General features: G+C 42.4%; 2 protein-coding genes across 2 annotated transcripts; both read right to left on the bottom strand.

Annotated features, from left to right (window-relative positions):
- Window positions 1-24,910: 24,910 nt before the first annotated feature.
- On the bottom strand, window positions 24,911-126,374 carry MYBPC3 (myosin binding protein C3). The gene is made up of 34 exons (XM_067557709.1): window positions 126,270-126,374; window positions 114,005-114,271; window positions 111,175-111,282; window positions 110,831-110,917; window positions 110,526-110,674; window positions 107,848-107,965; window positions 106,432-106,480; window positions 103,986-104,030; window positions 101,364-101,420; window positions 95,680-95,703; window positions 94,773-94,936; window positions 93,800-93,932; window positions 93,516-93,518; window positions 92,184-92,308; window positions 91,020-91,125; window positions 86,481-86,647; window positions 85,906-86,071; window positions 84,982-85,088; window positions 83,258-83,287; window positions 82,940-83,079; window positions 79,666-79,743; window positions 78,166-78,325; window positions 72,264-72,368; window positions 66,015-66,203; window positions 63,049-63,183; window positions 61,415-61,582; window positions 59,285-59,373; window positions 49,087-49,282; window positions 38,122-38,261; window positions 37,366-37,525; window positions 36,672-36,808; window positions 29,446-29,632; window positions 28,089-28,131; window positions 24,911-26,371 (listed from the first exon to the last, which is right to left on the bottom strand). Exons 1-33 carry the CDS (start codon window positions 126,292-126,294, stop codon window positions 28,121-28,123), a joined length of 3,825 nt encoding a protein of 1,274 aa, XP_067413810.1. The 5' UTR covers window positions 126,295-126,374; the 3' UTR covers window positions 24,911-26,371; window positions 28,089-28,120.
- Window positions 126,375-138,634: 12,260 nt separating this feature from the next.
- Window positions 138,635-164,002, bottom strand: SPI1 (Spi-1 proto-oncogene). The gene is made up of 5 exons (XM_067557710.1): window positions 163,631-164,002; window positions 154,494-154,587; window positions 146,823-147,010; window positions 140,773-140,929; window positions 138,635-139,447 (listed from the first exon to the last, which is right to left on the bottom strand). The coding sequence occupies exons 1-5, from the start codon at window positions 163,673-163,675 to the stop codon at window positions 139,131-139,133; spliced, it is 801 nt and encodes a 266-aa protein (XP_067413811.1). The 5' UTR covers window positions 163,676-164,002; the 3' UTR covers window positions 138,635-139,130.
- Window positions 164,003-218,021: the final 54,019 nt, after the last annotated feature.

The raw sequence follows: 218,021 nt of genomic DNA on the forward strand, positions 1-218,021 counted from the left end.
CTATACCAGGGTTCATATCCGTTTTATACGAAGCACATACAAATGACCAGATAAAAACTTCTTAAGAACCCGGGGAGGTGACAGTGAAAGGAAAAGCATTTAGGGATCTAGAAGCTGTTGAAGAATCACTGAAGGCCCTAAATCATAGAGGAACTTGACTCCCACCAGAAAGATACCACATCTAAAACTTTGAAGGCTTCCAGTGACAGTTAATTGCATTTTAATGGTTTTAGTTGTAAGCTGGGAAGATTTAAGACTCTCCCTCCAGCCTTTAGTCATCTTAAAGTGATATCTGAATTTAGAGCTGACAGAACCAGCTCTGCGACATACTAAGCATATTAATGATCTGTAAGTTTATCTTCTGCCTATATTCATGCAGTGTTTGAAGTCTCAGGGATACTTCAGCTGAGCATTGGATATTTTAAAACAAAACTATCAGCCCCACAGAAAGCAAGAAACAGAACTGCACATACAACAGCTAAGGCAACCAAATTTTCACATACAATCGCTTCCCTCAAGTAAATGAAACAAAGCATCAGCTGTTATAGAAAAGCTTGTTCACTCTAGGGAGGGAAGGGAGAAAGCAATGAATGAAGGTTTATCTGGATTAATGGTCAGTCCCTGGCAGCTTGGGGTGTAACATTACACTAGCAGGACATGCACTATTTGTCCATGAACCCTGTTACCCTGCAGTGAATGTTCTCTAGTGGACTTTGATTTACTCCTGTTTCAGTAGATCAAAATGCACGAGAGCTTTTAACGTAGGGCAGCAAGGTCCACATGGACAGTTAAGACATGGCAAGCTAGTTCTTCTTTGAGTGCTTGCTCCTGTCCATTCCAATGTAGGTGTGTGCTCACCCCGAGCACAGCTGCCAGAAAGTTTTGTCCCTCAGTGGTATCCATGGGGTTGGCTGTGGTGCCCCCTAGAGTCACACCTTTATAGCACCAGTATATAGGGTCCCGCCAACTCGCCTCCTCAGTTCCTTCTTACCACTTGTGACAGTTACTGGAACTTCTGCTCGTCCTTGCATTCATGCAAGCACTCTTCTTAGTGGACTGGGGTTACTCCTTCCCCAGCACCGAAGCATGACTCAGTCCCCAGAGTTTAAGCTGTGTGTGGTGTGCTAGAAGCCCATGCCCATTAGAGACCCCATTCTAACTGCCTTAAGCATTTGGTGGGAAATCCCACCTGCAGGAGTGCTGCAGGATTTGTAAGTGTTTCAAGCCCCATACCAAAAAGGACAGAGAACAGAGACTCAAATTCTTTCTTATGGAGGCAGCTCTCTGTGCCCCCCTCAGAGCTGAGTCGAGCTGAGTCATGCCAACTCGGCACTGAGCACCTCTACCTTGGTGAGAAGCGCACTGGCTTCTCTGAGAGAGACAGGCAGTGCAGTTCGGCCTCCCCAGCACCAAGGAAGGATTCCTCGTCCACGTCCTGGGGCTCTCTTGGTACCCTCATGATTCTCTGGTGCAGAGATCTGTGCCTCAATGGGCCACTTGGCACCAGTGCTGAGGAAGAAGCGAAGGAAAATGAACAGGGAGTACTCCCCAACTCCAAGGTCCACCTGTCGTAGGGAAGCCGGCAGAGTGCGACCCATGCTGGGCCACTCAGAGTCAACAGCTGCCAGCATCGTACCGTTGACTGTGGCCCAGGGAAGAGACCTGTCAAGTCTGATACCATTGGACTCTCCAGTGAGGGAGAGCCATTGGAGTGCAGCCCTGGCACTTCCATCTATGCCAGAGGCATTCAAGGCAGCAAAGGGGAGCTACTCTCGGTACCACCATCCCCCCCAGGAGGAAATGGGCACCAGGGGCAAGAGCTGCCACAGCAAGGCCCCAGGTGCTGTCGAAGGGAAAACCGGTGGTGATGTCACAACACTGGTCGTCACCTTCCCAGCATCGCTCTCCGGCACTGATCAGTACCGCTCCACTGTGGTAGCTGAGAAGTGATTCCTCGCAGTCAGATCTGAGGCAGAATCTTACACCTCCTGCAGGAGCCGACACTTGTCCAACTGCCAGTACCCAACAGCTGACATGAGCCAAAGGTTCCCGCCAAGGTCCTGGCTAGCACAGTGGCAGATGCCTCTGCAATGGCCTTTCTGGAATCCATGGACATTCCAACCAGTCCAGGGGTCATAGTCGAGGAGATCATACTCCATTGTGTTGGAGTATAGCACTCCCCCACTACCTCCTTTGGTACAGGAACCGTGTCCTGTTACCTAGTCTGGCACCAAACTTCAGGACCTGGTACCGCGGGATCCTTTAGGTGCCAAAGGACAAGAACAGGGCCCCATAACTGTTCAGTCATCTTCCTCTGTCTCCCCTGATGAGGTGGTAGCAGCAACATCGATTCCGTCCTCTCAAAATGACTACAGGGAACACCAGGAGCTCCTCAGAAGAGTAGCCCAAAACCTGGGGATCCAGGCTGAGGAAATATCTGAATCCTCCGATGCCCTGGTGGACATCTTGGTCTCTTTGTGGTCATCGAGTGGCTTTGCCCCTGAATGGCACCCTTCTGGAACCCATGACAGACTCCATGGATCTGTGGCAGTGGCAAACTCCAGCCTCACTGCAACCCACAGCAAAGAGGATGGATAAAAAGTACTTTGTCCTTCCAAAGGGATTTGAATTCTTATATACCCATCCCAGGGTTGCTAGTGGTGTCAATGGCCAATGAAAAGGAGAGACAGGGACAGCAAAGACCTACTTCCAAGGCCAAGGACACCAAAAAGTTAATTTCTTTGGCAGAAAGGTCTATTCCATGGGGGGCTCCAACTCCAGATCACCAACCAGCAGGCACTCCTGGGCCGATATGACTTCTACTCTTCAGGCGCAATGACCAAGGTTAAAGAGTTGCTGCCACAAGTGTCCAGGGCCGAGTTCTTGGCTCTAGTTGAGGAAGGCAGAGCAATGGCAAAAGCATCCCTGCAAGCACCACTGGATGTGGCGGACTCTGCTGCATGAACCATGACTTTGGCTGTGGTCATGAGAAGAGAAGCTCATGGCTGTAGGCTTCTGGCCTCCCCTACGAGGTGAAACAGTCTGTCCAGGACCTCCCTTTTGAGGGCATGTCACTCTTTTCAGAGCAGCCAGACTCTAAGATCCACACTTTAAAGGACTCTAGGGCCACCGTAAAATCCTCAGGGCTACACACCCAAGCTCCATTGAGGCACTTTAAGCCCCAGCCATTGCTGCATTTCTACCAGCCTCAGTCAAGGCAGAACTACAATAAGAGATGGGGTAGAAGCTATAAGAAGAGGACTCCTCATCAGTCCGTGGGCCTGGCCCCTCCAGCCAATTGTTGGGGTCTAAACAAACCTTTTGGGGATACAGCCAAGGATGGCGTACCAGGACAGTGTCTGGATCCACACTCCCCAATGTTGACCAGTTATTCCAATTCTATCTATCTCAGACCAGTAGGTGCTATGCATGATAGGACTAGGGTACACCCTGCAATTCAGTTCTTCCCCTTCCTCCCCAACCGTCTTCGGGTACCCTTCTTAAGGGTGACTTCTAATTCAGTAGGTGTGAACGCTTCTGTAAGTGGGAACAGTAGAGGAAGTTCCTCTGGAGCTAAGAGACGGGGTTCTATTCTCATTATTTCTTAATTCCAAAGTCTCAGACCCATCCCTGGATCTGTGAAACCTCAACAGATACATTAAGAAGCTGAAGTTCTGCATGGTCTCCTTGACCTCCTGTGATGGGTCCCGTAGGGTGCCACCTGGAACAGGGGTACTGCTGTGGCCCCCTTAACTCTCCCACACTACTTTGCTATTGACAAGCAGCAAATGCTTCCAGGTGCTGTTATCACTCCACCCAACATTAGGTGGAGCCCTACGCCCAGCTAGATTGCCACTCCTGAATCTCACAGAGAGGGGCACCAGCCAACCTTCCCCAGCTCCATGCCCTACACCTCGAAGTTCCCCTGTCCTGCCATGGTCAGCAGTCTGACTAGTAAATTTATCACCCAGTTCGCCCCTCCCTGTGCATGGAGAAGACATACACCAAATTTTGTTAACTGTGCTGGGATTTTTCCAAACATTTCACTGAAACACACCCCTTTAGTTGAAAATGTAAAACAGGTTTATTAACTACCGAAAGGTGGACTTTAAATGAGTATAAGGGGTAGACAGAAGAAATCAGAGAAAGATACCAAAGAAAATAAAGATAAACATGCAATCTAAATCTTAAATCTTTAGCACTAGGCAGTATCTAGATTAAGCAGTTTTCTCATGCCACTTGGATGTTCCAGTTCTCGGTATACAGGCTTCTCCCAAGCCTGGGTCCAGTCTTAGTGTTCAGCGTTCCTGTTGCTTTCAGCGGGGATGGGGGAGGAAAAAGGACCAAGCATGCAGCCTCTGTTCCTTCTTTTATATAGTTTTGACCGTGTGGCCAGCAGTGTAGCCAGAGATTCTGTCTCAGTTGTTTAAAACTGCTGAAAGAATGTTGAAATAAAGCCTTGAAGAAAAGCCTTGGAAGGAGTTTAAGATCCTGAAAATAATAGTTTGATTTGTGTAATTAAAGAGTAGTATCAGTATCAAAACATTTTGTAATATTTAAAGTAGTAATTAGTTTTAGAATAAAGGTTTTATTTAAACAAGGATTAGTAGTAGAAGAAAATCCAGCAGTGGCAGCTGGGAATGGTGGTTGGACATTTAAGCCCCATAGGAATGCATTGTATTCCATTGACTTGTATGGGGCCTCCCATCCCTGTGCGTGACCCCTCCCCTTCCTGAATGTGACCTCCTCCTTACATTCAACCCCACCCTACATGTAATCCTTCCCTTCCCTGTACGTAACTCCCTCTTCCTCCATGCATAACCCCTCCCTTCCCTAATTTTAACTCCCTCCCCCCCCTTTCCCTTTGGACATACCCCGCCCTTCTAGGTAACCTTTAAGCTGATTGGCTAGAGGTAACTGGTATGTAAATTGCCTCAAACCTGATTGGCTGAGCTTGGATGACCAAATTATAGGCCAGTAGGCTGGGTGTGTTAAGAGCAGAGTTCATAGAAGGAGCTGAGGGAAGTTCAAGAAGAAGAAAGCATTAAGAAAGAAAAACGATTAGAAGCAATGGCAGACAGAACAGAAGGATCCTTTAGACGAACAGAGGGACCTAGGAAGATCTTGTAAGTTCTGACTTTTTACATCCATCCAAAAGAATATATGGGTGTTTCTGTCAATAAAGCTGAATGTCTGTGGTGAAAGTGAGACCCTCCCTCTACAACCCATTCAATGACCGCTTGGCGCTAATGCTTGCTGAATGTTTGGTTGTTAAGGATTTTAGTATAGAATAATATATTGTTAGATAAAGTACTGTTAAGTTTATTATAGTTAATGGTGTTAAGTATAGTGTTAAGTGTAGTAATAAGAGTGATTAAGTATATTATTATTAGTTATCTCTATTTTCTGTTGTAACCATTCACTTCTAAATAAACATGGTATCTGTTTTTGAAGTACTACTGCTTATGTATCCTATCTTGATTGGAAGGCTATATCCATGTCCTTTCAAGGGAAGGCAAGTTGCTTTATCTGGAAATTTTTTTAGGAGCTATCCACCTGATTTGCAGTTTTTAGGGTAACACCGTACTCTAAATTCTCCCGGTAACAGCAGATATTAGTCCAGGCATTTCCAGGTGGGCCCTGCTGAGCCACAAAATTGCTTAATCCCTCCCGTGCAAGTGAATCATAGAGTTGAGTAATCTTTGTTGTATAGTCTTGTGCAATGGTCATTGTATTGTAAATCCTTTGTTTACAACTCCTTTGCTGATCGATAGCTGCTGAGCCACTCCTGGATGGGAGTACCTCCTCTGCTGTTACTAGCAAGCTTACAACATATTGTAATAACAGCAAAATCTTATCATTTGATACATACTAATAATGTGCATATTTTGACAGCACAATGGGTTTTAGTAGATTATAACCTTTCATTATATATCTTACGTGGCATGTTTAATATGAATTTTTTACAACCGTCCAGAAATGGATAAAGGGGTTGACAGTATGCTGCTTTGGGGTACAGTGTGTCACATCTCCATTATCTCTTCTTTGGATCCAGGGGACTAGTATGCCACCCTTGACTTGAAAGATGCTTACTTTCATATTTCAATCTTCCAACGCCACAGAAGATTCCTCCTATTCAGTGTGAGCCAGATATACTGCCAATTTAGTGTACTCTCATTTGGCTTGTCAGCAGCTCCTGAGGTTTTCACAAAGTCCATGGCAGTTGTTGTGGCTTTCATAAGGAAACAAAGGGTTCAAGTACATCCTTACCCCGACGACTGTCTGATCAAAGGTCGGACCAGGGCCCAGGTAGATGCAGACATATGGCTAATAGTGTCAATCTTCCAGAAGCTAGGCCTGTTGATAAACAGGCAGAAATCAATGCTCTCCCCCCTTCAAAGGATAGAATTCATAGGGGCAGTCCTCAACTCAGTCCAGACAAGAGCCTTCCTTCAGAAAGCCTGGTTCTGGGCCCTGGGCTCTCATAGAAAGCTTCAGAAACCAACCCATCACCAGGCAAGAAACTGCCTGAAAGTTCTGAGGAGCATAAGGCATCTTTCACTTATGTGGTGAAACATGCAAGATTGTGACTCGGATCTCTTCAAGCCTGGCTAGCATCAATGTACCAACCAGGCTGGAATCGCTTAGACATGTTAATCACACTTCCCCTTTCGTTAATCACCTCCCTCCTTTGTTGGTTGGATCCCGAGACAGTATGTGCAGGTGTTCCATTCTCGAAACCTGAGCCATCAGTGTCTCTAGTCACTGATGCTTCTGCACTGGATTGGGGACCTCATCTGGGGGTCCTCAGAAACCAGGGCCTCTGGTCCCAGGCTGAGCTCTTTCTTCACATCAACGTGGGGGAACTCCGAGTGGGTATGCGTTGTGTGCCAAACATTCCAATCCCACCTGGAAGGCAAGTGTGTATCAGTGTTTACAGACAGTACGACAGCAATGTTCTATATAAACAGACAGGGTGGAGTGTGCACCTTTCATCTATGCCAGAAAACTCTCTGCCTGTGGGAATTCTGCATATCCCACTCAATCCACCTCAAAGCCTCCTATCTCCCAGGGCATAGAACAACCTAGTGGATTGCCTCAGCAGATCCTTCTCCAATCTTGAATGGTCTATCCACCCAGATGTTGTGAAGGACATTTTCCAGAGGTGGGGAACTCCCTGGATAGACTTTTTTGTGACCAGACACAACAAAGTATCTACAATTCTGTTCCTTTCTGAATCATAGTCCAGGCTCACTCACAGATGCATTTCTCCTCCCTTGATGAGACCATCTTTACTATGCATTCTCCCCTATTCATCTCACACAAGGTCCTGCTGAAGGTCAGAGATGAAGGAACGAACCCGATCCTAATAGCCCTGGCCTGGCCTCGCCAGCACTGGTTCACCATCCTTGTGGACCTTTCAGTGGAAACACCAGTCTGTCTGTCTCTGTTTCCAGATCTCATCTCCTAGGATCACAGATGCTTACATCACCCAAATCTCAAGTCCCTTCGTCTCATGGCCTGGAAGCTCCATGGCTGAACCCATTGGAGCTAGCATGCTCTGGTCTGGTTCGAGAAGTTTTTAAAGGAGCAGAAAGCCATCCACTAGGATCACGTACCTGGCAAGGTGGAAAAGGTTCTCTATCTGATCAGCGCAGAAAGGGGTCTCGCCCATGCAATCATCAGTACTGTGTATTCTGGACTACTTGCTACACCTGAAGCAGCAAGTGCTATCAATGTCTTCAATTAGAATCTACCTGGCTGCAATCTCGGCTTTTCACCCATGGGTGAATGGTAGGCCCACCTTTGCAAACTTGATCTGTAGTTGCTTTGTCAAATGGGTGCAGTCTGTCCAACCCCAGGTGAGACAGCTTATCTTACCCTAGGACCTTAACCTGGTATTGTCAAAGGTATACTGGTCCCCTATTCGAGCCCTTGCAACATGTTCTCTATTCTGCTTGTTCTGGAAGTTGGCCTTCCCGGTGGCCATCTTCTCGGCCAGAAGGGCCTTGGAGATTAGGGCCCTTACTTCAGAACCTCCATACACAGTCTTCAAGGACAAGGTCCAACTGCGCCCTCACCCAGCCTTTCTCCCAAAGGCTATGTCACAATTCCATGGTAACCGATATGTTTTTCTCCCGGTGTTCTACCTGAAGCCACATGCCAACAGGCAGGAACAGAGACTTCATTCACTAGATGTCAGGTGGGTGCTTGCCTTCTACATAGAAAGGACTAAATCGGTTCAGAAAACTACCCAGCTTTTCATAGTGGTGGCAGACAGGATGAAAGGTCACCTAGTCTCAGCCTAGAGACCTTCATCATGGATCACTTCTTGTATCCGCACCTGCTATGACCTGGTGAAAGCTCCTGCTCCGGCTCTGACAGCATGTTCCATAAGGGCACAAACATCTTCAGCTGCATTTGTGGCAAAAGTTCCTATCCAGGACATCTGTAGAGCGACAATGTGGTCTTTGGGCCACACTTTTGCAACTCACTGTGCCATCAGTCAGCAGATCAGAGACTATGCTGGATTTGGCAGAGTGGTGCTACAATCTGCTTGTCAATGAACTCCAAACTCTCCTCCTACATCTGTTTGAAGTCACCTACATTGGAATGGACATGAGCAAACACTCGAAGAGGAAACAACAGTTACTAACCTTCCATAACCGTTGTTCTTCGACATGTGTTGCTCATGTCTATTCCAAACCCCTCCACCCTTCCCCCCCACCTACTCCTGTGTCAGAGTTAGCAGGCAAGTAGGAACTGAGGGGTCGGTGGGGCAGCAGGTCCCTATATACTGGCACTGTGAGGGTGCGAATCCAGGGGGCACCAGAGCTGACCTGACTGATGCCACTAAGGGAAAAACTTTCTGGCGGCAGTGCTCGTGGTGAGCACATACTTACGTTGGAAAGTACATGAGCAACATATCCCAAAGAACAACAGTTACAGAAGGCTAGTAACTATTTCTCCAAGGTAGCTTGACAAAGCTTGGCGTGTAAATCTATCTGCCCATCTAGACAAGCCCTGAGGAGGGTGCAAATTAGAGACAAGTTGCGAATCTACTGTAAACAGAATGCACATTTGTGGTCTGTGTAAATAATACATATTTGAAGACACCCTATTTAGAGCCATCTCTGCACCAGGAAACACTGTGTACAATGTCATTGTGAATTCCTTGGAAACATAGATACCGTAATTCACATTACTGTTCTACTGTCACTCTGATAATATAGCAAAATGTGTATCCTGTGTTTTTGTGGTTTTCCATGCCTCAATGAGGACTGTGTGAAAAATAAATTCCAGCTGGCATCAGTGATACAACACCTACTTTGAAGAGAAAGCATGGTCTTCTGGTTGAAATAAAGAATTGGGAATTGTAGATTCCATTCCCTTCTATTCTGTTTTAGGACTTGCCCTTAGCTGGGACATGATTTTCAGCATTCAGTCCCCCCTTGTAATTATGCATTATGATTGTCTTTAATCACATACTAGTTTTCCCCCCCAGGACCTCTACCTTGCTCAGTGCACAGGATAGACCTACTCTAGGGATAAATCAGGATTGTGTACTAAAGGAAGCTGTTGTTGTCTATAGCACCTATGCCTCATTTTGTAGTAGGAATTGGAATGAGTGAGTGAGATGTGGTTGCAGGATGAGAAAGGAAAAATCAATGGTTGATAATTGAATCTTGCCTTGGAGTACTGAACTCTATCCTTGCCTTTGCCACAGAGTTCTTGTGTGATATTGGGCAAATCACTAAAATCAAACTTTTTAGAAGTGGTTGTTAATTGTGTAACCATCCCATTGTGGGCAGGGCTGGTGGCCCTCTCACCATCAATCTCCGAGGGAGGTCACACCTCTTGACACCTGCGCCTCTGGGGAGTTCTAACAAAAGGGGACAGTCTCCAGCTCTTAGTAGGGCGAGCCCCAGTTCGAGGCCCCAGCCCTTAGGCAGGGCGGGCCAAGCAAATGGGGAAGTAGTCTCTAGCCCTCAGCCGGGCGAGGACACAGTCCAAAGCCCTGGCCTTTAGGCAGGGTGGGGCAGGCAGTGGGGAACAGGCTTTGGCCCTTAGTGGGTGAACACCTCTAGCTTGGGGTAAGAAGGGGGGAAGGGGACGCAGGCCCACCCAACTCCTGTGCATCCCAGCCCAGGGCCCTGGCCATGACAGGTTGTCCCATCACGGGTCAGCGGGGTTCCAGCTGAAACGCGCTGATTCAGTTACAAGCCATAATGCAGCCGGACAGATGTCTGACTTCCCTGGGCTTCTTCCTTCCCCCCTTTCCCTAGAGTACCTGGTCCCTCAAGTCGCTCCCCATTTCCTCAGGATACTCTGCCCGAGGGAAGTTCCAGAATCCCTTGGTCTCGTCACTCAATAACAAGTCCGAGAACTCTTCGGAGTCATCTGTGGAGGGCAGCTCCTCTAGGTCACAGGGTTCTGGGCTCTCCTCTGGCTTGAAGGGGGCTGGCAGCTTGGGTAGCTCCTCCAGGTTGCAAGATCCAGGGGTCTCCTCCGGCTTGCCAGACTCAGGTAGCTTCTCCAGGGCCTCAGGGCCTCAGGCAGTTGGCAACTAAGGCAGCCTCTCCTCCAGATAACAGTCTGGTCCAGGCCCCGGCACCAAGGGAGAGATGTCCTTCTCTCTCGGCCGCCTTCCCCTTACTGAGTGGGAAGGCCTGCCTTTTATACTTCCTGCCTGCTTCCAGTCAGGTGGGGTTGTACTCCTGGGCTCCGCCCCCCAGAGGGGGTTTGGCTCTCCCTCACCGTCAATCTCTGAGGGAGGCCACACCTCCTGGCTACAATTGTGTGTTCATTTTCTGAGCATCCAGCTTGAAACCCTGTGGTCTGATTTGCAGAAGTGCTAAGCGTTCATAGCTGCAGCTGAAGTCAATGAGAGTTGTGCTTGAATATATTAAGTGCTATATAATGCCAAGTATTCTTAAAAATCATGTCCTAGGTGTCTCAAATTGGGCACCCAAAATTAATGGATCCCTTTGACCTTAATCTCTCTCAGCCTCAGCTCCCCATCTGTAAAATAGGAATAGTACCATCCCCTCATCTCACAGAGGTTTTTTAAAGATTAATTTAATTAATGCTTGTGTAGAAGTATGTAAATCCTGTAGTGTGAGTGCCACAGAAAAGCCCATGAAGAAATTAATAATTCTGTCTTCAGAGCAGGATTTGAATAATATGCAGTAAATAAGGCCTTTGGTCACACATTGAACAATGCCAGTAAAACAAAATATTGAAAAGCCGCTCATTAATTGAACAGAATAGTATGTAATCATGTAATTAAAGACTATACCATAAATGCTCAAGGGGGCTCTCCCAACTTTAATAATGATTTTTAACAAAGTTGTGTGTGTTTAATTTCCCAGGTTTTAAAAAAAAGCAAACTGAAAAAACAGATTGCATCATGTAGTACCATATTGACACCCACAGGGTTCATCAGCAGGATTGGAACTTTTAGATCCATCACACAGACCTTTGTCGCATGAGCTAATGAAGTAATTGATAGCAATAGTAGGCTGTCATCTCCTATAGAGACCTGCGCTACAGGGAGATGAGATGCATACTTTGCTAGTGGATTTCTCATGTATTTCCTTACAGCAGAGGAATGATAAGATTCAGGAATCTTGGATCCCATTCCAGGCTCTGGAGAGGAGTGTGCTCTAGTGGGCAGAGACTCTTCTGCCCATTTTCCCCAGGCTTGATCCCTTCTGTCCCATCCCCTCCAGCCTGTCTCTGTCCTAGTCTTGTCTCCTCCTCCACCCTTGCTTATCTAGTCCCAGTCTCCACTCTCTAGGCATCTCATCTCAGCCCCCACATCCTGCCTGGTGCCCAAACTCTTTATGCCAGCTCCTTGCTCAGCCAGTCACAGTTCCTTTCTCTTGTCTCCTTGTCTGATTTTCTCTCTCCCCTCCCCACTACTGGCTACCAGTCCAAATTTCCCTCCCTGGGCTCCTTATCCAATCTATTTCCCCTCTCCCCACCCACTCCTTGTCGCAGTCTCTCTGCTCAGGCAGTCTCATTTCTCTCCCCATATGCCTGCTCCTTGTCAGATTTCTCTTTTCTTCTTCCTGCCCCTGTTCTCCCCCCTCCATTGGTTCCTAATTGCCTTAGCCAACCAGTCCCAGTCTCCCCCCGCAGTTCCTCATCTAATCTGTGTTCCTTGTCCTGTCAGTCAGTTCCCCCTCTAAATCCCAGTTACAGTTTCTCTATCCACCTCTCCAATTCCAGTCTCACCACACTTCTCCCAATCTACTCCTTTCCTTCCCCCTACTCTGTTCTTGTTCCTTCTACATTCACATCAGATAGCTAGCTCTTCCATGCTGCTTGGGTCCCACTAATTGGGTGTACAGTGGGGAAGTGTCAAAGAAGAGAGGTACCCTACTATCATTTCTGGGGCCCAGCCCCACCCCACTCCAGCCCAGAGCCATTAGGAAGGAGCAGCCACTCAGCAAAACTCCTTTTGAGCCTCTGTAGCCCTGGGTTGGAGCATGCTCAGATACTCTGGGAATGACACCTATGCACTCTGGTCAGCCCTAGTAGCTGTGAGAGGTTGGCACATACTCAGCAAAGATGGAATCTTTGGAGATTTTTTATGCTAAGCTCTAGCAAGTCTCTCTACTGAGTGTGCATGAACTGTAATTTTTTAGAGACTTGTAAATTGGCCAAATGTGGATGGATTTTCACAGGGATGGCAAAATGCATGTCCTTGGTTCAAAGGCTGCCCCCTGTGCCAAATTTCAAGTCCCTGTTCCAAGACAGGAGGTGCTAGAGCTGTTAAAAGAAAAGGTCTCAAGAATTTAAGATTGGGCAAAACAATATTTTTCCCTAGCCTCACTTTCAGAAATGGACCATTTTGGCTGAAATGTAAAATATATAAGCCTGAGGCAGGTGAAAGCCTTCAATTTTTTAAATAAAGTCTAATTTACATTAGTAATTCAATTTTATTGAATCTGTTCGTCCTGGAAGAGAGTATGGATGACTGGATAAGGGCTAGTTTTATTACATCAAATACCAAGCAAGTGCAACCTGAATAAGGGATAAATTATTTTTATTCACAACCCTAGTCCATATTTTTTGCTCCTCCATGTAAAACTTCCAGCAAAACAAAGAGACTAGACTTGATGTTCTTAATAGTTCTAAGGTTAAAAAATACACAAACAAACAAAAGTTATTTTCAGACTGCCTTTATCCATCATAAATAAGGATAACCTTCCTCTCTCCCTTTCCAGTTCCCATAAACTTTCATATCAACTGATGTGTCATAGTTACTGGATTAGTCTCCCTTCTCTGGGTTATCCATTTTCCATGGAACTCAGTCTTCTGATTTACAGTTGTAATTGAGCTCATGACTTGCTAGCTGACTATCTGTGATTTTAGGACACTGTTTATTGTCAACATTTCTGCCTGTCACCAGAAACAGGTGCTGAATGTTGTCTTCTCCAAATCAGGAGCTAATGGTTGGTCTTTACTTTCTCCCAACCTTTCACCAGCTCATGCTGTTTCAGGATACACTGCTGAAGTAGAACTCTGTGTAAACCCTGCCTAGACACAAGTGAGAACATCTCAATGACCGCTTTTGTTTCCCTAAAATAGGGGTCTGGCTGGAAAAGCACTTCAAAGGTATCAGTGAGGCTATTTCTATCCAAACTGGCCCCTCCCGCTTGAATTCATTAGTGATTATATCATTTGGAGAAGAGATGGAAGTGTTTTATTTCAGGGCCTCTAACTCCTGCTTTAAAATAACTGACAGTTTCTCCCTCTCCTCAATACATTTTTGGCTTTTATTTCTTGCTCGGAAGAAACACTGTGGTGTAAAATTACCTAATGGAGATTGTAAATTAACATGCTAATTTCCAGTCACTTTTTTTCTTTTTAATTTGAATGGATAAAATGGATATTACACAATAAATATAAACAAACAAGCAAACACCCTACCCTCACCTTACATTTAGTGTTCTCTGAGGTGCCCTGACTCATTCCACTGGCATGTGTACCACAGGGTCTAGAATTTTTCTTCTTAGGTATCCTGAGGAAATAACTTAAACTACAAGAATGCCACCTTCCCTTAGGAAATGGGGCCTGCAGGCAATGCATGCTGGGATTAATTTAACCACTTACTGTATCAGTACTATGTACTAATTAATTATTATGCCATTTCCATAAAGTATAATTTAGAAAGTAAGCCATCCAAATAATTACCAAATCAATTAATAGATCTTCCAAACATTTCCTGGGTTCCAGAGGATCAGTTCATGCCAGATTAGGCACTCTGTCTCATTGTTAAACTCCTTTCAGATGCTTTGGGCCAAATCTGTGCTTATTTTCATTTGAGTGTCATCAGTGAAAATCACTGAACTTTCACTGATGTAATTTAGAGCAGAAAGATGGGAGGAGGCAGATCTTCAACTTGTGTAAATCATCGTGGCTCCACTAAAGTCAAAGGAGCTACTCTGATTTATACCAATTGAGGATCTCACCATGAACAAAGCACTTAATCCATAAAGAGAAGTCACTTGAAGAGATTACAAGAAGAGACTGATCAAAGAGTAAAGAAATTTAAATCTATTTTGAACAGGCATGTCATTTTATTTCTGTTATTTTGTTTCCTGCCTGTAGCAATATCACCTGGCATTGGGAAAATCTTGCAAACTCAGTAGTGTCAGGCTGGTGAGTACTTGGACATTTGAAAATTTAGGATTTCGCTATACAGGGGATATTTGTATCAGCATAACTGTGCTAGTGCAAACTCCCTGTGTAGATGTGCTATCCTAGTGTGATATGGAACTTGCACTGGTGCGATTTATCCTGTGTTAAACCACACAAATGCACCTATTCTGGGGGCTTGCACCAGTATAGCTACATTGATAAAAATATTCCCAGTGAAAACTGGCCCTTAGATAAGACAAGAAACAATTGCATATGTGACAGGAAGGGATATTGGTGTTTGAATAAGTGACCCCCTTCCCTTTGAGGCAGCCCTGCTCCATTACCTCAACAGGATGTTTGGGGGCACTATGCTGTTGAAGTTGCTGTCTTTTGGTTAAGATGTAAATTTGAAGTCCTGATTATTTGTTGCCATTCAAAATTCTATGGCACTTTTTCCAATCTGTGTTATCTGTGTGGCCAAATTCTGATGATTACATTCCACCTCCTTAAATTTGCACTGCAGTTGATAGCTGTGTTTCTTTCTCCTTCCTGTTCTATAGTGTTGTGTACAGTTAAACATCTACTGCATTCCATCAGTGGCAGGTGAAATGATTCTTATGGCTATAGCTAGCATATTGGTTTATATTAGTAAATTGTTTTTGATCCTGTGGGAAATTTTTTTCTTCTTCTTTAGCTCAGGATGGCCCAGCTCTAATACAGTATTGTCCCATTCAGTTTATGGGAGGGATTAATTAGCAGTGGCCTTTGAATTAGAAAGCAGCCTTGCCCAGTGTAGGTCATGACATTTCCCTGTGATTTATCGCTACGGCACACAGCCCTGTTAGAACATATCAGATGTTTCCAGCAGGGACTGTCAAATAGTCAGTTCACACGTAACCTTGAACTATTTCTCCTACATAAGCAAAGTGGGCTAAAACTAGAACAGGAATTGAATCAAATTCAGGATGCTCACTTATCCCTCTCAATGCTATCACCACAAGATACCATTTCAGACTCTGAGGACCAGGAAAAGCTGAATCCTACAAATGCCCTCCAAGGTATAAAACTTTTAAAAGATTTCACCATAATATTACCTTAGGAGGGGAGAAAATGTAAAACCTGACATGTATCCTGGACAGGAGTTGGTAATGGAACCTGTGCTAGGTCCTGCAGCACCTGCTTGTGCACCTCAGGTAATGAGGTACTGGTCAGGGCACCTGGAATTAGTTGTGATGAAAAAGAAAAACAATTTTTTCTATTTCCATGATGTACCTGTCCTACTTTTATGCTGAAAAGATCACCTTATATCAACTTTCACTGTATCAGTACATGTATTTCCTTATTTTGTTGTAATGTATGTGCCATACGTTACACTGGCAGATATTCCTTCACAGATGAGATAATATCCAGTTTACAGGGATGAGAGGAATTTTTCTTAATGACTGCATGCTTGATTTATAAATATTTTCTTTATAAAAAATTAAATGCAAAAACATACATTAGTGCAACAATTAATGAGGCTTTGATATAAAAGTCTAGGTTCTGACAACCCTACCATGGACATAGTGCATATATTGTCTGTATTGCAGTCACTATTTAACAGCATAAAGAAGTATAATTTGGGTTAACTACTATTGAGGTGGGAACTTGACCTTTGAAATTATCAACTACTCTGTCCTGTCTAGTGTTAAATGACAAGACCAATATTAAGACTTCTTTGTTAGGAAATTTTTCCTCATACCTATATATTTCCTTTGCTCAATCCTAGAGGACACAGTGCAAGACAAATTTCTCTCTGGCTTTTTCTTGTTTTGAGCTTAGCCTGAAGGTACTTATCAGTAGGCAAGGGTGATGTGAATTTTACGATTTGTCAACATTTGTTTGTTTAGTGGTTTAAATATGCACACAGATATATCATGACGTGATTCTATAGAAACTTATTCCCATTACTCCCAGCTATAATACTGTGAACAATTCCTCTCCCTTCTTAGTGTTTAATAATGCTTTGCCCTACTCTAGCCTCATTCATCCCAAGAATTTCAAAGCATTTACTTAGCCTCACAATGCCCCTCTAAGTTGAGTATTATTCTCATTTTACTGGTGAGGAAATGGAGGCACTTACGGTCTGATCCTGCACCACTGAAGTAAGTGGTGTCATTCCTATTGACTTCAATGGGATCGAGCCCTTAGCATATCTGTGGCAGAGATGGAAATAGACCACAGTTTTATTTTTTACTCTGCCTTGTGCATTAGCCATAAGAGCATTTTTACATCCTTCAAATGCCAGTACATACATCTTGATTTCTTCATTATTTTCATGTTTGCTCTTCTTGGGTACATGACGTTCTGTGATTGGAGGAAGAATAGAGGATGGTTTCCTCCTACCTCCTCCTGCTTCAGACTTATCTTGGACATATTGCTAATATTGTAAATTAATATATGTAAGGTGCCCACCAGCACTTGTACCTGTAGGACCATATATCTGTTATAAAAAGGCCCAATTTTTCTTTACATGGTGATTATTCCATTTAGGATTGTTTGGGACTGAACATACTGTCAGTTCCAAGCAGTAACGCATATGACCTATACCTGATCCTGAAGAATCAGTTAGGGACATCAGCTCTAGGGTAGTGTAGTGGCTTCGAGTGGTTCCTTCCTGTCAGGTTCAGAGGAAGGTCTCCTAGCAGCTGATAGCCAAATGACAGGGGATTAGCATGGCATGTGTCAGTAAAGAGTCTAGGGCCCTGGCCCCTCCGGAAGAGATGGGGGCGGGCAGGGCAGTGGCAGGCTGTAGTACTGCTCCTTGGTTGGGTCAGACACCAAAACACAGTCAGGCTTAAGCCCTGTGGGTGGGGCAGAGCAGTAGCTGTTTATAGCCCACCTCCTTGGCTGAGGCAGACAAGCACAGGCCATTGACCTAAGGAGGGTAAGCTGCCACCCCAGTAGTGGGATTGGCAGCAGGGAGTGGGGGACCCTACTCCACTGGGTCCCAACCCAGAGCCTCTAACAGTCAGTGGGGATCCTGCCAAAACACACTGACTGTGGTTTCAGCAACACAATCAGACTGTTTGGTTTCCCTGAGCTACTTCCTACCCCTACCTGTTCAGAGGGCTTCATTGCTTGCAGGTCCTCAGTCTCCTCAGGATACTTAACAGCTGGCAGTCACAGCAGCTTTTGGGAGTATTCTGTTGATGGCAGACCCAGCAGCTCCCCGCCTTGAGGTTCTCAACCTTTTTCTTTCTGAGGCTCCCTCCCCAAATATGCTATTGAAAACTCCACAGCCCACCTGTGCCACAACTGTTTTTCTTACATCCCATAAATTAAAAGCCAGGGCTGACATTAGGGGTTAACAAGCAGGGCAATTGCCTGGGGGCTCCACAAAGCTAAGTTGTTCAGACTCAGGCTTCAGCTTTCTGCCCTGGGCCCTAGTAAGTTTGACACCCCCTCTGCTCTCTGGTTTATTTTGGTGGATCCCCTCGAACCTACTCATGGCCCCCCAGGGGGCCTCGGACCCCTCATTGAGAACTGCTGCTCTAGAGGTTGGTACAATTTGGGCCCTGGTCCAGGAGCTGGCAGCAAGTCAGATACATCTGACTCCTTCCCTAGCTCTGGGACTGGATCAACTGACCTGGAAGCCCCATCTCTTCTACTTCCTCTTTCTCCTCTTCTCCCTCCACCCCACTATCAGAAGCAATTATTTTCTTGGCAACTTAAGTTTGTCCCTTCAGTAAAATGTTTATATATTCCAAAGTAAATGTATTTTATGCTGCTTAGCTAAGTTCATTTGCTACTGCCTGCAACATGTTGAGTCTCCTAGAGCACTTTAGTTTGCTCATCTCTTGTTTTCCCACTAGCAGTGCTCACATGTCCTATTGGATGCGGTGCTCAAAGCCTCCTTATGTATATCATAGTGAATGCTAAGAAGGGAAGGGTACTTATTATATCTCTACTGCCTAAAACCTTTGTAAGCTCTTTTTAGCTGCACAGTTTTCTCCTTTAGATTCACTTTTATTGAGTAATATTACTGTAGGGAGTCTGAATACAGTGGATACACATCTTAATAAGGGACTTTAGTCTGTTATGTTTTAGTTCAGCATGTAACACAATGGATCCCTGGTGGGAGTGTGTACATCCTAAGACATTTTTAATTAGTTGCAGTGTAACTCTAGTCACATCAGTAACTAATAAAAAAAACAAAGTAAAAAAACAGGGCCAGGGTGTCAATTCATAGCCTCAGAAGTAGTCAGGGAGTCTCAATGTCTTTGCTAGTTGTACACCCAAAAGATGTCAAGGCCTCAACGCACAGAAGCCACAAAAAAAAAATTCTCCCTAGTACAATACTGAAGGTTTAACCATGACAAAACCTTAAACAGCGGCATTTGTCTTACCACTCCACCTCACATCAGCTTTCCCAGACGACTGCAGATGTCAGCATTTCAGTGTGATTTTCAGGACTTAGCTGGAGTCCTCTTCCTGTGTCTATCATTTTCTTAGTTCTGGAGTATGGCAAGGAGATTAGCTAGCAACTCATTATGGTTTCAAATGTAATTTGACATCCTAAGACCCGCTTATGTAGAGCTATCAGCTCAGACTTGGCAATAAAGGCCCTTTAGGAAGGTCACCTTGAGCTGAAGAACAAGTCTCTCTGCTTGCTTGTCTGCAGGAAAGGACTTACACACAGGATCCTGCATCTGAGGGGTGGGGTAGGAGGTGTCTGGGCCTATCTGAACATGGAAAGCCCACTATTCAGTCTGGGAATGAAATACTTTTGTTTCTCAACTGTATTAATTCTTTCGTTACCTAAGCGGGGACAGGAGCCTCGTCTTTTTTGTATTTGTCCATATGGGACCTGGCCATGGTTGGGATCTCTGAACACTAACCTAATACATACTATTAAAAACTTTGTCAAGCCCTTCAAGGCTTCTGGTCACAGCAGGCTGTGGATTACCCCTCCAGCACCAGCCATGGGCACCTGGAAACCATGACTACAGGGGCAATCAATGGTTTAAACTGAAAGCTGTTTTCAGCATCTCCTGGTGGGTGGAAGAGTCCCATTTTCAAGAGATCAGGCAGGGCCATGTTACGTATCACCACAAAAGAGAGTGCATTAGTATTGGTGGGTTTGGGTCCAGGCTTGGTGGGGGGATTAGGCAGATGGGAGGCCCCAGCTTTCTTGTCTGCAGGCTGGGGCCTTATGTAGGCTAAGGGCCTAGATTATTTATGATCTTAAGGGTGAAGTAAGGGTGGAGGAAGCCCTGGCCATCCAAAGGCTGATGTGTGAAGCTGTTCTGTGGCCCCCCATGTGTCTGTTTGAATGGCCTCTGTCATGGGGGTTGAGGTCTGCCCAGGAAGCCCTAGCTTTCCGCCCTCCTCATTCACTTTGCTCAGTTCCTATAATGCACTCCATTCAGGCGTGATTAGCCTGTAGCCCCACCCTAAGGTGGTGTTCTTGAGGCGCACGCAACAGACCCGCTGTAAGGCGTGAGCAGCTGCCATGGTGCATTGCCCCAGTGGGAAAGGTGACAGCCATGGGGTGGGCAGGCAGCTCTTGGAGTGGCCCATTCCCTTCCCCAGGGAACACTCAAGGCCCCCCGCCCTCAGCCCCGCTCGTCACACGGAGGCTGAGCATCAACACGAAGTGAGGAACCGTTCCTTGGCCAGCTGCACCCCTTGGACTACTCATGCGGGGCCCCACCCAGCCCCTCCCGCTGTGGGAAGTGAGACATGCCCTGTCAGGCCACCCGCCCAGAGTCATCCGGGTGCGTTTTGTTTCCGTGACAGCCATGTATAATGGCCCAGCATGCGCTGCCCACTGGGGATAGGGCTTCGTGGGCTGATGTGGAGCTGAGGCTCCCATCAGTGTCTGGGCTGACCCAGGCTCAGCTGTTGCTTCATGCGGCGCCCCGGTTCTGTTAGGTACCAATCCAGGCCCTGGACTGAATCCAGCTCTAGTCCTCTCCTTCTGCAGGCGAGGGGCCTGTGGTATCATCTGATGCCCAGATCTCACCAACTGGGGCTCCCTCCCACTGCGTTTCTCCTTTTCCTCTCCCTGCCTAGGGAGCGAGGCTGCTGCTTCCCTGATACATCCACAGAGTGGGGGCAGCACCTGTAAGCGGGGCTCGTTTAGGGCAGCGGAGTGCGGTGGTAAGGGGGGGTACTCTCATCACAGTGGAAGTGTGCGTCTCCCTGTTGTGGGAGCCTCGTGTGTCGCCTCCCTGTTGGCAGCAACGGCTGCCACACTGGTGGTGCAGAACTCAATTTATGTTGGAAACTGACCTGTGGACACTTTCCATTTGGAGTTAGTAGAACACTGAAAGCACCTTAACTCACACTGAAGTAGAGTCACTGCTCTTAGCCTAAATGGGAACCAAGAAAAGAATGGCTCTGCCTCGGGGCTGCGTGGAACAGCACAGAGAGGGACTGGGGGGAGAGAGTTGTACTTATTTTAAAATAAGATCGGATTATGGATTTTAAAAATATTAAATATGTTGTGGAATGATAATTGGTGCAGACCTGGAAGAATTGATCACTAGGTCATCGTTAGGGAAGACTGGATATTTAGGTTAGATATTAGGAAAAACTTTCCAACTATTAAGATACTTAAGGACTTGAGTAGGTTACCAAGGGAGGTTATGGAATCCCTATATTAGAAGTTTTTAAACATAGACATCTGGCAGGGATGATCTAGGTTTAGTTGGTCCTGCCTAACCACAAGGGGATGGATTAGATTAATAGATTCCATAGCCAGAAGGGACCACTGAGAACATATAGGCTGATCTGTATAACATAAACCATAGAACATCCCAAAATAATTCTTATTTTAGAAAAATATCCAATATTGATTTAAAAATTCAGTGATGGAGAATCCACCATGATTGTTAATAAATTGTTGCAATGGTTAATTACTCTCACCATTAGAAATTTGCCTTATTTCAGGCTGAATTTGTCTAGCAACACCTTTCAGCCATTGGATTTTGTTATACCTTTTTCTGCTAGATTGAACAGCCCACTATTAAATATTTGTTCCCAGGGTAGGTACTCATAGTCTGTAATCAAGTCCCTTAACCTTCTCTTTGCTAAGCTAAATAGACTGAACTCCTTGAGTCTATCACTATAAGGCATGTTTTCTAATCCTTTAATCATTCTCATGGCTCTTCTCTGAACTCTCTCCTGTTTATCAACATCCTTCTTGAATTGTGGGTATCAGAACTGAACACAGTATTTCTGCAGCGATTGCACCAGTGCCAAACATAGAAGTAAAATAACCTCTCTACTCCTCCTCAAGAGTCCCCCTGTTTATGCATCCCAGGATCATATTAGTTCTTTTGGCCACAGCATCACACTGGAAGACCATGATTATCAATCAGGACCCCCAAATCTTTTCAGAGTCACTGCTTCCCAGGGTAGTGTCCCTCAGGATATATTACCTCTCAAGGTCCCTTGCAGCCCTACATTTCTATGATTCTTTGTTTTTGGCAAGATGGACTCAGTCTACTTGGTAGTCCTTAGATCTTTTGCAGGCCATGGGGAACATCCACTTCATTCAGATATCAGAGGCAGAGTGAGGTATGAATGATCTCAGCAGAAACTGCCTTTCTTTTCAAGGCACAAGTATGCATCAAAAGTTAAAGCCCTCATCTTTCACTTGTGCTACTTCTTCCAGAAGATTGTTCTAATAAGCAGGAGGTTTGACAGGATGCTTGAGAGCCCATCCATAAACCTTGTGAATGATTGTCCCTCTCCATTGCCTTGTGGATATCATTTCTCTTTCCTCCCTGCATGTAGTGGAATTGCTTCTGACAATTAGCATCACTAATTATTAAGAAAGGACACTTTTTTCAATTCCGCTTCATCACGCCTTCTTAACTCTTCTTTTCCAGGGTTCTTCTAATTAGAAAGTGCTAGGAGGCAGTAATTTTCCCTCCTCCAGTTGGGAGCAGTAAGGATACCCCTCCGCAATACATGTGAGAAAAGGTTCTGTATGACCTTGTTCATTTTTAAAAGTAGAAGTGCTCATCTCATGTATTTAATTATCCAACACTAGATCAATTTAACAAAATTTCCTTTTGGAATAAAGACTGTGATATTGTATAAGAATGGACAATTTTAAAGGGATGCTATATTTGTGTCCTATAGGCTTGATAAGTGTTCATGTTGATCCTTGTAGACTTTAAGGCCAGAAGGACCATCATGATTTTCTAGTCTGATCTCCTGTACATTACAAGCCCCACAACTTCACCCACCCACTCCTGCACTAGCCCTAACCTCTGACTGAGTTACTGAAGTCCTCAAATCTTGATTTAAAGACTTCAAGTTGCAGAGAATCCACTATTTACTCTAGTTCGTGTCCTGTTTATGCTGGGATTTCAAGATGCCCCAAAGCTCAGTGCTGTTACCTTGCTGCCAATATGACTAGTGGATGAGAATTTTGTGTGCTGGGCCATGTATCTAATACCATCTCCTGCAGAGGAAATTTAAGATTTTGTAAACTGTTTCATTTTAGGAAGAGCTTTGGGACTGTCTTTGGGTTTTGCTTCTATTTTTTGCCACTGCACCTTTTACACAATGCACTTTTAAAGACAAGTTTTGTATAATTTCCTTTTTGCTTTCATAGCAAAAGGAGTATTGTCATGCACTTGAAAAATCAATGTTGGAACATGGGTCTGAAGAGATGGTGATATAACAATCCTGCGTCCTGTTACTTTCAACTGGTCTTTAAGCACTATACACTTCTCATAAGGAAAGATGGGTTGCTGGAAAATCTAGAGTGTGACAGTCATCTGTCTTAAAATTTTGCCTTGTGGAACTGTTCATGTCATAAGCTATTGTAGTTTTCCCAGATATGTTGGTTCTAATGGTGCCATTGGCCACAAAGGAAGTTGCACTCAGGCACCTAAATAGCATGGTGATAGGTGCTGTAGAAATACAAGTAGACTATAAGATATATACATAGATGTTACTTAATTTTTAAGATGAATTTTGAATTGAATATATTATATTTCATGAGTAGTATCCAAGGTAAAGGTCATCAGTAAAGAACAAGGATATGCCTTGCTCTGTCTTTGACAATATTTAATAGAAAGTAGAATGCTCAGGAACTATACCTCTCTATTGTAAAAGTCATTGCTTTATCTGATAATTTTAGAGAAGGGAGTGAATGGCAGGGGAATTGTTACGTGGGTGAAAGACAGTTTCCCAGACATTTAGAGGGACCACAGGGTGTCAGTCTTGATTTGCACTCTGATTTGGCAACATTGAGATGATTGCCATAGGAGTCCATTTGTCAGACTTTTTCTGTGTAATTCCATTGCTGGAAGTAGTGTGTGGTGGTAGAGGAATGTGGGTATGATTTTTCTTAGCTAGCTGGGTTTGTGAAGTGTGGGTAGACATGCTACATGACATGTCAATCAGTGTTAAAACTAGCATCAAGTTGCCAGCATTTTTTAGTGTTTGAGGAGTGACCCGTATTATATGTGCAACCCATCCCTATTTGGTTTTGTATGCCAGAAACTAAAAATCCAAAAGCAGCAGCTCAACCAACTTAGTTAAAGAAGACTATGCACTGTCTATCATTAGTTTCCTATACTTCGCTTGCACTAGACAGTGAGGCCCTCACAGGCATAGAGCAGGCTTGTTTGTCTGTCTTTTTTCTTATGTAGGTTGAAAGTGCCTATCACCGGTATTTAAATATCTGAATTTTGTATTCTGACAACATTTATATAGTGCAATTTCATGAAGATGTCATGTAGGTACAAACACATATCTATGATGAAAGGGTCAAGGGGAATGCATTTCTTGCCATTACTCTTGGAGCTTTCATAGTGAGTGAACATCCCCTTGTCTTTCACAAAACCAGTATGAGTATAATCAACAGACAGGAATTCAATGGGAAAGTGCCATCTTCTTCAGGACAGTGTTAGTTTTGTGAGTTCTTTTTAGTCTTGTGCTAAAGTATAGCATGAACTTACTGCTTCTCCAAAACAATAATTCAGAGCACCTTCCAAATATTAACTAACACAGTTTGTAAAGCACTTTGACTCCTTTCAGGCTAACAGTTGCTGTAAAAATCTAAGTTGTTTATAGTTTAGTCTTTTGCTTTTCTGAAGACACTGTCAACAGGGTTGCCGGGGTGAAGGTTTGAGTCCATTTTACATTCAGTTTGTAAGCTCCTATTGACATGTAATGTCTCATTTGTATGTGTGGTATCTAGTAAATTCAAATAAAGAAGAGACCTGGTCAGAAAATAGGGACATGTAAATATTTTTGCATGATATTTTAATTGAAGTTTTGTGACTTCAACAAATAGTAATAAAGATTATAGGAGACATCACAAAAGCATCTCTCATTTTACAAGAATTGTGGTTGCTTATATATCCTTCCATGTTCTGATATGAATAAAATACCACATAATCCAGCTGTCACTGCACAGGTATCTTTATTATGAAGATATATTTAATGGTGTAGCACAATCAATCTGCTGAGTCAGAAATACTCATCTATCAACACTGAAACATCTTAGAGGGGAGAACAGGGGCACTTACTATTATCTTGAAGAAACTAAAGTAATTCTTTGACAAACCCTCACTTCCTGGATGGGTTTCCTCTCCTTGCCTTCTCTTGTCACACCAGTGTAAAAGGAGAGTAATATCAAGTCAGGGACTTCTAACTACTACTGTAAGCTGAAAAAGGTTACACAGTGCAAAACTAGCAAGTGAGAAGCAGCAGACTTGGGGCAAGAGGTTTTTGGTTTTTTTAACAAACTCAAAAACGTAACTAAAAAGAACATAACTGGAAAAAATGTAAAAATAGTTTATAAACTTTGAAAAACCACAAATGATACAAAATTAAAATAAGCTTTTGCTGAACTCATAAGTTTTGTGCTTTGAAATTATATTGAAATGTTGTACTTCCTGACTGCATCTTTCAATGTCCCTCTTGAGATAGAAAGCTAGTTCTGAATTTGAGTTTGTAATTCAATTGCAGTAACATCTGAAAAACAGGAGTTCATGCTGGTGTAATTTACCAAACCAAAAGATGATTAATGAATAGTTAGCAGGGACTATTTTATGTACAGCAAGCAGCGCAATAGCCTAGACCAGAGATTCTCAAATAGTGTTCCATGGACAAGCATCTGTAGAGACTTCCCTGAGTCCACAGACAAACATTTTGAGAATCTGGTGTTGGAGGTTGCAAGAGGAAGGAGATCCCTGTGAGGTCTCTCTTATGCAGGGTCCTGTGGGGTGACAAAGTTGAAGCACTAGTACAATGACCTGTTTAGGACTTTCCTATCTGTGGTATTTCTGAGCAATACAAGTATTCTATCGGGAATTTTAGAATTCTGTAAGTGACAAAAGAGGGATTGGAGAGTGCTTATTTTAGCATTGGAGAGTTGAGGTTAGTGTTTGTACTCACTTCAAATGTGAGGGGTGGATCAGTTTTGCATTTAGTTTTAATGTTTCTGACCTAAAGGAGAATCTCTAGTGTTAATGCGGAAATCTTTCTATTTCCCCTGCATGGTTATTAGGGACAATAACACTTCAACAATTCTGATACAGGAAATAGAATCTGAAACTTGTAGCTAAATAGGACATCTTTGTCCCCTCCTGCCCCATTAAATAACACTTAAAGATAAGCAGAGCATTAGGTATAGATAGGTTTATCTGTTATTCATTCTCTTCTTTTTCCTTTCCTTCTCTTCAAATTCCAAACCCAATACCACCTGAGACAGAAAGAGAAGAGAGAGAGAGAGAGAGTTTAGTCACAAACAAGTGTGATGTTTATGATAACCATTTTATTTTAAATAATTTAAAGTGCATAGCACACTTTCAAATATACAGATGAACAACAATTTTTAAACTTAACATGCTTCTTAAACTGCTAACATCCAGACTCTGTTACAAATTAGCCTTGTACTAATAAATGGCACACATCCTCCCATTGCAGTGGTTCTCCTACACAAACAACTTTCAGTGAATTAAAAAGGAAGTATTCCGGTAGGACCATTCCATTATTCTTACAAATTGTTTAAGCCTGTGTGGGGCTGGAGAGCTTTCAACTCTCTCTAACTTGAATGGGAGTCCACTAAAGGCATGTAGCAAGGCGCTGTGGCCTTCTTTGGAACCTGGGCCCGAAGAAGGGTGGCGATGCCCCTACTGGGCAGAACCAGGCCCTGCAGGCCAAACAACCCAGAAGCAGAAGGACGGAGCCAGGGCTGGGGAGGGAAGTATAAAAGGACAGCCCAGCAGCTCAGTCAGGGGGAAGCTGCCACTGGAGACAGACATGTCTTCCCAGAGGCTGCGGTCTAGGCCTGACCCAGACCCTGCGGCTGTTTGGAGCAACCACCCCACTGACTGGAGCCCCCAAAACCTGCCCAGGCCTCTGGGCCCTAGTGACTGGAGGGGGCCGCCGGGCTCTAGTAGCTGGGAGAAGCTACCCGAGATCGCTGAGTGGGAGAAACCCCCTGAGGCTGGCCCTGACCTGGAGGAGCTGCCCAACGTCAGGGACCTCCAGGACCGAACTGAGCCTGGTGTACTGGAGGACCCCATGGAACCCTGTGACCTGGAGGAGCTGCCCTCCGCGGACAACCCTGAGGAGTTTCCAGACCTGCCATCGGTCAACAGTGAGGGACTCGTAGGACTCCCGCTCGCCGTCTACCCCAGCGACCCAGAGGGAGACGGCTGGCTACAGGTACCCAGAGACAGGGTGGGAGAAAGTAGCCCAGGGACTGCCAACTCTAGAGTGGCTGAGTCTGGGGTTGGACCAGTTGGCGTGTTGCGACTGGAGCCCCGCTGACTCAGTGACAAACCACTTTGCCACTGATAGGGCCCTGGGTTGGGAAGCAGTGGAGTCGAGTGGGCCTGCGTCCTCCTCCCCCACTTTCCTAGCCACCCTGGGAGTGCTTGGCTTCCTCTAAGCCTGCATCCTAGAGGATACCGAGCCTTGCCAGCCCCGCCTGCCTGCAAGGCTGGGGGCTATGGACTATTTTACCTGCCCTGCCTGCTTGAGGGCTGGGGGCTATTGACTGCCTCACCAGCCCTGCCCGGTTTGAGGGCTGGAGGCTGTAAACTGCTTGCCTGCCCCGCCCTTCCTGAGGGCCAGGGGCTACAGACTGCGTGGCTAGCCCACCCCACCTGAGGTCGGGGCTAAAGACTTGTAACACGTGAGCTAATTCCCATAGACCAAGGCGCTGTGGCCTTCCTCAGAGTCTGGGACCGAGGAAGGGTTGCGACGCCCCGGCTGGACTGTGCCACTAGCCTACAGGCACTTTGTGGGAATAGGATTTAAATGCAATGATTTAAAAAAAAAATCCTATCAATTGACCCATAAACTGGATTTTCATAAATGGCTCAGCATGGATCAATTTTCTACCCAGCTATTCATTCATCATTATTTTATCCAATGCTAATTAATTTTCCTTAAGTCATTTTGTTTCATACCTTGAATTGCTGATGAGGTAATGTTTAGAGTTTTACTGAGGTGCTGGAGGAGGTAAAAGAATTAAGAGACAGTGAGACACATCATAGAAGCTGAACTACAAAATTAAGACATGATGCTAATTAAAGCTTAAAAAAGGGGGCGGGGGAAGAGAGAGAGAACTTTAGTGGTCATTTTCTCCTCTCAATCAGGGGGAGACTTAACATGCCCAAGACAGACTCCAAGGAAAAGAGGGCTTGAACTTTTAATTACTACATTTTAAATATTTTTCCATATTTAACAGCAGGGAGTTCTCCTCTTATATGCCTCCTAACATTTTACTTAAGGAACTCACTCATGTGCATTCACTTTCAGTTGTTCTGTCACTAAAATGCTTTCTACTGCAACTACCTGTGAATAGAGCGACGACTTTTTCTCTAGTGGTCATATACCACCTTTTCCTTCTGGGGCCATGTTGTTGTTATTTTAAAAAAAGTACTCTGTACATATTTGTCCACTGAGATGAACTACAGTTACTCTTGTTGCTATCGTATTCAGATTACCTAGTAATTTGTCCTTATATTGGCACATAGTTGCACCATATTTTTTCTAGCATTTTTGTTTGTATGCATAACAATTTTGAACAATGTAAATACCATTTGGATTGGAAGAAGTCACTCTCCTTGTATAGAAGGCGCATCTCTACCAATAGCTATTCTACACCCATTCTTGTTGGCAGTTTGTTCTGTTTCTGAAATTTACTTTGTAAAGCACCATGCATGCTCACGGTGCTTTTATAATTTTTAATGGTTTTTCTAACAATATTTGGCCTAAAAAGTTCCCTTTTGCATGTTAAACCTATGGCCCTTTTGTCTGACTTCAGCTAGTAGTGAAAATAAGTGATCAATATCCTCTTTTATAATTGCTTGTAATTTGGCAGACATAATATTTAGATATTTTTGACAGCTATCATATCTCATCACTTTTGAGTCTCTTAGGAATTTCAGTTTTGAAATGCAGAGTATTGTCTGTAGGACAATGCTATTATCCACACAATACTGTTTATTAATTCAGCTTGTGACATTCATTCCAATGTTACATGCCTTCTTTTGGAATATTAAAAACACTGAGGGCATAATAGCTCCCCATCATCTTATCCTACAGTTCCTTTAGTACCGAACAAATAACAAAATTCTACCATAGTACTTCAGTGTGAAAAGCAGTCTTACCTCTTTCTATGGAGACATTCACCTATTCAGTGTACTTTAGCTTCTGCCCTCCAGATATCAACAACTTTTGCTTAAAGGGAAGCTATGATTTTTGGAAAAATTAATTATCCATTCATTTCAAAGAGAACATTATCTACAGAAATCTGGTTACCTCTAACATCCAGTTTGCACTCTATTTCAGTTTCACCACATTCATTCACAGCTTTACAGGTGTAAAAGCCTCCATCAAAGGGACTGGGCTTTCGGATCTCCAGGGTCAACACCCCTTGTTTACTGAACATACGATACTTGGCATTTCCAGATAGATCCACTTTGTTCTTGTACCAGAATATCTTTGGCTGAAGAACATTAAAACAAAAGTTAGGAAGTTGTAGATTTATGGTTGTCTGTGCAACCTTAATACAGCCTCCTTGGGTGCACTATAATACAAATTTTAATTACATGACTACATACTGTTGTTTTCATGAGTCCCCCTGACTCTTTCACTACACAAGATGGACAATGCTCACAAAATAGATACCTTAATTATTAAATATTTCTTTTTATCCTCATTCAGGGTGTGGCTCTATACCTTATTTACTGCACACTATCCATACCCTGCACCGACTACAGAATTACTGTATTAATTTCCTCAGGGCCTTTTTTGGGGTACTCATCACCATAACATCTGCGTGCTTCGCAAACATGAATGGATTTATCCGCACAACAAGCCTGTGAGCTGATATGGTATTATAAGTTCCATTTTACGGATGGAGAACTGAGGTACAGCAATATATTAGACCAAAATTGTAAGGTCTGCTAATTTTGCCTAATTTGAGATATCTAGGGCCTGATTTTTTCAGAGTACTTAGCACTTCATGTTCAAAGCACAGCTCCAGTTGACTTCAGTTGTGAGCATTCAGCACTTGTGCAAATCAGGCCCCTGATGTCTCAGGTTGGGCATTCAGAAAAGGAGGAACACGCAACTAGTGGCCAAATGTGAAACTAGAGGGTAACTGGCAGATGCAAGTGTAGAATCCAGTTCTCCAGCGTGCTATTCAGGTGTCTTAACTACACCATCCTCCCTCTTCCTTCAATTGTTGCCTTATTCACTATAAACCTTCCAATTTCTTCAACCGAGGCAGGGATCTTACAGAAAACAGACCCTTTTGCTACAAAGCCCTGAGCATCATCCCATCTTGTGCACTGAATGAGGCTGGGGTCTTATAGGAAAAAAGTACGTGATCATGTAATTAAAGGCTATAAAACTGTATACACACAAAGGGGCAGAATTAAGATTGTGCATGGTCAGCTTCAGTTCTGGCATTTTCTAGCTTTTGGGTGTTTGACTTGGCAATCTTAACAATCTTTAAACATAGTTTATCTTGTATGTAATTTCCTAGCTTTTTTAAAAAGCAAATAGAAAAAATAAGCTGCATGTGGAGCCATATTAATCCACATGTGGTATACCACTAGGATTCCACCTTTAAATCCTCACCACAGATCTCTACCATTTGATATAACTGAGTTACTGGTAATAGTAGACCGTGGGCCAGTCACTAGACGGGGATGAGATACACATTTTATCAGAGAGCTTCACAGCTGTTTGCTGACAACATTGGGACTTGGGAATTCTGAGTTCAGTTTTGTGTTCTGGCGGGGAGCGTGCTGTGGTTGTTACAGTTCTTCTGCCCTTGTTTACCTCTACTTCTACTACTTCTGTCCCCTACCATCTCCCATGCTTCTGTCCTGCTCTGTTCAAATCTCCCAAGTCTGCCCTTGTCTGCTTCTGCTCCTACTCCTATTCCCCCTTCTGTTCCTTCTCCTTCCACCTTGCTTGTCACCTCTCTGCTTCCTCTTATTGATGCTGCCTGGGTGCCAGGAGGGGAAGCATTGTGCGTACAGGAGGGAAAGTCTCCCTAATCTCAGTTCTAGTGCACAGTGTGGATAGCTGCATGTAGGTTTGTGTCTGATAGGTTTCAGTACAGTGTGGGACTAAAAAAGGTCTTCTACTTTTGCAACCAAGATGGTGGATTAAAAAATTTAAATGGAAAATATTGTGGCTTTGCACTGTGGGCCAGGTTTGGAATGTGGCATCTATTTTGTTTTAGAATTACAGCCTTGTGACTCAGTGTCCTCATCAGTAAAATTTGAATGGAAATGAAATAATGATACTGACCTCCTTTGTAAAGCTGATGAAAGTTATTATTAGTACCGTTTTATTACTGTATGTCTTTGGCCCTCTCTGCTTGACGAATCTTGTGCATCAATACTAGTCATGCTGAATCACGTTAAGGACACTTGCAGTTTTACTGTTCTCCAGCAACGTTATACACCCTTGTATTTTTGTCAATGGCCCTCTTGTTCCTTCTGCACCTCATGTCTCAGTGCTATCTGGGCATAAATATTGGCTTCTGCCTGGTGGCAGCATGTTCATGGAATGCACTTTATACCTGAGATATCTTTGATGGTCTAGAGTTATTCAAAATGTCAAAGTTCTATCACCAGGAAGACGCACAACAGCTGTACAGTGTGTATGGAGCCATTTGTATGTGTCTTCTGGCAAGCATACAATTGGGCATTACAGGTTCAGAAAAGATCTTAGAGAGGCCACTTTGAAGTGATTGTTTGCACTATGGAATGGCAGGATGAGCAGGATTTGCACCAATTGTGCGAACATGGGAGGGAGAATCATCTAAACTGGGATTCAGATGATTGATTCATTTGACTACCACAAAAAGCATAATCTGGAATGTTAGAGAAAAATCAGTGGCAACTGTTTGGAATAGTTATGTGTGGATACGAAATGAGTTTCAGTTGACTGAGGAGGAACAATCATTACTGAACCCTAATCTAAACTACAGACTGTTGTCGAACAAAGTCAGCTTTTTGTGCCAAAACAGTGGTGGTGTACACACTGCAATCCCCCCCGCCCCAGCCCAACTCCTCTGATTTTGCGACAAAATAAAACCACCTCAATAAGAGGCATAGAGCTTTTTGCACCAAACTTTTAGTGACAGAGTATCAGTGTAGACAGTTCACTCGGTTATATTGCAGTAAATGGCCTCCAGGAAGTGTCCCACAATGCTCATCCTGATCACTCTGGCCATCACTTTGAACTCCGCTGCCCTGCAGCCATCTGTCATTCTGCCTTTAAAGTCCTGTGAATTTTTGAAATTCCACTTCCTGCTTGGTCGGCCTGGAGAACTGGCATCTCAACTTCCCAGTTGACCATGGTGGCTCCATGCACCAAACGCTCTCCTGCTTGGAGCACACTGGAGCTTCTGGATCTGATCAACATTTGGGGAGTGTAGTTCTAGCTCCACTCCAGCCAAAGGAACTTTGATACGTACAGTTAATTTTTTTCATTTAACGGTGGAGAAGGCTATGAGTGGGATACACTATAGTGCCATGCGAAAATCAAGGAGCTGCAGCAGGGGTACCAATAGGTTAAGGAGTCAAACCATCACTCTGCTGCAGAGCCAAAGACCTGCTTCTTCTATAAGGAGCTGGAAACCATCCTCAGCAGCGACCCCACCTCCACCGTCAACAGACCCGTGAATACCTCCGCGGGCCCGGAGGCAGAGGACGTTGGACTTAACCCCGACGAAGAAGTCATGGACAAGGAGGTCAAGTTGGAGAATGATGCGGTGCAGGGGACCCCAGGTCGTTTGCTGACATAGGGAGCCAAGACTTCTTCTTGACCCTGGAGACTTTGAGCCAGTCCCAGCCCTCCAGCTCTGGCATGCAGGATGCAGGAGAGGAGAACTTGGGCAAGTGATTTTTTTGAACATACATGAGGTATAGCTGTCCTTTGCTTTGTTGCATTATAATGCTGGTTCAAGGGATAGAAATGCACAAGAGCAGCTGTATTTGCATGTGTTTCCCAGTCCCCTGTTCAGCTAGGCGGTGCAGCAGAAAAGTCGGTTAATGCACACTAAGATTTCATGGGAATCCTCCAGATTGATCTCTAGGAAACTTTTTGCTGAAGTTATTTGCCAATCCTCTGCCGGAGATTTCTTGGCAGAGTTCCTTTGTTTCCGTTGTAGGAAACTTTCCTGTGCCAATCGGCATTCACTTGTGCAAGGATCAGAACGGCACACAGGCGAGCAGCATAGGGACCCAGTTTGAAGCTGCTTGCATGGAGGAGATGCACCCTAGCATCCCTGCCTACTTTCAGGAGTGAGATATCAGCTTCTTTGGCCCCCCGCCTGTGGAAAATGGTGACACAATTTGAAATTTTGTCCCTATCTACCTAAATCAGTATCCCAAACAATCACCCAGAGCCTTCTCCCCAGCTTGAGTGCCCCATGTCTCCAGGCACAGTTCGCCATGCCCTGGTTGATCATCAAGCTCTGCACTTGTCAGGGGACAGTGAGAAAGAGGTTTATTTTACAGTAATGAATCAATGCTGTTGTTGTTGCACTCACAGTCATGCTTTTGTTTATTGTGCTTCTACAGATGTGCTCTTGAGGGGAAACCCCTCCACACTTCGTAGTGCCAGAGGCTTATCAGAAAAAGATCACGGAGCGGCAAAGAGAAGATGTTCCAAGAAATCCTCCAGTCTTCTGAGGCAGAAAAAAAGAAAACGGGGCATGGAGACACACTGTGTCCAAAAATCAGAAAATTGATAGGCAGGAGAGGAGGGAAAACCAGGAGCAAATGATAGCAGGTCATGAGTGCATGATAAAAGCCATGGAGGAGCAAACAGAGCTGCTAAAGTCACTAATAATGTTGCAGGATGAATTCATGCATACTCACCCCCTTCCAGCCAATACAAAACATCTTTCCATGCGCTCCCCAAACTCTACCACACATTCTTACCAAATTCCTGGCCTGTCTTGGTACCCTGTTCACTCCATTCTTTCAGACAGATTCTAGAACAATAGCTGGACTTACACCCAGCTGTCATAGTTCACACTACCCCTCTCTGCTTTCTCCCCTCCAGCCCAGCTTTTTCTGTCTGTTGTGAATTATTGTTTATTAAATAAAGACATATTCTGTGAAGAATAAGCAATCTTTATTTGTCTCTTGCACACTGTGGTTGCAACTCACAATGATACACAGTGCAAGCTGGATAGCAATCATAGCGTGGCACAGTTCTGTTTACAAAGACACCTTATTGTTGCTCATTGTCAAAATGGCCACTCAAAACCTCCCTGATTCAAATGGCCCCATTATGTCCCTCTAATAGCCCTGACATCTGGTTGTTCATAGTCATCCACAAAGTGATCTGCCTCTGTGCTCCACCCAGGGGGGAACTTTTCACCCTTAGCTTAGCAAATATTATGGAGCACACTGAAGGTGGTTATAACCATGGGAACATTTTCCTCATTTAGGTCTAATCTGCCATTAAAGGCATCACCAACGAGTTTTTAATCTGCCAAACGCATATTCAAAGGTCATTCGGCACCTGCTCAAACCATTATTGAAGTGCTCCTTGCTGCTATCCAGGGTGCCCATATAAGCCTTCATGAGCCATGGCAGTAGACTGGGTCCCAAGATCACTATGGGCATTTCAACATCCCCCATTGGAATCTTTTGGTCTGGAAAGAAAGTCCCTTCTTGCAGCTTTTTGTATAGGCCAGTATTCCTGAAGATGTGTGCGTCAAGCACCTTCCCTGACCAACCTGCACTGATGTCAGTGAAACACCCGTGGTGATCCACAAACACCTGCAGTACCATAGAGAAGCACACCTTTCTATTGATGTACTCTATTGCAAGATGGTCCGGGGCCAAAATTGGGATATGCGTGCCATCTATCACCCTGACACAGTTGGAAAATCCCTTCGCTGCAAAGCCATCCACTATTTCACGCACATTTCCAAGACTCACAGTCCTTCGTAACAGAATGAGATTAATGGCCTGCACACTTGCGATAACACAGCTGCAATGATAGACTTCCCTACTCCACACTGATTAGCGACTGACCAGTAGCAATCTGGAGTTGCCAGCCACCACACGGCAATTGCCATGTGCTTCTCCAGAGAGAGGGCAGGTGTTGTTCCTGTGTCCTTGAGCCGGAGGGCAGGGGCGAGCACCACACAGAGTTTCATGAAGGTGGCTTTGTGCATTTGAAAGTTCTGCAGCCATTGCTCATCATCCCAGACCTGCATAACGATGCAATCCTACCACTCAGTTCTTGTTTCACGCACCCAAAAGCAGCGGTGCACCGTGTGCAGATGCTTCATGAATGGAAACTAATCCAGCGTTTGCATGGCACGCAGCAGGTCAGGTGCCTTGGATTCCTGTTCTGATTGGGAGCACACAATATATTGCATAACCAGGCGCGATGTGTTCAGAACACTGATAACAACAGTGGCGAGCAGTGCAGGATCCATCCTTTCAAATAAAGATGGTGGGTGCACAGGAAACTGGAGCCGTTGAAAAATGCAGTCAGAAACCCATGGAATGATGGGATGGAAATCACTGCATCATGGGACTTTGAGCCTACACCCATGATGCACTGCGATCCTCTCCACCATCCCGCAGCTCCTAGCGGCACAAGGTAGTGAGTTGCACAGTGGGATAGCTGCCAACAGTGCATTGCTCTCACTGTCGATGCTAGAGCATCAACTGTGGATGCGCTTCAGCAACACAATGAGTACTGTGTGGATGGGCACAAGTGTTATAATTACAGCACTTTTTGATCATCGCTGTAACTTGCATTGACAACACTTACTAGTGTAAACAAGGCCTTAGCATGGTAAAGTTCTTTATTGCGTACAAGGTCCTTATTTCCCCCTAGTTCAGTCTACTTTCAGAGATTGAATCTAATCTTAGCCCATGGCTGATATCCTTTGTCCAGGTATTCATATCAATAAGATACAAAATACAGTTCATCCTGAATAGAGCTCAGCAAATAATTGAGAGTGAAGAAAGTGTTCCCTGCGTGAGAGGTTTGTTTTTTAATGCTGTCCCCTTGCACAAACAAGTTACAGCAGGGTATTTTACTACTTGATCACACAATATGCATCCAGAAACACAAAAAGTTACATAGGTGCACTGAAGGTAATAGAAAAAGATGCATTTTCTTTGCATTCTATGAGTAAGTGAATAATATGGTTGCGTTGTCCTCTGCTGTGCTGAAAGACCCAATTGTAATATATACATGGAAGGGGCGAGACTGTGCGAACTGTAATTTTCAGCTTCCTGATTTGGGCATTTAAAATCTTAGGTTTCATGCTGTATCACTATACTGCTTTTGTTGGTGTTTGGGTTTTTCACAGGAACGCTATTTCTTCTAGGGTGTGGCGAAATAGTATGGATTAGTGTCCTATAATGAACATCAATAATTAGAACAGTGTAATTACACGATGCTGGCATGCATTTTAGGGTAGTTATAGTAGGTTTTTGACTTGTCACAATTATATAGATGACAATTAGTGTAATCTGTACCTTGGGACTTCCTCTTACAGCACAGCTGAGCGTAGCATTGTATCCAGAGATCACAGAACGGCTTACTAAGGGGTGAGTGAATTTGGGGGCTTCAGAGAAATCATGCTCTTTGTAACTGGGTGGTTTATAAATGGTGCCTGCAATTCAAACAAACAGAGTAATATAGTAAGAATTTCGTCTTAATTTTTGCCTAGTCAATACAGTCTACTTGTAATTTTATTTTATCTTTGCAATTTTAGGAAAGCAGTAATGTTAAAACAATGTTAGTGTTGCCAACTTTTGTGGTGTAGTGAGGTTTTTTCCTAAAAGCTCTGGCTCCTGGAGTCATGGGATTATGTGAGAGTCTGTTTTCATTTAAATAAAAAGTTTCTAGCCTTCATGGTTGCATAGAAAAGCTTGAAAGCATGAACTCTAAGAGCACAAAACCCAGAAGATAATTATAAGAACCCTAAATTTTTTTTTTAATTTCATGATTTATGGGGGCCTAACTCGTGGTTCTTGAACACTCGTCACAGTCTAATTGTTCAAGGCATTTAAAAGCTGTAAGTGCCAAGTATTAAGTATTGAAAAGGTCTCCGTTTCTATGCCCAGTAATTCTGTACTCAACTGCCTGTAAGGTATTACTCAGCATGCTAATTGTGGCTTATCTATGAGACAGTCTTTTGTGACCTTTGCTTTGAAGAATGTGTGTTACCTGTCTTTTGTATGTAGGCAGGAGTTTCAGTTCTTGCAGCAGTTTCACTCAGTCCATACAAATTTTCACTGAAGACTCGGAAATAGTACTCATTCCCCATAATCAGGTCTGACACTACACAATTAGTGCGTCGATAGTGGTCAAAAACCGTATACCATTCCTATAATGACAATGTACATTGTTACAAAAAGCAGAATATCTTGAAAAAGGTTTAAAGGGTCAGAGATGGTGCTAGTTTTGGTGTGCAGACCTTTCTTGTTGGTATTAGTGAAGGAAGACAGCCTATGGAGCAATGATTTTGGAAAGGGATAGTAATTCCTGATAGAGTAAATGATACCACACATGTTCCTTTAAAGCAGATTAAAAACCTTACCTTGATCTTTAGTCTGTTATGAAATTGTACGTGTACTTGCATATAACACAAAAGTTTCTATCCCTTATAGTTATTGCACATGAAACTTTATAAACTAAATGTAAACTATTTTAAATAAAAACTATTTTAAGTCTGTCTTCCTAAGTCTGCAGAGACAGCTTTAGTGCCAGTGGTCACAGATGAAATCAACTTTACTCTAGTCAATTTCAACATATCTATTCAGAACAAGGTCAAAAATAATGTGAATTGACAAAAACCCTTAAAGTGAAAATGTAGCTTCTGGTTCAGCATTCTCCTTCCAGGCTCTATCTACCTTGCCTTACTCTCATCCCACCCAATTTCAGTGACTTTAGGAATTATTAGCAAGCCACAGTGTATCTCACCATTGTCTTTTTGTCAGCCTTCTGGATTGTGTACCCTGAGATCTGTGCATTGCCATCATCTTGGGGTGGTTTCCACTCCAGAGCAACGTTGAATCCCCACACATCTACAATTTTCACATTCTGAGGTGGGCCAGGCTTATCTACAGAAGAAACAAGTCAGAGAAACTAAGTTCTTGTTTCAGGATCTTTGATCTTCAGCATTTCCTCCCAAGCAGGAAAAAATTATCACTGAATTGTGTAATTACCCTAAAGCAAAACACTTAATTTATGGAAAGTTAAAGCTGAAAATTTAAACATGAAAATAAAAAAAAAAAGTCGGTTAAAGTACCTGCACTATTCTTAATGCTATCCTTGGAGGTCTGCATCCTATTTAGAGACAAGCAATCCATTTAGCAAAAATAAGAACCATTCAAACCTTTAGTTATCCTTTGAATCAAACATGAACTTTTTGTGATGTTGGATGTGTTAACTCTTTTTACCAATCTTTTATTTTATGTAGTCTTCTCTGACTGAATTAATCAGTTTCTCAGTGAGAGGTCTTATATGCACTGAGGGAAGTGTGTTGAACCACCTAGGTATAGGATCTGTGTTTATGTAGACTGATGAAGGCCAGACACTTAGGAATGCCTGAACACTTTATGGGAGAGAGTGTTGATGTCTCCCCTATGGAAGGGTAAAAGCAACCTTTAAACAAGCTGTAGTCCTGCCCTTGCTTAAGAAACCAGTATTCTACTTGAATATTGCCCAGTCTCTAACCTCCTGTCTCTGGCAATCATCAGTGAAAAGGTGATGACAGGCAAACTCTAGCAGCATCCAAAATTCTTAAACTCCTTGGATCGGTAGAATGGTTCCACACAGTCCGTTCAGTGTGAACTTAGAGGCTGGTAGTGGGTGACTTCTTTTTCTCCCAGTGACTCAGATGAGTCCCACAATGTTGAATTTTATCACTGCTCTTTTACAAAGTCTATGTAAAACTGGTGAAACGTGATACATAGTAGCTACAGTGTTATCAGTTTGTAGACAGTACTTAGCTCTATTTCTTATCTTCAGAAGTAGTCATATCTATACTGTCCCAATGTCAGGCAGAGGGTGTGATCTGGATGGCTTAAACTCACTCCAGATAAGATTGAGTTGATGTGGATTGGCAGAAAGAAACATTCTGAGGACATTTAACCTGTCTCTTGATCGAGGATATCTGCCTACCCACTGTTAAACTGGTTCATTTTCTAAGGTCTTATTAGATTCATCACTGCACCAGACTCCTAGTTTTTAGCAAATACTGTGACAGCAAATACTTTTTCATCCGTGGCTGATCAAGAGGATAAATACTTTCATCTAAGATGCTTTCTTTACCATTTTTATCTGTGCCTCTTTGACACCTCAGTGCTAGATGAGTGCAATGCACTCTTTAGAGCTAACCAAGAAGTTTTGGCTAATACAAAATGATATTTTCCATCTTCTGGCTAAAGCTGGGCTACGATGAGCATGCTATACCTGTATGTTGCTCTCTTCCATGGCGGACAATCACTTCTGGGTGAAAATCATGATGCTGATTTTCTACAAAGCTCTAAATAGACCAGGTCCTTGTTATCTTAGAGAGTCCCATTCTCTTTTTGCCATCTGTATTACTTCAGCTATCTTTCACAAGGATGAAGCTTGCAAGAGCTGGAAACCAGTGGGAGAGCACTGGCTACTGTTGGAGGACAGGATATTGCGCTAGATGGACGATTTCTCTGACCCAGTATGGCCGTTCTTATGTCTTTAGAGTTTGCTTCTGTTGGATATACTGTCAAGCCCAAACCCGGCCACTTTTAGAATGTTATCAGGCTTTTCCATTATCAAGTCCACCTCTATATCATGGGGGTTAGATAGGTGACTCGTGAGGAATGACACATGCAGTCACACCTTAGACTGGATCATCTGTCTAAATGTGGACAAAGGAAATTGTAGGAATACAACTTTATCTTGGGCAGTCCACTATAACCTTCAAATTGATATTAAACATATCATGCAGGAAGAAGGTTTTATTAGTAGTCTGCCCCTGTTCTATGAACTCATAGACCCAGATAATTTCTGAAGCATCCTTAGTGAAACCCATCCCCACCTGAAGAACCAAAGACTGGAAGATCTGGTGAGACTTTGATTTTGTATACTGGCTTTTGCCCTTGACTACGCTGGTACCTATAAGCCACCCTTGCTTTCATCTCAGCAGATCAAAGTGAGTTTCTGATAAGATGAAGCAGGAGGAAACTAAACAAATGACACTGATAGCAAATGGGCAGTTAAACTCCAGCACAAGTTTTTTTTCTCTACTGTAGTTAATATACCATCAAATTTACATGTAATATCCTGTGAAATTTTCCAGATTGTGAACCACCTTGTTAACCCAAACTGCTTCCTCACATCCCAGCAACAGGCTTCTTTCAAAGAGCTGTCAACATTATAAGATCAAGACAGCAGCAATTATGTATGAGACTAAGTTGGAAAACACCTTTCCCTTTTTAGTGAATTTAGCTTATTTACACAGGAAGAAATTATAGGACTGCTGGAAGAAATCTGAATCACCACTGATGATTAATCTATGCCCATCATGGGCTTGTTAAAGGCGTCTGAGGACTCTTACAGAGATTGCCAACAACACTTTTGATGAGGAAAACCTACCATCCACCTTAAAGCATGTCACAGTCTGGCCTATTTACATTTAACTTTGATTTCACAAACTATTACTTGGTGATTTGACCTCTCATACTTGAGCAAATTAACTTAGAAACTAACTATAGATTGCCTCCAAACACACCTACCACCAATATCCTGCATCCCTCCAAGCTGTCCAAGTCAGAAACAAGACAGCACTGGTGACACTGAAGGATGACTACCTCCTGCCTATAAACAGAAGAAAATCTATGCTCATACTACTGGATCTGTCCATAGCATTTATACATTGATCATGGCATACAATTGTCCTGCCTAAGAGACATAGCAGGAATCCATTGTAAAGTACTGAAATTGCTCCATTCCTTCCTTTCAACAGAACAACAGAGTGTGGTGATGGAAAACTACTCTTTTATCTCTGGAGCGTTGAGGAAGTCTCATAAGGATTGATTCTCTCCTCTATCCTTCTTAACATCTACACAAAGTTGTTAAGGGAAATTATGAGACGTTGTTTTAAATGCCAGCAATGTGCAGACAACACCCAATTCTAAATTTTCCTGTGCCTTTTGACACAAATAGAACAATTTTCTAGCTTTCCCTCTGCCTGGCTGAATAAGAGATGAGAATTCTGTACTACCATGAATAGAAAAGAATCACAGAGGACTGAGTCAAGGGTTATTTATATTTGGAGCTTTCAGATGAATCCAACTGCTGTTTATTTGGGAACACTTCTACACCCTTGAGAGCAGTAAAGAGTGATGATCTGGAATGCACATTCCTGACACAAGGTATTAAAAATATCTAAATGCATTTAACTAAAAAGGCTCCTGGAATTATGAGGAAATGATTGGTAAAAGTACAGAACTCTATTTCCATTTTAGTTTCCATACTCTGTAAAATACAGATACTTCTGCCATCACACAGGGTGTCATGAAGATTAATTCAGTGTTTGTGAGGTGTTCAGCTACTACAGTGGCAAGTGCTATAGAAATGAATATTCATAAAATAAAAATAAATTAATATGTCCATTTGGTTCTGACTTTGAATGTTGTAGCCATCTCAAAAATCAGATCGGGGGGGGGGGGGGGGGAGAAGTCCCAACTAATCATGTAATAGATAAAAATTACAACTTTGTGTAATGAATAAAAATACCTGGGGATGCAAAGATTAGGGCAAAAATTTGACAGAGCCAGAATTGAGATGAATTGGCCGAATGAAATACAAAACAGTGCTCCACAGCATTGGCTTGTAATTGAAGTCTATAAAGGATGATATTCTACAGAATAGTGATAAATCCAACCCTAAGACTAACCTAATTGGATTGCTAGGCAGCTGTGTCTTTCTGTGCCAAAACATAGCCTACCAGCTCACTTCACAGGCATATGTGAGCCATGAGCCGTGCTGAAATAAGGCAAAAATGATTATTAAAGCCAGCTATATCCAGCTGCTAATCTTTGGATCTGAGTTGCAGATTGGATAAAGTTCAGGCATCCCCAAAGGCTTTAGCTCTCTTTTCCTTTTGCTTGTTCTCTATCCTTTATCTCACACCAGTAGTTCAGAGTAAAAGCCTTCTTTCTCCACTTTTATCAATGACTGCCTTCATTCTTTTTTTCTCTTCTTCTGAAATACAGAACATAGGTACAGTGAGAGCAGCAGCACTGCCCATCAAAATGTGGAAACCTGTGTCATATTGGATTGGAAGTTTTAAAAACTGCAATCTGCTATACCAAGAAAAATGTCAACCTGTCATTTATATATTGATAACAGCTCTGTAGTCATTTGAGTATAACATTTCTACACCATATGCCTATGTATCCGCCTGTGCATAAAATCTCCAAAGCAACCCCACTACTTGTGAATCTACCAGTACCTAACAATTGCACCAGATGTCCTTGTTATATTTGTTTAGAAATTCTTCATTTGTGTTCTTATTATAGTCACCTAAAACCTGCATACCTGCCTGTATTTTATATGTATTTTATCTATGTACTTACTTGTAAATAGATCTACTAAACAGTTTTTAAAAAGGATGCTTGGAAGAAAAAGTTGATAGTGCTTTAGCTCAAAGTCATGAAGATATTACTGTTGGTGATTGTTGGTGTGAATGGCTCTGAAGCAGTCTGGAGTGGTAGTGGAAAGGAGCAGGAATCCTGCCAGGTGAGATTAAGAAGAAAAAAAAAGCAGCACCTCAGGGAGACCTCACTGAAGAATAGATTTTGAAGCTGGTATTATTGCCTCTGTATAGCTAGAAGCTATCAAGTGGAAGCCTGCTATGAAAACTGCAACTGTTAGATGTCAAGCCAGTCATTCATTCTTCAGTAAATGGTTCGCTTATTTTGGGGATTAGAGTTTATAAATATATAAAATAACTTCATGCCAGGGAGAAGTTCGTGGTTGTGGCTCTATTGAGAAGAGTAATGTTTTAACCTACATTATCAGCAGTTTTTTAAATGAATGCCAAGAAAATGATGTACTTTGCCAAGCTCTACTCACTGTTTCACACAACATGCTATTTAGCCCCTCCACACTGTGCTGTAGTTGGAGTTAAGAAAGGGAAAGTACTGAAGAAGAACAATATACCATAAGGAACAATCCTATACAGTGCATGGATGGACAAGATGACCTAACCAGTTTTTTTGGGTGCTTGATTCTTACAGTTCTCTGCTAGGACAGTGCACTTTGTAACAACATTTGCTCAAAACTCCTGTGTGGAAGAGGAGAACACTCATTTCTCAGTTCTAAACATAGCATATCTAGATACCAATCTGAATTTAGGAAAGGAGAGCCTAACTTTAAGGATGAGGCTGTAATGAACTGCTCTGCTACGTGGGGTGCTTTGGTCAAACAGAGATGATGGAGTGTTCTCTGATCCTCAGAACTAGCTCTTTCTAAGGAATTTTCCATGATATGACTTGTACTAGTGTTTATTTTACCATCATGATTTCAGTGGCCACATGTTGAATTGTCTTCTTGGAACAAGAAGCTGAGTTTTTACATTTTCAAAAGACAAGTAATTTGAACAGATAACTCCAGTATAGAATAACTAAAAACTCAATGGTGGCTTGTGATGGGTCAGCATCACACCCCCGCTTCTTTCACAAACATAGGCTGCTCTGAGACCTTACTTGTAAACACAACCGGATGGTTTATTTACAGTGTTTTAATCCCTCCAACATTATGTATCAGTGTCTCCACATCTTTACACTGTATCTGAACTTTTTAATCCCTCCTGAAAAAGAGGGTAAAGTAAGGGCAAAAGGGGGTAACATGTCTCTACTCAAAGGGCCCCTGTTGTCAGGCTCTCCCAGCTTTCTCTTTCTCTCCTCCTCTTTCCATCTCCGAGCACACCTTTCTATGCCTTTTCATACATCTTCTCTCTTAATGGGTTAAGTGGCTCATTGATTCGCTAGCCCCAATCTGGCCTGGTAACCTGGTAAACCTTTATCTAATTAGGCCTTCTCTAGGGGAACCTAGTTAATACTAGTAGTAAACAAAGTGCTTGCTCAAGTGCTAGCCCTCAGCACTCTGTCACATGGTTCTGTCTAGTGATGAAATCTGCTCCAGACTTGATAAGTTTTGTAGTTGGGGATTACTTTTGACTGCAAGATGAAGATGTAAGCCTCATGGTTTTACAGAGATCAGAGAGACTCCTTTGTTTTAATCTAAAACATAGTTGAAAATTGTGATACATCCTTATGGATGTGAGACCTTGTCAAATCACCATAGTAAAATTTCATGCCTCTGAGACCTCTAGTTTGGATTGTAGTAATTTCTCCTTTGTTTCTATTTTGACAGCAAGGGCTGCTGTTAATAGCAGGAGGTGTGTGTGATGCTGGCAGACCAGGTGTCAGCTCATGCCAAGACCCTTAGGCCCCAACTGACCACACCTGACGAATGCATAGCTGGAAACCAGTCTGGCTTACCTAAGCGTTAGTATTGTTAAAATAGTATTAGATTTATAAAAATGTTATTAGACTTTATTAAATAGTTGTAGAATGCTGCATGTATTTATCTCACTTAAGGTTATATTAAGGTATACATTGTAAACCTCTAACTGTGGCCTGGTCTGCCTACAGAGCTAGATCAACACAAGGCAGTTTATGTTGACCTAACTATGTAAATGTCTACACTAAAATTTTGCTCCTGCTGACGTAACTACCCAGCTATGCCGATTTAATAACTCCACCTACACAAGAGGTGTAGTCAATGTCATTAGGGCGACACAGTGTAGGCACTGCATTGCTTACATTGACTGTTACTGGCTTTCAGAAGCTGTCCTACAATGCCCCACACTGACAGTACAATTGATACAAGTGCGTCTAGTGAGGATGTGTACTGCCAACACCAGCAAAGTGTAAACATGCACCAGTGATGTAATTACTGCTGCGACTATATGCCTACATAAGTTAGGTCAACTTAATTTTGTAGTGTAGATATGTCCTGTAACTCACCACACAAGAAAGAAGCATTCATTAATGTAAAGGCTGGCTTCCTACAGAAAATGCTAGGTCCTGCACACAAGAAGGCCCATTGAAACAAAATGAGCCATTGTAAAACATTAAAGGACTGACTGCTCTCCCCACAACCATGAAGAGGAGATGTGCATCAGGACTTGTCCCATCAGCTTGAACTCTGGGAGAGAGAATAAAAATCCCTGACAAGAAGAAACTGGGTCTCTGTGCTGCTTGGACTTTGAGAAGGCAAGATTTCTCAGCATAAGCAAGGGATTCCGAGTGCTTGGCCTGGGTTGGCCCTAAGGGACTTGCAAAACTCGCTTATGATAGAAGCTTCTACCACCTTTTGGAACCTAAGACTGTAACTCATTTGTGTGTGTATGTTTACCTGCTTTAACCTGGTAAATAACTCATCTTTTTTTGCAGCTAATATATCTTAATTAATTTATTATAGGATTGGCTACAAGCATTTTTTTGGGTATAAGAGCTAATGTGAAATTGACCTGAGATAAGTGACTGGTCCTTTGAGACTGGAAGTAACCTGAATATTATTGTGATTTTTGGTGTAAGGGACCATCTATCACTAAGGCAAACTTAGCTGGGTGGCAAGATAGACCGGAGCGCCCAAAGGGACTCTCTGTGACTCCATGTTAAGGCTGTTACAGTGCTTGAGGAGTTCACACTTGATACTTGGTTGTTGAAATCTAAGTATAGAACTCGCAATTAGTTTGGGGTTTGTGCTCTGCTTCTTAACAGTCTGCCCTGAAGTTGGCACTCATTCTCCTGAGCCACTCCAAACAGCTTAAGAGTGTATAGTTCTTCTGTTTGGGGATGAAAGGGACTTATTTCAGTACAGTCCAATGTTTGGTTGCCTGCTTGCTCACTCCAGTCCCAAAAGATAAGAGCATGAGGCTATAGGCATTAATCCCTCAGCAAGCAGACATCTGTCAAGGAAGTTGAGCTCATTAACTGATTTATCAAAGGATCAGTGATTGATTTATTGGTTCTTTGACAGCCAGGTTGGGCTCTCAGCCTTCCAGTTGACCTATGCCGTTACATAGCAACTGCAGCACTGCCATCAGTAAAAACTGCCTGCCTATTTCTCTCACGTTTCTCTCCTGCCAAGAACATACAAATCTGTAGAGCAGAAGGTGCTGTTGACAGAAGTGAAGTAGGGCAGCTCTGATGAATGAGGGGCTGAGCCAATAATTTAAATGCATGCCTTGGCTGCAGATGGCTCTGTAAGTATCCAAGTCCTTTCAATTATCAGTGGGAGATAAATTAAGATTTATTTAGTGTTGTGGCAAAGCTATCCACCCAAGAATTTAAAACTCTTAAACCAGTTCTGCAGGTCTGGTACATCTTAAGAAGTGTAATAAGATTACTCACAGTTTGTCAGCCATTAAGTTTCTATGAGAAATGGTTCTCTGATAACAGGGGGTGTGTGTGTGTGTGTGTGTGTGTGTGTGTGTGTGTGTGTGTGTGTGTGTGTGTGTGTGTGTGTGTGTGTGTGTGTGTGTGTGTGTGTGTGTGTGTGTGTGTAAAATATAAATAGTTCCTTTTACGGTATGAGAAGTACCAAATATTGAAAGGAAAATATTTGGCATAGTCATAAAGAGCATGCCTGAGGTCCTTTGTGTCTAGAACCATTAGATGCCCATTCTTGCCATCTTTATTCTATATATCTTAAACTTAAATTTTCAGCAAAGTGCAATAAGCTCCATATTACCCATTTTAAACTGTCAGGAATTATATTAAATAATAAAGTTAAGTAAAATTACACATTCCCAGAAAAATATTGACAAATTGGAGGAAAGTTAAGGAGGAGAATAAAAATGATCAGGTCTGAAGGAAGTGCTTTCCTCCTAGTAGAGCAAAATACGTATAATGTGGCTAAGCAACACTTTACCCTTCAAATGTTTGCAGTTGATTAAGCAGTCTGCTTAGCCTCACCACCCTGCTGCAGGGCAGAAGCTCCAAGCTCCCCATCTCCAGTCTGGTAGGTGGAGAATGGGGGAGCATAGGGGACTCCATGAGCTGCATTTTAACTGTAAATGAGCTGCATGAGGCTCATGAGCCACAGTTTGGCCATCCCGATTTAGTATGTTACATAGAGCTTGTAACAAGGAGAAATGGGAGAACTTAGGCTGCATGTTAGGGAATTCTTGCTGATTAAGGTATATAATAGGCTGTGAATTGTCTTCCAAGAGAAATTATGGAAGTGCCATTAAACTGAGAGCAGAAAATGTACAGTAGAAAATCCTGTACTGGGCTACAAGGGATTACTCCTGGGGGAATTCTGTACCACTGCGTGGCTGCACAATTCATGTCATCTGCAGATTTCTTTGCTTCTCTGCAGAAAAATTACTTCTGAGGGGAAGCAAAGGGAAGCCTCAAGAGTGGTCACTCGCCCCTTCCCAGTAGCCCAGAGCAGCCAACAGAAGTGTAAATCAGCACAGTGGGGGGCAGGGCATGGATGCGTGCCTGAGGAGACATCAATCTCTGCTGTAGAGTGGGGTTGGGTGGCATGTGAACGAGAGAGAGACTGTACCTCTGGCTCACTCTTCCGGCACGTCCGGAATGGAGGAACAGGGCTTTGGGGTGTTTGGAAGTAGGTGTGAGGCAGGCTCTATCCCCTTAGGTAGAGCATAATATAGTAGCCTGCCTGCTTAGTTATTCCCATTGTTGTTAGTGAATTGTTCCCATTCTTGGTGAATTCCCCTAGCAGCATAAAACAGGTGTAAAATTTTTAAGGCTCCTTTCCATTGCCAGAGTGGCGTAAAGGAACCTTATTGTAAATGACAGTTTGGCCTTTAGTGATTCGAACTGATCTAAATTAGACTGAAAATTTTCCCACCGAGATGTGCTCCATGATTTATTTACTACTGACCTTTCTGGAGATGGTCAGTAACCAATATAAATTGTGAGATAGATTCCCCAGCCCTCACTTGCTCTTCAGTTGCCTATGATGTAATACTGAGCATATGGCTGTATGTATTTGTTGACTAATAACTAGAAATAAAGGGTCAAACCTAGCTACATTACTTTTAGATAAAAGGGGCTTGCGGATTTCCTCCAGTGCTACCCATTCCCATTCTCCATCCATTGTATTGTAGTTTAAATAAATTAACAAGATAATTGAATCTGGTGTGTTTATATTACAAATAGAATATGCAGAATTTTGCAGAAATGTAAAATATTGTGTGCAGAATTTTTAATTTTTGGGGGGCAGAACTCCTCCAGGAGTAAGGAATGGACTGTTTTAGGACTTGCTTATGGGATATGTTAATGTGCACCAAAGAGGTGTAAATCCAGGTGTACCATTAGTGGGTCGTGTACTAATTGGACCATGTGGACCCTGCTAGCACCCACTAAAAGTTCCATAGTGTATGTTATGTAGTCCTGTGCACTAGGGAGCTTTTAGTATGTGCCAGCACAGGCCAATTAGTCTATGACATGCTCATCTGAACTAAAATTTGGTGTGGACTAACACGTGATGTAGACAGACCTTCAGCAGATCTAATAGGTCTTTCCATCTCTGACTTCTATACTTGTAGTAGACAAGTATTCTCTGAATTCTTTACAAAATTATGGTAAATTCACAACTTGAATAAAGTGTTAGTGCCCCTCTCTGACTCTGGGAATAGTAGAATAATACACATACTGGTCCCATGATTTATAGAAGGATCCACACACCAGCACATGAATTCCTGGATTCATATTTCCTACCTGGCTGCAGTAAAATCATGCTCAAGCACAACAAGGCCAGGATCCATACTTTCAGCTTCTGTGTGCAGAAGGATACACATCCTAATTCCACTATTTTAAATGTTGAGCTGTAGACTCACCAGTTTCTTACCCATTATCTGCATGGTAATAGCAACCTTGTCATTCATGTTATCTATCTGAACTTCCACTTCATATGTCCCTGAGTGGTGATGCTCAGCCTTTCGGATGAAAAGGATTGTGTCTGTAGAGCTGTTCCGAATTCCCACATCTTTGGAGTCTACTGTTTGACCATCTTTCATCCAAATGACTTTGGGTCTGGGTTTACCCTGCAGGAAGAAAACAGCAAGTTTATTATCTGGACCATATATTTGCTTTTTTCAGGGTCTTTTTTTTATGGTCTATAAAACTAGACTAATTAATTTCAGGTGCAGTACTGATAGATGAACGTGTGACTCTGGTTGCTTCCCCATTTCCTGGGCCCCTTCAGGTATTTTATCCCATCCTCATGGATCAATAGCACCATGTTCTGGCTGGGCATATAACCATCCCCATTTTGACAAAAGTCATTCTGGGAATACACACTCTGACAAAAAGCCAAAGTTCCTTCTCATCTGAGATTCATTAGGAGAGCTATATATCTCAAGGCCCCTTTTTTTGGAGGATGAGGAAATTGAGAGCATGTGGAAGATGAACAACTGAAACCTCCATTTATTTTCTTTGTTTTCTGATGAGGTGTTACTCTAGCTGCTGTTCCTCCTACCAGTCCCTGACTCCCTTCTCCAGTTGCCTTCAAGACTTTTCAGAAGCTCTTGGCCAGAACTGCAGAGTCCTTGGATCTAGAACTTTTGGTAGTGCAGGAGAAATCACACAAACTGTTTTGATATACTCTACTCCAAACAATCAAGCAGAGGGGCCATGCCCATAAACGAAGACCTTCTGAAGCCAATAAAAGATTGATAACTTACACCTCCATTAATAATAGCAACTGCCAAGCCCCTCAAAAGTGTTTGAGTGCTTTTTTTTTTTTTTTTTTTAAATCCCACATTGGGCTTATTGTTTCAGCAGCCTAAGAAACATCCAAATAATTTGCCCTCCAAAGTATATCCCCAGAAATAAAGATTCCAAGTGCCTAGACCTGGACAGGAACCCATATTCATTAGACATGTTACAATCCTCAACTGTAACAACAGGTTTTCTGCTTAACTGATTTATTGACCTGGGACAAACTGCTCTCCTCTTCTTGATCGGCTGCTTGAGGACACCAGAAAACAGGCCAAAAAAGGCCATCTTGCAAGGACAATTGATGGCAGAACTCTCTGTCAAGCTGTCCAGAGTGGCTCATGAACGTAAATGCCAATCTCAGGGCAGTATGTCAAGAAGTAGGGCACAAACCCCAAACTGTTTGTGTGTTCTATAGTTAGATTTCACCAATGAAGTATCAAGTGTGAACTCCTCAAGCATTATACCAGGCTTAACATGGAGTCACAAATAGTCCTTTTGGGCACGCCGGTCTATCATGCCATCCAAGCAAGCCTACCTTTGTGATAGATGGTTCTTTACACCAAACATCACTCCAATATTCAGGTTACTCCCAGTCCCAAAAGACAAGTCACTTACCCCAGGTCAGTTGTACCTCAGATCTCAAACCAAAGACAACATGTGTGGCCAATCTTATAATAAACTAACTAAAAATGTATTAACTTGGAAAAAGAAATGAGTTATTTACAAGGTTAAAGCAGGTAAACATATACACACACCAATGAATTATAGTCTTAGGTTCAAAAGGTTTCAAATAGAAACTGTTGTAATATTCAAACTCCATATGTCCTTTAAGGCTAACCCAAGCAAAGCAATTTGGAGATCCCTTGCTTAAGCTAAGAAATATTGCCCTCTCCAAATTCCAAGCAGCATGGTGATACAGTTACTTCTGGTCAAGGATTTTTATTCTCTTCCCCCAGAGTTTGTGTGATGGGATGGAAGTTTGTGCGTATCCCCTCTTCATAGGTCTGGGGGGAACAATCAACAAAGTCTTTTGTTCCCTGATGTTCCACAATCTTTCGTCTGGTGTCTATATGCCTTCTTTTGTTGGGCAGGAGATGACACCCATAATGGTAAACTAGTATTTCACAAGTGGTAATGCTTCTCTCCTGACTTCTGGGTGATTCTGGCTTCATAGCAAACACTTTTATAGTTACAAAGCAAACACTTAAATATTACCTCCTAACATGGGATACAGACATTAAGTGAGATTAGTGCATTCAGCAAATTACAAGCATTTCATAAAGTCCAAACACTAAACCCATTCTTATAAACTTAACTCTATTTTAAAAATGTTAACACACAGGTGAGCCAGACTGGTTTCCAGCTATGCATTAGTCAGTGTTCAATGAGTCTTAGGGGCCTTGGCATGAGCTGGCACCTGCTCTGCCAACATCACACTCTCCCCTCAGGCAGCAATGAATGCCTCTGACAAACTGCACTCTCATTTGCCACTGCAGTAACCATGCAAAGGTACTCCTGGTTACAGTCCTCCAGACTTCTCAAGGTGCTGCAGACTCACCATCAAGGAATTGTGCTTTGAAGGTCCTGAGCTCTTTAAATCAAGACAATTCTCTGCTTACTCTGAAAGACTCCAGAGCATTCTTTGCCACTACAAGGAAGTTATCTTTTAGATACAAGTACCATCAGGCAGAGGTCTGGCCAGAAATGATACTTAAACACCTGCTAAGCCACCTGGAAAGTAACCATGCTATTCTAGGAATAGGATTTTTACTCTGTCCTATGGATCATTAGTTGCTGCCTGAGGATGTAAGCAGTAAAGTTGATGGTCAGGTTGAAAGCCCTGGACTAGACCTTTTTAGGGATCTCTTCCATTTTCTTTCCCATTTTGCAACTGCCTTTCTTATTTCTTTCTGGCATGAAATAGAATCACGTCAGACCAGTGGCTTCTCAAAGTACCAGACAAGGTTTCTTCATCCAATTCCAGTTCATGACTGCCTCCCTTCCTCTGTATTCATTTCAGGGACCCTTCTGAGGAGAAACTGTTGAAAGAAGTGGCCTCCTTCCTTCACTTGGGAGCCATAGAAGAAGTGTGCAAACAATTAAAAGGAAAAGGGTTCTATTCCTGTTAGTTTCTAATTCTCAAAAGGAAAGGAGGATTAAGTTTTATCCTGAATTTTAGGCATTTGGCATATCTTTCTACTTATCTTAAGTTCTGACCCTCCATCCTTCCCTACCTAGATCAGCAGGACTGGTTCACTGCTCTCAGTTAAAAGGACACATACTGCCACACTATCATCTATTGTTTCATAAGAAGTACCTCTGTTTCATAGAATCAACAGTATCACTACTGGATCTTTCCATTTGGTCATACCACCATTCCAAAGGTCTTCACCAAATGCTCAACAGTTGTAGCAGTCTATCTCAGAAGAATGGGAATCCACATGTAGCCCTACTGATTCAAGGCAAGTCCTTTCAGGATGCTTCATCAGTTCTAACAGTCAGCAAATTGTTCCGGTCTCTGAGAATACCAAAATCAACACTCAGGCTTACTGAAATAATGGAGGTCATAGGCATGGCCTTAAATTCCAGCCTAGCCAGAGGATAAGCCTGAACATCATCTCTAATCCTCAAATATGCCTGTAATACGACAGCTAGGGCATGCTGAAGGCTCCTGGGTCATATGGCTTCATGCACATTCGTGACCTCTTTGCTCCCCCCTAAAGGGTGACTTGTTCCTCCTTCACAAGGATAATATGGACATTCAAGTAATTGGTTCATCAAAGTACTTTCATCTTTGTGCCAATGAACAAGCCAGAGATGGCATGCAAGATGTCCCATTCCACTCACTAGTGCTGCAGAGGGAAGGGTGCTGGATGCTTTCACCCAAATGTGAGGTGCTCATCTTGATTCTTATGGCACAAAGAATCCTCTCTACACACAAAGGTTCTGAAGTTCAGAGCAATCCAGTTTAACTTGCAAGTCTTTCTTTTCTCAGTTGAATTTTATAATTCTGCAGATCTTCACATACATCACCACTGCCATATATTATGTCAGTTGGCAAGATGGGACCTGGAAGGATTCCATCCTCAAACCTCTATTTCACAGGTGGGGCCTGTTTCACATTTATCAATTTGTCGTTAACCAGAACTAGAAATGCAAACTGTTTTGCTCCAGAGGAAGTGTAAAAACAAAAGCCCAGGATGTCTCTTAGATGCCTTCTTCATAAGTTGGTCTCAGAGTCTTCTGTGTGCATTGGCTTTCATATCTCTGGTGATCTGCCAGAATCAGATAAGACTAAAGGAGAGTGATATTAATAATCTGTACTGGGTGAGACAGTTATAATTGCTGGATCTACTGGGTCTGTCAGTAGATCTTCCTGTACCCTACCAGATGTTTTGTATCATCTGTCTCCTCTTCAGTACAAAATGTTTGTATTTTTCAGCTTGGATGCTGATTGGTTGATCATACCAGATAGGAGATGTTCTGAGGATGTTCTCAAGATTTTAGCATAAAATCAACAAGAAGTTCTGTTTACAGTGTGAGATGGAAGAAACTTCTAGGCCCTTAAGGGTATATATTCTCATTAAGACAGACAAATTAGTTAAAGCACCTATCTCAGTCATTCAGGAGAAACTAAATGTGCCACCCTGATAGAAACTCTGCTTCTGTTCAGCTGGGTGGAGATCAAGTGGTATTCATCAGGGTTACGTTCAGCCAGAAATTTTTTTTTTCGTCTTTGAACCAAAACTGACTGGGTAACCATGGCAAAGTCACTTTTTGTGCCTCAGTTTCTCTTTTTTTATGTGAGGATTCTGCTATTTAATCATTTCACAAGGAAATTATAGCTAAGAAGATTTCATAACAATCACTTATTTAAAGAAAGTTATAACTTTAAGGGAAAAAATTACCTTTTGGACTGAAATGTCTCCTATTTATTATTTACCAAAACATTTAGGGCCAGATCCTTGTCTGGTTTTCCAGACTTTTGCAAAATGGAATAGCTCAAAGGGGCTAGAGAAGGCAGAAGATCTGTGTCTAAATAGTTTATGGTAAATAACAGCTAACAACCATGAGAAATATTAGCATCAAAAGCAGCTTTTTCCTGAAAGTTAGACCTAGCTCAAAATAGAAACTTATGAAAGTGCCCTCTTAGTCATAAATGTAATTTAGCAATTGTTGTAGTTATAGTATGGTTGAGTAGGCACTTTTATATCCCCTTATTTAAGGTGCTATAAAGACTAATGAATTAGGGCAAGTGTTTGCAGTGTTGGTTTTCATATCCTGATACTCTTATTTATAGACGGTGAAAAGCATGAACCCACAGAAAGCATGTTCCTAATTGATATCCCAGAGGATTGGATTTCTCTAATGAGCAATATCTAAACTTGGAGGGAACAGTGAAAGACAGAGTAGTTCACACCAGAAAAGCCTCAAGTACTTTACTGGAGGGGGAGAGAGAAGTGATTTTTTCCAACTATGTTTTTTAGACACTTGCATTTACAGGTATATGATGGACAGGAAGGCAGCTAAGGAATACCTTGAGTCCCTACTAATAGCACATAATTCTCCTTCTAGTACCTGTCTAGTTAATTTTAGGATAAAAATGTGCTAACTGCTCCTCTTCCTCTTGGCAGGATGTTCCATAAGATTACAACGCTCTACAAAAAAAGGCATGGTCTACTAATTACTTGGGTTTTGCCCTTCTCTAGCACTTTTCATCTAAGGCTTTCAAATTTCTTTACAAACATCGGTTTAGCTTCACAGTACCCTTATGAGGTAGCTGAATAGTAGAACCCCCATGTTACAGATGGGTAAACAGAGGCTCATTCCTGATTGTGTTTTCTCATCACAGAGGGTTAGCAATAATTCAGAGACTTATCTAGGTACTCCAAATCTCTTTTTGCATTTTGAAGACTGCAGTCATATCTGCTGAAGTGCCTCTTCTTTCGCAAATACAGTCCTAATTATTTTAGCCTGCCTGCAGAAGCCATACCCCTCAATATTTACTTTTATTTTCCTTTTGCTGTTTTTTGTTTGTTTTAAAAAGGTGATCAAAATTGGGTATTGTAGTCTAAATATGATTTAATAAATTCCTTCAGAGCTTTTACCATAGTGAGAGCTATAGTTAAGGTTGCAAATCAACATACATTAAACTTGTTTTCACTTATAACTTTATCAAGAATTCTTTTGAGTTGAAATTTTCCACTCTTGGTTTCAGGCCAAAAAACGTTTTGTGAAAAACTCCTTCAGTTGTTGAGTTACCACAACAGCAAAATTATATATTTTTTTCAATTTAAAAATGTTTTAAAAACTTAACAGTAACTCAGAATCGTCCACCTTATAAAATGTTGCATTCTTTATGTGACTAGACATCAGTGAAAAATTACTTTAAGTTTAGGGGTGAGGGACATGAGAAAAAACAATGGTAAGTATTTAATTTCAAGTAGTGGTATTAAGCATGTAGCTCAGACATAAGGCATAAACTCCATATGTCTCAATTTCACACGACAGCTCACAGTTGCTCCAAATTTTGACTTTCCACTGCTCATTGAACAGATACACCCACATGCATATACACCCAACTGTATAACCTGGAAACCACAGGCCATACTACATATATGTGGCCGGGAGGGGTGGTTCCCTTCTGAGAGGGACCCAGAGGGAGAACCAAACCCACGCTGGCTGCTAGAGCCCAGAAGGGGATCACCTGGCCGGAAGCAGGGAGGTGGGGCCAGGCCTTTAGAAGCTGGACGGACCCCACCTGACTGGAATCAGGGAGGTGGGGCCAGGCCTTTAAAACCCCGGCCTGTGAGCTCAATCAGGCGGGGACGGCTGAGGGAGAAGGATGCCTCTCCCTGGAGGTGCCATGCTAGAACCAGGCCTGAGGCCCATGCTGAGGGGGAGCGGTCAGTCTTAACCCCAGACTGGGGACTGGCAGAGAACCTACCTGAGTCACCCGCTGCCTGGGAGTCAGAGGGGAGCCCACCTGAGTCACCTGCTGCCTCGGAGTCGGAGGGGAGCCCACCTGAGTCACCCACTGCCTGGGAGCCAGAGGAGGGCCTGTCTGGGCTACCCGCTGCCAGGGAGCAGGAGGAGGATAGACCTGAGCAGTACCGAGCCTGGGATCCGGAGAACCTACCAGCCCTACCTGCAGCCTGGGGGCCGGAGGACCTGGAGGAGCTCCCCTCCGAGGAGGAACCCATGGAGTTGCCGGAGCTGCTGCAGGTGGACGAGGAGGGCCTGATGGGACTACCACACCCCGGCGACCTGGAGGAATCAGGTACCTGTGGGTATGGGGAGGAAGAAGCCCAGGGACAGCCCTAAACGGGCTGAGTATGGGGCAACCCGGTTGGCGTGTTGCGGCCGGAGCCCTGCCAACGCAGTGGCAGGCACCTCTGCCACTGCTAGGGCCCTGGGCTGGGACGCAGTGGAGACGGGTGGGCCTGCGTCCCCCGCCCCTCTTCCTGAGCCACCCCGGGAGAACCCTACCCTCCTTACTGTCCCAGAGACTAGACTTCTTGTTGCTTTGCCAGCCCCGCCTACGGGCCGGGCATTAGGCTGCTTGTCGCTTTGCCAGACCTGCCTACGGGCCGGGAGTTAGACTTCTTGTCGCTTTGCCAGCCCGGCATACGGGCCGGGCATTATGCTGCTTGTTGCTTTGCCAGACCTGCCTACGGGCCAGGCGTTAGACTGCTTGTTCGCCCGCCCTGCCTACGGGCCGGGGCGAAGGACTATTGGCTCGCCCGCCCTGCCTAGGGCCGGGGCGAAGGACTAGGTGACCTCCCAGCAGAGGAGAGCCAGGAAGAACGGTCCCCCTCTAGGAAGGACTCAGAGGGGAACCCCCAACGCTGCCCACAGAAGGGGCCCGTCCACAATATACCATACACACCACACCACACGTATACTGCACTTTACATAGATTCCACTCATCTTCCCATCCATCTCCAACATATGCACTTTATAAGTACTATTATATACACATTCTCTCCGTTAGTGAAATAATATTTTGCATATCTCTAACGCCATCCATCTGATGATTTCAAAATGCTTTACAAACATTAATGAATTAATTTCTACAAACACCCAGCGCTAACACTACAGAAGTTTTATTTTCTTCATTTTCTAGATGAGGAAAATGAGAAACATCAAATTATTTGCCCAAAGTCACACAGCATGTCTGTGTCAAAACCAGAAATAGAATCTGCAAGTCCTAACTTCCAGTCCTGTGCCTCACTCAGAAGACCATCCTTATTTCTATACACTCCTCCTGACATAAGTCGGTATACAAAAATATATGTTAATTGGCATATGCGATTACTGTGATTGCTTATACAATTGCAGCAAATGCAAGCACAGATAACCAGTAGGTTTTTAACTGGCCAGTTAATTATACATTCCATATAATTTCAAGTGCATGCACACAGTAACTGTACATATAGTTGCACACATGCAGTTCTGAAAATCTGACATGTAGTTTTTCGCACTTTGAATACACGCTCAACAAAGTGCTGACATTCATATCCTCCCCATACATAAAGATTCCACATCTAATGCATGTGCAGACACCCTACATGTGTGTAAACTCTGAATACCTCTCTGTGCACTCTTACTTGCACAGACATAGACATGGACTCCTTAACAGTATATGGTTTCAAATGCCATCATTTTCTTCCTTTACACTCTTTACAAGATGTAAGCTGTACCTCTTCCAGTGTTGTAGCTCTCCCCTACCCTGCCAGAGGAAAGCAGGGAAAGAAATTGTTACTTTGAGTCATAGTTCCCTCCCAATGCTTCTGGGGTAGCACAGATACATGCAGCCACACATTCAGGGCTGAGCCTAAATGCTTGGTCTTTTCTTCAATTGATTATTTTTATTCCAGTATGAACAATGACAATTATTTGTATGATATAAACTTTTGATGAGTGAAATTTGTGTAGATTCTTTTTCTTTCCTTTTTGAGTACTTATCTTTTTAAATTAAACGTTGTAATGAACACAATTGATTTTTGTTGTCTTTTTCTTTAATACTTTGTCCTAAATGTGATATGATAAACAAGACTCTTGTATATTATTTATTTCAACTGGAACATGTAGTGAAAGCTATAGGTGAGCTGGACTAAGCATTTAATTTATAACCCCCCATTCTTAGTTGCTTGTCACTTTCTGAAGTTTTCACGTTTGCATTGAGATTTTCCTTGCCTCATCTTTGCCTGAGGATGAATTTTTTTTTTTTTTAGGGAAATTTGGATTTGAAGTGGTTCATCTGTTTTTCAGTAGGAGAAAAGAGGGAAACAATAATTTTATCCCATTGTTAGTACCTCAGCAGGAGGGGGTAGAAATTTGGCAAGCAAGTCCTTAGGGAGGTGTGATATTTTCATTTGATTTGGACAGGTTATTTATTTATTTATTTCTATTTAAATAATAAAAAGATACCTATACAAAGCTCTGGGTGCTCTGGCCCATAATTAATACTATTAAAAGGGTTATGAGGAGTTAAAAAATCTTACTTTGGACATGCGCTGTTTTTTCTGATAAATGGTGTAGTGCATATGCATGCATGTGAAATTTGGATTGTACTAAAAGCCATCAAATTGAGGGTATTAAATAAAGCAGCACTGCCTCATTATATAATATCTTTAAATGTGCACTCACAACTTTAACTCTATTGCCTGACATTATAGTACATCTTTAATTGCATGAACATAAGCTAGAATCTTGTCTCATTCATTGTGCAGATTGTATAATGTATTGTGAATGATGCAGGGCTGGAACACCCATTTTCAAATAATATATCAGAATAAAAATGAACAGGAAGGACATATGTAAAATTATTATTTGTCAACAGCAAAAAATCGTTTGTATTAAAATATATTTAAACATACTTGAATTTGAATATTGAACTATCTATCTTAAATATGTAAAGCCAGATCTGACTCATTGTTCTGGATCATTGTTATTTTGATTATCTCTATTCAATCAATGGACCCCTTTTTAATTCATTGCTTACTATCCGATCTGTGCACAGAGGGCCAAATCCTGCTTAGTTACATTGAGGTAAATTGGGAATAAATCCATTGATTCCAATGGATGTACACTATTATAAACAAACTTAATTTGGTCTAGTATGAGGACTGACCTAACTTGCTGCATACCTCTGCTTTATTTATTGTAAACTATCCAGCCACTATCACATTTGATTCTAGGTTAAAAGTCACATGAGCCCATCATTTTAGGAATGAGTGGCCAAAAAGCCAGGGAACTTGTGTGAGGAAAACATAATCTGTTAGATAAGCAATGAAAGAGTCAAAACTGAATGAATCACATACCTGGAAGGGAATCACAATGTTGATTGTCTCTCCTACTTTCTTCACCAGAGTCTGCCGTAGATAGCGTGGCAGCCAGATTTTGGGACGCTCTGTCAATAAGGACAGATACCATATTTTGGTTATTTGAAATGTTAGAAAAAACACTGAAGGAAACAGAGTTTATACCTAACACTGGGAATCAATACAAAATCCTTCTGAGCATGACAAAATCAGAGTGAGGGCTGCTCATACAGTTGGGGAAATTGATAATTTCCTACACAGATTCACCTATAGCAGCATATCTTGCCCTTGTTTCTGTACCTGTGCAGGCTCCATTGCTAGCAGAACTGGTGCTATTCCATTGCATGAAGAAGGAAGATTCTGGAGTGTTCTGCATAGGATATGCACCCTCTTTGTGGAGCTCAGCTCCACTGGGTACCCTCCGCATAGCAGCAAGATGGCAGGGCATGAGGGTAAGAGGTTGGGAAACTGCTGCTGCACAGATCCTCCAGTCCTCCACCTAACACACCACCATTTGGAGATGGATAAGGACTTGTGTAGACTGCACCAGCCATTGTGTCAGCTTTGTGGAGTGGATCAATAACACCTCTGTGGTCAGCAGTGGAAGGAATTGCACTTCACTACCCAGCATCAAGGGAGTAATTTGTGACAGCTTACTTTTCCCTTGCAAGTGGAAATCTTATTGCAAAGTGCATTCTGTATTTTCAAATCCCTGCTCATTTGAGTTCTTCCTGCATACTCTGTCTTCCTTTCTTCCCTTTCCTCCCCTCATCCATATTAATTATCTATAAAATGAATTTTTAAGCTTTGATATGGAGTACTTGTTCTCATATCTGTCTGGTTTTGGAATGCTCTGTAACTCTAACTCATTACACTAAGTCATTTTATTGTTAGTGTGACTCTGGCAGGCATCTTGTGTGAGTCAAGAGTGAAGAATCTGCAATTATCAGCTCTTAATATCTTTTGGACTGCAGCCAAATGAATTAGAGCCTATTGCTATTGAGTGGTGGATAGGATGGTAATTTATGACATAGGACATGCAAATGCAGATAACAGCTTTTATCCAGAGAATCCTTGTTTCTCAGTTCCCAGAAGCATGAATGTTTGGCATTAACATGTCAGACAATTCCCAGAATACCGTAAAAATAAATAAATGTGTCCCTTAGTCGGACTGAGAGAGCCTTTTCAGGAAGCACAATGTAAACATTGTAAAAACTGAAATATGAATTAAAAATACTGTCTACACTCCAGATCCTGTTACCTCTCTTTGAGAGGTTCGGGGTTGTTTGAAGGCCAAGCTCATCATCAGAAGCAGGCACCACATAGACCAGGATGCATCAATTCAAAGTGGCACCAGACCCTGCCAGAACAACAGATGCAAAACCTACAGACATATCTCCACTGCTACAATGATCAATACCCCTCTTAAACACACCTTTCAAGATTTATGGGTCCTATACATGCCTATCACAACATGTGGTATACCTCATCCAGTACACTAACTCTCCCAATAACAACTATGTGGGTGAAACCAGATAATCACTACACTCTTGAATGAACTCACACTAGAAAAGGATAAAAGACAAAAACACTGTGTCACCTGTGGGTGAACTCTTTTCACAAAGTGATCACTTTATCTGACCTATCAGTTCCCATCCTCAAAGGAAACCTGCACAACACTTTCAAAAGAGGCGCCTGGGATCTTAAATTCCTAACTATGCTAACTAACACTAAAAAATCATGGACACTGGATTTATGGCTTATTACAACAATCTGTAACCCACTTAACACCCCTGTAGTCATAGGACAAAAAAGGGGTAACAGCCCACTTCACCCTTGATGGTCTTAGTTTAGTATAAGTAGTTAGCACATATTCTTTCTGTTTGACCTAGTATTTAGCTGTGACACTGAGTACCTTTCCCAGATATAAGGAAGAGCTCTGTGTATCTGGAAAGTTTGTCTCTCTCACCAAAAGAAGTTGGTCCAATAAAAGATACTACCTCACTTTGTCTCTCTAATATCCTGGGACCGACATGACTACAACAACACTGCATATTCTCCATTAAAGGACATTACTAGAATTGTCCTGAAGAAATAGGTAAGTGATACTTGTTCACCCCAGATACTCACGCTGGATCTCTTGGATGGTAATAGGCTCTTTGATTAGTGCTGGTTCACTCTCACCAGCCATGTTTATAGCTCTCACACGGAAGTAGAGTTTGTCCCCGGTGACTAGATCTTTAATCAATGCAGATGATCGCTCAGTTAGGCCCTGAAGAGCTGGAACCCACTCTGTAGCTGCAAGTAAAGAGTTTCTGTTTTAAAAAAATACAAACTTTCTAAATGAAAGTCACCTCTAGTTTCTTTAGGAATATGTCTTCAGGGAGTTTTAGTGATGATTGCTGAGGCCTTTCTTTGCAACTGATGTCATCAAAATGGAAGAGAGTGGCTCTAACAGGGAGGGGTGAGTTAGGTTAATTCTTTCATGAAATAAATACATCCCCTTAACTGTGTGTATGGTGCCCAGATTTTACTATAGTGACAGAAACATGCTTCTAACAACAATAGTGCAAATAACAGATCGCATTTATCATCTCATTGTTTTTTCTGCATTTTTACAAGCTGATGGCAGTAGTGGGACAGAATTCCTAGTGCTTCTGCAGTAATGCTAGCAACATAGAAGTGATGATATTAATAGGACTATTCTCATGCTGTGATGATGTCACAGTGATTCCGGCAGCTTTAGGGTGATAGACACTTTAGAAAAACCCAATATAGATTACATAGCATCATGATAGAATAATGTGCTACTGCAGTGACCCCAGGAGATCCAGCTGCTTTGTCAATGGTAATTGGTGACAGAGAAGATTCCATGTGGTTGCTACAATGATTGTGGTGGTTTATGATGTTGCTGCAATATTTGAAGACATGCTAATGACGATGTTGTGATGATACTATGAAAATGACGATTCTAGACCTGCTGCAGTAACACTTTGGTAAGTATAGACATATGGTATCAAATAAGATTAGGATAACTATGGTATTTGACTAAGGGTATATCTACACTAGAGCCATTATAGCGGCATAGTTTCCATTGGCCTAGCCACATCTACGTGCAGTGGGTAGGTTGACCTAACTATGGTGCTGAAGGTGCAACATTTTTCACAGCCCTGAGCAATGGAGCTAGGTCAGCCTAAGTTTTAGGTGTAGATCAGGCCTTATGGTGATATGGTATTTGTTTATTTGTATTGTATTACTGTGGTGCCTAGGAGCTCTAATCAAGGACCAGTACCCCACTGTACTGGTTGTTGTACATACACAGAACAAAAAGACTTTACTAATGTGTTGGCTGTAGAGATGATATGGGTTGTTTGACTTGGGCTGGATGCTGCAGAAATGTTAAAATAGTGATTGGAGTGATGCACTGAGGCGGTGATACACGTGGCAATACTGTGGTTACATGCAAGTACTGTTTCTGATGGTGATTGTGATTGTGAAGCTTATGGCATGGTGATAATGTTGTGGTTGATACGATTATATCATCGTGGTACTAAGAGATGCTGTAGTAAATGTGGTGATGCTCGACAATGATATTAGTTAGGATCATGTCCACTATCAACAGTGAGAAGCTTTAATGTAATGATGCTGGATGTGCGTATTTGTGATGATGCTGTTGTGAAACTGTAGTAGTTATGGTGATATTTTAGTTATTCTGTTCTAACTGATAATGCTCAATTGATACTGCAGTACTAGGGCTTACTCACATCCTTCTTTGCAGTACTCCACACTGTATCCATCTAGTCCCCCTGCTCCAATCTGCTCAGGGGGTCTCCACTTCAGGGTAACAGAGCTGTCAGATATGTCTTCCACTGTAAAGTGGGTTGGTTCACTTGGGGGAGCTAAAAGAAAATAAGTAGACAGTAAAATCCTGAGATATAGGATTATAAATGAGAGAACATGGTAGATGTACATGGTAGATGTACAGGGAATTATCTTACCAAGGGGGGCAAAATGATATAAAATCTTATTAAACCCGAGCTCTAAAATGTAACCTCTATCGCTCCACTTGATGGAAGAGTCAGTGACTAAACCCAGGACAAGGAAGAACACAAGATACTTGTAACAGAGGTGGTTTAGGTAAATACCAATTGCTGTGCACAAGTTCCTTTATAGATAAAAGATGATGAGACTAGAGTTCTGGAGTAGTGAATCAGATTCTCAGCTGAGGTGGGCAGGAGAACAGGGGAAAAACTAGTATCTACTTGTACAATTCTTATACCGCACTTACAACTTGACTATTACCAGACAAAATTATCATAGACAGGGCCAAATTCATCAATAGCATAAATTGGTGTAACATTTTACTGCAATGGTGGTGTGTTTGCTTAACCCCAGTGATGAAAATGGCCCATAGTATCCCTATTTATTTACAAGTGCATCTAGATCTAGTCTGTGCAATGGAAACAGAAACATATGAGAAAAACATTTTGATGTAACGGGGTTTTCACTTCTGCCACATTTATCTACATGTCCCCTTAGAACAGCTTCTTGCCCTGTGAGTCGTCTGCACTTCATAGCTCAGCAAAAACAGCAGTTAAATACACTCCTGGAGTCTCATCTTGCTTTTTGGTGTACTTCTTTTCTACTAGTTTTGGAAAAACAAAAAACAAAATAAAATTTTGCTGAAATATTCTGTGGCCTGGATAGGCCTCTGAAAACAAAACTTAGATTTAGGTACCATACCAAACCCATAATTCATAATTGTGAGTTGAAAGTGAATTTGCATAAAGTCACATTCTGCATGGCTGAAACACTGCTTTGAGAAGTTTTCCAGCTGTTGTACTTGTTTGATCCCTGCTTCATCCAGATGAATAGTTAATTAAGATACCCCCAGGACACATGTTCTGAGGAGTTACTTGAAGGTTGGAATTGCAGAATTGTGCATTTCTAGCATTTTATATCCCCTGTGAAAAATATTCTATTTGGCACACATTTCATAAAAGGACTGCAGAGAACCAAATAAATTTGAGAGGATGTAAACTGTGTACTTAAGTGTTACTACACTAGCTCAATCTCATACTACTTAAATTACATGGTATGGCAGAACACATTTTAAATAAATTATTTTTGCTATACTAAGTGTGTATATATCTCGAACAACAGCTCTATAATATTTTAAACTGATTTTAAATATTGTTATAAATATTAGTTATACTGTAAGATCAGTACAGTTTCATATACTGTTTAACAGATGTAGATTATATTATTAGCATTTTAGCTTATGGTGCTACTACAAAAACCAATCACATTTTAACCAGTTTTCTTGCTGTAGCAGCATTGACTCAAAACCCTTCATTTTCAAAACGAGACAGACTGGACACTGTACACAGGAGGAAAAGGTAATTAGCAGCGCACATGACCATACAATACATATTGCAAACCCAAATACTCTTCTCTGAAGCAATGGGCTCAGGCCTTAACCCTAATCTAGTAAATCTCTGCCTCTTCTATGAAAATGTCGGACCTTTTTGTTCAGTAGCTCCTCTTGATGGTTCTTGTTGCTTCCCTTCTGTCTCCATAGCCCAATTGTTGGGTGATTGAAATCCAGAGTTAACAGACCCCTCTTGCAGCTCATCCTTCCCTCCTGGCCTCTCACAATGGTCTTGTGCTTTCAGACTGTCTCCTTTAGAAGACTGTTCTCCCTGGTTACTGTCTGCACATTGGGCCACTTTAGTCATTTCAGACCCCAGCTACTGGTATTTTTGTTGCTACTGTTTCTAAAGCCCTCAGAAGGCTGGCTTCCTGGAGACTCACACAGTTTGCTCCCAGCTCAGGGACTGCTGGAGACACTGTACTGCTGGGTGGAGAGGAATTATTTATAGAAAAAGAATTCCTCAGATATTTTCTTAATCAGATAGCTTTGTAGCTCTGTAGGGGGCCAGGATTAAAGGAGGTGGTATACTATGATATTTGCACCCATAAGGGAATAAGGGAAGCTGAGAGGGACTGGGAAATTGCTATTAATTAGTTCCCTCTCCTCTCCAGACCCCGCCTGGGCTCTCACACTTCTAATTATAACAGCTAGCAATTCATCAGCAATTTCATGAAACTAGAACCTGTGTTCCCCAGGGAAGGGAACGGAGGAAAAGAAGAGGAAAATGACAAAGGCTTGTCTACACTAGTACATATGCTGGTAAAACTTTTGTCTCTCACGGGTGTGTTTTTTCACACTCAAATGACATAAGTTTTGCCAGCATAAGCGCTTGTGTGGACAGCGGTATGTCGGTGGGAGAGCGTCTTCCGCCAACATAAGAACCACTGCTCATTTAGGTAGTTTTATTATGTCGGCAGGTGAGGTCTCTGCCGTAGACATAAGATGGCTACACAAGCACTCTTACACTGGCACAGCTTTACCAATACAGCTGTGCTGCTGTACATTTTAAGTGTAGACTAGCACAAAGAAAAAAGGTTTGACCTGAAGAAGAGCTCTGTCAGCTCAAAAACTTGTCTCTCTCTCTCAGCAATAGAAGTTGGCCCAGTAAAAGATATTACTTAACCCACCTTGTTTCTTTAAAGAAAAAGGGGTGAGAGGTATGGAATGAAGAGAAAATACCAAATGACTAGTTAGCTGTCTCAAAAAATAAGCTTTTTTTCTTTTTGGAGGCGCTGAGAGTTCATTTATCTGTTTCTGTGATGTCATAGAGATAATGCACCATGTAATGAAACTCACCAATTGGCATGAAGGGCTGGGAGGCGGCGCTAGGTCGGGACATACCAATGGAATTCACAGCATAAATCCGCATTTCATAAACAACACCTTCAATCATTCGCTTGGCTTCATATGACAGTTCCTTCAAAAGATCAAAGTTCAGCCTCATCCACCGGTAACTCTTCTTCTTCTTTCTTTCTAAGATGTAACCTATGAATGAAAACATTTTCTGTGAAGTACAATAAATGGAAGTGGCTGAGGCAGCACAATTTTCTGAAGCACAAAGAAAAGAAAAGGAAAACCATCTCTTCTTACTGTACAGAAGGGCCCAAAATGTCGAGTCTGCACTTCTGAGCATCCTCCCATTTATCTGCTCCATCTGGGAATCTATGTAGGGTCCAATGCTAGCTCCTCCTGTGCTCCAGAGTCTTGCTGGGCCCAATAGTAGCCACTCTACACTGTCATTTGTCCTGGCCATCAGATTTGCTTTCTCTGTTCCAAGGTCAGAAATTTGCCTAAACTTTTGAGAAGGAATATGATGACCTCCTCCTCCTCAGCAGAAACTATTGTAGAAGGAAGGAAACCCAAACTGCTGGAATTTACCATTTCTTTTACTATATTTTCCTTTTCAGTCAAATTGTCCTAAGTTAGAGAGAGGGGCAAGTAAGCAAATGAAGGACAATAAAAATCCTCTTCAAAGCAAAAAAGAGAAAAAGAAAAACATAACTGTAAATGAATCACCAGGATGTGCACATAACTAAATTGTTTGATCATGTTGCTATTCCTCTCCACCTTCCATGTTCTGTTCCCTCTCCACTATCTGACAGCCTCATTCATTGGATCATATTGGAAATTTAGATTGTAGCTCCTCTGGTGCTGAGGCTGCCTTTCTATGTCGGTTGTTAAGCACCTAGCATACTCTGGATACTATACAATCATAGTATTGTATTATTTATAGTGTACTAAAATAGTAAACAAGGTTGAGAAGGAGTAGAGTCCCCATCTGCCCTCTCTAGACCCTTTACATGGCTTGGGAACAAGCATTCTTCATTAATCACTGAACCAATAAAGTCATGAGCTCCCCATCTCCAGGTAAAGATCTGGAATAGTATAGGCCTATTACTAGAGAGAGATGGTAAAATTGTTAGTAATGATGCAGAAAAGGCAGACGTGTTCAATAAACATTTCTGTTCTGTATTTGGAAAGAAGCAGGATGATGTACTCCTATCATAGGAGAATGATGAAGTACTTTCCAGCCCATTAATATTGAGTGGGATGTTATACAACATCTACTAGGGATAAACATTTTAAATTCAGCAGACCCGGATAACTTGTACCAAATATTCTAAAAAAGCTAGCCAAGGAGATCTCTGGCCTGATGGTGTTTCTTTTTAACAACTCTTTAAACACTAGGGAAATTCCAGGAGATAGTGTGATTTAGATTGCTTGTTAAGCGGGGCCTCAAACAAAATGCATTTGAATACAGCCCACTGCAAAGTTATGCAACTAGGAGCAAGGAATGCAGACCATACTTGCAGAATGGGGGGGGGGGGGGGGGGGGGGACGACTGTATCCTGGAAAATAGGGAATCTGAAAAGAATTTGGGTGTCATAGTGGACAAACAAGTGAACATGAGCTCTCAGTTTGATGTTGTGGCAAAAAGAACTAATGTGATCCGTGGCTATGTAAACATGGGAGTAGTGACTAGGAGTAGAGAGGTGATTTTTCCTCTGTATATGGCATTAGTGAGATTGTTACTGATGTACTGTGTACAGTTTTGGTGTCCACATTTTAAAAAAGATGTTGAAAACTGGGAAAGGGTGAAGAAGAGAGCCACAACAATAATTCAAGCGCTGAAGAAAATGGCTTACAGTGAAAGACTTAAGGAGCTCAGTCTATTTAGCTTATCAAAAAAAAGATTGAGAGGTGACTTGATTACAGTGTATAAGTACCTTCATAGTGACAAAATATTTAGTACTAACAGGCTATTTAATGTAGTGGAGAAAGGAGTAACAAGAACCAGTGGCTGAAAGCTGAAGCCAGACAAATTCAAATTAAAATGTACGCAAAAAAAATGTAACAGTAAGAGTAATTAACTATTGGAACAAATTACCAAGGAAAGTCGTAGAGTCTCCATCTCTTGTTGTGTTCAAGTTAAGACTGACAGGCTTTCTGGAAGATATGCTTTCGCCAAACACAAGTTATGCTTTATTAAAAGCAAGTTACTGGTCTCAGTGTAGGGGTAGCAGGGTAAAAATTAATGGCTTGTGACTAATGGTCTCTTCTGCTCTTAAACTGTATGAATCTTCCCCATAATTTGTGTATGAAATGCATTGAGATCCTTGCATGGAAGATACTTTAGAAGAATAAGTATTATCATTCTAGTTCGATTTGAGTGAGATCCTATTATTACGAATCCCCCAGACATTTTCTACTTGTGACATTGGCAGACCAGGTGCCAGCTCATGCCAAGGCCCCTAGGCCTCACTGAACACTAACAAATGCATAGCTGAAAACCAGTCTGGCTCACCTGTGTGTTAGCATTGTTAAAATAGACGTTAAGTTTATAAGAATGTGTTTAGTGTTTAGACTTGATGAAATGCTTGTAGGATGCTGCATATATTGATCTCACTTATAACATCTGTATCCCATAGTATAAAGTTATATTGAGTGTTTGCATGTAAATCTCAGTAACAGTGTAACTCACCAAACAGGAAAGAAGCATTAATTAAAGTAAAGTGCTGATCCTGCACACAAGAAGGCCCATTAAACCAAATGAGCCATTGTAAAACATCAAAGGACAAAGACTTTGTTGATTGTTCCCTACACACTCATGAAGAGGAGACAGCCACAAACACTTGTCCCATCAGTTTGAACTCTGTGGAAAGGGAATAAAAATCCCTGACCAGAAGGAACTGTATCACTATGCTGCTTGGAATTTAGAGAGGGTAATAGTTTCTCATCATAATTGCCAAGCTGCTCAGTGTGGGTTTAGCTCTAAGTATATAGAAAGCTTTCATTATTGCAGCAGCTTCTAATACTTTTTGGAACCTAAGACTGTAACTCATTTGTGTGTGTATGTTTACCTACTTTAACTTTGTAAATAACTCTCTCAGGTAATAAATCTTTAGTTAGTTTATTATAGGATTGGCTATAAATGTTATCTTTGGTGTGAGGTCTAAGGTGCAATTGACCTGGGATAAGTGACTTGTCCTTTGGGACTGGGAGTAACCTGAATACTGTTGTGATTTTGGTGTAATGGACCATCTGTCACAAAGGCAGGATTGCCTGGGTGGCAAGATAGATTGGAGTACTCAAGGGGACTGTCTGTGACTCCATGTTAAGGCTGCGATAGTGCTTGAGGAGTTCACACTTGCTACTTGGTTGATGAAATCTAAGTATGAAACTCACAACTAGTTTGGAGTTTGTGCCTGGCTTTTTGACAGCCTGCCCTGAGGTTGGCACTCACTCTCATTGACATGGCAAAAATAAAACATAGACTATAAACTTTTAATGCTATTTGAATTTTTCATGGTGTTTTGAAAAAAAATGGATTGATACAGAAAGAATAAGAAGAATTTAAAAATCACCCCATTTGGCAATTTTTCACTGGACTGTCTTATTTTTTTTGTCCCCTTCTTCAAGAAATCTGAAACACTCTGGGACCTGTTCTTTGTCCACATCGCTGCCCTATATGTGCTGATTCCTAGACTATCAGTCATACGTCGGTAGTTTTTGTTTGTAGAGGATTTTATAACTTTTTAGTCATAATGGTAAATATTAATTTCAAGATGAACCTGTTGAATTAATTTGATGACAAATCAGTTGCGGCTTGAGCACAGGCACTCACTCCTGGAGGCAAAGAAACACCTGAGTGAAAGAGAGTCAACAAATACACTGAAATGAAAAACCTGTGGTTGGCCCGTGGCAGCTGATTCAGGCTAGTGGGGCTTAGGCTAAGGGGCTGTTTAATTGTGGTGTAGACACTTGAGGACCCTACAAGGTGGGAGGGTCTCAGAGCTTGGGCTGCAGCCTGAACCTGAACATCTATACCGCAATTAAACAGCCCTTTAGCCCGAGACAACTGTGGGTGTCTAACTTCAGTATAAATGTATCCTGCCGTGACAAACCTCAACCTTATTCACAGCACCACAGTGCCTTTCAGAGTGGCAAAATCAGCGTGGATTATTCTATCTCTATAGGATACACCATAATCCTCTCCCAAAACCAGGAATAGAATCCAGATCACTACTATTCTACTTCTGACTAGTAAATGGTTGTGTAACATGCTGGGAAAGGATGACAAATTCTCCTCTAGAGGTCACAAATGTCACTAGATGTGACAAATTCTCCTCTAGAGATCACTGATTCACTCCCTGTTGGCCAAGATGGCAGCTATCACACTTGCAGGTGTCCCACATTGGCATATTTGCAGGCTGAGTGGCATGCTTCATACTGACAGGGATAGGGGACCCATGCAGACACAACTGCTAGTGTAATGGCAGACCTGAAGAAGAGCTCTGTGTGGCTCGAAAGCTTGTGTCACTCACCAACAGAAGTTGGTCCAGTAAAACATATTACATCACCCACTTTGTCTCTCTAATATCCTGGGACTGACACGGCTACAACTACACTGCATAGTGAAATAAAGGCCCACACACGCTGCAGCTGCTACTGGCTGTGTCCAATTTCCGGAAGTCCATGTGAGGCTACAGAGGGTTTTGGAAACAATTGATAACAAAGACTCCTCCCTGGAGGTTCCTTCCAGCTGGTAGGTTGTGTCATCAGTTCTAAACATGAAGGGTTGCTCATGGTGTACTTACTTTCAGTAACGTTTAAATGGGGATAAAATATTAAAACCTTTTAAATGGGGATAAAACAAAGAATTTCCTGAGATACATCACAGCCACTCACACTCTTCAGAGGGTTAATGTAATTGGGAGTAGCTTCAGGAACACAGTTTCTCCTTTGATTCCCAGGCAGATTCTGCTCCCTGACTATAGAGAGCTATCCACTGCAGTACATCAAAACTGTATAGAAAAACTAGGAAATTAGTAAACAAATACTACGGTGACGTTAGTAGCAGTGTCCTCAGCAGTGTTAAGGCAGAATAACTTCCCAAACACATGGCATGCATGACAGTCAGGTGTGCTGATCTGTTGATTAAAAAAAGCATATGAGGTCACGTAAGGTTTTGTGCTAGAGTTCAAGTTTGATGAAGTTTGGGTATGTACTGCTTTTTGCTGTTGGTTGGAAATGGACATGAAAGCCTTATTGAGTGTTGTAGTGTATCAAAGATAGTGTTGTGGACAATATAAAGATGGAAAGGAATGCACAAGACTTTCCCCTTAACTTCTTATTTTCTTGCTTTTAAGGGTTTCATTGAAAGGAGTGGATTCTGCTGCAACGTTTACTGTCAATAAACGTCTTTACAACTTTTATTCTAGTTCTGCCGGTAGCAAAATCCTTGTGCTACTTGAGGGATGCTCATCACAATGCCAACAATTACCCTTGGCATAATATTAGCTAAAACCTTCATTAGGGCTTGAAAACAAAACCTAAGTTACCCTCCCGAAGCAGCTCCACATAACTGAATCATTGGTCTGATATTTTTACACCATTTTGTGAGCTTTTTACAACAGCAACATGTCAGCCACTGGTTTATTTTTTCACATCTAATAGTTTAAGCTGTTAACGACTTGGTGGCTGGAGTGGACAATTCACAGGTCCTATTATTCCTGCACAGGGTACAAGTGACTACTATAGAAGTGACTCCTTTCCTCTGGGAAGGTGAACAAAGATCTAGTACAAACTCTACTCTCCTAGAATATTGTACAGGGAGTTAAAAGGGAGGACTATAGTAGATCATCCATGGCTCTAGTGCTTCTCATGGGGCTTCATAAAGGGTGCACTGTACTGAAAGAGGAAAACTCAAGCTAGTCCAGACCCTATGGACATCAGCAAAATTTCGGAGTCTGGAATGGGAGGGTTTAACTTTAGTTTCCTTCTGCCTTGACACTTAATATTCCCATTGGTGCTGTTGTGTCCCTGATTTAGATGAGGCAGATACAGGGCACTCTGCCCCTAAGAATAAAGGGTCGGAATTCAGACAGCTTGAGAATGAGTAGTGTTCCTCTCTCAGTTTTAAGAGTCAGCATCTCTGATTTCTGTGTGAACAGGCTGATAAAGGTCCTCATGTCTCATTTTAAAGGGCCAGTAACTGGTATATATGGGTCTGCTGAGGAACTCTGTCTTTTTAATAACTCTTACCCAGAATTGGTTGGCCTCCATCATATTTAGGGGGTTGCCACTGAACTGTGCAGTAATCTTCTCCAACATTGAGGATCTTGGGAGCCTCGGGAGGGTCAGGAACATCTGAAGATTATACGAGAGAGTGAGTGTCAAAATTGTTATCCTTGCCACCAGCTATATTACTAAACATTTTTGTTCAGCATTTTTCCACATTATATCAAATCAACCAAATCAAACGTATTGAGAAATCCCTCCTCTTTCATTCTGAAGATGCAGTCCTTTTGCCCACGGTATTTCTAATGTGCAGATATAGATCGTAGCATCTAAGCACCAGATACAATATAAAATATACATTACCTCAGTCCAGAGTGAGCCCTGCTCTTTGATGCTCCTAGGTTAGGTTGCTTTTACTTTAAATTATATTTGATTATTCATATTTCTTAATCTACAGATATACAGATACATCTTTGTGAAATGCAAGATTTTAGATATTCAGCTGTATAGCAGTCTGTATAATCTGCATATATCCCACCATGGTTTTGATAGCTGCAGTCATGACGTTTCCTCTGACCTGCAGAGTAGGTGCATTCCTGAGACACATCGTTGCTGTTCCATACTTTGGTGTCAGGGGGAGCTGTTGCAGAGAGAGATTGCCTCTTGTCTAAATTTCACCTGTTAGGAAATGAGAAAATCTGACATGGTTTCCATTTCTAGAGTCTCCTATGTCAGAAACCATGGTGGAGATAATCATGCCTAATGGTTGGAGCTGTGGCAGTTGGGCATAATGGTTGGAGCCCATTAGGCCCATAAGAGCTGGAATCAGGAGTCCAAAGCGGGGTTGGAGCGAGAGCAAGGCTGGAGCAGGACTAGGAACAGGACAGGGCTACAGCAGGACTAGGAACAGGGCTGGAGGAGGAGCAAGAGCAAGACTGGAGCAGGCTAAGGCATGGGAAGTCTGTTACCAAGAGTTCCAAGAGAGAGAGTTCCAAGCCCAGGAGTGATGTTGAGCTGCTGTTCCTCCTTTGAGGCTTATGTGCCTGTCCTGAGAGTCACCTGGCTTACAGATAGTCTAGAGCCCAGTACAAGAGGGACTCATCACCTTACATTACCATCCCTCCTCTTCCCTGAGGACATCTCCCCAGTGTTTTAACACTCAGCTTATCTGGGTGCAGTTGATGGTATTCATGAAGGAGGTCGGATGCATGTATGTTACCGGTTGGTTTACATGAACAGTCAGGTAGGCTATTCCCTTCCCAATGCACGAGGTACAGAGTCATCAATGGACAGCTTAGAGTCCAGGGTCAGTCTCACCTTGTATTCTTCCTGTTCCTTAATCAAGATTGGGGTGGAGGTGGTTGTGTGCCTCTGGGAAAAGAGTTATCCACATATTTTTTTTAATAAGGAAACATGAAATACTGGATATATCTTCATGGCACAAGGTTGCTGGAGCTTGAAGGTCACCAGGTTAATCTGTTGAATGATCTGGAATGAGCAACGGTAAAGGTGGTCTAGTTTCCTTGAGGGTCGGGAGGTGTCCAAGTGCTGAGTTGAGAGCCATACCCTGTCTCCAACTGCCATGGGAGGATGGTCCTGTCGATGAATCATTTGGCTTAGTTTAAGAGTGATTTTAATTCCTCTTGAATGCTATGGAGCTGTTCAACCAAGTTGGAGGCCACAGGGACATGGGAGGCTGGCAGTACAGATGGATGAAATCAGAGCCATAATTGTCATAGAAGGGACTTAGGCAGGCTGATTTGTGATTGGAGTACAGCTATATGGGGTGGTCCATAAGGGAGATAAAGGCAATCCTTGAACCAGAGTAACTCATTTTTGACTCAGAAGTTTGGGTCAAAATAGGTTGACATTCATTTCACTGAAAGCAGATCACTGGCCAGTGAGGACTTTACAAGGGCCAAAAAATCAGTTCTGGGGCACATTTACAAAATGGCAGAGCTTCAATATATTGGCAGGTTCAAGAGGGTTATCTAGGTATTCCCTTATCTAGGTATTTCCCCTTACAGGATAATGCATTGAGTTTGCCATTTCAAGTTCCAGACCGGTATGTCAGGGTGAAGTTAAATCTAGAAAGGAAGAGGGACCAACGTATCTAATATTGGTTGCAAACTGTGGCCGTTCAGATATATTCTAGGTTTTTATGATCTGGACTGGAAGGCTTGCATCTTCTAGATGTTGGTGCCACTCCTGAAATGCAGGCTTGATGGCCAGTAACTCCTTATTGTAGATTTGAGCATTTTGTTCCTCGACTGTCAGTTTCCTAGAATAGAAGGCACAAGGGTGGCGGTCATTCGAGGGCCCATGTAACTGAAATAATATTGCTCACATTGAGTAATTGGAAGCATCTGTATCGATGACAAAAAGGGTTTAGATACATCCAGCTGTATTAGAATAGGGACAAAAGTAAACACTTTATTCAACCAATCAAAAGCCAGTTGGGCTTCTGGCAGAGTTCTTCTGTAAAAGTCGGGTAATTGGGAACACCACTTGTGAGAACACTTGGATGAATTATCTGTAGAAGCTGGAATCCTAGAAAGCAGTGGATATCACAGATGCTCTTGGGTGTTGCAGAAACACCCAAATTGCAGAAACATTTTTTCCCTGAAGATCCCTGAAGGCATACCTGAACATATCATTAACCAAGTGCTGGAATATGGCGGGGGTCATTACAAAGACCAAAAGGGATGACGAGGTACTCAAAATATCCATATCAAATCAAGTATGAAAGGCTGTTTTCCATTCATCGTCCTTTCAGATGCAGAGCAGGTGGTAGTCACTGCATAGGTCAAAGTTAGTGAAAATTTTAGCTGGGCTGATCCTTTCCACTTCTTTGTTTATCAATGACAAGGGATATTTATTTTTTGATGGTGATACTGTTCAGTGTTTGATAGTGTATGCAGAGGCACAGGGTGGCATTCTTTTTTTGACAAACAGGATTGGATCCTGGCAGGGGATGTAGATGAAGAGATAAAATTCTTTGCCAGATTTTCATCAAGATCCTCCCATAGGAACCTGAGTTCAGGTTCAGATGTGGTAAATTCGCACAAAGGGGATTTTGGTGCCTGGCTGAAGATCTGTGGGGCAATCATAGGACCTATGCAGAGGCAGAGCATCCACCTTTTTTATCAACTATATCTGCAAAGTCCTTGTATTTCTCAGGGATTGGTGAGTTATCCTCATTTGAAGCCTGTTGTGTGCAGAAAATGGTGGCTTTGCCCAGATTACAACTAGGGTCTTCAGCACCAGTGCAGACTAGGCAGTGGTGTAAACAATAGTCAGATTTGAACCAAGCTTCTTGTGTTCTCCAAGAAATGCTCGAATTGCGGAGGGAGAGCTAGAGGATCCCAGGCATGATTGGGAAGTAGGATGAGTCAATAAGTTTAAATTGCCAGGTTTCCCGGTGATCTTGAATTACAACTTGGAGAGGTTCAGTCTCAGAGACGACTGGGTCCAAGGACAGCAAGTAGCCATCAGCTGCTTCCACTAAATTAGGGTCAAGCTTCCTTTGCACTGGCAGGTGGTTTGTTTTAGCAAAGCCAGTGTCCATGAAATTGCCAGAGGCTCCAGAGTCCATCAGCACAAGCTGCGTACAGCTCACTTCAGGTGTAGACAGGGACGAAAGTCGGAACTTCATCTGAAGATGGGATTGGCCATTGTCCATGGCAGTTGGAATACACATAGGTAGCAGAGGGCATTTGTTTGGGGGACTCAATTCTGTTGTTCCATCTGATCGCATTCCTTCTAATGGGGCTGAACCTTCCTGTTTTCCCAGACCAGCCATAGGACAGGACTTGAGGAGATACCTGATAGCAAAGTGGCTTTGTTCCCGCACAGCACAGACAGAGATTATTCAGACAACAGTATTCCTTCTCTTGATCTGAGAGGCACTGTTATGTCGTGTCTACCTGCATGGGTTCAGGTCCAGTGTCTGCCTGGGGGCAGGTGGTGGGAATAGGTCAGGATTACACAGGGACCGAGCATGTACCTTCCTTCTTTCCTGGCATTGCTCAAACAGTTGGTTGTCAATTTGGATACACAACTCAATATAGGAGAGCAATGCTGTTGGGTGACCCACGTGGACTGGTTCACCTTTGATCTCATCGTTCAGGGCTAAACAGAAATGGTAAATATGCGCTGCTTCATTCCAGGCCATGTCTGCGACCAGGTGACGGAAGTGAGTGGTGCAGGCTGCAATAGGATGGGGCCCTTGTGTGAGTGACTGCAGGGGGACTTCAGCAGAATGGGTGCAGAGTAGGTCATCAAACACAAATGAAAAGATACGAACAAATTCATCAAAGTCATTGAGAACTGGGTCTCCCAGCTCCAGGAATGGTAATGCTCAATCCAATGGTTCACCTGTCAATAAGATGATGATGACTCCTATCTTGGTTGGTCATTCAGGGATATCACTGGGCGCAACAGGATCAATGAGCAACATTGATTGAGAAACCCCCGAAACATCTGACAATTCCCATTATAACTTTCTGGGAGGGAGATCTTTTGGCCTAAATCTTGGGCTGTCATAGATGGTGGTGCGAGACGGCCCGGGACCACTAACACCTATGAGCATAGGAAAGTATTTTCCCATTGTAGCTGGGCCGCTTGGTTCTGGAGACCTCAAACTAGTTCTGCCATCTCAAGGGATCAGTCTGCTCGAACTGTCAGAAACTGTGATGGGGATGGTCATGCCTAGTGGTTACAGCCATGGCAGTTGGGACTAGTCGTCGGAGCAAAGGGTCAGAGCTGGAATCATGAGTCCAGAGCAGAGTTGGAGTGAGGTTGGAGTGAGATCAAGTCTGGATCAAGCCCTGGAGCGACACTGAGCAGATTGAGCTGCTGTTCCTCCTGTGGGGCTTATATACCTGCCCTGGGAGTCACCAGACCAGTTCCTGGCTTGTGGATTGTCTGAAGCCCAGCACATGAGTCACTCATCACCTTACCTCCTGCCTCTAAGTCAGTAGGCAGAACTGCATCATATATTTTAGAAGACAGACTTTAAACCAACATTTCACTTGCACCAATCTACTGCAAAAACAGAGGTAAAAAAACACCACCCACTTATGTGCTCTCAACAGTGTAACAACGAACGAAATCCCACCAAAATTTCCCCCTTTGCCTGGAATAAACCCCAATGTAATACAATGACTGCACGTATGTTATCTTAGCTTATTTAAGTACAGACATTAATAATATAAAGAATCTGTCCTTTTTATAAATCCTGTCTTGGTATTTGTCCTGAAGACCTCATACAGCAGTGAACTCAAAAGGTTTACAATATGGTATGCAAAAAATATTTCCTTTTATCACTTCTAAATTTGTTCAGAGTTTGCCCTTGTTCTCATAATGCAAGCCAGGATATAAAGAAGTAACTGACTGATTTTCATGACACTCTTCATAATCTAGAGTACCTTAGTCAAACTCCCTTCTAGCTCTTCTTCTTTGTAGGCTAAATAATTGCAGTCCTTTTTAATATCTTATACCCTATGTACATTACCTATTCTTTCATTCCATTAACTATTTAACATACATATTATAAAGTTGTTGTTGTTATAAAACTTTCACAACAAAATGGCAAAAAGTGATTTCATTCTATAGACTATACCAACCCCACTGAGACAAGAGACTGGATCACTGACATTCAGAAATGAAAGGGAAGGATATTCTATGTAACCTAATTTCTATGATTGAGAATGATTCTTTCTCCTCTTCCCACAGGGGGAATACAAGGGAAGCTACTTTGAAAAATATCTCTGTCAAGTTTTATGAAGTGTATTCCTCCCCGAGGGCCTTTTTTAACCCCTTTGAACCCACAATCAGAGTGGTTCTCAGGTTTACAGGAAGGGAGGGTAGGTCTCACTGAACTCAAGAATTGTTCAAAGCCTGGTTATTCCTGCCCTTAACTTACCAATAACCTTTACTGTGATATCAGCCTTATCTTCTCCTGCTGGATTCTTTACTGTAACTCTATAAATCCCCTCATCTGGCTTCTCTGCTCCTTCAATGATGAAGATGCAGTGGTCTTCATGCATCTCTACACGAACTCTACCTTCAGATTCAGAGAGAAGCTGTGGGCGTTGAAAACAGAAAAGTGAAGTCATTTGTAGCTAGGGTGGAAATAGGAGAGCTTGATGCTGTGTCTGAATGAAGGGAACAGTGAGTTGTATAAACATGCTAAGCCTACTGCAACTTGTAAGTCTTTCTGACACTGACCATTATCAGTATTACTGAAAAGCTATCAGTGAAGTTCTATTCTATTTTAAGGTTCTACTTTGTAGGAACAACAGGACATTAGTGGGTAGCTGTTTACAGCTCAAAACATTCTCCCTTGGGAAGAAATTGGTTTTTAAAGCTCTGTAAGCATCATTGGTAGTTAAAAAGACACAATTGCATTTTAAAGTCTCAAACTTGTGACTTGGGGGTTATCCTTTGCTCCTCTCTCTCCCTTGGCCCACACATTTTGTCTGCATCCAAATCTTGTTGCTGCTTCTTCCTGGACATTTCTGAGATCTAACATTTTGTTTTTATCCACATTACTAAAACTCTTGTCAAAACCCTTATCTTCCATTTTTGCTACTGCAATTTCCTCCTCCTCAGACCTCTTGGATGCCCACATCCCTCCACTTAATTAATTAAAAATACGTTGACCATTCCCCTGTTCTCCCATTGTGCATTTTTTTTGGCTTAGGGAAAAGGAAAAAAAATCAGCATTAACGCATCTAAACATAACCATCATCGCTATGTTGTATCCCTTTCCTTTTCCATTGGTAACACCCTTTTATTTTTAGACTCTATGCATCTTTGAACAGGGACTGTCCAACACCTACGTGTATGTACAGCATCTAGAACAATGGAGCTCCAATCTTGACTGAGGCTTCTGAGTTCTACTGTTCTACAAATAGCAAAATAATTCTTCAGACTGAGTATCACACATACACCAGTGTAACAAAAATCAATGCATGATAAAAGGGACTTAATGTAAAAACAGGTAATCTCATGACTGTGTAGTGTGTCCTTCCCATTCCCATCACTTTATAAACTGTTGTCATCTCTCCTTGCATCCTACTAATCTCTTCCCCTTAGATATCTTTAGTGGGGCTCAAAAAAAGGGTTAGGTATTCACAGTTAAACAGAATTTTTAAACAGTCATGCTTCAGGGCAAAAGCCCATCACTAAATTGCAGTTAGGAAGAATTATTCCATAATTGTCCACTCAGGGGTTTCTTGTGCCTCCCTCTGATAATGCCCTCTGTGAGGCAGGACATTGCCTTAGATGGACAGTTGTCTGATCCATTATGTTAATGTCTATGTTCCTATGTACTCTAAATTTTCAGCTCCTCTAGGCAGGACCATTTATCTGTAAAATACCAGATATAATTATGGGTTTGTATAAATAATAAGGAATTTACCATACTATCATTACTTAAATCGCTGCTGATGTCTGGGGAATCCATGGAATCATCATTGCTTAGCATATTGCAGCTGTTCTACATGAGCAAAGAAACACATGAAAGATAATGAAGCAAATAATCAAGCAATCAATTTGCAAACACTTAGAAGATAATAAGATGATAAGTAACAGTTAACAGTGTCAAGAACAAATCATGTCAAACCAACCTAATAGCTTTCTTTGTTAGGTCACAAGCCTTGTGGATACAGGGAAAACAATAGATATTGTATATCTTGTCTTCAGTAAGGCTTTTGATACGTTCTTGCATGACCTTCTCATAAACAAACTAGAGAAATATAGCTTAGATTGAGTTACTATAAAGTGGGTGCATCACTGGTTGAAAACTGTTCCCAGAGAGTAATCATCAGTCGATCACAATCAAGCTGGAAGGGCATATTGAGTGGGGTCCGCAAGGATTGGTCCTGGATCCAGTTCTGTTCAATATCTTCATAAATGATTTAGATAATGGCACAGAGAGTACACTTATAAAGTTTGTGGACAGCACCAAGCTGGAAGGGGTTGCAAGCGCTTTGGAGGATAGGGTTAAAATTCAAAATTATCTGGACAAACTGGAGAAATGGTCTGAAGTAAATAGGATGCAATTCAATAAGGACAAATACAAAGTAGTCCACTTAGGAAGAAACAATCTATTGCACAAATTCAAAATGGGAAACGACTGCCTAGAAAGTAGTACTGCCACTTATAGTGGAGCACAAGCTAAATATGAATCAACAGTGTTGCAAAAAAAGCAAATACCATTCTGGGATGTATTAGCATAAGTGTTGTAAGCAAGACACAAGAAGTAAATCTTCCACTCTACTCTGCACAGATAGTTCTCCAGCTGTGCAGAGCTTATGTCTAGTTCTGGGCGCCACATTTCAGGAAAGATGTGGATAAATTGGAGAAAATCCAGAGGAGACCAACAAAAGTGATTAAAGGTCTAGAAAACATGACTTTTGAGAGAAGATTTTAAAAACTGGGTTTGTTTAGTCTGGAGAAGACTGAGGAGGAATATGATAACAGTTTTAAGTACATAAAAGGTTGTTACAAGGAGAAGAGTGGAAAAAATTGTTCTCATTAACTTCGGAGGATAAGACAAGAAACAATGGTCTTAAATTGCAACAAGGGAGGTTTAGGTTGGATATTAGGAAAAACTTCCCAGCTGTCAGGGTAGTTAAGCACTGGAACAAATTGCCTAGGGATGTTGTGGAACCTTCATCATTGGAGGTTTTTAAGAGCAGGTTAGATAAACACCTGTCAGGAATTGTCTAGTTATTACATAGTCCTCCCTTGAGCGCAAGAGACTGAACTAGATGATCTATTCAGGTCCCTTCCAGTCCTACACTTCTATGATTCTATGAAGAATCAGAAAGATCATTGAGCAGAGTTGGTCAAGCTGTGTCTGTGACACAGGAGAAGGAGCTATGCAGGGTATGTTGGCAACTTGGCTTATGACAAAAATGAAGAATAGAATGAATGAACAAAAATGAGAAGGAAATCAACTGATACAAAAAAATTGAATTGTAAACAAGTTCCCAGAGTGAGATGGAACTAAAGGAAGCATCAGCAAGACCAGTTTCACAGCCTCAGAAACAAAGATTTACGAGATCCCTGTAGCAGATGCTACAGCTACATGTGCTTCAGTCACTGTCCTATGATAGTAGTATGTTAGTGGGCTTATGTATCTGCAAAATATAGAATATTCTTTATGTATCAGTCGGGTATTGGGTTTATGAACATCTTTTATGGAAAGAAATAAATCCACACCTGTAACACTAGATAATCTGAAGTTATGCTACCGCCCTTTTTAAATTCCTCCACTAGTTCCCATGCTTCCTTTCCCAAGTTTCTTGTCCTTACCTCCATGGTCCTTCACAGTCTTCTCCTCCTACATATCTACTCATGTCTTAGATATCATCCAAAGTTCCCTGCTGCAGCTGCTTTACTCTGCTCTTGCAGAATTTCTGGGAGATCCCTCCTAGAAGATTTTCTTACACAAACTCACATGTCTTGAGGGGTAAGGGGAAGAAGTGGGGCCTCTTCTCTGCCCTGTTCTGGGGAAGGGGAAAGCCTGCTTTGTGTCTTACCTCCCTCTGTGGAATAATACTAATACTTTTAATTTTAAATGATAATGAAGTCTGTATATGTTTTTAGAGGCACAGTTCTTCCAGGAACTGTTTTGTAGACTTTTTTTATGAACTGATGATTAGAAGATAATATTTCAGAATGTTGAATTCCCTCTCCATCTTGTCACTGAAGGAAACTTCCTAGCTCTGGGTTGCAAAGGAAAATGTTATAGTTTGTTTAGGAGTGGGTGCTGGGAATATGAGTGGACTGGAGGCAGAGTCTTTACTGTATTCAAGGGGGCTCTCGGTTTAAAGGGGGTTCTCAAAATGAAATTCTTACTGGGAGGGACTGCCAGAGGAGATAGCCTTTTGCTATCAAAATACAAAAGAACATTTATCTGGCAGTCAGAAATATCATTTCACTCTTAAAGAAGAGAGCTTGAAAAGTCTAAAGAGTTCAGCAAATATCATAAAGGAGTAAGTACCATTGGCTGCAGTATTGCTTTATATTATACTCTATTTTGGCCTCCTGCAATTTCTACAACAACCAGGTAAAATAGCAGGTGTCCTCTAAATTCACAAATCTAAATTGGCAGCATGCCTGATGGAACTGGCCTCTGGTGTAGATGAGTCTACTGCTTCTAGGACATTTAATAGGAGTTGGAAATACCATTTGTTCACAAACTGAACAAAAGAACTTGGGATAGAAAGAGAGGCTGTAGAACATTTCCTTCCTGTGGGCACAGGTGGTGGCGAGGGCTGATTACCGTGGCTTACTTGTTTCCTGTGAGATGAGAAGACAGTGAGCTAGTAGTGGCAGCCCTCTTCCTAGGCAAGCTGATACTATGCTGATGTGCAGTAGAGAAAGAGGGGCAGAAAGGCTACCACACACATCCACTTCCTTCCTTTTGTTTTCCCATGCTGAAAATAAACATCTCAGGAAAAAAAACATAGTTCAAGAAGACTTCAGCAAAATCAACTAAATCACCATGAGCTGCCTTGCTGCTATTTTAGACATTTCTTTGTTTAGAAACTTTACATTTTAAGTTATGTGGAAAAGTTTTTAAGGTAAGAATTGGAAATTTAAATCATATGTGAAAAAGAGATTAAATTCCTTGTTATGTTATGACCTCTTTGCCTCAGCCACATTGTCAGACTCCACATTACCTTGTTTACTTTCTGCCAGATGACAGTGGGTATTGGATCTCCTGATATGGGAACATCCAGTCTAAGTTTGTTCCCAGCCACCACAACAATAGTGTCAGGGGCTGCTTGACCCATGCAATCCAGATGGATTTTGGGGGGTTCTGTAGCAAAAGCAGAGAAAAGAAAATATTTTTCAACGTGGTTTGAATGTTCTGTAGGAAAAGGGAGGCATTTCTCAGCTATTACGTTAAACATTGAAGAGGTTCTGCTATTGAAAAACATGCAAGATGGCTTGTTCAGATTCTATTCACATGTTCCAATAATGAGCATTATTTTTACCTTGTCTTGGCACAAAATCGATCTTGATCTCTGGAAAAGGAAAAAAATGGATCTGAAAATTGCTACATTTTGTGCATTCAGCAGACCAAAAATAATTTTAAAACAAACACTATAATAAATAACTTGCCAGTGAGTGTAAATCAATAGGTGAATATATAATATTTTGGAAACTGGCTTGGTAAAACAAATAAAATAATACAAAAAATAGAATCGGGCCTGGTCTTGCAAAGACTTTTTTATGCGAATAACTTAACTCCCATGTGCAGTCCTACTGCCTGCGATTTAAGGCCCCAATCCTGCAAACACACACATAACTTTACTCATGTGTGTACACCCATTGACGTCCATGGGACTACATACATAAGTAAACATAACCACATGAATACATTTTTGCAGGATCAAAGCCATAGAGTGGAAGGCCCATATAAAATAACAATGTAAAAAAATAAAAATACAAAATAAGCAACTTTTTTAAAAGTTTGAAAAATGTGTAGGATAAAAAAACCCAAAATAATAGCAATAGTAAATAGTTATGCAAGGGTTAAAATACTTAGAGATTGTAACTAAGCAGTGGCTGAAAGAGAAACAAGAGACACTAAGAGTGGCTATGGGCAGTTTGAGAATATTTTACATGTATATTAAAAGGAACTAACATGTCATGTGCCTGTCCTCTCCCTAATCACTTTGTTTGTTTGTTTCTATCCCTTCCCCTCTTTGTATTTTGTCCCTTAGGCCCCAAACCAGCAAACACTTGTGCACGAGTAACTTTACTCGTGTAAGTCATCTAATTGCACTATGTCATTACCTCCCAGTGTAATCCACATGGGAAGGCACTTTGGGGGTGGAAACATCTGCAAAGATCCCCTTGGATTGATTTCCTCCCCACATCTGTGTTTAGGTGGGTCCCCCTTACACAGAAGAGGCTGCAGGGCTTCCTCCAAACCTGACAAATCCTAGTGGGATCTGTGGAAGGCCAGAGCCATCTGCATGGAGGCCCTGTTTCCACACTGGCTTCAGCACATCCTTACCCCTGGCTCTATTGAAGCCACACTGCCAGGTTCTTCCCTGGCTGGACTTGTTTATGGGACACCTCAGGTGGGCTCTGCAGAAAAACATAATACAGCATTGGACTGTATTACCTTTTCTGAGGCATCTCTGTGAGACCTGATGGGGAAAAAAAGCATCCCTGCTGCTCATTCAACCCTCTGGGCTGCCCAGCCTCCACTCCCTCTTCCAGTGCAGACTCTGGATACACAAAGAGGCCTTTCTGGAGGTCTTGTGAAAGGAAGGACAGTGCAGTGGAGAAGACTACCCAGCTCCTTTCCATACAGGATCCATGTGCAAGGATCTAAATGGGATGATCCAGGCCATCGACATCTGTAGGATTACTCACATGAATAGTTATTTATATATGTAAGTGTTTGCAGGATTGGGCCTTAGTCTGTCAGTTCTTTTGGACAGAGGCCATTTCTTCCTATGCATTCTACCTAGCATGCTTTGGGCCAATACAAATGATGATTATGATGCATTATTACTGAGAGAATGTACATGTTGTGCCCATGTTCATGCATCAGGAAGGGGAATCTCCATACAGTTTCTGGGTGTAATCAATGAAATGATTTGGTCCCACAGCTCCCTGTAGTGCCCAGATATGGATAATTCCTTCTTTATAAAGCCTGTGGTATTCCCATTACATATTACAAACCAAATTCCACAACACTCACCCAAAAATCGGAGTTTGGCAGAAAGGTTGTAAGCAAATCCTTCAGGGATGAAAGAATAGTCGGCCTCGTCTTCTGGGGTTACATCATCAATGGTTAGCTTATGGATTCTGGAAAATACACATAAGCATGTGTGACTCTCTTAACTCTAGTCAGGAGGGGAAGTACACTGCTACAATGAGTGAGGGCATGAAGGCTGCGGTACACGACAAGCCATTAATAACCTTCCCAGTATCAAATCAATATGCTAGGTCAAACAGAACCAGCTTCCTCCCAAGCATATTGTAAACACTAGCAACACTATGGCAAAGAAAGTGCAGGCTGGTATGCCTTTCCCCTCCTTGTAAACTCAGCAGATGGCACATCAAAATAATCCGGTGGGAGCCTAAGTCCCATTAACTTTCAGTAGGACTTACGACCCTACGTCATTTAGGCACTTTAGAACATTTTACTCATTTAAATTGTGTGTGTGTATATGTATGTATATTAAAAACTATAGTAAATTAACACAAAGGGACTTACTTCTTGGTACTGATCTCTGTCTATCCTTATCTAATTTATCAATCTATCTGATTATGTCTATTCTAAAATGACCATCAGTGTGGTCTCTCTGCAGTTTAAATCCCCAGGCAGAGCAAAGGCTGAGAATCTGTGCTGATGCTCTATTGTACAGATACAAACCAACATACCATATGCATACCTACAGAAGTACATACACTCCAGTACTGTACATGTGGTGCGCACACCTAGGTATATCACAGAAGGTAGGAATGGCTACATCTTCATTTTGCTGAGGAAGATTCCAACTTCCTCTCATTAGCTGAAGCCAGAACAGGATCTTGGCTTATATTAATTTCCCCATCACTTTCCAGAGGGCACCTTAGTGTCATACCGAATGCTGTCCAAACTTTCTGAAGCAGGACTCACCTTCCAATATGAGAGATTTTTATCCTCTCATCTGGGATCACCTCCTTCCCATTTTTCAACCAGATTCCTTTCACATTCTCATCGGAGACTTCACACTTGAAGACTGCCTGGTCTCGTGCCTTCACTGTCAGATCTGCAATACTCTGGTACACTTCCAGCTTCTTCTCTAAGGTCGTGAGTTGTGGGAGGAAGCAACACAAAATCAACAGGTGAAAGGTTGAAAGGTGAAAGTAAAATGTTGATGTTGCTTTTACAGAAGAGAACAAGCCATGACTGAGGATGCTGTTTGTTGAAAGGTGAAATGTGAAGAGAAATCCACAGTATTCAGACTTTAACAAGACTGGTAGCCAGACACTCGTTGCAATCAGGGTATCTATTACATCCAGCACACAGATCTAACAATCTTCTGTCTCCTTGATGCCTCTATGATCTTTCACCCTGTTATGGTTTACTTAATCTTCTTTTTCTCCGGGCATAAGGACTAACTCACCTTTTCATCCTGTTATGGAGAAGGTTACCTTTAGCCCTCTTGCATCTTTAATCTCCCTGATTCTCTGGCATTGCCTGTAACTCACCTTGTATGATCAGTTCAGCGACTGACTCCCCACCGTTGGTCTTCACAGTATAGTGCCCACTGTCCTCCTTGGTTGACTCATTAATGATCAGGTAATGCTTTTTCCCATCCTTCTTGAACCGGTACTTGAATGTCTCTTCCCGTTTCAGCTCAATTCCATCCTTTTCCCTGCAGTACCAAAGAGTGTTGAGTCACTCTGCTTTCAGCTCTACCCTCTCCCTTCTGGGACAGGATAAAAGTCAGCTGCATGATATTAAGGGCTGGGGGCATAGAACAGCAGTGCTGGATTGATGGTGACCTAAGAGGGAAAAGACTGAACATTTCACGCAATACCAAAAGGAACAGAGCTGACATTACTACTTGTTGACAGTTCATTTGCACTGGCATTCTTACTCCTAATACAAGAGGATTGATTAATTAGCAATTATGTATTCTTATTATTTTTGTTATATGCTTACCCCTGACAAAGTGTTGAATGTTGTACAAGATGCAATGATAAATACAATCCTTGCCCCAATGAACTTACTGTCTAAAAGACTGACATAGAGAAGACAGAACTCAGTGGAAAATCCAGAAGAGGAAATTGATTGTTTAATTTTTACTGTTGTTGTTAATTATTATTTATTTATTATGAACTCACAACTTGTAGGCATCACAGAAGAAGTGAGATTTTAGTGAAGTGAGACCCTGGGGATTCGCAGACTATGTCTAAATGGTCCACAACAGGTTGCTGTTACCATAAAATAGTGGTTTTCAATCTGGGTCTGCAGACTATGTCTAAGATTTCCAAAGGGGTCCATATGTTCATTCGAAATTATTTAGGGGTCCGCAAATGAAAAAAGGTTGAAAACCACAGATGTAAGGTATACACTATACCCAGCTGTGGGGGGGATGGGGCGGGGGCGGGGTCTATTTCAACTCTCAGTTCCTTCCTTGGAGAGAGCGGATGGGAGATAGCACTCTCCAGGAATGACATGGGCATTGTGGGAATAGCTGACAGCCTTGTGCCTGCAGCTGTTAACAAGCATGAGAGGATTCCATTTGGAAAAGAGACTAAGTGAGGACAACATGTAAGAACTGGTATGTCAGAATTGCCCCCAGTGTCTTCCACAAGCATGATTAGCATTCCAGCTTCCAGTACACCAAAATGCTGAACATGCTGGGCTCTCTCCTGGAATCCCCCCTCATCCCAGTCTCAGAAGCCAAATTTGCATAATGACTGACTCTGCATTAGTCAAGAGAACAGATGCATTATTATTTATTATTTGTATTATTCTAGCACTTAGGAGCCCCAGTCATAGACCAGGACCCCATTGTGCTAGGTGTTCTACAAATACAGAACAAAAGGACAGTTCCTGTCCCAAAGAGCTTAGAATCTAAGTATAGGACAAGAGACAACAGATGGATACAGACATACAGACAGAGAGTACAAGGAAAGGGAGACAGTGTTGGTCAGCATGATGAGTAGTAGTCTCAGCACATCAGCAGCCTCACAGTTGTCAAGTTTTTTGTAGGCTTCATAGCAGAGGAAAGTTTTTTAAGGAGAGACTTGAAGGAAGATAACATTTGGTGCTGATATTCCTGGAGAGCTTCTCCCAAGTGTGAAGGACAGCATGGGAGAAGCATGAAGGTGCTTGTTTGAAAATTTAACAGGTAGTAATGAAGTATGGCTTCATGGGCCAATCAGAGTTGGGCATCAACCTTTCAATACTGAATGAGAGATGAGAGGTAGAGTGGGTATAACTCATGAAAGTGAAGACAAGTAAATTACGTTTGATACCATAGAGCAGCGGTTCTCAATCTTTTTTCATTTGCGGACCCCTAAAATATTTTAAATGGAGGTGTGGATCCCTTTGGAAATCTTAGATATAGTTTGCAGACTCCCAGGGATCTGTGGACCACAGGTCAAAAACCACTATTTTATGGTAACAACAACCTTTTGCGGACCCCTTAGACACAGTCTGCAGACCCCCAGAGGTCCGCAAACTACAGGTTGAGAACCATTGCCATAGAGAAGAAAAACCCAGTGGAGGGATTCAAAGAGAAGGGGTGACATCATCAAAGTTACAGACTAGTAGAATAATTTTTGCAACAGCACTCTGCATGGCTATGAGCAGGGCAAGATTGCATTTGTTAAGTTCAGAGAAAAGGATGTTGCAGACACAAGATGATGAGAACTTGGCTATGTGGATGGATAGGGAAGGCCGTATCTTAGAGATCTTATGCAGAAAGAATCATCAAAACTTAGACATAGTCTAGTTGTGATGCCCTAAAGAGAGGTCTGAGTTTGAGTCAAAGATGACATTCAAGTTATGGGGCTGGGTGATAGGATGCCAGTGTTGTCCATAGTAGGTATGTGTACACTTCGAGCTAGGAGTGTGATTCCCAGCTGGAGAAGACATACTTGTGCTAGCTCTGATCAAGCTAGCACGCTCAAAATAGAATCTAGCTGCAACAATGCAAGTGGCTGCAGGAGTAGCTAGTCATGGTAAGTATATACCTAGCATCTCTGATGGGCATGGGGCGGGAGGGGACAAAATTTCAAGAACAGCATGGTTGAGGATGTCAAAACATCTTGAAAGAAATTGGCAAGATCCAAATTGGCAAGATCCAATGCAGAGAGAGAAGTGGAGAAAGGAAAGAGGAGGAAGTCTGAGGAGTCAAAGATGGTGAAAAGGCAGCTGGGATTATAGGCATGAGATTTAATTAAATTGGAGAAGTAGAGTGTAGCTATAAGATGATAGAACTGAAGAACAGAATGAATTTCTAATGGAGGAAGTCAGCCTAGTCAAAGGTTTTCCACCAAAGATGCTCTGCAGTGCAAGAGTGAGCCTTGGCTGGGTTTGGTAGGATGGATCTTTTGCAATGGGAGAGAGGGGCTAAAGAGTCATGGGTGGAGAAGAGCAATGAATGGAAAGAATCAATAACCAAACTGATGGAAGAAAGGGCAAGGAGGAGAGGGCTGAGCAGACAAGAAATAATCCATTGTGAATGACTGGAAGTCATGGAAAGGCCAAGTCACAGGGCGTCAGTTGTGGGGCAGCTGGGTGAGGATGAAAGAGACCAGCTGATGGCCAGAGCGAGGGAACTCAGCAACAAAGAGATCAGAGAGAGAGAGCAGTGCTTGGTGAAGACCACGTCAATGATCTTTCTGGTGAGTGGGAGAGTTGAACCAGGGTTGCAGGTCAAATGAAGACACGAGAGCAATGAAATGTGCAGCTAAGGGATTGGGTGGGTCCCCAACATGGAAGGTGAAATCATGGAGGATGAATGGGGGAGATTGTGAAGAGAGAAAGAGAGAGCCAGGAGTCAAAATCAGAGAGGAAGACTGATGGGGAGGAGTTGTGCGGAGGGAAATTGACAGCAAGAAGGAGCCAGAGAGGAGAGGAAAATCTTTTGTCCTGAGTGATGCTGTCTGCTCCTTTGAGAGTCCCTTCCCCTTTTGACAGTGTTTGCTTCCTTGAGGATACTTTCCTTTGCCTTGGGGACCATTCCCTGCTCCTTTGAGTGTTCCTATCCCTGAAACTGAGAATTGTTATGCTTTTCCTGACGCATTTCCTGAAGATGGTGTTACATCACTTTCTCTATTCTGGCTCTAGTTTGAGGTAATCTCTGACTCAATCATCAATAATGGTTTCTAATGGCCAGAATCTGTATTCCTTTGTTGCACATCTGTGCAGAAGATGCCAACATCCTTTGTCTTGTGCTCTACAAACATTGGAGTTTCACAGACAATCCAAAGAGGGCATAGATATGTGACTATGAAATGGGGACTTTGCCCCCTTCTGCACTAGCAGGCCATCTGGGGTTGGTGTTGAGGGACATATACTAACACCTCCCAAAAGTAAATGTAGAAGCCACTTCTTAATGCTTATTACAGTGCCCTCAAAGGCATTCTGCTTGCTTGTGCCCTGTGCAGGGAGAAAACCTCCAGCCACTGGCATTAATGCTTCTGAACCCATCTAACAAGTCTCTGGCTTCCAAAGCTTCCTGCAACCCAGGATGGGAGAAGAGCAGAAGATTCCATTAAGCCCACTAGGGAACTTGCCATGCAGATCTAATTCACCTGTGCAAAACTTGGAACTAAAGTAATAGGCACTACAGAAAACCCTAAAACAAATAGATCAATAGAATGCTAGAGTTATAGAGCAAGAAGTTCTGGATGCATCATAAAGTATTCCTAATACTTTTTTTTTTTTTAATCATTTGTTCTGGCTCCTCTCCTCATCCTCACTCTATAAGTGAGTGAATGGGGTATATAAAGTTCCTCTCTTTATCACCCTAGGGGCGTGTGGGTGTGGGGTTCTACCCTGTCCCTCTCCTCATTGCTTCAGGGACAGGTGGGGGTGAGTCTATCACAGCCCCTCTCCTCATGATATTGGGGTTGGGCCTCTCATCTTAAGCACCTCATTAGCTAATTTAATAGAATTTCTTTCTGTTAGAGACCTTGACAATGTAAACACACTAGTGGTGTCAGCCCTAGAGTGCCCCACAGAGGAGTGTGCACCAAGTGGTGTTTTCTTTCTTACATTCCCCTTACCATTTCACAGCAGCACCTTCCTCAGACACTTCACATTCGAACTCCACCCTCTCTCCAACCATCACCATCTGATCCTCCAGTGGGTGGCTGATCAGGATTGGAGGTTCTGGAAATGAACAGGCCTGCTTTAAACAAGGGTCTGGAGGATGGCACACACAGAGTGACTAAGATCCCTATCACTTCATCTACACCTTAGTGGGGGAAAGGGGCAGCGATCTGAGGTAAGGCATTTTTCCTTCTATAGTGACTAGGGAGCAGTGAACTAATTCCATCCATTCAAAAGTACCCATCAGTGCACACTGCATGGCACCATACAATTTGCTGTGCTGGTTCACATCATTAATTTTATCTAGTGATCCCTCTGTTCTTACATTATGGGAGAGAGTGAAAATGAGGGATTAATCAGTTCTCACTTATAATTCATAACCCTAATTCAGCGGTGTTAAACATCTGGCCCATTTGACATATTCATGTGGCTTATATGACATATTTAGCTTATACACAATCTAAATTTTATTTTTTAAATAAATTTTTAGATCTCTTTGTTGCAAAGACAACCTTCTAAATGTGAACAAGTGTAACCAATGCAGTGCTGTCTTCAGAGTCTGCAGACAGCTGAAACAATGACTTGTTACCAGTGCGAACTCCCTGCCCTCCACTAATTTTATGGGGGTGTTAACACTAAAGTCTAAAGATAATACTTGCAGTGTGAGCATTGACTATTTCATTGTTGATTATTTTTGCAAGTGGGACGGGGAAGGGGTTGGGACTGTAATTTTATTCTTAAAAGCCTGAATAAATGTTAATGCAGAAACAGTTCCAGATAGAAAGGGCTCATGGCATGCGTCTGATCCTAACCAGTTAACCAACTGTGACCAAAACTGAACACAATGCTCTGCAGGAAGGTATCCTAATACCTGATATGTCATAAAGTTTGTTTTGTCTCCCTTTTATGATACACTCCAGGTGTCCTGTTAGCTTTTCACTTGCTGCTGCACATGTAACTGTGAGAAAAATGCCTGGTTGTTCAGTAAATAATAGAATGTGTTTCTTTTTTTAAGAATTTCCTTCTCTGTGAGATTAACTAGTTTCAGAATAGCAAAGCAGGGTGTGACAATAGATGGTGTTAGAGTGGATCTGTCTTTCTTGCTGGCAGTTACTCACCTTTTACAAATAGTTCTGTGAAGCTCTTTTCCTCATCAACCACACACTGATATGCTGCATCATCAGCTAGGGAGCAGTGATTGATGGTCAGGATTCTCTTATTCCCAACAGCCTCAAAAATATATCTGAAGAAATGCAAACAGAATCCAAGTGTAATTATCACCAAGTATGTCCCTTAGAGCCAGCCACCCTGTTCTGGTGCATGACAGAAGGGAGGAAAGGCCTGGGTGAGGGGGTGGGAAGGACTTTGGACCACTCACCCTGTCCTGGCAAAGGGGAGAAGAAGACTGTTTGAGAGTTATTTGCTTCTAGAATACGAGTGAAAGATAGGGGGACACAGAGAAATGTTTATACCACCAAGAGATAGTTAAGCAAGGTGTGATGGGGTATATACACCCCACACTGAGCAGCAAGGGATTAAGGAACTACTCTGGGCTCAGTCAGCCCTGCCCCACCACACCTGTAGCAAATGTACCACTTGGAAGAGTTAAAAGGCAGAGGAGCAGCTCATGTGGTGGCAGACCAAAGAGAGTAGACCTGCTAGTGGCAGCTCTAGAAGAGATGAGCTGAGGGAAGATGGAATCTCTCCCTAAACAACTGCCTAAAGGTCCTTCCCTGAGGGGAGGGAAGGCCTGCTGCAGAGTCAGCCTGAGAGGGAACCATTGCCCTCTCCTATGAACTCTGCACTTGACTGATCCCCTTTATTTGTGTTTGGACTACCCCAGCTGGGGAAAGCCCTTGGACTGAACTGGCCCAGGAGGTTGGGCCAGACACAGGAGGAGGCAGTTGCTGCCTGAGAGGGAAGAAAGACGTCACTACATGCTGCTGCCAGGAGGTGTATTGTGGTGAGCAGACAACACTCATGCTGCCTTGCCCCAGATAGTGACCTTTGGACAATTGCAAGGAGGTGATAGGAAGTGGCCCAGGGAAGGCTGCCTTAGTGATCCCCAGCTGTCAGATCTTTGATAGCACTCAAAGAGACATGGGTCTGAGCCTGGGCCCTCCACTACCAGCAACCTTCCCCCTGCAAATGCACAGCACTGGCCTCAGCCCTGACCATTAGGCAGTGTTACCCTACCAACCACCCCTGAGTGAGGGCTGTTACACAAGGATACTGCCCTTGTTAATGGCTGCTAATGCCAGGCAATATGAGCATTCTTTCACCATATAACCTCACAGCACGCCTGATGAGCACCCAACAGACCTTCAGTACAAAGTTGCTTCAGCTGTAGCTGATGACCCGCTACATCTAAATAGGTCCTATATCATACGGACAATCTTACTGGATCTTAAATACATACAGAAACAGCAAAATATAATCTGAGGACTTACTTGCTAAATTGGCAGATGGCAATGTTCAATTCCATGTGCAGAGAGTGAGAACATGGGGGGGAAAAACAAACAGCGATGAGAACTGCAAACTGAATATGTCATTTCACATGTTAACAGGCACTGCACCCACCATGACACACACACAAAGTCTTCCTCCATCTCTCCTTTTCCCTTCTGATCTTCCCTCTTCTTTCTTTATCTTCTCCCCCTTCTCTTGGTATTTACATTTGTTCCAGGCTATAATACTCTCCAGGCTGGATTTCCCAGTCTCTTTTCTAATTTACCTGCCGCTCACTTGGATCTCCTGTCCATTCTTCAGCCATTTCACTTCAGCATCTGGGTTGGCAAGATCAACCATTAACTTGATCTTCTGGCCTTTGTCCACTTGGTAAGCAGGATCCAGTTTCTTGAGGAATGCTGAGATGAACAGTTACAAAACGGAGATTTTAATATTTTTTTCTTTGCCATGTTTCCTTCCTTTGCAGCCTAACTGGGAGGAAAGGAAGTCAGGAAAGGAAAGGAGGTGTTTATCACCTTTCTTATTGGTTTATTGTCTTCTCAATCCTTGCTCTGTTCTTTTCATATCTGCCCTCACCTCTTCTACCTTTCTTTCCCAAATGCTTTATGCTTTACCCTCTATTCTTTTCTTTGATTCTATGGCCTGGTCTAGACTACAATGATGATAGTGAAGGTGCTAATTAGCATGTTCTAAATCTAGTATAGACAAGGCAGTGTGTAATTTAACATGTGTTAAACTGATTGAGTTAAAGCCTGATAACATGTTAAAGGCAGCATGCGTTGTCTACACCAGACTTTTTAAATGTTAGTTAACTGATGTGCTAACATCCCACTTTTAAATCCTGGTCTAAACAAGACCCCTGAGATCTCATAAGCAATGGTGTCTGGGGTATAGTTGAGAAGTCGTTTTCCAAGGAAAATAAAATTGACCATCCCTGTTCAAAGGAACTATTGCTGCCTAAGGCACGGAACAGTCAGAGTGTTATATATCTGGGGAAATCTAACAAAACAAGGAAGATATGTAACCTCCAAGAGTCAGTAGTGAAGTAGTTCAGAGGACCTAGTGAAGGTCTGATCTTTGGGAACAGGCAACTCACATACAAAAGACCATAAGACAGCTTGGAAGAATTAGTTAAATCATGTCCCTCTCCCCCATTCACCTGTATGAACTAATGTTGATATTGGGAGCATCCATGACCAATAAGATAAATATTTGAGGAAGAAATACAGTTCTCCAACCTGTACTTTTCTTCTCCTCCTTCTTTATGCGTTTCAGGCGTTTCAGCATCCCCCGTAGGTCTGTGATTCCATACTGGAAAGCGATTTTCTCATATTCAGAAGGAGGAGCTTTCCGCAGGATGTCCCATACATCAACATCAGGTTGTGATTCAGTTTTTGATTCACTTTTGCCAGCAGGAGAATAGAACATTAAAATGCCACATGAGAAAGGACTTCAAAAGAAACTATAAACTTGGAAAGCTATGCACTGCTTAAATGAAGCCATTCCTGCATTAGATGTCAGCAGTCTATCTTTATTATTATTTTTACTACAGACATGCCTAAAGACCTTACACAGAATCAGGGCCTCAGTGTGGTAGATGTTGTACATATGCATATTAAGAGACAGTTCCTGCCCTGAAGAGCTTACAGTCTAACTAGGCAAGACAGATAAAGTATTATCCCCATTTTAAAGATGGGGAACTGAGGCACAAAGATGATAACTTCCCTAAGATCACCCCTGAACTCTGTAGCAGAGCCAAGAACTGAACCCAGATCTTCTGAGTCCCAAACTTGTGCCTCTTAGAAGTGAGTTCCTGTCTCCTAGGATTCTTTCTCTTTCAGTTAAAGTTAGGCCTGGTTCATCTTAAAAGTAAAGATCAGTTTTCCTTTTGTATGGGAAGGGTTGTCTATAATCAGTTCTTAAAGTTTAAAAACCCTTAGATTGGCAGGTTCTGCCTAGCAAGACAGTATTTACAAAGGGCCACTCAGTTTATGGATTACCCAAAGAGCTGGTGACTATGGGAGAGTTAACTTTTGGTACGATAGGATCCAAATGAGAAGCAGGCTAATCTGCTGTATGAAAAACATTATGCTACTGTCATATTTATTATTTGTAAATAGAAAAGGAGATTGATTAAAAACTTACCGATTTACGGAGCGCAAGAAGCTGCTGGACTCGAAAGTGATGCAGAGAAGCATTTGGAAAAGCATGCAGCATCCCCATGGCAGGAAAGAGGGCAACGTGTTAATACAACAGAGCTTCTATCATCTCCACCATTAGCAGAAAAAGCTTGTATGTCAGCAGCAGGGAGTTGAAGGATATATTGCACTGAAATGTGCTCCAGGCCTAATGCCTTTTCTAGTGAAATCAGCCTCACTCCCACACTCTGTAGAGTTCCATCTTGCAGTTTAGATTGCAGATGTGAACACCACAGTTTGTTCCTGATACTGAGAGATGGCCTCACAGGGCAAAGTGGGACTGTTTACTTCACTATCCTCATACGAAAAATAGACCTTCTGCCTGTCATGGCTTTCAATGGATTTCTCACAAAGACAGGCTTATGGTGAATTCTTCGAAGGATGAGGGAGGTATGATATGATATACAGGCTCCAGAATCCTGGAGGGAAAACCAGGACCTTCTAGAATTCCCTGTAAGTGGAGCTTGTTTCTGATATCACCAGGATCAAGCATATTCCAGTGCCTCAGAATACTCCCATGTAAAAAGGCTGTGTTCAGCGATGAATATCAATCCCCCAATCACACACAAGCTATGTAGCAGGCAGTGAAGGGAAATTTTGAGGACTCTGGTCTTCTTTTCATTCATGTGATACATTGTGCATGTCTACAGAGAAGGAACTGCTTTAATTACTTTCTGTGAGGAATGTCACTACATGAAAGAAAGGAGCATAGAGTGTGAGTGGGGTCAGTCTAGGTAGCAGATTTAATGAGGTGGTTCTAATACTCCAGTGTTTTTCTTAGGAAGCTGTTTGTAGTTAGATGTTGTTATAGTGTTGCAATAAAGTGTTAGGGTTTCCGTGCCCAGCTTGGGGCTTACACTTCAGTTATTCTGTGCTATACAGTCTTATACTTAGAAAATTATTCCTTAGGGTGGTTTATCATCCTCTATTACCAGAATTGACTGGATGGATCTCAAGCCAGTGTTCTTTGTTACAAATACAGGCCATGGTGGATGTGATTCTGCACTAGAGCGTATCTACATCCTCCAGAAACCCAGCCAGCTCCCTCCCCACTACATATCCCCCACTAGCTTCTTTGTGTGTCTGGTTAGCGATTTGTATATTGCCTAGCAATGCATAATTAAAAATTGTGCTCTGCCAACCAAAAGAACAGGCCATTTACCAGATAGTCCAAGATCTTTCAACTTACCAAGCACCCTGGGCTGGTTTGCTCTTGATAATGTGAACAAGCAACTTTTATAATACTGTCTAAATACATGTTTCCTAGTTATACCTGTGAGGTCTGCATCGGAGCAATTATGCTCCATTGAGGAAACAGTGACTGAAAAATAAGTATAAAATCATAGAACATAGAAAAAAAAAACCTATTAGGTCAAATCTAGTTTGTCTCTTCTCCCCAGCTAATGTGTATGCATGTCCACCTGAAACTTTAAGGTAGAATTTCTCTCCATATTGTATTCAAATACTTTGTCTAAGTTATTTTTAAATGCATGATGAGATAAGTCTTCCACTTTGGAGACTGTTCTGCAACCAAATAATCTCACTGCAAAGATTTCCCTAATATTCAACTTAAATTTTCCATTGCTCAATTTCATCCCATTATTTCTAGCTTTACTTAGTTGGAGCACCTGAAACAATTCCTCTCCATTCCTGGTGTTTATATCTCAATAATTTTAGAGAATTATCTTAACAGCCTTAGTCATTGTAAAACCAAGCTATATATATTTATTTTTTTGTAATATTGCCTCATTTATGTAAACCATATAATCCACCTGTGGACTGAATCTTTCTTCATGCCTGTGGGAAATTGATAGAGGGGTTTTCTTAAATTATAAGGCATTTTAAAATTTAAAAATTGTATAACCTACCTTGGGACATCCAGGGCAATTTGTATCTGTCATTTAGATGGCATAACAAGCTCTATGGGGTAAAGGCTATGGTCCAAATTTTCTGCTAGCATAGTGGTCAAAACTCCCTTGAAGTCAATGGCATTGCACCTATTTACACAAGCAGAGAATTTGGCTCTTTGGCTCCCTCTCTGTTTTGTACAGGGTCATGTAAACTGACGTTGTTGCATAAATAATAACCGAAACAGAAGTCCCACATGACTTGTAAAGACTAATGAAATCTTGCTCTCGGTCCTGCAAGACTTACCTTTTTAAGTAGTTCATATCATATATGCAACCAAAGTATTTATTTAACTGAATAAAAATCATGCATCTAGAATCACTAAATATGTCAAGTCCACCCTAAACCTGCATTTATATGAAGTAAAATACAAGAGACCTGAAAGTTCCCCAAAGTGCAGTCTCAGCCTTGTTTGTAAATAGTAAGTGTTTTCTAGTTTTCCAGGGGATGGACTGACTTGTACATTGCAATTACATGATAAAACGAGGTATTTTACAGCCAAGAATCACTCTTTAAGTAGTATAGAATTGAGCACGGAGAAGCAGGAAATTCCTGTTCATGAACCTTCAGATTCATGTCCCGATCTCCACCAATAAGTTCTGGGCTTCATGTTTCCCCATTTCTACTGCTCTCTGTCACCACTTTATCTTTATTAAAACATTCTCTTGGTTCCAGTAAGGAATTGTATTATTCACAGAAATAGACTGACCTCTCCCACCCACCAGGAGTAACACCCTCCCAGGGTAAGCATTGCAGGGAGGGGAGTGCCCTTAATGTGGTGACCTTGGGCTACTTAGGTTTCTCCCACCCTAAAGTTACTCTCCCTGATGTTGAGAATCTTAGCTGTAGGGATCATCTTATAGGTTGACTGTGCACTGGGGGATATTAAGAAGAAGCTCAGTGAACCTGTTGTAAACAGAACGGGGAGCTGGTATGTCCTAAACATGTGTGAAGATGTTAAAAATAGTTTTGTACATCCCATAGATGGTTCCTTCCTATCCTGTTACCTTGGATTTCTTGGACCCTGTCAGCTGTCATCTCTTTCAAGGTCTCTCTTCACTAACCTACTTACTGTGGCAGCTGTTCCCTTCCCTATGACCTCTCTGGGACCAGTGACACCTATGTGTCAACACCAGCTAATTAAATTACAGTGGCCGGAAAATACAACTCCTGTATAATATTAAATGCAGTTTTCTCCACTACAATGAACTTGTGCACAATCTGGACACAGTAGTCCTTGATTGGCAGGGTGGAACAGAAGCAGAAGGTGATGGCAGAGGTGTTGTGTCATTCCTACATTCTGTGACTATGCAGCTTTTGAGAGTTCTTCAACATGTCTGTTTCTCCTGTTGCGTTTTCAAAGGAGCATTATGTTCACCCCATGAAGAAGCTTGATGCCTTTCAGACCTCATTAATCATGCCTTTCAGAAATCAATGTGGAGTAAAAATGCAGTGATAATTAAAAACATTCTTTCCCGAGTCATGGATTTTAGATATATTTTTAGTTATAAATTTTAGTTAGTCATAAATGATAACGAACTAAACCAGTGGGTCAAAAAAATCATGAAGGTACTGGAGATTATACTCAATTTAATTTTTTTTTCTGTCTCTACTTGCTGATCACTAAAACTGACTATGAAAGCAGAAGGAAGGCTCCATTAGAGGTGTTCTTAACTCCTGTACTTCCCTCCTGCCCAGCTGGTGTCACTTTAGGAAATGGTACAGAGCAAAGGTTCTCAAACTTTCTAGATTGGCAAGCCCTTATCTGAAGTACAAATGGTTGACCCCCTTTCATTTATTATAAAGTAAGAGTTAAAAATCCATACAACTACTACCAAAACTACTGCATTTGACCTCACAAATTCTGAAGGCTTTGCCCACGCTGAAGTTATCCTGACATTTTATTGTCTTTGCTTTAGAATTGTAATAACATTTTCAGTGTCTTGTTCCCTCCATTATAGCTCTATCTGACTCCTCTGGAGGTCATGACCCACTTGTTGAGAAACAATTGGTATAGAGGTAATGGCTAAGGATAGTTTTACTGTCCTGTTTCTAGCCTCTCTCAGCAGGCTCCCCACCCACCCGCCCCCCCCCATAGGAGTGCTGGCTTTGAATGGCATTCTGAGGGTAGAATCCGTATCTAGTTGGCATTGTATTATATGGTATATCTGAAAATTATTGATGCCCCTGAGGCAGAGATTTAAAGATAGAACAAGTACAGTCTTGTATTACTAAGAGTTCTGCTACTTGCTCTCTACTGGATTTTAATCTATATAAACACAGTTCATTTCTATTATAAATGGAACTAAAACACATGAGCAGAGACTGAACCCAGAATCAAGAACAACAGAGAGTTGGCTAAATAGTGCATTGAGGAAAACATGAAAGAATTAACTTCGTATAACGTGGCAAAAAAGCAACTCAGGGGCATCTGTCAATAATAATTTGAAGATTTTAAATGCTAAGGGAGAGGAATAGTGCAAGGTGATCCTGAGGAATATATCTAGCAGCAATGACATGAAGATGAGCAAAGAAAACTTTAGTTGTAAAGCAAGGGAACATTTAATAATAGTGAGGTCTATCAGACTATGAAATAGTTTCCTTTGGAAAGTGGTAGAAGCTTCATCACTTAGACTGTCTGAGTATACTGAACAAAACATTGGAACATATGTTGTATGGAACAATCCTGCACTGTCTTCTAAATTAGGCAAATGGACTAATTGTGACCAAGGATGTCTTTTTCGTCTCTAATTTCTGTGTGAATGGGTTAGGAATATTGAAGAACTGAAATCTTGGGCTAATAAGAGAATCTGGAAATGAAGCCTAATTTGAGGAAAGGGGTGGTTGAAACATAAAGGGAGTTTAGGAGAGGGCATGGATTGACTCTTCCCCCTCGCTACTTCTAACTGCACTAATTATTTAAAAGCATTTCTGGATTGGAAATCAGCAGGGTGACACCCTCCTTCGAGTTATCTGAGTCCAGTGAATTTGTCATGCTCCACATGTGAAAGAAGAGGAGTCTCATGCATTATTCAAACCACATGAACCTGATACTCAATCTGCCTCATGCATTTTATAATGAGATGAAATAGAAATCTTACTCTCTGTTTTAGACAACAGAATCCGAAGCAGAGTGTCCAGATTGAGATGGCAGGATAAAAGAGTGAAGCACAGGTAGGCAGATCAGAGGAATGCAGAAAGGGAGGAGATGTCATAAAATGAAAAGAGGGAGCAATTGGAAGCCAGGAAGAAGAATCAGAATTGGAAAAGTCATAGTTGTTTATTATAAACAGACTTTTGATTTCCCAAACGCTCCGATCCCAATGACAACTCAGGAGAATAGAAAACTCCAGACAAACACTACATCCCAAAGACAGCTGTTACTGTCCTTAGGTTTTTTCCAGCAAAAGGTGCTGTAGGAGGCTTACAACTACTCCAGTCCCAGTCTCTACAGCTTTATTTTCACACGTAAAATACAAGTTATTGATCTCTGTTGTAACAGAAACCTTTTTTGCTGGTGACACAGCCTAGAGGTGCAGTATGAAATGGTGACGTACTGCTCTCCATGGAGAGTTCACAAAACTACCAATCCCAGTTTCTCCATGCTAGATGAACTTTAGGGAATGCTAAGGGAATTTAACCTGCTTTAGTTTTAATGTCTTCCAGGGCTGTTCTGCAAGAGCTGGTTATTGTATTGCTCTAAGACTGCAGATTTTCACTCACCTCTTTTTCAATAAGGCACTAAAATCCAATTCTCCACCTTCTTCATGTCCCTCTGCACTGTACAGTAAAAGAAAAATATAATAGTTTCAGAAGGAAATGGGGAATGGTTCACATGGCCAGAATTTTCTTGTATGCATAAGATGTACCATTGGAAGGGAAGTAGGAGATGGTTTCACAATTACTCTAGAATTTCATTGGCATGGCAGCCATTTTCTTTTAGAAATCTGGAGATTTTATCTCTTTTCCTGTTTGTTGACTTTTATATAGATTTAAGAAGTGCACTTATTGGGCCTGCATTTTGCCTGCTCCGCTTACAGAGGAAATCATACACTGTGACTAATTCAATGGCACATACTAATCTAGAATATAATTGTATTCCCTTTTGTCCTAAATTAAAAGAAATGACATATATAATCAGTAGTCCAGTAAACACATTTCCCACATGCCCCAAGAAGTTTGTGGAGCATTGCAAGTATTTTCCTATAGAATTGTAAGTACTTTCTGTGGACTGTAGATGTGGGGATGTGGAAACTGTTTTATAAGATGGGTCTGCATTAAGACAACCATATCTTATACATTTTTGGTTGTTTTTTAATATGGCTGCACAGCTTTTTCCTGGTGATTGCCCAGCTACCACCTGCCTCCATTGCATCAGATTAATCTTTTCTTTTTTTAGGGTCCTTGTGACTCCAAAGCTCATCACTGTGAAAATGTGTGATATCATGGATGGATATGATAAAGAATGTGCTTGGGAGGGTTAGAGAAAGCATTCTGTGATTGGCTTTTACCATGGAATTAGAAGGTACAATGTTGTGACTAGTTTTCTTCGTCACAAACCAGTCAATCTGATTAAAAGCAAGTATTTCTCTGTGTGTGATGCTTCATAGTGAGCTCACAAATAATGCACAAGTGCTTTGTGTGTATTCAAAAGCATTCACTGTGACTCAGACATGAATTTGCTGTTCAGAACATTTGAAGTATGCATTTACTCTGAAACGTCACTATTAATAGGCTCTGTGGGGTTCTGTCATGAGAGTTATTGCAATGTGCATGCAATTCCATGATTATTGTGTCTCAAATACTTCCATCTCAAGTGTACTCAGTTTACAAGTAAAAAGATGTTAATATTTTTCCCAAGTTGTATGCCTGTCTTGCTGTTCAACCAGGGCTTGGAGAATCAAGCTGGATTTTTTTCCATCTCATTCACCATCACCAGTAATAAAATGTTCAACTACACCTGTGCAATCCCATTGTCTACAGATTAAGCCTTCAGTGATACATGTGCAACTGCACTGGTTTCAGATTCTGCCCTCAAGTGACATCCTCTGTTGCACACATTATCTTTTTAGGAATGCAGGAATTGCCATACTGAATCAGACTTGTGGTCCATGTTGGCCATTATTCTGTCTCCAATTGTTGCCAGCAATGATCGCTGCAGAGGAAGAAATCCTGCTGAAGATGGATAGGACAGTAGGCCAGAGAAACTCAAGGTGTCAGGATCAAATGCAAGAAACAGCCTCAACAGACTGCAACTTGTAAAAAATTCTGTTGTTAAAGATGGAATAGAATTTAGTTCCCACCTTCTGAGTTGCATTGACACTACAAGGTTAATTGGAGTCAACAATAGTAAACATTTATTTTAGTAAGATCTGATTCTTAATATGCTTTTGAGGAAAGATCTTTTGATTATGAAAGTGCCATTTTTATAGAGTTGCTTTCAGAATAGAACAGCACTGGAAGGGTTAAATGCAGTGCCTAGAAACTCTAATATGTTAGGCACATTGACAGATAAGAACAACTTGAATGGCAGAGGACTTTAGTTATATATAAAGTCACTTATGTAAGGCCAGATTTTCAAATGGTCAGCACTCACAATTCAGGTAGATTTTTCTAAAGAAGTGAGAACCTAGCAGCTCCCATTCTGATACTTATGGCCAGATTTTCTAAAGATCTCCACACCCAATAAGTTGAGCTCTCTGGAAATCCTGGCCACTTTTTCTGGTGCCTAAATGGGAGCTGAGCTTTGTGGTTGCTGAGTTTTTCTGAAACTTCCTTAACATCTAACTTTTGAAACTCAAAGAGTTAGAGAGATGTCCTGTTTTACAAACAAAATTAAGCACTACGATCACAGGGGAATGGGATAGCACACCGCATGGTACCAGGACCATAAGTATGGGAGAAAGAGGTAGATTTTCATATCCACGTGAGAATTTCTATGGGAAGAGTGAGGGAGTTGTAATCAGGATTTGTGTAGGATAGAAAGGGGAATGTGTAGGATAGAAGGGCAGACATGCATTCAGTTTGAGATTACATTTCTCAGTGTCACAATTCTAAGAGGATGCCATATGTTCAAATGTCCCTTCCTGTAAATGAATCTCTCTCAGTGAAGCATCAAAATACTCTACTCTTTTCATTGCTTTATGCTTGTCTCACATGATCATTGTTTTTGTGTTTTCTGGTCATGTATAAGAGCTAAGTATTATAATTATTTATTTATTGTAAAGCTGCAGATTTAATTTTGAATATCTGAATTCAAGTTCTGATTCTCTTTACTGGTCAGAGGGAGAGAGAGAGAGTTCATTGTGAGGATGGGATCTGACTGCTGGCAGAAATCTGGGCTACCTGAGACAGGCTGCAGGCATCCGTCTCCCTACTCCCACCAGGCTCCTGAGTGAGAGTCACAAAAACAGAACTTTAGATTTACACACTTCAATTCAATTCAATTTCTGCTGCCTTCTCATCGAACAACCTAAGCTCCTCAAACTCTAAGCTCCAATGGCAAGTATAGAATAGTTTTAGAAGTGCTCTGTTCTAAAAGAGACTTTCCTGTTCCAAAGGAAGACTTGCCATTGCTTAGTCCAGGCAGCTGCATGGTGGGATCAAACATTCTAACTCTCCTGTACATTCACAGCTTGTAGATGAGACATTCCTTATGACAAGTTTTGCTTGGCTAGCCAAAAACCTCACTTCAATTTCATAGAGACAAATCAATCCTAAATATCCTGTTAAATCAAATGGACAAGGCAACATTGGGGCTTTATTGAATCATAGTCAAATTATGCAAAAAGGTGTTGTGTAATGCAGTGTGTCTGTCTTGCATTCTGCTGAATAGTAAAAGCAGTAAACGAAAATCTAGTGCAGTCCCTTCACAGAGACTTCCTAATACAATCCAGTAAAGGAGGGAGGAGTCTTCAGTCTTCAACTCTAGCTCACTGACTGAGCAAAGGTAAATATGAGGGTTTGTTTTGTGAGGGGAAGGGAGTTTAATGGGAAGGAGTTATGATTCCTTCATGCTGACCTAAAAGTCCCTGAATCCAAAAGATTTGTTAGGATTTTACACCCACATTGCACTCACTTTGAACAGGCACTAAATTTGTTGTTTTCTTTATCCTGTAGCAGAAAAAGGAACTGTTGAATGCTAAATAAAGGACAACAAATGCTTGACCATGTAGAGTTATATTCAAGTGGAACTGGCCTGCATCACAGCAGGACTGACCAGCTACACACATGAATTCCATAGTTACTGTTTTACGTAAATTCCACAAGACTTTTCTGGGTTCCTTGTGACAGAGTTGAGTGTAAAAGGCAGATCTCACATAATAAGTTGTGGAAAAGCACAAGCAGTTGACTATGTGATGGATTTTTTTCCTGCATTGGGGAAATGGTTTGCAGGTGAAATGTAAGTGCTGGAGTGATAAATTTCATTGTAGCTTTGGGGAGGAAAATTCCTTGAGGGATAGCACATATTGCTCTGGAGGACCGTACTTGTTAATGGCTGTTGGAGTGTTTTTTATTGATAATTCAGAAAAAAAAAAAACCTGCTCTGATTTACAGCAAAAGTGAATGAGTATTCAGTAATGAATACAGTTGTATGTTACTGCTTCCTAAACTTTACCAAAAATCTGTAACAGCTCTTTCAATTTAACCAGTAGAGGTTAGCAGCTCTCTTAAGAAGTCATAGATCAACTGAGAACATATTGCGGATCTGGGAAGAGTGGCCTTTCTGAACACCTATGCAATGCCCTGTGGTTCTTAAAAAGCTAGGATGTGCCTATCGCTGACCATTCACACATACAAAACATTAATAAAATTAAATATAACCATATTATAATCAGCTATATGCTATTTATAGTGTTTATGCCCAAATTCCTGATCTCTGTCTAGTGCATGAATATCTTAAGACACAAGTGGATCATCAGGCTCACCTAAGCCATTTTGGAAAGCATTGCTTGGCCCAAGCCATCCTGCCTAGGAGCAACATAGCTCCCCTGTTGATTTGTACCTTGTGCTTTTTCAAACTGGAAAAAATAACTAGTGGAATTTTTGGGAAAATTATGTTCATTATTGCTAAAATCAGGCCCAATGACCAGGGGGGCGGGCGGAGGCGGCAAGTGTCCATGGGCCTGGCAATTTAAAAGGATATAGGCCTCTTCCACCTGCAGCCCTGCTCATGCTCCACCCCCACTCCACTCCAGGCCCTGCTCAGCTTGGGCACTCACTGCATCACTCCTTCCCTCCCACTCCACCCCAGGCCCTGCCTGGTCCTATCGCTTGCTGCTTGACACATTGCTCCTCTCCCCCGGGATCCACGCCACCGCTTGACCTTCCTGCCATCACTCGCTGCTTGCATCCCTCCTCTTCTCCCCCATTTGCTCCTCTGCCGCTGCTCATCGTGTCTTTCCCCTCTGCTCAGGCCCCCTGGGTTGTCGCTTGCTGCCTGGGGGAAGCGGAAGTGTAGAAGAGAGGAGAGGTACTGAGTGGAAGGGGGCAGGGCTGTGGGCAGAAGAGGTGGGACAGGACTGTTATGCCCTGAGGCCCAGAATTACTGTCAGTGGGCCTGTTTGAAATAATTGGAGATCAGGAGTATTGGTACATAGTAAAGAGCCAACCTTTCTTAGATGGTCTCTAGGAGTCAAGTTTGGCATTTTACCTTTAGAAATCCTTACACAATAGGCTTATAGCAGCAGTGATTATTTGTACAATAGCTTTCCTCTTACGTGATCTTGTCTAGGAAGGTAATGAATTCCACATGGAAGCAGAACCTGATCAGCACAAGCTTCCTACTCACGTGCGTCGGAAGGCAGTGCGGATATCCATGTCTCCTGTTCCTGATGCTTCTGATATGGCATACAATTGAAAAGGGAGGGGGGAGACAGTTCAGAGTGTTGCTTGAAAGAGACACCACATCATTGCAAAATGTTTTCCTTTCAAATCATTTTTGTTTCAAAGATCTTATATTTTAACTATGATTAATCACTAAGTGTAAGTAACAAAGAGGCTGGGGCTCTGGATTCTATCTCAAGTTTCACATTAATTTGTAGTTTGACAGTGGGAAAGCCATATCGTGTCTGTAAAATTGGTCTGAATATTGACATCATGAATGCATTGAAATCCTCGGATGAAAGGTGTTCGAGAAGGTCGAAATGTTAATATTACAATTAATGAACTATAATCCATCTGTGGAGGCAGAAGACTAATTCCTTTGATTAGTAGAAGCATGCAGAGGTTCCAGCTGGGAAGTTGTATATAAAGAGTTTGATTAATCTCCGATTTAAATCAGCTTCTTCTGGCGTAACCTGGGGTGGAGAGCCTCCTCTGATTGAAAGTCAACCTATACCATCATCGGCCCTGCAGCCAACCAGTGCTGCCTCAGAAATGAGCAGTGCTGACGCAATGCATTCCTGGGCTGCCACTGCCTGTGAGACTCCTGAGGAAGGAGAGTGCTGCAAACACTGCACTAGCAAGGGTGGATTATGTTCACAGTCTTAGTCAAGTCGCTGGCGACCTATTCTACACTGGAGACAAATAGATGGTTAAATGTACTTCCTTTTTAATCACTGGTAAGCTTTTACAATACAGTTGTCCTCGGGCACCACGAGAGCAACTGTTTAGAGCAAATCCCTTGCTAAAACTAGTCAATGATGCTAGTTGCAATTTTATACTGCCAGCAGCTTCCGCAGTGCTTGAATTTGGCAGGAGGAAAGGAAGTGACTGTTAGCTTTCTGAACTTTTCTAAGTTGCTTTCTTTTTTTTCAAATGTCCATGTTCAAGTACAGCACCTTTAGCAACCTAGAAGTGGAGTTAATTCTCAGACTTTTTAAAAAATGTTACTGAATGTAGTGCTTATGGAAGTGTGGGACTGAAGTCTGGATAAAGCCAAGGATAATATAAGCAAATTCTCATCTTGCTTACTGTATGTTGCTCTTTCAGTGTATCTCAGTCCTGTCTTGAATTATATACTACTTTTCTTTCCAGAGGGGCCCCCTGCCCTCCCAATGCATCTCAGTCCACATCTGTAGCACTCCTGCTGCTCTAGTTTTGGGCTTATACCTAGCTCTGCCAGTTCCTTTTAAACCTGACCTACATCCTCTTCTGGTGGCCACTCTTTACTGGGGCGAGAGATTACTCTGTACACGTGGAGTACAGAGTGGGGACAAGAATCTAACTTAGCAACACATTTCTGTAGAGTCAAATACAATCTTACCATTGACAATCAGACTGAAGTTACAGCTATCAAACTTGTCCTTGGTAGACACCTCACATCTATACCCCCCTGCATAAGTCATTTTTGCTTGGATAATGTGCATTTCAAAGATGTAAACCTAAAAAATAGATCAGACCACAGAGCAAGGAAGTTAGAAAATGAAAGGGTAAAAGACATACAGAGAAACAAATATAGAATGCCAGAACATTAACAGTGATAAAGACCGGAATAGAACTCTTTCCATCCATTTAAAAAACCCACTTTGTTCCCTGTATGTGCAACTTTCTGTGTCTCTTGTGGCTGGTAAGAAGTTCTTATAAAGCAAAAATTTCTCTAATCTAGTTTGAACACCTAAAGGACATTATCTGCACATGTTTTCCAGGGGATGGGATATTGATAGTAGCTAATCCTACTGTTGTACTAATCTGTGATTGCATAGGTACAGACACCACAATCATCAGGAATGGTAGCTGCATGCTTGTGGCCACGGGTAACAGGTCCTTGATCTCAGTAAAAATATAGGCCTCTCTCTAGACAGAGCATTAATAATGGAGCAGTTCCATAAATTCAGCCTTCAGAAGGATTGGCATTAGGTATGGGCAAGTCTACCATATTCCATCCAGCAGAGGGCAATGGAGATGCATACACATAGCAAGTATAACACAAAATATAACACTCTGGCAGTAGTCCCCAAAGTGTGGGGGCAGGACCCAAGCCAGCCCCCATGGGGGAAGGGGAAGGAGTGAGGAGGGAACACCACCTAGTCCTGCTTTCTGTGTGTCTGACTCTGGCTTTGAACTGCAGCTCCTGTCTGTCGCTCCTGTGGGAAGGGGTGCAGACAGATTCCATTATGGATATGTTTGGGGACCACTGCACTATGGTGATCCCTACAGACAGAGAGGGTGACACACCACAGGCCTCTTTGTGTTCCAGGTGTCTGTCTGTCTCTGGGCTAGAGAATTCGCATTAGACTCATTTATGGTGGGAATGGACTTTTGTTGAGCTATTTATGATACTCTACCCACAGTAATAAGGCAGTTAATTTCGGATCTAATGTATAGGTGTCTAGTGCCTCTGAATATTCCTGATAATATTCCTGAATAATTCCTGATAATTACACAATCAGATTATGGAAATTACCATACTAGATGAGTCCAATGGTCCATCAAACTCAGGATCCTATCTCTGACAGTGACTAATACCAGCTGCCTGAGAGTCAGGTGCAAGGAACCCTACAATAGGCAGTTACAGAATAACCTGCTGCGATGAAGTGTTCACCCCACACCACTCCTGAAGGGATTAAAGTGCCTCAGAAGGGCTAATTAACCTGGTAAACTGCATCTGGGGGAGACTGAGGCTTGATTGACAAGCACTAATTGAAGATGGAGCTCATCTAGAAGGGGGTAGGCAGGGGCTTGTATAAAGCAAGGAGTGGAAAGTAGAAGAGGGCTGCACTGTGGAGACCTGTAGTCACTCTGGGCCTAGTGAGGAGAGAAGGAGGTAACCTGAGGGGTTGGTGGGAGGGAGATGAAACAGAAGCCCTGGGATCCTGACCCTGAGGGATGTGGTTTACTCAGAGGGTTGGTGGAGGAGAAGAAAGCCTGTAGATGGCAAAGCAGGAAGAAGCCCAGGAAAACAACAGCAAGGGTTCAAATGGTACAGACCTTGCCTGCTGATTGTAGGGTCCCTGGGCTAGAACCTGGAGTAGCAGGTGGGCCTGGGTTCCCCCTCTGGGAAAGTGGCACAATATTGAATGGGAAGATGGCCTGGAATGGCACTTGAATAGCTAGTCCAGTGAAATGTTTTCTGGAAGGGGAACACTGTATATAACCTGGCTGGAAGGCCAAGCTATAAAGGAAGCACTGCAATTCCTAGAGAGGAAGAGGGACTGAGGTATGAGGGAGTGACAAAGAGAGAGCACCCTGAGTCCAGAATGATAGAGAGAGACCACAGAGTGAGTGAGTGATGGAAGAGGGTGTCAGTCCAGGCCGAGCTAATCCCCAGATGCAGCCACATGGGACTGCCCCAGTAGTGAGTAGAACCCTGTTACATATGCCCACAACGAGCATTTATTTCTAACACAAATGAGTTAGAGGTTGGCTTATACTCTGAAGCATGAAAGTTGAGATGCTTTCCAAACTTTTTTTTTTTTTAAATCCTTTCTATTGCCATTCTGGATGTTCCTCTTATTCACTACCACTGTTAGCAACTTGTTAAACTGATTTTTAGCATAATTATGTGGGTTTTTACACGTTTCTTAGTTTTCCCTAGCTGCATGCATTCCTGTTCTGTTGTCACTGACCAGTGAGTGTTTCTGTCCTCTTTCTCTTTTTTCTGTCCTCTTTCTCTTTTTTTTTGTATATTCACACAATTTCCAAACTTCATCTCAGACACTTCTCCAGACTGAACATATGCTGAACCTTTCCTCAAAAATCTCTTTATCTTCCAAATCTTTTAACATTTCATCATGGAACAGAGGAGTGATAGTATGTACCTAGAGCCTCTATCTTTGTCTAGATCCTTGGAATATAGATCTGAATCCATGATTAGAATACTGTGCACAATTTTGGGCACCTTAGTACCAAAATATGTCACTAGCAAGGAAGAGGTCTTTTCCTCCAGAAAAAAGGTTGGTGGCTGGGAGAGAGAGACTGAGAGCTCTGCTTTTCTGGCTGTACCTTGTTGTTTCGGTCATAGCTGTCATGCAGCTGGAGATGTTTTCCCACTTTGCTTCCCAGGTCCATCCACTTTCCCTTGAACCATTTCACTGATGGTTTCTTCAGCATGCTGGCACCTGCCACTTTGCAAGTGAATGTGATGTTTCCACCTTGAAAGAGAGATCAGTTAAAATCAGGCTGTGAGTGGTGTTTAGTATTTCTATTAGATAATTGCTATTGTACTGTAAATGGAGAGACAAAGATAGTATTCAGGTGGTAGATGCAGTGTTTGCTAGCAGCTTACAAACCTCAATTCTTGTACTCACCGACAGTCACTTCTCCATCCTGAGGCCGTGTCACGAAGAGACCAATAGGGTCCAAAGGCAGCTCTGGCTGAGCCTCAGCAGTTGGAACTGAAACAAATAGGTGGATTTATTAACTACCTTTGCATTTCAGGCTCTATCCTAACCCGTATAGTGAATCCTTTACATCATTTCAATGTTTCCCTCAATATTCTTCTCCACTCAGATATTTCCTGTTTCCTCTATGGCTCCTTATTCCCACTTTGCTGGGGCTTATCACTTATCTTCTTCCTCCTGGTTCTTTTTCCGCCTTGTTCCTATTCTTCCTTTCAATCGGTCAGCTACGGTTAGTCCTAGCATCTTTTTACCTTCTGAGCTCCTGCTGCATTCTGCTGGTTGTGTCTCTGCTGGTGTAGGTGAGTCTGAGACAGTTGGGGCAGAAGCAGCTTCAGTAGGAAGAATTGCCTCAGACTTTTCTGGAAAGGAATGAAAAGCAAGGTTACAGAAAGCCACATATTTCTGGGATATACTTGAGAGAATTGTGCAGAGAAGCATTTCTTCAGTGAGCTTTAGAAAATGGCAGGAAGTTGGTTATTGTCTTGTAGAGCCTAGAAGGTGCGCTGCTTGGAAGGTGCCAGCTTTATGGATCTAACCAGATAAGAACAGTTTACCTGTGCCAAGCTTTGAGGGCTAAGAACCCTCTTTTCTCTGTCAAAAGAGATGTTTGAATTTTTAATAATAATAATCATGCCATAGTTTTGACATGTTAAATTTTAGATGTTTTGAAGAATAATTTTTCTACCTGTTGGCTTCCATGGTGTACATAGAAACAGCAGTGATGAAAAATGCAACTTTGTTTTTAAAAGTTCATAAAGAACAATTAGCCTATAAGTGAGATTCTGTTTTATAGCTACTATATGTATCTCAAGTTTGAAATGTTATAGATATTTGTAACTTAGTGGGCTCTGAAAAATGGGATAGCTGTCCCAAAATTGCAAAAAGGAGTAATTTAAATTCCTCCAGACTCTTCCACTCCTGAGAGGATGTGTATCTAACTTTCTGGAAAACTAAATCTGCATCTTAAGGGAAAGTGATATGATAGTTAGGAAAAACTTCTATTTCACTGCTTAACAAAGGACCAGATTCTGCCATCTTTACTTATATTGGATAGCAGCATTGGAACTACTGTCTAGAACAGTGGTTCTCAACCTTTTTGGCTTGAGGGCCACAGTTATCATTTTTACAACCCGGAAGTGCCAGCAGCCCACCCCCACTGGAGTCAGACAGAAGGAGTCCTCGCTGATCTCCTGTTCCCCTGGCTGCAGCAGGGAAACCACACACATCCTGTAACCCCATGCACTTCACCTGGGTTCTTAGGCAATGTCTCCCTTCTGTAGCCAGGGAGACATGAAATCAGCGCTCCCCTTCTTCTGGCTCCAGCAGGGCTCCCAGCATCTAGGGACCCAGGCGGAGCACTTTGGCGTGCTCCCTGCTACAGCCAGGGGGAGGGGAACGCTGATCTCCCTTCCCCTTGGCTGCAGCAAGGAGCCTGCACCAGTCTTGTAGCCCCACAGCAACGCACTCCGCCTGGGTCCTTAGGCAGTAGCTCCCTTCTGCAGCCAGTGGGAGGGGAGTGGCGGGCCACTTTGAAAGACCCCAGGGGCCACTTTTGGTCCCAGGCCATGGGTTGGGAACCACTGGTCTAGAATCTTGTCCAAATAGAATTAAATGCCATTTTAACTGAAAAACTCTCCACATCTCTAATTATGGAATCACTATAATGATGCCTCCATAGTATATATATCTACATCATATATAGATATAGATAGATATCTATATATCTATATCTTATTTAGAAAAGGTTCATCTTGAAGCATCAACACACAGTTTACATAGAAAACAACTTCTCTGCACAGTGGCATATCTGATATTGCCATTAGCCACTTTTAGCTGTCAAAAGACCCTTTCTGATGAAGAGCCACTTCAGTCTTGTATACCTCTGTTACTTGTAAGCTTAATACTGTAATATTTTCTACCTGGGATTAATTGCAAAGGATATCAGGAAACTTCAGCTAGTGTAATATATAGCTGTTCATGTCCTAAGAGAGGAGGGCAATAACAACATATCACACATCTGCTCTGGGTGCCAGTAAAATGCAAAGATGAAATTTAAGTTGCTAGTTACTATCTACAAAGCTCTAAATAGTTTAGGGCCCGGCTACCTCAGCGATTACCCCTTCCTCTCTGACCTCCATCATATACCCTGCTCCCGTCTGGAAAAGAATGCCTTCTCTACAAAGAATTTACTCTTCTGCTAAAAATTAGTGAGAATCTTTTTAGACTGGTCAGAAGATCTCACCAAAGCCACATTTCAGTTGCCAAAACAAATGCTGGGAAGGGATAAAAAGGAGTCGGATCTAAAGGCCTTCATTTGTACCAGTGCTATGGACAGAGAATGAGATACTTTTTTAATCAAAATTATGTAAGTGTTTCACAGAGGCCCATGAATTTTGGTAAAAAATTATAGGGGGCTGAAGGTGACCTTGAGGTACTTTGAGAATCACTGATCTAGTCTGTTTTCCATGTCTTCCCTATCTTTCTTTTAAAAGGGCAGCCTGCCCCTTTAAGGGCCAGGAGGTGTTGGGTCAGCCAGACCTGTTCAGTTAGTTCTGCCCCACAGAAGGTATGTTGGGTGTGGAACTTAAAAGAAGAAAAGCCCAACAGTTGAGGGCTGGCAAGAGTCCCTGAACCAGAGGAGGGAAGGTCCTCTCCAAACCTGAGATTCCAGGAAGTAGGATCTAGGAGTGACTGTTCCACAGAGAGCAGGAAGCAGCTGCAGAGAGTTGGAGGCTGCAAGAGTGGTAGAGAGCAGGGAGGCTCCTGCTGGGGAAGGACTCCAGCCAAGTGGAGTCTTGCTATGTATGCTTGGTGTTTTTCCTTAATGTTTCAGATCCTGCAGGCACGTGAGAATCTCACTTTTCATTTAAAAATAAAAAAGCTTATAGCCCTGTGGTTGTAGGGAAAAGCTTTACAATGTGAACCAGAAAGACTCAGGCACCAGAGGGCAAGTAAAAATAAATCCCATGTTTAAAATATCATGAATTTTAAACCAATCTGATTTTTATGGGCCCAACTTGTGATTTCTGGACACGGGTTGACAATTCTGAATAAGCTGTAGGGGTTTAGGAGATACCATACCTGGCTCTTTGACCTTGAGGTCAAATTTGACCTTGGAACTCCCTGCGATTACAGCATATGTCACATCGTCCTCTTTTCCAGTGTTATTGATAGTCAGTGAATGCTTGTTCCCCTCAGATTTGATCATATACTTCTTGCTTTCAATAATTTCTGCTCCAGCTCGTTCCCACTTCACTTTGATGCCAGTCTTTTCAGTCTCTGCTTCAAACACAGCTGTGCCTCCTGCCATCACCTCTGTGGTCTTTGGCTTCTTGGTGAAAGCAGAAGCTAAAAAAAGAGAGGAGTCACCTGTTTATCTTTTCTTGAAGTCAAACTTTGTGTCTACAACAGCTTTTGTCTGCCTTCAATCCTGCCCCTCCCCTCAATCTACCTCCCGTCTGCCTGTAAAAGATGTGAATATAATAGTTTCAACAACTGTGGAATAGTCAGTCTAATTTAACAGGACACTGCACAAACTACTCCATTCCTTAGTTTTAGATCTCAGTTAATTGACTCTATCTGTAATTGAGGTGTCAAATCTTCTGCATATTGTCATGATATAATAAGTAATGGATTGAAAACTGTTCCCAAACTAGGCACCTGCTGAGGTCAGAAACACTACCCATCTTCCTGTTCCTCTATTTAAACCAGTATTTCTACAATGGTGATTCTCTAATTCTTCTCTGGTATGTGACATGATGGTGCAGTACATACACATAAAGCTGTCCACTTGAGTTTCCCATGCAGTTTCTTTTAGATACAGGATTTATGTTCACATCTTGTCTAATTGTTGTGTTAAACAGATACTGCATTGCATTGCAGGATAGCTTAATTTATTTAAGTGAAGTGATTCCTGTATATATAGTTGTTAGCTGGGATACTGGAACAATTTTTATAGTGAGGGTGCTGAGAGTCATTGAATCAAACAGTAAACCTTGTATACAATAGAAACCATTTCAAGACAGGGGTGTGGTAGCACCCTCCACACCCCTAGTTCCAGCATCTATGTTTGTTAGTGCACTCCAACATCCTTTTGGGGGTGAAAAGCAGTATGTGTAAAATTTTCACAAGTGCCTAAGGTCTTAGCCCCTTCTGCAAATTTTACACTGTATCAGTTTAAGTGATTATTATTCTAATTTACTGCTTTGATGTGAAACAGATCCCAGTGCTCAGCCTTAATACTGTGCAGTGAGGACAGCTTAGTGAGACCTCTTTGATCTTCTTGAGGTATATCTACACAGTGTGCGGCAACAAGTTCCAGAGCTCCGATTGACAGTCTTGGACTCACAGGACTCATGCTGCAGTGCTAAAAATAGCTATGTAGATGTTGTAGCTGGGGCTGGAGTTCAGGCTCTGAAGCCTAGAGAAAGGGATGCAGAGTCTGAGCGTCAGCCCAAGCTGCAATGTCTACACAGCTATTCTTTGTGCCATAATGCGAGCCTAAGTCTGTTGACGTGGGTTCTGAGACTTGCGGACCACTTACTGTGTAGACATACCCATAGAAGGCATGCTAAATAATCAGTGAGGTATAGTTTTATTTGTTCAGAATTACATGAGCCTAGAACTCTGGTTAGTTTTTTTTTTCAAATGGAAATAAATACATTAATCTAGATGGATTTAAATCTTAAACTATCTTAAAAAAAATTTTCAGGCTAGCATTTTGAACAAATATCTAAGTAGCAACTTTTTTCAACCTGAAATTTCTCTCCTAAAATTTGATTTACTTTTGCTTAATCTCTAGATATTATTCTCTGGTTATGTGGAGAAATATGGTCATTTAAAATTTTTTTAGGAACATAAGAATTTCCATATTGTGATAAAGCAATGCCATCTAGTCCAGGATCTATTCCTATTGCCATATCAGAAGACAAATGGTATGTTTTGTTCAGTATCCCACCTCTTGTTGTACCAGAATAAACCAGTGGTTCAGTTCATCTTGCTATCTTGTCTTTAATAGCAACCAATGCGGTAAAATTGCCCTAATAATGGGCTTTATAATTTTATCCCTCCTATCTGTATCCAATGTCTAATCTGGTATTGAAAGTTACTAAAATATTTGCTACATAATTCTCTAACATTAGTTCTGCTACTTAATTACATGCATTATCAAAATTTTCCTTTACATGTCCCCTTATTTAAATCAGTGTTTTGGTCAGTGCTCAGAATTGAAGTAACAATAAAGTGATTAAGAAGAAAAAGTGTAAGGACAGATTATTCATTTTGGTTCCTATGCAAACCTAAAACTAGCATACTTGGCGGGCATGTCTGGAACATGTGGCATCTCCTGACTTGCCTCACTGAGGTGACTTCAACTCATTGGCAGCCTGTCCCGTTATTTAGGAATGTGGAGTTCTACTGTGATTCAAAGTTACTATTTTCTGTTCATATTAGGACACTCGTGAAATCTTTTGTCATTTGTTAATCTCCACAAAATGTGCAGATTTAAAAACACTGGCTATCAAGACTCTTGTTCATACTTTGAATATTTTTAGTAAATCATTGTAGCATCTTTTTGTAGACTTTCCCCATTCATGGATAATGTGTTCACAAGCAATTCTAAATTCCATTGCATATTTAGTTATTTACACCTCTGCACATTTCATATCCTTTATTTTTTAACTTGGGTAGCTTGCAAAGGTTTTTTTAAATTGGGTTTGCACCATGTTTTGCTTCTTTTGATATTTAAAAAGGCCTGAAATGTGATTTGTTCTTTTGTTTTTACATTTGACAGATAATGGAAACCGTTTTGCAACCTTGACTGTAATAGGCCTTGATGATAGTAGGCCATTATAAATTTTTCTGTACTTCTTTCTTCCACGCACAGTGGAAGCTGGAGACACCCCTGCAACCTTTTATTCCAGTTGCTCATAAGGTATGAGGTGTTGTTTATGGCCTGACACAAGAAATTGTCCTTGCTACTCAGATACCCAACATCACATGAATATCCTCTGATACATTATTCTACTGGAGTAGACATGAAAGGCTGGTATTCTGATGTAGGATATAATGGGTCATTGCACAGAGTTATTCTGAAGACAGCTAGACTGCAGCATCATGGGGAGCAAAGCCAGCTCTGGAAGCCACCCCTGAAGTTGCTACCAGCTGACTCCTGGCCCTGCAACACTGGGGATGAAGAGATTTAGACATATTTTTGTTAAAATCCCATCATTATCTCTCTTTCTTTTAGCCACAGGAGAATTGATAATTGATCATTACTTACTAACAATTACTTAATAATTACTTAATAACAATGTGGCCTGTAAATGTTCCAACCTACAAATGGCAACATTTCAGGATATGCATCCCTGGCAGGAATTCTCTGATCTACTGCAGATCCTGCAAAAGAATTGTGTTTCTTACATTTATACTAGACCAGTGGTTCTCAACCAGGGATACAGGTACTTTCGGGGGTATGCAGAAGTCTTCCATGGGGTACATTTGCTAATCTAGATATTTGCCTAGTTTTACAACAGGCTACATAAAAAGCACTAGCAAAGTCAGAACAAACTAAAAGTCATTGTCTGGTTTGTACTGCTCTATATACTATACACTGAAATGTAAGTACAATATTTATATTCCAGCTGATTTGTTTTTATAATTATGTGGTAAAAATGAGAAAGTAAGCAATTTTTCAGTAATAGTGTTCTGTGGCACTTTTTTGTACTTTTATGTCTGAGTTTGTAAGAAAGTAGCTTTTAAGTAAAGTGAAACTTGGGGGTACGCAGGACAAATCAGACTCCTGAAATGGGTACAGTAGTCTGGAAAAGTTGAGAGCCATTGCACTCAACAACTCAATAAAAATAAATTGCTAGCCAGAACTATATTCACATCGATAACGTTTTCTCCATTAGCACATCGGTCTCCGCTTCCCTCTCTTAGCTCTAAATACACATGTAGGGGTTCATGAGCAACTCTTAGTCTCTGAAACTTCCTGATAAAGACCAGATCCAACTCCCATTTAAAGTCAGTGGAAATACTCTCAGAAGTAAATGGGAGTTGGATTCACCGAAAAGTTCACCTGAGAAACTGGGTTTGCAAGACTACTTTTCTAAGGCTGAATGCTGCTCTGGAAAGAAGATTCAGATGATCATTTCCCTGCCCATGGGTCAGAGCCAGTGGCTGATAATGCCCAAAATAAGTGCTGGGTCTACAGGTTTCAAAATGCACTACCTCACTTATATTTTCAAAGGGAAAAACGTTTGGGTGGGATAAGAGAGGTTGGTGAGGAAGAGGAGAGAAAAATGGCCACTCCACTCTGTCCTTTCAGAATGAAAAACTGGAATATTTGACAGAAAAGGGTCAGGTGGGAATAAACAGTATTCAAGCCTCTGTCACCCCTTTAGTATTTTTTCAAAGGCTATGGCTGCACTAGAGACCTTACAGCAGCACAGCTGCACCCATGTAAGCTCTGTACAGTAGCCACTCTAAACCGACAGGAGAGAGCTCTCCCGTCTACTTAATTACTCCAGCCCATGCAAGTGGCAGTAGCTGTGTCATCAGGAGAAGCACTCCTGCCAACATAGCACCATCCACATCGGTGCTTAAATCAGCATGAGTTATGTCAGTCAAGGGGTGGCTAATTCACATCCCTGAGTAACATAATTTATGTCGACTTAAGCTGTAATGTAGCCATAGCCCAAGTCTCATCCTTACCTCCTCTAAACTAGTTGTTGCCTTAACATCTCCCCCTACTGTCTACACACACACACACCAGTACAACAATTGATTCCATTCTCTTCCGCACACAGTCCTACTAACCCAATCCATCTCCTTGCCTGCTCAAAACATCCCTAACCCCAACTGCTCAACCCTCTCATCCCAACCTCTCACCCACACCTAAACTGAGAATTCTTTTTCTGCCTACTCTCATCCACTTGACACATCAAAACCATCTTCTCAGTGCTGGTCTCTCCCATATGACACTCCCATGCTCACGGTGTACCTCTCCCATACAAATATATCCTCCGAGGGCAGGCTCAAAATATCCATCATAAGCTCAGAAACCTCCCCCCTCCCATGTAACACACACCGTCACCAGTGTCTGTCAAATGTCACGCATCTGTGTGACAATCATACATGCAAGCTGCCTGTCAGGCATTCCTGCAACTAAGACCACATCACACATTCAGCAGGGCTCTGGGCAAACAGGAAGGCTTGGGCTACACTTCAGGCTGGCTGCCACCAGGAGCCGCTATGGCATCTGCTTTAGAAGCAGCAAGATGGCCTCTGACTCTCCTCATAGCCCTTCTGTACTTCCTGTCAGCTCTCAGCCACCTGGAGCAGCAGAGAGGAAAGGAAGCAGCCTCATTACCTCACAAGCAGGGGCAGCGAGGTACTGTAGGAGGAGGGAAAGGAGGAATAGGAGCTACTGAAGGTGATACATGACAGGTGCTGCTGAAGGGGACAGAGGTGACAAGGTAGGGATAGAGGGCTGACAAAAGGAAAAGCGCTAATGGGCCTAGCATTACCCTGTACCAACCTGCTACCCCCTCATACTTCCCTGGTCACCTGCTACAAGCCTTCTCGTCCCATCTCTTTTGAGGAGAGCAAAGAATCCAGGTCCTTCTTGTCCATTGCCTTCTTCCACTGCTCAGGGATTACCCTGTGAGGGAAATCTGATGCCTCTTCAGTACCCTTCACCAGTACTAAATTCGCACAGTGTTGCCCAAACTGATGTTTATGGCTATATCCAAATTAATTTTAATTATGCAAACTAACCAATTAAAAATTTGCATGACATGTCACACTTGGAGCTGCCTACAGTTTTGCTCAAAACCCCACTCAAAAGGAAAGAGGAAGCAAGGAGCCTGTGATCTGAAATAGCCCCATAGAAGGTGCTCTGTGAGTCCTCCCTTTTCTGCTTGCAGTCTGTTTGCTGCAGGAGCAAGGGTTCTCTAGTGCAGGGATAATCAAATTTCTTGGTCAAGGTATAGTCAAGATTCAGACTGCAGAGAAAATAATACAAGAATAACAACAGTCATTATAAGAAGATTTTGTGGTCCAATCAAAAATGTCTGGGGATCTGGATTTTTCCCATGGTCTACCTATTGACTACCCCTCCTCTAGTGGCAACCAGCAGCACCATCTTCCAGGGGCTCCAGCCCCATCAGAGGTCCCCAGTAGCTGGAGATGGGACTGTATGGCATTGCCACACTATACAGTTAGTTATTGGTGGGTCTTGGCTCCATTAGCTCCTGATGACCAGTTGCCCCTGTTCAGAGCTCCAGAGCCAGGCTGCAGAGTTTGGTTTCGAGAGTATTTTACGGAATGGCAGGATAACTTTCAGATAGGATGTGGAGAAAATATGAACCACGTAATGAGGTTGCAGGACAAATTTCACTGGAAGCAAGTAATTTAAGCTCTAAAAAATCATTTCCTTCATCATTTTTTGCCTTTGCCAAGTCGTGAGTTTAGGATTCTGTGGGTATGTCTACACTGCAATAGAAGACCATGGTTGGCCCATGTCAGCTGACGTGGGCTTGCAGGCGAGTTGGAATGCAGGGCTATAAAATTGCAGCATAGTTGCTCAGTCTCGAGCTGGAGCCTGAACATCTACACTGCAATTTTGTAGCCTATCAAGTCCAAGTCAGCAGACCAAGGCCAGATGCGGATATTTTATTGTAGTGTAGATTTATACTGTGTTTCTTCTGCAAGAAGACCAATTCCTGTTTGCTTTAAATGTTGATGGGTGTCCTCCATTCGTGCCAGGAAAGTATAAGCTCTTTTTAGTCATAAAAAGACGTTATATGTAACAAATTGTTAAAAATTGTAAAATTTGGAAGTAATTTAAGTTGTCACCCATATTCCGTGAATAGTGGGGCATACTAAGGATCACAAATGTTAGGGGGAAAACCCTACCCTACGGCTACTGAATTTTTAAGTCATGTACAGAATGTTCCAATGTGTAGTGCAGAAGTGTAGTATCCCACACAGAAGAGATTTTAAACTTGATTGGTGATTTTTTTGTTTATTTTTAGATCCTTCTTCACCCCTGGAGTTAGAAGTTCTCACTCGATGAGACCCTTCCCTCACTGTATACTTTGCTGTTGATGTCATGTCATCACTGAGCCCTGTTAAAGAGGTCAGCCTCTGAAAGAAAGAGAGTGTGATGGGGTGTGTACCACACACAGGCTGTGAAAGAATTAATGTGGGCTTGAGAGGCCAATTAACATGATAAATTGCATCTGAAGGGTGAACTAGGCATAATTAGAGATGAAGCCCAGCTGGAGAAGGAGCTGAATAGTTTATACAAAAGGCTGGAAATTTAAATGAGAAGATACCTGAAGGGTGAAATTCTGTAGTTGCTCTCTGGGATGAGTAAGTACTGAGACCAGGCGACTCAAGGAGAAAGCCCAGGCAGAGAGTAAGTCCTGGTATCCTTTCCTGAACAGAAAATTCTGGTAGGAGGCCTGGAGAAAGATGAAGTGGGCACAGGGGTGGAGCAGGCTCCAGTCGTAAACGCTGATAAAAGGTTGTTATCTGGACTTTCAAGGAGAGAGCCCTGGAAGGTGTTCAGTGGAGGAATAGCAAGGAGAACTTAATAAGCATGAAAGGCCAACTCTGAGGAGGAGTTTGAGTTTTTATTTCTGGCTTGAGTTTGTGTGAGGATACTAGGGAGGGTCCTGAGGGCCAGTGTCCCTGAAAGAGGGAATAATCTAGAGAGGCTGTGAGTCGGAAGAAGTCCTGGGAGGCTGCAGCAAAGAGTTGGATGGCGCTGTCCTGGGCTACTGGTTATAGTATGCCTGGGCTGGAACCTAGTGTAATGGGAGGGCCTGGGTTCCTCTACTAGTTGCTGGCAAGATGGTATAAGTCCAGAGAAGGGACAGGGATGACAGAGAGCTGTCAGAGAAGGGAGTGAGGACAATAATGCCTGGAGTGGGGTTGAAGGCCTTGTTTTAAGGACATTGAACTATTTGTGGGACTTTATTACCCTGGAAGGTATGGACTTAAATCATGACTCAGCCAGAGGGCTAATCACAGGAAAAGGTGCACCAACAGAGGGCCAGAGTGGCTTCTAGCAGAGGGTGCTAGATGGGGAGAGAGCTGCCATGCCTGGCCACGGAGGTCCTTCAGTAATGAGTCTACTCTTTCACCGAAAGGTAAGTGCTTTTATAGGCTATGATATGGTTGAGTACTGTTTTAAACCAACTATATTTATATCTCACTAGAATGAAAAAGTGAATATATACTATATAATAAAAGAATGGCACTTAGCTGATCACATAGACAGCCTGCAATCAGCAGGCTGCAAGCGCCACTAAAGCTTTTTGATGGTTATGATGTGAAAATGCAGAAAATAGGAAGTTTTTAAAATCAAAAACACAAAATTAGGATATACTGAAAATTAGGGTTTCTCCTGCAGTGCTAAATTGGTCTTATTGCACATCCTGTATATCTTATGGTAAAATAATTACATGTGCACCAACACCAAGTTAACATTTTAGAAAAAACATTAATTTTCAGAATTACTGAATATTTGATGGCTTAATATTGCGACTTTAATTTTACAGTTAAACTAGTTCACATTTCTTTTTCTCCCACTTCTTTCCTTTAAGATAAGTACTGGAGCAGTTAGATTTGCGCAGGTTAGAAGCTCCACAAACTTTAGCAGTGACCTTGTAAATTCCTTGCTCTGGAAATATATGAAGGTACTATAAATTTCTTAGTCAGAGCTAAGTGCCTTCTTGCACATACAGACTTAACTGTTACTTGATCAAAGCAATAAAGCCTCTCAAACTTGCTTTCCTCTATTTCAAAAGCTGAGATTGCTCATATTACTGGAATTTAAAAAGAACTGGGAGTAGTCACACTTGCTGTGTGACCTTGGGCACTCAACCTCTCTGTGCCTCCAATATCCCATCTGTGAAATGGGGACAATGATTCTTCTTCAGATCTACAGAAGAAAAGGTGATGTAAGTTATTTATTTGTATTACATAGCACACTTAGAACCCATGAACCAGGACTCCATTGTGCTAGGCACTATGCAAACAGAGCCCCAAACACCTTATAATCAACATAAGTGTTTACAAGCTGTTTATTATGGAGTGACTATAGCTTCTCCATGCTTAAAGTTGCAGTCAAGTTCTATAATAAGCCCTGACCAACATTTTCTAATCTAGGTCTCTAACTCTATATTCAATCTATATTTAGGTAACTAAATATAAGTGGCCAGGTAAATTCAATTGTTTTCTGTTATTCTCACAAACATTTGGGGGAGGAGAGAATGCTTGTGGAGGTCGGGGCAGGCAGGTTTCACCCTCATCTGACACTCTCCTTTTGGCTGTTTTGAGCTTAAACTTTTCATATTTAGTCTCTGCTCAAAGATAGAATTTTTTGGAAAATGCAAGTTGACTACAAAAGATGAAAGTCAGGGTTCTGAGAGTATATAAAAATGGGTTAAAATGGAAACTGTTTCACTCTTAATTATAATAGGCACAACAGGTGTGGTATAAGGGTCTGTCTGTGTAGGTATTTATACCATGTTCATAGCTTTAGTATTAGAGCCTAGTTCTAATTGGTACTGCATATAAGTATCAAATTTTCATGCTACATCACATGCTACTCTTAAACTAGAGCATAGATAATTTTATCTTGGAAAGTGCTTAGAATTTGTAAATTGCTTGATGCTACATTTTCAACTCTACATGCCAAAAAGTCAGGAGGCCTTAATTACCATGGGATCAAATACTCATCTGGTGTAAATTGATTGACAGCTATATTGACTTCAGTGGAACTACGCCAGTTGAGGATCTGGCCCCATGGATGTACATGCATCTGAATGATAGAAATTAGTACTAATACTCTTAATAAATGTCTATAAATGATAGTAACTCTTATTTACAAGGGTCTTGTAATAAAGATCTGATATCTTATAACTTTGTTGGTCTAGAAATTAATGCTGTCTGTATATCAATGGGAAAGCTGGAATCTTACTTTCTAGTGGGTTCCAAACAGACTTCTAGCCATGACAAGTCATGAGATAACAAAACTCTCACTGACCATGAATGGCAGTGTAAAATGCCCCCTCGGCCCCAGTTTTTACCTTTGCCATATATGGGAGAAAAGGAGGAAACATTTTTTATGATCAATTTGCTTTTATAAAACGATTGGCAACTGTTTATAACAGCTGCAGCTATCAAAGGCTTGTTGCATGTGTACATATGCATTATCATAGGATGATTATTACTGTGATTCTAGCAATATCTCAACTCAGTTTTAAATAACAAAGGGCACTCTGACAGTTTATTGAACCTAGGAAAAATACTTTTATTAGAATAAACTTACATTTGATGGAATAAAGTGTCTGTTTCAGTTTCAGGAAGTCACTTCCATGTTTGTTTGTTTGCATTTAAAGGGATGAATTCTACAGATCCTGACAATAATCAATGTTTAAGAGGTTGCTCAAACGGGATATCACCACCCAAGTTGTAAATGCTTTTAGAGAGAATAATCCCTCTTCAGTCCTTTGTTTTACAAAGAAATGGAATGATGCCTCATAGAAGCACTGGCAATAATGCATTTTATTGAATAATTAGAAATAAGGGGAACAAACTACCAGAAAACCTACTTGAAAGTTATAGTTTAAGTACTTAAGGATGTTTTTGTTCATGATGAAGAGGTGCTTAAAGACCTGGTCTGAATATAAGCCTCTGAATATTCTGTCTGCCAGGCGCTTCCCTTGGTCTGGTCCCAGTGTGCCCTTATTTATGGGGTATGAGTTTCTGGACTTTTTTAGTGTAATAAGTGCCAGAGGCGACAAATGTTGCTTGCTCAGAGGACATAAAATACCAAATGTTTTAACCAAAGGTGCTAGATCTTCTTAATGCAGCTAGGTTTGAACAAGTAGGGAAGATTTCTTCCCTATGCACCCTAACAGGAGATTGCTGAGGAACTGAACAGCCATCGAACGGTACACAGGCCTCCAACAGCTTTAAAAAAAATCCAAAAACACCAAATAGCTGCTATTGACGATCCCTGAAAAATGTGCTTCTAAAAAGTCACACACACACCTGTACAGTATATCTAGGGTCCAGATTCTGATCTGAATCACTCCAGATTTATACCAGTCTCACTGAGAGCAGACTGTTCTTAGTACAATTTTCTACTATTGCACATTCCTATACACAATTTTCAAACATCCATAACTTTAACTTTTAGCCCCTTTGAAGTTACTTGTGGATATACAGTACTCTCATTGCCCTCTTTCTCCTCACATGAACAGATGTCCTCTAAATACACCTCACCCAACTTGGCTTCATGGATGGGATTGGTGGTGTGTCTCCTTACGCAAGTTCCCTGTAACGTGCACCATCTCCCCACACCTCTCATAGCTTTCCTCTTTCCAACATAACGAGGTGGCCTGTGACTAACTTCTTGTTTCTAAATGTTAATTTAAATAATCAAGGGAATACTTGGAAATGTCCTAAATCTGTTTCTTTCTGTATACTTCCTTTCTGGGGGTGGGGGACGCTAAGCTGCTTTCCTGATGGGGGTAGACTGTTCTGATCTATTTCTAAAGAGAATAAGTTATCATCTGGCTCTTTGGAGCGGGGAGGAGAAACAAGGGAACTGCCTAGGGAGGTTGTAAAGGGAAAACCTTCCCTGGAGGTTTTCAAAGGGAGGGTGGATTCCCATCTGTCTTGGATGCTTTAGACACAGCAAATCCTTCATCTTGGCAGATTAGACTAGATGACCCTTTCGATCCTTTCTAACCCCATGATATTGTGATTTTTTTATATATATATAAACCCCTCAGAGCTCCCTATTTCCCTAGAGCTAGAGTCTGCCTGCCCACCTGTTTTAGAGAGATGGCAAAATCTGAGCCAGCTGTTATGGGCTTTCTCTTTACACTGGAGATTTGATGCCCAAAAATTATGCTAAAGGCTTCTGCTTACATTGCCTGGGAAATACCAGGAGAAGGACTGTGAGCTGCTTTCACTGCCTTGAAGGTGCCTGAGAGAGGACATGAGAAGTGAGGAGTTTGAATGAAACAGTTTAAGTTTTGTCCTTTTCCCCTCACCCAAAGCTTCTGGAGCTAATTACTTGGGTTGGGGTTTGAGTGAACTAATCCCTCATCTCCCTTGAGCTCATTGAATCCATCTCTCCCTTTTTTTTTTTTTTTTTTTTTAAGATTAACATTTTACAAAATATCACTTTTAAAATTTTTCTTCTACTTTGTTTCTAAGGCATCTCATTTCTCTGGTATAGGGAGAGCTGCTCTGCTTGGCAGTCAGTCTCTCAGCCAGGCTATGTTTCGTTTCTCTGTCTTTCAGTTGTAGTCTTTACCTGTTTTCTTTGCAGGCTCTGGCATCCTGAATTTGTCTCTCTCGAAGCTCCCAGTGGTGCTCAGAAGCCAGGGTCTCAGCTGAACTGGAGTGAGACTGCAGGACTTTTGAGACCCCTTTAAAAAAACTGGAAGCCCCCATCCTGCTCCTCCCCTTTGATTTCCCCACTGTTGTCACCAGCAGCACCTTATCAACAGCAAGGCACACTTGACAGAATACATCAGCCAGGATAAATATAGCCAAGTTCCTGGAGCCAGAGAATTCAAACCACCCAAGATTGCTGTTTTGTTGGGAAGCTGGTACTAGCCCAGTGCACAGAATGATGCACATCTGTCTGCTCTCCACATCACATGTATACATCTTCCTTTCCCCACATACGTTCTAGTCCCCAGTTAGATATGTGTCATATCAACAAATCTGACATTGTCCATGTTTTTGGCAGTCATTTAAACTAGATTTGACAATGAATAGTTCCATATACCAGTTCTGTAATTGTATTATCTGTTTATATTCTCTGTCCTATTTCAGTCCTTGTCAATGTTATAATTATCAGTCCTGAACAGCCCCTCAGACAAGAACTTCATTCTCATTTCCTCTTTACTATTAAATGTAGTGTCTTTAGATCTGAGTGTTGCTCTCCAGGGACAAACAAATTACTCCAGAGACACACAGATTTCTGACATTGCCAGTCAAAAGTGGCAAGCATTACCCTATTAATATCTTCAGCTTTCTCACCCCTATAATGTAAACCTGTTGGAAGCTGGAAAATCCTATTTTTTTACTTGAACACCATTTCAAAAAGTTCCAGATGTGGAAAAGATGCACCCTAAGATTCAAATTCAGCTGAGCCCTGTTGAGAAGTTCATGCAGATCATCCCCAGCAAATATCTCTGATACTGCCCTTTGGTGCTTCAAGCATTGTCATTTATTTACTTGTATTTTTAGAAAAGTACAACTAACAATTGTGACTAATCATACCCCTGATATGCTTTTCATCTTTTAATGATTTAAGCATTTATTTTTCTCATAATGAAGAGGATTTTTCCCTCCTTTTTCTTGAGCTGTTTTTGGACTCTGAAATCACTTAGTGAGATCAAATCTAATGCCAGAAACTGGTTTTATTCCCACTTGTGTGTTCTGCCAATGTTTTACTTCACCCAAGACTCCAATTGAGTAAAATCCCCATGTGATAGAAAGAGGCATTAACTTAGGTCATCTGAGTACCTGCTGAAAGAAACCACAGAAATGAATCAGGTACCCATTAGGTTGTAGGCCCATGGGTCTCCCAGATATCATGCCTATACCAGTTCACATGGCTTCTGAAACCAACAACTTTTTAACAAAGAAAATTAGCCAACTAGCAGCCACATTAGCTATGTGTAAAGTCCACATGGTCCCCATCAGACCTCCAAAATCAAGTACTCTGCACTGTTGAAGTCAGTTCCTCTCTCTTTGAGAGTATTTTATTGAAAGAGTATTCACTGATGCATTTAGGCCTTTGATCCAGTAAAGCACTTCATCATGTGTTTAAGTGCTTGGCTAGTTTGGGGCCTTACAGCCTGTTCAGCCATACAGATTTGTTTACCACTACAAAATCTCACGCCTGTATTAACACCAACTAAAAAGCATATACATGAAAATAAAGCTGTAAATGTGGAGTGAGCTGGGATGTATTTATGTATAAATTTAGGAACTGCCATAGTGGATCAGACCCAGTGTCCCTCTATTCAGAATTCTGTCTCTGACAAGCAAGGTTTAAGAACCCCACAGTCGGTAGCAAAGGATAATCTGTCCCCTACATTGGGTCTCATTGTAGTGACTAATCGCAGAGAGTGGCTTAAACCCTGAAGCACAAGGTTTAATATTTTTTCCAAAATTTATGTTGTTAATTATGACAGCTCTGGATATTCTTGCCATCCATGTAAGTGTCCATTCCCTTTTTGAATATTAATAAGTTCTTGAACTCAGTGACTTCCTGTGGTAATCACACAGTGTATGAAAGTGTTTTCTTTTTACTGATTTTGAATTTTCCGTCTTTTAATTTCATAGACTGTCCACTTTCCCATGTGATAAAAGACAGGGAAAACAGAAGCTTCCAGTTTAACTTCTCCATACTATTAATTATTTTATATACTTGCCTGCCCCCTTTTATCTAATCTCAACTACATATGTTGGTCTATATCAAAACACTTAAAAGGTTTGACATTGGAAACTGAAACATCCTCGTTTGCTAAATACTCATGGGATTTATTCATAACATTGTCAGATATAAGTATGATAAAGACATACATGCTAGAGATCACTGCCTCCCTTTTAAAGTAATGAATACGCTTCTGTTTTGAGAGGCAGAGGAAAAAGTCTGCCACCCCATGGCTGTCTTTTTCCCTACAGCAATTCCTGCGAAAGAGCCAAGCCATGTTTCCCTTTAAAAGTGCTTCAATCACTAGTATATGATTAAATTCCAATGGTGGTTAATATCCCAGCTACTATATGTGAGTGACTGGTTCCTTGTGACAAGTTAAGGGCAGTTCATGCTAGCTTGCAAAGGGGATGCCAGTAAATAAAATAAGAAATTGATCATGCTTGCCCTGTATTATGTTAGGAAGTTACATGCAATGTCGTTGTAGCTGTGTTGATCCCAGGATATTAGAGAGACAAGGTGGGTGAGGTAATATCTTTTATTGGACCAACTTCTGTGGGTGAGAGAAACAAGCTTTCGAAAATCTGTCTCACTAACAGAATTGGTCCAATAAAATATATTACCTTGTCCACCTTGACTCTCTAATTAGAAAGTTGTACGTTCATGAAGCAATGCAGGGTACAAAGCTAAGAGCAGGAATGTGCAGGTGCTTATCTCAGAGGTGCCTGGTAGGATCTTATAAGTAGAAATATTCAGCTATACAAGGTCATCTATTCAATATCCTCTGCCTTTTATCTATGTAACATGCTTTCCAAGTTTGTGGTTGAAGACTTTCAGTGCTGTGGAAGCTCTCACCTTTTCCATTACTTCACTGATCTGATCATTACAGACTTTCCCCTGTTTCAATAGTAATCCATTATTTAGTCTGCAGTCTTATTCCGTAGGGCTGCCTTTACTCAAGGCTTCATTTAATCCATTTCTTTCATCTCATTATAGGGTTGAATTTTATAAGACATTTAATGTTTTAGGGCCTGATTCAACAAGGTGTTTAAACACATGCCTAACTTTAAACATGGACTTCAGTGTGACTGGTCCTATGCTTAAAATTAGACACACTTAAGTACCTTGATGAATCAGGACTTGTGTTGGCTGTTTTCTCCCAACCCTCTCCCAGATTTAGAATCAAGTTTGGCATTGGGAATGTATCAGTTTACTTCTCCCCATTGTAAACTAGTCATGAGAAGAACAACTAGACTTGGTGAATGGAAATAATCCCATTCCACATTTGCACCTTCCCAATTTTTGTTATCTTACATAAATATTTACTGTGAAATATGAAGCTGTTCAGTTCAGAGGAAAAAAATGTTGGTACTGAAAGTTAAATATTTTCCCTGCTATTACTCTGCTGGGTACCAGATGGCAGCATTGTAATAATAATAAATGTACATTTTTCTGGGACATTCTACATTACATTTATTTATAAAGGACCTTTAATACCAAAAGTGCTTTGCAAACTAGAGAGATGATTGATAACAATCGCTTCACGTCATGGAAATATAGCCATTTCTGGAGTGAATTGCAACAATTTAACAGTGCATAGCGGCCCTAGACAACATTTTAGGGAACAAAGTAACAAAAAACCCCAAGTCACATGAAACTGAAGCAGGGATGTAGGGAGGCAAAATATAATTAATTGTATTGGCATTTTGTCAGAGTGCAATGACTGAGCAGGAAAGGTGAGTAGTCACCTCTTGTTACTCTCAGAAATTGTCAAGCAGGATTGATTAGAGGTCTGTCTAGTCCAGAACCCTGGTGGCCAGCACCAGATGCTTCAGAGGAAAGTGTATTTTGTTTTAGTTCTTTTTCAAATGAATATACATTTTTGCAATGGCCATGTGATGTCTTTTCCTGCCATTGATGCCATTAAGCCTGAGAATTTATTATTTATAGGTAGAGCTGATGGTACGGCCTATTAAGATTGCCCAGCACTTCCCATTATAAGACTTTGTTTTCTGTTGCATATAATTTTGCCAGACTAAATATTTTGGATGAAATTTGCTGTGGATGTCTGCCTAAGGGTGATTGTTTCTATGTATTTATTTATTTTGCAGAAAATTTCAATCACAGCAGTTTTGCCATTTCTAAGAATAAGGCTAGAAAATAAAGAATTCTGGCAACTTTTCCTTTGAAAAAGTCTGATGACCCCCGTGCTTTAGATCAGGGACTTGAAATTTGTCAGGGGACTGGTCTTTGTGTCAGGGATGTGCCTTTTGCCATCCCTGTGGAAAAAAAGCTCAAATTTGGCCAGGTTACAAGCTTTAGAAAATTTGCAGTTTGCACATACTCAGTAGAGACGTCTTAGATGTTAGAACCTTCAGGGAATTTTGCTTCTTTCTACCCTGAGTATGCTCTAGCCCAGGACTGAACAGGACTTTTCCTGCAATTGCAGCTGTGGGCTGAGCCTGGGTCTGGATCTAGATCTAGTCAACTGAGCTGTAGATCCTGTGCTCTCAGTGACCTCCCTACTGGACCCAAACTGTGGAAGAGGAAGCTGCCTGATTCAAATGCAAAAGGAGCAAGAATTGGACCTACTTTGGGAACAGGGAATAGATTGGGACAAGGAGCCTGGGAGGGAGGTGGAGAGAGGGGCTGGCAGCTAGTGTGTGTGGGAGGAAAAAAATCTGGCACTGCGTGTTGATGTAGCGGGGAATCAGGAACTGGCTTGGCATGGAGACTCTTACTGAGAATCAGTGAGGTGGGAGGAAGGAGGTAAGGGGGAGATGAAATTTGACAAGAAGTTAGGGTGCGGGGCATGGGTAGAACGGGGCATGGCTGGGCAACAAGACTGGGACAAAAGGTGGGAGATGTTGGTACTAAGGCTATGTCTACACTACCACTCGTCGCTCAGGTGTGTGAATAAACCATAGGTTACACTGACATAAGCGCTAGTTTGCACAGCACTATGTCGGCAGACATGCTTCTCCTACTGACATAGCATACTCCACTCATGGGGGTGGGTTTTATTATGCCAACAGGAGAGCTCTCCTGTCAGCATAGAGCATCTTCACCACACACGCTGCAGCAGCACAGCTCTACTGGTACAGCTGCACCACTGCAGCGCTGTGCATGTAGACATGGCCTAAAATTGGACAAGGGGCCTGGGGATGGAGATTGGGACTGAAAGGCAGTGGGGATGAGGGACACTGACAGCCAGGATGGTGGGGAGAGAGATTGGATGAGGAGCTGGGAAGGGGGTAACCAGGACTGCTTGGGCAAGCACATTGGGCACAAAGAGCTGGGGGTTGAAGTGGGGAAACTGGGAATTTCTGGAGAAGGAAACTAAGAATTGAGGGGGTAGAGATTAGGACGTGCGGGGCATGAAGATTGGGACTGTCATGAGAAGCCAAAAGAATGGAGATTGGGACTCAGTAGGCAAAGAGAATGGAATTTGGACAAAGAGTCTGAGGTGGGAAAGAGACAAGACTGAACCAGAGATGGGGTGGAGGGGATGCTTGGGGGCAATGGACAAAAGAGTCTATGTCCACTAGAACCCACTACTCTCTAAAGCCTGGAATGGAACCCAAGATTCCTGAGTCTTACCATTCCTGTGCTCTCAGCAAATATCTGTGAAACCCCCTGGCAAAATGTATGTCCAATGTCCTTCTAGTGCTTGTCCACATATCTCATTCATTAGCTCAAGTGGCAAAGGTATATGTAGTAGATCTAAAGGTTCCAATCTTGCTGATGACCCATGTGGGTTTCAGTATACCACATGATTGAATTTCTGTTTTTTCAGTTTGCTTTTTTTAAAACGTAGAAAATTAAACACACAAAACTTTTAAAAGAACATTGTTAAGGTTGCAAAGTCAAGCACTCAGATGTTAGGAAATCCCAGAATTAAGGTTGCAACCTTTGCAACCTTAATTTGGCCCCTTTTTTGCATATACATTACAATAGTCTTTTAGTTACCTGATCACATGCTATTTTTTTCCACAGGACCCCTACCTTATTGAGCACGTTGGATGGGGATGAATCAGGATTGGGTAGTGAAAGAGTCTGTTGTCTGAAGTACACCTACTTTATTTGTTTTAGAAGGTGAAAGGTGTATAGTGAATGAGGCAGGGGATTACACTATGAGAAAGGATGATCACACGGTTAAGGCAGTTGAATGCTGACCTGAAGAATTGGATTCTGTCCCTGCCTCTGCTACATTAAGCCATTAGTTGGCAACTTATCACTGTAGAATCTATTAGCATGTAAGAAGTTGCTCCTTGCTGTTTGCTGCCCCATGCTGCTGTGTACATATCACAGGGAGCAGTTTACTGGAAGGCCGTTTGCTACCTTGGTTATGTAGCCTGAGCTACACAGTGCTGGGCCCCCTCACTCCCACTGTCCATCTCCAGCTGGGACTCCTGCATCAGCCACTGCTTCAGCCAATCTTCCCCAGCCATGCCCCAGGTCTACCCAGTCCCCCCCTCGCACACACACACACTCTGGTTAGCTCTCCAACCCCACACAAAGGTGACGTGTATCTTAACTATTCATTTTCTGGGTTTCATATGTTTACATTTGTATTACTTTTATTCCTTCCACTCCCAAACCATTGCTCATATGGGGTGTCTGAGCCCCTCCTAAAGGGGCAGGGTCCCCCGGAACACCAGGACTTAGGGACAAGGGCTCAAACTACCTATTCTTGCACTTCTACTCATCTCTCCCCTCTCAGTGAGTATTTTCACATGTACTTTCGTTTCTTCTCAGAAATAGTTTGTGTCCTCAATGTTCTGCTGTACTCAGATTGTTTCTCAAAAAACCTTGACTGACGGGGCGCAGGGACCTCCAGATCCAGCTCACATAGGGGATAGGGAGAGAGGCTCTGACACCCCCCCACACACACACATAGGCAAGCCCCCTCAAGAACCTGGCTGACATGAAGGGAGGGATCACACCCCTGTAGATGGGCGGGGAGGACGGGGACGACGGGGAACGACACACAGTTTGTGACATACACGGGAGCAGAATGTGGGGCTGACAGGTTCCCTTGTCTCTATTCTCTCCCTATTCCTATCTACTCTTCTACCCCAATCACCCTCTCCTCCCATTGAGCATTTGCTTTGTATAGTTTAGTGTCTTTTCAAAAATCAGTTTCAGTGCCTTTTGAATATTCTGCTGTATTTAGATTACATTTTCCCAAAATAAAAAAATCAAGGGACAATCTGGCTTGCTTGTTTACTTCAGATTTCTGCCCTGGGTTAGGCTTGAACTCTCAGGTATGTCTACACTGCAGTTAGACACCGGCAGCTGGCCTGTGCCAGCTGACTTGGGCTAGGGGGCTGTTTAATTGCAGTGTAGACATGCGCTCAGAGCCACCAGGTCCTGTAATGTATATGTACTTTTCCAGAGACAAGGTGGATGAGGTAATATCTTTTAGGTGGCTTTCCAGATAATTAGCCCTTCTCTTTGCATATGCTGAGTGTAATGCATTAAGCACATGAATAGGTGTGTGAGCTTTAGCCCTTTTCTACACTACAAACTTATGTTGGTATAACTATGTTGCTCAGGAATGTGGAAAATCCACACCCCTGAGCGATGCAGTTATACTGATATAATTCCTGGTGTAGAAAACACTATGTTGACAGGAGGGCTTCTTCACTAAATGCTATGATCTTCACTGAGTGCTATGATGGCACTAGTGCAGCTGTGACACTGCAGCGTGGTAAGTGTAGACAAGCTCTTAGTGTGTCTAACTGGAGAAGCAAACTTTTTCAAATAACATATTAATTTGATTTCCCCCCAAAGTGCTGGTGGGTGCCATGCACTGTACTGGGGTAAGTCTAGAGCATTTGAGACCCTGGTGCAATGAGCTGAGCTCTGTCTGTGTGGAAAAAAACATTGCCAGAATGTATCAACTTTAAGAAAAGGTTTTTTCCCTCCAGGGACTGTATCTCAGGAACCCCTTGGTCAAATGGCTCCAGATTTGGATCACTGACCATATCCTATGTCCCCATGAGACACATCAAATTTCAAGGCAATCTGGTTAACCATTCAGATCCTAGAGCACTTCAAACTGCCAGGCTTTAAACAGAAAGTTGGTTTAACTTTCTCTGTTACAATTCCAGATAAAAAAATAAAACAAGTTAAGGTTGAGAACGCATAGTAATTTAGGTGAACTAAAATTACAAGAATGCTGTAACTATTCCAAAAACAAGACTTAAAAACCTCAGGATATTGAGTGAATGTTAAATTTAAAAGAAACTCAAATATGCTAAGGTATGGAAATGTATAGATAAGGCACCCCAAGAACATTAATTCAGCACTAGGCAGGGGTATGATGTAGAGAGTCCAATCCCTGTGCACCAAGGAAGGCATTAGTGCTTGAAAGGCTTCTTATACCACAGTTTCAGCCCTACTACTATGCTGCCCGGGGAGCAGAGGTAGTAGTTTAGAGGGAGTCCTTAAAGCACAGTGACTGCATTCCTCGCCACCATAAACCCCTTCCCCCAATCCTTTGCATAGCACTGGCCTCCCTAACACACCCCTTCCTTGCATTCTCCCTCATCTCCTCCCTGCTTCATCTCCTCCACTCCACATCAGTCTCCTCCTGACCCCACATAGCTCTGCTGATGCTGTGTCTGAGGTAGAACAGCAGTATTTCATGATTGATGATCTCCAAAGGTGGCTCATAGGTTGAACAGTACTAGCATGGACGCTCTACCGCTATCTATGGTTATAAGTGAAATGTCCCTCATGCAACCAGCGCAGTTTCTCTGCCCTCCCCTAGCCTGATGTCTGATCAGAAAGGGTCTAAAACATTGTAAGAGGATAGATACTGCTAGAGTCAACTCAGTAATATTTTCTTTGAATAATATTTCTCAAATGATTGATGATGAATCAGACAGTAATTAAGACTGATAAAGTTAAGAATTCGTTTCTTGAACGCAGGCCGGATTGGCATATGTTTCATATTTGCAGCTGACTGAATGCCTTGCTTCAGGGAGTCATTGATCTCCATCAGCAGAGGCTGTAAGATATTCCTACAAGATTTTACTAATCCTGGGTTGACTTTGCTGATTATGGTCCAGACTAAATTATTTTAGCACCCAAGTGACTGGGCCAGACTCTGTCAAGGAAGATGTCAAGGTCGCTGTTTCTACTTCATCTTAGTCTCCTTGAAGCTAGTGGGGCTGTCACGTATTTGCTCAATCTTTCTCTCTAAAACAGCAGAACAGCTCCTGTTTGCATGTGTGTATGATGGAGTGGAGGTAATGCAGCTTTATCAGATATCCAGAACAGTTCAGCTGGATGAAATATAACAGATACTATTGCAGAGAAAAAAGATATTTTGGTTCCCTTCACAGCTGGGGCACATGATTATTCAAACCCCTATGCCACAGATGACAAATCTAACCAGACACAGATGGGGATTTAATATTGTTTCTAAAAATATTTTAAAACATTAACTTGAGGAAGAGAAAAAGATCTTGGTTTTGGAGCTTAACACCATAATTTTAAAATACTTGCTAAAATTACATTCAAAATTCTTTGCAAAAAATGTTTTAACAATATGGACCTAAAACTAGGGTAAGGGTTGAAGCTTTAAATGAGAGGTCAAAGCAATTGCTCTAAAGTTATATTTTTAAGGAAGCACTCAGGCTGCTACTCTCTGTCTGCTACTTCCTGGAGAAACAGAAAAGCAAATGGTAACTGTCTGAGAGGACTCCCTGGTGAGCTTGAAATACCTGATTTAAGATATTCCAGCCATTTTCACATATGGCCTATCACAGATTTGCTCTGTTTGAATCATCAGTTTCCTTATAAGAGGAAATGATACTTGTCCATCAAGCTCTGATATCAGAGACTGTAAAGCTATTCCAGGCCAGTTTTGCTATGCCAGCTGTGTTTGGGTGAGGACATTCCTCATGAAGATATGAGTTATTCTCTACTTTCCTCTCAACTCAGGTAAGAGAGGGATGAATGTCTTGATTCTAGGCAGTTCCTGGATCTGAATCACCCTCAGTGCCAAACAGAAAAGGCAGGACAAGGGAAGAAGCTCTCAACTTCAAATTCAGCACTGAAGAAATCCTGAAGACTATCATTGGAAGGAGTTGTTCTAGCCTCCATTGAGAGCTGTCTCAGGACTTAGAGTGGTACCAGTTCCTAAAGTCTACCACATTGAGGCAGAAGGAGTTTGAGGGAGTCAATTTTAATGATGATTGTTTTGTGTGATGTAGAAAGCAGATCACTAAGTTGCTTCTAAAATTATAAAGGCTTCCCTTACGTTGGTTTTACAATCTCTGTTATAACTTGACTCCATCTGAGTGTATAAATGCTCAACTAATAGCAAAGGGAGTGATTTCTGAAGAGCATTGATTTAAAGACAAGCTGCAAGATTTTTTAGAAAATTAAAAAGCAGTCCCCCTTTCAGCAACTGCTGCCTTTGATACAGAAAGTTCTGAAACTCTTGGCCAGCTGTAATTCAGATTTCTAGCATCAGTAAATATATTTACCAGGTCCCTGAATCAGGAGACAGGAAGAAATTACATACTTGGAAAAAATTACTTTAAAGCAGTTGCTTCTTCCTGTCTGGTTCCAAGGAATTAGCACTGCACAGTTATGACATTAGTCTCTTCACTTCCCCAGTGGGACTGTTACTATAGACAAAATTGACTAATTTGGAATATAACTTTAAAGACTTAATCCTACAAGGTGCTGAGCATTCTCATCTCTCACAGGCCTCAATGAGACATGAGGCTGCTCAGTGCCTCACTGGATCAAGCTCTGAGAAACCAAAGTTACTTATTTGCCCATGTCTTCCTCATCCCCATGTTTGACAGTATATGTCACTGTTGAATACGTTTAAATAAGAACCAGACTCTTTTATCCAAGCTTTCAGTGTGGTCTGGGCCCATGAATGGTATGCACTATCTCTTCTAGCTTCTTAGAGACTTTTGTTACACTTTCCACCTATACAGTTTTTCCTATAATCATGCAAGGTGCGTGTTATATGATGTGAATATATACTATGAATCTTGTACAATACTCATGGACTCTTTGTCAAGGGCCCTCATGTATTTCAGGCTGTAGAAAAAATATTTGGTAGTCTGTAACTAGACTATTGTAATATATGTGCACAGGGGGGCGGAATAAAAGTTCACATGCTACCTTAACTGTGACATTTCCTAATTTTCAAATGCTTATCTAGAGCCATGAAATCTCAAAATTCTCCTAAAATGGGATTGTTTCGTTTGTTTGTTTATGGAATTCAGTAAAGCTAGTTAGTGCTTCCCAGTATTACTGACCCTTTGGGCCTAATCTTCCAGTACTTGCACTATGAAGTAATTTATATCTGTAGCGAGTTATTGTTAGTTTATTTTCTATTTTACAGTAGTGCCTAGAGGCCACAGTCAAGATCTAGGTGTAACTGTGCTAAGCACTGTAAAACACATAGTAAAAGGACAATCACTACCCAAAAGAGCTCACAATATAAATGAAAACAAGATGCAACAGTGGATGTAACAAACAATAGGAAAGAGAGAGAAGATGAGTGAAAGAGGAATAAAGGTTGGTCTACACTGAAAAGTACACTGTCATAGCTACAAAAAATCCACACCCCTTGAAAGACGTAGCTCTGCTGATCTAATCCTGGATGTAGAAGAATTCTTCCATCAACCTAGATACCACCTCTCAGGGAGGTGGATTACCTATGCCAACAGGCAAACCCTTCAGCTGCAGCACTGTAGATGTGTTGCCGTAATGTTTCAAGTACAGATAAACCCTGAGTGTAGACGTACCCCAACATGGGTTAACATAAGCCAAATATATTCAAAGCAATGTGTGGGTGTAAATTGCAACCATCAGTATAAATGAGTGGAAAATTCTGAATTGATAGTGTGTTATACCTACTTTGCACTTAATTTGTGCAGGTATAAATGATGATACAGCATGCATGGCAGTGGTGATTTGGGACTTTAGTGTTTGTGTTTTTCAGGTTCCTAGTGATTTGGGATTTTACAACCTCATACACTGTGATCCCCACTCACTTTTGTTTCATAGTCTGAAAATGCTGTCAGTGTTTCCAGGGAAACAAGAAGCCCAGGGAGACATAAAATGTGGATAAAGTACTGTAGTCTATTCTTCTCTATACCCAATTACCATACTTTGGATGATACTGTGTGAATGCAAGTGAGACTAGTTTGTAAAGCAACCATCCGTCATGCAAACACCAAGGCTTCATTATATCAAATTTTATTAAATATATACATGTTATTACTATTTAAACAGAATAGGTATTTTTCCAAGATCTGCAAACTTCTCTCTAGCTGTTGAGAGCTGCGGCAGAGCCTGTATTAATGCTAATTTAAAAGCTGTAAGCTAATGCAGTGTCACTGAGGATGACACAGCACTACCTTTGAAGGGCAAAACTTCATCAGCTGTATCCATTAATTACAACAATCAAACAAATATTTTCAGACAATAATATATTTATACATCTTTAAAATTTCCCAACTCTGTCCAGCTTGTTGGATGGAAGCAAAGAATTCTCTTATCTGTAGGATTCTCAAGTGCTGAAGAAGGGAATTCGTACCAGAGACATGTATGTTAAAAGCCCTGACAAGGTAGAGAAGTGGACACATGAAGCAAAGAAAAGATGCATCCGTCTCCTCTGCCAATATTCAGCCAGGGGGTCTTCATTTTTTGGCTTGCTCAGGGTCCCAAGGCCTGTGCTCAGTGAGAATAATGCTTCCTATCAGTGCCCCCCTTTCCCATTACCTCTCCACTAAACTGGTATGTCAGCTTCTTCTTGACCTTCTTGACTTCCCCCGTCTTCCCGTAGTTTCTCAATGCCCGTGCCATCTTCTGGTAGGTCATTTTCTTGCGGTTGCCTTTCTGAATGCCCCAGCGGTGTGCCAGTACCTCTTTGTGTTTGGAGGAGAACTGAAAAGTGCCCTTTTCCTTGTCCACCCACCAGATGCTGTCCTTCATCTCTCCACTTCGAAGAAGGTCCAGAAGGAATTGATACAGACGGATTTTCTTCTTGCTGCCTGTGTGAGGGTCAGAGAGAGAAGGCAATGGGGAGATAGCTTCATGGCTTCGAGTGTGTAATATGAAATGGGGGCACTTATACAGTTCATACTGTTGTTTTTGCTAACATGCTATTCACAGAAGTTCTTCAGTGTGCAACAGTTTTATAGAGAGAGATGATGCTAGGATGCAGTGTGGCCTGGTGCACTGTGCACAGGAATAAGAGCTAGGAACTCCTGAGATTTAGTCCCAGCCCCAACACTGGTTCATTCTGTGGTTTTGGGCAACTCAAGTGATTTAGTGTCTGATTTTTCAGGGGTGTTGAGCATCTATAGCTCCTATCAACTTCAAGTGAAGTTGTTAGTGCCCAGCTCTTATGAAAAATCAGACAACCTCACTGCCTCAGTTTTTCCATCTGTAAAATAGGGATAATACCTACCTTCCAATGGTGTTGCGAGGATTAAAACCAGTGCACTACTTTCAGCATATAAAACTCTATATTAATGTTATCTATTTCTTATTAGTGTAATAAATTATGTCTATACTGACGGCAGCAAAGTCGCTGCCATCAGATCAACCTATCTGGATCGATTGCGCAGTCAGTGAAGACCTGCTCAGTCGATCCAGAAGTCAGCTCTGGTAAACTATCCCCTCAAGTGGCGTAGCGCTACGTGTTCCCGTCAGCGCAGTGCAGTGAAGACGCCACGCAGAAGGGAAGCACAGCAGTCGACAGGAGTTATGCAAGCTACTCTGCGTAGCTTGCATAATTCCCGTCGACTGCTGCCAAATCGCCAGGTAAGTATAGACCAGGGCTTAGAATAGGTAGGGACAGGGGCCTAGGGCCCTGATCCAAAGTCCCCTGAAGTCTGTGGAAAGATTCCCATTAACTTCATTGGGTTTAGGATTAGGCCCTGGTAGAGGTGTGAAGGGCTTGTGATAGGAATCAAGTGTGAGTAACTAGCCAACACACTCTATTTATAGATTGCATAGAAGGGATGGGGAGTCAGTGAAGTGGAAGGGTGGGGACAGGTAAACTGGTCCAGAAAGCAGATGCAGAGGCAACAGAAGATCAACTTCTGGCAGCGAAAAGGACCAAGGGGTGACTGAGAGGCCAGACTCAGCAGAGCAGAGAAGATGGGTATACAAGGAGAGGTGAGATCAGAGAGATGGGGATGTGGCCACAAAGGTTTCAGGAGATAAGAAAGTGGGTGAGGAGCCAGAGGAAACTGAAGCTTCTGGGGGTGGGGGAAGGGGCAAAAACAGTTAATGCTACAATACCATCCATAAACATACCAACACAGTCTGCACACTTGTGGCTCAGTGCAGCCCCTCTGGGATTACTGACCTGGCTCTCCATGTATAATTCCAGCACCTGGGTCCACACCATCAGTCTCCCCATCTGATACCTCCAAAGTGGGGCTCTGCCTCTCCATATCCTCCTCATCAGAACTGGGTTGATGTGGAGAGGAGTACGGTAGGCACACTCGAGGCAAATAGGGGACCTGTAGGAAAGGGGAAGAATGGTGGGGGAAAGAGAGAGTGACAAAGTGAGGGGCACCAAGTGAAAAGGGGAGGTGTGAGAGAATAACAGAAAGGGAGGGAGAGAGTGACAGGTACATGAGATTATTTAAAATAATAGCTAGAGATTTAATTGCTATCACTTAACATAAATACTGCATGGTTTAAACTTATTGGGATGACAATCAACTTGAACAAAAACTGTCCTAAGCAATCTTGGTCCATTAAGAGAGGGAAGAGGAAGCAGTAGGAGACAGAAGCGGGTTCTAGTTTAGGCCTTGCACAGTCATATCACCTCTTTGTGCCTCGGTTTCCTCACCTGTACAAGGCAGATGATAATCCTCTCTAATCATGTCTACATGCTCATCACTGTGGTATCTTCCTTTCTGCTAGGAGTGTGGTGGTGGATATATTGCTTGTAAAGGAAATTCTTAAGAGGGATGTGGCAATAATATAAAGGATCTATTTTTCTGACAGGATGAGACTCCACCATTTTTCTACTGTGAAAACAGTATACTAATTTAACAGGTGTCTTTGGGTGACAGATTATTCCTGTGTGTGGGATTTGCTGGGATGAGTTTTCTCCAGATGAAGGATTCACAACAATCAACTTTAAATGAAAAAATGACATGGTAACTGTGATACAGTGGGGAAATACTGAAGCAGCACATTCCTTGGTGACTTCCTGGTCCCTGTTAACTCTCCCCAGTGCATGGCCACCCTCTTACAGGATCTTTTTCTAAGTAAGATTTTCTGGGGCAGCCCCTTTAAATTTGGCAGTTCTAAGCATTTATAGCCGTTTTAAAACTGGCTGCTGTTTGTTGTATCTTCCTCTTCTCTGTCTGGCAAGCATCTGTTACTATTCTGTCTTTCTTATTGCTGAAGAGATTGGGCACTGTGAGAAGGTACTAACATTGCAGGAGCATATCTAGCCTGGCTTGGGGCCAGCTGTCTCTGCTCCTCATCTGCTTTGAGGAGGGAGGATGCTCAACACTAAGGTGAGGTATGTATCACACTGGGTCACATTTTTCACCACTTAAGTGATGTTAAATGGCAGGAATCAGACCCTACCTGGCCATCTAAGAATTCCCCAGTGTAGGAGACCGCTCAGTTGGTGTAGAGCTGGTGCAGCCAGTTCCTATGCTAAAGGCCTGGTGTTGGGGGCATGTCAAGGACAGGGTATTGATACAGTCAGATCTGCTCTGCCAATACTCAACTGGCATTTGGTCCCTTGGGGATCAAAACCAGCTGGCATGAGTGAGTGCCATCCTTTACATCAGGGCTGGAGCAGATGGATCTTGGGAATGAGAGAGCTGCTTTTTGACTGCCACCTCCACCCCTTATGCCAAGCAGATCTCTGGATAGGAGAAAATGTGAGCCACCATCTCCTCCTGCTTTGTGACAGTGAGGTCATGGGGTACATTACATCCTCCTGTGAATCACATGGAAGTCAGGCAGGCAAGATACAGAGATCATGCAAGAGGTTAGCAATAAGGAAACCTGTACTCTGCCACCAATGGAGGGACATTGCTGTGTGAGTCCAGATGGTGCAGGGGGTAAGGGAGTAAGAAGGTCACTTCTTCCACTTCCCCAAAAACAGCCTCTTGAACAACTCTCCCTTCCCTCCAGGACTGTGTGGGAGAAAGGTGTTCTGCATATGACTCCCTCAGTGCAGAGTGAGGTGCTGAGTGGGGCAGTGCATGGTCCGTTCATGACTCACAGGGCCCAGTTTGGAGCCAGGCACTGAATGACGGGTGCTTTTCTGATGAGTCTCAAACCATCCTGACATGTCCCAATAAGGAATTTGCAAGTGGATTGGTTGAAGGCTGAAGTGGCTGGCGGTTAGTGAGTTGGCAGATTGGCTGGAGGCGAGCATAGCAGGAAGGGCCGTGATTGGGTAAGAGTGTGTGTAAGTTTCCTGTCAGATGTCCCAGAATGAAACTCCAAACCTCACCACAGAGTCACCTTAAGTGTTTTACAGTTGAACAAGCTGCAGCCTCAGGGATTGGAAGGAAGGGAGAAATGGTGGCTGGGGGGGAAGGGAGATGAGCAGGTGGGTGGTGTCTCTTAGGGGAGAGAAATGGGGAATAATGCCTCTGGAGGGAGAAGGGAAAGGTGGTTGATGAGTGTAGTACCTTCCAGGGGGAAAGAGGACAAGGCAAAGCCTCTGGAGGTTGGGGAAGATAGCATGGGATGGTGCTGTGGGGGAGGAAGGATGAATGGTGCCTTGAGAAAGGGGAAGAGAGAAGGTGTGGATCGTGCTTCAGGAGTCTGAATGAGTTTCTCCCATACTATATATATTTTCCATATCTGCTGTATTTTTGGTAACACTTATTGCACCAGCGTGTGAAATTCAGTATATGTGATATGTACAATGTCCTGAAAATATTACACAATGAGTCACATTGTTCCTGTTGGCGTGCTTGCGGAGGCAGATGATTAATGCAATCGTGGCGAGGGGAGGACGTAGAAACTGTTGGCTACTTTCCACACACTGCTGCTACCTCAGGATTGCTGCTCTTTATTTGTTTTTCCTCTGTCCACTCTTCTTCTTTCCTTCTCCTTCCACATAGCCTGTCCTTGTTCCCATAGTGTTGTCTGCTGAGAATTGTTATGAGCAAGCTAGGAAAACTTTCTCAAGAAAACCTGTCCAAGGACAATCTGGATCTCAAATTTGGCCTCACAAGATAATGGGACTGCTTTAATTTTTTTTGGTAGCTAACTTCTTGTATCTCCCTCCCTCAATAACAAACTACTGCTTTGATCTTACATGGCAGCCCTGAGTGTAGTCAGTGATTAGCGCATTCAGCATGAGGATGAAAGTTTGCCTCCTGCTTCTGTTTCCTTGAAAATGCCTGGTAATAGTATGATGACTGCTGTCTGCACCAGCACATAGGGGGATTGAACCACAGCCCTCAGCACTAAATGCATGAGCTACTATAGCTAGACCTAACACACTCTAGCTGGGGGCTGTAACACTCATAGTCTCTGCACAGAGGGAGACCTGTAACCTACATCACCAATGGGTTACAGCTGCACCCCAGACTACCCTTTGGGGAGAATATAGAAATGTAAGGCTCAAAGGGACATTGAGAAGTCATCAAGTCCATCCCCCTGCGCTGAGACAGGACCAAGTAAACCTAGACCATCCTGACCGGTGTTTGTCCAACTAGTTATTAAAAACCTCCAGTGATGGGGATTCCCTTGGGAAGTCTATTTCAGAAATTAACTACCCTTGTACTTACAAAGCTTTTTCTGAACATCTAACCTAAATCTCCCGTGCTGCAGATTAAGCCCATTACTTCTTGTCCTACCATCAGTGGACATGTTGATCACAATCCTCTTTATAACAGCCCTTAACATATTTGAAGACCGGTCCCTCCTCAGTCTGTTTTTCTCAAGACTAAACATGCCCATTGTTTTTTTTTTGGGGGGGGAGGGGGGGAGGGGTGTTAACCTCCCCTCAGGTCAGGTTCTAAAACTTTTATAATTTTTGTTGCTGTCCTCTGGACTCTCTCCAATTTATCCACATCTTTCGTAAAGTATGGCTCCCAGAACTAGACACAGTACTCCAGCTGAGGCCTCACCAGTGCCAAGTGCAGCAGGGTAATTATCTCCCCTGTCTTACATATGACATTCCTGTTATTACACCCTAGAATTATATTAGCCTTTTTCACAACTGCATCACCTTGCTGATTCACATTCAATTTGTGATCCACTATAACCCCCAGACCCTTTTCAGCAGTACGACCATCTAGCCATTTATTCCCAATCCTGTAGCTATGCATTTGATTTTTTTTCCTTCCTAAAGTGTAGTACTTTGCATTTGTCTTTACTGAATTTCATCTTGTGATTTCAGACCAATTCTCTAATTTGTCAAGGTCATTTTGAATTTTAATAATTTCCTCCAAAGTGCTTGCAACCCATCCCAGCTTGATGTCTGGAGATTTTATATGTCTACTCTCCACTCCATTAGCCAAGTCATTAATAAAAATATTGAATATGCCAGGTCAAAGACTGACTCCTGCAGGACCAACAAACCATTAATAACTACTTATTTGAGTTCAGTTTTTCAACCAGTTGTGTACCTTATAGTAATTTCATCTAGACCACATTCCCCTAGTTTCCTTATGAGAATGTCATGTAGGGCTGTGTCAAAAGCCTTACTAAAATTAAGGTATCACCCTTACTGCTTCCTCCCTATCCACTAGCCTGGTAACTCTGTCAAAGAAGGCTATTAGGTTGATTTGACATGGTTTGTTCTTGAAAAAATCCATGTTGGCTATTCCTTGCACCCTATTAACTAGTAAGTGCTTACATATTGATTGTTTGTTAATTTTTTCCAGTATCTTTCTGGGTATTGAAGTTAGGCTGACTAGTTTATAATTTGCTGAGTTTTCTTTGTTCCCCTTTTTAAAGGCAGCTACTATATTTGCCTTTCTCCAGTCATCTGGGACCTCACGCATCCTCCATGAGTTTTCAAAGATAATTGCTAAGGGTTCTGAGATTGTTTCAGCTAGTTCCCTAAGTACCCTAGGATGATTTTCATCAGGCCCTGCCATCTTGAATAGATCTAACTTGTCTAAATATTGTAGACAATGTTCTTTCCCTGTTTTGGCTTGCATGGATGGAATTAGCCCTCTGACCTCTGTCCTGAAATGCCAGACAAGGTGTGGATGGGTGAGTGGAACAAAGCAATAAGACAGGCAAAATCTCCTTCTCTGCTGACCTTCAGTGATGTTTACAAAGAAACCAGAGTGGGGTCAATATTCATTCTCAGCCTTGGGTTGGACAAAATGGTCAGTCGCTGCACTTCATCAATTTGCCTAAATGCTGGGATAGGAACAGCTTGAAGCTACCCACAGAGTGGTGTCCTGGGCATTTTTCCCTGTCTTTTTGTCAGTACCTGATTCTGTTTGTTTGCATCTGCACCCTATACTCTACATTTCACATACTATTGTTGACTCTTTGCTGCGTGGTAGATTTTGGGGCTTTGCAGTGGATGAATTTCCTGTTGGAAGAGAAATTAGCCACATAGACTCAGGGTATTTTCTCCTAGTCTATTTAATTAAAACAATATACATGCACAAATCCTATTTACTCTGAACATTAATGGCAAAAATTGCTAAGGGGTTTCCATGAATTATGTAATGCATTAGGGAGTGGGTGGGTCCTTAATTTTGCATCTTTGTTTTAGTGTTATGAAGTGTTACAAGGGGTGGATGTCTTGAAAATCACCAAAAATGTGTTTTGTAATTTATGGTCAGCCATAAACTGCAATTCCATCTGCAAAACCTCAGCTAAGACACCATTGTGTCCAGCTCTATAGAACTGCCTAACAGTGAGAGCTTCCGGGGTCTGTGGCTTTTGGAGCAACCTGACAGATAGACTGCATTACAGTCAGGGACCTCAGGGTTGGCAGCTCCAGGGCAACTTGCCAAGCAGACTGCCCAGAGCTGGGGCTCCATTTCCATTTGTGGAGAATTTTGAAATATTTGATTTTTGTTGTTGATGATGTTCCCAATTGGAATGAAACCAAATATCAAAATCCTCTATGAAACAGAATTTCCCTTTCTCCACACAGCTCTAAAATCATGTTGCTTTTAGCAGTGAAGAGACAGCCTGTGAATTGCCATCCAGACGTGTGCGTGACCTACACTTCTCCTTAGTGACTGCCTTGGTGTGGTTGCTGTAGCCAGCCCTTCTGTGGGACTCTAGGCCAGGCTTTCTGTTTAACCCTTTCCTTACAGAGCTTTATATCAAGATCTATTACTCATATCATGCATTTCACTAACACCTTTGGCTCAGTCTCTGATGTCTCTTGCTCCTTGCTCTTTACTGTCACCCTAAATTCTGTGCAAAAGGTGATAACCATACCTGGTGGTTGAGGCCAATATGTGTGGCTGGGAGCCCCGAGTCTAGGACATGCATCTGCTCAATCTCCATGTGCCTGTAGAGTTGTTGCAGTTGGGGAGGCTGTACACTCTGGAGTTCTGTAAAGTGGTTGTCCCCAAAGCTCTCAAACTCACTGTGCATGTGGTGTGGGTGATACTCCCAGTAATGGTCTAAAGGAAATAAGAACAATTCTCTGTTAATATAGAGGTTAGAAATGTGCAGCATTCATCAAACCTTTTCATTCCCTCTCCCCCCATCCTCCCCCGACACACACACACATTGACCAAACCCCTAAATAACACCCTCCATACATCCTCCTGCCTGTGAACAACTTCTCCTCATCTCTAAGATGGCCTTGGGGGGGGCCAATCATCCTATGGCAACTTTCTGTAGGAGATACCATCAGACCAGAACCTGATAGGTTTCAAAGGGAATATATGTTGCAGAAATGGTAAATGCTGACCCTTTGCTCTCTGGACGAAAGGTAAAGTTGCTCCTTCTCGGGCCCAGTCAATCTTTTAATTTCATCCCTGGGCTAGGATATTCCACAATTCTTTCTTGCCTCTAAGTGGCATCACAGTCTTCCTCACTATGGGGTGGGGTGGAGAGAAAAAATTCTACAGATTGCTCCCCACAAATAATCTTTTCCATTTTCCACTTGCCCCTATCACATCCATATGTTGCTGAAAGAACACGGTGTACTGCTAGATTCTTCATGTAACCATGCCTCACTATGCCACTCAGACACAAAGGCATGTACAGAATCTTACAAGATGAGATGAGGGAAAGGGAGCCATTGATGAGTCCTGTTTATTTTGTTGTACAGTGGGCCTAAGTTTTGAGGCATGCTACCCTCATTTCTGTAGCATGGCAGTGCTAAATTCTGTGGCACATTGTTTGATGGTTTCACTGTTCTAGTTGACCATGGCTGTCACAGGAGATCGTGGTCATAGTGAAAGAGGCAATCTCTCTGGTACCTAGGGCCAATTCCATGGAGGGCTTTCAAAATCAGAACACTAATTTTGAATTGGATTCTGAATTTACTGGTGAGCCAATGCAAAGATCAGAGCCCCAGGATGATGTGTTCAAAGCAACATGTGCTGGTATGGCAGAGGAGAAGCAGGCTTTTTTTTGGGTATGTCTACGGTGCAATTGCAGGGTGTTATTGCAGCTCAAGTAGATGTACCCAAGCTAGCTTGGGTCTGGGAGAAGTGAAGCCTCGACAGCACATGCTTCAGTGCAGGCTGCATAAGCCCACCTGGAACTCTGGGAAATTACTCAAGGGGCAAGCAGGTGATGCTGCAGCTTCACTGCTCCAGGACCTAAGCAAGCTACATTAAAGCTAGCTCAGGTATGTCCACTTCAGCTGCAATCACACCCTGCCATTGCAGTGTACACAGACCCTTCGTCTCCTTTGTGACAGTGGCAAAGGTCTGTAGAAATTCTTTGTCTGAGTCTGTTTGTAGCAAATCATTTTTTCCACCCGAACTTGTTTTCTTCCCTCTATTTTTTCTATCACAGATCATCCATGTCAATATGTGTGGGAGAGGATGTTTGGGATTCTACAGCAATAGTCAGGGAGTGGTTGTATTGCCTCACTAATTCTACTCGTTGGCCTCTTTTGTTGCGTAGCAAGGTTTGGAATTTGGCAAGGTCCAACAGTTTACAAATTTTCAGAGGGGAAACATGATGGCGGTTGTTTCTTGCCTTGCAGTGTGAGAGCGTTTTGTTTTGTACCTAGAAGAGGAAGTGGTCTGAGCAGGACATAGGCTAGTTCTTGCCATTTTTTTCAGGTTTAGATCTAGCCTCAGAATCCAGACAAGGGTACGATGGACTGTGTGAGAGTGCGAGTCCATAGGCTACCTAAGGTGGAATGTTCCAACAGGAGGATTTGGGCTTTCATATCAGAGGCTTATTTGTCTAACTAGGAGATTACGCCTTTTGTTTTCACATGCATACTTAGCCACAGTGATCGTTTCACCAGTCTAGATTGTCACAAAATGCTCTACCTAGGATTTACCATGGATGTTCCAATTGATCCAACAGGCAGCAGCCCACCATTAGGGTTACAAACTGGTAAGAGCATATTATAACAGTGCTCTGCACTGGCCCCCCAGCCTGTTCTTGATCCGCTTCCAGGTTCTAGTGTTAATCTTTAAAAACCCCTCAATAGGCTGGGGTTGGCTATTTTTAAAGACCATTTCTCAGCAACCCAATGTAACAACTAAGATTAGTGGAGATTGTAATTGACAGACAGACTCCAGAGTGAAACTCTCTGAGGCTAGGGGCTGGGTGTCCTCAGTGGCAGGTCATCATCTGTGGAATTTCCCACCATCAGTAACCATGCCTGCCAAAGAGGTAACGAGTTATGCTTCATACATGTGTAGCCTTTGTAGTCTTCATTTCTAAATAGGAACATTGTGCATGCCTCCCAGCAGGCTGCCTTGAATCCTTCCATAGCCATTTTTCATACCAGTTGTTCCTTCTGTACTTCAGGATGTCTCTTCATTTCTTGGAATTCATGTCAAAGCCTCTGCTACCTCCAGAACTTCCTTGTTGAGGCTTTTCTTGACTTTTAGAATGTTATTAATTCCCACCCCTGCTAATCACTGTCACAACTGGCCTATTCAACACTGAACTCCTCCATTTTTATTTGGATTCTGTTACTGAAGCACTATAAGAAAGTAGTTGCAAGTCAAACATGATGATGATGATAATTATGCACCATCGCAGGAGTTACCACACTGACCACATGCCACAGATAGGTAACAAACCTGTACCATGTCATAAGTTACTGTAACACAATACTGTACCCAAGTGTGCATAATATTGTTCCCATATATGCAACAGCCCTTGTGAAGGGAGGATAGTCCCTATTTCTCTTTAGTGGATTATTTATCAATCAGTTCTGCACTTCAGAAAAACTTTCTTAATCTAATATATTTTAGTGAGGTTAAAAGATAAATCCCCATGTCTGTCGCCAAGTATCTCTACAATCAGAGCATTCAGGTGTTCATAGGTATGCTATACCACATCAGCACTGCGTACCAGAAGATGTGGAATTATAAATATCCACCTCTGCAGATACTATTATTATCAGTTTGAGTTGGAGCTCTTTTTCTTTTAAGTTCTTTGTAGGTTTGAATTTGGTAATGAGGTGTAGTAGTTCCCTATTGTTCAGAAAGATGCAAAGGTGGAGAGAGGGAGAAGAAAGGGGAGAAACACTCAGAAAATGAAAGTGTCTACTTTGTGGCTCAAGGACAATGTCAGTAAAAGCCAAGTTGTATCTGCACTCTGAAGTAATTCTGAGAAATTTCATGTGAAGTGAAAGAGGATGTGAGAAAAGTCTCTGTTGTAGACACATGGAGACCATATTTGTTTTGGTCTTTTATGTAGTGAAAGGTTAAAGGAAGGACAATGATGAGCCCTGAACTCATTGTCTTTGCACACCCAGAGGATGTTGGCATGCTGGGATGCAATAATTGACCTAAAGGCTTTGATATTCATGGCAGATATGATGGCTTTAGTCCAGGATTAGAAAACATAGCTGAACCTCTCTAACGTCCTTCATCCCAGAGGAGTTGACATTCTCTTGCCTTTGCTTGGTGAACAATAGCTAGACAACCAGGAGGATGGAAAGTGGGCTACAGAAAAGTATCTGTTAATAAAGGGGGGTCATTGTGTTTTGCTCTTCTCAAAAAACAAATGAGCAAAAAACTAAAAGGAAATGAGGGAAAATACTGAGTGGTTCTACAAAATATATTTCTGATTCTCTGCAGAACCATTCCCCTGCCCAGAGAAATACCATGTTTCTCAAGTAATGCAGCCTTGTCTATAAGTATAGACAATCTCATTACTTTTCATTTGACTAAGTAACAAACCTGATCATTCCAGTAATGCCAAGCATTCAAAAATCATGAGTCAGCCCCCTCAAATCACGAGGTTTAAAAAATATGTATACTTTGGGTTTTGTTTTTATTAATTGCCTTCTGGCTCCTGAGCTTTTAGGACTCGTGTTTTAACCTTTTCTCTGCAACTATGAGTGCTATAAACTTTTTTAAAAGTGAAACATGAGATTCTTATGTAATCAAATTCTTTCAGGACCTGGAGCTTTAAGAAAAACACAGAATAACATGAAATGGCAATAAAATATGAAATCATGAGCATTGACAACACTTTAATTCTCTCTCACAAACTTAGTGGTCTCCCCTCTGCTCAGCAACAATTTAATCACAGAGACAGAGCTACAGTGAAGTCTCATATTACAAAGGATGTGTCTACACTTCGAAAGGGGGAGGGTGATTCCCAGCTTGAGGAGACATACTCAGGCTAGCTCTCATTGAGCTAACACACTAAATATAGTGTCGCCGCCATGGTGTGAGCGACAGGACAGGCTAGCCATCCCTAATAAAATATCCATCCAAGATCCTAGGCACGAACTTGGGGCAGTTAGCCCATCCCACAGTTTGTGCCACCATAGCTATGATCTATTTTTAGCATGGTAGCTCAATGAGAACTAGGGTGTCTCCTTGAGCTGGGAATCACACCTCCAGCTCGAAGTGTAGACGTGCTCTAAGACTGCGTCAGTCTTACAAAACGTGCTACACAATACTTGCTGGCTTAGTAAAGTATTAGAAAAATAAGTAATAATTATTTTGCTGTAGCCCCAACTTTAGAAGTTTCCTGCTCAACATGATCACACCACGGCTTTCCTGAGGATTTTGAAGAAGCCAAGTGATGTATTTTTAGAATACTTCTTAACCTGAATGGACTCATCACAACTCTGTCCATCCCTATTAATCTGTTCTTGCATTTTATCATGTCCACACCTTTTTCACTCCATCAGTACCACTAGCCCTGACTCCTTGTTTGTCCATTTATCCCACAACCATCTTTGCACTTTCCTACACACCACTCCTGACACATAAAACACACCCCTTAAAGTAGCTTGTAAGGACTCTTTCTTCTGCTTCTTCACATCCCTCCTCAAGACCCATCACTTCTGCAATGCCTACAAGAAATTAGCCAACTTGGGGATGGCTGATTTTTATAGGAAAAAGCAAAAAGAGTTGATTTGTATGTTTTATTTCTCTCCTATACCTCTTGTTTCCTGCTTGTTGTCTTAGACTGTGAGTAATTCAGGGGAGGGATTGTGGCTTATATGTTTGAACAATGTGTGGTAAACTGCCGGTGCTACCATAACGCAAATACATAATAATTTATGTTGAATGTGTGTTGGGATTCTGAGATATTGTTCCCATGTAACTTCCTGTAGTAGGAGAACTGAAACCCAGCTACTTGTGTTGGAGACTTTGCATTGTTGCCAACATTTAGAAAAGTTTAGCAAGGGGCAAATGTCCATACAAACTGGGGGCCTTAGGGCCCTGATTCAGAAAAGCACTTAAGTATGTACTTAAATCCTGTTGAGTTCATTGGGACTTGAGCACATTCTGAAAGTTAAGATGTGCTTACGTGATTTGCAGAATTGGGGCCCAGGTCCTCCGCCGTTGGAAGGGGTGAGTGTATGGCAGGGGCGGTGTGTGTGTGCACACACATGCATGCATTCTGGTGAGTGTGAGGACTTTTAAAATATTAACTACTTAATTGTCTCAGCTATTCACTGCAATAGATGAGTATAATCCTCATTTTGCAGATGTGGAAACTGAGGCACAGAACAGTTAAGGTGAATAATTTCAAATTTGGGTGGATAAAGTAAAACACCTGAATTTGCATCTCTGGATTTAAGCATCTAGCTTTAGGCACTCAAATTTGACTGTTTTGACCAATATGACTTGACAAAGGCTATAGTGGTAGTTGGGTCAAGATAGAATTACTCCCTTACTCTGTCCCTTATTTAGTGTGCAAGTAGGAATTTCATATCTGGTCTGTGAATATAATGTAAAGAGCAGATTCAGGAAGATTTTTTTAATTAAATGTTCCAGGTATGAGAAAAGCCTCTTCAGAAACTTGCTGCCCTGTGCTATCACTCTTATTAGCCATAGTACATTGTGCTGTGAATTTGTTAGATCTCTTAAATTAAGCAGGGATGGGCTGATTACTATGTGAATGGGAACCTTCCGGGGAAATTCCAGGAACTGCTATGAGTGGTAAGTAGGGATGCTTTTCTCTTTTAGTTAGTACTGACTGTGATGTTTCAGCATGGTGCTGGTGAGATGCTGTGCTGCCGAAGATGTAGTTGACTTCTGAGTGAGTTCTGAGCTCAATGCCCCAGAACACTTGAAAATACTTAAAAAAAAAAAAAAATAGCTATCAAAAATGAAATATTTTGTATTAATATTTAACTGTGGTTTGTTTCATATAATAATGAAGGATCAGTAGAGATGTGCTAAGTTAGTGTTCACTGCAACTAGGAAAATGGTCACACTTTCAGATGATACGGACTAAACTGTTTCCTGCATTCATCACGTTAATGTTGTCAAAAGAGTACATATTTGGTTCAGCTCAAACAACTAATGAGATCTTAATCCACCAGAGCAAAACACAGGTTTAATTCTGATGGGATTTTTAAAATATAGGAATCCACCAAATTAAATCCTAGCCAAAACATCAACAGGCCCTCTACGCTAAAGAAACACACCAAAACACAGGTCTAATTCAACATTAATTGGATATCCCTTGTATAAATTGAAACAGCAGACTAATGCTATGTCTACACTACAGCCTATGTTAGTAAAATTTATGTTGCTCAGGGGTGTGAATATTCCATCCCCCTGAGTGACATATGTTACACCAACATCAACGTTTGTGTGCACAGCACTATGTTGGTGGGAGAGCTTCTTCTGTTGACATAGCTTATGCCACTCATGGAGGTGGGGTTTTTTAATGCCAATGGGAGAGCTCTCTCCCATTGGCATAGAGTGTCTTCACCACACACATTGCAGTGATGTAGCTGTATCAGTGCAGCTGTGCCACTGCAACACTGTACGTATAGACTGGCCTTTCATATGTTTCAGAGTAAACCAGTTTCCATACTATCAGTTGTAAGATAAAGAGAAAAGGCAGGTGTAAACAGATTTAAAAAGAGGCAATTTCTCAGGGTCTGGAAGAGGGTGAAAGTTTCAGGTAGATGGGACAGCAACCAGGAAAGGTCAAGATGGAAGAGTGGGTTATGTGGGGTTGAAGATGGTCAAGAACTCAGAGAAATACATTTGAGATTGAAGAGGCAAACTCAATAGTTAGAATTGAAGTCAGGGGTGAGGTAGAGATGGAAGTGAGGTTAGAGAAGTAGGGTAGAACAAATCCATGTCCATGGAGAGTTCTGAAACCAAGTGAATTAGTTTGATTTGGATTGAGTGATAGATAGAAAGGAAATGGAGATCATTTAAAAAAGATGATGTGATCCCACCTTCTGAGGCAAGAATGTAGTCTGGCTGCAACATTCTAGACCTCCTGGAAGCTCTATGTACCATTTCAATGCCTTGTGAAGTTCTTTTATAGACGCATATGATATAGGTGCTAGACTGCAACAGTGTCATTGTGTTGGATGAATAGATATGGTTACTAATTTGAAAATGCATGTATTTACTCCATATACCATACATGGCATCTTTGCTTCCTTCCTGAATGCCCTAAATCACTCTTCTCCAGTATCCTAAGATATAGCATGCTTCAAGGAGATTTTTTTAAACTTACCACCGTGACTCTCTCCATCACTGTTGAGATATGGGTAATAGTCATGGGGCTGACGGTAGAGGTCTGGCTCATAGGATACCATGTCTTCTGAGGGCTGCAGAGAGAGGAGGAATGGTTAGGCCCGAGAGCCTTTCACAATTATTTAGATCAGTCAGGCACAGGCAGGACAGGGGGATGCCAAAGAATTATTTGTCAAGCAGGGGCTGGGGAGAGGAGGGTCTTCAAAAGTTATTATTTTATTAGCAGGGAATAAGGAAAAAATAGAAACCCTTTTTTGCAGGCTGCTTTTTAAGTTCACTTCCAGGAAGCCAATGGGAAATGAGTTTGCTGCTATCTATGCAGTAGACAAAGAGATCCCATTCAGCCTACATACTCCTTTGGCTAGAAATTGGAAAGAAAATTCAGGACTCGTATAATGTTTTAGGTAGGAAAGGTGTGATTTTAGAAACCAAACACAGGCCATGATGCTGTGCTACCAGCACAGGTAACAGCATGTATGTCTCCTTTTCCCTAGTATTAGCAGACATCCACTCTCCTTCCTCCTCCACGTCATCAGTGCAAGCAGACACCTGCCTTTAATGCTGGGTCTGGGTGCTTGTGGGTGATCTGGGTGAATGGTGCTGAGGTTTGTGACTGCTAGTGGGTGGTGATGCTGGGACTAGAAGACTGAAACACTTCATTTCTGATCACTTGTCCAGGACCAGCATTCAGAAAAGTTCACTGGTGCTGTACTGTTCTCCCTGAAGTGTTTCTGTCCTCTGGAAAATCCCAAACATTGGACACTACAGTGTGCATATCATCATAAGATATTTTTAATAAATTTGATGGTGCTTAATATTAGTTATGCATAACTCAATTGCTTCACCAGACTTTAAAAAAATTAATCTTTCTCTCCCTGCTAGTTCTCACTCCCAGCTCTATCTAAGAGATCCCTGGAGTTTAGGCTGCTGCTGACATCACAAGCAGTTCCCATTTCCACATTCAAGAAAAGCAACAACAGTGCAATGAGGTTCAATGGACTTTGTTAATCTTTTGTCCAATTAACTTTGTTGTAGTAGTTTCTGTCTGTGGAAACAGGAAATTCTTACAATGTCAGGTACAACAAATAACCTCTCAGGGTATGTCTATATTGACGGCGGCAAAGTCGCCGCCGTCAGATCGGTCTTTCTGGATCGATTGAGCGGTCAGTGTAGACCTGCTCAATTGATCAGGAAGTCGATGCAGTAAATCCACCCCCTCAAGTGGCGTAGTGCTGTGTCAACCGGAACGCGGTTCCCGTTGGCACAGTGCGGTGAAGACAGCGCACAGAAGGGAAGCACAGCAGTCGAACTTCCAGGTAAATGTAGACCAGGGCTCAGACTCTGCTGGAAGAGGAAATTACAGTTTGGAGATAAATATAAACATTTCTGTAATTTTTTCTTATCCTGAGATGTTTTGCATAATTAACATTCAAAAGCAACCCAAATATTGAAAATAATGTATAAATTAGATAACACTCATACTTTTAAGACATCATCATTCCAATTAATATCTTGTTTCTACATTCTGACCTCTTCCCCCAACCTGAGATATTTGGGCTACACTTCTCTTTGTGCAAATGCCACAGGCTTTTCAGACTTGTCCACATCTCTTCTGCTAGATTCTCTACCTCTAACAGTGCAGAGTGGCTGCTCAGTGATCCCACTTACCTATTTCAATCCTGGTTTTTAAATCAAATTTTGGAGCCGCAGTGATCAATATCCTTTCCCCCATTCTCTCCTCTCTCCCTTAGGTGGCTGAAATTTCAGGGGTTTTGGTCCCCAAATGGGAACTCCCTGCCAAACTCCTTCCCTTGTTTGTTTTCCCTCCTCCATCATGGCAGAGGAGACCAAACGAAACAAGGAGACCTTCTCAGGAGCTACAAAGAAGGATGTCTGCCATAATTCCTCCCAGCCCATGTACTCCTTGCGATGGACAGGGAAAGGGGCTTAAAGTCTGGACTTGGCTTGGTGAGGCCTATGCATCCCTCTCAAACCAGCCAAGTCTCCCCAGAACTGGCTATCTTTGCTGATCATGCACTCTTCAGAAGTAAATCCAAAAATCTCCCCAAACTCACCTACCCACAATTCAATTCAATCCAAGGGAAAAGTTCCAGGGTCTCATCCCAGGTTTTTAAGTAGGTAATTGAATCACTTTACAAAAAGCCTTGCATTTTTTCTGACTCTCCTTATCGCCAAAAAGTAGCTCTGGAGTCCTACGGCTGTCTCTCTATGCTTCCTCCTCTCTAATTATGTATCTGATAATGTGTACTGGGGCTCAGGAGCTCCCTTCCATGCCAGCTGACTAAGATCCAAAAGAGAACATCAGCCTGAAAGGAAGCAACTGCTCAAAGGGTTGATGACCACCACCTCACAAGAAACCCCACAAGACCAAAAAAAAAAAAAAAACCAGGAAAAAGCCAAAAATTGTTCCAGATCCTCATCTCCAGCCATGAGATTTATCTCCTCCCTTGAAGAAAGGGGTATTCTTAGCTTTGGATTATGATAAAACCAAGCTAGAGAAGCAGGACCGATTCTCTTTCTCACTCCCCCCCCCAGATTTGTTTGAAAACATGGGGAGTAAGGTGATGGCTGCCATTAAGATCCAGCCACAAAAAGAAGATGAGCAGGCTTGCACATGGGAGAGAGATTTCCCATTGAAAACTGGAACAGAATTTGCCTTTCCCAATTGATTACTCCTTCAAAGGTGTCAGTAGGGAGGAGTGTGAAACTCACAACAAAGGGGAAAGGGTGAGATGGCAAAGCACTGAAATGCTACAGGGTCCTAGAACCCAAAGACTCTTTTTCTCCATGGTCAGCGCAACAGTGGCACTCCTGGAAAAGGATGTGGTAATTCCCATTGAGAGGGATTTCTTTCCAAAGGAAAAATGGGATTGAAAGATAAAAGAGAACCTTATAAGGGACTTTAAAGTTTCTTCAGTATCTCACTGGTAATCGTGTTTTGTTAGCACCATCTGTTAGAATGTTCTGATGCGATGACCTGAAAAGCCACAATTTGCAGAACCAAGCTGAATTAAAAACAATATTAAAGAGGCAGAGAGATCACAGCCATGGCCTTATGGAATCCATAGAACTAACTTGTTGGCCAGTGAATAATTTATTCAAAGCAAATCTTCTATTCCTCAAAATTCTCAGGCAGGACTGTTCAGGAAAAGCTTGATAAGGTGGTAGCTAACAACAAGGACAAGCAAAAGTACTAGTAAAGTCCAAGAAGGACTGTAGGTCCTCATATGGGCAGACGCTGTATCCTCAAACAAAGGTACCAGAGAAAGGACTCCTCTTATTGGAAGGGTAAGACCTGGTTCCAGAATAGTGAAGGGAGGCCCAGATCATAGAATAAGTCCAACTCCTCCTTCCAGGTCAGTATGACTGCAACAGAACCTGCCTCCATCCAGAAATAGGCCTAAAGGGCAGTATATACCACTTCTCAGATTTCAGATAGGTGGGTACAGGACAGAGTACAGCATAGATACTCTTTGGTCCTCCTGATTTCTTCTCCACATCCTTTTTTTTTTATGCCCTCTCCAACTACAAATGATCAGAAACATCAAATAATTCTGATTTCTCACACCTCCAACAGCTAGTGGTATTAATGCTCTCTCAAAACAAAAAGTGCTGAGTGAATTCTATTTTCTTCATAGTGAAAAAAAAAATCAGGATACTGGTCTGTCTTAAAGCTCAAGAGGCTGACCAGGTTGATAATGTTCTGAATTGATCTTCTAGCTTCCACTGTCTTTGCAACTTCCCTCACTGTATTTCATTTCCATATACATGCAGCCTAGTTACAATCACGTCAGGAAGAATTTCTGAAATCTCTTCTTAGAAGACATGAGCCTTACTGCTTCCTTATGGTCATTGGTAACCACCATTAACTCTTTTCCCCCTCTTTACCGCATAACTCATAAGAAATAATTCTTACTTTTTTTGATAGAAACTTCAGCACCCAAAAGAAAAAGTATAGCACATGCTAGTTATGTGAAATGCAGTTAAAATATACCTTCGTAATACAGATCCTTTCAGGAAAACATCTATGTGTTTTCTTTCATCCCAAAATCTGAGTCTGAAAGCATCCCAATGCTCCATAGCTAGATGGTTCAAGTGCTGTATCATTGAAACATATTCAGCCACATATAAACAAGTTCCAGAAAGGGTTAGAGGCCATTCAACACATTCCACAGCAGCATCCTGTACAGAAAGGGCATCAGCCACCGCAGAGGAAATCTGTAAAGCTGCCACCTGTCATCCATAAAAAGTTTTATAAAGCATAACAAACTTCATATTCATTATCTCCGAAGAAGCATCCCTTGACAGGAAGGCCAAGCAGTGGCCCCAAAATAGATAAATACTACCAGTTTTAGATAAGGGAGAAAACTTTCTTCTTTCCTACTTGCTTCCCCTTCCCTAATATTTTTCCTTACTTCTTGTGATGCCCCAAATTTGGGTGTGAGGTGAGGACATAGAAAATGTGTTACCTGATGATTTCTGCTGTGGGGCTGACCTATCCTCCATGGCTTCCACAAAAGAGAACTCCAAAGTCATGTGGAGAAGTCTGAGCTGCTATCAGTATTTATAGGAAGAAAGACCCAGGGCAAATGTCTGATGGGGCAAGAGGTCAGTTCCAGAAAGATAATCATGAATAGCAAACTTTCCATATTCCCCCGTTTCAGTATGATTTTCAGCAGCCAATGGTCTCTCAAACTCCTACAGCTAAAAATGAATGATTCTCCTATCTGAAAGTGAGTATTACAAATTCAGTACAATTACAGAGTCATCCAGCATTGGTTCTAGCTGCACAGAGTTTTGAGACATAGCCAACTGAAATCCAAATCATAAATGAAGTGGAAGTAAACAGGCCAGAGAGTAACCAGAATAATATGATTTTAAAGTCTAAAAAGTTTAAAAACCACCAGGACTAGAAAAAATTGGGTGCTTAAAAGTTAGACACCTAACTAAAAGTGACTTGATTATCATTCTCAAATCTAACTGTCTTCAGTTGGTGCTTAGTACCTCTAAAAATCAGGCTTCTTTTATTTAGGTGCCTAAATATGGATTTAAATGCCGAGATTTTAGACACCCTATTCTCCCGTGTGGTTTATTGGCCTTCCTTACTGGTCATTGCATTCTTGGACAAAGAAAAAAATATCATTATTAATTCTTGCATCCGATGCATCCTATGCCAGTCTGTTCCTCAAAAGGACTTTAAAATGTAACCTCCTATCACCAATGTATCTAAGTAGGTTCTCTCAGCTGCATGGGTGGGATGGCTGATCTGTGAAGATCTATAATAAATTTATGGCAATTTCTCTTTTCTCTCTCCTTTTCCTTGATGATCTCTGTTATAGTAAACCTGAATGTTTTTATCCATCCTTCATAGAATCCATCTCAAAGATCCCTGTTAAGTTTCTGCTTTAGGTTTCATTAAACCTCTTCTCCCATTGACCCCACCATGTGCTCCTGTGGCATTTTGGCCTCTTAGGGTGACCACATGTCCTGATTTTATAGGGACAGTAATGATATTTGGGGCTTTATTATATATAGGTGCCTATTACCCCCAACGCCCATCCTGATTTTTCACACTTGCTATCTGGTGACCCTGTGACTCCCTAGCACCACACACTTTGGTCTAGCCCCATCTTGTGGAGCCCCCCCCCCCCCCCCCCCTACCATGCACATATTTTGCCATGTACTTTAAGCCATTATTACTTCCATGATACACATTGATCAGAAAGCTTTTTACAGACAGGAAACAAAAGAGCAGCATATGTTACTTTTTAGTCATGTAATTGATTTTAATTGAAGTGTATTATGGTGATTCCTTGCCCTCTGAGGAAGGGTGACAGAAAGTTTTGCTAGGAACTGATTGTGCTTTGAAGCTGGCTTCCTTTCCTACATGCCCTGAACTACAGTACCTTTTCCGAGACCATCTTTCAACCTCAAGCAAGTGTTCGGCAAACACACAAATCAAATATGTCATTGGCATTATTAAAGGGAGGATTGCCCCATCCTACTCCTTTGCTCTGCAAATCTAGACTAAACTACTGTAGCAAGAAAAGAGCTGCAAAGCTATTTGGACAGAGTTTAGATGACACAAGTTGAAATGAGTTGCATCTGGTCCAACTGAATTCCAAATAATAGTCTGAATATGTTTTTCTAAAATTTTGTCATATGGTTCAATCAGATTGTAAATTTAAAAAATTTTTTTTTTGCCCTGGTGTGTGATTCAGAAACATGACTTCCCATGATGTGTCCATGATATGCAGCTGAGACTAGTTTTATGCCCAAACTCAATCATATTTCCTTGGAAAAATTTACGAAATAACTCTTTTAGAAAGGATGGGGGAAATCATGTTAACCTCTTCACTCCATAGGCCATATCAGCCTCAGTGGCCCCCACAGGAAATGCAGGTGTGCTGGACATGTTGTTAATGGAAGATTTCTTTCCCATCTCAAAATTTCACACCAAAGCTGTTGGTTCCACAAGCAGCTCCTCAGGGATTCTCAGGCATCTCAGGGCAGCACTAGTTAGAGGGTTTACGTTATAGAGCCTTCTGCCTGGGTGTTAAAGTGGCTAAATCATGAAGTGCACTACAGGAGATTTGCCCCCACTTTACAGGATTTTTCCCATTGCCTCTTCCACATTAATTGTTTAACCTCCAAAGAACAAAGCCGTGACTTTTAAGCCATATTTAACCAGCACTTTCCAAACCAAGCCTAATGGTTTCCTAGCAGAACCAGGAGGAAGGCAGTTACAGACACACCCTCAACTGAAAGGGGAGGCACAGAAGAGGGAAGTGTCATTTCACAGAAACCCTATCTATCTCTATAAACAGCTAATGTCTGTCCCCTGAAGAGTCCCAGTGGGCACAGCCACTTACAGTGAAGCAGTGTGGGCTCAAATTGTTGGTCCCCAAAGCACCTACATTCAAAACAAAATTTAAAATGTTGGGAAATTACAAAGTTATCTATTGAACATTTTTAATCATATAAATCAGGAAAAAAATTGTTCTGTCAGGTGCTTCAATAAGATGTGATTCTATTTCCAGTACAAATAGTCTCTCCTCTGGACAGAGTGTAGCTAGAACTCTGATCTGAAAGGATTAACAAAGAAGATTAGACTAATGAGCAGATGGTGTTGAATTTTCATTCACTCCACTCCTGAAATTTGAGAGTGGAAGGAAGACTCCTGAGAAAGAAGGTTATAGGTGAATGAGACCCTTAGAACAGTCAGGAACACCCCCCTCTTTTTTCCCCTCAGACTTCAGGGGAAGATTGGGTCAGTTTTTGTAGCAATGCTTGTGAGAGAATTCAAAATTGTGGCATGGCCCCAAAACAAGCCTGAAGAGTAATTTAGGGAGAACAGTGGAAATCTCAGTACTCATTCCATTCACTCAAATACTTTTCAAATTATGATCCTGACAGAGTCGCAGACAGACTCACTGGGCTACGATGCATGCAACATGGGACACAAAATATATATATATAGTGGGCTTTCTGCATCTGTGAGGCAGCTATTGGATGATTCCATGGTCTCCAGTCTGAGAAATGTTGCAATAATCTGTGAGGAGAGAGAGATTCTACTGCAGTTGCACTCGTTTTGCTATCATGGATGCCAACAACTGACAACAATTAAGAGGGGTATATTTTTGGAGGATAGGTAAGGAGATGGGAGATGGCAAAGAGAAAACATGGTACACATTTTGCTAAAGTATCTTTGGGGCTGTACTGTCTCCTAACTGAATACACATGGCATGTAAGTAAAGCATGTGCCAAATAAAATCCCCTCATTTGTCTTCTCTGGAGCTTATATAGAGTTAGCAAATGTACCCAGGGCCATCATCCCCCCCATTATGCTTCAGAGACTCCCCATTACAAAGCTGCTGTTTCTGAACAGAAGGTTGGTGAAATAGCTTTCTTAATAAACAAAGCTATTGAAGTCCATGGTCTCTAGTCTGAGAAATGTTGCAATAGTCTATGAAGAGAGAGATCCTACTGCAGTCACACACATTTTACTATCAACATGGATGCCAACAACTGACAGCAATTAAGAGGGATATCTTTTTGGGCAATAGGAGGGCAATGGGTGATGACACAGAGAAAATATGGTACAAATTTTGTCAAACTAAGTGTCCCTGGGGCTATACTGTCTCCTAACTGAGTACACATGGCATGTACAGTAAAGCATGTGCCAAGTAAAATCTTTTCATTTTACTTCTCTGGAGCTTATATAGAGTTAACAAGTGTACCCAGGGCCATCACCCAGGACCCATTCTACTTCAGAGACTCCCCATTATAAAGCTGGTGTTTCTGAACAACAGACTGATGAGACAACTTTCTTAATAAACAATAACCCCTGAGTTAATTACTTTAAATTAAGAGTTGACAGTATAACAAAGCTTTAAAGCAAAAGGAACAGAAAAGTCCAATAATCACTTGTAAAAAGCAGTTTGTGTCTGGAAAAAAATGTAGAGACTTAGTTGAGGTTTTATCTTGAACTGTTCGGCTGAATTTTTATAGTCCAAAAAAGGAAAGTTTTCAACCCCATTATACACAGACAGGTGGGGTGAAGTATGAGAAATTTAGAGTTATGTCAAAGACACACATTTCACTTGTGTTTAAGATAAAAATCTCAAAATATACTAGAATCTTGTCCCTGCAAATAGCAAGCAGCCGTGGAGTTTCCAGAATCTAAAACCAGCACTTAGCCGCTTTTCTCTCGCAGACTGGCAGATATTTTAAATATATAAAATTATGTTTAAGTATATAGATTATAAATAATTACAACCTCAGACAAAACCCAGCTTTATACCGCAAAGCCAACTTTGGAGAAAAGTTTTACTGTCATCCATAAAATACAAAAATACTATGAAATTAATCAGTGTAAACAACTGAAGATCAAAACCTGTACAAGTTCAGAGAACAAACATTAACTTCCATTCATTAGAAAACTTGTCTTTTTATACATTGACCTGAGCCCAACTTTCAAGCATTACATACAAATACAGACAAAAGGAGAGGCATTTTCAAATAGTAAATTCTAATTTGCTTTTTTTTGTTGCTGAACCCAATGAGCCATATTTGCAATTAACCCCATATACTCACAGGGGAAATGAGGGGAAATCCTTCCATTTTGCAAGCTTGCAACATTCAGCCAACTTCTTAGTGAATTTTTCTAATTTCAATTTTCAAACATCCAGAATAACTGACCTTAAAAATCGCATTAAAAAAACCCCAACATAACACAACAAAAGTGAGATCCTTGGACTCCTTGAAGTCCCCTTGCTGTGATGGATCTCAGGATAGAAGGGCCCTAATTGGCTTTCATACTTTTCTGTAATAGGTTTTGAGGTGAGAACCTTCCCTAGACTTATCTGAAGTTCCTGATTTTATCAAATGTCTGTAGAAGAGAGATAGTCTTTGGACTGTATCAGCTCAGCATGACATCACAACAGCCTTAGACCCAGTTTGCATAAATCTCATTTCAAGGGGTTGTGGTGCTGTAACAGGAAGTCTGTCACCAGCTAGATCTGCTGTAGGCAGGTGCTTACTACATAACCAACAGCGCAGAGCGCAGTCCAGACACCAGTAAACAAGCATACTGTTGTAGTGTTTTTTATTGATTGTAAGAGAATTGAATGCTTTCATACAAGTAGAGTTTGAAGCACAGTGATGTCACTGCTCTCTGGTTTAATGCAGTGACACAGGCCTGAATTAGTGACTGCCTATGATGGTAAATGGCATGAGCCTACATTAATGGTAGCCCTGTCCTGGAGTGATTCAGCAACATGTCTCAGTGTCCATGCTCCCTCTCTGGGAGCATATGGTCTAAGTTTGTTCAAAAGACTGAAGAAGCCCATTGGCACTGCTTAATAATTGTTTCTAATATGGAGTTAAGTGAGTCATTGAAAGCTGTTAAGATCCTTCATATGTTTCCTTGAGGTCTCCGAACTTTTTGGACTTTGGAAAGGGAAATCACATGGGCAGTCCTCTCCCTTAGAAGAGTGCATTTAGTGGGGAGTGGAGAAGTGTCGCTTTTTGGGTACATCTACACTGCAAAAAAAAGACCTGTGGCAGCAAGTCTCAGAGCTCAGGTCAACTGACCTGGGCTCACACTACGGGCTAAAAATAGCAGTGTAGATATTCAGGCTCAAGCTGGAGCCCAGGCTCTGAAACTCAGTGAGGTGGGTGTACCTTTGTGTAGAGGTAAGGAAGAATCTGAAGATTCAGATCCTGAAATTTTCCTGAGCAGACTCTGCTCCAGCCCTTCTTCCCACACACCATCCCTCTCTCTCTCTGTCCTGCTGTTTTACTTATGTGTGGCTGCACTGGAAATACGTGTCCCATCATTGTGCCTGGTGTTGGCAGGAAAATGAGGCGACACTGGAGCAGAGTGTGGGGCTGAGGCCTTGCAGCCTGTGTAGAGCTCATATTCTCTCTAGCTCTGCAGAATACCTCCTCACCTTGCATTTAGTTGTTCTTATTTTGGAAAAGTGAAGTTTGGTTGTTTGGATTGTTCCCCTTCATTCTATGCCCTGTGCCACAGGTTCTGCTTTTGGCAGGAGACTGCTCACCGCTCACCTGGGACTGTGTGTGAGGGGAAATTTCAGCTAAAGTGCAAACTTCCTCCCTCTTACTCTGGTAAAACCAAAGGCCGGTCGCAAGTTCCTCTCCTTTCCAGCCCTGAAGAACCCAACAAACAAACCATGTTAGCAATGGGCTGGGGCTGGGAATATGATGGGAGGTTAACTCTTGATGTCCTGGATTGACTTTCTTCAGTATTGACTGCTATCTAATTATCACATTCCTACTTTGCTGGCACCAGAAAATCTTGTAGTTTACCTCAAGGAAAATAAACTGCTAAATAGTTCACTTAAAGGACCACCTTCATCTCTGATAGAGTAATAAGCTTAGTGGGTAATGGGAATGCAGCTACTGAGTAGACCTTGATGTTAGAATGAAAAAAAGGAAAACTACAGAAATATAAATTCAGTATAACTACTATAAAAAGATATACAAAATTAGCTAAAATCAAATATAGAGTCCTCATTAGTGGTTCATTGTCAAGTAGGATCCTGCAGAGATCCATTCTGGGTCCAGTTCTATTATAGATTTTCATTAGTGACTTGTAGAATGTGGAGGGGAGTTCACTAAACAGTTTTATGGGTGATGCAGGTCTGGGAGGGGATCAAAAGTACTTGAAAGATTCAGATTAAAATAAAGCACATTGTTGATCATAAATTGTAAAAATTATCAGAAATCAATAAAATAAAGTTAATTAAAAACAAATGTAAAGTAGAAGGAACAGTGAAATACACAGATCCTGAGTATGGATAACTGGTTGCACAGTGGTTATAGTAGATGATAAATTGAACAAAAGTAGTGATGGCTATGTGGACATGTATTTAAAGGACTATCGTGTATAGGAAAGACATGCTGACTGTTAATACAGTGAAACATATCTTAAGCAACCGTTGGAAGGTAAAACAAATTAAAAGTGGTGCTTAACACAGATAGCCTTCTACTAAAGACAGAATGCAATTGTAGTCAGTGTATTGGAAGCTGAAACTGGAATATTCCAATTCCAGTATATTAGAAGCTGAAGTATATTGAAATACTTTAGGGCTGTCATTTAAGACAGGAAATTACCTAATAAGGACAGATGTGTTGCACAAGCTTCACTGTACTGAAAGGAATGCTAGAAAGATTATAAGTACCAATTATCTTACTTGGTCAATTAAAACAGAATAAGACATCCTATAGCTTGAACTATAGAAAGAAAAATGCTGTAACTCTAAGAACAGTCTAGCAATGGAACCAACTGCCCAGAAAGGTAGTAGAATCACCGTCAGTAGAAATGTTCACAGCTAAGACAAAACATTAATTTACAGTACTAGATTTGATTAAGGATAATAACAATCCTGTTGTGATTCAGCCAAGATGACTATCTAATCAATGTTTTTATATCAGGCCCATCACCATGGTATCTTAGTGTTCAGAGTCTCTTGTGAGGACCTTTCCAACCCAAAATGAGGCTATAAGTAGTTTAATAAATTCAGATATACTTTGAATGAAGAGTGTATCCATCATTTCTCACTTTTAAAAGGATGCCTATTAAGGGATGTAAGTTTGGCCCAGTGTCTCCAGGTCCCTGGAACCTTTTATTAGATTAGACCATTTATATGTGGGACACAGATGAGTTTCCAGATTATAATATAATAGCACACCATTGTATAGATATAGTTTTAATCAGGCCATGAACTTTAAAATGCAAGAGGCTCATCCCAATGCCCTTCCTTTCCCACCCCCCCACTCATTCTGTCAAAGACATCCATGGAAAAGACCCAAGTAAAGAGGTTCTCAGAATTATTTTGATTTTTTCTTTCTCACTATCTGTTCCCATCAGAGACAAACTCAAGTGGGTTTTTTTTTTCTCTCTCTCCAACCAAAGTGCAGGGTCCCAGGGTCTCCATTAAAATCATTTAATATTTATACAGTGCATGACATTTTACAGACAAAACATACTCTCTGCCTTGAAAAGCTTCCAATCTTAAATTGTACAAGACATAGAGAGAAAAAACAAGAGGCAAGACGAGCAGGTAAATGAAGGCCAAGGTTTACACAAACTAAGGTCATCACATCACCGGTTCCTTGGTTTTGCATTGAGATTGTTCCAGGTTTGTTTGTAATTTTAAATATTTGTATCTGTTTCAAAATAGTATTTGTATTAATTTGGATTAGGGGGAAGGGGCACCATTAGAAAGTCAGAAGAAGTGAATTTGAGGGAGGATTTTAAGGAGAAGAAAGCTGCTCGGCATACAAGAACAGTGATGTTATTCAAGGCAACGTGGAAGGCTGAGAAAAAGCAGAGAGGCATTTATTGAAGAAGAACACAAAGATTACCTGAAATAAGTGGAAGTGGCAGAGCACATAGTCCAAGTAGGTGAGTGGCAAGATATGAGAGCTGAGATGTAGGAATGAACAGAACTATGTAGAACCTTGAAGATAAGAACAAATAATTTGAACTGGATGTCAAATGAGAGTTAGAGCCAGGGAAAGTACTCAAAATTGGGGGTGATGGAATCAGAGCAATGGGAGAGGAAGCTGAGTTTCGCAATGGTATTTTGAATAACCTGGAGGGTGTAAGGCCAAAGAGTACTGCCACATGGAGTGCACACAACTCTCTCGAAGACAGGGTACATAGTGTTTCGTGCTCCTCACACATAGAGTGTACTCCATCTATCGAAAAGGCTCCTGAATTTGCCTTGAAGCAAGCTAAGGCAGCTTTTGCATTGTTCAGAGCTTGGGAATAACTCCTGAACTGGAAGATAAACTTCTGGAAAAGTTTAACAGATGTTCAACTTAATCAAGTTACAGAAAACCTCTTCTTTAAACTTCATTTCTCTCTGTCAGTGTATATGTCTGAGGCACATTTTAAGCAGCCCCACCCCCAACTCTACCGATTTAGTCTTCAAACCACCTCTAACCACAAGCTACCAGAACAGAAGGGTTTCAACTCACAGCCACATCACACTGAGGTCCCTTTACCTCAAACCTTGCCTGGTGCTCACAAGGTAATTTTTCTTCCTACCGAAACCACATACAGGTTGCTGCCTCCCTGTGACTTGGTGATGCTTATCACAAAAGGGTCCCTATGCAGCCTGTGCTGCTGAGCTTTGTTGTGATAACGAGACACGGCCTCTCTGCACACTAGGATCCCACAACGTTGTATATCCTCCTCATAGCTATGTTGTCCATAGGACTTGCACTGTTCCTTTAGGGCTGAGGTGGCTTGTTAGCCTTGCATACCATCCTCAGAGCCATGATGCCATGAGGAATTTTCCCTACACTCCCAAGAACCAGAGTTCCCACAGGTCTTTTACATCTTTCCTGAATCTGAAGTGCCATGGGTTTCACACAGTCTTCTCTATTTATTTCACCTTTTTTACACGTGCTACCACTGAGGCCCAATATGCAACACCAAAGTACAAGGCCTTCTTTATTACATGTTTCTATGGAGGAAACAAGGGCAGGGAAAGAGCTGATACGAGTCTCCTGGCTAGTGAGGAATTTGATACCCCTTCTGTACAGATATTGAGCTTGAACCTAGGAATCCTAACAGACAGACTTCCTCTACTTAAGCTCTGTGAGGTCCTATCTCTCATTGAAGTTCCCCTCCAAGTCCTACAGGTTTAAGTTCAGATATACAGTACTCTAGAAAAGTTTTGCTGGTATAGCCAAAAAAAAGTTATTTTGCTGATATAGCTTATAACAGTTCTATGAACAAAATAAACTGTACTGGCAAAAAATTTTTATGCCAGTATAGCTACATTTACACTGGGGATTTTGCTGATATAGAAATGTCACCCAAAATCACACCTCTAACTGACATTATTATACTGGCAAGAGTCTGTAGGGTAGACCTTGTCTAAATCTATCTTTGAACCAAGGTCTCCTGTCCACACAAACTCACTGCCTTTACAGCCTCTCACATGGAGACAGAATTCACCTCTTAGCCCAGGAGGGGGAAGCTCACAGCCCATCCCAATCTGTCCCCCACAGAAAAGGTTGATATTCATTGAGGGTGCTATGTGGCTATTTGGTATTACTGATGCACATACCGAGACTAGATTAAAAAAAGTTTAAGGTTCAGATTCTCAAAAAAGGTTAGCACCCAACAGCTCACACTTAGGAAGCTAAATAAGTATATATGTTTTTAAAAGTGCTCAGCACCCAGCAGCTCCTATTGTGAACAATCTGTTCCTAGACCCACAAGAAAAGAATTCAGAGTTTCACTACCAAGGTACAAATGAAAAGGGTTGTCAGTCTTCTTGATTCAGAATAGGAGCGGTTCATTAGAGTCACGAAGAAGTACACATAGATACAAACGCACACGTGCAGACCTTTCCATAAAAAAGTTGTTCTCACAGCCCCTTCAAGGCCCAATCCCCCAATCCTTGGTTCTCAAAGTTTCTTTGGCAGATCACTAAAAAAAGCTCTATGAACTGGTAGTAGTCTAGGAGCCACAGTTTGAGAACCAATGGTTTACAGTGATCAAAAAGGTTTATATAGAACTGTATTGGAAAGATGTAAATTGTCCATAAAATAGAATATTGAAGCAAAGAAGAGAAGATCTCCCTTTGGGCAATCTAGATGGTTTCTGTATCTGCCTTCGACTTGGCTTTCCTGGATTATTTACTGTCTTTATAACCTCTTTTACAGCCTTAAGGCAGAATCAAGACAGTTATATTATCTTATGTCAGTTTTCAATAATGTTCTGTGTTTAGACGTTCAACAATAGATTTTTAAAAGGAAGGATTTACACCTTTCCATTTGTGCATAAACTTCCATCTTCTTAGAACTTACATTTACTTCTTCCCAGGTAGTTAAAGAAGCCTACATTAGAGTCTTTGCAGGTGTATTCACTCAGCCATCTATCCCTGGAGACTGCATTCTCAGTAATAATATCAGCCAGTAATGTCAGTGAGATCTAACCACTAATGGTTGACAAATCCCTATATAATATTCCATAAGGATATGATAGTCTTATACCCTCATCCCAAGTTCCTGCCTAAAGCAATCTTTGATTGCTTTCTGAACTTATCCATGAATGTACTTGTTTTTCCCTAAAGCACACAATTTACCGGTAGAAACTAAGCTTTATTACTGAGATATAAAAGAGCCTGTAGTTACTATGCAGCAGCCGTGGAGGCATTCATTAGCTCATTAAACATGTCATCCCAGGGTTTTTTCTGCTTATTTTCTTACCTGCGACAGGCGCTCTGCAGGAGTATGAGACGGTGGTGTGTTGAAGGCCACGTAGTCCACTGTGAGAGAAGCAAACCACAAGGTACCCATTGTTAACTCATGCCATGGATGAAAAGCAAAGTTACAATGTAAAAATAAGTCCCCTGAATATTCCCAAGGAAGTCTACAACCGCATTCCATTGCCTGACTGTTGCAGGGGTCGGTCGAAGTGCCTTTCCAGCCATGGTAAATGGTGGATTTGCAGTGTGCTGAACCAATAAACCATCCCTGGCTGTGCAATAACACACACTTTAAAAAACTTTCTTGGTCGCCTACTGTAAATATGCACCATTTTCCCTAGCTAACCATGAGTGATATCAGCCTGCTGAGGGTCACAGAGGCGGAAAGGAAGCATTTCTGCAAGCATCTGGCTACAGGCCTGGCCCTTATGCTGCTATGCTGCATTCCGCGATGATGCCTGCACAATTAATAACAGAGTGGCGGGGGAAAGTGTCTTATCGTGGTGGAAGAACTAAGGCTGCCCTCCCAAGAAACTTTCTCCAAAGGATTGCAGAGTACCTGCATAAAAGCTTCCTGGAGATATGCATGGAGGATTCTCGGAGCATCCCTGTGCACATAAATAATCTTTTCCAGGGTGAACCCAGTGCTTAAGCACACCAAGTAGGAGGAAGCACAGCCCCACCACCACACACGCCACCTTTTCCCACTGGTAAAAGATTCTGGATAGGGGATATAACCAAAGACATGCAATTTGCAGTACATACTCACCAGATGTGCCTTCCCAGGCATCCCAGTCAGTCATGGGTTCATGCGTCTAGGTGGACTGCTCCTGTGTTGCAAACAGCTTCTGGCTTTCAGGGACAAGGGATACCACCCTCGCCTGCCCCCTGTTTTCATCATCATCATCCTCCTCCTCATCCATGGACTCATCCTCATTCATCCTGGACTCAGATTCCCCAGAGGTATCAACACTGTGTGGTGGCACAGTGGTGGGGTTTCCACCAAGAATCGCATGCAGCTCCTCATAAAAGTGGCATGTTTTGGGTGATGAGCCAGAACGGCTGCTAGCTTTCCTAGTTTTCTGATAAGCCTGCCTCAGCTCTTTAATCTTAACGCAGCACTGCTACACATCCTTGTTGTGCCCTTCTCCAACATGCCATGAGATATCTTCTCATAGATATCCACATTTCTTTTGCTGGCCCAGAGCTGAGCCAGAACAGACTCTTCGCCCCACAGACCGATGAGATCCAAGACCTCAGATCGGCTCCAGGTTGGAGCGTGTTTGGGGTGTGCAGTCACCATGATCAGCTGTGCTGGCAAGCTCTCTCCTCGCTGAACAAACAGGAAATGGGAATTCAAAATTTCCTGGGACTTGCGGGTAGGAGCTATTTCCTGTTTACGTGGCCACAGTGCAGCAGAGTACAAATGTACAGAGTGGTCATAACAGAGCATTATGGGATACCTCCTGGAGGCCAATGACATCGATTTACGTTGCGCTCTGTCTACACTGACGCTCATTCAACCCGCTGAATTCAACTTCAGCGCTAAGCACTTGCAGAGGTTGTTTTAATAAGTTGAATTTTACCGCGATTTAGGTTGGCGGAACTGATGTGCCAGTGGAGATGCATACTTTAGGGAGTTGACCTAAGCGGCTTTACGTCGACAATGTTGTCAGTGTAGACCAGGCCGTTGTCTGTATAGGTCTACACTCCCCACTCTCCAACACAAATATTTTGTCTGGGATTATGAATAGGCAGAAAGAACTGAAGCATTAGGAGTCACAGATCTTTGCAGAACCTCACTCCAAATGTTCAGCTCTTCAGGGAAGAAATCATGTAAGAAGCCGCAATGCTCCCAACTTTCCAGAGGCATCTGATTTCAGTATAGAAACACATGCATTTTCAGAAGTATGGATCTATATTTACTGTTTTCAGAAAGAACTGCTTGCTGGTGAATAGCCTTTCCTTTGAATGCATTTTAAAATTAATTTAAATAAACTTAAATAAATAAACTTTTTCTTAGTAAATTAGATTTGACATCAGTTAGACTCCTTAGGCTTTACAGATCTCTGCTTTTGCATTGCTGAAATTTTTGTATACTTCAGATTTCTCTGAAACATGGAATGGCCAGCAGAAATCTGAACATCTTTTACTGAAGGAGCTGTAAACTTGCCCTATGCAGTCTGAAGAACTTTAGAATTAGCCTAGAGATGAGTAGTTGGACTTTAAGCCATTCAGTCCCTTAGGACCACTCCTTGGTTATTATTTTTACACCTTCCCCCCATGGATCCAAGGGACACGGGTTCACTGACCTTACAAAAAGCTGAGGTTAATTTTTTGTTTGATGTAGCTTTTTTCAACTGATGCTTTCTGTGTTCCTAGCACTGTATTCTTCATGTGATTGTGTTGTTCTCTGTCTTCTGGCATTCTCACTGCTTCACATACCGGTATCATATTTCAATACAATTTGCCATAAAGTTTTTCATGAAGTCCAATCTTTTCTAACACAGCTATTCTACCCTGTTATGATTCAGTGATTCTTGAAATTAAACTCAACAGGTGGAGGTGGGGGTATGGGGTAAGAGGTAATAGAGCAAATTAAGTGATTGGGAGGGGCTAAGTTGTAAAAAGCCTTAAAGAAAAGGCCCAAAGCTTGTATTTGATACAGCAGATGAGGAGGATTCAAAGGGGAGGGCAGTGGTGTGATCAGAATGACAAATCAGGAAGATGATAAAGCAATAGCATTTTGAATGCGCCTCTTGTGGAGTATGAGATAAGGAAGGCCAGAGAGGTGGAGGGTGGCAGTAGTCAAGATGGGAGATGGATGAGTGTTTTAATAGAACAGACAAAGAAAAAAGACTGGATCTTAAAGACGTTATGAAGGAATAAGCTGCAAGATTTGGACAGAGCCTGAATGTATGGCTCTGGAGAGAGTGGAGTCAAAGATGATACTCAAGTTACAGGCCTGAGTGACAAGAAGAATGATGGTGCTATCTTTATTCACAAAATAAACAGGAAGAGAGGAAGGAAAAATCAAGAGTTTAGTTTTGATCATGTTATGTTTACATTGGCAGTGAGGCATGCAGGAAGAGACCTCAGAAAAGTAGGCTGTAATGTCTGTATGTATCTGTTGGGGCTGAAGTCTTCTCAGTGCAGGAGGGCACATGGATTTAACAATGCTGACAACCCAGGACTGCACAAAGACTACATTCCACTGTCAGAGGAGTGTGTGTGTGTGAGAGAGAGAGAGAGAGACATTTAGGATGCTGAGCATGTTTATATGGTTGATGGAAAGATGGAAAGGGGAACTTGAGGTAACAACGTGTGGAAGTGGATCAATTTACAGTAATTCCCAGAAGGAGTTAAATAGTTTTTGGGGTTAAAGTGAATCAGACTCTGCACACTGTGCTCTGGAAATTCCCTGAATGATTTCTGTGGTCACTAAAAAAAGGGAAATGGTTCTTTTTCAGAGCAGGAGATGGCAGGAGATTGAGGAGCAGACACCAAACTAGAGCTGAGGCTGGGTATTTATAACGTCACTGGCTCTGACCCAAATGTGCAGAATTCCTACTAGTCAAGGAAACAAATCTTCACATTGACTTTGTCTGATGAGAGTAATCATCAATTCCTTGTCTATAAATCTGGGAGATAACATGATGATTTTCGACAGTCATTGCTGTATTTGCAATGCCTCGAGTTTGCTGCAACTATGTGGAATGTGGGGACAGCTGTAGAAATGAGGTAAAACTTACTTCTCTGCTAAACTGAGCTGCATCTCTTGCCAGTCACTGTCCACCCTCTCTTGGGTTGGGGCATACAGCCTCATTGTCCATTCAGTCCTGGATCTTCTCTTCACACAAATCTTGCACTGGTTTAACTAAAATCAATTTTTAAATCAATGTAGTTAAAATGGTGAAAACCCCTGTGTGGATTTAAATCAGTTTACAGCTGGACTACATATTTTTAGCTTAGTTCAACAATTTACAAACTAATTTTAGTTAAATTGGTGCACGTTTTGTGTGTAGATGAGCCCCCAGCATGACCTAAAGAAGCCAGCTGACTTGGTTTTCTTTGTATGGATTTCCCACCTAACACCATCACCCTCCAGCCAAAGCCTTCCCACAACCCCTCCCTCCCATCAACACTGGTCCTAGGGATCTCTTCTGCCCTCAGTAAACTATAAAATGTCTGTCCCTCCTGTGTGGCAGACACCTACAGGAGAAATCTTTCTCCACCTTTAATTACCCCATGTGAATAACCAATCTACTCTTGTGGTAGAGGTGGCCTTTTGTGCAGCATTCAGATAACACTGCAAAGACTTCACTAGTGCTGCTGCTGTCCGTCCAGCCATCCCAGCTCCTCACAGGGTGAAGGCCTCCTCAGCCTTTCTCTTGTCCATGCTTCTATTCCAGCTGTTCCTAGCCCCACAGCAAGGCAAAAGGCTCTTCAGTGTTTCTTCTACCTAACTATCCCTCTCTCCTAGGCATTACTCCATCTCCACTTCATGGCAGGGTGAAGACTTCTTCATCACTGCTCCTGAGTGCGACACGTGCTAGTTGTTCCTAGTCAGTACTGTTCCTGCCCATTCATCCCAGGTGATCCCAGCCCTTAACAAATGAAGACTGTCTCAGCATTGCTTCTTCCTTCACAGTGAATGATTTGGCCAGGACATCAATGCACTTACCTAGTGCAGATTACTGAGCGGCTCTCTCAGCCCAGACTAACTTCTCTACTGATTTCTTAAACATGGTTCAACCTACCAGGGGCAATCATTCCCATGTGCATTGTGCAGGTTCTTTAGTAGATTTGTTGACACTGATTCACCAGCTGTGAGGATGCATCTCCCCTTTTGAGTCAGTTTATGACTGTGCTTAATGGTGTGTGTTCAGTACAAGACTCTGCTTCCCTGTATCAGAGGCATCTCTCTTCAGAACACTTCTGGACACTTAATGTAACTACACATGGCCATTTTGCTATACGCAGAGTGCTTCGGGTCCCCATTGCTGATGCAATGCCGTAAATAGTGGGAAGATTCTGAGCACAAAACTTAAGGCAAATGCACTCTGCAGTGAATCTCAACCCCCCTGCATTAGCCACTGAACTGAGCAGGAGTTCCCAAACAAGCTGACAGCAGTAGGAATCATGGTTTATAAAAAGCTGCCAGCAGTGCTGAGCTGGTGAAGAGAAAGAGGAAGCTACAACGGGAAAGAGAAAAAAGTACAACCAAAAGCAACTTCACTTCTTTACTTGTTTTTAAATAGATTTGGCTGTGAGCTGCTTTTATTTGTGCTGTGCAGGACAATCACCCCACAGAGCTGAAAGCCCCACACTGCTGACCCTACTACAGCTGCAAATCCCCTTTCAGCTCTGGGAACTATTATACGTATATGTGTGCTGTTCAGTAGCATGCTGATTAAATACAAATTTACCAGGAAGACATCTGCCAATGCTCTTCTCCTTTGCAGAGTAAAATGACTTTATGTGATGTTAAAAAGTATGGTTCTCCACAGAGCATCTCTGCACAGACAGACATGCTTCACATCCCCAAACCAAACCACCACCATGAAATGAGCATGTAATAATTGGAGAGACTCTAGTGACTGAATTTCCCATCTATACCAAATATCCTGCAGGAGAATAGTTCTGCTATGTTCCATTATCTCCCCCCTCCCCCAGCTTGTCTGAAGCATATGCCCCAGCCTCAAATGGCTCACCAAAATATGATGTGGAGGTAACTGGTCCTCCTCTGTGTCCTCAAAACCTGTAACTTCAAGACTGGGATGGGGCCATCTCACTGACAACCCACGGATTATTAGGATTGGTTAGTTCTGTTTGTCTGGTCCAGGCACTTATGTCTGTCTGGGTGCTTATATACCTCTGATTCTGCTTTGAGATATTTTGTCCATGTAGATCCCACTTATGGTGCATATGTGCCTCATGCATGTAGTTTGAAACTTTTGGCCAGCGGTGTCCAGGGGGGCCATACACATGCCCGTCTCTCCTTACACCACCATCCCAATGGCAAAAAGGGAGGTCCATCCCCAGCCACCGCTCAGTTCCTTCTTACCACCTGTGGCAGTGAGTTGGAACTCGGTAGTAACTGCCCCACTTATTCTGTAACATTGCTTTAATATAAAATGTCTTTATTTCTCAGTTTTATTCCCTAGTTTGGTGTAGGTTAGTTAGGATTTTATTCATATTCTTTTGCCAATCGGCAAAAAAATTAAAATATTATTGTTTATTCAATTAGGCCTCTGGCACAAAAACATCTTCCCACTGTATCACTAATTCTAAGGCCTCAGGCTTCAAGTGCTATGCTACCTATGAAGAGCTGATGTCTGTATCAGATTGCCACACATGATGCCTCTTCTGCCTTATGGGAAAAACACAGCCCTGAGAGATTTTCCATCTGTAAATTCATCCTGTAAAGCCACCAGGACTTGTGAGTCTCAGCAAAGCAGTCATAAGCTCTTTTTTCTTGAGCAATCTAAATAGGCTGTTGCAGACCCTGAACAATGGGATTCCATAGCAAAATAAACAAACAAAAACACTTTAGTAAGGGAGTCACCATCTCATAGTGCTCCAGTGAGCTGGGATGCAACCCCATGGTCCACTGTCACTAGTACTGAGGACAGGGTTTCCATTGTCCCTAAGAGTAGCTTGTGACCCCCGAGGCCACGCTCAGTAGCTACTCCCTCTTCCTCACTCTCCTCTGCCCATAAACTTATAGTACTGAGACATAGGCCAGAACATTGGTCCCTCCTCCTCTGAACCTGTGAGGAAAAAGAAGAGGAGTCATAGAGTCCCCTAGGAGCTGGGATGTTGAGCCCAGTTGCAAAAGGTTGTCCAAGCACAAAACCCTTGCAGCCCCAGTACTGCTCCCCTCATTACTGACTGCTTTGGCACCAAAGCCTTTGGCACAGTTAGTCTTAGTGTATGAGACATCCATGTGTACAAGGTATCTTCCACCCAAGTGCCAGAGCCTTTTATACTGAATAAAGAGCAACCAGTACCATTGGCACCATCATCTCCAGTCTTGGCTTTGGCACTGGAGTCTCCAGTACTGTGTCCCTCCTGCACTATATCAGCACTGAGCTTGCCTGTAGGGCTAGACTGAAATGATCTCCATTCCACAATAATAATAAAACAATAACAAGCTCTTCTACAGTGCTTTTCATGAGTAGATCTCAAAGCGCTTCACAGCTTTTAATGCATTTACCCACACAACAAGCCTGTGAAGTAAGGATGTGCCATTATTCCTCTGACAGCAAGGAGATTGTCACCTCCACTGATCACCTATTCTTCCTCAGAAACATTCTCAGAATCCAGCAGGGAAGCACCCTGAGCACCACATTTTGTATGCCCTTCTAGAGTGCATTAAGATCAAAAGCAACCAGGTTGCCCTCATGGCCATCTCAAATAGGGTCTGATGGCCACTCTGTGTTGCCTCTTCCAATCCTCTACCAATTTATGACAGAGACACACATCCTTGAAACCTTCCATCCTCGGGTCCTTTTCCTCACCAATCTTTTCCCTCCGGATTAAGACTGTGGCCCTGTTGTCAATGTGAGGATTCCCTACAAAACCTAATAGGAACTGCTACTCAACTACACCTCCTTAAAGGCCACATAGATCCCCTTCACAGTGACATCAACAAACAGACTGACTAGGTATGACCAGCAAGGGGCACAAGAAGAAGAGGAAGGTCAGGAGGAACCACAGGTGAATTCAAACCATCCATCAGCTCCTCTATATTTGTCCTCCTCCCTGGATGAGGCTGTCACCCGGATCCAGTATCTCTTCCAGATAATTGTAAGTTGTTCTAGGATCTGCTTGGTAGAAGTGCTGAAACTCTGGACATAGAGCTTCACAAAACTCACAGGGATTCGATATCCTACAGCCCACGCAATGGTGCAGAAAAGCCATGCCTGTTAATAAAAGTATCTTAGAACTAGCAAAAAATCTATGGCTCTTTGCAACATCCATCCCTTCAACCTCCAAAGAGGAGGTGTCAAGTGTCCCAGCAGAGCTTCAAATATTTTTATTCAGACCCAACTTGGCATCTTGAGGCAGTTTCTCCAATAATGGGGACACTGTCAAATATCAGAAAGTCATATTTGCCAATAGGGCCTAGTAGTTGGCAATGTGCATCTGGCGTATGGCTGAGGAGTAGGCCTTCCTGCCAAGAAGGTTCAATTTTTCTGGGTCCTTTTCTTTTGATGTGGTCTTTGGAAAGATCTGTTTATTTTGGGCCCAGAAAGAAGTGAAGAAGCACCTGGAAAAGACAGCAGCACACTATAAGCAGCATACAGACCAGCATTGACAGCAAGGCCCCTATGCACTGGGACAAAAGGTATGGTTCTCCACAGAGCATCTCTGCACAGACAGATTTGCTCACAAGTTGGTCTTTCAGTTCCTTAGCCCTTTTAAGATCTTGTAACAGGTTAATCCAGTCACTTTTGAACTCCAACTACCCTGCTCTCTGATGATTCATCCAGTGTTTCATGTAGACGTTGGTCCAACAAAAGATATTACCTCACCCACTTAGTCTCTCTTTTGAAACCCTTCATAGAAAACCTTTTCCCTCACAAGACCCAGCCACCTCCTTCACCGGTACAGGGCCACAAGGAATACGTGGTTCACAAGATCCTGAACTCTAAATGTAAACATGGCAGTCTCTGTTTCTTATTGACTGGAAGGGGTATGGTCCTGAACAACATATCTGGGCTCCTGCGTAAAATATAGATGGTCCCACATTTGGGCAAGTGATCTGTAGGAATCACCCCAAAAAACCCTGAGGGAGAGGAGGCTGCAATCAGGGACCATGGCTCTTGAACGCTGGTCCACAGTGTTCTTAGGAGCTAGACAAGACCAACCTGCCACCGAGTGACTTGTTAATCAGTTGCCAGAATAGAAACTGAACTCTGACAAAGACTCTAGTCTGGGAATCTGATTGGTGGAACTCTGGGGGACCTGACTGGTTCCTAGCTCTTACTTAACCCAAGCACAGGCCCAAGCAGTTATCCATATGGGTTCTCCCTGCATAGGGATGTCTCTTCTGCAATACCTGCTCCTGTGCTAGTTGCCTGATACCTGACTCTTAGTTTTGCCCTCTGGCTTGCATTGGACTATGACCTCCTGGTATCTGAGCCAGCTTGACTCCCAACTCCTGCTCCAGCCACTAGGTCAGACTGCCCACGACCCAGTCATGACAGTCAACATGGCCAAAAAAAACCCCAAAATGTAGCAGTGAGTCTGAGAGCTAGGTCTACAGACTTGGGCTTGTGCCAGAGTGCTAAAAATAGCAATGTAGATGTTTGGGCTCAGGCAGGAGTTTGGGCTCTGAAACCCACTTGCCTCCCCAGGCTTCATACCCTGAGCTCCAGCCCAAGCCAGAATGTCTACATGGCTATTATTAGTTCCATAGCACAAGCCCCATGAGCCCAAGTCTGTAGACCCAGCTTCTGGAGCTCATTGCTGCTGGTTTGTTTTTTTGGGAGGTGGGGTGGGGGTTGTTTTTTGTTTGTTTTTTACCATGTAGACCCAGAGAGTCTTCACAAAATGTCTGGCAGTAGTGGCAGCCTACCTCTGATGTCAAGGCATTCATATGTATCCATATCAGGATGCCTGGCTTGTCACAGGGAATTTCCCCAGGGTATTTCCAATGCACAGAACATTATACTCAATCTATTTCAATCCCTTGGTCTATAAGTAAATTATGCCAAGTCAAGCCTAATTGTAATGCAATCACTGGAATGTACAGGGGCCACACTAAATCACACAAATAACAGATATCTTCTCTGCACAAAAACCTTATTACAACAAGAAGGACTTGTCTGAGACTATTGGGCTACATGGCTTTCTGCGTGTACATGATGCCATTTGCCAGACTTCATCTGCACCATCTGCAAGGATGTTTGAAGCCAGTATATGAACCTAACATGCATCCTGTGGAACTCAGGGCCATTCTCCTTTTAAATGTGCTGTCTTTCCTTTACTGGTGGGCAGTCCCATTCATGGTCTGCAGAGAAGTGCCATTAAGTATCCACTCTCCTTCAGTGACATTAATGGCAGATGCTTCCATCTTAGGATGGGGAGCTATCTCAGCCACTTGCAGACTCAAGACCTAAGGGCAGTGCAGGAGTCCACTCTGCACATAAACATTTTAGAGTGATATGTCAAGGCTGCAAAGCATTCCTATCTCTTCTCAGGATTGCGACTCCCCGGATCCTGACAGATCACACCACAGCAATACGCTATATTAACATGAACTGGGCATGCTCTTTCCCTCCATGTCAAGAACAATCAGGTTCTGGGTCTGGTTCATACCACACCAAGTAATGCCAACAACCCTTCACTTTCTGGAGTAAGCAATGACTTAATGGACTTCCTCAGCAGAGCTATTCAGCAGGGACTGAAAGACTCTTCTGAAGCTTCTTCTCTTCCACACACTGGGATTTCTCCAAATACACCTGTTTGCAACAAACAGCAACAGCAAATGCCCACTGTTCTGCTCTGGGGGCACAAGCCGGAGATCTCTCCTAGATACCTTTCTACTGTGGACAGAAGATCTCCTATAGGCTTCTCCACCCATTCCCTTAATCTAAAGAGTCCACAAGAATGATCAGTCAAGATGCAGCTATTGTTTTATTCTCAACACCATCCTGGCTGAGATGCTTCTGGCTGACAGAATTTCAATCCCTGTATGTACAACCACTAGTACCACTACCAGACATTCCGGATCTGCTTTCACAGAACAAAGGACATATCCTTCACCTCAGCCTCAGATCACTGCACCTGACAGCTTGAATGTTGGCTGACAGCATCATTGATATAAGATGCTCTGTGGCCTATGGAGGTATCATAGCACAGATAGCAGGAAGCCATCCACTTGGTATTTCTACAAAAAGAAGTGGAAACAATTTTCTATATGGGCTTCACAGCAAGGCCTTACCCCCACGCAGGCTGTAGTTCCCAAGAACCTGGACATCCTTTACCTGAAACAGTTGGGTCTCACCATCAGCTCTGTTTAGAGTTCACTTAGCTGCAATATCAATCTATTATTCCCCCATTACAGGCTTATATCTTACAGTCAGTAAATTCCTCAAAGGGCTGGATCATGGTTTCCTTCCTATTAGAAAGCCATTGCCCTCTTGGGACCTTAATATAGTTTGGAATGACCTGATGGGTCATCAGTTCATACCTGTGAAAGACTGTTTGTTATACCATACCATAGGTCCTTCCTATGGGAATCAGAGCACATTCCACCAGGACTATGGCTGCTTCCTCAGCATGCCTTGGAAACGTCCCTGTAATAGATATTTGTAGGGCTACAACATGGGGCTCTGTGCACACATTTACACCACATTACTCCCTGACCTGTCTGCTAGATCTAATGCCAAATTCAGTAGAGTATTCCTACAATCTCTTTAGCTAGAATTCCTCTGGTTCCCCTAATGGTTAGAAACTGCTAGCTAGTCCCCATGACTGGGATCCACATAGACAAATACTTGAGGTGAAAATGGTTACTCACCTATGCAGTAACTGGTTCTTTTAGATGTTTTGTTCATGTGGATCCAATTAACCTCCTTCCTTCTGCACGACTTTGGTGTTCTTTCCTCCTCTGGGATTCTGGATCAGTTTTTGGAACTGAGTGACAATTGGGGTTGCACCTCTTCTATTTCTTTGGGCAACAGGTGCGAGTATGGACAAGATGCAAGCACTGCCTCAACAGACACTGCTGGTCAAAGATTCCAAACACATGCATGCACCAGGAGCGGGATCCACATGGACCAAAAGAACATAGGATTTGTCTAAATGGAGAGTTAGTGTGCAGCAAGTTGGGGTGTAAATCTACAATGCACTAGCTTACTGCACATTAACTGGCTGTGTAGATCCTGCTGCTGTGCACTATACGTTCCATAGTGTGCTTCGATCTACTGCTTCACAGCACACTACAGAAATGTTAACATATAGTAGGAAGGTCCACATTACCAGGTAGTGCACAGCAGGCTAGAGTGCTCTAGATTTACATCCCAGCTTGCTGCACACTAACAACTCTCCATTTATACCAGCCCATGGTTACTGAGCAGGGGAGTAGCTGTTTTTCCTCTTCCTCTGACAGACTCATTCCCTCTCTGGATACTGATAAATCATCCTGGCCAGAAATAATAGATCCTTAGGGCTCAGAACAATTATTTTGGATAACAAATGTATTTTCTTTGTAATGATTAGGTTGCACCAAATGGTCGGTATTTTAAAAAATATTTACTGAGGATTGTCCTCAGGTCCAGCACATTCAAATTACACAAGTGAAACATTTTTCTTTCCTATACCCTCTGTTTATGTTTCAGTACCAACTTACAAATATTGCCAACAAATGTACTTTGCATCAGTTTGGTGCTGAATTATGCTACTTCACTTTTTAGTTCTGGTTATAAAAAAGCATTTGAGTAGGAAAGCAAATGAACAGATTTCACTGTCCCTAACATTACTTGTCTGCAGCACACACAAGCCTCTGGTATAAGGTGATACAAGAGATTTATCACAGGCTAAGAGGAAATAGTTTGTGGGAGCCCCTTTTTAAAATATTGGCAGCAAATTTCTTGTCCTCTGCCAGTCTCAGTTTTGGTCAGGAGAGAAGCATGCACAGTCAGAATGATAGTGAAATAAGGAGGGAACCTGTTTTAAAGAAGCAATATTATTGTTTTACAGCTTACACCAGAGCAGCTCTCACTGGTTTCATCCAACTCTTGTCTTCTGCACAGACTTTCTGTTTTATTCCAGATATGGAAATTGTGGGTCTGATTCTCATTTACACTAAGGCCACTTTACACTGCTCCTGAATGTAAATGAGAATCAGTCCCCTGTTTGCATGCCTTGGCTGGGATGGGCAAGAGAAACAAACAGAATGAGTCAGGCAGCAGGGCCCAAGCATAATTTTTTCAGGCCCAGTACAAACTTGTAACATAGGCCCCCTCCCACACACATACCCATGGGGGTTGCAGCCTGGGCCAGGCCCCCCAGTGCCTTCAGGCCCCAGTAAAGTTTACCCTTGTCAGGCACACAGACAAGGACTGATTTTCATTTCCTATCAAGCCCCTTTATGCTACTCAGAAACAGTGTTAAGTAGCCCTAGTGTAAATGGGAATGAGTCCCTGTGTACCTAAATAATTTGGTCTGTGTCTCTTGCCCATCCCAGCCCTGTACCCTTTTCTCACAAATACAACCTTTGCGTGCACTGTCGTGCATTTGTTAAAGCAAAAGTTCCCTGGGAAACTCTATCATTGCAACTTTATCTAACAGACTTATTTCCTGCACTTTTCTTTATGGATCTGAAGTCCTCATCACATGAGATGGTAGCTCAGGGACCTTCATCTTCAGGCAGCCTCTGGCCGTCTCAGTAAGCGAGGAGAAAGTGAAACAAATGCAATGCAGAGAAAGGAAGCCAAAGCTTCTCTTTCATATTCACTTCCCTGTGTAAAGGGTCAGGAGAAACCCATGATACCAGTTCAGAAATCAAATGGACATTCAGCCACATTAATAGCAGTCAAAGATTTTATAACAGAAGGTGAGGGAGGAGCAGGACGTAGGAGAGTGAGGGGTGGGCAGTAGGAGTTGACATGCAAGTATTTGGGAACATTTTTGAAAATGGGTATATAGCCTACGGTCCAGACTGACTTTGTACAAGCTGGTGCCTATGCTGTATCTTCCCCTGATAGTGGGAAATAGAAGGAGCATCCCACTGTCATGTTAAATGTATTCCAAGCAACATACATATGGACACCATGTCATCAGCAGGATTGAATATAGGAACATCAGCACCTCATGCACAAGACCCTACCATAGGACCAAGGAGTAGTGGATGGAAGTAGCAGGCTCTTATCCTATCTTGGGCTGGACCCGAGAGGGAGCACAACCAGGGGTGAGAAGAAAAAGAGCCTCACAACTCTCCTTCACTGCTGCTTCTTCCAACCAGAAGGAAGAGCGATTTGGGACTCCCTGTTCCTCCCTTCCTTTCTTCTCTTTCTTTTACACACACAGTCCTTGCCTAGAGTAAGTAAAAAAAAAACCAAAAAAAAATCATTTTGATAATATTGGGTAGCAAACCCCATTTGAAACATTACTTAGGATCAATTTAACACTTTTAAAACCAGGTTAGCTGATCAGTTGACTCTAGATGGAAACCTAGGATTGACCCCAGTCAATTAACCTGGTTTTAAAGGTGCTAAACTGCACCTACACTAGGTATTAAGTGGTGTTTCGAGAACACAATCTTAAACCTAGTCTAGACCGGACTGCACAGTGAAAGAGCAAGCGAGAACAGGGGGATGGGGAAAGGGAGAGACTTAGTGTTGGAGAGAATGTGATCATGGATGTGGGGTATTGAATGAGGAGGAAGAGTGAGGCAGGAGAGAGGGATGAAGTGGAGAGAATGAGTGAATGACAGGTAGACGGACTGAAGGTAGGGGCCGAGGAAAAGGGAGGGAATGGGCACAGAAGAGTCTGCACTCAAAGTGGGGGGAATGCAGGAGAGGCTGCATTCATAATTTTACATTTAGGCTTGGGCAACATTCTTTACACACACAGTAAAAAAATATTATTGGGAACATGAGTGAACCAAGAGATGCCAGTACAACTGGCTGCAGACCTGGTGGTGCCTCCTAAGCTCTGGAACTGGCCACAGGCCTCGTGGTGCCTCTAGATCTGGTTGTGGGCCCAGCAGTACTGACTATTGGTCTCTGAGTATGACACTGTGGAGTTGGTTGTGAGCTTGGGCCTTGTGTAATATAGCAGTGGTTCTCAACGCAGAGGTCTTCCAAGGGGTACATCAACTCATCTAGATACAATATTTGCCTAGTCTTACAACAGGTTACAGGAATAGGCTCAATGTGAATAAAAACTTAATTGTTGCTGTCGCTTCACTGCCTCCCGGAATGACAAGGCTCACAAGTGAAAAATAGGTTCAAGTGTTACACTCAAATGCAAGTATAATATTTATATTCCAATTGACTTATTTTATAATTATATGGTAAAAAGGAGAAAGAAAGCAATTTTTCAGGAGCAGTGTGTTGTGACACTTTTGTATTTTTATGTCTGATTTTGTAAGCAAGTAGTAGTTTTTACATGAGGTCAAACTTGGAGTATGCAAGACAAATCAAACTGAAAGGGATACAGTAATTTGGAAATGTTGAGAACCACTGTAATATAGGATTAAAAGGTATGATGTTAGTTTTTTTGAAAAATCTAGTGCAGACTGCCTTTAACACGTGCAAAGTGGCTGAGTTACAATATAGCTATACAGCAGTGGGGAGATGTAATTCCCAGCTCAGGTAGACATACAAACGCTAGCTCTACTTGAGTAGGCACCTAAAAATAGCACTGTGGCTGCAGCATTTTACACTAACCACTTGAGTATAATCCCACATTGCCTGTAGGTATGAACTCAGCCTGAGCTACTGTTAGCTAACAAGTGCTAACATCACATTTCTAAATCCTAATCTAGACAAGGCCATGAGGATGTCGCAGGAGTTGGGTTTACAGACTGAGTACAATTGTTTCTTCCCTCTCCTCTTTCATGCACACATTTGACCCAAATGTTCATTTTGGTTTTGAGGGCTTCTGTCACAGGGCAGCCTTATCGATTGCAAATACATGGGAGTCCACTGTAAAGGAACAAGAAAAGTATCTCATGTGGACTAAAGCTTTAATTGTAATCAATAGAGAGAGTGGCAGCAAGACAAGTGCACATCTTTTATCCTTGAACCCAATGAACAATGTTTTTTTTCTGGACAATTCTAGTGGATTGGAGTACAGGGTAGTTCCCCTCTTTACGAACAAACTAACAAATGTGTACTGTGTCTCACTGTACATTTTCTAGGCTGTGTTTGTGTTGGACACCACAATATAATGAGCTTTCTACCAAAGTTGTTTTTAAATGCAGATTTGTATTAACGGCCTCATGCTCTTTAGCAGACAAGCCAATCACTGGTCAAGAGAATGTATCAGAATGTACCACCCCCATATCCAATGTTGCCACACTCATTATTTTATCGTGAGTTCATGATATTTGGTGTTTTTCTTATTAAAAAAAAATTTCTACCTCTCACGGTTGCGAATAAAAGCTTGAACACATGACTCATATGCAACCTAAGCAACCTATGCAGCCTATGCAAAAAACAGGAGACAAATAAAATTAAACCCGAAATTATTATTTTTTTAAATCTCATGATTTGTAAGTCAACCTTATGATCTTTTGAGGTCTGACATGCGATTTTTGAATGCTTGAGGTTGGCAGACATTCTCCACCTCCAACTTTAATGCATAACCAGGTAGCCCCCAGCCTTACAGAGGTAGAGTTCCAACTTTGGAAAGATTTGGGATTTTTATAAGGATGGGGGGGAGGGGTAATTCATTCCCAGCTCTCACAAGACAATCATGCAGCTGCCGTGTTTCAAAATCAGCAGCCCCGCCAGCTTGTCTCCATCAGTCTTGAGAAAACAGGAAGCACAACGGCCACCACAGGAAGTGGTGCGTTCATACACCCACCCCAAAAAACTGAGCCGCTGAGCTTATTGCAAAATGTTAACAGAACACTTTGCAGGCTATAGCAAGAAAGATACAAGAAATCTGCTGACCCCTTTATGTCTGTGCAATTCCCAGCTTTCAGTTTCTCACGCCCATAATCTAACTGGTCAGTAACAGCCAGGAAATGCTAGTTCACTGGATTATTATTGTTTGAATGTCCTATACTGAGATGATATTACTTAGGATTCTGGAGACTATTATTATTGTCCATTATTTTGTTTCATCGTAACAATGTGCTCAGTTACATACAAGACAAACGGTGAGACAGTCCCTTGTCTGAAGGACTGAGAGTATAAAAGACAGAAATGAAGAAGACAGTGAGGGTTGTTTGTCTTTTGTTTACAATTGTAATGATTAACTTGCTTCTGTAGGTGACATGGAAGAAGTGGGTCTTTTTAGGAGAGACACAAATGGGGAGGGGGTTGGTGTCAAGCAGGGCATTCCATGCATAGGAAGCCTTGTGGGAAAAGACATGGAGTCAGGGATGGATGAAGGAGATGAATGAAGCATTATTAAGGCTGACATCATATGACAAGCAGAGGGATAGGAGGGATATGATAGGGGAAGAGATTCAAAATGTAGCCTGAGTGGTAGCTGAAAGTGGATCTACGAAATGATCAGAAGACATTTAAATTTGATCCGCAGATCAGAGAGGAGCCAATACAGGAGTAGCATGGTGGGCAAATGAAATTATTTTAGTGGTTGTATTTTGAATGGACTGGGGGCGATGTGGGGTGGAAGCTTCATTGGACGAACTTGCAGTAATCAAAGTGGAAGATGATCAGGGCAAGGAGAAGTGTTCTCATTGTCAGGACAGAGAAAAAGAATCAGATTCCTGAAATGTTGTGGAGGAAGAAATGGTGAGATTTGGACAAAGCACGGATGTATGGAGAGTAGGAGAGGGAAGAGGTAAAGATGATCCTCAGATATCTAGACTGTGAGACAAGGAGAATGGTGGTGTCATCAACACCAGTGGAGAATGGAGGATGTAGAAATCTTACTGGAATCCTGAGAATCCTATATGGATGGTAACTAGAATGTTGGGAACAATATAAATCGAACATGAAAGATATATCCCCAGGTAGAAGGGGTGATTTCACTTGGGTACTAAAGTTAGGCGCAGAATCTCCTTGAGCAATCTGACCCGGACATAATATAACTGCCTTATCAAGGAACATGGTAAACAGTACTGTGGGTAATAGTCACGTCTCTATATCTCTCAGCCCTGGATGCTGGGTCACCTCTCTTTTTCTCATTTCCATTGCTCTTATAATGTGGAGACAGGAAAGTGGGGCTTGACCACAGAAAATTCAGCAACACTTTACCACCCCATAATTTGGTTTCATCCTCTAGCTAGACTATTGCTTGCAGTGTTGATAAATTTATAATGGTTCTGAGATTCCTTTCAGTGCAGATTGTTGTTTGAAGTAAATGTAATTAATTTTATACAGATAGCTTCCGTTTTGCACAGTCATTCAGCAGGACTTCAGTTTGCCCTGTAACTCCCCTCATTACGTTAACTCTCTTAACAGTACACACACTGGAATTTTTCTAAAGCTCATAACTATTTGGTTTTTCCCTTACCATGGATAAGTTTTCATTTCAAATGTGTGTAGAGAGCAGCAACATGAGTAGTTTCAATACTAACAGCCATTTTCCCTTCATGCTGGTTTAATACCCCTCTCTGGTGTCTACTGCCTGTTGGTCATTTTCAGACTTCTAAACAAATAAATCAAGAGGGTGGCTGCACAGAATACTCCTCTGCAAAATCTGGGTCGAGGGCCGTCCTTTTATGTCTGTTCATCAACTCATTATAGGTGAGGGAACTGTTATTCAGCTGGATGTAAAAATGGAGTCTATTGTTGGGCCTTCCATAAGCATGGAAAGTGTAATGGCATGTGTGCAGATAAACTCCATACCATACCAGGAAAAAAGGGTTAAATCCATGGTTAAGGAAGCTAGGAATCTCAGTAGGTTTTGCTGGGATTGTAGAGGGAAACAGCCACCTGAGTTTCTGGCTCCTATTAAACAAGCTGTTAGGCCTAATGAGGCAGCAGGAGTTCCTCGGTTGAAATGTTTAAGAGCCTAATTTTAGCAGTAGTTACCTGCTTTTCTAGAGGGAAGAATAAAAATAAGCAACCACGAAAGAATCTGCAACCCTAAAGAGGTTAGATGGATTTGCTCTATAATTTGTTGCCATGTGTACAGCATGAGAAACTCCACAAGTGTGACAGAACTGCAAAAAACAAGCTACTCTAGAAGTGCACCCAGAACGCTGGTGGAACTCATGGGGTTTGTCTGCACTGCTGCAGCTTTGCTGCTCTTTTACCCAAGTTAGCTAGATTAAAGCTAGATCAGGTATGTTTTCTTGAGCTGCAATCCTACCCCATCATTGCAGTAGAGACATACCCTTAGTCTTTGGTGGAGAGAAGCCTGGTCTTGTCTTTTGGAAATTGTGGTTAAATCAAGTTGTCTTTATCCTCTTTTGTACTGTCTAGTTTTGGACTCTGGCTGAGACAAGCCATAAGTTTTTATTAGCCTGAAATTCCCTTGTACTTGTATGAAATTCCCTTTTACCTTTTCCAGACCTGTGATCAAAAGTGCTGACTTGAACCTAATTTCTCTTTCTGGGTCCTAAAAGCTGCTCTTGAACTCTGTTCATTTACAATATTGGTTCCTACATGGTCTACAGCTAAAAGAAAATTTAGCTCTGTCCTGCTTGTCTCATCCTTTATCCAGAAAGCTGGGACTCAGCCATCCTGTTGTCTTTATCTGTATCACAATGAACAATGTGACTGGAGACATGTATCTGGTCCTTAATCAAGATTAGTTGCCTCCGCTTTGTTTCTGGTAATCTCTCCTAGGCACTGACTTTCATTGGGCTCTTCTTTGTCTGAATCCTATTTTTCTTTTCAAGTGCCACATAACAATTGTAGGAGTCTAGACAGACTCCATTCAAGTATCTCTTCTATTCTTTCTTCCTACTCCTCCATATATAACCTGTTCAAAGTGTCATGCTGCTACATCTTTCCTAGCTTTGCCTCAGTCTGCGCAGTCTCCAAGTTGGCATCTTGGCTTCTCTCTCAGCTGCTGTCACTGAGAAGATGAAAGACCTGAAACAAACTTCCATTTCATCATAAACATGTAGCTTTCTAGGCCTTCATTAAGAAATAGGGACAATTGGAAGCCCTGGCTTCTTGGTAGCCGTTCTCTATTCCATTTATTGTTTGCTTTAAAGATGTTTATTGGCTTCTAGTTGAAAATAGAAAATCACTCTGTAACCCTCTGTCTCTGACCTCCATTTGTTGTCTTCCGGTCACTGTTTAGCTAATCATTTTGATTGTTCTGTGTTTTGTAATTCACTTCTGGTAGTCACTACTTTCATTTCCCACTTATCACTTAATTCCTACGAAGCTCAAACTCTTTTATATTAGGACTTACTCCATAATAAAAAGGTCATTTGTGTGTGAGTGTGTTTATTGATAGACATACAGGAAAAGGAAATACAATAAAAAGCAGAAAAGAATGGAATACAATTAAAGTTCAAGACATGCATGCAGTTTTAGAAGCAAGTACAGTCTTGTCAATTTTGATAACTACAATTAAAATCTAGCCTAATAACTGATATTTCAGGAAATTAGGTCAGTTTATTGATTCTGCCTTAAGAAAAAATAAATTATGTACAAAGAAACAATATTACCTTATCTCAATTGGAGCACAGTACTATTTACAGCTAGGGTAACAATGAGACAAAAATAAACCAATCATTTCAAGAGGATAGATTGTAAGTCTTGCCATGGTTTGAGTTAGGGGGGCAGCTGGAGATTTTGAGATACACTTCTACTATGTCATAGGGCTTTTCTATAATATAAAGGCTGCAGCGGTGCAGCTGCACCACTGTAGCACTTCAGTGAAGACGTTACCCACGCTACCTGTCAACAGGAGAAGCCCTCCCATCGGTGCGGGTAATCCACCTCCCCAGGAAGTGGTAGCTATGTCAACTAAAGGAGCCCTCCTGTTGACATAGCGCTGTCTACACTGGGAGTTAGATCAATATAATTGCATCGCTCGGGCGTATGGATTTTCCACATCCCTGAGTGACATGCTTATACTGACATAAGTTGCTAGTATAGACCAAGCCATTGTGTCTATAGGGAATAATGAAGATATGTCAGCCCTTTTCTTGTGAGAGTTAGGGACTGATTGTCAGAGGTGCTGAGCACCTTCTCCTATCATTGATTTCAGCAACAGTTGTTGGTGCTCAGCATCTCTGAAAATTAGGGACTTAGGGTGAAAGAAGCAAAACTGATGCTTCCAATGGTAGCACACATTTTACCAGAATGCTGTCTAACCCTACCCAGAACTGTGCCTGGTGTACACTACAGCTTATGTCAGCAGTGCTATTGGTGCAGCTGGACAAGTGAACAAAATAAGTAAAAAGTTTCCTCATACAGCCCACACCTTAGGGAACAGTCTACATAAATTTTATGGATTGTTTAGAACAAAGCCTTAGCAAAATTAGCATCCCAAAAGGTGCAAACTCAGACAGAGCTTTTCACAGTATAAAAAATTCCATTCTTGCTCTACTAAATTTTCTCTTGAAGGGAACAAACTCATTATGTCAGGCATGTGGATGAGACACAAATCAGGACAGATTAGGATTTTGTGTCCCTTCTAGGTGAAGTCTCCTGCATCTATAAAATTATTTTTGTCCCAGATTCCAATCAGATATAGTTATGGTGCTGCCTTTCTTACACCTGGTATTCTGATAGGTCTCTTTAACATAAATAGACTCCTCAGTCATACAGTTTTCAGGAGATCAAGGAGATGCTTTTCCTAACTGGGGAAGCCAATTCGAACCCTCATCTGGTTCTCCTGACTCTTTTCCACCAAGAGTTAAGGCTCCTTTTTGGATTTTGTAAGTTTTGATGTTCCTTCTGCAAAGCCACCCTCAAGTTCAGCCTCTAAGTGGTTCAAGCCATTCTCAGCACCACTAACGTGAGAGTCTAAGGTTTCTGATTTCCCTGACATTTATGCCACTTTATCTTCTACAGAGGCTACCGATTTTTGTAGGATATTCAAAGAGAAAATAATTTATTTCAGAAAGTTGCTCCTCTTCCACTGCACCTTGTATGGAACAAAATGGCATTAGGGTGCTCCAAAGCAGCTGAGGAGGGGGGAGTTTAAAGAAGTCAGCGCTGTCAGGCTTAGCCTTATTTTCACTCTCATCTTGTCCATTTGCTGGTGGGATGCAAGTTGTTTTTTTCCCCCTGAAGAGGCAAATCATTAAGGTTCGCAGAAAAATAGGAGAATTCTGCTTTCTGTAGCCAAAGCATTTCTGTCATGCATTTGTTCCAGTGGGTGCCAGTCCTCTCACCACATAGAACTATATTTCCTCAAATAATAAATGACATGACTTAGGCATTTCTTTTTGCTGGTTAGCTTGGGTGAAGGAGGACTTTGGGGCACAGCAGAGAGGGACAGCTAAGTGAATTGCTTCTGGTTCTCTGAGCCTTTCTCTTTCACAGTGAGTGGCACTGCCCCTCATAGGAAACAGGGAGAAGATGGTGTTTTCACACACACATTCTCAATGACTGTTCTTCTCTGAGGCAATCCTGGAATTTCCCAGAAGTCTGCTGTTTCCTTCAGCACTTCTGAGTTACTGGCCCAGTTTTTTCCTCTTGTCCATCTTTGAGTCCCAAGACAGAGGAGTCTGGAAGACTGTTTCTCCCTCCCTCAGTAATATCACTGTGAGAAAATAATGCTGGCCCCCCTGGGAAGTTTTACTGGAATGTCAGGGCAGTAATAACTTAATCCAATAAAGGATTTGAAGATGCGGTTGCTGGTTGTTCCTGGTAGAAGGATTTTATCAGAATAGTTAATGCTGATTTGTATCACTCAGCCACACAGAGGTTATACAAAGAGCAGCAAATCCCCAGGAGCATAACAGTCAGTCTGCTCCTAACCTCAGCCTTTATCTCACACAGCCAGCTTCCTCCCCTCACCACTAGCACCACATGCTGCTTTACACTGAGGCAACACTCAGCAACTGAGGTCTGTCCACCCAAAGGACACAGACAGGAAGGGAGGGGGACATGGGTACATGTGATCAAGTGTGCAGAATGGGGACAGGGAATTATGGAGTAAAGCTCTTGTGAACCAATTCCAATCTACATCATGCTGGGGCTTGTGGGTTTTTGGGGTAACTGGGACAGGGTTCTTGTTTATAATTTCTTTTTCGTAGGGTGTTGCATTCATCTCTGGATGGTGAGAGGAGTTTGTACTAAATGAAATAAGAGGAATGAGCTGGAGTGACGAGGTGTTGGCAGCTTTCTCAGCTTGTCTGAAGGCACCTATGAGCCAAAGGACTATGCCCATCTGCTGGGAAGGGGAGCGCCCATAGTACATGGAGGTTGGGAGAGAGCTTCTGTAAGGATCCTTCACCATGAGGTCACATCACCCACTCCTGCTGAGAAATCTGATGGAAGGGGACAGTGAGGCAAGGAAACTGATGCTTCCCTCTTGGGGGCCTCCTGTAAAGGATCCCCATAAGGGGGCACAGGCTGCTGGAGTTCATAGGAGAGTGAGGACTTCCAATACTGTGGATTTAGAGGAGGTTACTGAGTCTGTGTGCCTGGAATAAACATGAAACAGGTGTAGGTAACACAAAATCTAAAACTCGGGAGGAGGGGTACCTGTGGGGGTTGCTTGCAGGGGTGAGAACTGCGGTGGATGGGGGAGGCTTCTGCTCCATACCCTGTACAAGCTTTTCCTTTAAGTTGATATATACTGTTTTTAATTTATAAGAAACTGCAGAAAATGTCCTTTTCAATCCTTCTTCCCCACCCCATCCCATTTGAAGTGGGTTGAGTCACAGTCCTGAACATCTCAGCCTGACTGATTGGGCGTGTGTTTTTAAAAGTGACCAATGCAGGGCAGGGCTAATGACTATTTTAATTCTTAGTAATTACTAACAGAAATATCCTTAGGGAAATTGGAGTAGCATTGCTTACTCCTTGTAAAGCAGACCTAGGAGACATGGTCATTGGAGTTTGGCTCATAAAATGATAAGCTGTTTACATATACTATGTGGGGCAGGCAGAGAAACACACCGAGGCAGCTGCACAAACCAACAGCTGTGACATGCACAGGAAACTTGGATGGAAAGAACCATTAGTGCATTGAGACCATCTCCCTGCCTGTTAGCAGGGCCAGCCCCCGTTTAGCAGCCTCTGCAAAAGAGCCTCCTTCATGTCAGGCTTGAATGCTTTGATTCTGATGCTCCCCAAATGCCCTGTAAGGGACAAATCCTCTCTGAATATCATTATTGCAAATTTGAACTTCTGTCCATCTTGTAATAGAACTGGTTCACAGACAGAGAAATGCACATGATCTAGATTCCACATAGTTATCAATACATCACGCTGTTCATAAGAAATGTTTAAACTTTCGGGTTTTCTTGCACCTATATTACCCACAACAATGGCCTGCTCTAATAAGGCCTCCTTTGTAGCCTTACAGAAGCTTCAGTTAATTTACCATCCCAGGTTGTCTCTTTGGGGATAGAGCTACCTACGAAGCTTTCAGAGTTCTAGTCCTGCTCTATGGTCCGTTTTTAATTTCTCACAATGTCTGGAGATGGGAGTGGATCACAGGGCTGAGAGAGACAAGCCCAAGTTTTAGATGTTGTATTGCAGGCCAACAACTGGGTCATCTTGACTTCAAAGTGTCCTCACTGATGAGCTGACCCATTTCAAATCAATTCCAAGAACAAGATCCAAGATGTGTGCTGCCCTGTGTGTGGCTGGGTAAAGCTCATGGCCATTTGGCATCCAAAACTTCTCTGGCAAAAACCAGAAACATTTAATTTGTTAAACTCTAAACTATAAAGGTACTTGATGGAAATCTTTAAAGAGCCATGATTGGACATCACAGATTGTCTTGACAAATTTGTTACAGTAAAACCTGTCTTAGCAACCACCTCTGAAGAGAGACCACCTGTCAAGCAACTACTTTTTCCCCTATAATTTAACTGTGAAGAAACTGTGAAGAGCAGTGACCTGTCGTCTGCGACCAGCAACCACATTTTCTTACATTTTCTTACCCCCAGTTTGAGAAATGCTGTGTGCTTTTATATACTGTAGGGTACTATTGTATTAATAAACCCACCAAGAGATTTTAAATACAGTACAGTACTGTATTGTATACTGTATGTAATGTTCATTTAATAGGTGATTCAAATTAAACATGAAACATTGGCAATAACAGTAGACTTCCTGTACATTGTAAAAGTGCCACCTCTTACAAGTGACCACTTTTGCTACCTCTCATGAGGGATCGCTTTTGGCAGGTTTTACTGTGTTTATTTATCTTGTGTTGGTCTTAAGCCCATCCTCCTCCCCCTCAAGCCTATTCACTTGCCAAGTGCAGAGAACAATGTGTCTCCAGCTCAAGTCCCACAGCAAACCAAGTGGGAGGTGGAAAGCTATAAATTACTTCTCCACAATACAGAGACTGATCTGCTGCCTCCAGCAAAACCACCTTACAAAACAAAATCACCGGACCATTTTGCTCTGCCTTTCCCCTTCTTTGCAGTAAAGTCATTCTAATGCACTATTTCCCTACTCTCACTCTGATAAGATATAGCTCTCTCCTCCCTTCAGCCTCCCATCAGTGCAGAGAGATCACCCTAACTACTAGCCTTGCTTTCTCTCCCTCCTCCCATGCTGTCTCTCTGGAGCAGTTACCCAAATACACACATTATGGAAAGTTAGGGTTTTGTAAAAGGAAATAAAACTGCAAATGTTAATATAGGACAGGATGGTCTAATGGATAGGGCCCTGGCTTTGGAGTAAGGAGACATCAGTCCTATTCCTGGCTCTTCCATGGACTTGCTGTGTGACCTTGAGCAAGTTACTTATCCTCTTTGTAACTTGGTTCCTCATCTGTAACATGGGGATAGTGCTGCTTTCAAAGAAAGGTCAAATGCTTTGAGATCTATGGATGAAAAATCTGAATAAGTGCTAAGCAGTATTATCACAAAGAAAAATATCAAGGCTGAAAGTATGTTTCAGTGGAGTATTGATTTTATACATTGTTTAAGTGTACAGATTTCAGAAGACATATAGTCTAAGGGCACATGAAGTTAAGTCACAGTTCTATACATTTTCTGTGTGAGATAATTTGGTGGAGTACCAATATTTTATGAATAGAATTGGAATGAATGATCTATTTAGTGCTATGAAATAGGTAGATTACTTGATGCTGGTGAAGTCTGTGTAGAGTTTTAACTTTGTTTTTAACTAGATTGCATAGCAACTAACATATATAGGTATTTTTATTTTTGTAGAGAGTAATGTAGTATGCTGTTAGCCTATATGCCAATGACAGCCAGATGGAGTAGCATCTCAGAAGAGGTAATTTATTTGTTTAAAAAAATAAAACTTTAATATTATTTGAACCATCAAGTTGTGCATGTCACTCACCTATATAACTGCATGATCTTACTACAATTACCTTCATCTTTTTTCTCACCTTTCCTCCTCATTTGTTTCATTCACTTTTTACATTTTATTTCAAATTAGATTTCAAAGTTTTTGGGTTAGGGACCATATCTTCCTGTGTGCTTTATATAGTGCTCACCCATACTGGGGTGCCCAGTATTGGGAGCTACTGCGATAATAATAAGAATAAGAATAATGTTAGTGTGCTAGTATGTCAGAAATAGATTATTTGCATAGGAAATGGAATTTCATAATCATATAGTAATTTGTTACTCTGACTTTTGCATGTATTATGCTAATGTTAGGATGCAAACTTAAGGATGTGTAGGCATTGTGGGTCATGTGGGATGACGCTGAGTGATAAAGAATTATATGTCAGAACACTGGCTGGATTCCTTAATCTTTTCTCACATTTTCTTTCTTCCAAGATTTTTTGGAAAGAAAGTGTTTGTTGGTGTGGAAGTAGCTGAGGAGTAGCCAGATGCTACTGAAACAAAATATCAAACTTAGCTCTTTTTGTTTGTGAATTTCCCTGGATTATTTTAATTAGCACCAAAGGTTTAAATCAGGTTGGTATATAAAGTCCACAGGTAGAAACTCTGCTCTTACACATCTTATGAGGACAATCAAAGCAGGCCGTCTTGCAGATCTTTGCAAATCCGTAAGAGGGATAGATGTGTCAGGAGTAGGGGAGTTATACTTGGGGGGATACTGGGGTAGAAGTCAGGAAGGCTTTTATCCTCATGAAAAACTTTTAATGATTATAGTTTTATTTCCAGAAAATGTTAACCATTCTAAAGTTTTCATGTAGATAAAAGACTCTGCCATTCTCTGTTCCTCTCCATGCCTCTCTGGTCCCCTCATCCCCTCTTTTCATGGTCTCCTTGTCCCTTGGATTCTCTTCCATATCTTTCCTGCCTCCCTGCTTCTGTCCTTCTATCTTCCACAGTATCTTCCATACCTTTCTGTTCCTTGCCCCATTTCTCATACACCACTCTGTCTTCCCTAGTACCTCCAAACTGACTGTGTTAGGGGATCCAGTTATAGCACTGTAAAGCCATGCCATGGTTCAGTCCCTTCTACAAGCTCAAGACTGAAGCATGGTATAACTAGGAACCCTAACAAAATATTTTTATAGTGCAGAAGGAGCCTGTGTATGGGAGGTCACCTCATAGTGCAGGCCTCTGCCTTTGTCAGATGGGTATCTCAAAGCCTGGTTCCATTTAACATGGCTCCTTACTGGAAGCTGCCCAAGCACTGTCTGCTACTCAGGGCAATCTTCTAGCAGACTAATGCAGGACTGTACCGACCCTTGATGGTGTTTGAACTCTACATTATATCCTCGGACAAATGAGGGGAACTCATCCTGCCACAGCCCAAGTACAGGAGCCAGAGGGACAAAAGTCAGTGGCTAAACTTTGAGGCAGGCAGGAAATGAGGAGTGGGTGAGAGCGCTGTTTCTTCAGCATAAATAACATTTTTTACTCCCATTTCATGATTCAGCAGCTCTGATGTCAACTTACAGTAAAAATGGAGACAGGAGATGGTCTGTGTGGGAAAGAGTGTCGACAAAAGAGTCTTGTACAACTTCCTCTGGGCTCCCCAGCTGTGTTATCAGGGGTGAGCAGCTGTTTAGAACAAGCCCAGTGTTAGGGAAGCCAGGCCCCAGAGTGCAGACGGAGTCTGTGGCAATGCTGAGACTTGGGGGCTGTAGATAAGCTCTCATCCTCAGAAGCTGTGATCCTTTGGGCCCTGGGTTTTGCAGAGCAGATGCTGCTGAGTGGATGCACTTTGTCAGGGCTTGTGAATGTAAGTGCTAGAGCCTGTCTCAATTTAGACTGTGAATTCTTCTGCCCAGGACGTGTTTGTTACTGTGTATTTGTGCAACAGCCAACATAATGGGGCTTCAATGCAGTACAAATAATAAAAATAATATTTCTTAACTCCTGCTAGCTCCTCCTTTCCAACCTCCCCGCCTCTCACAATACTGTCAACTTCAAGAGTTCCAAAAGCATGAGACAAACCTCAAAAAATTATCATTGGCTTTTAAAATAATTGTGGATTATTTTTATTTGTCTTTGGGTTTTGCGTCCTTAGGGGTCACATTTTGAAGTTTTTCTCCACAACCATGAGTGTTGCAACGTTTTTTAAAAATTAAAGCTGAGTTCCTCCCGTAACTTCATGAGTCCAGGAGCTGGGGCTTTAAGAAAAATACCAAAAATTGCAAGATTCATGATAAAATCATGAGAGTTTGCAACAGTGTGTCTCACTTACTTCCTCCCCGTCTATCTTCTGTCCACCACTATAATATCTCAGTCTCTCTAGTCCATCCAAAATATTGTTGCTAACGTCACTTTTCTCTCCTGCCACTCTATGTTGTTCCATATTCAAATCTCTTTGCTGTCTCCCCTCACCTTTGACATTAAACTACATTAAGCTCAATTGTCTGATTCTCATCTTCAAGACTTCTTACAATTCAGCCCCTTTTCTCTGCTCATTTCTTCCTCCTGAGCCTCTCTCCTAGCATCAAGCTTCATCGCTTTTTCCCACTGGCTGCTTTGTTCCTTCTTCCATGCTGCCCCATACACTTAGAATTTTATCCCTGTTTTCATTCAGATATCTTTGGTAAACTTACTTTTGTGTGAAGCCTTCTAACAATCATAACAATGAGAAAAAACTGCTGTGTTGAGACTGATCATCTTGAATATTGCATTTGCATGGTACTGTTTTCCAACCAACAGGTATGTCTGCACTTTGAGCTGTGGGTGTGGTTCATAGCTCAAGCAGACATACCCATTATGTCTAGCTCTCATGTGTAGCCACAACAGCGCAAGTGGCTAGCCATTCCGAGTATGTACCTATCCAAAATGCTAGGCACATACTAGTCCCTCCTGCTGCTCACATCAGGCCTACATTCTATTTTTAGCAGGCTAGCTTGATCAGAGCTTGCTTGAATATGTCTCCTTGAGCAGCAAATTACCCAATTCGAATATCCCCCAATCAGAGGTGTGACTGCAGTACATGTAGACACAGCCAAGTTAACTTTGATCTAGCTAGCTCACATAACAATAGTTATGAAGACATGGCAGCACAGACTGCCCAAGCCTACCTGGGATCCTGTGTATGTACTCAGGCAGCTAGCCTGTGCTGCTGCCCATATTGCCACGACTTCACTATTGTTATTTGAGCTAGTTATATCAAAGGTAGCTTGGGTAAGTCTGCCTGTGCTGCAGTCACATCTCTGATTGCAGTATAGACATATCTCAAGACTGCAAACATCTTGGAGCAAGGACTGTTTCTTCCTAAGGCCATGTCTACGGTATAGGGACTATAGTGCCGTCATTATGCCAGCATAATCCTGTAGTGTAGATGTAGCATAAAGTGATGGAAGGGGTTTTTCTGTCACTGTAGGAATACCACTTCTCTAAGCAATGATAGCTAGGTCAACTGAAGCATTCCTCCAACAAGCTAGCTGCGTCTACACTGGGGTTAGGTTAGCATAACTATGGCGGTCAGAGGTATGGATTTTTTACACTCCTGAGTGCTATAGCTATGTTGACCTACATTTTAAGTGTAGACTGGGCCTAAGTGTATTGTACAGTACTGAGTACATGCTGTTGCTCAATGAATAATAATTAATGTGCCTCAATTCTGACCCACAGTACTCCCTGCTATTCTTGCTCTAGGTCCCCCTCCATTCACCTCTGTGCCAATGCACTTTAGTCTTGACTTACCCCATCTCCTACTATCCAGTTCTGGGCTTCTCTTGTAACTGGAAAAGGAAAAAGGTTTGTTTCATTCACTTCAAAACTCCTCAGATGAGCTTCTCATCCAAATGCTTTAATTTTAGTTCCAAGTTTAGTTCATTACTACCACTTCAAACAAACAGTGAAATAGAGAGATGAGGAAAGGCCCAAGACCTGGGGCCTACCCTCACCTTTAAGAAGCTATTCCATGCTAGAGAATTTTTTTTTTTCAAACACTCTGTTTCTGGAGGAGATGTCCTCCTTGTTCTTCTCCCATAAGTGCTAATTGTGCCAAATTACTGGGTAGTTCTGTCATCTACTCAAATTGAGACTGGACTGAGAGCACACTGTTCACTCTTACTTGTGACCCAAGGAGGATTTCAATTCAAGGCTGTAGGGCAGGAGTGTAACCCACTGAATGCTACTCCACCTTGTCCTTTGTAGAGGTGGAGAGCCAGATTCTAGACCCTAGTACATTGAGGTGTAAATTATCATGCACCTGAAATTGGAGAGGATAATACAAAACAATTTGGATCTTGCTGCACTAAGAGGCTAGGCAATGAGTTCTGGCCCTTGTTGTCTGGGGTGGGGTGCCTGCTGACTCACAGCATTTGTGCTTTGGCTTACAGATCTTTTTACATTAAGAGGCTAGAAAGGTGAGCCCTAAAATTAGTATCCTGTAGTTTAAATTCTACTGCACTTGGAGTCTGGGAGTGTGAATCCTGATCCTGTTGTCCTGGGGTGTGGGTGCTGGGCACAAGTACTCAGGGGTATGGATCTCATTGTACTGAGGCTGGAAGGGGATGTAGATCTCACTGCACTCAGAGTCTGAATGTGTGAATCTTGGTTCTATAATATTCATATCTGCAGCATTTGTATTGAAGTACATCTATGGGATTCCGGCCTGCGCTCTGAGAATTGAAAGTCCAGGTAACACTGTTCAGGCTTCAATCTGTAATCCTGGAAAAAACTCTCTGAAGTGCATAGAAATTAGGACAGAGTGATCCTTGTCTTAGAGGAGGGATGCAGCGAGCCCAAAAGGACACAGCTTTGCCATGCTCAGAACAAGACAGTTGTAATTAATTCTGTGAGTAAAAGTTTGAGAGATCCTGTGTCAGATGTATAACTAATGTCCAGCTCCATCACATGGTACTGCAGCCTCAGTCTACACACTCTCCTTCTGCAACTCAGGCAAAGAAAGAAATCGAGCTGATATGGCAGATCTGATCTTTATAAGCTCCCAGTCCCGCACCTGGTTCATGGCCGCATATGTTCGTTAGCAATTTTTTTTCTCACATTTGTTCCATTTCACTAGGGATTGAAGCTAAGAGCAGCACTTTCTCAGGCTGAACCCTCATAGACTCTCTCACATATTCATCCATCACCTTTAACTCATTTCAACTCTTCTGCCTCCTCCTGACAGCTGCCGAATCTTTCTCAGCCAAAGCCCACTCTTTTGCTTCCCCTCTGCAGTAAGACACTGTAGTCTGCCCAGTGCAAGGACAAGGCAGCCATTAGGCTGCCCAATTGCTCCTTACAAATGTCCAGTAAGTAGCTAGCTGAACTGAGTCCTAGGCTGGAGATACAGCATATGTTTATGGAAGAAGATGTAGAGGAGCAGCTGGGGCAGGTGGTTGGCCCTGTGGTGCACACAGAGTTAACACGCGGGCAGAAACACTGAGGTTTACATATGAAAAACCAAATATAAAAATAATATGATGAGTAAGACTAAAATTCCCTGTTTTGAGCTTCCATGGGCCCAGCTCCCTCCCCGCTCATTCAGGGGTTGGCAGTTACTTCTCCTTTTCTACTGTCCTTGCAGAACTGTGTCCTGGGATGAGTCAGAGCAGCACTTCCAGGCTGTGTTCTCAGTGCACTTAGCTCCCACCAAAGAGCAAGCGGAAATGGTTTGCTGATGGGGCCTCCCTGCTCTCTTCAGATACCCCTGAGACTCTCCCTCTGCCTCACTTGCTGCCCCTTGAGTTCACTCTTCCCAAGTTTTCCTGCCATCTCCCAACTCAGGTTCCTTTCTGGTTCTACAGCTACATCAACAAAATGCCCCAATTCTTAACCCCTAGTCTCCCTCACACACTTAGTACCACAAGATTTTTGTGTGTCTCCCCAAAGATTTCTCCAAGGCCTTCTGAATGCTGCAGTTGCATTCTCAGGGCCTAACACTTACCCCAGCTCTACCTTAATCAAAGGTGCCTTTGCATCTTCCACTAACATCCTGGCCAGCCGAAGTTGTGACTGCAGCCTGGTGGGACTATTGTCCTCTACCTCTTCTTGTAAGGGCCCTGAAACCCCACAGAAGCAGATAAATATGATGGAAGAAGGAAATATTATAAAAGAAAATGTCCCAGTGACAGTGTCCAGGGGACACTGCCAGATCGCAAGGTGTGTGAGCTTTGCAGAGTCATTTCAGCCCCTTTACCATCATAGTTTTTGGTAGAAATTCAACTACCAAAATGCCTTAATAGAAAATAAGACAACACCTACTAATGGTAGTTGGGAAACTAGGACTTCACTTCCAGGGCACCTGCTTAATCAAAAGTAGATATTCTCTCAGCAATGCTTCCATCAAATATTTTAATCCTGAATCCAGCTGGGCTGTGCCTTGAATAGACAAAATCCTCCCTGGGAGCAGAGATCTAGCAATGGAATCTATAGTGGTTAAAAGTTAGAGTACCCTTTGGGGAACCTGAACAAACACCACTCCTTTTGCAGGGCTGGGGGGAATAGCTAGATCCAAGCAGCAGCTACAGGAGAGCCTGGTGATGTTGTGCTCTGGGTAGCAAGTAATTAACAAACTCTTTTAGGCAAAGTACCAGCTAACTCCCAGCTCTGTTTGCAGCAGTTAGGAGGGCTGGATTTAATTACTAATGTCCTACAGCAGTATAAATAATCAAATATAATTTACCTGCTTATATCATTCATTATTTTCCTTCTCTTGAATGACATTCCCAGTCATTCACCATTCAAATGCATTTGGGACACTTAAACAGTGAAAAATAATTTTTCTGTCACACACGGCTTCTAGTAAAAGAAATGGGAGGGAGCTATTCAGATGCAAATATTGTAGGTAGATAGTGTCTCCGTGTGGTGACTCTGTGGACTTACAATATTATCAGGCTTTGCAGTTACAGCAACATGTTTAACAAACTGCTTCTGAGATACTATAAGCCTCCAAGCTTTTCTGCTGCCACATCAGAGGGAGGCAATGTCAGCTATTGGCTTATGTGATCTGATCACATCACATCCCAGACTTCAAGACATAGGTGCCAACTTTGAAGGTGCCCAGGGGCCCCAGCACTCCCAGAAAAAAATAGTGGGTGCTCAGTACCACTGGAACAGTTGGGGGTGATTAGCTTTCGCAGAGTCCACTGATCAGCTATTTCACAACAGACTGGGGCTGCAGTTTGTCTTGCCTCACCCTCCTGGCAGGCGATTAGCTGTTCGATTTAATCAAGTTAAATCAATCAGCTGTGACTTGTTATTTCCCCAGGCAGCACCATTTTTCTCTGAGTCATTCTCACCCCAAGTCCCTGGGGGCTGGAGCCTCTGCCAGCCTTAGGATAGCATCCAGTCGGGGGGGGGGGGGCCAACTCTCAAGCTATGTCCCCCCTACTGTAACCCCCCCCCCAAAAAAAAAAAAAAAAAAAAGGCAGCTTAAGGAGTTAGGGTTAGACTGGTTGCTGTGCTGGACATTAACACACAGTGCCAATAGCCCCTGCTGCTTACCTGAGGGTTGGGGCCATCTCACCTGCAGAGCCTCCCTTCCTGCATTAATTTGTGCCTTCCTCGGGAATGGTGTGTGTGTGGCTGCAGCTCCTAGCCAGACTCCCTCGGACCCCAGACTGCCAGGCAGCAGGTAACTCCCCAAGGAGCCCACATAAGATGGGGATGGGCTTGGGCCTGGGCCGAGGATGGGGTGGTTTGGGGCCTCTGGCTGGAAAATTGGGTGCCTTGAGCCCCAGTCTGCTGCCTGCTGACCCTGCCACCCATGGACCCTCCCCACCCATCTGGCAGTCTGGATCCTGCCCTGCAGTCCATGGACCCCTACTGCCCTTCTAGTCCTGGTGGCAGGATCGGGACTGCTGGGGGGACCTCATATCCTGGCATAGCCTGCTGCCCATGGACCACCCTGCCTCCACTGTCCTGGTGGCAGGGACAAGGACCGAGACTACTGGGAGTCAGAGGGGGCTTGTGTCCTGGAATAGCCTGCTGCCTCCTGACCCTGCCACTCATGGACCCCCCTGCAGTCCTGATCCTACCCTGTCACCCCCATGCTCCTCCCTTCTCCCCTCCCCCCTGTTTACCCACATGCAAGTAATAAAATCAGGGGTTTCATTCAGCTGAGACAGAAACGGCTTTAGGGTCTTTTTCCACAGACCCACAAAAAGTTAATAGGAAAAGAATCCTTTATTCAGCTGAAGACTTGCAAACAAAGGATTGCAAGCCCCTCCTGCTTCTCTTAGTTACATATATATACCCTTTACCTAAAAGAGGAGGTCTCCCTTAGATATTAAAACCAGATGGTACACATCTCCTGTTTCTCCCTAGTATTTCTGCTTACACTGCAGTTTTATATATACGTTCCATCTTTTCCTTTGTTTCCCTGTTAAATTCTGCTTACAAAGGACATTCCTATCCTATAGCTTCATGACACTTTTATGTATAATATCTTTTCTTATCGATCCCCACTCTCACATTTCCAGCTAATGATTTCCACATGTATAATTTCCTTTACAGTCCCCCCTTTCGGCCACGGCTCATATTAATATAGCTGTGGACGATAACTACATTCTGACCATGATTGAATCAAACCCATAACACACTTAGGTTTGTCTGTGCCACGAATCCATTTTCTGTAGTTCAGGTTCCAATACCTGTCCTGCTATATACTTCTCCACACACCCTCACTCTCATCCAAAGAGAGGTCCAGGCACCTACCCTTCCCGCACACTGACCAGTGGGGCATAGGTCCAGGAGGCCCTGGCTCCAAGTTGGTCCGGTGCCTTATCCACTGGGCATGCTACGGGGAAGCAAGGGAGATGGTTATCTGTTGTCTGCTTGGACAATAATACCCAAAACTACAGGCATGGTCTTCGAGGAGAGACTAGGATAGAGCATGATTACCCATTTTTACAAGGCACAACATTAAGAACTTGTGCAAATGTTCAGGTTACATTACATCAAACGAGATTGACAGGCAGTTAGAATCTAAGCTCTTCTTGGAGGGTTTTGAACCTTCACAGTAAAACAGAAATGTTCATTAGTTCCTGGATTTCTTGGTTGTTTTCTTCTTTTGGCGGTAGAGTCTTTTTACAATGCAAAGCATGAATCCAGTTAGGGTATCTGACCTCACACGGCAGTATTATTGGTTAGCAGCGCTAAATAGGGTCCTTCCCACCGAGGTTGCAACACATTTTGTTGTTGGTGGACTTTTACACAAACTCAATTTCACAGTTCTGTTACAGGTGCTGGAAGGGCTTCTTGAACCTGTGAGTAGATAGACTTAACACACAATAATTTACAATAGTTTTGTATCACATAAGTTATTTGGCCACATCAATTGCACATAGGTTTTGAATTACTTGTTCAGTGAAATGGGACCCTTTATCACTGTTCAAGATAAGGGGTTACCCAAACTTAGGTATAAATACTTCCAATAATTTCTTGGCGACAGTTACTACATCTGCTTGCTTATGCTATGATATGCTTTTACCCATACTTAAAACATATCAATGATGACTGGGGACTTTTTTTTTTTTTCTTCTCCCCATTAGCAAAAATCATGTTTATCTAAAACAGGCTTTCTCCTTGCAAGGTTTACTAAGGAGTTAACAATGTTATACAATTTTTACAAACAGTTGTAAGGGTTTAGTTAACTCAATGGTGACATCTACTTTATCACTGGTTGTTCCGTTACCTCTGCTTTACCCTTCTGCTAGGGCTAGGCTTTGGACCTACACTCTGGCCCCCTCTAAAGAAACATTACTTTGTTGAGCCCTGAAACACTCATTTTGCATGTGACTCCAAGTCAGAGTCATTCCAGTCATGCCCAACTCACTTTCAGTACTAAAAGCTGCTGCAGCTACAGGGTAAAGGCAAGGGGGGGAAGACAGACTGCTTGCTGTAACATGATCTCCGAGAACTCAGCGTGGGCAAACCCCCCTTTTTGCAGCAAAACTCAAAGTAAAGAGATCTTGGTAAAATAGATGACAAACTGGTAGCCAGATTAGGGATGACAAAAAAAACATAACACAGTAGCTCCATGGTTTTGTTCTTTAGCTGTTTCACTGGTACCAGTTTTTTATAGTTCTGAAAGATAAAAAACACTTGTCTACCCCCTGGGGGGGGGGCAGCGACAAATCATTGCTTAGAATACATTTCTGTACACAAATTACATTTCCTTTTATGCATTTGGAGGCAGTTAAGTTCCAATGAAAACCTCACTTTTCAGTTAATGATTTAAACTAAATCATTCATATTTAAACAATTTCAGTCAGGTTTATTTACAGACCATTCCTTTAGGAGAAGGGCCCATTTTCCTTCAGAATGGCTGCAAAGAAACCAATAATTTATTTTCCTATAACAATTTTGTACAACTTTTAATTGTTCAATTTTCTCCAGCTTCTATAGGGTTAATCCCCCTTTTTTTTTAACCATCTCCTCAATTTCGCTCACAGCCCACTATCAGTTTCTAGTCAAGATACAGAGATTCATAAGAAGTAAAATGTTAAGTTTGGGTCTTTGGGCTTTATATTTAGGAGATTCTTTAATAAGACCCACATTTCCTCTGTACTGAGAGGAGTATACTTATGAACATGCTGAGCTGTTCCCAGTTGCAGAATAGTTACACTCCTTTAGTTTAACCCTTAAATTACACTCCTTCAGTTTAACTCTTAAAGCACTATTCTGGGTTTGGAGTTTCTTCAGTTATGGTTTAGACTTGCCTTTAATTTTTTATCTTTTCTCTTGTCTGACCAGACCACCACAACAAACTATCTTTTTACACATCCCCATTTACCCTTTTTACCATAGGCTTTTGAATCTTTGCATATTTTCTTTTCTTTAGAAATTTAATGATATTTTTTTTTTCCTATGGAGGACATTCCCGAAGCACCCTGGGGCAATCTGTAAAACATTGTCACCCCGCTTCCCAGAACCCATTCAAATGTGAAAACTCTGGCAGTTCTGCCTTGAGAGTTTATTCCTGAGGCGGCAAGAATACTTTGTTAATTGCACAGCGGATTTCTAATGTGCTTTTGGGCTGAAACAGTTACCAAGCCCAGTTTTAAGTTTTGTTTTGTTTTTTTTCAATAGGCAGGCATGCCCCTGCATTGTTAAAATTTACAAGTTGTGGATTTAACAGGGAAGCCCTCTTGCTGGTTCCCTTGAAATCAACAAACAGGGATTCAACAGAAACAGTACACTGACTTCTTGCGCTGCTGAAACTGACAAAGTTTTCCTCCGGTGTGCACCTCCGATATTCACAACAACAATGGCATGCTTACTGTTCTTCCCTTGAATTTCTAATGTTGCCCAAAGAGCAAATATCACAAGATTATTTTCTAGGGGATAAGGCACAAGTCACTCCTATTGAGAATACAGAAGCTAGTATTCATAGGAAAAGTATCAATCCTGTAACAACATCAATATAGTTCTTTACTTACGGAAACAATATTAACAATGTAACAGTTAAGAAAACAGTATTAATACTACAATTACAGAGACACATATTTCATTCCGTACCTTCATTCACACTCACACATGCTGACAGGCATACACAGAGAGAGACAGAGATTCACAGGGGTCTTACAGATGTTAGACCCAAACCTCCTTTTATTTCCTGTTTTAATGGGAGGCTTTGAGATTTCAAGTAGGTGACCCTTTTTTAAGCTTCAATATACTAATAAAAATGCATCCCATAACTGGGATACCCTGGATCCATGAGATTCTAGCGCTTTTCTTAAAATGCATTATTTTATTCAAATCCATGTTTTTACACTTGCCTAGGTTGTTATTTGCCTTATCACACACACACACAGGGATGGCTTATTGAGGAATCCACACCACTTCAGTTCAGCCTGCAATGCTGCTGGGGTGAAATGAATCTGATGATGGAACACTTATTTAGCAGGAAAGGGATAGGGAAAGGAGACAAGACACAGAAGGGGTCCCCCAAAAGTCACAGGAGTCCAATTTGGACAACGGATCTATTGGAGGCTCATGATTTGGAGGGAGAAGGGACAGCCTTTTGGCTACAAACACTCCTCCTGTCCGTTGGGTCACTAGGTTCAGGCAAGTTCCCCTTGCTATTAACTCTCACCGGTCACAGCCAACAAGGCTTGCGGTGAAATAAGGGCGGCTAGAACTTTGCCTTAGTCCAAGACCTGGTCAACGGCTCATATAGCTAAACACAAATCATCATACACACATATTACTTTCTCACCCCTGGATGTTGTTGAGTGTAAATGCTTGAACTTGCTGGAATGAGGATTTTAGTCCTTAACCTTGCAGTAACTCTGCCAGGGGAGAACCAACATCCTCAGCCTGCTGTACCTGTGGGGGAGCGTCCTCAACCCACAGTACATGCTGGGGTGAAGGCTGGTACCTTCAGTCCAGAGTAAAACCTGTCGAGGTGAGGACTTACGTCCTCAGCCCACAGTAAACTAGGTGATCACAAAAAAAACACAGGTGGGGAAGACCTAATGTCTGCAGCCCACAATAAAACAACATAATGAGTACTCTTCAATTGATCCCAATTACCCAAAAGTCTTCCCAAGGGGCTACTGCCTGGAATGGATCTACCTTGACCCATTATTAATACCCCAAGGGCGGGCGCCCCTTTTCCAGTCCTCCTTTATAAGAGAAAGGAGGCTACACCTCTGAGGAATTATCCAGACACCTCTGAGGAATTTACCGTTTCAGAACAAAAGTTACAGAGCAGGATAGAGTTACGGTCTCTTTGCGGGAATGGAAAACATAAACTCCGCCACACAGCATTTCCGGCCACAGAGGACTTGCCTCGGACCGGCTGGACTGCCTGCAGATAGGTCAGCCTGTGTGCCCAGTATTTCAGAGAGACCAGGGAGAGGGACCTGATAAAATGGTCCTTAGACAAACCAGATAGAAAGAGTAAGGAGATTCCGTGCACGAAAGGACCTGATGCCACCCATGAATTTTATGTTCATGATCTCAAGGGATCAACATATGGCCACCATCAGAGACAGTGCTAGGGTGCCCTTTTTTTTTGGAATCTCAGAGAGAGAGAGAGAGAGAGCCTACCAGACAACACAGAGACAGACAACAAACAGAGACAAAGACAAAGACAAAGATTGTTTTCTTACCAACAGTCCGGGTCTGTCCGCCTGTCTCCTTATCGACGTTTTCAGGTTTCCTGTGCTCGTCCCTGATGTTCAGACCGAAGGCTCCCAGAGAGAAAAACCACTCTCTTGCCGGCTTTAAGGGAGCTGTTCGGATCTGGACTCAAGACAGCAAGGAATAGTTATAAGTTGAGCTGATGTCCCTTCGTGGTCGCCAATTTGTTAGGGACATGCATGAATTACGGCCACAGGTCTAAGCAAATAAAACCTGTTTACCCACATGCAAGTAATAAAATCAGGGTCCCCTTTACAGCTGAGATAGAGCGGCTTAGACAGACCCACACAGTTCATAGGAAAAGAATCCTTTATTCAGCTGAAGACTTGCAAACAAAGGATTGCAAGCCCCTCCTGCTTCTCTTAGTTACATATATATACCCTTTACCTAAAAGAGGAGGTCTCCCTTAGATATTAAAACCAGATGGTACACATCTCCTGTTTCTCCCTAGTATTTCTGCTTACACTGCAGTTTTATATATACGTTCCATCTTTTCCTTTGTTTCCCTGTTAAATTCTGCTTACAAAGGACATTCCTATCCTATAGCTTCATGACACTTTTATGTATAATATCTTTTCTTATCGATCCCCACTCTCACATTTCCAGCTAATGATTTCCACATGTACAGATTAAAATTAAAGATCTTGGGGCAAAACTCCCATTGAAATCAGTGAGGCCAGGATTTCACCCTTGGTCTTGCTATTCCAAGCCCTCCACATGTCTAATTTCCTTTAGTACATTTGGGCAACTCTACCCCAATAACTTCAAACTAGCTCGGCTTGTAAAAGGGAAAATCTCTGTCCTCTTGAGGTCTAATTTCCAGAAGTGCTGAGCACCTGCAGCTCCCACAGCCTTCAGTGGAAGTTGTGGTGCTCTTCGCCTCTGAAAATCAGACCATTGGTGGGTAGGAAGGGTTAAACTAATGAAATAGATAAAGGTGTCTCAGTGGTAAAAATGTATTGGGGTTTTCAAAAACTTTTGATCAGGTTCCTCAAGATACCCCTCCTCTTCCTCATTCAGTCATCTTTAAAACTCACCCAAATCCTTGTGAGACCTTTGAATGATGAACCCCAAACATGGTTGCAACCCAAAAAGCAACCAGATGGGGCCTATAAAACTGAAACTTGTAAAGATCTCTCCTGGCCCCACTTTTCTGAATACATTAAGACAATAATACATTTTAAAAGAACCAGAACCATCTGCATGGAAGTTCGCCTTTCAGTTTAAGTAAATGTGTTTGTATGTATCTGGCCTGCATCTGATTTGGACCATTAACTTCTTTGGGACAGACAAGGTTTTTCTCTATATCAGCGATTCTCAACCAGAGATACATGTACCCCTGGGGTACATAAAGGTCTATCAGAGGGTACATCAACTCATCTAGATACAATATTTGCCTAGTCTTACAACAGGTTACAGGAATAGACTCAATGTGAATAAAAACTTAATTGTTGCTGTTGCTTCACTGCCTCCCAGAAATGACAAGGCTCACAAGTGGAAAAAATAGGTTCAAGTGTTACACTCAAATGCAAGTATAATATTTATATTCCAATTGACTTATTTTATAATTATATGGTAAAAAGGAGACAGTAAGCAATTTTTCAGGAACAGTGTGTTGTGACACTTTTGTATTTTTATGTCTGATTTTGTAAGCAAGTAGTAGTTTTTACATGAGGTCAAACTTGGGGTGTGCAAGACAAATTAAACTCCTGAAAGGGGTACAGTAATCTGGAAAGGTTGCGAACCATTGCTCTATATTTACTACAGCCAGGGGCTCCCTGATTGTGCCTTCTGTTTCAAATGTGCCCATTACTGTAAGTGCTGAATGCCAAAAATCAAGAAAGGGCCAAGTTTATGTTGTGTGTGCTTAAAACCACTTAAATATATATTTAGAGCTTTGAAAATACCAGACAGAAGAAGGAAATGAGACTGGGTCAGGAACGGTTTTGTGTTGTAAATTAAAAAGGGGTTAAACTGCTTGAAGCAAAGACATAGATTGTAAGCTCCTTGGGGCAGGGACTATTGTTTTCTGTTTGTACAGTGCATAGGACAGTGGGGTCTATCTCCATGACTTGGCTTCCTAGGGGCTACAATAATACAAATAATTAATAACGATAGTAATAAAGTGACCAACCATAGCTGAAAGTAGGGGGAGGTTGCTAGGGGGAGGCCTGGCAGTGTCAGTGTAGGTCACCTGCTATTTAGGTTCATTATTATGAGCTGATGGAGGCAATGCAGTATTACCAACACATGGTTTTGTTTTGAGTCTCCTAATTATTGTTTTCCTTAAAGCCCTGGGTCTTGGGGTCAAGGGGATATGTGATGATTTCAGCCATACTTTTTCTTTAAGAATCTAATTTTTATTCCTCATGGCTGTGGAGTCAGCTTCAGAATATAACTTTAGTGTACCGTAAACATTCAAAAAACAAGGCAAATAAAAAGAACACAATCTATTATTTTTACATAATCTCACGATTTTAAAGCCCATCTCATGATGTTTGAACATGTGGTGTTGGCAATACTGGTAAGGGGTAGCCAGCTGATGAGATTTGTGGCTGGCTTGTGGCAGAGGATTGTGAGCTGAGTGGGAGGCGCTTGGAGATTGGTCAGCAGCAGGGCAGGGAGTGCTGACCTTCCTCTCATGCTGGCTGGCTGGCTCTAGTCCTCTGTGGCCCAGGGACTGTCACTGTGGAGTAGCCCTGCTCAGAGCACAAGAGGGGCAGCAGCAAGACAAGCAAACGTAGAATAGGTAGCCCGGACTGGACAAGGGGACCTTCCCCTGCAGGCCAGGAGGAGCTAGCCCCAACCAGCCCAGCCCATGCATGCAGCGCCGGCATGCCAGCCTCGTCCTACTCATGCCCCGCCATGAGGGCGTGGCTATGCATAGAGCCCCGCCCACAATGGAAGGCCGGCGAGCGCGCAGCTGGTGACCCTGTCCGGCCCCCCACCGTGTAGCCTCCTTTGGGTGGGAACGTTTGCGCCTGCGCCAGTTTTTCCTGCGTGCCCTACAGCAACAGCCCTGCGCCTGCGCGATCTGTCCCGGAAGTGCAGGCTTGAGTTCCTGTCCCCCGAGGGGGTGTAGCCGGAAGGAGTGTGCTGGTTTCTCCCGTCCCCCAACGAGGCTGTGAGAGGAAGCGTCCGCTCGTCCCACGGCCCCTCGCGGCGCGGAGGCCGGAAGTGTGCGCAGCGGTTCTCTGTCGGGCGGAGCCGCCACTCTAGGCCCGCGGGGGATGGGGCCAACGTGGCTGGGGCTGGGAGGCGGGGCTGAGAGGCCAGACGCGGTCGGGGGCGGGGCAGGGAGTCCCGAGTGGAGCCGCAGCTGGATGGCAGGGGCAGCCCGGAGCGCGCCGCCGCCGCCGCCCGGTAACTGGCCACTGGGTGCCCGCGGTGGGGAGCGGGTGGGGCGCGGCGCTTCTCGGGGCTCCCCGGCCGGCCTGCCTGGAGCCCGGGCCGGAGCGGCGGCGGTGCCCAGCGCTCCCAGGGGAAGCGGGTCCCTGCGGCCGGGCCCAGCCGGGGAGACGGGGTGGTCCCTGCGAGGGAGGGTGGCTGGCTGGCTGGGCATCCCGGCCGGGCAGGGACGGTCCGTGCAGCGCGGCCCCTGCGGCTGGGCTGACCCTGCTCGCTCGCTCGCTCCGGGCAGCCGCACGGCGCTGGTGGGACCTGCCCCGGCTGAGCCCGGGCCGCTGGCCTGGTGTCCCGAGCCGCTGACGGAGGGGCAGAGACGGCAGCCGGCTGCTGGGGAAGTTGGTCTCGAAGCCTGGTCTGTGCCTCGCGGCGGCAGGGCTGGTCTAGTCCCGGCTGCCGGGTGGCCTGCAGGTGCGCCTGGGCCGCGGGAACCTCAGACCCTCTTCTGAACTCATCTGAGCGCCTGCCCTCCGGTGCCTTGTGGCAGTGAGTTTCGCTGGCTAACCGTGTGTTGTGTGTGTTTAAAAAAAAAAAAAATGTTTTTCACAGTTTTAAATTTGCTGCCCTGGGATTTCATTGGCTGTTCTCTTGTTGCTGTGTTACGGGAGACGTGAACAGCAGTACCTTAAGCTTGCTTCACTGTGCCATTCAATATTTTGTATGCCTCTATCAAGAATCCTCTTTATTCATCTTCTTTCTGAATATTAACTGTCTTTGTCTCTGATAATTTTCATCCTCTATTTCTAAAGACAGTCTATTTCTGTTACATCCTTTTGGAAACAGAGTGATGAGAGCTAATTACTATTCCAGGTAATGTATGCCACTGATCTATACATCAGCTCAAATGGCTTAAATCTGGCAAAAATCATAAGCAACTGAAAGCAGGGTCTTAGAGTGGAAGGTGTCACACAGCTTCAGCCATAGGTGTGACTACCTTTGCTGCCTTCTACAATGGAATTATAGCATTTGCAGGATTTTCTATACCATGCTACCAACTTATTTGCTTTTTTTCACTGGTGCTGTGCATTCATCTAGAGAACTTCATTGCTCTGTGTATAGTGACAACACAGATCTTTTCCCTGAGTGGTTACAGTTTAATTTATAACCTAGTAAATTGTATGAGTAGATCAAATTATCCCTTCCAATGTGAATTACTTTGGATTTGTAAGCATTGAATTTCATCCATCATTCATGGCAAGATTGCTATAGTTGTCTCTTCCTTTTATCAGTGATGCCATTTAGGGCCCTATGTTCTTAATATGTTAGCTAATGTGTTCAAAATCTAGTATAGACAAGGAAGTTATAGTTTTAACATGTTAGCTGGTGGAGAAAAACTAGTGGTGGTGATGATACCTTTTTATGCTCTAGGATAAATTTTACAAAAGCTTTCCAATTCTCATGCTTTAAGGCCTGAGGTTGATTGCTAGGTGGGGTCAGAAAGAAATTCTCTCTCCACCCATTGGCTGTGAGGCTGATTGCTGGGTTGGATCAGGAAGAAATCACACTGTATCCCTTGGGGGGGGAAATGAGGATGATTGCCAGATTGGGTTAGGACGATATTTTTCTGCTTCTCGCAGGGATAAGGCTGATTGTGGGGTGAGGTCAGGAAGAAATATCCCCACCCCAATGTACCCTATTGTTCAATTAGGTGTTTCATCTCACTTTCCTCTGAAGAATCCTGCACTGGTTGCAGTTAAAGACAAGATCCTGAGCTTTGTCTTTTCTATGCTTGTGTTCCTAATCTTGCTACCTTCCTCGTATGTATGCAGCTTTTAGTTGGAGATACTGTAGTGTTTGCATATATGTATACTTCGCAGAAGGAGATGTCTCTCCCTATAGAGGGTAAGGTTCTGAATAGAGCAAGCGATTTTTATGTGAGATCCCAGGGAAAGGAAGAGTACTGTGGGAGTGCTCTGGGTTTCTCAGAAATGGCATGTGGTTGAGAGGTGAACTCCTGAAGGAGAATGAACACTGGGGCAGCTAACTGGGAATTGGAGAGCATTATAATCCTTGTCAGAAGTGTTGGGGTTTTCAGTAGGTTACTGTAGGGCTGCTGGTATGAGGCTTTGGGAGAATTTGCTGGCTGCTGTTTCCATTTCCTCTTTAGTGAAATAACATTTCTGTTCTGTGGAGTATTCCACTGCAGCTCCATAAACAGGCTATGGGCTTCCAGGGAAAATAACTATAAAAGTTTTTTCCAAGAACGTTTAAAGTGTCGTCATGATGGAACGTAGGCTTGTGCCAAAAAGCCACGAAAGCCGCGTTGTCTGAAAGAGCGGAGCTACTGGCTGTGAGGGGGAGGAGGAGGCAGGAGCAGAGTGAACTCAAGTCACTGCCACGCATAGAGCACTTGAGAGTTGTTTGGAAGGCTGGGATGAAACTATTTTCCAGGTGCTTGGCTGAAAACAGTTTGCAGAAAGAACTAGAAGTCTCCTTCAGCTTCGATAGGGGACTTAGCAGTTTCAGGAGTATATCATGTAAATATTTGGTTTTATTTTTCCTTGCTTTTTCTGTCTTGCAGTAGATTTGTGTCTTGGTGCGAATCTGCATTTCCAGCTTTGTTTGCATTTTCATAGACACTAGCTGCTGCTGAGTCTGCTGTATAAATGCCTAGGGAGGAGCTAGGGCTCTGGGCTTGCACACTGGAAGGGGAAATGTGATTTATTTTCATGGCTTTGAATTCACCAGAACCAGGAGTGAGTGAATGGCAAAATTTCAGCCCCCCTCTTCATCTTTCACTTTCTGTTGTGGTATCTGTTATTCCCATGCTGGAAATTACATACACTTTACACCTGTGATTGAAAGGGCTAAGCAGCGCTAACTCTCCTCAGTACTTGTATAGAAGATCTTCACAGAACATGTTGGTGCCACAGAGTGGTACTGGTGATTATGTAAGTGGCACTTCCCCTTTGAGGTGCTCCTGACCCCAGTATGATAGGGTGCTGTACTGCTGGAGCTACTTAATTTAAGTGTGTAAATTAAGGCCTGACCATTTGTGTCTGTTGCATATATTGAATCCCTCATCCACTTCCCCAAGAACAATACAGATCTGCTTTAAATCCCAGTACAGCTGGTGCTCTTAAAATTCTGCTCCATTGTACTGGAGCATCATAATCCAGTGGGGCCCAACCTTATTACACAGGAGGGCCACATAAGCACAACCTTGTGTGGGCCTAACAGCAGATTGCACATATTTTAATAAGATTTAAAGTCACCTGTATTGATTTATATTTTAAGTTCAGCTTGTTTCGTGTGTATTTAGAGAAAAACAACCTATGTACAGTATTATCTATTCATCCATTTGTGTAAACTAAAATGATGTAAACATGGTAACAAATGCTAATGAATCGGCCGTTAGTATATTGTGTTCAAGCAGGCCGGGGGGCTTATGAAATGCTCAGGTGGGCCATAGGTTGGGAACTCCTGTCATAGTCCATCTGAGATCCTCTCTGTCTCTCTAGCTGTTTATCTGGTTCCCATTGCTGTGGTAGCTGAATGCCTATAATAGGGAAAGATGGCAAGAGCAGGAGTAGGATATGAGCCTATGACTTTAATGACATAATGATATATCTTCCTTCACTCCCCTGAGAGCTTTGGTCTCGAGGCAGTGTGTGTCCTGGCTGTCCACTTCCTTGCTTTTAGTAGTGTGTTTGACATGACTATTTAATCTATCTTACCCTGTAGGTAACATGTATTTAGAGACTCCACAGGCATTGAGAAGTATCGTGCCTGCTGAGGAGTCTATAGCAGTTGGATACAGAATCAAGGAGATTATGGAGCTGGGAATCGCAAGCTATAAAGCAGTAGGACTTGAGGCACTATAAGCAGGCAAATGCTGGGATGTGCTGTAAGCATCTTGCTGGGCATGGAGGTAGATACAGGTGAATTGTTTGTGTTGTCCCTGGTTGCTTTATCAAAAATTCCTAACAGCCACCAGATAAGGAGTGTGGAGGAGTATGGGGTGCCTGTACTACCTGGCAAGGGACTTGAGAGCCATGGGCCTCTTCCGGCTCAGCTGGGAGGATGTTTAACTTCTTTCTCTGGTTTGATTAATAAAAACAGAATCTAAATCTCCAACAGTTAATTGACATAAGTGGAAATAAGAGAATCTGGTTCTGCTTCTGCTGTCCCTCAAGCAACTGCCATATCTTTTCTGGAAGAGCAATTCTAGTCTCCCTAGTCCTCTCTCTAGACCCCTTGCTAGAACAAATCCTGGTAAGAGATCGGCAGTCAGATGCTCTCCATGCTGTGACCCTTTGGCATTTGCTGTTTTCCCCTCATGCGCCCGTCTCTAAACAGGATTTTTGTTGTTTAGACTAAATGGAGCTTCAGGTGTCCAATGTATTTGTCATGTGGTCTTGGGCAGAGAGGGGAACCCTCATTCCTGTGGTTCCAACCCAGTTTGGGGAGGATGGGCAGGTGGGAGGGCCTTCACTTGTGTGACATGAGCTGTGGTGACAGCTTCTCTTCCAACCTGATTCCCTTCTGTGGTTGAAATTGTGGTGGTGATGCACACCCCCAGGATTACAGCTGCACAGCAGAGGTGGGGACAAGAGGGTTTAGGGCCTATTCCAACGTTTCTCATTGCCATGCTGCAAAAACAACACAAACTCTAATGAAAGCAGTTGTTTTTTTATGATTGTTCTTTGCCTCAGTTTGGCCCCTTCTATTTAGTACTGGGGCCAGCCCAGAGCTCTGCTACTTAGGATCTGCTTGTCATGGCTACTGTCTTGACATAGGAAGCTATTGTCAGTCATTTTCCAAGCTCTCACCCTGCAACATTTTCCATTAGGCACAGAATCAGACTGGAAAGGGTGCTGAACTGTCTGGCCTTTTAGAACAGGAAACACTGAAAATGCAGACTCCCTTGCAGTTGGTTTAATAGAGAGAAGACTGTGCCCTATACTTTCCCAGAGAGTCCCTTAACCTCTATCTTTTTCTACCCTGATGTTGCTGTGACTTAAATGTGTATGAAAACTTCAGCCCAGTATGCACTTGTGAAATGGGAGGGGGCCTAGCCAGGTACTAGATGGTTAAAACTTTCAGAAATATACTCCTTTTAGGACAGTTTTTCAGGTCCCTTAGTTTTACAGTAGCTGTG

The sequence above is a fragment of the Emydura macquarii genome, unplaced genomic scaffold (genome assembly GCF_026122565.2).
Source record: "Emydura macquarii macquarii isolate MOO-44397 ecotype Brisbane River unplaced genomic scaffold, CSIRO-AGI_Emac_v2 contig_1876, whole genome shotgun sequence".
In the NCBI taxonomy this organism is placed as follows: Eukaryota; Metazoa; Chordata; order Testudines; family Chelidae; genus Emydura; species Emydura macquarii.

Bases quoted from the DNA above. Each gene is read 5' to 3' on its own strand.
- MYBPC3 (XM_067557709.1), bottom strand. From the start codon at position 126,294: ATGCCAGAGCCTGCAAAGAAAACAG. The intron at 83,288-84,981 runs GTGAGTGTTGTG...TTCCTTTTCCAG, and splicing joins TGCCAAACTCCGATTTTTGG to AGATCAAGATCGATTTTGTG. The intron at 63,184-66,014 runs GTGAGTTTCATT...ATTTTCTTTTAG, and splicing joins CCAGCCCTTCATGCCAATTG to CTCCCCCAAGTGAACCAACC.
- SPI1 (XM_067557710.1), bottom strand. From the start codon at position 163,675: ATGTTGCAAGCTTGCAAAATGGAAGGATTTCCCCTCATTTCCCCT. The intron at 154,588-163,630 runs GTGAGTATATGG...CTCTCTCTGCAG, and splicing joins GATTTCCCCTCATTTCCCCT to CCCTCAGAAGACATGGTATC. The intron at 139,448-140,772 runs GTCAGTAATCCC...ACCCTCACACAG, and splicing joins AATTATACATGGAGAGCCAG to GCAGCAAGAAGAAAATCCGT.